This window comes from Oryctolagus cuniculus, chromosome 20 (assembly GCF_964237555.1).
Source record: "Oryctolagus cuniculus chromosome 20, mOryCun1.1, whole genome shotgun sequence".
NCBI lineage: Eukaryota > Metazoa > Chordata > Mammalia > Lagomorpha > Leporidae > Oryctolagus > Oryctolagus cuniculus.
This window is the reverse complement of record NC_091451.1, coordinates 19,736,730-19,961,010: the sequence shown is the minus strand read 5'-3', so window position 1 is coordinate 19,961,010 and position 224,281 is coordinate 19,736,730. Positions and strand designations below refer to the sequence as shown.

The following is a 224,281-nucleotide window of genomic DNA, read 5'->3' as shown; positions in this document are numbered from 1 at the left end:
CAGGGGAGGCAGGGGCTGGAGACCCGCGTGTGAAGGCCCTGTTCTGGCAGGAGCCCGGAAAACTCGGCAGGAACCGCGTCCTCACGGGATTTCTGGCCCCAATACCAAACAACAACTTTTTTTCTTCTCTCTCCCCCCACCCCTTTGTGTGTGCTTTTCCTGGAACTCTGGCTGCCCTGGGCTCCCCCGAGCTAAGCCCCCGGGGCTCCTAACACCACCTTCCGGACCCGCCGGAGAGCAGGGCTCAGCGCGGCGCCTCCGACCGACCGCACTTCCCCACCGGCGCGGGGGTGCAGCCCGGTCGCGGGCTCCCGCAGCGGAGGGCGCGGCCAGCCCAGAGCCGGCGCCGGGGGCCCTGGGCGCGGAGCCGGGGGCGCGGGCGCGGGCGCGGGCGGGGCGGGCGGCTGCAGGGCCCCGCGCGCCGCCGCGCGAGCTGCTGGGTCACAGCCGGGCCGCGCCGCCCGCTCGGCTAGGAAGTGACGACTGAGCCGTCCCGACAGCAACAAAGTTTGAGCCTGCGGGCCGCGCTCTGCTGCGCCCCGCGGCCCTCCGAGCCACCCCACCGCGGATCCAGCGCACAGGTGAGCCACGAGCTCTGCGCCCCTCGTCGCGCCGCCGGGGTCTCGGGCTTGGCCGTGCGGGTGGGGGATGTGGCGGGCCGGGCCGGGCCGGGCGCTGCAGGGGAGTCGCGCGGCGGCGCGGGTCGGGGGCCGCCGGCTGCGCCCCTGTGTCGCCGCTGGTCCTACCGCGGGACCTAAAGCAGCCCAGGGGCTGCAGCAGGGCTCGCTCCGGGCGCGGCTTGCGAGGGGAGCGGTGCGGGGAAGGGGCTTCCCGGGGCCTAGGTCTGGAGCGATTCTCGGCGCCGTGCCCCGCTCCCCGCAGGCTGGACGCAGCCGCCCCCCGGCCCCCGCCTGGTGCTTCCTCTCCGCAGCCCTCCGCGAGCTCGCGGGAAGGAAGTTGAAGGAACTTTCCCCCCACTTTTATTTGCTCGGCCCTCCTGTGTCGCGGAGCGGAGCAACTCAGAAGTTTGGGAAAAACAACCCGAGGCGCTTCGAGAAAACAGAACCCTAGCCGCCCTCGCACGCCCACCGCTTAACCCCCTCCAAGCCCCCTCCACCCGGCCCCCTCCCCCACCCCGGCCCGGAGCCGACCGTAATGGCTAAGGCCTAACACTTTGCAATGTAGCCATAAAAACTGTCAGCGCGCCCACGTACAGATGGGAGTGTTTTCTATATAAAACTCGGAGAGCCGCTTGCACCGGACTCCGTGGCATCGCGTGCGTGCGTACGTGTGTGTGTGTGTGTGTGTTTCCTAAAACTGTGGGGCTGCAGGGCTGTGCCGGGTAGTTCCCGCCGCCCTGGGGGAGCCTCGTGGCGCAGCTGGGAAGTTCGTGACATCCCTGCAGAGCGAGCCCGGGCTGGCGGGCCGCGCGCCCTGGCCTGGACGCCGCGGTGGCGGCGGCGACTGCCCAGCCACGTCGGTGTGCGCTGGAATTGTGCGTCGGAGCCTGGAGACTCCGGGATGGGCTGTCTGGAGGCAGAATGGTGCAGTTGCTAGCAGCAGCTTCCTGCCGGCCTGTAATTACGGCGTGATTGCACAGTCGGGCATTGTTGGCGTGGATGTTTATACACAGGCTGTTGTGCAAGACGTTAGTGGTGGCGAACGAAACGCAGCTTTGCGTTGCCAATGTCCAGGACAGATCTGGGCCCAGGCTGCAGGCTCCAAGTTCTCTATGCCTTCTTAGCGAGGTGTTTGATTTCCTTGCTTCTGTCCTCCACCTTTGACAGCCTGCTGAACGCCTCCGGACGGCAGGATCCCACCACTCTTTCCTACCTTGGGTAGCGTGAACACTGACCCAGGAACTGTACCCTTATTTGTGTCCGGAGAAAAACGTGGGGTGACGTCAGCAGGAAAAGGAGCTAGGAGATGGGTGTTACCCTCCCTCAACCGGAAAGCTGTGTGAATGAGCAAAAATGCAGGGGTGTCTGCAACGGGGCCTCCTAAAGAGAGCTCGCAGACCCTGTGGGACCGAGCTGGCCGGCTAAACTTCAACCCTTGAAGTTATCATCTGCAGAAACTCCGTGGGCGGGTCCTAACTCCGTGTATTCTTGGCTGCGGCTTTGAGACTCTGTGACGGTGTCTGGGGCAGGGGCAAGGCTGGCGAGGAAGTGACTCATGGACATTTTCTCCAGAGGAGCCCCTGGGCCAGCTTCCTGAGCAAGGCGTGCAGCATGGCCAGTGCTGTGGGCCCTCACGTGCCCTGCAGGAAGGGAGCCCAGCTCTTCCTGAGGGCTTCCTGGGCAGCTGCCTGTGGTAGAGGGGTTTACAACTCAATTGGGAAGTGCGAGCGGGGCTTGCGCAGGGCCATCCTCCCCACGTCCCCCACGCTCAGTGTGCTCTCGCCCTGTCCTAGGCAGACAAACTCGCAGGGCAGCGCTCGGCCCTGCCAGGTAGCTTGGTGACCCAGTGGCACCGCCCTACAGCTGTGCACAGGCAGCCTGTGTGCTCAGAGCGGCAGGCACGCCGGGGCTCCTCCATGCCTGCCCTGCTCTCCAACCACACACCCAGGCTTCATCTGGGTGGCAGACGCTGTTTTGCAGCCCTGTGCCAGCTGCTTGTTACTGACACAGCGACCATTTATCAGATCCCAACATTAAGGCACAGTACCTAGCAGGTACCCATGCGTCTCCAAAGACTCGTGGACAAGCATACGATGAGGACAGTCGGGAGCGAGGTTGAGGACAGAAGCACCCGGGCAGTAGGGGTCAGCACAGCTTGCACAGCCCCCTGCCTTGAGGACATTCGGGTCATTACTGAACTTGACCCTCAAGGCCCTGGCTAGCTGCTTCACCTGGCCAGGACTGCTTGAGCAAGGGCCTTCTGGAGCCCGCACTAGTGTTGAGTGGCAGGAGAGGGGTGCGTCGTCTTCTATGCCCAAAGCAAAGGGAGCTATGAGTTGCAATCCTTTTTGTCCACATAGAGCTTACAGAGTCTGAAGGTGCCCAGAGACCGCTGGCGCGTGGCTGGGAGAGCGATGAGGAGCGGCCCCTTGCCAAAGCCGGGGAAGGAAGCAAGCCGAGCTCCTGTGGAGTTAGGGAGCAGTCACCACCCGCATCTTCAGTTCAGCCTGGCAGATGGCTACGTGCACTCGGGCCCTTTCCCTGGCTGGCAAGGCTGAGCCTCTGCACTCCGAGCTTGCCCTGCAGTCCAGTTGAAGACCAGAGGCTTCATCCTGACTTCCTCGCCCACCTTGGGCAAAGGCTGATTGATGGCTGGTAGCTGCCGCCCAGTGCCTCCCCCCCCCCACCCCATGCACAATTAGGAGCAATGCTGAAAAAGCTGAGGCAGAACGTGACAGGTCATAGAAAATCGTTTTATTGTTCTAAGAGGAACAGACAGCTGTAGGTAAGTCAGGAGCTCAGCAGGTGCCCCCCCAGAGGGCCAGAGAAGAGGCCTGGAGCGGGTGGTGGTGGGGATTAGGATGGCCTTTTGTGCAGCCCAGGCCTGATATCTCTATTCTCTTCATCTGCCTCCTCGTGGCTGCCTCACTCCCCAGCCTGCAACTCAGTGATCTGACGTCACAACTCAACTCCAAAGAAGGAAGCAGAATATCCCCAGCTTGCTAAAGAGGGCGTCCCGGCGTGCAGGAAGGCGCTGCAGGCTTCCAGACGCCATGGCTGGTGGTTCTGTCCGCCCCACGGGAGTGTGCGTCTGTGAAACGTACCCCGCCCCCTCCGTGTCTCTTCTCACTGAAGCATCTCTTTGTGAGATGCTTAAACCTTCCTTTTCCTCGCCTGCATGACACGGGGCAAGTGCAGCACGACTTTCTGTCTCAAGTGGCTCTTGAAATACACACAGGGCTTTGAATAAGCCTCAGATAAAGGGCTGCTCTGTAATCTCACTTTAAATGCCTGTTTGCAAGGGTCACCCTCCTGCTCAGCAACCTTCAGTGGCTCCCTACTGTCTGCAGGGTGAGGATCAGCGTCTAGGCTGGTCGTCAGGGCCTTCCCCACAGGGGTCTGGCCTCTGCTGCTCGCCTGCCCTGGTCCTCAGCCCTGACCCAGTGACCTGTTCTGTGTGTTTGGCCAAACCACAGGTGGCAGGTAGTCCTGCCTCCCATGCTTCCCTGGAGGCCTGGAATGCCTCCGTCACCCTCCCTTCTGCGTGGCTTCGTCTTGCTCCCCTCCAGCTCTCTCCATGGTCCCTTCCTCTTGAATTTCCTCTTGCCTACCCTGTGGGCCTCCCCAGGGGACTCCAGCAACATCCACTGGTGCCCTGTATTGAGAAAACCTCCTTTGGGCCATGGCCTCCATAACACCCTTTGTTCAGCTCCTAAAGTGTGCCCTTGGTGGGGGAAAAGTACTAGTATCACTTTTCAACTAAACTGGAAGCCTCTATTTGGCATATCTTTGTATTCATAGGAGCAGTGCTCTGCTCATAGCCAATCCCAGGAAATGCTTGATGATGGTGGTGGTGGTGGTGGTGGTGGTGATGATGATGATGATACAAGTGGCAGTAGCCAGGCCGGCGCCACGGCTCACTAGGCTAATCCTCCGCCTTGTGGCACCGGCACCCCGGGTTCTAGTCCCGGTCGGGGCGCCGGATCCTGTCCCGGTTGCCCCTCTTCCAGGCCAGCTCTCTGCTGTGGCCCGGGAGTGCAGTGGAGGATGGCCCAAGTGCTTGGGCCCTGCACCCCATGGGAGACCAGGATAAGTACCTGGCTCCTGCCATCGGATCAGCGCGGTGCGCCTGCCGCAGCCCTCCGGCCGCGGCGGCCATTGGAGGGTGAACCAACGGCAAAGGAAGACCTTTCTCTCTGTCTCTCTCTCTCTCTCACTGTCCACTCTGCCTGTCAAAAAACAAAAACAAAACAAAATAAAACAAACAAAAAAAAACAAGTGGCAGTAGCCACCGTATTTTGTCCACTTGTGCATAGACACACACGGACACCGGGCGCCAAGGACCATCTGAACGTTCTACCCGAGCCGCTCTGTCTCCTCGGACCCGCTAGCCTCTCTCGGGCTCCTCCCTGCTTTGCACCTCATTGTTTTGCTCCATTTCCCAGCACCTCTTTCCCCGGGGGTCTGCCTGGCTCCTTCTTGACCTGATGTGAACCCCATTGACCTGTCCCACGAAGCCTCAGTTTTGAAGGAAGAGGACTTATTGTCTGTGTTGGCCTGGCCTTCTGAAGGACCAGGTGGGGAAAGGAGGTAGGACCAGCCTCAGACAGGACTTGCGAGGAGCCTGGTTTGTTTTGCCCAAACAGGTGAAACTGTGGAACTGAGGCTGGGTAGATCCTTGCAGTGAGCTGGATGAGGGTTCTGTTGCCTCCACCCAGTTCTCATGCTGCTGCTGCTGCTTCTTTTTTAATTTTTTTTTTAAGATTTATTTTATTTATTTTGAAGGACAGAGTTACAGAAAGGTAGAGACAGAGGGAAAGGTCTTCCATCCACTGGTTCACTCCCCAGATGGCCGCAACTGCCAGAGCTGCGCCGATCCGAAGCCAGGAGCCAGGAGTTTCCTCTGGGTCCCCCACATGGGTGCAGGGGCCCAAGGACTTGGGCCGTCCTCCACTGCTATCCCAGGCCATAGCAGAGAGCTGGATCTGAAGAGGAGCAGCCGGGACTAGAACCGGCGCCCATATGGGATGCCAGCGCTTCAAACCAGGGCCTTAACCCACTGCGCCACAGCACCGGCCCTGAGTTCTCATGCTTCTTAGTCACAGCATGGCCTTGTAATGTGTGTTCTTTCTTTTTAAATCAAGATGATATTCACCCACCATAGAGTCTGCCCTGCAAGCTGCATTCTTGCTCTGCACCTGTGTCTTTCACTTAGCGACATCTTGGAGATCATTCTCTCTCAGTACTTGTAAATTGGCACCGTTTTTCCCGGTGGTTTAATTCTGTTCCACTACATGAAAATCTCAATTTATTTTAGTCTCCTTTTGAATAGCATTTAGGTTATTCATAGTTTCTGTGACTATACATGATGCTACAGTTAATATGTTGAATTCACTTTTTTTTTTTTTAAGATTTATTTATTTGCAAAGCAGCATTGACGGGGCGGGGGTGGGGGTGGGGGAGAGAGATCTTCCATCTGCTAGTTCACTTCCCGAATGACTGTCACAGCCGGAGCTGGGCAGGTCTGAAGCCAGGAGCCAGGAGCTTCATCCGGGGCTCCCATGTGTGTGCAGGGCCCAAGGACTTGGACCATCTTCCACTGCTTTCCTAGGCCATTAACAGTGAGCTGAATCAGAAGTGGAGCAGCTGGGACTGAAACTGGCACCTATATGGGATTCAGGCGTTGCGGGCTGTTGCTTTATCTGCTACGCCACAATGCCGGCCCTTGAATTCACTTTTAATTAAAAATTCTTTATGCATATACAAGGGAAATTAGGATTCACATAGAAAACTTTCTGAAATGTTATGTATTAGCTGAATTAAATAAGTTGTATTTTATTTTTTTTAAAGATTTATTTATTTCTTTGAAAGGCAGAGTTACAGAGACAGAGAGATCTTCCGTCTGCTAGTTCACTCCCCAAATGGCTGCAACAGCATGAGCTTGGCTGATCTGAAGCCAGGAGCTTCCTCTGGGTCTCCCATGTGGCTGCAGGGACCCAAGGACCTGGGCCATCTTCCACTGCTTTCCCAGGCCATAGCAGAGAGCTGGATTGGAAGTGGAGTAGCTGGGGTGTGAACCGGTGCCTGTATGGGCTGCTGGCACTGCAGGCAGCGGATTTACGTGGTACGCCACAGCACTGGCCCCAATAGGTTGTATTTTCTAGGCTCTGCTGTTTCACAGAGACTTCTGGTGCGGGGTAGGATGTTAGATCTGTCGTTGTCTAGCCTAGGGTTTTCGGTAGGTGCACTTACTGCCCCAGCTTTACGGCGTCCTGTGAGCCTGTGTGGAAGGATTTCAGGCAAGGAAGGAAAACCGCGCTACCTCTGTCACTTCAGCTGCGGCTCAGAGACAGGGTCACTTGCCTCACCGCTGTTGAGTGAAGAGTCAGGGCACAAACCCGCATTGCTTTTCCACCGCCCCCTGCAGTGACCGCATAGTCATCACAGTCATCGGTCCCAGCACGGCTGTTTGTAAACCTCAGTTCCCTTCAAGACTGTATACAAAGATTGAAAAGAGAGAGAGAGAGACAAAGAAAAACCTCGAGCTAAGCCACTGCTTGGGAAACCTTATTGCAGTTCCTGGTTCAGGTCTCCGCTCTGCTTCCAGTTCCAGCTGCCTGCAGTGCGCGCCCTGAGAGGCAGCGGATGGCGACTCAGGTCCTTGAGGCCCCATGTTGGGGACCCAGATGGAGTTCCGGACCCCTGATTCTGTCCTAGATCAGCCCTGGCTGTTGCGGGCATTTGGGAAGTGAGCCAACAAATGGAAGACCTGTCTCTGTCTGTCTGTCTGCCTTTCAAATGAATACTTTCTATTTTTAAAGGGAAAAAGAAAAAGCAGACAAAAATAAAGCAAAAAACACAACCCCAAAACTGGGCGAGGAGAGGAAGTGTTGCAGAGGAGAGAGGATGTGTATTTAGTAGATCTCTTCCCCTTCCACTCCCTCCTGGCAGTGCTTTTTGATCTTATTTGCTGTCAGCCTCTTGAGTCCCCAAAGCCTTCTAACCGGACCTGGTTGGCAACGTGGTTACTTCGTTTGTTTAAGTGTGCAGAACATGGGTTGATCAGAAGACAGGAACCACTTCCGCTTCCCCATCCAGTTCCCAGGAGACACAGGAGAAGGCCCAGGAGCACAGACGTGACACCTCTTGGGCAGCTGGAATATGTGGAGCCAGCTGCCGCCACGGGGCTTTATGGGACAGCCGCCCTGCTCGCAGCACAGGGTGAGGCCAGGGAGGGTGCAGAACGCGTCCTGTATGCTGCTTCCCCCCGAGGAGGCGGGCAGCCCAGCTGCTGGTCTCCCTGGCCCCATCTGCCACGAAGAGCTGACTGCAGGGGGATCTGTCCAGGGAGGATGGAATTTGCTAGAGTAGAATTTTCTGGGGCTCAGACTCTAAAGCGAGTGTGTAAGGTGCAATTAAGATGATTTTGGAAGTCCTTTAGCAGGTACCAGGTAGGCGCCGGGCACCCTGGCTTGGACAGGTAGGTCCCCCCGGCTCCAGAGGGCACAGCGTCCAAGGGGGGAGCACCAGGTGAAGTGGGAGCTGTGTGTGTGGAAGCCGCAGCCTCACTCAGCGTGCACAGCGAGGTCCCGCAGGCAGCAGGCTCAGGGCTCCCCTCTGAATAGAACTGCAGGTTATTTTTTCTTGTTCTATTCTGTTCTGGTTTTTTTTTTTTTTCCTTTCCCCCTCCCTCCTTTCCCTCCTTTCCCTCCTCTCCTCTCTCCCTCCCTCCCTCTCTGCCTCTCTTCTGCTAAGCTTGACCATTTGAATTGTCATATGTTACCAATACACACTAAGAGATCCCCCGTCATGTGCTTCATGGGAAGGGTGCTGTGAGTTAGGAAATAACCGCATGAGGTTGTGCAAGGTTGAGTGGCTGGCCAGGGTGTCACGGAGAGGCGGCTCGTGGCCTAAGTTTTGAACTGCAGTTGTGTCACTCAAGGGTGCAGAGGGAAGCTTAGGCTTGGTGTGGGCCTGGAAGAGGGCAGTGCCCATATGTGTGGTGGACACTTGGCCCTAAGGCCCTTGTCCTCTCCTCTCCTCACTCCTTATTGCAGGCGGCTGCAGGGAATCTCCCAGCCTGAATCTGTGTCTGTTTCCCTTGTGGCTTCCCACAGCTTGTGCTCAGGCAACTTGGAAGCCAGTAGCCACTTGTGGACCCCCCACTTCCACCTGCACTAAAAGGGGTAGAAAGGCTCAGGATTTTTGCAACCATTTTTTTTTAAAGACTTATTTATTTATTTGAAAGAGTTAGAGAGAGAGAGAGGGAGAGAGAGAGAGATTGATCTTCCACCTGCTGATTCATTCCCCAAATGGTTGTAACAGCCTGGGCTGGGCCAGGCCAAAGCCAGGAGCCAGAAGCTTCATCTGGGTCTCCCACGTGGATGCCAGGAGCCCAAACGCTTGGGCCGTCCTCCGATGCTTTTTCCAGGTCATTAGCAGGGAGCTGGATCAGAAGTGAAGCAGCCTGAACACAAACTGGTGCCCACATGGGACACTGGTGTTGCAGGTGGAGGCTTAACCTGCTATGCCACAATGCCGGCCTCTCTGCTGCCGTCTTTTGAAGGAGGCTGTGTCACCTTACCCAGGTGGCATGTGGGATTTACTTCCTCCATCATGGCTACAGCTGCAGCAGTGGTCACCTGGCCCTCTCTCGTGGTGTGGGAGGTGCTGTCACTCACTCATGCCACATGCATTTGTTAAGCTCGGGGCCTGGCTCTGCTTGGGACTGAGGGTGCGAAGATGAAGAAGCGTCAGGCTCTTGTGCTCTGCAAGGAAGACAGGCACACAAGCCAAGAGCAGTTAAGTGCTACAAAGGTCGGTGTGAAAGTGTAGAGGAGGGACCGGCCGCTCTGCCGGGGCCAGGGGAGAGAAGACTCGGGGAAGATCTAGAGTGGCCCCTGTGCCTTGCATGGTCCCGGCCTTGGACGCTGTGGGATGAATGAAGGTGAGAGAAACCCCGAGAGACACAGGCAGCAGCCCGGGCGAGGCCTGGGGGCTGCACAATGTGGTGTGCTCTGGGAACTGCAAGTGCGGTGGCCCTGTGGGTGCCACCAGGCAGGCACTGGCAGAGCTCAGGCCCTAGGGCAGCCGCTCCTGTCACCCAAGAGGATGATTTTGGTTTTGTTTATTTTTTATTTGAGAGGGAGAGAAAGAGAGCTTGCATCTGCTGGTTCACTCTCCCCAGATGAATGCAAGCGCTGTGGCTGGGCTGGGAGCAAAGCCGGGAACCGGGAACTTGGTCCACGTCTCCCATGTGGGAGACCCATCCGTGGAGCCATGATGTAGTCTTCATTAGGATGCTAGAGTCAGGAGCCAGAGTGGGGGATCGAACCCAGGTACTCTGACGTGGGATGCAGTGTCTTAACCACCAGGCCAAACATCTGCCCTAGCTAAGAGGGTTGTCTCCTGAAGACAGTAGGGAACCACTGAAGACTAGAATGTGTGTGTGTGTGTGAGAGAGAGAGAGAGAAAGAGAGACAGACAGTATCACGATTCCTTTGTTCGTTCGTTCGTTCGTTCCTTCCTTCCTCCCTTCCTTCTTTCCTCCTTTGCTAAGATTAATTTGTTCATTCAAAAGGCAGAGTGACAGAGAGATAGAGAGGGAGAGAGAGAACTTTCATGTGCTGGTTCAGTCCCCAGATGGCTGTAACGGCTGGGGCTGGTCAAGGCCGAAGCCAGTAGCCCAGCTCTCCACCCGAGTGTCCCCCATGGAGGGCCCAAGCACGTGGGCCATCTTCTGCTGCTTCCCCAGGTGCGTTAGCAGGGAGCTGATTCGGAAGCAGAGCAGCTGAGACTTGTGGCTTGCCTTGCTGTGCTGCAAAGAGACCAGTGAGGAGGCCCATGCAGTGGCTGGGGCGGATGAAGCAAGTCTGAGCCAGAGAAGTTTCTTTTTGGGGGAGGGGGAGGAAGGGAGACGCTTGGTGTCAGGGTGGGGGCAGGGCTGACGGGCATGGAGGTCCAACCCAAAGTGTAGTACAACCTGGAGGCTGGGGTTGGGGTGCCTCTGGGACATCTGAGGAAGATGTCCAGTGGGCAGCTAGACTTCAGGCTGGGCAGGAGATCCCCACGTGGTGGCAGGGGGCTGTGGTCGCCTACCCCAGACAACTGCCATGAACGCTAACCTCTAACCCAGCCGCCTCAAGCAAATCTCCTGCAAGTGAAAACCGCTGCAGCCTCAAGACAGAGGGAGACAGACTGGATTACTTCCTGTTAACCCCTGTGTCCGTCAGACGCTGCGGGGCCGGATGTGGGGATCGCCGGCATCACCGGCAATTGGAGCTCAGGACGCCGACGACATCCCCGACGGAGAACACAGAGGAGCGAGGGGCTCAGCATTGAAGGGGCGCAGTTAACAGGCAGCAGGGAGACTGAGGAGGATCCAGTGGTGAGAAAGGCCGGAAAGCGGAGGAGGACGTGTCCCCAAAGCTGCGGGAGGAGCGAGCTTTGTCCTTGATCGAAACGGGTGCTGTGCTTTTGTGCAGCATGCGGCACATGGGAAGGTCTCCGTAAATGTTAAATCAATTTGAAATTGACCAACTGTAAGGGCTGGTATTGTGGCCTAGCGGGTAGAGCTGCTGCTTATGACACTGGAATCCCATATGGGCACCAGTTCGAGTCCTGACTGCTCTACTTTGGATCCAGCTCCTTGCTAATGGCCTGGGAAAACAGCAGAAGGTGACCCAAGTGTTTGGGCCCCTGAACCTGTGTGGGAGACCTGGATGAAGCTCCTGGCTTCAGCCTGGCCCATTGCTGGTCATTGCAGCCATCTGGGGGAGCAGACCAGTGGATGGAAGATCTCTCTCTCTCTCTGTAACTCTGACTTTCAAAATCAATAAATAAATCTTTTTTAAAAAATGGAAATTGACCAATTGATTAATAAAGAAGTCAAGAAAGATAGCCTTGAAAAACACTTACTGATTTAGAAATTGGAAGGCTTCTGGGGGCTTTGCTAGAGGGGCTTCTCATTGGATGTTGCCTTCCTGTGAAACAGGCAGGGTGGGGAACACCTGCCCCGGGTCACAGTGGCACCTGCGGGTCCTAGAACCAGAGCTCCCTGACTCCCAGTCTACCTTTCCCTGGGCGGGTGGGGAGATAGGGAGGAGTCCAAGGCAACAGGACACCTCTGGTTTCTGATATTAATTTCCCAAACCAGGGCATTGGGGCTGATCCAGGGCTAGCTTGTTATTTCCAGCATTTATGGCATTTGCCATTATTTTTTTTTTTAAGAGTTATTTATTTATTTAAAATCAAAGTTACACAGAGAGAAGAGGCAGAGAGAAAGAGAGAGAAAGAGAGAAATTTTCCATCTGCTGGTTCACTTTCCAATTGGCTGCGATGGCTGGAGCCACGCCGATCCGAAACCACGAGCCAGGAGCATCTTCTGGGTCTCCCACACAGGTGCAGGGGCCCAAGCACTTGGGCCATCATCTGCTGCTTTCCCAGGCCATAGCAGAGAGCTGGATTGGAAGTGGAGCAGCCGGGACTTGAACTGGTGCCCATATGGGATGCTGGTGCTGCAGGCGGCGGCCTTACCCGCTATGCCACAGCGCTGGTCCCCCTTATTTGTTATTACTGGGAGGCAGTGGTCCTCTCGGGTGGTGTGGGAATTTTAGCCCCTTTCACAAAAGGAGAAATGAAGCCTTGAGCTCAGGGTTGTCTCGAGGGCAACAGGATTTTGTGTGCAGGTAGAAGGAAGAGCTGGGTTTTAGGATTCTGTGTGCAGGTAGAAGGAGGAGGTCTGGGTCTTAGGCCTGCAATTAGTAGAAACTGATTCTGACCGACGTGAAAGCATTTGTTGGAAGGATATCAGTGCATGCCTTGGAGAATGAGACTCGGAAATCGATCAGGACTCCTGGGGAGCTGGGTGGCCTGAACCTCCGCCAGAGTGACATCACTGCTGGCTTGGCATTGCTGCTGTGGAGCTGCCACTGCCTCCAGGCTGAGTTCTGAGCTCTGCCTGCTGTTTTATGTCCTTTGCTCCTGAGGCATAGCCCGGGCCAGCACCTGCGTGGCCCAGTTGGGTCGGCACTCATGTTCTTGCTGTCGGGGTTCTGAAGAACAAGTCTCTGGAGGCTGCAGGCTCCTCGGGACGGGGAGAACTCTGTCTCCACTGGGACCCACCATGCCAGGTGCAGTGCAGGGGCCAGCTGGTCAGGCACACCCCTCAAGGAGCCTGGAGCCTCTCTGAGCCCTGAGACTGGGCTGATGGGGCAGTCTGGGTAGGGGAGACAAGCCCTCCCCCTTAGCGCACACCCTCCACATCTTGCTCTTAGTCTTCGTGGGCCCCTCTCTGGCTCCTTAGCCTTCAGCTGAGCTCAAAGATTCTGAGATGCATAGGAGCTGTGAGCATTGCATTAGCGACTGGATTTCTCCTCTGGGAATCGGAACCATTCCAGTGGAAAAGGGAGGTGTTCAGGCCGGGATCCTCCACACACGCTCGGTTCCACTTGGAGGACTCAGTGCCGCCCCATGCAGGCAGGGCCCACGGCTGGGTGCTTGCTCCCTAACCGGCAGTGACAGCTTGAATTGTGTTTCTCCCCAGAGTTGGGTGAGACCCTTGGTCAGGGAGAAGGGGGCGGGGTTTGGGAGTTACCACCTTGCCTCTCAGATGAGAGGTTGGAGTTCCGGCTTCAGGCTCAGTGGGAGGAGCAACCAAGGTGCCTGGTGTCCCAGCCGCTCAGAGGGGAGCCTCTCCCGTGCGGGAGAAGTCACCTGGCTGAGACGTTACCCAGTCTCCTGAAGGGGAGGGCTTAGGGGCTGTCAGCATCCCGTCACTCCTCGTCCAGTCTCCGGGGGAGGGAGGCTCTGCCTCCTGCTCTCCTGGCCCCCAGCTCCTAGAGGCGAGGGCCTTCAGTTCTGGTACCCTAGACAAAGGAATTCGTTTCCCTTGGGAAGAGACGCCTGCAGTTTTGAGCTTTCTGGCTGTGGGCTCTGGGGATTGCCAGCATTCCCAGAGGAGCGTTCCTGGGTGCCTCGGAACGGGAAGCCGTTGCCCCCACAAAGTCGAGTGTGTCGTGGCCTGGAAGTGATTGCTGCTGCTGAGGCTTAACCACCAACGTGGGGTCAGGAGGACCCTCCAGCGAGGGAAGGTGCAGGGCCGTTCCTGGCCAGTGTTGGCTGTGGCCTACTTTACACTGAACTTGCCCGTTTATGTCCAGACGAAGTGAAGTTGTGTTAAAAGCAGCATAACACAGAGAAGAAGGCTCAAATGACCAGAGTTGTTTTATGAAAACACGGCTTTGGTCATGCCACCCTTCTTCTTCTTTTTTTTAAGATTCCCTCCCTCCCTCCCTCCCTTCCTCCCCCATCCCTCCCTCCCTTCTTCCCCCATCCCTCTTTCCCTCCATCCCTCCCTCCCTCCTTCCTTCCTTTCTTCCGTGACAGAGAGAGAGACGAGACAGAGAAAACAGATCTCTTTCATCTGCTTGTTCACTCCCCAAATGGCTACAATAGCCGGGGTGGGCGGGCTGAAGCCAGGAACCTGAAACTTTCTGGGTCTACCACTGGGCAACAGGGGCCCAAGCACTTGGGCCATCCTCCGTTGCTTTCCCGGGCACATGAGCAGGGAGCTGGATCAGAAGTGGAGCAGCTGGGACACAAAGCAGCCCTCTGATATGCACACGGCGGCGCACCCCCTGCACCACCACTCCAGCCCCTGTCACGCAACCCTCCCCCCCCCGCCAACAGCCTGCAGAGCCCTGAGCACTGGCCGCTTTCCTGGTCTCTCCTCCTGCCACTTTGCCTTCCCTGGCGTGGCCCTTTATGTCCCAGCCAGCTCGTCAGCCTCCTGGACATTCACTCCTCTGTGCCTTTACTGTGTCCCCTGCCTGGAAGACCCTCCCCGCCTTTTTCCTCTCTGCAGACGCCCTTGGGGTCAGCCAGAAGTCACCAGCTTCCTTGCTGCCTTCCTGAGCCGCCGCCTTGGTCTTTCTGCATCGAGCTGCCTCTCTGTAGGACGCTGGAGTCAGCTGCAGGTGTGCCTGGCTCCTCACTGGTGCAGAACTCTGCCTGGCACGCTGCGGGTGCCCCACGATGAGGAGAGGACAGCCGGGAGAGGATGTGGGGTGCAGCGGGCAGGCCCGGGGCTGGCCTGGCTCACGTGTGTGCTTGGTGAGCGGGTTCTTGGCATGAAAGCTCCCACTCTCTCTTAGCGCCTGCCAGCTCTGCTGTTTCTGAGCCTGCCAACCAGACCATGGTGCGGGTGGGAAGGGGACTGGGGGACACAGAGAGCAGTACCGGCCCTGCGGAGGCTCCTGTGTTGAGAAGCTGGGTTAAGGGAGACAGAATTGTCCCCTTCCCGCCAGCTCCAACCCCTGCAGAAGGACCACTGCTGGCTGCCCTGCAAGGGCCCTTGGCTTCTCGTGCCCGGTCTGCTGCCTTTGCACAGGGGAGGAACTAAGGACCGAGTCAGCAGACCGTGGGAGTGATGGGCTCTTTAAAACGAAAGTCCTGTTCAGTCTGGTCACGAGGTCATGAGGGCGGGCTGTGGGTCTCCTGTTGAAGAGGAACAGATCTTGACAGTGATTTCAGGGTGCGGGAACCTGGGGCTCAGTTTGTCTATCAAATGAGGGGCTGAGGTGCCATGGCGTGCTCTCCGGCTTGGAAATTCCAGTGTCTGTGATTGGAGCCTGGCAGGTGGTGTCTTTGTGGTGACCACAGTGGGGACCTGGGGTTATCATCTGGAGGTGTTCCTGTTACGGAATCAATGTCCCGGTCCATAGGCCACTCCCAGAGCACTGTGGGTAGCATCTTTCCTGCCATGCTTAGGGTTAAGCCACCTTAGGGCTAAGTGCACCTGTGCGTGGAGGTGTTAACGACGCGGGCATTGTCTTTTGCAAAGTATGTTTCCACGCCTAGGAGCACACGCATTTCCCACATGCCCCAGTGTCTTTGTTCTTGGTGCCTGGGAGATCACTCAGGGGAAGCTTGGGTGGGGGCCGGGTGGGTTTCACATCCAGGGAGGTGCTGGCTCATTTTGGTGGTGGTGGTGGGGGATGGGCAGTATGTGAGAGCTTCCTGTGTTTCTGCCTCTGCAGGGCCTGTTGTCTTCTCTCTGCCCATCCCAACCCCCTACCTTCCTACCCACATTTCTCTGTCCTGCTTCTTTATCTCCCCCCCCCCCCACTGCAAATCACCTGTGCTGCCTCCCCCACCCCTGCAGTTTCAGGGTGTGGCTGCAGGTGCCTGACCCCCTGAGGAGTTGGGAAAAGTGCATTTTGAGGACAGACCTGATTGATGAGACTGAGTGGTGTCGTTAGGAAAGCAACTTTGGAAAATAAGGCCATCCAGGGCTCTCGGGGTAATACGTATGTTTATATGTGTTTATGTATTTTAACGTAGAACTCCAAGCTATAAGAAAAGGTTAACTTTCTTTTACTTATTAGTATTACTCTGTAGAATTTATTCTAAGGAAATAACCTAAAAACAAAAACAGCTGTGAGTATGAAAACATTTATAGCAACATTGTTTAAAACAGCAAAAAACTAAACTGCTTCAGTGCCTCACGTGGTTCTACTATGCCTCTCGACTCCTACTGTGCCACTGCTAGGGGAGTATGAGGATGACGTTAATTCATGGAAAAAGAATGGAGTTTGCTGTAAAAAGTAAGACACAAAGTGGCATGCGTATTGGTGGGTGCATAAAACCTGAGCTCACTGGCCATAGTATGCACAGGTGTGATATAAACAGTGGACTCAGGTGAAGAGGTTATGAATGGAGGTTTTGTGCTTTATTGCTTTACTAATACATTTAGTATCCATATTACTATTATCACTTTTAAAGACAGGGCCTTCACATCAAAGCCTGGATCTGGGTGGGAAGGAGGCCAGGGGGAGGGACTGCAAGCCTCCCATCTGTTACCACCAGGAGGACCCAACTGCCCTGTCTTATCAGCCACGGCACCACGTGCAGGGACGGGCGGATTGGGCTTAGCCTGACGAACAGGCTGGCTAACCACACAACTGCAGGCCTCGCTGTGTACTCTGCCTCATGCTGGTGCAGGCCACTCCCAGGTGGCCTCAGAGCCCTGGGTTTCCAGGGAACCTGCCTGGGGAGCATGTGAGGCCCTGGGGCCTCCGAGCTGCCCACTCAGCTCACTGCCTGGTCCTGCAGGCCCGGCCACAGGCCGAGGGAGCTGATTGTGACTTGTGCAGCTCCCAGCAGGCAGCAGGCAGGGAGTGCTTCGCAGACTGACCTCCTGCAGCCCTGCCTCGCCCTGGTGGGGCCTCGAGAGGCAGTGTCTTGGGTGTTTCCTTGAGTGCACGTAGTTATTATAGTATTGAATTTGGAGCTGCCCTTTCGTGCTGGCATCATAGCTCCCCACCGCTTCCCCATGCAGGACCCTCTGACCTCCCGTCTTACCATGAACCCCCTGGGGCCTGCAGCTGCAGGTGTGGCCCTGCGGCTGAGCAGCTGACCCTCATCTGACCCCCTTCTCATATCTCTGTGGCATCTCAGAACCGCAGGCTGCCTATGAGTGGCTGCCTCCTCAGCTCACACGCGTGGTCGTGCCCCCTTCGTCTGAGTGGGCGATTTTCCTGGCATGTGCAGTGCAGTGTCTTTTGGTGGGGATGGAGGCCCTCAGCCTTCCCCTGTGAGCAGCCAGGGACTGTGCCGGGGCAGGAAATGGAGGCTCCTTGGTGTTGGGGGAGCAGGAGTGCCCTGCGAATGCCCGGGCCGTGGACAGGGCCTGGAGGGACTGTGTCCTCTCAGAGCATGTGTTCGCTAACACCAGATTCCAGAAGCGTCAGAGATGCGGAGGTTTTTGTTCTGTGACCAGAATGAAACAGGACCTGGGGCTAGAGCTTTGCCAGAGTCAGAAAGGAACTGGAAAGAACACGTGCTCAGGGCCTGCATGGAGGGGGCTCAGGCCAGTTTCAGATCTCCCATGACAAACCCTGGACCGCCCACGTGCTTCCTTAGAATATCGTGTTTATTCCTAGATGCCCTGGCCCCATCCTCAAGGCCACCTAAAGCTTTTATTTATTTGGAACAGCAGAGAGACAGAGCGAGCACATGGTTCCACCTACTTGCTCACTCCCTAAAAGTCTGCAATGACCGGGGCTATACCTTGCCAAAGCCAGGAGCTGGGAACTCAGTCCAGGTGGCCCATGGGAGTGGCGGGGACCCCACCGCTTGAGCCCTCACTGCTGCCTCCCAGGGTCTGCATTAGCAGGAAGCTGCAGTCAGGGGTCGGAGCTGATTCAAACCCAGGTGCTTCATCACCGGACACAAGCATCTTAACCACTCACTAAGTGCCTGCCTCTCAAGCCCAGTTCTGATCATTGCTGGTGGTGTGGGTATTAACTGGCACAGGATCTAAGTAACTAGCTGTTTCCCTGAGCTCAGGACCGAGCAGTAACTGCTTGTCTCAGTTCCCTAATTTAGAGACCACGTGTGTGTGCCCTAGGGTTGTCAGCAGCTCAAGTTTTTGAAGCTTGAAACACATTTCCATAGAAACAATACTATAAATGGTGGTTGGGTTCCTAGGCTAGCCCACAAAGAGCCCTGCCATCACATCGGAAGTTGCTGAAATAAAGTATTAGTAAAATTGAGAGCACACTTGCAGCAGTAAGAGTTAGCACCCAGGACGTTGGAGGTTAAACGGTGTGGGTTTATTTGACTTTGTTTCTTTGGTGAGAGGTGCCTTTTGGAGCCCTCCGGATCAGGGAAAGCCGCAGCAGGGCCCTCCGTGCCCTGCCCACTTGTAACTCCTTCACCCAGTTTACATTCCTTCTTTGCTCATCAAGCCAGAGCCTGGGCCTCTGCCTGCCCCCTGGGGACCCTGGGCGGGGTATTTTGATGAGGAGGAAATCCTGTTTGGTGGCCCTTACATCATTGTCCTCGTCATCACGGATATCGCCGTTGAAGCCATCCTGACCAACTTAACAGAATAAACATCACACCTGAGCAATTTGCAGGGTTTAGAATTGCTTGCTGATGGCTTCTGATGTTCCCGTGCAAGCTGTGGCGTGGTTCCTAAGTCCTCCTCCACATCTTCCCTCGTGCTGACTTTGTCACTTGATGCGATTTCCTCGGATTGTTTCCAGGTTATCGGTCTCTCTCCTAATTGATCCTGTTACTGTACCATATCATCCCGTGACGGGTTTCCGTTCTGGGGGCTCTTTATACATGTGCCCCGAGCACCTCCTGTAAAAGCGTTTTAGATCGTTTTCCCAGGATGTAGCGCGCCAGCCACGGGTACGTGGTCGGAATCCTGAACTCTTGCGGCACGATGCTAAATCACATTCTAGAAAGGTTCAGACCCTTTATAGTAGCGCAGCAGTGTCTGGGCAGCTGTTTCCCCGACAGCCCTGCCGACAGCAGCTTTGTTTTATTTATTTACTTATTTTCACGTTGACTCGGGCCTTAATGGTGCTGATTTGCATACTGCAAGCTGCTGCTGAGGCTGCACATTCTTGCTCTTGGTGATGGGCTGCTTTTGCTTCCTCGTGTGTCAGGCCCTGCTCATCTCCTGTGACCGCGGAGCCTCCCGCATACACTTACCTCCTCAGGGAAGCACAGGGTCCTCTCCTCCTCCCTGGCTGGGGCCCCACACCGTCGACCTTGGCCGAGTCACCTCCACACCTGTCCACCTGCCTCCTTCGCCTCCTCTGTGCTCCGGGCCTCAGCCCTCTGGCTGCTGAGGGTCGGGTGGGAGAGGAACAGACACTGGGGCCCTGCGATGGAGGCCGGAGGGCAGGAGGAAGATGTCCGAGTGGCTCCTGGAGCAGGTTCATGAGGTGCTCTCCTTGGAGGGAGGCTGCCCAGGGAGCTCTGCGGGGGAGCCAGGGGCGCAGCGAGCCGGGGAGGGCGCTGGTGTTCATCTGTCTCATGGGTCATGCACTCGAAGGCCGGCAGGGAACAGCCGCAATGAGATGACAGAGGCTGGCACCGTGTGATGATGGATGACAGTGACCTGTGACCTAGGGGCAGGGCTGTGGGCAGTTGGACCATGTGAATCTCCTGCAGGTGCCACTCCCTTCCCAGTGTTGCTCAGTTCCACCTCCCGGGAGGGCTCAGCCTGGCCCCTGTGCGAGGCTGTTTTTCTTTCTTCTTCTTTTTCTTTCTTTCTTTTTTTTTTTTTTTTTTAGATTCATTTACTTATTTGAAATTACACAGAGAGAGGAGAGGTGGAGAGAGAGAAGTCTTCTATCCACTGGTTCACTCCCCAAATGGCCGCAACGGCTGGAGCTGCGCCAATGCGAAGCCAGGAGCCAGGGACTTCTTCCGGGTCTCCCATGTGGGTGCAGGGGACCAAGGACTTGGGCCATCTTCTACTGCTTTCCCAGGCCATAGCAGAGAGCTGGGTAGGAGGTGGAGCAGCCAGGACTCAAACCGGCGCTCATATGGGATGCTGGCACTGCAGGCACTGGCTTTACCTGCTAGGGTGCAGCGCTGGCCCCTGCCAGGCTCTTTTTCATGACAAAGGAGAAATCCAGATTTTAGATTAAATTCCCTGATTTAAAAAAAAAGTTGCAATAAATTTGATTACAATGAAACATAACACATAGATCAAAGAAAAGACATCTGGGAGGGAGGAAGGGCTTGTAAGGCTCTCTTCTGTGGCCCTTCCTGTTGCTCACTTCCTTACTGGGAAAGCATGGGCCCAAGGAGGTATCTTCAGCTTGCAGAGAGAAGGAATCGGAGTCCAGGGGCTGAACTCCATCCGTGTGGCCCTGGATGAGCTGTCTGACCTTGCTGAACCTCACCGTCCTTATCCAGAAGGTGAGGATAATGGATTCATGCCAGGGTGCTGTGGGCAACCTGGGGCACCCACAGTGTCGAGCATTTAGGAGAGTCTGATAGATGTGTTAGGCCCTGTGTAGGAACATCCGGAAAATCAGACGAAGAACAGGCTTAGACTTTTGCTCTTTGGACTCCCAGTCCAGAGCCTGTTCCACGTCACACTGGCCCGCTTCCATGGGAGTATCCGGAGGTGTCTGGACATAGGAATCCTTCTTGTCCTTAGGTCACTTTATGAGCGCTTGATTGCCCAACAGCTACTGGCCTCAGCCAATGGGGCCTCCAGTTTTGTGGGCTTTGCACTGCGGGAGACCGAACCTCAGGCGTAGCAGTATTCACGACACCATCGTCGCTCAGTCGAGGAGCCGCAGATCCGCACGTGCGCCAGGATTGTGAGGGAAGCTGGGAAAGAGGAAAGTGCTGCTCTTAAACCCCTGAAGCACGCAGGCCGTCAGTTGTGAGCTGCATCCTGATGTCGGCGATGTGAAGGTGGGGACAGAATGGCAATAAAAGGATCTGTTCCATCGCGTTGCTCTCCAGCACGCACTTGCTCTGCACCGACCATCTGTGGGTGCCGCGGACACCAGGGTGAGGGAGCTCCGGGCCTTGCCTTCCAGGACTGTGAGCCTAGGGAATGGTGCCGGGCTCCGGAGGGGGTGCAGGAAGCAGGCAGAGACCAGTGTGGACGGGACTGGGCAAAGATCAACGGGCAGTGCCGTGGGAACTTAGGGGAGAGAGTGGCTCTTTGAATCCTGAGCAGAGACCCAGACACAGGTTTGGGTGCCTGGGATTTACCTGGGAAGAGCTCTTAGGAGGGATGGAGGAGGAGGAGCAAGATAGACACAGGGAAGATGCTAAGCCGGGGAGGGTGTGTGGCAGTTGGTCTGGCTCCTGTGGGAACCCACAGGAGCCCTGGAGCCTGAATTCCACCACCTCTGAACTGGTCCCACCCAAGGCTCCCTTTGAGAAGGGGGCAGCTATGGGCTGTTAGCAGCCAGCACTCATGGTAGCTAGGGGACAGTGCCTGAAAGAAGGGGAATGGGGGGGCTCCTACAGTATACACTTCATGGCATATACTCGCTCTGCCTACAGAATCAAGGAAGCCTTCCTGGAAGGGTTGCCAGTAAGCGCAAATCCGGCAGGAGACTGGGTGAGGGTTTACCTGGGAGGCAAGGTAGGAGGAGGAGGAGCAGGTGGAAACTGAGGTGAGAGAACAGGAGTGATGGGGAACCTCAGGTGGTTTGGCTGTGTGGGGCTGGGGCTGGGAAATGGGGCAGAGCAAGACTGTGCTAGAAACACAAGTGTCTAACAGTCTGGCGAACAGTCTTAGCCCCAGGCAGGTGCAGCAAGCTACTGCAAAGACGTGTGACCACCCTGATGGCAGCACACGTGACTAGAAGCAAGATCAGTTAGGACACGAGAAAAAAAATGATGGCGAACACTTACAGAAGACTTAATGAGTGCCAGACACTGTTTTAAGCTCTTACTCGTCACCCCCAATTTGCAGATGGGGAAACCGAGGAGTTACATAACTTGCTCAAGGTCATCAAACTAATGTGAGCCAAGGTTTGGGCTCAGGTCTCGGCTTGTCCTCTCAACCCGAGCATTCCCGTGCATGTGGGATGCATCAGTATTGTTCTCTTTTACAGATAATGCACACATCAGATCTCTTGGCCCACGGCCACCAGGTAGGGGAGCCAAGCTCCAGAGAGTGGCCAGGGCCTCTCTGCAGAGGACACGGGACAGTGCCGCAGTGGGGCCTCTGGGAAGCTGGCAGAGTAAGGATGTTTCTGTCCCGTGGCCCTTCCCGACTGTCCTCCCTGGCAGCCACACCTGTTTTGTCCTTTCCCCTACACTAAGCCAGACGTCTGCCCTGGAGTGACAGCAGCAACTGGGGACATCTGCAGAAGCTCCCTCTTAGGCCTGACAAAGGCCCTCAGAACCTGGCCTGGGCCTGCCAGAGGGGGAGGCTGGGGAGGGGCAGGTGGGAGAGCCGAGGGAGGTGGACAGCTGTGGGCTGCCCCAGAACAGGTGAAGTCCGTGTGAGCTGAGGGGGAAGGTCCCCGGGGTCTTCCAGGGCGAAACAGAAGACCGTGCAGGGACTTCTTGGCACACAGTGGCTTAACTGAATGACTGGGGTGGTTCTGAGCTGCAGCTCTTTCCAGAAGGAGCTGGCACAAAGAGGCGAGCAGAGGCACAGCTGTCAGAGGGGTGCCCCTGTCCCGGCGGGTGGGCAGCGCCATGGAAATGCGCGGTGGCCAGGACACAAAGGGCAGTGCGCGCAGAGCGCCTGGGAGGACATCGCAGACAGGATTGGGCACTGATGCGGGAACCAGGGCGGAGGCCAGCAGAGGCCACTTGAGGCTGATGGGGTCTTTGCAGGTAAAAAGAACTCTTGCCTGGAACAAGGTCCTTGCAAGGGGGAAGCTGGCTCTAGGAGAAGCAAGTACAGGGTCGAGTAGGGAAACCAGTAGCAACTGCACCCCCTTGTTGCACCTAGCAGGAGACGGCAGGATGCAGCTGTTTGGCCGTTTGATCCTTTCGAGCCGCTGGAAGGTGGGCATTCTTTCACTGTTCATTCAACAGACACCACGGTGCCACCGTCGTGGCCCAGAAGGCTGGTGACAGTTTTCCACAGAAAGATCTCGCAGGGGTCTGCTCAGCAGGGCACAAACCCAGCGCTGGTTCCCTGTTCTCTGCACAGCTTTCTCTTTCTTTTGTTGGAACTGTAGGCAGAGGTCCCAGAGGCAGTGTCTTTATATTTTGCTGAGGGAAGTGACAGTAGGCACACGAGATCACAAGGAACCTGGCCTTGGGACTCGTGAGGTCCTCCACAGTGGTTCTGCCCCCAGTTCCTCACACTGTGGTGTGTGGATTGGCCGCTCACTCAAACCCACCACGTGTGTCGGCCTCAGCGGATGGGGCCTGGCCCAGGGGGGACCATGCAGATGGACAGAGATGCGGGCACTGGGCTGGGAGAAGAATACTTTCCTTTTTTTTTTTTTTTAATATTATTTATTTGAAAGGCAGAATTAGAGAGAGAGAGATTCTTCATCTTTTCTGGTTCTCTCCCCAAATGGCTGCAGTGGCCACAGGTCCAGGCCGAAGCCAGGAGCCCAGAACTCCATCTGGGTCTCCCACATGCGTGCAGGGGCCCAGGCACTTGGACCATCTTCTACTGCTTTCCCAGGCACGTTAGTAGGGAGCTGGATTGGTAGTGGAGTGGCCAGGACTCGAACTGGCGCTCAAGGGGAAGCTTGTGTCACTGGCGGTGGATTAACCCACCGTGCCACAGCACTGGTTCCAAGAAGAAAACTTCTCAATGGTGAGTGAGGGCAGCAGAAAGTGTGGAGGCAGGTGGTGAGCAGTGAGAACCTGGCTTCGTTGAAGTCCCCTCCCTACTTCTAACTGCTTTACTGAGATATATGTAGTATGCTGTAGACACTGGTGATGGCCTTCCAGGGCAGTGACAGCCCTCCGAGTGGGTCCCTGGGGCCCAGCGTCCTGTCCCTTTCCTTCCTGGAGTTTTTCTTTGTCCTCACACAAGCTCCATGGGAACTGTGCCTGTCTTCCCTGCAGTTGGTGAAGGAGGTTGATGAACGGTGGAGAAAAGCCCACTCTCTGGGCGTGAGGCGCTGGGACACCTCCCCCTACCCAGAACAGTCCCCTTCTAGGTTGCCCCAGAGGCTTACAGGAGGAGCTGGGGCTTCTAAAACCAAAACTTTCACTTCACATGTCAGTGATTCTGCACTGTCATATCTGCAGCACAACTGACCTCCAGGGCTTTCCCAGAAGGCTTGCAGCTTGCTTTCTTCTTTTTTTAAACACATCCTCATCTGCCTGCCTTTGGGAGGGCCACGTCCCCTTCTGCCAAGTGGGGAGCTATCCGGAACTGCCCCGCCTGCTCGCCGAGGGGGCCTGCGGGTGGAAGTTCAGTGGGTGTGAAGGGAAGTGCTACTCCCAGGTGAGCACTGCTCCTGCAGGCCACCTCCTTCTGCTCCCTGCGCCTCTTCCAGGGCCAGGCCCCAGAGCCTGAAGCTGAGAGCCTGGCATGGGACAGGGAGGAAGTCCTGGTGGGACCAGCAAGGCTAAGGAGGCGCCCTTTGGAGTGGCTCCCGCCCGTTCCAGGGAGGCTGGGCCCTGGCTTCATGGTGGCAGGCTCTTCCAGGAATGCGCTCCCCAGCCGGGTCGGGTCGTATGGTTGTTTGGGAACTGTCCCTGGGCTGGTCTGCACTAGCTCCCTGGGGCTCCTCTGGCCTGGCCCGAGGCCAGCGGCAGGGGTGGCTGCAGGTCTGCAGAGGGCTCTGGAAGCCGAGGGCTTAGCAGATCAAGTGGTTTTGCTTTTGCTTTCCTACTTGGCTGAGTTGTCAGCAGGAGGAAAGAAACCAGGCAAATGGAAAAAGCAGAAGGGCTTTACGCTGAGCCTCCCCAGGAGCCCTAAGCCTGGGTGCTACCCGGGGGCCTGCGTGCCCGAGTGCCCCAGCCTGCCAGTGCCTCACTGCCTTCCTCTGTGGGAGGTCAGAAGAGGAGCAGGGAGGTGACAGGTGACTGGTTTGCCCTGTGACCTTGTGCAAGTCACTTAACCCCTGTCTGAACTTCAGGGTTCTCATGCACAGAATGAGAGATAAAACACACACACACAGGCTTACAGAGCAGGCAGTGCGTGAAGTGCCCTGAGACGTGTTGGGAACAGTGCTGTGTCAGTGGCTGCTGCGTCAGGGGGCCCAGTCTTCTCTTGGTAGGGGGCGGGTCCCCGACTCCCCCATTCACTTTTTGCAATCACCACATTGTGGATGTGAAACTAGAAGGTATTATTTCAAGAGGTCACCTGGTCAAGTCCCCTGGCATAAGAATCTGTATTTGGTAGATAAGACCGTTCTAAGTGATCATTACTGTGACATAGCTGTCATAACACGGTGCAACAGGGCTACAATGGGTCCCTTTCCGAGGGCGAGTTGTGACCTCCAGCTGCACCCAGCCAGCAAAGGGTTGGAAGAGGATGGGAAGGGCCCTGCCCGGTGGGAGCAGGTGCAGGCTCTGTCTCGGGGCAGCAGGTAGCGTCAGTGTCATGCACTCACCTGGCGGGTGGTCCTGGGCCGTAGTTCCACACGCTCAGGGCGGGCGACAGGATCATATCCCACGGCCCCTTCTCTGCTCCGGGAGAAAGTGAGGGCTGCACCTGGCTCTCAGGACTGGCCACGGGGGAACGTGGCTGCCAGGACACAGCGGCGTGTTCTTCAGTGGTTTTTCCTTCAAAGGAAAATCTTCTGACTCATCTCCTTGGAAAACAAACAAACAGGAGAAAAAAAAAATAGCCAAAACACAGGGAAGAGCAGGGCTGCCTCCCTGACCTTTCCCTGGCCTGCAGGAACCTCCCGAGCTGCCCCGCTGCGTCCCATCTTCCCACCAGTCCTGCCGGGAGGCGGCCGAGCCTGGATCTGGGATGTTCAGGGAAGTCAGGGAGAAGCTGTTCCCGGGAGGGAGGGGCGTCCCCGAGCTGGCCTTGCGCTGCCAGAATTAAAACTAGTTTTCATCAGTGAGGATGCGTGTCCTCACAGGGGCTGGGGCCAGGTCCCAGTAAGCTGTACACGGCCAGGAAGGCTGCCGGCGGAAAGCGAGCCTGGGGAGGCTCTTGAAGAGCCCTGGCGAGGGCTGCGCAGGATTCCCCTTCCCAACGCCGGGGCGTTTGCTTCTACGAAGCAAACGACCCGTGCCCTCCCCACACCGCTGAACACACACTTTCCTGGCAGGCCCGATGGGTTTCCAAACATTTCGTCACCGTCTCCTCCTGACCTTGGTGTGCACAGGGAACGAGAGCCGCGTGGCCTGTCGGTTCCAGCAAAGCCGTCGGGGGCGCCGCGCCGGGGGAGGGCGGCGACGGGCTCGGGAGTGGAGGTGAGGGCTGCTGGAAATCCCCAGCCCGCGCCGCCGCCGGAGGTTCGCAGACGCCTTCCCCGGCCTTATTTGGTCGCAGGAAGTGGGCGGCGCCGGGCCTGCAGGCGGAGAGGCCGACTCGAGACAGTTGTGCTGATCAAGTGGGAGAGCGGGTTCCTGCTCGCCGCGGTGCCGCGCGCGCCGGCCGGCCGCTGGGCGCTCCGCGCTCCCAGCCGGGAGTTGTGCAATCCTTTGTAGCACGCCAGAGAGTCCTCCTCCTTCGCCGGTGCCTCTCGCCCTCTCTCTCTCTTTTTTTTTTTTTCAAGCTGTGAGCTCAACCGATGAGTCAGAGCCGTGCAATCCTGACACTGCATCGCAGGACTGGGGGTGACACGGAGGGAGGGAGAGCGCGCGCGAGGCGGCCGGCACGGGCGCGGGGCGCGCCGAGCTCCTGCGCCGCGAGCGGGGGGTGACAGCCCGCTCGTCCCGCCCGGGCCCTGCCAGCAAACTTCCCAGTCTCGGGAGGCGCGAGCTGGCGGAAACCCCGCGAGCGCCGCAGGGAGGCGACGGCGCCTGTTTGTTTTTAAAATCGGGGAGTGCGTGCAGGCGGCTTGGAGTCCCGGAGGCGACCGGAGGCGGCGGCGGGGAGACAGCCGAGGCCAGAGCGCGGGCAGGAGCCGGGTAAGTGGGGGCTGCCCGTCGGCGGCTGAGGCCTGCACGCGGCGGTGGCCGCTCGCCCCGCGCGCTGCAGCCCTGCAGGCGCGCGAACTTGTGCGGCCTGGGTGGCGGAGGGAGCCGGGGCGCGTGGCCGTGCGGTGAACGCCCGCAGCCCGCCCCCGCGCGGCCCGCACCGCCCGCGGCTGCGTGTGCAGCGCAGCCCGCCGTGTTCGTGCAGCCACGCAGCTCGCGCGCGGCCCCCGCCCACCCGGGCGCGGCCCCGGCTGGAAAACCCTCCCCGGCCGCCAGGCCCGTGGCGGCGGCTCGGGAGCACGGCTGCTCCTCACGTCCGCTCGCGTGACGGGGCACAGGCCCTGGCGGCGCGGCGAGGGGTTCGCGAGCTCCGGGAACACGGCGCGGGAACCCCTTCCCCTGCCAGCGTGCACGGGAAGGGGGACGGAGAGTTTGCGGGACCGGGGGGCAGGGGCAGCAGGGACCTGGAGCGAGTGCAGTCGAGGCCTAGGCTGGAGCAGTGGGCCCGCAAGCGTTGAGCAGCCTCACCCCGCGCACCCCGGCGCTGCGGGCGCACCTCGGGCTTGTCATCTTCTCGGCCGCCCCCGCACTCCCGCGCCGCTGCGGCCCGGTGCGGTGTGCCCAGGTGCCTGTCGGGAACGCTGGGGCCCTGGTCCGTTGGCCCCCCAGACTGCGGGCGGTGGATTTTATCACATCCTCCCCACCCCAGCGCAGGAACGTGTGCACCAGGTTGTCTCTCCGAGGCCCCCTCCCCGCCTGCCTGGGTAAGAGCCCAGGGCCACTAGAGGAACTGGTACACCCTGGGACTTTTAAGCCTCAGTCCAGGGCGTGCTGACCTGGAGCAGACACCTGCGACCCAGAGGGGAGGCCAGGCCTGCAGCAGGAGCCCCTGGAGGGGATGGAAGGGGAAGTTTCTTGCCCCATTTAAAACTTTGTTGGTCTCAACTTTGGTGGCTGTTTCCTGCTTGCGCCATCCTACGTCAGACCTGTGTTCCAGGCTGTGGAGCCTGGCTCAAGGGGCGGGATGGGGAAGAGCCGGCTGGCCCTGGCTGGCCCTGCAGGTCGCTGGGGCACGTGTGCGCGGGGGATCCCTGTTGGCAGTCGCGGCTGGGGGGAGGGGAGGTCTGGCGTGCTCCAGCAGGGGGAGCCTGGCTCTCCGCGCCCCTCCCTGTAGCTTCAGGATGGAAACTGGAAACCTGGTGGAGGTGGAAGAAGCCGCTCCTCGCTGGCAGGACCTGATGGAGGGGAGGAAGCTACCTGTGCTCCTCCAGGACCCCTCCGGGAAGGTGTGGCAGGAGGCCCTCAGGATCAGAGACGTGCACCCCTTCCGGGGCTGTGAGATGGACTCAAGGCCAAGGGGAAGGGAGAACCCTTTCCAGTTTGACAATTTATGAGTCCTCCTTCCTGCTGCTCTGCAGAGTGAATAATATGGGTGTAAACACTCAATTGCTGTGATAAACCATCTCGCTCATGGCCGGGTCCAGTCTCCACTCTAGCTGGGTTGGCCTCTGGCTGGTCACTGTGGTCTGTGTGGCTTCCAGGGGACCAGGGGGTAAAGAACTGGGAGGACGACTCCTGGGTCGTACAGCTTGCTGGGGGATGGCCTGTTTGCTCCCAGTGTGGCTTCAGCCCTGTCTCCCAGTGGCTCTCTGAGCTCTTAACCCCAGGCTTGACAAGAGTGCCCTGGGAGGGGCCGGTGCTGTGGTGTAGAGGGTTAAAGCCCCGGCCTGCAGCGCTGGCATCCCCTAAGGGTGCCAGTTCAAGTCCCAGCTGCTCCACTCCTGATCCAGCTCTCTGCTAATGTGCCTGGGAAAAGCAGCAGAGGATGGCCCAAGTGTTTGGGCTCCTGCACCAACGTGGGAGACCCAGAGGAACCTCCTGGCTCCTGGCTTCGGCCTGGCCCGGCCCTGGTTGTTGCCGCTATTTGGGAGGTGAACCAGCGGATGGAAGACCTCTCTCTCTCTCTCTGTGTGTGTGTGTCTCTGCCTCTCTCTGTAACTCTGCCTTTCAAATAAATAAAATACATCTATTAAAAAAAAAAAAAAAGAGTGCCCTGGGAGGGCCCAGGAAACAGAGCTGGAATTTAAACTAGCCCTGGTGTTTGAGCCTCTGGGCTGCTGCTTTTAATACTTGCATGGTTTTTTTTGCAGGGGTTGGGGGGTGGGGAGGATGCAGCTGAGGGCTTCCTGTGGCCACAGAAAAGCTGCCATGAGGAGGGAGTGGGAGAAGGGTCGGGGACGCAGCAGGCACAGTGTCCTGGCCTGGAAGGGCAGTGGTGCCCGGGCCAGGAATCTTGGGTCTTGACAGCCCCTCCCTCCAGTCGGGTTCCAGCTTGGCTCGTGGTGGCGTGAGGGTGGGCACAAATGCCTGGGAGATTCCTGCTTCTCTTCCTAGTCCTTTTTTGAATGCCACATGGGAACACCCATTGCCACCTTGCGGAGTTACTGGTGCATATGTAGTCCTGTAGTGGACTAAAAGGTGCCCGAGGCTTGACACACACTTCAGCGGTATGGTCACCCCTGCTGTAGTATGCGTTCCGTATTGTTCCACAGTGCCTGACACATCCCACAAGTGTTCATGGGGCAAGTGAATGAAAGATCTCCATTACGAACATGAACGTGAGCCCCTGCTCCTGGTGGGGACTCCTCTCGCTACCCTACTGGTTTCAAAAGGGTCAGTCTGCCACGGGTGAGTCTGGTGCTGGTGGGCCCAGGTCCCTGGCGCTGTGCTGCAGCTCTGTGTCCTGGTCATCCCAACCCCGTGGGGACCTCGGGGTGAAAGAGTTGAGAACCTCCCGCCTCTCGGGATCTGCTAGCCAGGCTCGGTTGGCATCTTGCTTTCACACACATCACACAGAGGCAGCCTGGCCTCGGAGGCGCCTTCCCTGACTCACTGAAGGCTGCAGGAGATGCAGCAGGTGGCCGCATTCCGGGGGAGGGCCTGCTGTGGGCGTTTGGCCCCTGCGTGGGCGCTGGGCTGGGCTAGGTGGAGCATGCTGAAGTCCCTAGGTCTCCAGGGGATCTGCACTTTACATTCAGAGCAGTGTTCAGGATGCTGTGAGACTGTGAGCTCATTTTGTGAATCAGAAGCATTACTGCATAACTTCAGTGTTAGAAACTGCAAAGCCGGATCACCCGCCCTCCACCCCCAAGGCACACACATGTACTCGGGCTCTCGGTCACACGCTTGGGAGCACTAACAGTTAGTGGGGGCATCTGTTTAGATGCCAGAGCCATCCGGCAAAACCCGTCCACACCCATTCCCACCCCCACACTCAGAACACCATTCCTGGGTGGTGTGTGGACAGTCACCCGGGCAGTGACTCTGAAGGAGTCTGGCGAGTGCATGGGTGTGAGGCCTGGCCAGGCTCAAGTTCATGCTGCTGCTTCTCCTCTTGGCAGCCTGACTCTGGGCATTGCTTAACTTCCTTAGCCTCACTTTTCTCATCTGTGTAATGGGGATGATACTACTTCATAGGGTTGCTGTGCAGGTTAAACAAGGTTATACATGGGGCACACAGTAGGTGCTCAACAGGTGGTGACTGTCATTTCTCCAGTTCCCACCAGGTCCAGCCCCTGTTTGCCTTCTGCTCTTACTTGTTCTGCTGGTGGGACAAAGCAGTCCCCTGGGCCGCGGGGGCCTGTGTAGATGCAGCTCATTCTCTAGCTCCCTGGGCATGGCCGTGTGGTCCACCCCTGCTGCACAGCCCCGGATTCCAGAGCTGTGCACCTTCCTGAGGGACTCTGGCTGCAGACCCTGCAGAGCGGGCCAAGGGCTCAGCTTCCCAGAGATCAGCTGTGCTCCGGGGGAACCTGCCCGCCCAGGCCCCGGGGCTGACTGCTCACGTGGGCGGGAGGAAGGCCTCCTTCTTCAGCCAAGGAAAAAGTCCCCTTGTCTTTGCTTCACTTAAACCTACCCAGGGTGACCTCAGCAGAGGTTTGGGTGGAGCTGGAAGTGGAAACTGTACCTCCAAAGACCCCTTGGGCTCTCTGACCAATGGAAACAGGAGCAGGGCCACAGGCACACCAGATATTATGTAAGAAGCAAGTTGGGGGTCTCCCTGAGGGAGGCGATTGCTGGCTGTGGTTTGCAGGAGCTGGTGGGGAGGGGGGCTCGAGGCGTCCTTGGCAACCGTTCTTGCCCTTGCTTTTCCTGGAACGCGGCCTCGCGCTGTGGCCAGCCAGGGAAGGTGCTCCCTGTTCCCTCTGTCTCTCTTCCCAGCCACAGCGAGCTGGTGGTGAGAGCGTTTTTTCCAGGCAGAAGCTGCTGCTTCCAGGAGAAGGGGGAGGGGAGCAGCCAGGGCAAGGTTTATCGAGGCCAAAGCTTGGAGACAGGGAAGTACACCGGGCTCGCGGCCGAAGCAGGGGTTCCCTCTTCTCTGGGGAAGTGGGGTCCAGAGCAGAGAGGAAATGGGGAGGGATTTTGATCTCCAGCTTTTCCCAGTCTTTGGGCAACCAGGGGCCCCATTCTAGCCTGCTGCTGCCAGTTCTTTGGAGAAGACTCCGGAGGTCAGAAAGTGATAACTTGCAACCCGGACCATGCACTGAGCTGGCCTTCCTCCTGCTGCCCGGCCCTGCTCGGGCTAGCAGCTTCTGAGCAAGCACCTGGCTGGTCCCCGTTGCAGCCTGACCTTGCCCTGTCTGAGGCCCCAGGAGTCGGCCCAGGGCCGGGAATCACTTCCGGGGCCGTCTTGGTCAACTGCTTTGCTTTCAGACCGGGAAGCTGCAAGGCGGAGAGTTACTTGCAGTTCCTGGAGACTGTGTCCACTTTCATCTCAGGAGAGTGGGAAGAGGGGCGGCCTTTGGATCCTGTCGCTGGTGCTGCCCCTGCCGGCGTGGAAGCTGGGAGGGCTGCTGGGGCGCAGGAAGAGCCCAGAGGAACACTGTCTTGGCTCCTGGGTGTGGCTCCGTCCTCCGTGGCTCCCTAGTTATTTGTTTGTGTGTGAGAGAGAGCTCGCTCCGCGGTTGGGAGGCTGGCGCTGAGTGAAAGCAGAAGTGCCCACACCGTGTCAGCTGTGCTGCACGCAGATTGGAGACCTTACGGGGACAGTTGCGGGGCGGGGGGGCCGAGGCCCCTGTGCATGGTGGCTGCTGGCGCTCCTTCCGCCCCTGCGGCAGCGCCTGCACGCTTGCGTGTCAACAGCCCTTCCATGTTGTTCGCAGCTGCCTTTCCTCGCCGGCTCTGGGCAGAAGAGGTGCCAAAAATAACGCGGCGGGCACTTCCCTTGTGGGACACTGACTGTGGCAGCCTCTGGACAGCCTTGCCTGCTCTCTGCAAGCCTGGCTTCTCTGCTCCTGCTCCCTGTGGCCAGTCTTCCCCAGGTGATGGCACCGGCCTTGTGTGGCTGTCATTCTTAAGAGTGAGCCAGGGCCGGCGCCGCGGCTCACTAGGCTAATCCTCCACCGCGGCACCCCAGGTTCTAGTCCCGGTTGGGGCACCGGATTCTGTCCCGGTTGCCCCTCTTCCAGGCCAGCTCTCTGCTGTGGCCCGGGAGTGCAGTGGAAGATGGCCCAAGTGCTTGGGCCCTGCACCCCATGGGAGACCAGGAGAAGCACCTGGCTGCTGGCTTTGGATCAGCGTGGTGCGCCGGCTGCAGCGCGCCGGCCGCGGTGGCCATTGGAGGGTGAACCAACGGCAAAGGAAGACCTTTCTGTCTGTCTGTCTCTCTCACTGTCCACTCTGCCTGTCCAAAAACAAAAAGTGAGCCAGGGAGGGTGGGGGCTCATCCTCCTCACCCTCACCGGCCTGCAAGCCCTGCCGGGGTTATCTGGGAAACACTCCTGCCCCACTGTGCCCCCGCAGGCACAGCTGAGCGCAGAGGAGGCCCGTGCTGGCCATGCTCTTGCTCGTGTGTCCGTGGGCCAGGGGCCCTGCAGGACTTCTTGTCTCCTTGTCCCGCTCCTGCCTGGCCAGCCATGCTCTGGCCAGCTGTGGAACTGGAAGTGTCAGACCATTCATTTCCCCCAAGGTGGTAAAGACTGATAATCATGTCTGAGCTACTCCTGCCCAGCATGGGGCAAGGGGATCACGTTAACCGAGTTCTACTTTGTGCTGTGTATTACCTCGTCTTAAGAGGATGTCATTGTGCCCATTTGCTGATCGGAGACCTGAAGCTGTCAGGCTGGGCTTGGAGAAGGCGGCCCTTGTCCCTGCGGATCCCATGTGCGCGGGAAGCGGTGCTTTAACCCCGAGAATGCAGTCCGGTGTGGGAATATGGGCACCGTTAGCCTGGCTGATAGGGGAGATATTTGGGGTTGGAAAGGGAGGGAGAGACTCCTGTGGCCAGCACTTCCCAGGCAGCCTCGAGGCCCTGCTATGAGGGCTCAGGTGTTGCCCTGAGGGTTGCTGGCCAGCACTCCTGCACCAGAGGAGTGGAAAGACTGAGTTTAGGCCTCTTGGGGGACCTTCCAAGTGTGGGTTCTGTCCCAAACGCCCCCCAGCCTCTATAGTCCTGAGAACAGCTCTGGGAACCCCAGCCTGGGGGTAGGTGGGGTCTCGGGCTTCCCCTCCTGGCAGCTGGACCTGACCCCAGGCCCATGATTGCAGCTGCCTCGGCCCAGGGCCTGAAGAGCCTGGTTGGTGTGGACTTGGGCTTTGGGCTGGATGCCCCACTGGTGCCCGGTGTGCTGTGCCAAAGGCCTCTGGGTGTATTTCAGGAACAATAAAGAATAAATCAGCACAGGAGGAAAGGCCCTGCAGCAGCTGTGCAGAGGCTAGAGCAATGCAAGGAATGTGCAGGCGTTTGGCAGAGGCCCTTGACCAGGGCCTGAGCAAGGGAATGAACTGACTCCGGGGCCGGGCGGGTGTTATAGGCAACTCGCTGTGCCCACCTGCAGCCCTTCTGGGAGACTCCAGGCCACCACACTGAGACACCCTCACCCCCCGCCGTTGTTTTTGGGCTTATTGGGCACTAGCAGGTGTGGGGAGCTATACTGCCCCGTTCTTTACTCTCACCCCAAACCAGCAGATACCCACCCTGCTCCTGGGCTACCAGGTGAGTCTTGGCTCTTTCCCAGAGCTGGCCAGGCTGGAGGGCCTGGTCTTATGGAGACTTAAGTAGCCTTGACCTCACACACTAGACCCTCTGCTCTGCTCCCTGCTGGATGCAGACGAGCCACACCAAGGCCAAGGAGCCGGGCAGTCCCAGGTCTGGGGAGGAGTCTGCTGTGAGAACTTCACCTGGGAGGCCCTGACCACTGCCTTATCCACATACCAGGTATCTTTGGGCAGGTGCGAGTACTTCACCTCCCAGTGTCATCAGCCATGAGCTAGAGATTTGGAGCAGTGGTCTCCGGAGTGAGCCCTTGCCATCTCCACTCTGAGGATGTGCTATGAACAGCTTTACTGAGAAACTTAAGCTCTGGGCAGAAGCATGTGGGAGTGTGGGTGGCTTGGCTGGGTACTGATGCTCAGTGTCTTGGATGGGGACATTGGCATTCGTAGGGTCCCAAGGATGGCGCTGGTTTGACCAGACTTCAGGGTGTCAGGCGAAGGCAGGAGCCTGATCCCCATGGGGATTTGGGCATCTGGCAAGCAGGGAAGAGCCAAGGCTCTTGTTCTGTTTTGTTTCTTAAAGATTTCTTTATTTATTTGAGTTACAGGGAGAGAGAGAGAGAGTCTTCCACCTGTTGGCTCACTCCCCAAATGGCTGAAACAGCCGGGGCTGGGCCGGAACAAAGCCAAGAGCTAGGAGCTTCATCTCCTGGGTGGTGCAGGGGCCCAAACACTTGGGCCATCTTCTGCTGCTTTTCCGGGCACATTAGCAGGGAGCTGGACTGGACGTGGAACAGGGATGCCGGCGTCACAGGCAGCAGCTTAACCTGCTGCAGCACAATGTTGGCCCCAAGGCTTCGTTTAAAAATAAAACTTTAAAGCACTGTTGGCCAACCGTGGGTGCAGCGTTGGTGGGTGTGGCTTGCTCTCGGGCAGACGATGGTGAGCCTTCCACAGGTTGGCCCCGTGGTTGGTAGTCAGCTGCAGCTTCTTCCCCTACGGAGTCGCTCACCTGCCCAGCCTCTCATAGCCACCTCCCCCAGCCAGCCATACTTCCAGAGGTCACTGTGGTTTCCAGGCCAGCTCAGGTTGCTCTCCTGGGAGACGGTGGCTCCTGGTGCCCACAGGAGGTGCTGCCATTCATGCTGACAGCCCCGTGTGCCATCCAAGCAGGATGCTGAGCCCGGAGCTTCAGGGCAGGGAGGGGTGGAAAGGCTGTAGACCCAGGTCAGCCTGGCCCCCATCCCGGCCTTGCCTCTCTACGCCCGTGACCTTAAGCAGATGTTTTTGTTTGTTTTTTGAGCTATATTTATTTGAGAGGCAGAGTAACAGAGGAAGAGACAACCAAACCGCTCCAGCCAAAGCCCGGAGCTACATCCTGGTCTCCCGTGTGGGTGGCAGGGCCTGAATACTTAGGCCATCATTGCTACCTTCCTATGTGCATTAGTAGGGAGCTGCATTAGAAGCAGAGCAGCCCGGACTCCCAGCTGGCACTCGGATGTGGGGTGCTGGCTTCACAGGCTGCGGTTTAACCCACTGTACCACAGCGCTGCCCTGCGTGGGGTGGGGGCGCAGGTTTTGAATGCTCAGATCTTTTCAGGTTCCTTGTTAAGAAAGGGAGCAGTAATAGCTACCTCATGGGGATTCCTAGGATAAGGGGATGGGTGTTGTGCCGCAGCAGCGACGCTGACACTTGGCACACCTGCATCCCACATTGGAGTGTGTGGTTCGAGTCCCGGCTGCTCTGCTTTCTGTCCAGCTCCCTGCTCACGTGCATCTTGGGAGACGGAGAGTGATGGCTCAAGTACTTGGGTCCCTGACACCCACTTGAGAGACTGGGATTGAGTCCCAGGCTCCTGTCTTTGGCCTGGCTCAGCCTTGGCTGTTGCATGCATTTGGGGACTGAACCAGTAGATGGAAGATGGAATCTCCCTCTCTCTGTCCCTGTCTGCCTTTCAAATAAATAAAAATAAAAGTTACACACAGGGAAAAGTCTGTAGAGTGCCTGGCGCACAGTAGCTCCCGCAAGAGATGTCAGAGGTGTTGATGAAGCCTTGTTTGGGTGATGTTGGGGTTAACCTTGGCTCCAGGCTTGGCCCAAGTCTCCCCAAGAGGCAGGGTCTGTTGGAATGGAAGCCTGAAGCATTATTATTGTAGTCTTTGGCTCTGGGGCCCTGCCTTGCTCCTGGCTGTGTGTCCTCACGCAAATTTCTTTCTTTCTCTGGGTTGCTCTGTGGAATGAGGAATTGGATTAGGGAACACCGGTCTCCCTTGAGACTTGGAATCTGTTCAGCTTTCCCAGCTGGGCCCTGCTTTGCCAGTTGGCTCTGAAGAGAGGCCTGGGCCGCCTTAGATCCTGCTGCGGCCCTGAAGCGTCCAGCTCCCCCTGAGGTCACCACATGTCAGCACTGCTGTGGGCTCACTCGGCTTCCAGGGGCGGCCTCGGGTGCCTGGCGGACTGTGGCCAGGGCTCTCTGGAAGGGAGGTTATGCGCTCTGCAGGAAGAGCAGCTGTGGGAGGGAGCAGCAGGAAGGCAGAGTCCGCGGCTGGCCCTGTGAGGGGCTCAAGTGCAGCACCACTTACAGGCCCACAAGGGTAGACCTGGCGTGTTCTTGGGGAGAGGCAGGCAAGGAGCGGGGACTTCGAAGGCAGGCGGTAAGGATTGGAGTCCTGCTTCGGCCTCTTTAACAGCAGAGCCAACTTCTACAGTTTCTCCAAGGCCTCCCTGTCCCCCAGCTGTTTGGATGCCAGGATCAAGCTTGGGGTCAGGTGCAGTGTGTGTCTGGTGTGGGGTGGATGGGTGAGGGGCTTACCCAGGCTTTACCCCCCGGGTATGAGATCTGTGGCTGCCCAGAGCTCCGCGTGGGGTGGAGAGAACGCAGGCCAAAGAGGAAGTGGCAGGTTACTTGTGATCTTTCTTTCCTATCCATTTCCCAAGTTTCCTTCTGTTTTTGATCTCCATGCTGATCAGAGAACACATCATGGTTCTAAGCCCTTCGAATCGATTGAGACTCGTTTTACGGCTTACTTCAGGACCCGTGCCGGAGAATGTTGGGCGTGCTGTCGAGGCGAGTGTTTTCCGTCGCTGGCGGAGCGTTCTGCAGATGTTTTAGGTCTGGGCTTTGCAGAGTTCAATTCTTCCAGGCCCCGTGGACCCCCTGTTGAGTTGTGCTGTCTACCAGCAAAGTAGAGGGCTGATGCCTGTGGCTGTTCCTCTTGTGTTGTCTCTTGTTGTCTTCCATGCGGGCAGTTTCTGCTGCATGTGTTCCGGGGCTCTGTTGTTGGGTACATGCAGAGGGGCAGCTGTTAGAACCCTCCCCCCACCCAGACACGGACACTTGTATTGTTATAAAATGTGCTTTTTGGGCTCTAGTAACAATTTTGTGTCTTAAAGTCTTTTGCATCCGCTATGAGCCTGGTCATACTCTGGAGTCTAGTAACTTCTCTTTTGGTTACTGTTTGTATGATGCCTCTTTTCCTATACTTTTTTTTTTTTTTTTTTTGACAGGCAGAGTTAGACAGTGAAAGAGAGAGAGAGAGAGAGAAAGGTCTTCCTTTTCCATTGGTTCACCCCCCCCCCAAAATGGCTGCTATGCCCGGCGCGCTGCGCCAATCCAGAGCCAGGTGCTTCCTCCTGGTCTCCCATGCGGGTGCAGGGTCCAAACACTTGGGCCATCCTCCACTGCCTTCCCGGGCCACAGCAGAGAGCTGGACTGAAGAGGAGCAACTGGGGCAGAATTCAGTGCCCCAACCGGGACTAGAACCTGGGGTGCTGGCACCCCAGGTGGAGGATTAGCCTAGTGAGCCACGGCACCGTCCTTCGTATACTTTCAACCTCTGTATGTCTCTGAGCGTGAAGCCTGTCTAGTAAACTCATATAATTGGGTTGTGTTTTTCAAAAATTCCACTCAGCCGGCCTCTGCCTTTTCATTGGAGGGGTTAATACATTTACATTTAAAGTGGCTGTTATTGGCAAGGTAGGGTTTATGTCTGCCATCCTGCTGTATGGTTTTTATTTTTATATTTTTTCCAAAGATTTATTTTATTCATTTGAAAGACAGAGTTACAGAGAGAGGTAGAGACAGAGAGGTCTTCCATTTGCTGGTTCACTCCCCAGATGGCTGCAACGGCCGGAGGTGCACCAATCCAAAGCCAGGAGCCAGGAACTTCTTCCAGTCTCCCACGGGGGTACAGGGACCCAAGGGCTTGGGCCATCTTCTGCTTTCCCAGGTCATAGCAGAGAGCTGGATCAGAAGAGGAGCAGCCGGGGATAGAACCGGCACCCATATGGGATGCCGGCACTTCAGGCCAGGGCTTTAACCCGCTGTGCCACAGTGCCGGCCCCATTGCTGTATGGTTTTTATATGTCTTATGTTGTCCCTCTGTTCTTTCCTTTTGTGTTAAGCAGGTATTTTTGAATATGACATTCCTGGCCTGTGAAATGACACGAGAATAAGGGTTAAATGAGATACCTAGCAGATCGTCTGCACTCATTAAACCTGGGCGCTCAACTGGGCCACAGGCACGAGAGGCATTGCCAGCTCTAGGACTGGTCAAGAGCAAAGTCCCCCCGGGGCTCTGGAGGCCCTTTCAGGTCTCCTGGGCAGGGCACTGTGGGGTGCAGTGTGAGGCCTGGGGGACTTGGCCACCCTAGACCCTGTCCCTCCATCACCACCTGGGCGGCTTATGAACCCTTGCTGATCCCCTATCCTGCTCCCCAGCCCTCAGCCACACCCCTGCCCCAGTGTGCACCCAGTGAAAATTGAGAATCACTGCTCATCACTGAGACAAACTGCAGAGCGTTGCAGAGAGAGAGAGAGAGAGAGAGAGAGAAAGAAGGGGGGGGGGGTTGGAGTTGGCAGGCTTGGATTTGGATTCTGGCCCCTCACTCCTGAGCTCTGTGATCTGGGACAAGTTCCTGCCGAGAGCCAAGCTCTCCTCTCTCAGTTGGGAATGTGTGGTTATACGAGTAAGCAGCAGTCACGCACCCAGGGCCCGCAGTGGGTGCTGGTGGCTGTTGCCCCAGGCTGCGGGAGCTCATGACAGCGAGGTTTCTTTGGTTCCTCGATGCAGTCTGCGTCCCCACTCCCCACCCGAGACAGGCACCAGGGAGCAGTGCTCAGCTGCTGGAGCAGACACCTAACGCTCTGACAGCCACTGGGGCCCACTGCCTCCAGGCCTTGCTGCTGCCAGCCTCCGGGCAGAAACAGAACTGAAGGAGCATATGGGATGGTGGAGTAAGAGCACCAGGATTCAGAAGGGGTGACAACAGCCCTGTGAAGGCTGCCTGGGGGGGGGGGGGGGGGCGGAGCTTGAAGGCAGGCGGATTGTTCGTGTGGAGGCAGGGCTTCCAAAGAGAGGGAAGAGCTCCAGCCAAGGCTCAAAGTGGGGGGACTCTCCTGGGGGTCCCCTGCGCTCCCTGAGTATATCTGCAGCCCCTCCCTGCACAGGCCATCTTTCGTGATAATTACTCTGTGTGTGTGTGTGTGTGTGTGTGTGTGGTGTGTGTGTGTCTCCCGGCTGGACTGGCAGCTGTGTGTGCTGCGACCCGGGCCTCGTCTCCTGCTTCTCCCCGGTGCCTGGCTTGCAGCCAGCACTCAGCAGATGCTTGTGGAGTGGATGAAGGGGCAGGAGGCAGACCTGCAAGAGTGCACACGGCGTGTGTGGTCGGGAGGCGGCAGGGCGAGGCCGTGGGAAGGGAAGCCCCTGTGAGTGGCCTCCGCTGTGTCTTGGCCCAGGGCAGAGGCTGGCACTGGGTGCTCAGCACAAACCCCAGAGAGGCCTGCCTGAGACCTGCCGGGGCGGGGGGTGGGGAGGGGCAGCTCTTCCCAGAAGCGGAAGGAGAAACTGGAGCAGCCTCTGGTGGTGGGAGCCCCACAGGGCATGGAGAGGGTGGCAGCAGACAGACCAAGGGCCCCAGCTTTTCCCAAGTGGCGCTCATCAGAGGTTCCGTTGCTGGAGCACTGGACTGCAGGGACATTTGCCAAGCCTGTTGCAGGGACAGCTAAGCCTGCGTCTTCACCGTACTTCTGCTGGGAATCCCGAGTCCCGCTGGAGGGGGCTTTCTTGGGCTGCCCGTGGCCCTTGACTGTGAGGGAGACGTCCAGTCCCTGCAGTGTCGACAGAAGCTGACCCTGGAGCCATCCTTTGCTGGCTTTGCCCGTGACTGCCTTTTCCTGTGCATCAGCTTCCCCGCTGTAACTGGGCCTGCTTATAGCGGCTTCCCTTGGCTATCCTAGGGGTGTCTGTGGGGCGGGAGGGAAGGGAGATAACTGGATGGAGACCTGAGCTCGCCCTATAAGACAAAGGATCCCCTTCTTGTCCACAGCCCTTTAAAAGCAACCCAGTGTCAGTTTTTTACTGTCAAAGCTTAAACTGTAGCCAGCTGCAGCGCCAGCCAAGAGTCGGAGCCCCACCGGCTTGATGGCTGAGCCCCGGGGACTCCCACCTCACAGCCTGTCGGCCTAGGCTGCATTTCAGGGCTGAAATTCAGCCTAGAGTGGAATGATCCAGGGACTGTGGACTGTGGACTGGGAACGGGCCAGATCTCCCAGGGGACATGGCACTTGTGGGAAGCAGGTCCACCCCTACTGCATAGGAACACCCTTCCTTATTGGCTTGCAAACCCCTTGAGACCAGATCTCGTGTGTCCAGTGGCTTGGAGAAACGGGGCCCTCTGGCCTGTGTATGAACTCCCAGTTGCAGACACAGGCATTGCAGACGGCTGCTGTGTGTCCAGAGGGAAGGTTTGTTTGGGGCTGGGCAATTCTAGTTGGCCCGGGATGGCAGTTCCAGGCCACTTGCCCAGTCTGGCTGTAGCCAAAGGCTCTAGAGTATCAGAGCTTTTCAGGATGGAAGCTTGGCCTGGGGGCCAGCTGGGCCATGCTGGCCTCCTCTAGGGAGGGCTCCTGTGGTGGCCCCCAGCGTCCTAGCCAGACCTCTGTGTCTTAAGGCAGAAAGTGAACAGTCTCACGGGTTCATGTCCCTAGGCTGGGGTGGGAAGCCTTGGTGGGAGCATGCAGGCTGGCCCTTGTCCAGGTGGCCTGCAAGTGGTGTGGGACATCAAGTGAGAGTCCAGGGGTGCGTCGCTTGTGGGCCAGCAGTTGGAGAAGCACTTGTGTGCAGCTTAGTTGGAAAGGGCCTGGGGCTAGGGAGGGGAGGGAGATAGATCTGGAGGCAGAGCCTTTTCACCTCATCTTGGGGACCTGGGGAGCTCTGGTGTGCATCAGGAGACAGACTGGAGGTCAGGTCCAGGCGGGACAGGGTGGGAACACTGGCTGAGTGGCGCCTCTGCCCAGGCATGGCTCTGACTCACTTTGGGTGAGTCTTGAACGAGCATCCCAAGAGGCAGGTACACACCAAGTGCCAAGGTCCAGTGGTCTGTAGACTGCCCCGTGGAGCCTGCCCTCTGCTGAGGATGAGGAAGTAGGTGTCTGGGATTTCGTGTGCTCAGCACGGTGGCAGGGGTCAGCAGGCATGATGGGCTCAGAGGTGACAGCCTGTTTAAGGCCCGGAAGCAATGTAGGGAGTGCACGCAGGGCTCTGGACGCAGGGGATGGAGTTTAGACTTTGCTCTGAGATTGCATTGTTGATGCCCAGAAAATCTCACAGTGAGGTTCAGGGCCTCATCAGATTCCGTGCTCCGATCTGTCTTGCCCTTGAGTGGAGATGCAGGAGCTCTGACCGCCCCTTTCCCTAGTGCTGAGCCGGCGGGGCCTGCAGTGGCCCAGGTTTAAAAGCAGGAGCCTAGAGCTTTAAAAGCTGAAGGAGCCGGGGTCCTCCAGTCGGCTCTTAATGCCCAGGTCAGAACCTGCACCTGCTAGGGTCAAGCTGGGCACCTCCTCCCTGGCCTGTGTGACCTTGACTCTTGACCTTGACTCGAGTTTCTCAGATGAATACTCCAAACGTCCCAAGTAGGCCAGTGACTTTCCTGGTCCCTTCAGTGGCCATGGCCTGGCCCCCTTGCCCTGTGGCAGGTGTGTACTGGACTGTTCCTGGCCTGGGGGAGCAGTGTGTGTTGGCTGCCATCCCTGCAGGGCGGGGTGTCACCATCAGTGCTGAACATGCAAAACCCTCTTAAACACCTTCCCCTCTTGTGTCTGCAAAACCCACGTGGGCTCGCCACTGGTTTCTTGGTTTGCACTGCTTTTCTTGTAGAGAGAACGTGCTTCTCGCCATAACTCCCCAGGAAAGCCTCCGAACTCCTAGGCCTTTGGTATTGGCTCTCACCTCGTCTTTGGCCGGGAATAACTGTTGGTCTGCTCAGGGATTGGTTGCAGGAGAGAGGAGCCTGGAGGGAGAGTGAAGAGAGCAAGGCGGACAGTCAGACAGACTGATGAGCCGGCTGCAGAGTCTGGGGCCCCTGGGGCTTGCGGGTTTCCTTCTGCCCTGTTCTGTCTTGCGCCCGTTGTCAGAGGCCCTGCTGCTGGCCCGTGGGGTGAGCTGCCTGCAGGGGTTCCTCTTTATTCTCCCTTCCCGGCAACCTCGGGGCTCGGCAGCCTTCAGAGAAGGTGATCTCCTTCCTGTTCCTTGTCAAGGAAGGTCAGGCTGGCTTTCACCCGAGGGAGAGAGGAGTGGCGAGCGAGGTGGAAGAAATGGGAGGAAGTGGCTGAGGCCTGCGCCGACTTGCAGGCTGTGCCGACTTGCAGGCTGGAAGCCCCATCAGCAGCACCCAGAACACAGCCAGGGATGGGGTCCCAGGGGCCCCGAGAGCCCATGCCCAGAGGGCGGGACCGCAGCAGCCAGGATCAGGCCCCCTGCAGGTGGACCTCAACACCTGTTGGCCCGGTGGTGAGGCGCTTCCTCTGCTTCCTGTGGGTCTGAAGCGGTCTGCTATATTCAGGGAGAGTGGGAGAGGATGACCTGCCAAGTGTTATGTCAGCATGAAGGGCTCCCGAGCCAGTGAGGAGGGGTATCTGTCCAGAAAACCCTCGCGGTGGGGTGGTGAGGCGCATGCTGTGGAAAGAAGTGGCCACTAAGTGGCTTATCTTGGAGATACTGAATGAGTTTGATTTTGGAGTCAGAGAGACCTGGGCTCTGGGGCCGATGCTGTGGCACAGTGGGTAAAGCCGCCTCCCGCAACACCGGCATCCCATATAGGCACAGGTTCTTGTCCCAGCTGCTCCATTTCCAATCCAGCTCCCTGCTAATGGCCTGGGAAAAGCAGCGGAAGATGGCGCAAGTGTTTGGGCCCCTGCTACCCACATAGGAGACTTGGATGAAGCTCCTGGCTTCTGCCTGGCCCAGCACTGGCCATTGTGGCCATTTGGGAAGTAAACCAGCAGATGGAAGATCTCTCTCTTTCTGTAACTCTTTCAAATAAATAAATACATCTTAAAGAAAAAAAGAGAGAGACCTAGTTCAAGTCCTGACTCTGCAGCAGAATCACTGTGTGACCACAGGCAAGTTACTCAGCTTCTCTGAGCCTCATCTGGTGTACCTGCAAAATGGGGGTGAAGTTATTAGCAAAGCCTGCCTTCTTGAGGCTGTTGTGGGAATAAACGGGTGCACTTAAGACGGGCTGGCTCAGATGCACATTATCATTATTGCTACGACTACTTAGCGCCCTACGCCTGGCTGGGCCCCTCTACCCTTCCTCCTGGCTTCCCAGTCATCTCCCGCTCTCCCTGCCCCCTCCAGCCCCAGCCTTTGTTCCCTTGGGGTCCCAGGCCTGAGTGTCCGTGCTCCTGTGCTCTTAGTGTTGGGGGGGGGGGGGCTGCAGCAGGAAGCCTGGGGTGATTCAGCCTCCCCTGGACCAGGCCCCCTGATTTGTTCTAAGCAAGTCCCAGTCCCAGCTTCAGAGACTCTTGGTGCCTGAGTGGTGGTCCTCCTCGATGTGCAGGGGAGGGTGTGGGAGCCGACAGCTGTGGGTGCACCCCTGTGAGACCTGTTTCCTGCCTCTGTCACCTCCCCTGGGCGGGAGTCCTGTCCTACAGCCTCATCCTGGAGTCCACCCCTGCTTCTCCCAGCTCCTCAGCAGCCACCCCCGAGCCTGGGCCCCTCCACCAGGCACATGCTGGCACCTGCGGCCAGGCCTGCCTGCCCCGTGGGGCCTCCCTAGTTCAGGCCCCAGGCCTCGAGCCCTGAGCCCGGGCTACTGCTCCCCAGGCGCCAGGGCAGGCGCTGGCAAGGTGGGCTGCTCCCCTCCCCTTCCCTCACATGTTCTTCCTTCCTGCCTGGGCTCCCCCTGCAGAGGCCAGCTTCTAGACCGGCGCTTAGAGAGGTGGAGCCACACAGTCCCACTCCGCAGCTTCTAGGCGCCCAGGGTGCTGATGTCTGGGGGCTGGCTTTTAGTCTCTGCCCAGAATTCCCTGCTGCCAGGAAAAGCCTATTTAAAACAAGAGGAAGGGGCTCGCCCTCCTGACCCAGTCCTCTCCCACCTACGGGGTGGCTCCGGTGTTCCTCCTGCCTCTGCGCCCCCCTCGTCCCCTCCCCCGCCATTTTCCATTAGGAACCACGCAGGGGGTGCACGCTGGAGGATTTTTCTGGCTCCGTACAGGGCCGGGAAGCTGAGGAAGGAAACCGAGGAGGAAGTTCCTCCCCTTCTGGGTGCTGGGTGAAAGTGAAAGACAGGGAGGGGGCCGCAGGTGAGTCACGCGGACCGGGCGGGCTCCTGGCGCGCCGGGCTGCGGAAGCGTGCGGAGAGCGATAGCCAGGGGCGGGGCGCGCCGGGCTCCGGGGCGGGGTCGGGGCTGGCGGGAGTCACGCTCCTGCCGGCCCAGCCCCTGCCCTCTGCTGGCTCCCTGGGAACTGCTGGGGCCGCTGACGGGGACGCGGAGCCTGCACGGCCCTGGTCCCGGGACCTGCAGGTGTGTTCTGCAGCGCTGCCTGAGCTGTCCGCCCTTGACCACCCCTCCCTGCCCCAGGGACCCAGGACAACCCTTGCTTGGGAAGAGGTGGGCCACGTAGCCCCCTCCTACCCACCGCACTCCCAAGGGCTTCCTAGGGAGAAAACCGAACACCACCACCACCTATGTGAAGAAAGAAAAAGTCTTTCCACGCTAGCAACTATGTAAGTTGTGAAATACAGGTCTGGGTTCTGTCTGTTCTCAGTAGGATAAACAGAGCAACCTTTTGAAAAAAAAAAATCAAAACAGAGACAGCATTGCAGTCTAGATATATCAAGGAGAACCCTTTGGCACTTAAGTCCTAGTGCACTGTCCCCTCCACACCCCCGCCCTCCTCCCCTGCGGGAACAATTCTGTGCTTGGGAACCCCTCCTCAGTGGGGGGCTTTCTGGCAGGGAGGGGGCAGCAGGTAGCTGCTGACCAGCTCTGGCCTGGATCCTGCCTCCGGCCAGCCAGGGCTGCAAAACAGGTTCTGTGCTAGTTTGGGAAGGACGGGCAGGCAGAGCCCCACCCAGCAGCTCTTCCCAGGGGTGGGGCTAGGACCGCAGACACCCTTCTGGGGCCTCACCTGCATGCCTCAAGAGTGAAGGCCTGTGAGGCTGGCCTGGGCCCTGGGCTCTGCAAGGGCTCGCTTGGCGGTGGGGGTGGGGGTGGGGGTGTGGGAATGACCCCTCTCTTCCCACTTCCTGTGTCTGAGATATGCTCTGGGTGTCAGAGAGACATTGGCCAGGTCTGGATCTTTCCGGCTCTGGTGGAGAGCTACTGTGTGGACGGATGTACAAGCAGGGCCAGGCCTTGCTGCCTAGAGGGCTGGCGCCTGGCTCCAGAGGAGAAAGGAGCCCAGTAGGGTCTTTGCTGCCCCCTCTCCCAGCTTGGTTGGAAGGGCTTGGGCTGGCTGTCAGCTCCACTTGCATGGGCCTTTTGTGCAGTGCACAAGTCGCACAACCTGATGCACTAGTCCTGGAGCTAACCAGGTGGCGGGGTGAGAGGCGAGTCACGGAGCACCTAGGGAGGGGCTAGAGTTCTGCTGCCTTGCTGGCCACACCCCCCACGCTCCTGCTTCTGCCTCACCAGTGCTGCGCGCTGTGGCCCTGGACTCATTCTTTGACTGCGTGGGAGGCCTCAGAGAGAGCCCCCTGTCACACTTGGGGTAACATCAAGGTTGCCAGGAGGCTGTAGCTGACGCTGTTGCTACTCTTCCCTCTGCAGGCTCCTGGACCCCACGAGCAGCATGAACCGGGAAGAGTAGAGCAGCCCAGAGCCTTGGAAGAGGAAGAAAGCTCCCCCCACAGCAGCCTCGGCCTCTGCCTCTGCCTCCCTGCTCTGGGCCAGGCTTCCCTCAGCAGCTGGCCCTGGGGCATGGGCAGTTGGTGAGGCAGCTCTCCCTGCCGGGCTCCGTTGTCCACATCATGAACCTCCAGGCCCAGCCCAAGGCTCAGAACAAACGGAAGCGGTGCCTCTTTGGGGACCAGGGAGCGGCTCCCAAGGAGCAGCCGCCCCCACTGCAGGCTCCACAGCCGGCCCTCCGGGGCAAAGAGGAGCCGCAGTACGGCGGGGGGCTGGGTGCGGGGCTTGAGGGGCCCGCAGCCGCCTCCACCACCTCTCAGCCTGTGGAACTGCCCCCCGCCAACAGCCTGGCCCTGCTGAACTCCGTGGTGTACGGGCCTGAGCGGACCACGGCAGCCATGCTGTCCCAGCAGGTGGGCTCGGTGAAGTGGCCCAACTCCGTGATGGCTCCCGGGCGGGGCCCGGAGCGCGGCAGTAGCGGTGGCGGCGGAGGCGGCGGCGGCGTCAGTGATAGCGGCTGGCAGCAGCAGCCCGGCCAGCCTCCGCCGCACTCCACGTGGAACCGGCTCTCCCTCTACGGCGGACCCAAGGGGAGCCCTCACCCTGGCGTGGGGGTCTCCGCCTACTATAACCACCCCGAGGCCCTGAAGCGGGAGAAAGGGGGCGGCCCGCAGCTGGACCGCTACGGCAACGCAGTGCGGCCCATGGTGCCGCCCAAGGTGCAGCTGGAGGTGGGGCGGCCCCAGGCGCCGCTGAACTCTTTCCACGCAGCCAAGAAACCCCCAAACCAGACGCTGCCCCTGCAGCCCTTCCAGCTGGCGTTCGGCCACCAGGTGAACCGCCAGGTCTTCCGGCAGGGCCCGCCGCCGCCCAACCCCGCCACCGCCGCGGCCGCCGCCGCCGCCGCCTTCCCCCCACAGAAGCCGCCGGCGCCGCCTCAGGCAGCTCTGCCACAGATGCCGCTGTTCGAGAATTTCTACCCGATGCAGCAGCCGCCCGCGCAGCAGCCCCAGGACTTCGGCCTGCAGGCCGCCGGGCCGCTGGGGCAGCCCCACCTGGCGCACCACAGCATGGCCCCCTACCCCTTCCCCCCAAATCCTGACATGAACCCTGAACTGCGCAAGGCCCTCCTGCCGGAGTCAGCCTCGCAGCCTGTGCTACCTCAGCCCCAGGTCGCCTTCCCCCGCCGCTCCCGCCGCCTCTCCAAGGAGGGCATCCTGCCTCCCACCGCCCTGGACGGGGCTGGCACCCAGCCCAGGCAGGAGCCCGCCAGCAGCCTGTTCCTCCATCACTGGCCCCTGCAGCCGCCGCCCGCCGGCCCCCTGGGGCAGCCCCACCCCGAAGCTCTGGGCTTCCCTCTGGAGCTGAGGGAGTCACAGCTGCTGTCTGACGGGGAGAGACTGGCACCCAACGGCCGCGAGCGGGAGGCTCCCGTCATGAGCTCGGAGGAGAGCATGCGGGCGGTGGGCACAGGGGACTGCGGGCAGGTGCTGCGGGGCGGGGTGATCCAGAGCACGCGGCGGCGGCGCCGTGCGTCCCAGGAGGCCAATTTGCTGACCCTGGCCCAGAAGGCGGTGGAGCTGGCCTCGCTGCAGAGTGCAAAGGTGAGCGTGGCCTGGGGTGCTGGCCAGGCTGGGCAGGGGGCAGGGCAGCGTGAGGGCTGCGGAAGCCTAGGGTGAACGAACCTTGCATACTTCAGGGTGCGTGTGTGCAGGGAAGGGAAGCTGGAACTGACACAGGAAGGGCTGGTGGCTAGCAGCGTGCAGCCCACCACCGTGGGGTCACCGTCCCCTTCTCTTGGGACCTGGCCAGCGGGAGGCTGGAAGCTGGGGCCATTTCCAGACCCAGTTTGCTGACAGCCATAGGCTGGTTGTTGCACAGTGACTCAGAGGGTCAGAACATGAGGAACTGCCATTCAAAATCAGTTAATTTTGTTGTGTAGATGGGATGCAATAAAATAGATTTTTTAAAAAGATTTCTTTATTTATTTGAAAGGTAGAATTACAGAGAGGCAGAGAGAGAGACAGCCTCCATCCACTGGTTCACTCCCCAGATGGCTGCAACGGCTGGGCTGATCTGAAGCCAGGAGCTTCTTCCGGGTCTCCCACCTGTGTGCAGGGGCCCAAGGACTTGGGCCATCTTGGGCACCCATTTGGGGGGAATGAACCAGGGGATGGAAGATCTCTCTGTGTCTATTTCTGTAGCTCTCCCTTTCAAATAAATAATTTTTTAAATGTCTCAGCAAAAAAAAAAAAAAATCAGGAAACCTGTGTTGATATGAATGATGGTCTTTGAGTTTTGTTCCCCCATGGGCAGCTGGCAGGAGCAGTGGGTACCCCGAGCACCCTGGATTGAACAGGGGTGGGGTCCTAGAGCAGCAAACCAGGCCTTCCCTGCTGAACTCACTCCTCTTCCCCCCTCTCTTCCAGGATGCCAATGGTGCGGAGGAAAAGCGGAAAAGTGTGTTGGCCTCCACCACCAAGTGTGGCGTGGAGTTTTCTGAGCCTGCCTTGGCCGCCAAGCGGGCACGAGACGAGAGCGGGATGGTTCCTCTCATCATTCCGGTGTCCGTGCCTGTGCGGACCGTGGACCCCACCGAGGTGGCCCAGGCTGGCGGTGTGGACGAGGACGGGAAGGGTGCTGAGCAGAACCCCGCGGAGCACAAGCCATCAGTCATTGTCACCCGCCGCCGGTCCACCCGGATCCCTGGGACAGAGACCACAGCTCAGGTATGAGAGGAGGTGCAGAGGCGTCCGCCCCCTGTGGTGGCCTTGGGCCCCGTGGGAGGGTTCCAAGGAGGTGGCAGAGAGAGTGTTTTTATTTTCCAAATCAAACCTCTGGATGCATGTACAAACGGGACAAGACGGTTGTACACTTGGAATTGAGACTGGGGACATGGAGGCGGTGTGAATCACAGTTCAGGTTAGCAGATTTTCGCTGGGCCCCTCATGTGGTGGAGGCCATATGCTGGGTGCAGAACGCAGAGATGTTTGCTTGTTCTGCCAGTACTGAGCTGTCTGTCCTGAAATTGACCGCTGAGATTGAGATTTTGTCTTATTTCTTTCCTTCCCCATCCCTACTTGTTCTGTAGATTATTAGGGCAAGTACTGGTTTGTAGCTGGATTAGACACTCGATCATTGTTTCTTTTGTCTGCAGTAATGCTTTTGCCTTCTAAAGTCTAGTGTGGTGCAGTGGGTTAAGGCACCGCTTGCAAAGCCCACGTTCTATATTGGAGTGCATGGTTAGAGTCTCGGCTGCTCCACTTCCAATCCAGCTTCCTGCTAATGCATCCTGTGAGGCAGCAGGTGGATGGCTCAAGTGTTTGAGCCCCTGCATCCATGTGGGAGACCTGCATGGAATTCCAGACTCCTGGCTTCAGCCTGGCCCAACCCTGGCTGTTGCAGGGACTTGAGTGAACCAGCGGATGGAAGACCTGTCTCTGTCACTCTGCCTTTCAAATAGATGAAAATAAACATTTAAACAGTAAAGTCTAATTTGAAAGCTAAAGTCTATTTAGCTTTCTTTTGGTTAGTGCCTGCAGGGAGTATATCTATCCTTTTACCCTCTTTTGTGTATCCTTAATATATCTTTTTTTTTTTTTTTAATTTTTTGACAGGCAGAGTGGACAGTGAGAGAGAGAGAGAGAGAGAGAGAGAGAGAGAAAGGTCTTCCTTTTGCCGTTGGTTCACCCTCCAATGGCCGCCGTGGCCAGCGTACCACGCTGATCCAAAGGCAGGAGCCAGGTGCTTCTCCTGGTCTCCCATGGGGTGCAGGGCCCAAGCACTTGGGCCATCCTCCACTGCCTTCCCTGGCCACAGCAGAGAGCTGGCCTGGAAGAGGGGCAACCGGGACAGAATCCGGTGCCCCGACCGGGACTAGAACCCGGTGTGCCGGCGCCGCAAGGCAGAGGATTAGCCTATTGAGCCGCGGCGCGGGCCAATATATCTTTTCAAGTGGCTTATAATTGGGATTTGTTCTTTTCCAGTCTAGCAACGTTTGTCTTTTAATTAGAGTATTGATATGGGTTACATATTTTCTGAGTGTCTGTTTACTTAAGTTGATTAACAAAAATCATATATGTTTACTGTGTGCAACATGATGTTTTGATACATGATGGGTCTTCCAAAAAGTTAATGGAAAGTGATTATTATGAAAAAACTGTGGGAGTAGGTGGTTGGCTTAGCAGTTAAGGTGCCGCATGGGGCCCGAGTGCCTGGGTGTTAGTCCCAGCTCTGCTTTCAGTTCCAGCCTCGTGCTTATGCACACTGGGAGGCAGCAGGTGTACGACTCAAGCAGTTGGGTCCCTGCTGCCCACTGCGAACCCGGAGTGAGTTTCTAGCTCCCAGCTTTGGCCTAGTCCAGCCCCAGCTGGTGTGGGCGTTTGGGGACTGGACCAGCAGACGGCAGATCTCTTACTCTCTGCCTTTCAGATTGAAAAATAAATAAATCATATGAACATTAAAAAAAACCTTGTGGATATAAAAATTTTTGTCCCAAAATAAGATGATCTTTTAAATTTCACTTTTCCATGGACTTTTTGAAGTACCTGCCTATGTCTACATTGGCAAATGGCTACATCAAGCTAATTATATGTATTACCTCACATACTAATCACCGTTTTTGTGCCAAGAGCACTTCAGTCTCCTTTGTTAGCAATGTCCAGGGGTATGAAGCACCCTGTGTATAATGTATCTCTAACTGGAACAGTGGATCCACTGGCCAGCGTCTCCCCGGTCCGCAGCCCTCAGCCCTTGGCAACCTCCAGTCATTGTGCTCTCTGCTGCCGAGTTGTCTTTGTAGGTCGCCCTGGTGCAGTTTATGTCCAGGGTCATTACTGCTGTCGGCAGGCTGAGCTTTCTTTCTGTCCCATCCTGCCTTTCCTGTGTTCCTTTCTTCTGTTGTTTGTGTTTTCCTCGGGGTTCATTGGGGTTGCCATGAATTAGTAATTTTATATCTTATTTGTTTCTCTTTTAGTAATTACCCTAGCAGCTCTCTTACTTGGATTTCTGCAGCAGAACAAAGCCCTGGGGGAGGGGATTCGAGTGACTGTTTGCTCAGTTCTCTGAAGGGGGTGCACAGCTAGTACTATTCTAGATGCGTTGGAGAGAAGTGAGGTTATTACATACAGGGAAAGCCTGGACTTTAGGGCTTCGTTCACTAATTGAGAAGATTGCGAGGGATTCAAACATACCTGCGTGGCTTACTGAAATCCCATGTAAGTTAGTTACACAGGGTAGTTACCTTTTCCAGTGCAGTGAGAACAATGCAAAGTTCCCGTAACACCTTTCCTCCACTTTCTGCCAATGCCTCACTTGTAGAATTATTGACGTCATTTTCATTCCCTGCATATTTAACGTCAGCAGGACATTATAGCATTTCTGTTTTATCCAGTTGTTGTTTGTTTTAGATTTATCACTCCCCCATCTTTACCCCTTTTGTTGCTTTCTTTTCTTCTCGTAGTTCCAAGCACTTACATGCTGCTTGAAGAATATTCCTTTAGAGTGGGCTGTGAGGGATGAATTTTATTAGCCTCTGATTGTCTGAAAATTTTATTTCATCTTTATTTTTGAAAGGTAACTGTGCTGGGTAGGGGATTCTAGGTTGGTTGTTATTTTCTTTTGGTACTTTATTGTTATTTTTAAAAGATTATTTATTTATTTGAAAGACAGAGTTACAGAGAGAGGGAGACAGAGAAAGAAAGATCTCATCCACTGTTTCACTCCCCAGAGGGCTTCAACGGCCAGGGCTGGGCCAGGCTGAAGGCAGGAGCTCAGAATTCCATCTGGGTCTCTCACATGGGTGCAGGGGCCCTAGCATTTGGGCCATCTGCTGCTGCTTTTCCCAGCACATTAGCAGGGAGCTGGATCGGAAGTGGAGCAGCCAGGACTCGAACCGGCATCCATATGGGATGCCGGTGTCAAGGCGGTAGCTTTACCTGCTGCGCCACGGTGCCGGCCCTTCTTCTAGTGCATTCTGTTGTCTCAGGCTGCCGTTGTGCTGACAGCACTGAGAAGTCCCTGTCAGCCAAATTATTGTTCCTTAGAATATAAGGTGTCTTTAATTTTGTCATTTTCCAGATTTGGGTTTTTTTTTTAATTGTTGTTGGTTTTTGTCTTTGATTTTCAGCAGTTTTGCTGTGTTACAGATAAATGTATTCTTTGTCTTTATCCTGTTTAGAGTTTGTGGTGCTTCTTGAATAATTCTCCATCTTCTGTCTCCTCTGTCTCCGGAACTCCAGCTACGTGACTGTTGGATGTTTCACCATGTCCCCAGTCTTGTCTGTCATGCACTTTCCTATATTTTCCCATGTTTTTTCAGTTCACTAATTTGCTAATAAGTTGTTAAACCCATTCACTGAGTTCATATTTCAGTTGTCTTTTTTTTTCATTCTAGAATTTCCATTGTCTCACTTTCTGGGTTTCTGGTCCTTCCATGAAATTGTCAACTTATTGCATAAATTAAGTATAGTTTTCTTTTTTTCTTTTCTTTTTTTTTTTTTTGTTTGTTTTTGACAGGCAGAACTAGACAGTGAGAGAGAGAGAGACAGAGAGAACAGAGAGAAAGGTCTTTCTTTTTCCGTTGGTTCACCCCCCCAGATGGCCGCCACAGCTGGTGTGCTGTGCTGGTCCAAAGCCAGGAGCCAGGTGCTTCCTCCTGGTCTCCCATGCGGGTGCAGGGCCCAAACACTTGGGCCATCCTCCACTACACTCCTGGGCCACAGTAGAGAGCTGGACTGGAAGAGGGGCAACCGGGACAGAATCCGGCGCCCCAACCAGGACTAGAACCTGGGGTGCAGCGCCGCAGGCAGGGGATCAGCCCAGTGAGCCGTGGCGCCGGCCGTATAGTTTTCTTAATGTTTATTACTAATGACTTTTAATGTGAGTCTGTTTCTGTTACCTGTTGTTTCTGGTTTTAAAATAACATCTTGCTTTATTGTGTACCTGGTTATTTTTTTCTTGAGTGGCAGCTGTCATATAAGAAAAATGATTGACAATGTTCTCCTCTGGCACGAAGGGTGTTTTCGTTGCTTCTGACAGGCCACAGAGGGTACTAGCAGTCCTGATCGGCTTTCATTTGTTGAGATGAAGTGGTTGAAGTTGGACCTCACGCCCTGGCAGGACTAGCCTAGTCCTCACCTACCTTTATTCCGAGACGTGTCTCTTAGGAGTCCCGGTCGGAGCCTGGCGATCCACCCGGCTCTCTGTCCTCGGCTAGCTGTAAACTCCACTGTAGATTCTCTTGGCTCCAGGCATTTGTTCAGAGCTTTGCTCCCAGTGGCCTCTCCCAGTACCTGTGTCCACCCAGGGTGAATGCAGCTCCAAATACTGGACTCGCCTCTTTGGCCTCCTTCTTTGCTCCCCTGGGTCTTAGCTTTTTAATTCTTTTCCCACCTCTTTTCTCTCTGACACCTTCAGAAGTGTGTTTTTCACCCTTAGCCTGGATTTCCAGTTATTCTCAGCTGCAGAGTTGGCCTGCATGCCCGGCCTGTGTTGTGGGGGCCGGGGTGGTGCAGAGGAGGGCACGACCCCAGGCCACTCAGTGCCTCTGTGTTGTTCTCTGGTGGAGAGAAAGCTTGTGCTGGATTCTGGCGGCCTGGGCAGCTTGTCCCAAGAGTCCCAGTGACACAGCTCACTGCCCCCATTCCACGGATGAGGAAGTAGGTCCAGAAAAGGCAAAAGAAACTGGTCACACAGCCAGGCAGAGCAGAGCTGGGCCTGGAATTTGAATCTGCCGAAGGCCTGCCTGTGAGTGCTTTCGCAGCACCCGGCTTCGGGGCACGGTTTTGTTGTTGTTCTTTGCTGATTTATGTATTTAGTTATTTTGCTTTGCATTGTCGGCGTTTTCAATCATGTGTAAGAATGGAGTGTGGTAAGTGAATGCCAGTGTCCCGCCACCACCCAGCTCTCATTGTCAAACTACAGCCCGTCTGGTTGCGCCCGGAACCAAGCAGTGTATGAAGCCGTCCCTGATGCTGCAGTTCGCGTCTGATAACGCACACAGAGACTCTCCTTTTAGCGTAACCGCGATGCTTTCCTCACACCTAAGAACTTACCGTGAAAGCCGTCAGCTATTCGGAGTAGTTTACAGCGCCTTTTAGGGAGCGGAAGGCATTGCAGCGATCTGGGTCCTGAGTGGGATTTCTTGTCCGGCGAGTTAGGGGGCCTTCGGCCGCACTGCATTTTATCTGCACAGTGCTCCTCGGAGGGCGGGAGCGTGAACAATTCCATTTCATCCTGGTCTGCAGAAGGCAAGAGAGGGCACGAGTGGGTAGACGCCATGGCCTCACAGGGCCTCGGCTGGGGCCTTGGAGGGGAGAGGGCCTCACGGGGCCAGGCCCACTCGACGGCCAGGCCAGCCTCACCTGCTGTGCTGGGTGCCAGGGTGGGGAGCAGGGTGCTGCTCACCCCAAAGGACTGCACTCTCTGCCCTGTTGCGAATATGGCGACGGAGCAGGGAAAGGCCTCTGTTCCCTGCTGCCCTGCTTTCTGTTCCGCACGGAAGCCCCTGTGGCATGCCGGGCAGGAAGGCGGGGGAGCCAGGAGGGCTGGCCTTGGGCTGCACGGATGGGCTGCTGCTGCCGTCGGACTGGGACTCTGAGAGCAAGAGTTGCCTGAGCGGCGGCTGTTGTGGTACAGTAGGGGAAGCTGCCCACATCCCGGGCGGACTGCCTCGGTTGAGTCCCTGCTCCTCCGCGTTCCCGTCCAGCTCCCTGCTCGTCCGTCTGGGAAGGCAGCAGGTGATGGCCCAAGTGTCTGAGTTCCTGCCATCCACATGGAAGATGGGGTGGAATTCCTGGCGCCTGGCTTCTGCCTGACCCAGTGGGCGTTTGGGGAGTGAGCCAGTGGATGGGAGATCCTCTCTCTTTCTTTCTCTCTTTCTCTCTCTGACTTAGAACAAAAGTTCTGTGAGGATAGAGGCTATACTGTTCCATTTTGTGGTCCCGTGCCCAGCTGAGGCCTGGTTCCATCTAATGTAGGGTCCCTGTAGCTACCCTATTAGGTAGGCACTTACTATTCCCATGTTAAAAATGAAGATCACAGGGAGATTAATTTTTAAGACTTATGTTATTGATTTGAAAGGCAGAGTTAGAGAGAGCGTATGAGACAGAGAGCGGGAAAGAGTGTTCATCTGCTGGTTCATTCACCCCAATGGCTGGGGCTGGGCCATCGAAAGCCAGAAGCCTGGAACTCCATTCAGGTCTCCTGCTTGGGTGGCAGGGGCCCAAGCACTTGGGCTGTCTTCTGCTGCTTTGCCAGGAGCTTTAACGGGGAGCTGGATCGTAAGCAGAGGGGCCAGGACTCAAACCAGTGCTCTGATATGGGATGCCAGAGTCATAGCCCTAGCTTAACCCACTGCTGCGCCACCACGCTGGCCCCTCCTATATGCTTTAAGTCATCTTTGGATTGCTTACAGTGCCTAAGCCAGTGAGATGCTATGGAAGCAGTTGTTATGGGAATAATGGCAAGGGAAGAAGTCTGTACCTGTTCAACACAGATGCGGGGTTTCCCCCCCCCCAAGATTTATTTTTATTTATTTGAAAGGCAGAGTTAACGGGAGGGGGAATACAGAGAGAGAGGTCTTCCATTCGCTGGTTCACCCCTCAAATGGCTGTAAAAGCCAAGGCTGGGCCAGGCTGAAATTAGGAGCCTGGGACTCCATCCAGGTTTCCCATGTGGGTGGAAGAGGTGGCAGGGGCCGAAGCACTTGGGCCATCCTCCACTGCTTTCCCAGGCACATTAGCAGGGAGCTGGATTGGAAGTAGAGCAGCCAAGACTCGAACCTGTGCCCATGTGGGATGCCAGCATTGCAGGGCGGGGCTGAACCTGTTATGGAACAATGCTAGCCCCCAGACATGCTTTTTTCTTTTCTTTTCTTTTCTTTTTTTTTTTTTTGACAGGTAGAGTTATAGACAGTGAGAGACAAGAGAGAAAGGTCTTCCTTCCGTTGGTTCACTCCCCTAATGGCCCCTATGGCCGGCACTGCACCAATCCGAAGCCAGGAGCCAGGTGCTTCTTCCTGGTCTCCCATGCGGGTGCAGGGACCCAAGCACTTGGGCTATCCTCCACTGCCTTCTTGGGCCACAGCAGAGAGCTGGACTGGAAGAGGAGCAACTGGGACTAGAACCCGGTGCCCATATAGGATGCCGGCACCGCAGGCGGAGGACTAACCAAGTGAGCCGCGGCACCGGCCCCCAGACATGCTCTTTTAAAAAACTTGGTTTTGGTCTGTGGTTGTTTGAACCCCAAGATATGGAGCCCATGGCCCCGAGGCCATCTGAAGAAAGAAAAAGAAGACTGTGTGACAGAGACTATGTGCGGGCCATTCTTGGGCCCTGTCCAGAAAAAGCGTGTTGACCTCTGTCCCAGAGGAGACCCTGAGAAAGGGCTTTGGACCTGGCAGGCAGTCGTTGTCCTGGGCGCGGGGCGCTGAGGCGTCTTTGTTGTGTTTCCCTCTCCAGGCTGAGGACATGAATGCCAAGTTGGAGGGGGAGCCTTCTGTGCGGAAACCAAAGCAGCGGCCGCGCCCTGAGCCCCTGATCATCCCCACCAAGGCGGGCACTTTCATCGCGCCTCCTGTCTACTCCAACATCACCCCGTACCAGAGCCACCTTCGCTCTCCTGTGCGCCTAGCTGACCACCCCTCCGAGCGGAGCTTCGAGCTGCCCCCCTACACCCCACCCCCCATCCTTAGCCCCGTGCGCGAGGGCTCCGGCCTCTACTTCAACGCCATCATCTCCACCAGCAGCGTCCCAGCCCCTCCTCCCATCACGCCAAAGAGTGCCCATCGCACCCTGCTCCGGTCCAGTGAGTGCCCCCCTCCGTGGCTATGGGGGCAGGGGACAGAGAGACAGAGAGGGCCCTGGCAGGGAGGTGACTCAGCTCCTGGGGCTGGAGCACCGCGGGGAAGCGGCTCTTCTGTCTGAACTCTGAGAGGGAGAAGGACGCCGTCCTGGTTCAAGAACTGGGAGTGGGGAGAGGGCGTGGGCGGGCCCAACTGCTTGGATTCAGATCATCCCTGCACGCATGTCCTTTAAGCTCCCAGGGCTTCAGTCTCTTTGCTATTAAAATGGAGACATGAGTTGAAGAAATTGCCAGTAAGTTAACTCTAGTGGGAGCCACAGAGAGCAGCTTCCTGATCCACTGCGCCCCAGCACTGTGTGAGGGGCAGATGCGGTGCACGTGCAAAGCCCTTATACTAAGGCCTGGCCATTGCCTTCCTTCCTGGGTCTCTCGCTTGGATGGTCATTATGGCAATACCGGCCCAGCCTGGCTGGTGTATTGCTGACCCACTCTACAAAGGGATCCATTTCTTCTGAAAGAAATGGGAAAATCCTATCCCTTCAAGGGTAGAGAGGATTAAGTGGGAGGCACATGGGCGCCTTCACCCAATTAACTTCCGACTCTGACCTCACCGGTGGTGCAGCTCTCTGGTGCCCCCTGGTGTTCATAGGCAAACCAAGGTCTGGCCCCTCGTGGTTTCCAGGGGAAGCCTCTCTGGCGGGCTGCGGGTGCAGGAGTCCCTGTAGAGAACAGACTGGAGCGCAGAAGAGGCCAGCCTGTCCACGAGTGTTCACCGGACACCCGGGTGTAAAGCCGCCCTGGGTCCTGCGAGGGCTGCAGGGGCGTGTGGGACAGAGCACAGGGTCATCCGGGAGTCGACAGGAAAGCCCCGGAGACAGAGGCAGAGGTTCTGGACAGGGTGGGGTCGGCAGCCTGCGAGTGAGGCTGACGCTGTGCTCCGGAGCCCACAGAGGCTGCAGAGGCTGCAGGCCTGGGACGGGGAGGAAGGCATTGCTTTCAGGGCGGGTGGGGCTGCAGGCGGGCTTGACTCCCCTGGGGGCGGGGTCTGGCAGCAGGGAGGGCAGGCCAGGCTGAGCCAGTGACTGCCCCAAAGGCGTGTAGGTGGGACTATGCTGCAGAGCCAGGGGCCACGTGGTAAGCAGTGGGCTAGGACCCCAGGGTCCAGCCAGGGGGTGCAGCTGGAAGGGGACCTGTGCTGAACTCTGGGCTCAGGAAGCCAGGGTTTTACCTCCTGTTAGAGAGGGAGTCGGCAAGGGTTTTTGTTGTTGTTTTTGGGAGTGTCTTGATAATGCGGGGCCTTGAAAAGATCTCAGGAGGAATTGAAGCAGACAATTCTAGAGAGAAGATAAAGCAGCGAGCCCCTTCACCACCTTGCTCATGGGCCGGAAGTTTCAGCCTCTGTCCCGGCGTGCAGTGTGGTGTGGGGCAGGAACACGCGCTGGGAGCAGTGTTGTGACGGGGTAGCGGTGGTAATCATGGCCGGGACTTGTGGACTGCCAGGTTCTGTGCGTTATTTCATTCAGTCCTCACACTAGCCCTTGGTAGGCAGTAATGGCCCCTTTGTGCAGGTGTGAAAACTGAGGCACTCACACCTTTAGTTAAGGGCCTGAGTGGTCCCAGCGGGCTGCAGGGTTGCGGGAGTGTGGACCCTGGGAGTCGTGCCTCCAGGGCAGTCACCCGGGCTGGGGGGTGCTTGGCTGAGGGAGGTGGGAGCCACTCACCAGCCTGCTGTTTGTTCCACAGACAGCGCCGAAGTCACCCCGCCTGTCCTGTCTGTGATGGGGGAGGCCACCCCCGTGAGCATCGAGCCGTAAGTGCAGCCCCGTGCAGCCCTGCCTCTGGGCTGCAGCGTGCATGTGCAGACGGGCCCTGGAGCCACAGGCAGCTCCCCCCCGCCCCCGACACACAGACACTTCTGGGTGGAATTGTGGAAAAACAAAGGGGCCAGCTCAGCCTGAGTTTCTCTCTGGGGAGAGCCGGGGTGGAGGGGAGAGGCGGGGGCCATGTCCGAGAGACCCTTTCCCCATCTGTCAACCTGGAGTCTCCCCTTCCTAGCCTCGAGCCTTGCCTTTGTGGGGGGCCAGGTGCCATTCCCGAGGAGGGAAGTCAGGTCCCTTGTCCTCCACGGGGATGGCCTCATTGCCTGTGCTTCCCACCCCTGCAGACGGATCAACGTGGGCTCCCGATTCCAAGCAGAAATTCCCTTGATGAGGGACCGCGCCCTGGCAGCTGCCGACCCCCACAAGGCTGACCTGGTGTGGCAGCCCTGGGAGGACCTGGAGAGCAGCCGGGAGAAGCAGAGGCAAGGTGAGGAGGGCCCCGGGAACCAGTGAGTGGAGGTGGGCCGTGTGCGGGTTGGGGGCGGGGGGCAGCCGGCCACGCTGAGCCCTGAGTGTGATTTCCTGTATTCTTGCCCCACGCTCCGTGAATCCAGTGGAAGACCTGCTGACGGCTGCCTGCTCCAGCATCTTCCCCGGTGCCGGCACCAATCAGGAGCTGGCCCTGCACTATCTGCACGAGTCCAGGGGAGACATCCTGGTGAGCTGGAACCCCTGGCAGAGAGAGGGTCCTGTGGGGAGGCGGGCAGTGATCCACGCCCGATGTCCAGGAGCCAGGCCTGCAGCGTGCTGAGCCAAGGCGGGCAGCACGGTCTGACCAAGCAGCACATTGTAGGGGCTCGGCTCCAGGAGCCCCAGTTCCATGCTCCAGAGTCTGCTGTGCAGAGTCCTCCTGTCCACTCCAGTCCGATTCTGGATCAGCGGGCCCCACCCTCAGGTCCAGAGGGTCTTCTCAGCCTCCAGGCTACCACTGTAAGAGGTGCAGCGGCCTGGTTCCTCCGCAGCCCCAGCCCGTGCCATCACCATCCTCCCAGGCCGCTGGACCCTGGGCAGTGAAGGCGGACGCGAGTCAGTGCCCCTGCTGCTACGAGGCCTGAGGACGCCCCTCTGATGTTGCCAGGCCTGGGAAGCCCCACGGAGCGCTGAGACTGCTGCCAGGGCCTGACTGTTCTTCCGCTTCCCCTGCAGGAAACGCTGAATAAGCTGCTACTGAAGAAGCCCCTGCGGCCCCACAACCACCCGCTGGCAACGTATCACTACACAGGTGCGCCTGGAGCCAAGTGCCGCCCTGAGTTGGGGGTGGGGGCAGGCAGCCGAGAGCCGGGTGGGGGGACTGGTACCAGAACCCCGGTAGCCTTCAGGGGACTTCCTGGGAAAGAAGTGGGCAGGGGGGAGCCCATTCAGGCGTGAAGGCCAGGTCACAGATGCTGTCCAAATTGGCTTCAGGCATCTGGAACTTAGGTGGCCCCTGAAGGACATGTCTTTTAAGAGGGACGTTGCCCAAGTTGCCTAATCCTAGCAGCCACTGGCACTGACCCCTGTGAGGGCTGCATTCTCTCTGCACCAGAGCTTCATCTACAGCTCGTGGAATCCACACCACACTCGGTGAGGTGGGCTCTGCTGCCAGTTCCCATTTCCCAAGCGAGGAGAGTGAGGCTCCAAGCGGCCTGGCCAGCGGGTACCCAAAGCAGGACCGGGAGCAGCTCTGGACCCTGGCAGACACCACGCATGGGTGACCTCATGCCTCTCAGCTGCCGAGAGCTGCCCCCGTGCCACGGCTCTGCCCGCCTCACTACTCCGGCTCCTGCTTTGCCCCGCAGGCTCCGACCAGTGGAAGATGGCAGAGAGAAAGCTGTTCAACAAGGGCATTGCCATCTACAAGAAGGATTTCTTCCTGGTCCAGAAGCTGGTGAGCTGGGGCTCTGTTTCAGGGGCAAGGGAGGGCTAGGAGCCGCCAGCCAGATTGCGGGGCTCCCTCTGCCAGTGCGCGCCCTGCGGTCACTGACCAAGCCCTCCCGGAAAAGTGTCAGGCCTGTGCCCTAGCAGCCTCAGCGATAACTTCCTAAACCATACCCAAAAGGGGAAAAGATCAGGCCTTTTCCCCCTATTGGTTCCAAGCTCCCTTCCCCCACGGAGGGTGGTGTGGCCGTGCGGAGGCAGGCAGGCCTGGGTGTCAGACCAGATTTAACAGAGGCAGGAGAAACCAGGAAGGAGGGCTGCCCGCAGAGGGGAGCCATTCCCCAAGAGCCCATGGGCGGGGCGGTCTCCAGCGTGAAGGCTGACCTGGGGGACTTCTGACCACCTCGGGCTCCCCTGCTGGGTCTTGTCTTCCCTCTGGGTCTCTGGGACTGGAGTGCTTTGCTAAGCCAAGGAACTGTCACAGGGTCTGGGCTGTGGGGACAGTGTGCTGTGGGAGCCTGGGCATGCGCTCTTTGCTCTGGGAATTACAGACTGTGTGAGAACAACCCCGGGGGCTGGACTGAGTGCCGGTGACACCTCCTACGAGGGCCTCGTGTGAGGACCACCATTTGCCGTGTGTTGTTAATACTCTGTTCCCCGCCTGGGCAATGTTGCTTGGAAGAACATGGCCATGAAACCCGCTGGGGTACCCCTAATACCTCATGAAAAAAGCAGACCGCTGGGCAGTCAGACAGACAGAACGGGCAGTCCGAATGTCCACAGGTCGGGAGCTCTCAGCCCAGCAGGGGCCTGGTAGTCTGGGAGGTGGGGGGCTGGGAGAGGGGGTGAGCCCCCCAGGCCTGGGAGAGAAGTCCACACAGATGAAAGAAAGGGGAAAGTGAGAGGCCCCCCGAGACCCTCCGGGCTCCCCCAGGGAAGCCCGGGCAAGCAGGAAGCGGAGGGGCTTTAGTAAGACTGGGTCATATGTTTCCCAGGGGCTTTTCCAGGGCCAGCTTGTTAGTTTCTCCCCAGTTCCGCTCTCTCCCACCCCACTCCACCCCACCTTTCTTCCCCTGTCCCAAAGCCTCAGGGCAGTGTGAAATTCACTTGTCAGACCCTGCCCCTGGAGAGGATGAAGGGGGGGTCTGTGGTACAGCTTTAGGGATGGCTTTGAATGTGGATGACACCCACACTTTTTTTTTAAGGTTTTATTTTATTTATTTGAAAGGCAGAGTTACAGAGAGGGAGAGACAGAGAGAGAGGTCTTCCATCTGCTGGTTCACTCCCCAGATGGCTGCAATGGCTGGAGCTGGGCTGATCTGAAGCCAGGAGCCAGGAGCTTCTTCCAGGTCTCCCACGTGGGTGCAGGGGCCCAAGGACTTGGGCCATCTTCCACTGCTTTCCCAGGCCACAGCAGAGAGCTGGATCGGAAAGTGGAGCAGCCGGGACTCGAACTGGCGCCCATATAGGATGCTGGCGCTGCAGGTGGTGGTATTACCTGCTATGCCACAGCACTGACCCCTGCCCACACTTGTTTAAAATTTTTTGTTTGAAGTTCTGGGAAGAGCAGTGCAGTGAAACCCGTCTGCCCCTCAGTTAGAGGCACCCATGGTTAGCAATTGCCACACTTGGCTTTCTCTGTCTCTGCAGAAACATATGTACACATACACTGAAAGTTAGCGCATCATGTCACGTGGCTCAAAAGGTTTCTGCACACGTCTCCTAGAAATGAGGATATTCGCCTGCAAAACTGCAGTGCCCTTGGCACGCCCAGGCTGATACCAGGATGCCCTCGCACGCATCCGCAGTCACAGCTCCCTTGTTGGCCTGGATAGCTCTTTGTACTGGTGGCCTTATAAACCGGGCTGGAGCACTGGTTCCTTGTCCTGGTCAGGGTTTTTGCAGAGCAGGCGTTGGAGAGATGCTTGCATTTCCTGGCTTCCCTGGCTTCAGTCTGGGGCCTGAGTTGGAGGGAGACAAGCAGGGGTGGGAAAGGCTGGGTGGTCCCCAGGGAGGTGAGCAGAAGCAGGGGGCTCTGACCTCAGTTTGGCTTCAAACCAGATCCAGACCAAGACGGTGGCCCAGTGCGTGGAGTTCTACTACACCTACAAGAAACAGGTGAAAATCGGCCGCAACGGGGCTCTCACCTTCGGGGATGTGGATACAAGCGACGAGAAGTCTGCGCAGGAGGAGGTGGAAGTGGATCTTAAGGTGATTCCTTTCCCGGCCTTGGCTGCCCAGGGCCTGGCTGGATCTGGGGCCGGGCCCTCTAGCAGTCGGCAGAAGGCAGGAACCCTGACGGTCCCCAGGAGCTGAGGTCCCGGGCCTGGGCCTTTGCGGTCCCCTCTCAGGTGGCACCGTAATCACACGTGGTGCTGACCATGGGAGGATTTCCCACAGTATTTGCAGCTGTACTGCCTTATCATCTCATCCCGACGTCTGCAACTGTGTTCCCAACCTCAGCCTCCCTGGCATGGCCTTTGTGGTTTCTGTTCTGTCTGCACACACCGCGTGGCACCGTTGCCATCTTTGTCATGTCCACACACCAGTCGGGCTATCTTCCCTTACTGTGCTTTAAGCCGGGTCGTTTTTTTTTTTTTACTCACATAAAAGGGAAGTTTTGTATCACGATCGTAATTAGTAGAAGGTCCCGGGCAAGATAATTATATGTGACAACCAGATAGCAGCACTGAGTTACAGCTAGGTACTGTGTTACCTGCCAGGGCCGTAAGACGGAGGCCTGACCGCTCTTTGTTAGTGATGATCAAATCTGGAGAAGTGTCAAAGACACGTTAATAGCAGCCCGAGACTGTCCTAGACACAGGACCTAGAGGGAATTGGAAAGGGAATGCCGCTCTTTGTTAGTGATGATCAAATCTGGAGAAGTGTCAAAGACACGTTAATAGCAGCCCGAGACTGTCCTAGACACAGGACCTAGAGGGAATTGGAAAGGGAATGCCGCTCTTTGTTAGTGATGATCAAATCTGGAGAAGTGTCAAAGACACGTTAATAGCAGCCCGAGACTGTCCTAGACACAGGACCTAGAGGGAATTGGAAAGGGAATGATTCTGTGTCCGTGTGTCCGCCTGACGTCATGTCAGGGCCAGGAGTCCACACCTGGGGACGTGCTGCCCCAAGGCCCTGGTTAGCCCCCATTTTGCAGATGGGAAAGGCGTGGGAATACAGAAAGCGTTACAGGGTCAGTTTGGGGTTGGAACTAGAGGCTTGTCCTCAGCTCCCCACATCACGCCACCGAGGTGGCTTATGGGGAGGGACTGGCGTGTTCCCTCCCTGTGCCGGGCTCTGTTTCAAGTGCTCAGCCTCATGCTGGAGACTCCAGGGCTCAAGATTCTGCGGCCCCTGGCAGCTGGGCCCCGGGCGGGCCGTGCCGGGCCGGCAGAGCTGGGTCAGAGCTGGGAGCAGGTGACTGGGCTCCATGCTCACCGCCCTCCTTCTCACCTCCGTAGACATCCCAGAAGTTCCCAAGGGTGCCTCCTCCCAGAAGAGAGTCCCCAGGTGAAGAGAGGCTGGAGCCCAAGAGGGAGCTGAAGGAGCCCGGGAAGGAGGGGGAGGAAGAGGTGCCAGAGATCCAGGACAAGGGGGAGCAGGAGGAGGGGCGAGAGCGCAGCCGGCGGGCAGCGGCTGTCAAAGCCACACAGACACTACAGGCCAATGAGTCGGTAAGTGTGACCAGGGACTTCCTCTCGCTGGGCCTGGGACTGCAGCTGGGCCTGGGGGCGTGGGAGGGGGGGCAGAGCAGGAGGTGCCCAGAGCACTTTATGCTGTGTGGGAGGCCCAGGATAGCACAGCTGGCAGGTAGCCTGAGTCTATTACTATTGCTATTACTATTGCTATTGCTATTACTTTCTACACTACACTGCTTTGGCTCTGAGAGTCAGCGGGAAAAGGCCTTCCTTGTGAGTAAGCCCAGCAGGTATGTGATGGGCTGGGGCCGCATGCGTGAGTTGTAGCTCAGCTGGGGCTCCCCCTGTAAGAGAGCTTGGTCCCTGATGAAGGGTCTGGAACAGCTGAGACGATGGCGGTGACAAAAATGGGTCCTCACACAAGTTCCCATCCGGTGCCTTCACTTCCATTACCTCAAGGGTTGATCCCCACTCTGCAGCGCTCACACCCCCCCCCCCCGGTCCTTTGATTCCCAGGGGTGCTCTGTGGGCCCACGAGGGGTAGGGCTGGGAAGGGGTCCGGGTGGGGAGCCATTTGCTTCCTCAGAAGCTGTGCCTGCACCTGGCGCTATAGCGGGGTCTACGCCCTCGGTGGGGTCCCCCGACTTTGTGAGCACTTTGCTGGGAGGCTCGGCCCAGGGCACAGACGCAGTCACTGCTGAGGGAACCTCTGGGGCTCCTCCAACCCCGGTTCCCCGGGCCGCGCCTCCTCCAGGTGTGCAGCTGGCGTCCTCGGCTCTCCCACTGTGGTCAGCGGTTCCCACGCTGTGCACTGGCCGGCGCCAGCGTCCTGCACACGCGCTCCTGTGTGGCAGCTTGTTTCCCCAGAGACAGTGGGCTCCTCTCAGTGGCCTGAGTCCCATTCATGGCATAGGTGCAGGCGCATCCGATGAGTCCTGTGCGCGCCGGGACTGTCCCACCAGCAAGTCCTTGAGCGCCAGCGCTGACCAGGGCGCCGGGCTTCCGAGGGGGCAGGGGGGCTCTGTCACAGGGAGATCGCCCTTTGGGGACCCTGTGTCCCCCGGAGGCCACGGGGAGGGATCTGTCCTCCCCGGAGGACTCAGCTCTCCTTGTTTCCTCCTCTCCAGGCCAACGACATCCTCATCCTCCGGAGCCACGAGTCCAACGCCCCCGGCCCTGCCGGCGCTCAGGCCCCAGAGAAGCCGAGGGAGGGCGCCGGGAAGTCACGGAGGGCACTGCCTTTTTCGGAGAAGAAGAAGAAAACAGAGGCGTTTAATAAGACCCAGAATCAGGAGAACACTTTCCCTTGTAAAAAATGTGGCAGGTGAGGACACAGACCCGACGGGGACGGCGCAGGGTGGGAGCGGCAGGGGCGGGGGAGGCGGGGGGGGGGGGCCCGGAGCGTCCGCCTTGCCTTCTGATTGGCTCCTCGCGTTTCTAGGGCGGTGACGTCACCGGGCAGCTTGCGGGAGGTGGGTGGTGGGTGCCCGCGCGTGCGCAGTGGGTCTCCCGGCGGTGGCGCCCGGCTCTGACCGGAGGCCCTCCGTTCCGGGCGGCCGCAGGGTGTTCTACAAGGTGAAGAGCCGCAGCGCGCACATGAAGAGCCACGCGGAGCAGGAGAAGAAGGCGGCGGCGCTGAGGCAGAAGGAGAAGGAGGCCGCGGCCGCCGCCGCCGCTGCCGCCGCCGCCGCCGCCCCGCACCAGCCGGCGCTGCGCGAGGAGAGCGGCGCGGGGGAGAAGGGCTGAGCCGCCGCCGGGCCCTCGAGGGGGAGTGCAGAGAGAGCCCCGTGGACCTGCCTCTGCCAAACCAATAAGACAGTGAAATAAACGGCTCTTTTATTTATAAAGGCCCAGGAGCAGTGTTAAGGGCTGCAGGATCCAGTTCTCTTCGCATCCGGTCTGTCGGGGCCGGCTCCCGCCGCTTCCCTCCGGCGCCTGCCGGAGCCGCCGTGGCCGCCAAGCACAAGTCCACCCGCTGCAGCGTTGTTCCCCCCCCGGAGGCTGCCGGCGGCCGGCCCTGTTCTGTCCCCGCCGGGGCCCAGGCCCGCGGCCTCCCGGAGGCTGCCCCCCACCCCCGGCCGGGGACTGTCCCCTGGCTGCTCGCTGGGCCGGCTCTGTGCCTGTTCCAGGGAAGGGAGCTGCGGGGCAGGGCCTGAGCTGGGGATAACCCCCCCCCCCCCATTTGCCAAACACGGCCCCGGAGGCCGCCTCGGAGCTTAGCCTCGAACTGCTCCTCGGTGCCAGCTCCCTGCTCGCCTCTGCCCTGCCCTCAGCAGCTGCCGCCTGATGCCCCCGCCCCATGCCACCCGCAGCCCTGCACGCTGGCGATCTCTGGATCCTTCTCTGGGAGGGGGAGGTCTCCTAACTAGATTGGACAGGAGCCTTCATTCCTTGACTCGTGTCATTTGGGAGCTATTTATTTATTCTTTAATATTTAATTTCTAACATCCTCTCAGGGACCAGGGGCCTCCTGCTTTCAGAGGCCCACGTGCATTTAGCCAAAAACGAGGCACCTTGGCACCCCCAGCCCACCCTACCCCCCCCCCCCCCCCCAGTTCCCGGACCTTGTTGCTGGGGGAAGCTCTCGCCAATAGGGTTGACGGTAGCACTGAGAGACAGCGGGAAGCTGGGTGTCAGGCACACGGAGACTAGCAGGGGCGGGGGATCCCAGGCAGTTCTTACTGCTGCCTCCAGGGAGTTGGCAGGCGGCCAGGATTCCGGTTGTGTTGATCAGGCCTGGATTCTGGCTTCCATATTCGGCAGGGAATCGCTCAACTGAAAGGGCCAGAGTGTTCTGGAAGCCCCTGTACTTGCCAGTCCCATGGAAGAGCTGTTGTGTTTCAGATCTTGTTACTCAACTTGAGTTGCACAAGAAATTCTAAGTGAATGCGTCTGGAACAGGTCAGCATGTCAGGAAGGAGCCGAGAAGTCTTCATTCTGCTGCTCCCCGGGAGCTGGGCTGAAAGGCATCCGTGGTAACTGGGAGCGGAAAGGGAGTTGTATTTTTAAACTATGCACTCTTAGGTATTTTTCAGCGTTCATTTATGCATTAATGTGGTTCTGCAGGATCCCAGCTATGGGAGAGACCAGTTTCTTTTCCTCCCAGCCTCCCCCATCACCTTCAGAGGAGAAGCTCTAGGTCCCAAGACAGCGAACACGTGGTGTGCCCTGCAGACACAGGAGGGTAGCAACTTCAGGCTCTCTTCTAAATCCTTGTGTAATATGAGTGCCTTCACAGCTTAGCCCCAAAGTGCTGCTTAGGTTGCCCGAGGTTTTTTCTATTTAAACCCTATTTGGTTTCAGGCCCCTTTATGGACATGTGGTAACAGAAGCCTCCTCCAGTCACCTGGGACCCTTCTGCTCAGTGGTAGCATTCAGGACTTGGATATCTTTTTAAATAAGAAAGTGATTCCACCCTAAGCTCACAGAGACCAGACCAGGTGAACGTAGCCGGGGACCTGACTGTGAATCCCGACAGACACCGGATTTGAGGGGCTGATGCTCCAGGATGCATTTGTTCCTCAGATGCGGTGGGGAAGGAAGCTGTTTCGGGGGCAGATGCGACCTGCCAGTAGCGTAGGTGCAGCCATAGAGGCTGGCAGAGGCGATCCTTAACGGTGCTTTCTTCTCCCTGGGAACACCCTAGGCTTGTCTTCTGTTGCTTTCCCTCCTATTCCGAGCTCTTTGCTGTAAGAAGTTAGACGAGAGACACCTCTAGCTTTGTAATCTCCCCACGCCGCCTCCCCATATCCATCTCCCAGTGTCCACCTGCCGTCAGCCACCGGCGTGACACTGCCCTAGTGCCTGTGTTCTGGACCGTCTCTGAGGTCTCTCCCATCCGAGGAGACGGTGACATCGTTCTGTCCTCCATGCCTTCGGCAGCGCCCCTCACCGCTGAGGCACACACTCGCCCCTCTGCCGCCGCACCTCCGCCCAGGCACGGAGGTCTCGTGCTGCTCACGGCCAAAGGAACTGCCCATACTTAACTGCCTCAGTGACCTGATCTCTCATGTGCCAGATGCCTAGATGAAGAAGGAACACAACACATCCCGAAGCCTCGGCTGTTTAGCACCCTCTCCACGGGGGCCCGCTTTTCTGGACAGTATTTATTACTAGACTGGCAAGCCTGACTCCTTTAGGTTTACAGGAAGTGTGCATATTTTTATAAAACAAGTGTCCTCCCCCCCCCATTTTGCTGTGTTACTGTTTGCCTCTAACGATTTGCAGCTGTTTCTGTTTCACCTTTTACTCATTTGTCTCCAAGTTGAAGGCCTTGTAGGAGGGGACAGCCTTGACAGTCTGTAATTATTGTACAAATATTTTAATAGCATATAAAGAAGTATATTCCTTTTATTTTGAAACAGATGATCAGACACTGCCTTTTGTGTGTTTGCTGCCTGTGGCAACCTTTTTTAAAAAAGACTGTTACATATGAAAATGGTGTACATATATATAAATATATAAATATTACCTCTTTGGCTGTACAGTTGTGATAGAGCAGATGGAAGATTTTATTTTTTGTGTGCTTTTTATATAAAAATTAATACACTAAAGAGAATCTTGCTGATGTGATTGTAATGTACCTATGTAACTTATTTACTTTTGAATGTTCTTCTGTATCTTTAAACCTTTCATTAAATAAGGTTTTAAAAATTCAGAGTTGGATGCTGTGTTCTTTTGGGGGATTTTCATCCTCTGAGATTGACCGAAGCGGCCCTTGCTCTGGCTTGAAGAGTACCCGAGGCAGGGATTACAGAATACTGGTGCGTTGCCAGCTGTAGGTAGGTAGGTGGCCGGCCTTTTGACTAAGTGTTAGATAAGAGGAAGTGGCCGGCGCCGCGGCTCACTAGGCTAATCCTCCGCCTAGCGGCGCCGGCACACCGGGTTCTAGTCCCGGTTGGGGCGCCGGATTCTGTCCCGGTTGCCCCTCTTCCAGGCCAGCTCTCTGCTGTGGCCAGGGAGTGCAGTGGAGGATGGCCCAGGTGCTTGGGCCCTGCACCCCATGGGAGACCAGGAAAAGCACCTGGCTCCTGGCTCCTGCCATCGGATCAGCGCGGTGCGCCGGCCGCAGCGCACCGGCCATTGGAGGGTGAACCAACGGCAAAGGAAGACCTTTCTCTCTGTCTCTCTCTCTCACTGTCCACTCTGCCTGTCAAAAAAAAAAAAAAATTAGAAAAAAAAAAAAGATAAGAGGAAGTGTCCAGTCTGTGTGTCACACAAGTGGGATACTTGGGAGCCTTCGTTTCCTCTGGATGAGATGCCGTCCACGCACCTGGCTTGATGCGCCAGTTGCATGAGCAAGTCAGCCACCACGGGTGATACCCACTAGTATCTGAAATCCGCTCCGGATTAGAAGACAGAAGCCCTCGATGCTTATTGGTATTTTTTTTTTCATTGTAAAAGTCTGGAACATCTGATGGCTGCGGTACCATGGCAACCGCTCCCCCCACCCCGCGCCGCTGCGCACGGAGTCTTCGGGAGCGCGTCGTCCGGGACACCGTTGCCATGGTCACGCGCGCGCGCCTCGCCGGCGACCTGGATCCGGTGCGGCGGCCGCGGCTCGCGGGCCGGCCCCGCCCTGCACTGCGGCGGGAACGCGCCGGCTGCCGAGCTGCGCCACAGCCGCCGCAGCCCGTCGCGCCACGCGAGCCCGGCCGGCCCCACCAGCCTTCGCCTCCCGCCTCGCTTCTGCATCCTTCCTGCGTCTTTGCTCCCCTCAGCCCTCGGTTTTCAGCGGTCCTCGCTGTCCGGAGGGGTCCCCGCGCCCGAGAAGAAGCCGCTGCTCGCCGGCTGGCCCGGCTGCCGCCGCGGTGACCTCGGACAGCCTCTCCCGCCGGGCCCGGCACGCCGAGCGCTCCTTCGGGCTGCCGCTCCTCGCCCCGCTGAGGGCCGGGCTCGGACCGCCAGCGCCGGGGCGACTCCGGGAGCGGCGGCCACGCCCCGCGGCCACACCCCGGCGCTCCCGGGCCCCGCGGCTCCCGCAGGCTGCACTCTGGGGCCGCAGACCCCGACCCGGGACGCGAGATGGCGACAGCCGCGTGACTGACTGAGCCCCTGCGAGGCCGCGCCGGGGAGCCGCAGACGGACAGCGGGGCTTGGGTGTCGCTTGTTACCAGCGACCGCGGGGACCTGCCGCCCGCGCGCCTGCTTGCGGGGAGTGTCTGGTGTTGGTTGGAGTTCGGGGAGCCGCAGTCTGATCCGTATCTGTCGAATCGGTACCTTTGATAGTTGGGAACATGGCGATGACGCTGTTGGAAGATTGGTGCAGGGGCATGGACGTGAACTCCCAGAGAGCGCTGCTGGTTTGGGGGATCCTAGTGAACTGTGATGAGGCTGAAATCGAAGAGACCCTCCAGGCTGCGATGCCCCAGGTGCCGTATCGAGTGCTTGGGAGAATGTTCTGGAGGGAAGAGAACGCGAAAGCAGCCTTATTAGAGCTCACTGGCGCTGTGGATTACGCCGCGATCCCCAGGGAGATGCCTGGCAAAGGAGGGGTGTGGAAAGTGCTTTTTAAGCCCCCCACGTCTGACGCTGAATTTTTAGAAAGGCTGCACCTCTTCCTAGCTCGGGAGGGGTGGACCGTGCAAGATGTTGCCCGCGTCCTTGGGTTTCAGAACCCGGCCCCGGCCCCGGGCCCCGAAATGCCAGCCGAGATGCTCAGCTATATTTTGGATAATGTTATTCAGCCTCTCGTGGAGTCCATATGGTACAAGAAGCTGACGCTGTTCTCGGGGAGGGACATCCCGGGGCCTGGGGAGGAGAGCTTTGACTGCTGGCTGGAGCACGCTAATGAAGTCATAGAGGAGTGGCAGGTGTCCGACACAGAAAAGAGGCGGCGGCTGATGGAGAGCCTCCGGGGCCCCGCCGCCGACGTCATCCGCATCCTCAAGACCAGCAACCCCGCGATCACCACCGGCGAGTGCCTGAAGGCGCTGGAGCAGGTGTTCGGGAGCGTGGAGAGCTCTAGGGATGCGCAGGTCAGGTTTCTGAACACGTACCAGAACCCGGGAGAGAAGTTGTCGGCTTACGTCATTCGTCTGGAGCCGCTGCTGCAGAAGGTGGTGGAGAAGGGGGCCATTGATAAAGAGAACGTGAACCAGGCCCGCCTGGAGCAGGTCATCGCCGGGGCCAACCACAGCGGGACCCTCCGAAGGCAGCTCTGGCTGACCGGCGCTGCGGAAGGGCCGGCCCCGAACCTCTTCCAGCTGCTGGTGCAGATCCGTGAGGAGGAGGCCAAGGAGGAGGAGGAGGAGGCTGAGGCCGCGCTCCTGCAGTTGGGCCTGGAGGGGCACTTCTGAGCCCCAGGAAAGAGGGCTGCCGTGCAGACCCGGCCCGCAGCTGCTGTCCTGGTCCCGAGTAGTAAAGGCCTAGCTGCCTGCTGTTTTCGTTGTGTTTTTCTTGGAGGGAGGGGGTTCTGGCCTGCCCGTTCCTGTAACTCCGCCGACACTGCACAGAGCATGGGGAGCTGCTACAATGCCGATGGGCTTGCTGGCTGCGGCGCCCGCTGTCGACATGCCGGCACCCTCGGCTGTGACAAGTGTGAACCCGTGACTCTTCCCATGGAGATAAATGTGAAGTCGCACGTGCAGATGTTTAGCCCAGGGCCTGGCTCGCAGGAACCGTGAACCATCACATTGTTATCAGCGTCGAGGCTAGTGTGTGTTGACTGTAAATCATTCCATGTTTATATTAATGGAAAGAAACGTGCATTGTTTAGGTAATACTGCTCAGCCTCACAGTGCAAATCTCTTAGTGCTCATCTTTAAAGAGCCGGATCTGTGGAACAGAGTGTTCTGAGACTCCAGCTGGGGCGCTGGAAAAGGACTGCAGTTCCGGAGCTGTGCTGATCAGAGGTCGCGCAGAGAAACCACCTGGGGAGATGGCTAGGACCCGGTGACAGTGACCCACCCATCCCCCCACTCCCCTTCCAGTCCTTGTCAAAATAGTTCTTGTTCACCCAGATTTTAAATGTTCTACATTTGAACTTATCAAATAGATGTATAAGAATAAAAATATTTTAAAAACTATCGCTGTCTAGTTTTTCCAACATATTTAACATTTTTCAGTGTAATTAAGCTGTTTTCTTTTTTCTTAGGAAAACTTTCCCCCATGTCATAAAAAAGAACCTTTTACTTAAAAAAAAAATAGTGAGATGGAGCGCTCCCACAATGTGTGTGTATTAATGTATCCAATATTTATGTGTTCTTCAAGGCTAATGTTAGGCTATAAACAGACATATAAGTACAATATTAACTTACTAAAAATTTTTAGAAAATCCTAAAAAAGGCTCAGGAGATAATCTAGAAATAGTTGTTTTTCCCTTCCCTTTTTATATTTTTTAGCTAAAAATTTTTGCTTCACTGAAGAAGTGGAGCCATTTTATATCAACATATAAAAGGGAAACACAGCTTAAGGTCATGTGCACTTGGCTGCAGATGTCAGTGACAAGATGACCATCCATCGAGACCCTCAGTAACCCCAGTGGTTGCAGCCATGTTAAGAGTTCAGTGGAGTCTTCCCCCAATAACGTTTAAAATGACCACTGACTCATCTAACAATCACACAGTACATAATTTGTACTTTAGACTGCTATTAGTACATATTCTTCCAGATTTTTCTGTACTCACTCGTGTCCTCACCTCCCTCACAACCATCTCCACATGCTTGCCTCCCTCCCCACCACCAACAGACAAACCTTTTCACAACCCCAACCCCCAACAGGTACCACTCCTGGGCCCCTGCCCAACTGGCGGCTACACTGACAGCTTCCCCTCCCTCCCACCGGCATCGGGAGTGCATACACTCCCCCACCCCTGTCTGCATGCATTCTCTCACTGCCCCTGCCAATACTCCATCATAAACACTCCCTCCTTTCAAACACAGGGGCACCATGCCAGTCTCCCACCCCAACACACATTCAGGTTCTCACACACATGCACACACACCCTTGAACAGCCAGCACACATGTACACACCACACACCCATGCACACATACATCGCATTCTTAAAAGCTAGTTTTTTTCAATACATGCCAAGTTGATTGCTTCCTGGGAGGGAAGGTCATCACCTAGGAGTTTATTTAATTTCATAACAATTGTACCAGTTTGCATTAGGTATGGGAATACTTCAAAAGTTCATGGGAAATGGAATTAAAAGGTTAATTTTGGTGTAATTTTGCTTTAATCCTTGCATAGGAAGACCCTTCAAGAAATTCATGAAAAATGGGTAGGATGAAAAAATGTGCATGGATTTCAAAAATTTTTTGCACTAAAGTAAATGTGTCTTTTAATTCCATTTTTCCATGAACTGTCTCAAGCACCCTTGTATATGACGTTTAAAAATACTGGGGTGGGCATTTATCATAGCAGTTAAGATGCTACCTGGGGTGTTCGCATCTCATCAGAGTTCCTGGGTTCAAGTCCAAGCTCCATTTTTTAAAAATGTATTTATTTATTTGAAAGTTAGGGCTACACAGAGAGAGAAGGAGAGACAGAGAGAGAGAGAGAGAGAGAGAGGTCTTCCATCTGCTGATTCACTCCCCAGATGGCTCAGAAATGTAAATTTTCTGCTTCTTAAGGAAGGACAGCAGCAAAAAACTTTATCCTCATCATTAAAGAACTTCAGGAAAGAAGCAGAAACAGCACTACCGTTGCATTCTGTGGCCAACACTACACCGTGGCTGACGGTACAGAACGCGCGCTAGCGGAATGTGTAACACTGCTGACGCTGCCGGATGCTCTGTGTCTCCGCTCCCGGTCCTGTCAGCTGATCTCTACCGGGGAGCTTCTGGCTGAAGGCGAGGACAAGGGCAGGGCAGGTGCAGCGGCTCCTGCCACCCCCACGCCTTCCCTCCAGAGCGTGATGTGAAGTGGTGCCCAGACAAGTTCTGAGAGATTTACAGAGCTTGGAGAGGAGATAATGTTTGGTAATAAAGTACTGAAAAAATAGCATAAATAAATGAGTCTCTCTCTGACATACAAGTAGGATTCGCGCATCATTGAAAGTTGACATGGTTGCTCTGTATTAGATAAAATTAATGATTGTGTAATCAAAAAAGACACAACTTCATTTTTTATAAAATAACACAATTTATTACTTTTTCAAACAAATCTCACAAAATAACACTCAGAAACTCAACATTTCTAAATAATTTAACACACAATAAGTTTAGCCATAATGTCATGCTACAAAATTCCTGTGTATAAAAGATTATTACCAAAGTATTAATAGATGCTAAAGTGTCCTTCAGAACGGAGTTGGTTCCAGAAGCCAAACATCCTGGAATGCTGCTTGTGATCACCACCAACACCTGGGAGAAGTAGCTGGGCAGGTGCATATTCCCTCTGGCTTCCAACTCACAGGTGTCTGGATGGGATTGCCCCCTCACCACCCATACAATTTAATTCAGCCAACATCTACATTAGTTCTTTAAATTTAGACTTGGGAATGATAACTCATAAAGTTTTTATTTTCAGTACAACTACCTGACCACATCCCTCGGAGGGATACTCTTGGAGGTGGCAGACATGGAAGATGACCCATGTAGGGAAACAGGTATATCCTGGCTCTGATGACGCCCATGTCAGCAACTGCTCATGTAGGCACAGGACAAGCAAGAGAGGTCTGATTCTAACACGCATGCACAGGGTAGGCATTTAGTCATCTGCCCTTTGGAAGTACTTCCCACCAACATCCAGTTCATAATTTTAAAGTGCAAATCTACTGAAAATAGTTTACTATCCCTGTTCCCTTGTTAACCTGGCTAGATCATAATTTGGAGGCTAGTTCCCCTCTAACCTGCCCAATATGGGAAATCACCTAGAATCCAGTTATGATCTCTATAAGGATTACATGAAAAGTTTTACCAATATATTTTAGGTTAGAAAAGCTAAGACTCGGTCTAGTTTTCCCTTTCAGTACTGTTCTTTGCAGTCACTGAGTTATAAAAAAAAAGTAGGAATAAAGATATGGATATGGTATCTCTAAAAGTTCAGGGATGCAGCAGGCACTGAGCCTGGTAGACAAGCCACTGGCTCAGACACCTGTGTCCCACATCAGGAACACCTGGGTTTCATTCCAGGCTCTGGCTCCTGACTCCAGCTTCCCATAGCTGCAGACCCTGAAGGGCAGCAGTGATGGCTTCCCACAGGGAAGGAGAACTGGACTGAGCTCCCCAGCTCCTGGCTGACCAGCCCTGGCCACGGCAGGCATCTGGGGGATGAATCAACAGACGGGAGCTATTTGTCTACCTGTGTTTCTTTTTCTGTCTCTCTGCCTCTCAAATAAAAAAGGTAAACATTTTTAAAAGTTCAATGATTTTTAAACATAACCCTTGATTTAAAAATTATGCCTACTTTATAGTTCTACAAAAAAGAGAAGGGTTCAACACATGCTGGAGCTAGACACAGGAAAGCGGGTCGGCTGTGCCTGCAGCGGCACCAGCTCTGCTACTCTGACTCCTGTTTTAGATCCCATTATTTCCAGCCACATTAAACAGCCCGAATAAAGAGAATCCGTGCCAAGGAATGGACTCCTTGTAAAGGATAACTTGTAGCTTAGCGGTTTTGTCCTTTTGCCAATACTTGAGAGGTGTGATGTCTTCGAGAACCGATTCGGCTGCCGTCAGAGAGCCACTCAAGACTCAGGACAGAGCCTGCGGCACTTCCCTCAGGCTTGTTAAATGACTGAATAAACCCAAGCTGTCTAGGCCTTCTACTTTCCCGATTTAGCCCAAAGAAAAACCCAGGCACAGGATTCCCGCTCCTACACATCATCGACTCTGAGAATGGGCCAAAAGGCAAGGTTCCCTCCTCGTCCTCCTTCAGACCCCTGGTGAAAGGCGGCAGGGGGGACCTGCTCAGATCCACATTCCTCTTCCCACACTGGAACCAAACCTCAGCATCTTACACAGCCCTCGTACGCGGAACAGATCCAGTGGCCACACCAAGCAGACAAGCAAACGTTCTGTCGATCACACCCAAAACTGACGTCCACACCAACTTTTTTACACAACTACCAAATCTTAGACGGTAGTTTTCTGTACCTAATCACTGCTGTCTGCAAAATTCTGTGATTAGACAACAAATGACAAAGAATGATGACCCATTGTCTAAAAAATACTCAAAACAAACTTCATAGACAAGGCAAAATCTACCACAAAGCTGGAGTCTGTGCACAGTAGCAGAGAGGTAGGTTAATACTCACTGTCCTAAGATGAGCAAGCACGCTAGGAAACAGAGTGGAGAGCCTGCTGTCGGCGAACCTTCCAGCCTGAGTTTCTGATATGAAGTGAAAACTATGAAAATAAGCATTACAGAACAGAGAAGTGCCAGCGGCCATTTCCTTCCTTCCACGATCACTAGACACAGCACCTCCTCTCATACTAACAGCTTAAGGGGCCATGGTCACAGTGGGGAAGTAAGGAGACCCTGGAGGAAAGGAATGTTGGTGTGAAGAGTGTGGGTTCTTAGCCAGAGGGTCACTCGTGCCCACTCCCTGGCCCCAGGAGGCAGCGGGCAATGCCTGCCGGGAAGGGGTGCCCTGGCATGTAGCAGGCTGAGGCTGGGGGCATGCTGAACGCCCCACAGTACACAGGAGCCCCTCCCTGCCCCAAACAGGGAACTACCCAAGCCCAAATGTTAACAGTGCTAAGGCTGAGCATCTCTGGTCTAAAGGAACAACTCTTCTTAACAGAGAACATAAAAACCTTCCAAGGCCTGCTTAGGTACCACAGCCACAGCTGAGTCAGGGAACACAGAAAAGCTGAACTCCTTGTGGACTAAAATTTGCTGTAGAAAAATTAAAATATTGGACTGGTTCTAGAGCTCCACCATCAGTTATGAGAACAGAAGTCAGAAATTTAAATGACCCACTAAAATAGCTTAACGCTTTTAAACTAGGAGCACAGTGCAAATCTATTCCATGTGGGTCAAATATCTAATGCAAGAGGCATAAACCACAGGCATTTACCATGAGCTAAATCTGCAGCAGCAGAGGACGACTGAAGGAATGACGCGAGCAGATCCTGACCTTCGTCATGCCCTGCCTTTCACTTCCTAACGACGGGTTCTGGCTTTGAGTGCAAGAACATGGATGCGCAGAAGTCATTCAAACATTTGTTTAGTGGAACCGAATATGAGTGTTGTATGAAATGAACACAAAAAAAGCACCTTACATTTCTCTGAAAACTACCAGTGACTAAAACACATTAAGAAACAAACAGAGAAAAAACTGGTTTCTACATTACAGAATTTAAAAAAAAACACCAAACATCAAAACTACATGTCATTTCACAAATAAATTCAGTATGAAGTCATCCATTTCCTTTTATGCTCACTTCCAGGGGAACTTTTAGAAAATATACCCTTACACAGCAGTATGGCTTCAAGAAGCTCATCTTCCCTCTCAGCCTACGCACCTTGGACAGCAAGAACGATGGCTCGCTGCCTACGGTTCACAAAAGAACTGTCAAAGGCCTTGAATGTGTAAGCCAGTCAAGGTGAAGGTTTCTCCCTGTCAGACTGAAAGAGCAAAAAGGTGCTACAGCGCATTGGCCTCCAGTTTACAGTTAGTGTTGATTGTCAAAGCAGTGGTCCCTTCTGATAACTCAGACAGACCAAGTCATTCCTACTTAAATGACAGCTGAAAAGTTCCAAGACCCAAGACTATGTAAGTACACTAAAAAAGCCGATTCTCCCCTTTAACTGTAAAATCACACGATAGATAAGGAACAAGAATCCACAACCTCTGGTTAAGGGACTTTAGGCACAGTTTGGCAGAGGGCCCTGACTTCTGTGACCTGTTACTGATTCAGCCACGACCTGCTGTGGACTTCACCTGGTGACCTACAGCGACTTTCATTTTCCAAAAACCAATTCCTTTCTTACTTGATAAATTCTAATCTCTGTATCTCACTATTGCTTTGCAACGTTGAGGTTCAATAACCTACAGTACTTCTCGTAGGAGGCAAGCCTCAAACATATTGCCATTTGCCTGGTATCCCACCCTAACACCCCCTTCTCTCTTCCCTCAACACTTACAGGATACGTTTTCAGAGCCGCTTAACTTAGAACTTCTCAAAAAATAAATACTGAAATACTAAGTTTCACTTATTGAAAGGTCCCAAACTTACTCTTTAGGTTTGTCCCCTCATATAATCATAACAATTACTTTTCCCAGCAATGAGGGTCACCAGACCAAATCATTAGGGCAAATTTTGATATCTACCAATGGCCACCGGTTAGGTGAGGAATTCAAACATAATCCTGCTTTGAACAGATAAGGAACTATAAACCAGAAAGTGTGCTTCCGGCCAATCCACATGAGTAACAGGGCCAACGAAATCACTGTCACAGTCATTCTACCCACTGCCCGGATCACCGAGTGACACTGTCCACAAGGACTCACGTGGCCATGCATGAAAACACAACCTAAATTCCAGTTGATAACGCACACATTTTTAGAAAAATAGTAAGTAAATGCAACACGGGCTAGCAGGCCTCCGAGAGACTGATTTTTCCTTTTTTCGCTGCCGCATTTGCTGCAGGACTTCCGGGTCCTGATTGCAAGGCCGCGGCCGTGTGTCTGCGAGGAACTCTTCCCGTCACTGCTGCCTCCTGAGCCCAGGCAGCAGGAATCTGTGCTTCCAAGCCCTGAGGAGCCGGGCCTTCGGGAAGGACATTCTACGCTTTAAAACGCCGCCTCCAAAACCAAAAACTAAACAAATCAAACCAAGGACCGTCTGTTTCTTTCTTCTTAAAAAATGACTGGTGCATAAAGGTTTCAGCAGTACATAACTGGGACTGAAGACAAACACAGAAAATCTGTGATTTCTTAAATGAGGACTAGGATGTACAGTGTTACCAGTTTTGAGGAGAAACAGTAAATAAGTTAAGGGAAAATATGATAGACATGAGAGTTTTTTTATCTTAAGAACCTTTTGCCCAAGACAGAATCTTTAAAATAGATAATTTTATAAAACTTATCTATCATTCTTATATTTAAATAAGTTAACACAAAGTGGAAAGTACGGTGTTACTTTTCTTCTTCCTCATCTCCTTTAACTACTGGAGTACCTAAAAATGAAAAAGGAAATTAGTTTTAGTCACTCTCAACAGATTGTTGCAACTCAAGTCAAAATAGCCTTATAAATCTGAGAAGCCCTGAGATGATGTGAAATGAGCCATAATAAAAATAATTTCAGGGCCTGTATTGTGGCGTAGGGGTTAAGCTGCTACCTGTGACGCTGGCATCCCAAATGAGCACCAATTCAAGTTCCAGCTGCTTTACTTCCAATCCAGCTCCCCACTGATGCACTTGGGAAAGCAGCAGAAGATGGCCCAAGCGTTTGGACCCCTGTCACCCGCATGGGAGACCCAGATGGAGCTCCAGGTTCCTGGCTTCAGTCTGACCCATCCCTTCACTACTGTGCCATTTGGGGAGTGAACCAGCAGATGGGAAGATCTCTCTCTGACTTCCAAATAAATAAACACATCAATAAAATTTAATAAATAAAAACAATTTCATAAAATAATCTCTTTAGTTTCAAATGCTTTTTAGAAGTCTCTCAGAATTGGCAAGTAAGTTAACATAAATACTTTTGAATACTCAGCTCCCCAAATGCACAGCTGCAAAAAAAATACCTACAGAAAAATAAAGTGAGCCCTCTCTACAATAAAACCTTTCTGTGTTAAGCATAAAAAAAACTATATAAAATACATAATGCCAGGGCTGCCAGAAATCTAAAGGCTCACGTGAACTCCCCAGCTTTGACCCACTGGGGATAAACTCAAACAAGACTCACTGCAGAGAAAACAAAGCCTCGCGGCCCTCCCAGGGACACGGCAGCGATCCTGGCCTCTACCATTTGAAGCCAGCTCAGACTCCAGCCTGCTGTTCAGCATTAACCCTTGAGTCCCTCGCCCTTCACTCCAGCTCAACCGATCAGCTCGCTGTCTCCCAGACTCATCTAACCTCACTTCGTGCACTCTAACCTCTGGACTCTGCGTTAGCAAAGTCCCTTCTTTGCGAAAGGTGTTCTCCCACTCTCCTCCCACCTAAACTACCAGCAGTCAAGAGTCAGCTCCAGCGCCTCTTCCGGGGTGATGCCCTCCAAGCCGAACACTCACGGTCTCAATGGCAGTGAGCATTTTCTCTCTCTGTACTCCCCACAATATCCGTGTATGGGGGACGTGCTTTTTTTATTGTATAAGCGTACAGGTGGATGCACGCTTACAAAATGTACACACTCCTTAACCAGTGCCCAGAGCAGCGAAAGAGAACTCATCATAACTCTGAAAACTTCCTCAAATGCCTGCCACTCACTACCTCCCCCGCAGTACATTTCATCCTAATGTCTAACACAACAGACTGTTTTACCTGCTTTTGAGATTCGTATGCCTGGAAGGCCATAGTGTGCAGCTGTGTCTGGCTTCTTTGCTCAATGTTATGTTTGTATGACTCATGCATGTAGTGTAAAGTTGCAGTACACTCTCATTGCTGTTTAAGAGTCTATTATACGGGGGACGGTGCTGTGGCGTGGTGGGTAAAGCCGCCTGCCTGCAGTGCCAGCATCCCATATGGGCACTGGTTCGAGTCCCAGCTGCTCCAGTTCCAATCCAGCTCTCTGCTATGGCCTGGGAAAGCAGTAGAAGATGGCCCAAGTCCTTGGGCCCCTGCACCTATGTGGGAGAACTGGAAAAAGCTCCTGGCTCCTGGCTCTAGATCAGCGCAGCTCTGGCCATGGCAGCCAACTGGGGAGAGAACCAGCAGATGAAAGACCACTCTGCCTCTCTTCGTGTCTCTGTGTAACTCTGACTTTCAAAATAAATAAGTAAATCTTTTAAAAAATAGTCTATTATATGTCATAACTGATCTATCCTTTCTACTGTTAATGCGCATTTGTTTCTAATTTTTAGGCATTCAAATGCCTGCGCTGGGGGACTGAGGCTACCGTGGCATAGTGAGTTAAGCTGCAGTTAGCAGTGCTAGCAACATATACAGGCGCCGCTTAGAGTTCCAGCTGCTCCACTTCCAATCCAGTTCTCTGCTGTGGCCTGGGAAAGCAGTAGAAGATGGCCCAAGTCCCTGGGCTCCTGCACCCATGTGGAAGAGACCTTGAAGAAGCTCTGGGCTTCTGACTTTGGCCTGACCTAGCCCCAGATGTTATGGCCATTTGGGGAGTGAACCATATGAAGATTTCTCTCTCTCCGTATATCTGCCTTTCAAATAAATAAATCAATCTTAAACAAACAAACAAAAAAACAAAAAGAATGGAATATAGGTGCCAGGAGCCCAAGAACTTAGGCATCTTCTGCTGCTTTCTCAAGCCATTAGCAGAGAGCTGGATCAGAAAAGGAGCAGCCAGGATACACATTGACGCCCATATGGGATGCCAGCCTTGTAGGCAGAGGCTTAGCCTACTACAGCACAGCGCTGGCCCTGACCTATCATTTCTTTTTATAGATTTACTTATTTTATTTGAAAGGCAGAGTTACAGAGAGGCAGAGGCAGAGAGAGAGAAGGGGGGGGGGTCTTCCATCTGCTGGTTCACTCCCTAGATGACTGCAGTGGCTGGAGCTGTGCTGATCCGAAGCCAGGAGCCAGGAGCTTCTTCCAGGTCTCCCACTGAGTGCAGGGGCCCAAGAACCTGGGCCATCTTCTACTGCTTTCCCAGGCCAGAGCAGAGAGCTGGATTGGAAGTGGAGCAGCCGGGACTTGAACTGGCGCCCATATGGGATGCTGGCACTGCAGGCAGTGGCTTCATCCGCTACGCCACTGCGCTGGCTCCAACCTATAATTCTTTAGTTTTGCTCCTTTTCATGACCTCATTCCACAGATTCAATTTTCATATGTAGAAAACATTTCTGAGCCAGCTCAGAGTCACTTACCATCCAGCTTTTTGAGTCTGGGCACTCTCTTGGTCGCCTCATCAATCCAGTTGCTCTCAGCAGAATGCTTCTCTTCCAAAGGATTGCCTACAAACACGAGGTCTTCCAGGCACGGCAGTTCCGCCAGCTTCACAAATTCAGCTGCAAGGATAAAGGATACTCCACACTAAAGTAGCAAGTTCTACTGTTACAAATCTTGATACTGAATCCAATATCACTACTCCTCATTTGGGACTATTCAGAACAATTAGTTGTTTAAGATTTTCAAAAGGGTTAGGGGAATTTCTATCATGTGAAGTCATTCTCTGAGGACAGTTTGGAATGGGAGGGCTAGAGAAGACAGATCTCTTCTACCTTTAATGCCAGCCTAGGGACGGATTAAGAGAGCAGATGAGGTTCAGCGTCATAGAGAGCAACAAATCAGAGTCCAGTGATGGTCGTCTCCAGGCTGTGTTCCCTCAGTGCAGGCTATGTTCAACTGCTTTTGTCTCTACTCATCCCTTTGTTGTTGTTGTTGTTGTTGTTGTTTTTAATTTGACAGAGTTAGATAGGGAGAGACAGAGAGAGACAGAGAGAAAGGTCTTCTTTCCATTGATTCACCCCCAAAATGGTCGCTATGGCCGGCGCTGTACTGAGCCAAAGCCAGGAGCCAGGTGCTTCTCCTGGTCTCCCACGCAGGTGCAGGTGCCCAAGCACTTGGGTCATCCTCCACTGCCTTCCCAGGCCACAGCAGAGAGCTGGAGTGGAAGAGGAGCAACCAGGACTAGAACCCGGTGCTCATATAGGATGCCGGCGCCGCAGGTGGAGGATTAACCTAGTGAGTCATGGCGCCAGCCCCCATCCCTTTGAATTCTTACGGCAACTCATTTAAATCTTTTCTTTTTTTCATTTTCAATTATCTTTATATACAGAAGATTGATTTAGTATATATTAAGTAAAGATTTCATCAGTTTGCACCCACACAGAAACACAAAGTGTAAAATACTGTTTCAGTACTAGTTATAGCATTACTTCACATTGGACAACACACTAAGGACAGATCCCACATGAGAAGTGACTCCTGTTGTTGACTTAACAATTTGACACTCTTGTTTATGGTGTCAGTAATCTCCCTAGGCTCTAGTCATGAGTTGCCAAGGCTATGAAAGCCTTTTGAGTTCACTGATTTCGATCTTATTCTGACAGGGTCATAGTCAAAGTGGAAGTTCTCTCCTCCCTTCAGAGAAAGGTACCTCCTTCTTTGATAGCCCCATTCTTTCCACTGGGATCTCACTCGCAGAGATCTTCTATTTAGGTCTTTTTTTTTTTTTTTTTTCCCCAGGGTGTCTTGGCTTTCCATGCCTAAAATACTCACATGGGCTCTTCAGCCATATCCGAATGCCTTAAGGGCTGATTCTGAGGCCAGAGTGCTATTTAGGACATCTGCCATTCTATGGGTCTGCTGTGTATCCCTCTTCCCATGATGGATCCTTCTCTCCCTTTTTGATTCTATCAGTTAGTATTAGCAGACACTAGTCTTGTTTGTGTGATCCCTTTGACTCTTAGACCTATCAGTGTGATCAATTGTGAACTGAAATTGATCACTTGGACTAGTGAGATGGCATTGGTACATGCCACCTTGATGGGATTGTATTGGGATCCCCTGACACGATTCTAACTCCACCATTTGGGGCAAGTCCGATTGAGCATGTCGCAGGACTTATACATAGTTTTATAATTATTAGCTCATGAAGTAATTATGCCCCCTAAACTGAATGTCTCAAGGACAAGGATGGAATCTTGTTCAACTGTATCTCTCATGAATATGGCACAGTTCAGGGCATATAACAGTAAACTCAGTTCCGTGCAGAATGAATAGTATATAATACAAAGGCAAAACAATACAGATCTCAAATAAGTCTTCTATCCAAGAATTATTAAATGTAAACCAATTTCTTCAGCCTTTGGATAATAACAATTTTTTTGTGATTAAATATGATAGGACCTATCCAATCATATTCATTTTAAGAAAATATTGAAATATAAAATTTCAAGTATTTAAATTTTAGGAACCCATATAGTTATTTCTATATAAAATACAGGAACTCTCATAGCCATTTCTCTCTGTGTTTAGAAATAAATGTTCTTATTGTGCATTTTTTCCCTTATTGGGCTATTTTCTATAACAGAAGTGGAAGGTTAGCAAAGAGCCACTTTCAGCTTACCCCAATCTTTCACCAGGTTGTTAGACATGTAGAGAATCTTCAATTTCTTCATTACATGTATCCCTTTCAACTTCTCTATAAAATTGTAGGAGATCCAAAGTTCTTCCAATGTATCCCCCACTGCTTCCTGTAAAAGAAGGCAATCTGACTTACATGCTGATTTTTAACTATTTTATTTTGTTTCCTTCCTTATAAATACATAGTGGCTTTTCAAAGAAAACCAGGACCTGTACAAGAAATGTGTAAGTTCTTATAAGAATTAAAACTATTATAAAATTCAACTATAGGAAAAGAAATCTTAATAAATCTTCCTGTAAGGGATAATTCAACACAGTAAGACACAAATTCTCTCCAAATCCATCTACAAGTTTAATGCAATTTTATTAGGACTGCCAATGGGAATTTGTTTTTATGAACTCAGACTGATTCTCAAGTTTCTCTGAGGAACAAATGCCAAAAAAAAGCCATAAATATTTTGACAAAAGAGCAATGATTTATCCCAATGGATATCAAAAATATTCTAAAGCTAAAGGAAGTTAAAGCAGCATGACATCCGGAATACAGAAAGAACAACAAACAGAAGGAAACCAGCGATCCAGGAACTTACCATGTGCACAGAGGAGTTTACCAGGTGGTATTTCCAAACAGTAGGAAAAGGAATTTTTCAATAAATGGTGACCAACAATTTAGAGAAAAAAATAAACTTTGAAACCTGCCTCATAACAAACTTAAAAATAAACTCTAGATGGATTAAAGGTATACACTTTTTTTCTTCTTCTTCTTCTTTTTTTTTTTTTTTTTTTTGACAGGCAGAGTGGACAGTGAGAGAGAGAGAGAGAAAGGTCTTCCTTTGCCGTTGGTTCACCCTCCAATGGCCGCCTTGGCCGGCGCGCTGCGGCCAGCGCACCGTGCTGATCCGATGGCAGGAGCCAGGATCCAGGTGCTTTTCCTGGTCTCCCATGGGGTGCAGGGCCCAAGCACCTGGGCCATCCTCCACTGCACTCCCTGGCCACAGCAGAGAGCTGGCCTGGAAGAGGGGCAACCGGGACAGAATCCGGCGCCTCGACCGGGACTAGAACCCGGTGTGCCGGCGCCGCTAGGCGGAGGATTAGCCTAGTGAGCCGTGGCGCCGGCTAAAGGCATACACTATAAAAATTGTAGCCAAATGGAAAATATAAGGCTAATTATTCTAGAAGGAGTTAGAACATTCTGCATGTGACTATCTTGGCTTAAGTCCTCTGCCTCTTCCCCATCTCCCTGTCCTTGCTCTTACCCTTCTCCCCTCCTTGATCATCCTTTTCTTTTCCTTTTTTTTTTTTTTTTTTGTTTCTTTTCTGTTTTTCTACTCATCTATAGCAAACACTTGGGTCACTTCCTCCTTTTGACTGTTGTGAATAATATTGCTAGGAATATGAGCATACAAAATTTTTTGGTTTCATTTCTTTAAATGGGAAAAGTAATACACATAGATTTTTAAAAATCAACCAGGTCAAACAAGTATAAAAAGAAAAGTCACCTGGGGCTGGCACTGTGGTGTAGCAGGTAAAGCTGCCGCTCTGGGGCCAGCATCCCATATGGGTGCCAGTTCAAGTCCCAGATGCTCCACTTCCAATGCAGCTCCCTGCTAATGCACCTGGGAAAGTGGCAGAAGATGGCCCAAGTGCTTGGGCCCCCGCATCCACACGGGAGACCTGGATGAAGCTTCTGACTACTGGCTTCAAATTGGCCCAGCTCTGGCCATTTGGGAAGTGAACCATGGATGAAAGACCTCTCTCTTTCTGTCTTTTCCCCACTCCTATCCCTCTCTGTAACTCTGCCTTTCAAATAAAATAAATAAATAAATCTTTAGAAAAAAGAAGAGTCATCTTCCTACTCCACACACCTAGCTCCCTTCCCCAGTGGTAAACATATATACATATGGGCCGGCGCTGCGGCTCAATAGGCTAATCCTCCAGCACACCAGGTTCTAGTCCCGGTCGGGGCGCCGGATTCTGTCCTGGTTGCCCTTCTTCCAGGCCAGCTCTCTGCTGTGGCCCGGGAAGGCAGTGGAGGATGGCCCAAGTCCTTGGGCCCTGCACCCCATGGGAGACCAGGAGAAGCACCTGGCTCCTGCCTTCGGATCAGCGCGGTGCGCCGGCCGTGGCGGCCATTGGAGGGTGAACCAACGGCAAAAGGAAGACCTTTCTCTCTGTCTCTCTCTCTCTCACTATCCACTCTGCCAGTCAATATGAATATTTACTTTGCTTCTTTTGCACTTAACATATCTCACCAATTTTCCATTCCATTCCATTCCTTTTTTTTTTTTTTTTTAATTTGAAAGTCAAAGTTACACAGAGAGAGAAGGAGAGGCAGAGAAAGAGGTCTTCCATCTGCTGGTTCACTCCCCAATTGGCCACAACAGCCAGAGCTGCACCAATCTGAAGCCAGGAGCCAGGAGCCTCCTCTGGGTCTCCCACGTGGGGGCAGGGGCCCAAGCACTTGGGCCATCTTCTACTGCTTTCCCAGGCCATAGCAGAGAGCTGGATCAGAAGTGGAGCAGCCAGGACTAGAACTGGCGTCCATATGGGATGCCAGCGCTGCAGGAGGCGGCTTTACCTGCTAAGCCACAGTGCCGGCCCCACGCTAGTCCACTACTGATAGATATTCAGATTGTTAAAATCTTTACACAAGTTGTAATGAAAGTAGTTGGTCCAAATCAACTAGATAAGGAATAGTCAGAATGAAGTAAATACCCATTTAAGACTATGATAGTAGGGCTGGTACTGTGATGTAGTTGGTAAAGCCGCCACCTGCAGTGCCAGCATTCCATATGGGAGCTAGTTCAAGTCTCGGCTGCTCCACTTCCGATCCAGCTCTCTGCTATGGCCTGGGAAAGCAGTGGAAGATGGGCCAAGTCCTTGGGCCCCTGTGCCTGCATGGGAGACCTGGAAGAAGCTCCTGGCTCCTGGCTTTGGCCTGGCCCAGCCCTGGCCATTGTGGTCACATGGAGAGTGTATCAGTGGATGGAAGATCTCTCTCTCTCTGTCTCTCTCTCTTTCCTTTCTCCTCTCTCTCTCTCTAACTCTGCCTTTCAAATAATTAAATAAATATTTTAAAAAACCCTACTCCATAGTTAACAAATAGTAACTGTAACAGCAAATCTAATAGTAGGAACATATTCAGTAATGGATAATTCTTGGTACTATTGAAGAGTGCCTAAAATTCAACAATCAAAAGATAAAGGCAGTAGAGAAATGGGTAAAAATATGTTTCATCAATTTCCAAAGGAAGGAGATAAAAGCTAATAAATATATAAAGTTCAAAGTCACAACTAACTAGATAATATAAGCTAAAACAATATAGTATTTCATTTTTGCCTATCATATCAACAAATGCTTTTCTTTTTTAAAGATTTTATTTATTTATTTGAGCGGTAGAGTTACAGACAGTGGGAGAGACAGGGAGAAGGGTCTTCTATCCACTGGTTCACTCCCCAAATGGCCACAATTACAGGAGCTGAGCTGATTCGAAGCCAGGAGCCAGGAGCTTCCTCCAGGTCTCCACATGGGTGCAAAGCCCAAGCACTTGGGCCATCTTCTACTACTTTCCTAGGCCATAGCAGAGAGCTGGATCAGAAATGGTACAGCCAGGACTAGAACTGGCACCCATATGGGATGCAGGCACCTCAGGTGGAGGATTAACATACTGCACCATAGCGCTGGCCCCAACAAATGTTCAAAACATGAATAGTATTCAGTGATATTGAGGTGTGGGAGCTGTCACTGTGGCACAGTAGACTCAGCTAGTGCCTTCGACGCCAGCATCCTATATTTGAGTGCAGGTCCCAGCTATCCCACTTCTGTTAAAGTTCCCTTTTAATGTAACTGGGAAGACAGCAAAAATGGCCCAAGTGCTTGGGCCCCTGCCGCCCACAAAGGAGACCTGGATGGAATTCCTGGCTCCTGACTTCAGCCTTACTCAATACCAGCTTTTATGAACATTAAAGGGAATGAATCAACAGACGGAAAATCTCAATCTCTCTCATTTGCGTTGCCTTTCAAATACATAAATAAACCTTAAATATACATACAAATAAAATAAATCTTAAAATAACATAAAAATAAAAATATAAATGTCTTTTAAATAATAAATATAATAAATCTTAAATAAGCAAAATGTAAGGGCTGGTGCTGTGGTATAGCAGGTAGAGCCGCTGCCTGTGATGCCAGCATCCCATATGGATGCTGGTTCAACTCCTGGCTGATCCACTAATGATCTGGCTCCCTGCTAATGTGTCTATGAAAGCAGTGGAAGATGGCCCAAGTGCTTGGGCCCCTGCACCGACATGGGAGACCCAGATGGAGCTCCTGGATCCTGGCTTAAGCCTTGCACAGCCCTGACCGTTGCAGCCATTGAACCAGTGGAGGGAAAATTCTCCCCCCACCCCGTAACTCTGCCTTTCAAATAAATAAAATAAATCTTTAAAATAAACAAAATTTTAAAATCTTTTAAAAAATACCCAAATACCACTGACGGGAGTAGAAACCAATATAAGCATTGTGACAGCAATTTGAGGTAGCTACCAAAAATTTAAACGTTTGGGACAGGCATTGTGGCGCAGTACATTAAGTTGCCACTTGGGACGCCTGCATCCCAAATCGGAGTGCTGGGTCAAGTCTTAGCTGTGCTGCTTCCAATTCCGCTTCCGGTTAATACTCCCTGGGAAGCAGCAGATGAAGGGTGAATGGACACACAGGCAGGGAAACAGCAACGATTCGGTAAGGAATCTGAGGTGATCCGGAACACTGACTCCCATTCAAGCTGTGAGTGTTTTTGTTAAGGTGCTGGCCACTTTAGCTCACCTGGTTTCGGGGGATTATTGGTGGAGGCACTGCGATCTAACCGTCCCCCTCCCCCCTTCCTCTGAAGCAGAAGCCTGGCTTACCACGGAAGGGGGAAAGCAGACCAGAGCTGTGAAATGTTCCAGAAGGCTTATGTATTTAACAATAAACCATTTTTAAAAGTATTATCTTCTCAAGAACAGATGTAAGAAAGAGAAATTAGCGTCATCTCTTCTGAAATGACCTAGTTTTACAATACAGTTGCATTTCACCTTCTTTATAAAGAAATTCAAACAGCTAACAAACACACAAATAAAACACACTGCTGGGGTGGGTGCTGTGGCTCACCAGGTTAAACTCCCTCATACCAGGGTGCCGGGGATCGAGTCCTCCTCCACCACTGATCAGCTCCTGCTAATGCAGTGCCCCAGCAGGCAGCAGACGGTGGCTCAAGTATGTGGGTCCCTGCCACTCACACAGGAGACCGGGATGGAGTTCTGGTTTCCTGGCTTTGGCCTTGCCCCAGCTCTGGCTACTGTGGGCATTTGGGGAATGAACTTTCTCTTTCTGTGTTGCTCTGCCTTTCAAATAAGTAAAACTATACAAACTTAAAAAATTGTCAAAACCTTAAAAAATTCTAAATGCCCAAAGTTGGCATAGGGAAATGTAAAACCTGTGCTACTGGTGGGAGTGTAAGTTGTTACACAGTTTCCAAAGGGAATCCTGATATTACGTCACAAAAGCCTTAAAAAAAATTCATACCTTTTGACCCAGCAATTCCATTTCAAGGAATTTATCCAAGGAATTATTCATGGATGTATGCAATAATACAGCTAAAAGGAGATTCATAACAGCATTGATTATAATCCCAAATTAGAAGCAAATTAAATAACTACTAAGTAACTGATTTAAATAAACTATGGTATATCACTACAATAGAATATTATACTGTCATTAAAAAGGATATTATTGGAAATTATATTAAAAAGTTGTCATACCCTCTGATCAGAACTTCCAAACGGCTTTGCAAGTCAGAAAACACCTACAATCTTATCACAGCCCATCAGTTCCTATGTGTCCTGGCTCCTGTTTCCTCTCACACTCAACTCCTCTGGCTCTTAGTCAGGTACACTGTACAGCTCCAGGGTCAGGACACTTCCTGCTGTCCCCTCAGCCTGCAGCACACATTCCTGGGTCAGCTCCGCAGCCTACACCCTTCTTCCAGGGCGGACCTGCCTTCCTTCCTCGCAGTCATCACTCTGCTCTAGTGTACAGCTATTTTTTATCTGTCTTCCTCCACTATAATGTAAGTCCTATGAGAATAAGGATTTCATTTCATATTTGGCTGTATCTTTACTTCAAGTGCTTGGCTTATAAAGTAAGTGTTTAGGAAATATGTGGAAAGAATTTATTGAGTAAATAGCATGAAAAAGTGATCTTTACATATTAAGTAAAAGATTAGATACAAAACATCTTGTATAATATGATTTCATTATACACAAAGGATAGAAAAAAGGCAAAAAAGGATGTTAATCTAAATGTTGGCAGTGTTTAAACTGACAGTGTTTTATAGTTGCTTTTTCACTTTGTAAAGTTTCTCCAATGGACAGGCATTATTTTTATACTAAAGGAAAAAAAGTATGCTTTTATAAGTAATAAATATCAACCTACCAGTCCATTTAAGTTCTTTATGTTGTTTCTTCCTAAAGACAATATCCTTAAGTTCTCTGTAGCGGAAAGAAAGCAATTTTTTGTTTATGAGAATTGTATTACATAACTGCTACAAATCTATACAGCTTTAATACATTTTATAAAAATACAACTTTAATAAATTGTATATAATAAATATACTTACAGAATAAGTAAAAAATTGCTATGTTAATAAAAATAGGTAAGGAAGTAGGAAACGGTACTGAGCTATTATCTAAGGTAAACACTACAATTATAATTTCAGTGCCAGCATCTCGTATGGGCACAGATTCAAGTATCAACTATTCCACTTCTGATTCAACTCCCTGCTGGTGCACCTGGGAAAGTGACAGAAGATAGCCCTGGTGCTTGGGCCCCTGTACCCATATAGGAGACCCAGAAGAAGCTTCTGGCTCCTGGCTTCAGATTGGCCCAGCTCCGAACACTGCAGCCATTTGGGGAGTGGGCCAGCAGATGGAAAATCTCTGTCTCCCATGCCCCTCTGTCTTGCCCCATAATTCTGCCTTTAAAATAAATTAATAAATAAATCTTTAAAAAAACTCCATAATTCCATATTACGTGTATACCAAATTTAAAAACAGTTATTTAGGGGCTGGTATTGTAATACAAGTTAGGTTAAGCAACCATTTGTGATGCTAGCATCCCAAATTAGGGGTTCAATAGGGCTTCTCTGCTTCAGATACAGCGTATGTTAATGCACCCGGAAAGTAGATGATGGCTCAAGTACTTGGTTTCCCTGCCAGCTACGTGGGAGACCTGGATGAAGTTCCCACTCCTGGTTTCAGCTTTGCACAATCAAAGCTATTGCAGTCACCTAAGGAGTGAACCAGAAGATGGAAGATCTCTCACTCTCTCCCCTTCTCCCTTATTCTGTCAGTCTGCCTTTCAAATAAATTAAAAAAATAGCTATTTGGAATGCTTAAGTCGCTAGCCAGTAAAAATATTACAGAGACAAAATAAAAATAAAGATTTTAAGTGAAAGTTTTGGGGCATATATATTTCTAATTTCTTACAGCTTAAGCTTCTATAACTACCTTTTTTAATATAACAGTCACTAGTCACATGTGGTAAACTATTCATACTAAATTTTTTAGTTTCTCAGTCACATCAGCTCCACATCAAATACCTAACAGCTATAGGCAGCTGGTAGGCACTGTATTGGGACAATGCAGATGGTTCTGAATAGCACTGTTCTATAACATTCATAATTCAATGTTAAGAATACAAATTCTATCATATTCATAATTTGATGGTAAGAACACAAATATTATTAACTTCCAACTCTCTAGGGAAGCAGTAAAACCTGTTTTCTTTTTAAAATTTGTATGTATTTATTTTATTCATTTGAAAGGGAAGGGGGTAGAGAGAGAGAGAGGGAGGGACAGACAGACAGAAATCTCTCTTCCACTAGTTCACACCTCAAATGCCTGCAACAGCTAGGACAGGGCCAGCCTGAAGCCAAGAACCAGGTAAAGCCACCGCCTGTAATGCCAGTATCCCACGTGGGCACCGGTTACAGTCCTGGCTGCTCCACTTCTGATTCAACTCTCTGCTGTGGCCTGGGAAAGCAGTGGAAGATGGCCCAGATCCTTGGTCCCCTGTAGCCGCGTGGGAGACACAGAGGAAGTTCCATGCTCCTGGCTTCGGATCAGCTCAGCTCCAGCCCTTGCTGCCATTTGCGGAGTGAACCAGCAGATGGAAGACTTCTCTCTCTCTCTGCCTCTCTATAATAACTCTGCCTTTCAAATAAATCTTTAAAAAACAAACTAATTTTTACCATATGTAAAATGAGAAAATACAATATCTATCTTATGAGAATTAAATGAGATAATTATCTAAAATATTCAGTATAAATAACATTCATATGTATGTATCAGTCATGTACAACTTTCATTTTTTAAAAAAAGTTTTATTTGTTTATTTGCATATAGATGTACCAAGACTCTGGATGAGATAATCTCTCTAATAAGAGAGACACAAAAGGAAAAGATCCAAGAACTGAGTCCTGCAGCATCGCAATATTAAAACTCAGGACACGAGACTGGGAAGAAGTGGGAAGAAAGACGAGAAGAATCAGGGTATGGTGTCCTAGAAGCAAAATACAGAAGATGTTTCAAAGAGGAAAGAGAAATCATCCATGTCAAAATATGCTGATTGATCAACTAACTTAAGGACCGTGAAGTGACCTCAGAAGTTGAGCTAACAAATACATGCAACTCTCTCAAAGATATTATCTAACAAGATAGAAATTTCAGAAATTGCCCACGAAAAATAGTAATGAATGGCTAAAAGATATTATTTATTGCTGCACAGGAAATGAATTATGATAGCAAAGTTCATAGAATAATTGCAATATATGACAATTATATGGTTATATTTTATGTACTGTATAAGTAGGGCACCATACAAGGAAAACACTGCTGTTTTCTTCATGTAAGGTCATGATGAAAATCTAAACAGTGTTTTTAAGTTTCATGTTTATTTGTAACCTGAGAGTGTTAAATATAATTTTTTATGTCAAAGATACAAGGGAACAAAATTTATTTTCAAATCTTTAATACAGCATTAATACAAGGATACTTCAAAAAGTTTGTGGAAAATGGACCTAAAAGATAAGTTCATGTTGATGCAAAAACACTTTGAAATCCATGCATAGTTTTTTTCATACTATATTTTCCATGAACTTGGAGTGTCCTCATATTCACATTACATGGTTTTGAATGGTCATGTCTTTAGCCAGCCAGTCACAGCTGAGACACAATTAACTGTGGTTGCTTGGCAGCACCTGTGAACTAGGAAGGCCTATTTCAGCTCTTCTCAGCAGACAGCCAAGGCTGCAGAGCCTATGACAGAAGGCCCGAGACAAGCTAGAGTCAGACATTCACACGGGTTGGTTAGCTTCTGTTTGCTTCAGTCATGGAAAAAATGCGTTCCCCAGCCAGGACTGCCAAAGTGCTACCTGCTACAAACAGGACTAAAATGATGAGTCAAGCACACCAAATGTCTTGAATCTCCCATTCCACGTCTACAGCCAACATGGATAACCGACCAAGACACTTTTCCACTTAGCATTTAGAACTCTTCCTAATACAATTTTCCTTAGCCACCGTCAATTGACCAAAGCTAGAATATGACTTAAAATCTACTGCCAGCCCTACACAGAAGGTCACCATTTTTACTAAAACAATTATGTCTTGTTTTCATAAAAAAAAAAGCATGGAATCTGTCATAATAAGTAATATATTACCAATGTAGTCCCATTTAAGCAAGCTACTTCAATTACAAACAAAGATGCTAAGGAAAAACAAAACAAAACATCTTCTTAAAAAAAAAAAAGATTTATTTTACTTATTTGAAAGGCAGAGTTACACAGAGAGAGATCTTCCGTCCACTGATTCACTCCCCATATGGCCACAAAGATGGTAGCTGAGCCAGCCCAAAGCCAGGAGCTTCTGCTGGGTCTCCTATGTGGGTGCAGGGGCCTGAGGATTTGAGCTATCCCTCTGCTGCTTTCCCAGGCACATTAGCAGGAAGCTGAATTGGAAGTGGAGCAGCTGGGACTTGAGCTGGTGCCCAGGCTTAACTGAATATGCCACAATGCTGGCCCCAAATGAAATATTTTAAATAGCTTAATGAGTTAGCAAAAAATTGGAATAGACTGAATCACCTTACACATAGCACTGTATAAATGCTGAATGCCAACTCTGAATAAGGTTGGGAGTAGGAGGGACTGGAACAGAACATAAAAGGATGAATAAGCTGTGATGCTTGTCCTCAAGGAGCTCAAATAACCATAATAATGCTAATATTTACTGAGCACTTCATATGTGCCAATCACAATTTGAAATACATATCTAGAGCTGGTATTGTGGCACAAGGGTAAGCCACTGCTTGTGATACTGGCATCCCATACCAGAACACTTCTGCTCCAGCTTCCTGCTAATGTGCCTGGGAAGGCAGTGGAGGATGGTCCAGGTCCTTGGCTCACTGCCACCTATGTAGAAGACCCAGAAGGAGTTCCCAGTTCTTGGCTTCAGCCTGGCCCAGACTCGGCTGTTGCAGCTATTTGGGGAGTGAACCAGCAGATGGAAGATCTCTTTCTCTGTTCTCCTGTTCTTTCTGTGGCTCTGCCTTTCAAATAAATAAATAAATCTTTTTAAAAAAACATTACTTAGATACTTTATACATATTAACTAACTTAATCTTCACAATAACTGTATGAGGTAAATATGAGTACTTACTATTATAATCCAAGGTAGACAGTTATAAATATTCCAAAAGAACAATTACTTAATTACAATGATTATAGTTAGTAAGGTCTTTAGAGGGGCAAAGACATCCACATAAGGCATATTTTTAAAATATTTTTATTCATTTATTTTTTATTTGAAAGGCAGAGTTAGGGGGGGTGGGGAGAGACAGAGAGAGAGAGAGGGAGATCTTCCTTCCACTGTTCATGAACTCTTTAAACAGCCACAATAGCCGGAGTTGGGTCAGGCCAAAGCCACGAGCCAGAAGCTTCATTTGTGGTGCAGAGGCCCAAGGACTTGGACCATCCTCCACTGCTTTCCCAGGTGCACTAGCAGGGAGCTGGATTGGAATTGGAATAGCTAGGACATAAACCGGTGCACATATAGGATATCGGTAATACAGTGGTGGCTAAACCTACCACGCCACCATGCCAGCCCTCAGAAGTGGCTTTCTTTTCTTCCTTTTTTTTTTTTTTAAAGATATATTTATTTGTTTGAAAGATGGAATTACAGAGGCAGAGAGAGAGAGGTCTTCCATCCACTGGTTCACTTCCCAAATGACCACAATGGCTGGAGCTGGGCCAATCCAAAGCCAAGAGCCTAGAGGTTCTTCTAGGTCTCCCACTTGCGCCATCTTCTACTGCTTTCCCAGGTCATAGAAGAGAGCTGGATCCTAAGTGGAGCAGCCAGTACTCAAACCGGTGCCCATATGGGATGCTGGCACTGCAGGTGGCAGCTTTACCCACTACGCCTCAGTGTCGGCCCCAAACATGGCTTTCTGAATCTTTGTGTCCTGTAGGATTTTCCTGTTAAAGGAAGGGGCTCTTCTCAATGAAAAGCACTGCATTAGCAAATACAGAGTCATGGACATGAATGGTGTATTTGGGTGTGAACAGGGTGGTACAAGCTTTGAGATGACTTTGGATGCAACATTAAAACGTTAGACCTTTACTAGGCAAAGGGAAACCATTAAAAGGTTTGTGATCTAGAAGAATATCAAAACAATATTTTTTTTTAAAGAAAACTGTGTCAATGATAAATGCCAAGTGAACAACAGAAAGACAGGAGGAAGGGAGATCAATCAGGAGGCTATCACAAAAATCTCAAGGTATTACATTTTGAACTATGGATCCATTAATACATTATGAAATCAATTTGGTGGGCTGTTATCAGCAGTGAAAAAAATAAGTAAAAATTTAAAAATACACTGCAGATCCTATGCTATGAGGGTAAATAACTGTTTTATAAACTTTATTCTAGGTTATATGTACATTTGGTATTTGTATTCATATGAACGTATAATGAATGCAAATGTTATTTCCTACTGTGGAAAGTAAGAAAATATTTCTTAGTGGTCAAAACATGATCTAAGGGGAAGATAATGAAGGTGCAAATTAAAGTCATAGGTCCTAGAAATGGAAAAGCAACAAATTATTTGAGTTCTTCCAAAGAACAGAATTCACGGGACTTAGCGATAAACTTGGATGTAGGGTTTGAAAGAAAAAAAGAGAGAGAATATGGCAGGGCTAATGGCCCCCCAAGTGATACGTAGATCCTAATCCCTGGAACTTGTGAATGTCACCTTTCATGGCAAAACAAAGTACTTTGCAGATTGATTAGGTTAAGGAGCTTGACATGCAGAGATTATTCTCAATATCTAAATGTGTCCCAAATGCAACCACATGTATCCTCAATAAGAGGAAGGCAAAGAGATCTGACACAGAGAGGAGAAGGCAGAGATCAGAGTATATTCACAACCCAAAGAATACAGCAGGCACCACCGGAAGCCGGAAAAGACCAGAAGGAGGCTGTCTCCAAAGGCCTCCAGAGGGAGGCTGGCCCGATTTTGGCCTCCAAAACTGTGGGAGAGTAAATTTCTTTTGTGTTAAGCCATCAAGTTACAGCATCCATAGGAAACTAACAGGGACTCAGAGCCTTGGCAACTGGGGTGTGGGAATGCCACCAAGGATAAGGAGCACGGGAAAGCACAACACAAATCTGAAAAAAATCTACCCTGAGAGATCTGATTTTCTATTCAAGACCTCTCAATTCTCAGGGCCGGTGGAGTCGGGGCCCAGTGAGTTAAGCCACTGCGATGCTAGCATCCCATGTGAAGGCCGTGGAAGACAGCCCCTGCCACCCATGTGACAGATCGGGATGAAGCTCCTGGCTCATGGCCTCAGCCTGGCCCAGCCCCCACCAATGAAGCCACATGGGAGTGAACCAGAGGATGGAAGATCTCCCTTTCTGTCTCTCCTTCTCATTTTCTACATTTTTGCCTTTCAAATAAATAAATAAATAAATCTTTTTAAAAAAAATTATTTCAACCTTAACTCTATAAAAGCTTTAAATTGTTCAAGCTTCATCTCTAATCTTATTTGGATAATCAAATTTAAGACACATGGTTTATATACATTCTGCCATCTGACAATGTGGCTGAAATAGGTGCTAGCTTCTGGAATTACATAACATCTCTGGAAAGTATATTCCAATAACTAGAAAGTCAAAGAACCATCACTTACTTAAGCCATTCAGGTTGGCAATTTTTTCAATGCAGTTCGTAGACAGTGAAAGCTTCCTTAAAAAGAACAAAGAGAAATTTGAATTAATAAGAAAAACTTAAGTGATATATCAGTAATTATTTCTCAACAATATTGCCCATGGAAGATAATGTTTAAGTCATGTTTCTTCTTTATACTCAATCCTTTCTCCTCCCTCAGTCATGGAACTTAGTCCTTCATTTTGTAATTTCTCCCCTTTGATTACAAACGTTAATACACTGTGTAGAAAAAGAAAAGAGGCAAATTTAGTGTTATTTATTAATTTTTAAAAAGCAGTTATTTATTTATTTATTTGAAAGGCAGAGTTAGAGAGAGAGAGAGAGGGAGGGAGGTCTTTCATCTGCTGGTTTACTCCCCAAATGGCCGCAACGGCCAGAGCTGGGCTGATCTGGAGCCAGGAGCTTCCTCTAGTCTTCCATGTGGGTGCAGGGGCCCAAGCATGTGAGCCATCTTTTGCTGCTTTCCCAGGTGCATTAGCAGGGAGTTGGACTATAAGTGGAGCAGCCATGACTGAACCAGCACCCACATGGGATGCTGGCAACGCAGGCAGCAGATTTATCTGCTGTGCCACACTGGCCCCTATTTATTAATAATTTTTTAATGCATGTATTCTTTGACTCACTTCTAGGGATACATCATACAGAAATATTAATGCAAATGCCAAAATATTTATACATCATAAAATGGAAAAAATATATAAACATATACCAACTGAAGATGGATAATGTAATACTATGCTATCATACACCAACAATGAGATTAGATCATAGATACTGACTTGGGAAGATGTCCATGATATATTACAAACCATCCAGAAGAACAATACACTTTACATGATGTTTTTCTAAGAATAAAAGCAGAACTACATACATGCATTTGTGGAAGTTTTCTTTTTCATGTATTAAATTACTCAGGAATGTATATTGAAAAAAAGTCATATATAACCGCCCCACACATTCCCTCTAGATATTTAATTTGTACAATTTTTTGTAGACCTTTTCTATACATGACTGTATAAAAAATTTTAAAAAGAGGCCGGCGCTGCAGTTCAATAGGCTAATCCTCCGCCTGCCGCGCCGGCACACCAGGTTCTAATCCCGGTCGGGGCGCCGGATTCTGTCCCGGTTGCCCCTCTTCCAGGCCAGCTCTCTGCTGTGGCCAGGGAGTGCAGTGGAGGATGGCCCAAGTGCTTGGGCCCTGCACCCACCTGGGAGACCAGGAGAAGCACCTGGCTCCTGGCTTCGGATCAGCGCGGTGTGCCGGCCACTGCGCGCCGGCCGCAACGGCCGTTGGAGGGTGAACCAATGGTAAAGGAAGACCTTTCTCTCTGTCTCTCTCTCACTGTCCACTCTGTCAAAAAATCCACTCTGCCTGTCAAAAAATAAAAAAAAAAATTTAAAAAAAAAGAAACATAATTACACCTCAATCTTCCTTCCTTGATAACAGTATTTTGTGGATGGTAGCAGGCAGTTAGCCTGGGTACCCTATCAGCGTATCCAGGTTCCATCCCTGACTCCGGCTCCATACTCCAGCTTCCTGTTAATGCGGACCTTGGAAAGCAGCGGTGATGGCTCAAGTAATTAGGTTCTGGCCACTCAAATGGGAGACCTGGATTATGTTCTTGGTTCTCAGCTTTGCCCAACTCAGCCCAGCGCAACCCTGGTACTCATTGTGGGTACTTACTTGAGGAATAAATCAGTGGACAGGAGTGCGCTCTCTCTCTCTCTCTCTCGCTCTCTCTGTGTGTGTGTGTGTGTGTGTGTGTGTGCATAAAAGAATATAAATGAATTTTTAAGTTTCATGATCTCTAGGCCTTGGGCTGGGTTGGCCTGGTTGAGGGCTCACCCAAGGATTGGAACAGTTAGGTAATGGCCCTGGAGCCTGGCAGTGAAGGTAGAAAGTAGAGTTTCCTCACAGAGCTGGAACCCCTATACTTGCCCCTTGCTAGGCACTCACTGTAAATACCCATAAGCAAAATTTATTCCTATTTATTTCTATTTTCAATGCCATAGAAAGAAGGCAGAATACTCCAAAGTAAAAGTAAGAGGGGTGAAATACAAGGAAATAGTACTTTTAGGGGTATAGTATATTCTTAGTAAGTACTTAAAAAGTGAAGTACTAACCAAAGAGAAAATCCAGGAAGCCAAAGAGGTCTACAAAGAACATTTCCAAGATGGCATCTTTAATGAAAAGGGTTGGACTACATTCTTGAGAAATATGACAGGGATCTTCCAATAAAAGTCAAGGCAGTTCCTAAAGGTTCTATCATTCCCAAAGAAAATATTCTCTCAAAGGGGAAAACAGATCCAGAGGGCTACTGGCTTACAAACTGGATTAAGACTATTCTTCTCATTAAAACAAAGTTTAATGAGAAAAAAAAAAGACTATTCTTGTTCAGTCCTGGTATCCAATCACAGTGGCCATGAATTCTATAAAGTAGAGGAAAATATTGGTCAATTACTTGTTATAAACTTCTGGTAACTTAGATGGTCTAGAACACAAATTACATGATTTTGTCCACAAAGAAGTCTCTTCCCAAGACACTGCTGGCTTAGGGAGCATCTGCTCATCTGGTTAACTACAAAGGAACAGACACAGAGGCAGTAATTGCTCTAATTTTTAAAAAAGACTTATTTATTTATTTATTTATTTGAAAGTTAGAGTTACACAGAGAGAGGAGAGGCAGAGAGAGAGAGAGAGAGAGAGAGAGAGAGAGAGAAAGTCTTCCATCTGCTGGTTCACTCCCCAGTAGGCTACAATGGCTGGAGCTGCGCTGATCCAAAGCCAGGAGCCAGGAGCTTCTTCCAGGTCTCCCACATGGGTGCAGGGGCCCAAGGACTTCGACCATCTTCTACTGCTTTCCCAGGCCAGAGCAGAGAGCTGGATTGGAAGTGGAGTGGCTGGGTCTTGAACTTGTGCCCATATGGGATGTAGGCAATGCAGGCTAGGGTGTTAACCCGCTGCACCACAGCGCTGGCCCCATAATTGCTCTAATTAAAAATATCATAGAACAAAACATCCTGTTCCAGGCTATTCTGTTCCAGCAACACAACACAGTAACAACTTGAAGGAAAAAGCATGACAAAGAGGCATTTGAACATGCAGTAACACGTTGGTCTTCAGGACTTATATCTGGTCAGCAACAACTATGTCATTAAAAACGGGTGTGAGAAAATATGGGGTGAAGATCTAAGACATTTATTAATATCAAGAAGCATACAGGCACCGCCAATATTCACTCCTGATTCTGGAAATCCTCTTGGCACTCTATTAAAGGTTTTGGATATTTTAGGTAAGAGATATATTACTGAGATCTCAAAGGGCTACAAGCTACTACAATCCTATCTTCAGAGTTATTCAAGGGGAGGAATAGATGCTAACACCTTACAAGAGGTTGTAGAAGACATGAAACAAAAAAAGTGTTCCAGTTGGTTCTCCTGGAGCTTTGCTTCAGAAGTTAAAAAACAGATAGCATGAATTGTTCTTTCAAGTGTAGCTATGTTCTAAATCATGGTCCTGGAGTTATGTTCTAAATCATGGTCCTGGAGTTATGTTCTAAATCATGGTCTTGGAGTTGATTTCTTTGAGGACCTAGTTGCTGGTCCCAACAAAATGTCCATAAATCAGGGCTAATATCCTTACACAGGTCACCAGCAGGGAATTTTGTTAAACTTGAGGAAGGAAAAGGAAAGCTTGAGAAATATGGTCTCACTTTTCCACATTGTCTTCAAGACTGGGAAGGTAACAGAAAGCCATTAATAAGAAAAAATGCACAGGAGCCCGGGGTTGTGGGGCAGCAGTTGAACCCTGGCTGCTCCACTTATAATCCAGCTCCCTGCTGGTGGCCTGGGAAAAGCAGTAGAAAATGACCCAAGTGTCTGGGCCTTTGCCACTCATGGAGGAGACCTAGATGAAGTTTCTGGTTCCTGGATTCGGCCTGGCCCAGCCCAGGCTATTGTGGCCATTTGGGAAGTCTACCAGTGGATGGAAGACCTTCCCCCCCCCACACCCGGGTCTCTGTTAACTCTGACTTTCAAAACAAATAAATAAATCTTGGAAAAAAAAAAAAAAAGAAAAAGAAAAGTGCACAGATGAATATCAAATTGGAAGTAGCTTCTCATTAGGCTATTTTATGACTATAAGTGTGTACATGCACATGTGTATATGTGTAGATAAGCGAGCACACATATATATACCTGTGTGTGTAATACATGCTTAATGTACACATGTGTGAAGCTTCTTTGTGTTTTATGATATATCACAGCCAAATTACTTGTTGGTTTATGGACATACTGCCTTTTTCTTTTCCTTTTCTCCCAGTGGCTAGGTTATCTCAAATTAGGAAATACATATAAACATGTAAAAAAAGATTAATGCTGAGGCCAGCATTCTGGCATAGCAGGCTAAGCTGCTGCTCACAATAACAGCATCCTATATCAGAATGTCAGCTTGAGTTCTGGCTGCTCCAGTTTAAATCCAGTTTCCTGCTAATGCATCTGGGAAGGCAGCAGAAGACGGCCCAAGAACTTGGAGCCCTGTTACCCATGCGGGAGACCAAGATGGAGGTTGTGGCTCCTAGCTTCAGCCTGGCACAGCCCTGGCTGGCGTGGCCATTTGGAGAGTGAACCAGAAGACAGAAGATCTCTCTCTCTCTTTCTCTCTCTCCCCCCTTCTCTGTCACTCTGCCTCTCAAATAAATAAAAAATTAAAAAAAAAGATTAATGCTAGTATAACCTTTTTCAGCCTTTTGCCAAGAGATAGTGACTCACTCTGGTACTGATCTTTTCACAATCATAAGAACCAGAAACTTTTTTATATAACTGATAATCACAAAAAACAGATTTGCATAAAATAATCATGGTTACTTTCAGTTTATAATTAACTTGTATTTATGCACAAGTAAGTGTGAGATATATTTAAAGTTTCATGTACCTATGAAATTTGTATTCATTAAATAAAAGCTTTCTAAAAAAAGTTTCAGTGATTTAACATCTTTATAATTTTTCAGAATTTTTATTTTTTTAAAAGACTTCACTGGGAGGCCAGTGCTGTGGCTTAGTAAGCTAAGCTTTCACCTGTGGTGCTGGCAGCCCATACAAGCACCGGTTCGTGTCCCAGCTGCTCTTCTTCCCATCCAGCTCTCTGCTTTGGCCTGGGAAAGCAGTGGAAGTGGATCCTGGCTTCGATCGGCTCAGCTCCAGTTGTTGTGGCCATTTGGGGAGTGAACCAGCAGATGGAAAACCTTTCTCTCTCTCCCTCTCTCTCTGTCTGTGACTCTACCTCTCAAATAAATTAGAAAAAAAAAATATTTTATTTATTTGAAAGGCAGGGGGAGAGAGAGAGAGAGAGAGAGAGAGAGAGAAAGAGAGAAAGAGAAACAGAGATGTCTTCCATCCACAGGTTCACTCCCCAAATGGCCACAATGGCCAGAGCTAGGCCAGGCCAAAGCCAGGAGCCAGGAGCCAGGAGCCAGGAGCCAGGAGCCAGGAGCCAGGAGCTTCTTCCGGGTTTCCCTCTTCTGCTGCTTTCTCAGGAACATTAGCTGAGAGCTGGATCAGAACTGGAGCAGCTAGGCCTTGAACTGGCACCCATATGGAATGCTGGCGTTACAGATGGTGGCTCTACCCACTACGCCATAGAGCCAGGCCCTGTGAGCAGACTTTCAATAACATAGCTGAAAATAAATTAAATTGCTTTTACCATTTATCAGTAAACAGTACATGGCCTTAACAAAATTGCTCATTACTGTACAATTTGCATATTATGTCACGACATGCCCTATAGACTTATTAGCCCCACTGCCCCTTGTAGAATATGTATTTTTTTTTAAATTTATTTGACAGAGTGATACAGCGAGAGAGACAGAGAGAAAGGTCTTCCCATTGGTTCACCCCCGAAATGGCCGCTATGGCTGGAGCTACACCAATCCGAAGCCAGGAGCCAGGTGCTTCTTCCTGGTCTCTGACACGGGTGCAGGCGCCCAAGCACTTGGGCCACCCTCCACTGCCTTCCAGGGCCACAGCAGAGAGCTGCACTGAAAGAGCAGCAACCGGGACTAGAACCCGGGGCCCATATGGGATGCTGGCGCCACAGGCGGAGGATTAACCAAGTGAGCCACGGTGCTGGTCCCTGTAGAATATATATTAATCATTAAACATGAGAGAAAACAATGGTTCTTACTGCAATGTCTAGGCACATAGAGTTGTTACATATCTTGGCAGCTTATCATAGCAGTGAAGTGCCAAAGACCTGCTTTTCAATTTTATACACCAGATATCGCCTGTAGCTTTAATATGTACCTTAGAAAAAATTTCTGTTTTCACTATAGAATCTCTACTTAGATGTAAACTATTGACAAAGTGGAAGTAGTGTATTTTAAAGCAATTATACTTCTGAATTTATTTTTCATGTTTTGCAATTGGTATGACTTAGATGAATTAATGGAGTATACTTATTTTAAATGTTTATATTCATTTATACTTTGCATTAAATTATTAAATTATATGTTAAATTATAAAAATATTTCAATGGTGGTAAACTATATACAAAATATGATAAAGACTAATTTTATTGAGTATTTAATGTATGCCCAGAATTCTTCTAAGTACCCTATATCAATTATTTTAATGATCACAATCTTGGGGTCAGTATTGTAGAATAGCAGGTTAAGCCACAGTCTGCCATGCCAGCACTCCATATGGCTACTGGTTGGTGTCCTGGCTGCTCCAATTCCCGTCCAGCTCACTACTCATATTCCTGGGCAAGCAGCAGAAGGAGGCTCAAGTCACTCATGTAGGAGACCCAGTTGAAGCTCCTGGCTCCTGGCTTCAGCCTGGCCCACCCCTGGCCATTGTGGGGAGTGAACCAGTGGGTGGAAGAGCTCTCTCTCTCTGTAACTCTGCCTTTCAATAAATGTTTTTCCAAAAATGATTACAACCTTGCAATAAGCAGTATTATCCACATTTTACAAATGAAACTGAAGCACAAAAAGTTAATTTTCCCAATATTACACAGTCACAAAGTGGAAGTTCAAAATTAAAACCAAGTGAGTTTGACTCTAGAACATTTATGATTCGACTTGGAGGAACACTGATTTTCTTTTTCTGCTTGAAACAGCAAAAGCAATTATTGTGCAGTGTAAAGTACTCATCAAATCTATGTTTTTTTTTTTTTTTTTTTTTTTGACAGGCAGAGTGGACAGTGAGAGAGAGGGACAGAGAGAAAGGTCTTCCTTTGCCGTTGGTTCACCCTCCAATGGCCGCCGCGGCCAGCGCGGGCGCAGCGCGCTGATCCGATGGCAGGAGCCAGGAGCCAGGTGCTTTTCCTGGTCTCCCATGGGGTGCAGGGCCCAAGCACCTGGGCCATCCTCCACTGCACTCCCTGGCCACAGCAGAGGGCTGGCCTGGAAGAGGGGCAACCGGGACAGAATCCGGCGCCCCGACCGGGACTAGAACCCGGTGTGCCGGCGCCGCTAGGCGGAGGATTAGCCTAGTGAGCCGCGGCGCCGGCCAAATCTATGTATTTTGAAGACCCCCATTCTGGAGAATCACCAGTGAAAAATGGAACGCCTTTAAATCTAGGAATATGGTTGGGAAATAGGCCTCAATTCTTGTTTAGGCAGCTTCCCTCAAGAGATTATCAGCAAAAATATGAACAGCGTGATTCTTTTTAAGTGTTTTCCAGGTTTCTCTGGTATGGGGCACGAAACCTTCTGAGATGTGTTTGCTTTCCAGATGGCTTTAAGATAAAAAGATATGTGAATACTTTGAAATCATGCTTGAAGCCAATAAAACATTCTGAGCTGGATTTTTATGTGATACACTGCGCTCTCATCATAAGCAACAAGTTGCATATAATAAATATGTTTGCTTCTCCCTTTAATTCCAAAGACAGAAGTCTAATGCCTGGGTTCACAAATGCGGGTTTGAATCAGACAACCTGCCTACTATAAATACAGATTTCCAGGTTTCATCAGAAGATACTCTGTTTCTAGAAAATCAGGGTGGGGTTTATTTTCTGCATAAATTACAGGTTGTCACAGAATCAGACTTAGACAAACACAGGGTAAAGAACTCAGAGAGAATATTAGTGATTCTATAGTACTCTACAGCCCCAACAAGAGACACTGGAGCCTGAAACATGGTTCCAAGGCATCATGGTACAATTGCCTCAATTAGCCACAGAATCATGCTAAAAGCTGTGTATTTATAAGACAAATTAAAAGGAAGTAACATACAACTGATATTTAAAGTCATGGAAAACAGAATGACAAAATGAGCATAATTTGAATCCAATTAGAATTTTTTTAAATGAGAAAGTTCTACACTAAAATGCTAATAATTTATTTTGTGTGTACTTTTTATATTTCCTAGGTGTTTCACAACGTATTTTTATAATTTGAAAGTTTTTTTTTTAGGGCTGGCGCCATGGTTCACTTGGTTAAACCTCTGCCTGCAGCGCCGGCATCCCATATGGGCACCGGGTTCTAGTCCTGGTTGCTCCTCTTCCACTCCAGCTTTCTGCTGTGGCCCGAGAAGGCAGTGGAGGATGGCCCAAGTGCTTGGGCCCTGCACCTGCATGGGAGACCAGGAAGAAGCATTTGGCTCCTAGCTTCAGATCAGTGGAGCACTGGCCATAGCGGCCATTTGGGGAGTGAACCAATGGGAGGAAGACCTTTCTCTCTGTCTCTCTCTCTGTCTATAACTCTGTCAAATAAATAAATTTTAAAAAAGAATGTTTTTTTTTTTTAAAAAAAAGATTTATTTATTTTATTATTTGAAAGGCAGAGTTATAGACAGAGAGGGAGAGAGACAAACAGAAAGATCTTCCATCCAATGGTTCACTCCCCAAATGGCTGCAACAGCCAGGGCTGGGCCAGGTCAAGGCCAGGAGTCAGGAGTTTCATCCAGGTCACTCATGGGGTGGCAGGGACCCAAGTACTTGAGCCACATTCCACTGCTTTCCTGTGCACATTAGCAGGAGCTGGATTGAAGTGGAGCGGCCAGGACTTGAATGGTTGCTTATACGGGATGCTGGCACCACAGGCAGCAGCTTAAGCTGCTGCACCACAACGCTGATCCCTGAAAGGTACTTTTTTTTTTTTTTTTAAGATTTATTTACTTATTTATTCATTTATTTGAGAGGCAGAGTTACAGACAGTGAGAGAGATCTTCCATCTGTTGGTTCACTCCCCAAATACTTTTAATGGCAGGAGCTAGGCCTATCCAAAGCCAGGAGCCAGGAGCTTCTTCCGGATCTTCCAGCTTCCCCTTCCGGTGAAGGGGCCGAGGCACTTGGGCCATCCTCCACTGCGTTCCCAGGCCATAGCAGGGAGCTATATCTGAGCAGAAAAGCTGGGACTGGAACCCGTGTCCATATGGGATGAAGGCACCACGTGCAGAGGATTAACCTACTATGCCACGGTGCCAGCCCCTAAAGGTACTTTTTCAAGGAGTATCTCTTAAGACATTTAGAAAGTACAAACAATACTGCTTTAGTGCATAATCTTACATGAGAAAGTAGATTTTATGACAGATATTATTTAGCTTCTGCTGAAAGACTAATACATTTCTTTTCTTTTTCTTTTTCTTTTTCTTTTTTTTTTTTTTTTTTTTGATAGGCGGAGTGGATAGTGAGAGAGAGAGACAGAGAGAAAGGTCTTCCTTTGCCATTGTTTTACCCTCCAATGGCCACTGCGGCCAGCGCACCGTGCTGATCCAATGGCAGGAGCCAGGTACTTATCCTGGTCTCCCATGGGGTGCAGGGCCCAAGCACTTGGGCCATCCTCCACTGCACTCCCTGGCCACAGCAGAGAGCTGGCCTGGAAGAGGGGCAACCGGGACAGAATCCGGTGCCCCGACCGGGACTAGAACCCGGTGTGCCAGCGCCGCAAGGCGGAGGATTAGCCTAGTGAGCCGCGGCGCCAGCTTAATAAATTTCTATTTTCAAATAGACTATAAAAATATTATGAAAAAATATATAAAAATATACTGAAAAAATTATACTATTCAGTATTACTCTAATAATGATCCTATAAACCAATAATCTTTCATGTTTAGCCTTTCCAAAGTGAGAATTATAGTAAGCAAACAAACAAAAAATGATGGCAGAAAATAACTTTTTCTTGTTTGTATATTTAAAAAAATGAAGGTGGGGTGAGTGTTTTAGACTCGTGGTTAAGACACTGGTTGGCCGGTGCGGCGGCTCAATAGGCTAATCCTCCACCTGCGGCGCCAGCACATAGGGTTCTAGTCCCAGTCGGGGCGCCAGTTCTGTCCCGGTTGCCCATCTTCCAGGCCAGCTCTCTGCTGTGGCCAGGGAGTGCAGTGGAGGATGGCCCAAGTCCTTGGGCCCTGCACCCCAGGGGAGACCAGGAGAAGCACCTGGCTCCTGCCATCGGATCAGCGCAGTGTGCTGGCCGCAGCGTGCCGGCCCGGCGGCCATTGGAGGGTGAACCAACAGCAAAGGAAGAATTTTCTCTCTGTCTCTCTCTCTCTCACTGTCCACTCTGCCTGTCAAAAAAAAAAAAAAAGACACTGGTTAAGACACGTGTGTCTCACAATAGAGTACCTGGGTTTAATACCCAGCTCCAACTTCCTGCTAAGGCAGACCCTGGGAGGCAGCAGTGATGGCTGAAATAAGTGGATTCCTGCCATCCACATGGGAGACCTGGATTATATTCCCAGGTGCAGCATTCCGCCTGGTCCAGCCCAACCGTTGCAGGCATTTGGGGAAGTGAACGGTGCATGGGAGCTCTGCCCGTTTGTCTATCTGGCTTTCTCTTTCCCTCTGCCACACAAATAAATATATAATTTTTTTTTTTTAAAAAAAGGAAGACAAACCTAGTAACAATACTAGAAAGATGAAAAAAAGAACTTACTCGCAATTAGAAAGGGTGGACAAAGAGGCGTCCATCTTCTCTATGGGGGGAATCTGGGCGTAAAGCTTGATCTCTTTGGCTTCAGATGGCCTCTGACCGGTTTTCTCCTCCTACAGGAAAAATAAATTTGGAAGAAAATAATCCCAAATTGGAAATGTGGAAACAAAATAAGCCAGAATTTCTCGAGGGCTTTTCATGTGTATTCCAAAACAATTATTAGAATTAATAACTGCTTAATAATTCTTTAAAAACTAGAAACAGAACTGTCATATGATCCAGCAATCCAGCAATCCCACCACTGGGTATATATCCAAAAGACATTAAATCATTGTATCAGAGAGATATCTGATCCACCATGTTTACTGTAGCACTGCTTACAACAGTCAAGATATGGAATCAACCAAGGTCTCTATTGTCAGATAAATGAATAAAGAAAATGTGGTATATACACACAATGGAATATTTTTCAGCACAAAAACAGAATGAAATCTTGTCATTTGCAGCAAAATGGATAGAACTAGAGGACAACATGTTGAGTGAAATAAGACAGATACAGAAAGACAAATACTGCAACATACTGAGTGAAGTAAGACAGACACAGAAAAAGAAATACTACATGTTCTCCCTCATATGTGGGCACTAAAAAACAAAACCTCAATATGAACAGAATGTTGATTTCTAGAAACTGGAGGGGGTAGGAGGGATAAGAGTTTGGATAAAAAATAATAGGGGAGGGGCCGGTGCTGTGGCGTAGTGGGTAAAGCCGCCGCCTACAGTGCCAGCATCCCATACGGGTGCCGGTTCAAGACCCGGCTGTTCCACTTCAGGTCCAGCTCTCTGCTGTGGCCTGGGAAAGCAGTAGAAGATGGCCCAAGGCCTTGGGCCCCTGCACCTATGTGGGAGACCCGGAAGAAGCTCCTGGTTCCTGGCTTCAGATCAGCGCAGCTCTGGCCGTTGCAGCCAACTAGGAAGTGAACCAGCAGATAGAAGACTCTCTCTCTCTCTGCCTCTCCTTCTCTCTGTGTAACTCTGACTTTCAAATAAATAAATAAATCTTTAAAAAATAATAATAGGGGAACCTTGGTATGGTTCATTAATTAATCTCATATAAATATGAGATGTTAATAAGGGAAGCCACATGTTGGGTATATGGGAACACTTTGTACTACTTCATAATTTTTTGTTTTATCCATTTAGAACTATTTTAAAGTAAAAAATTTAAAAAATTATTTTCTATTCACCTATTGGAAACATTTACTTACTGACTCTAATAACCAGGATTCTACAGGACTAAGTCAGATAACTGCTAGGTCTTTACCAAATGAAAATAGTGAGAAAAATTTTTTCTTGGTAATATTTAAAGCCCTTTAAAAATCTGTCATTTAATAAACAAAAACAAAATACAAAAACAAAAATATTTTCCTGGGAAGAATTCCTTGTTCCTAAATATCATTTTCTTAAATACCAGTTTCACATCTGTAAGATCAACTATTTTCATTGTCATCTCATCTTCCCACTTCAGCCTGAGCTTTAATCCTAAAATACCAAGACATTTAGGAGACATTCTCTTTACAATACAGACAAGGTCAAAGCTCCCTGTTCTACTCTAACTCACTAGTAAACCCTACCAGTACAAAGCACATAATTTAAAATTTTATTACTAGAATATGCTACCTAATAATATTTCCCAAGTACCTCATTGCTTAGAGTTCTTTGTCTCTAACAAAACAGGGGGCTCTGGTATCATTCTCTTTGCTTTTCTATGTTTTCTGTAATCTACTGAAGTATAAAATGCAAAAAAAGGCTCATTTCAAAAAAATCAAATCATCACACATCAATAATAGAAAATATACAATTAAATAAAATAAAGAGATCTAATATATATCCACTTGGTATTTATTTTTCTGTTACACTGGTGTTTGTGGTTTAGGGGAGAGGAAACTGTCACTTTGTAGATCCTCAATAAATGTTGAGTTAAGCAATGAAAGAATGATTATCTTCAAAGAACCTTGAAAAGTCAGAGATCTATGGCCATAAGATAGTCTAGAAATAGGGTCTAAAACAAAACAAAACAAAAAAAACCCAAAGCCCTCTTTGTTACTTTAAGTAATTAAAATAAAGTTCTAAGACCCAATTCAAGGAAAATAAAATCTGAGTTTACTCCACACTTTTTTTCTCTAACAAAACAAGTTTTTAATTAAATATTTAGCCAAACAAATTTTACGGATGTGAATAAAATATTTATAAGCACTAAAAATAATTCAAATATTTCATTATTTTATCTACTTTTGCCTATTTATAAGCAAAAGGTATACTATTCAGTTAAAAAAAAGCCCTCATTACATAGATACATAAACTCATTACCGGCACAGAAATCAAGAAGCCGTCTCTGTTCATTATAAATAGAAATGCTGAATTAAAACTGTATAAACTTCAGAGGATGTTATGAGATTCAAAATATTTAGTTAATGTATGTTTTTTACAACACACTTTTCCATTCTAATATTATTTTATGTTTTAGTATTTTTGGTTGACATTTTTGTAGTTGTTTATGCATGATTTTTCTTTAGCCGTATTTGCAGGATGCGCCTGTGTCTAACTTCTGAGACTAAAATCATCACCTGTTGAAAGACTAGACAGTCTTTCACTTGAAAATAACATGTAGATTAATGATAAAGTTGAAAAGATAATATACTGAAACACAGTAATAGATGTACTGTACTGATTACAGTAATAGATGAATCAGTCTTTCTATATTTAAATTTTCCAGGGGTCAGATTTTTTATAATTGAAATTCCTGCTGAGATATTTGAAGATCCACCTGCAATTATAAAATATAGTACAGCTCCTTTGTACAGTATGCTCAGTAATATTTGTAAAATTATAATATCATTTCTCGTATATTGCTATTGAATCAAGAACAATCTACTGATTTTATTCAGATTTTACCACATTTACTTGTACTCCTTTGAATGTATGAAAGTGTTTATTTGTATGTGATTAAGTTCCAAACAATTTTATCACCTGTGTGGGCTCATGTTTCCACCATGACAGACAAGATGGATGAACAATTTCAGTGCCACAAAGATTCTTTATGTTGAATGGTCAGATTTAATTAACTATACAAAAATTTTCCTTGTATGGTTTCTAAAAGAAAAACTCAAAAGACTCACCCATCTGGCAAGGGCTTCTTTGATTGTTGTTGCTTTTGCCTTAAAGAAAAAGAAGAAAAATCAAAGTTGTCTTTATTGGTGTGATTTACTGACTCAATTTTCATGCAATAATTATTAGCCTTGGCTTTTACTATTAAAAGGATTAATTTCTTTCCTTGAGATTTTAGAAGCAAAGATGGTGTTTTAAATTTCCTGAAATCAGAATAATTTATTTAAATCTCTCTCAGAGAAAATAAGGAAATCATGTAAGACCCATATACTTCACTCCCACTTGGTTTGCAAAAATTATATAACTTTCTTTTTAAAAGATTTATTTATTTGAGAAGTAGAGCTACAGTCACACAGAGAGAAAGGTTTTCTATCTATTGGTTTACTACCCAAATGGCTCAATGGCCAGAGCTGGGCTGACCTGAAGCCAGGAGCTTCTTCCAGGACTCCCATGTGGGTTCAGGAGCTCAAGCACTTGGGACATCTTCCACTGCTTTCCCAGGCCACAAGCAGAGAGCTGGATCCAAAGAGGAGCAGCCGGGACATGAACCGGAGTCCATATAGGATGCCAGCACCGCAGGTGGAGGCTTAACCTACTCCACCATAGCACTGGCTTCAAATTATATACCTTTCAATACCTGATATTAAAATATATTTTATTTCATTGATTCTAAGGTCTACATCTTTTTTACATCAAAATTTTTGAAAACTTAAGTTCAGATTTAGCTTACAATCAATGTACAACTGCTGTGGCTAGGTGGCAGTGATGAGATTTTAGAAAAATATTAGCCATTTTATTTCATATCTACATATTCTTTTCCAAGTTTACAAAGGATGACATAGAATACAAATGTATATGCCTAAGTATATTTAAAAGAATTCTATCAGTAGGTACAAAATAAAAGGTTCAAGTGGTTAAAAAGTATTTGCTATAGTTTATTTATTTATTTATTTGAAAAGAGTTACACAGAGGAGAGGCAGAGAGAGAGAGGTCTTCCATCTGATGGTTCACTCTCCAATTGGCTGCAACGGCTGGAATTATGCCGATCCGAAGCCAGGAGCCAGGAGCCTCCTCCGGGTCTCCCAAGTGGGCACAGGGGCCTGAGGACTTGAGCCATCTCCCACTGCTTTCCCAGGCCACAGCAGAGAGCTGGACCGGAAGTGGAGCAGCCAGGACTAGAACCAGCGCCCATATGGGATGCCAGTGTTTTAGGCCAGGGCGTTAACCCGCTGCAATACTGAGCCGGCCCCTTGCTATAGTTTAATTCAAACTTATTTTTCTTTTTTAAAACAGAATATGTCATATCTTATAATTCAATTTAATATGACATTTAAAATTGTAAAGATGCCCAAAGGAAGACAACTTTTATTTATTTATTTTTTTTGACAGGCAGAGTGGACAGTGAGAGAGAGACAGAGAGAAAGGTCTTCCTTTTTGCTGTTGGTTCACCCTCCAATGGCCACCGCAGCCGGCGCGCTGCAGCCGGCGCACCGCACTGATCCAATGGCAGGAGCCAGGTCCTTCTCCTGGTCTCCCATGGGGTGCAGGGCCCAAGCACCTGGGCCATCCTCCACTGCACTCCCTGGCCACAGCAGAGAGCTGGCCTGGAAGAGGGGCAAACAGGACAGAATCTGGCGCCCCAACCGGGACTAGAACCCGGTGTGCCGGCGCCGCTAGGCGGAGGATTAGCCTAGTGAGCCGCGGCGCCGGCCGGAAGACAACTTCTTAACAAATTATTGCTAGAGCTCATTTAAAAAAAGAGAGAGAGAGAGAGAGAGAGAGAATGAGCCGGCATTGCGGTACAGTGGGTTAAGTTGTCACTTGGGACACCAGCACCCCACATCAGAGTGCAGCATAAGTACCACCCATTTCCATGCTTGCTTTTGGAAATCTTATAAGTGTCAGAGCATCAAGTGCATGATGGGAGTGGAAATATCAGCCATAATAATTTTTTTTAATTATTTTTTTGACAGGCAGAGTGGACAGTGAGAGAGAGAGACAGAGAGAAAGGTCTTCCTTTGCCGTTGGTTCACCCTCCAGTGGCCACCATGACCGGCGCACCGCGCTGATCCGAAGGCAGGAGCCAGGTACTTATCCTGGTCTCCCATGGGGTGCAGGGCCCAAGCACCTGGGCCATCCTCCACTGCACTCCCTGGCCACAGCAGAGAGCTGGCCTGGAAGAGGGGCAACCGGGACAGAATCTGGCGCCCCGACCGGGACTAGAACCCGGTGTGCTGGCGCCGCAAGGCGGAGGATTAGCCTAGTGAGCCGCAGCGCCGGCCCAGCCACAACAATTTTATTACAATGAACTAGAGGTCATCACAGAGTACAGCATTGTGGCCTAGCTGGTTAAGGTGCTGCTTGCAATGCTGGCATCCCATATCTGAGTGACAGTTGAGTCCTGGCTCCTCCACCTCCAATCCAGCTCCCTGCTAATGGATCTGGAAAGGCAATGGAAGATGGTCCAAGTACTTGGCCACTGCACCCACATGGGAGACCAGGATGGAGCTCCTGGCTCCTGGCTTCAGCCTGGTCCACATCTGGCTGTTGCAGCGATCTGGGGAGCGAACCAGCAGATGGAAGATTTTTATCTCTCTGTCTCTCCTTCTCTATCTGAAGCTTTCAAATAAATAAACAAAGCCAGCGCCATGGCTCACTAGGCTAATCCTCCGCCTTGCCGCGCTGGCACACCAGGTTCTAGTTCCTGTCGGGGTGCCAGATTCTGTCCCGGTTGCCCCTCTTCCAGGCCAGCTCTCTGCTGTGGCCAGGGAGTGCAGTGGAGGATGGCCCAGGTGCTTGGGCCCTGCACCCCATGGGAGACCAGGATAAGTACCTGGCTCCTGCCTTCGGATCAGTGCGGTGCACCGGCCGTAGTGCGCCGGCCGCGGCGGCCATTGGAGGGTGAACCAACGGCAAAGGAAGACCTTTCTCTCTGTCTCTCTCTCTCACTGTCCACTCTGCTTGTCAAAAAAAAAAAAAAAAAAAAAAAAAAAAAAAATCAAATAAATAAACAAATCTTTTTTTTAAAGATTTATTTATTGGGGTCAGCACTGTGGCGCAGCGGGCTAATGCCCTGGCCTAAAGCGCCGGCTTCCCATATGGGCACCAGTTCCAGTCCTAGCTGCTTCTCTTCCAATCCAGCTCTTTGCTGTGGCCTGGGAAAGCAGTAGAAGATGGCCCAAGGCCTCGAGACCCTGCACCCACGTGGGAGACCCAGAAGAAGCTCCTGGCTCCTGACTTCAGATCAGCACAGCTCCAGCCATTGCGGCCAACTGGAGAGTGAACCACTGGATGGAAGACCTCTCTCTCTCTGCCTCTCCTCTGTATAACTCTGCCTTTCAAATAATCTTTTTAAAAGATTTATTTATTTATTTGAGAGGCAGAGTTACAGACAGAGAAGTCTTCCATCTGCTGGTTCACTCCCCAAATGGCCGCCAATGGCCAGAGCTGGGTCGATATGAAGCCAGGAGCCAGGAGCTCCTTCTAGGTTTCCCACATGGGTGCAGGGGCCCACGTAATAGGGCCATCTTCCACTGTTCTCCCAGGCTATTAGCAGGAAGCAGATCGGAAGTGGATCAGCTGGGATTCGAACCAGTGTCCATATGGGATGCTGGTGCCATAGGTGGAAGCTTAACCTACTACACCACAGTACCAGACCCAAAATAAACAAATCTTAAAAAAAAAAAAAAAAAAAAAAAAAAAAAAAAAAAAAAAGAGGAACCACAAACAATAACAAAGTTTTACAAATATATACAATTAGGTCTACAAAGTACAGACATATTATACTAATAAATTACTCTTGTGTTAAAAATAAAATAATAAAATAAACTAATAAATGATTAAAAAGAAGAAAACTTATAATTTCAAGTATGTTCATCAGTAAACAACAGATACAGCGAGCACCTGGTGGAGTGGCTGGATGCCGGCATTCATATCAGAGAGCATGAGTGTAAGTTTCATCCCTACTTCTAATTCCAGCTTCCTGCTAATGTGCACCCTGGCAGGCAACAGGTGATGGCTCAAGTAGTTAGGGCCCTGCCACCCATATGGAAAACCTGGACTGAGTTCTAAGCTCCTGGCTTTGGTCTGGCGGAGCTCCAGCTATTGTGAGCATTTGGGGAGTGAATCAATGGATGGAAGAGCTCTCTGTCTGTCTGTCTCTGTGCCTATCAGATAAATAAAAATAATAAAAAAAAAAACTGGGGAAAATTTTTAAGAAAACTAAAAGTTGATTCTTAAATCTCTGGGAAGCCTGATTAAGCAAAAGAAGAGAAAGATATAAATTCAAAGAATGAATAAGAGGAAATAACTAGATACCACAGAGACTTTAAAAATACAATACTAAAGCAAAATATGATAATGCTTTCAAATCTAGACAAGAGATGCATTTCTAGAAAAAGGCATAAAAGTGTCACAACTGTTACAAGCGGGCTAGCACTTGGTTTAGTAGTTAGGATGCCATTGGAGTGCCTGGGTTCAATTATTTTTTTTTAAAGACTGATTTGAAATGTAGAGAGAGAGACAGAGAGACAGAGACAGAGAGAGAAACAGAGAGATATCTTCCATTTACTGACTCACTCCCCAAATGTCTCCCCAAATGTCTCCCCAAATGTCTGAGTCAGGCCAAAGTCAGGAGCCAGGAGCTCCACTGGGGTTTCCCACATAGGTGGCAGGGGCCCAAGTACTTGGGCCATCATTCACTACTTTCTCAGATGCATTAGCAGGGAGCTGGATCAGAAGTAGAGCAGCCTACTCAAATCTGGCACTTTGATACTGGATTCTGGTATCCCAACTGGTAGCTAAGCACCTTCTGAGCCATAACACACCCCGACTTGGGTTCAATTCTTGGCTCTCAGGATTCTAGTTTCCTGTTAATGCAGACCCTGAGAGGTGGCAATGATAACTTAAGTGCCTGGGTTCCTGTAACCCATGTGGGAGGCCTGAATTGAGTTCCAGGCTCCTGGCTTCAGTTCCTGGTCTAGGGCCATGTAGGGAGTTGGACCAATGGCTAGGAGCTCTGTTTCTGTCTCTCAAATAAATGAATAAAAACTTTAAACTGTCATCCAAAGAATCAGAGGATGGGAATACATCAATGTTGTAAAAAGGAGACTTATTCTCATTCTCTCTTAAAAATCCAAGCCTAGATTTTTTTTTAAAGATTTTATTTATTTATTTATTTGAGAAGTAAAGTTACAGACACAGAGACAGAGAGAAAGGTCTTTCATCCACTAGTTCACTCCTTAGATGGCCACAATGGTCAGAGCTGAGCTGATCCAAAGCCAGGAGATCCGAGCTTCCTCCTCATCTCCTGAGCTTCTTCTGGGTCTCCCACGTGGGTGCAGGGGCCCAATCACTTGGGCTATCTTCCACTGCTTTTGGAGGCTATAGCAGAGAGCTGGATTGGAAGAGGAGCAGCCTGGACTTGAACCAGCACCCATATGCGATCCAGGTGCCACAGGCAGAGGCTTAGCCCACTATGCCAGAGTGCCGGCCCGCCTAGATTGTTTTATAAGTGAGTTCTACTAAGCTTTCAAGGAACAAATATTCCCTGTTACACAAATTGTTTCAGAAACCAGAAAAACAGGGAAAGCTGCCAACTTATTTTATGAGGTTAGTATAACCTTGATGCCATAACAGATAAGTAACCCTATTTACTTTTCAACATAGCTGGAAACAAGATTAAATTTTTAAAGCCAATGATGTATAATGACCATGATCAAGAATAATTTATCCCAAGAGTGCAAGGAGCTCAACAGAAAAATCTATACATGTAAATCATTAATGGATTAAAGGGGAGAAAATCATATTTACTTCACTAAGTGTGGAAAAGCATTTGACAAAGTTCTAAATATGATATTAAATTTCATTCATTCATTCATTCATTCAAGAGGCAGAGAGAGCCCCTGCTTGCTGTTTCACTCCTCAAATGCACACAACGGTCAGGATTGGACTTGGCTGAAGCCAGGAGCTGGGAAGTCAATCCAGGTCTCCTACGCAAGTGGCAGGAGCCCAACTACTTGAGCCATTATTGCTGCCTCCCGGGGTCAGTGCCAACAAAGCTTCCACGAAGCTGGAGTCATGAACTGGAGCTGAGCATCAAACCCAGGGACCTGGCTCTTAACTGGCACCCTAACCACTTGGCTAAATGCTTTCTCCTACAGCTGATATTCTATGCTCAGCTAAGAGTTAAAGAGAAATTCCTTACTTGATAAAAGCTATATACCAAAAGTCTGTAACAAACACCATACATACTTAATGGAGAGATTAATTTATTTCAGCAAATATTCATTGACCGTCTACCACATACCAAGCATTCTTCTAAGTATTTAGGAAACATCAGTGAAGAAAACAAAGATCCCTGACTTCATGGAACTTTTTTTTTTCAAAGATTTATTTATTTATTTGAAAGGCAGAGTTACAGAGAGGCAGAGAGAGAGATAGAGAGAGAGAAAGTCTTCTATCATCTGGTTTACTTCCAAATGACTGCAACGGATGGAGCTATGCCGATCCGAAGCCAGGAGCCAGGAGCTTATTCCAGGTCTCCCACATGGGTGCAGGGACCCAAGGACTTGGGCCATCTTCTACTGCTTTCCCAAGCCCTAGCAGGAGCTGGATAGGAAGAGGAGCAGCCGGGAATAGAACTGGCACCCATAAGGGATGCCAGCACTACAGACAGCAGCTTTACCCACTACACCACAGCACCAGCCCTGATTTCATAGAGCTTACATCTATTTACTGGGTGGAGTATATCGTGAAAATATATGTGTGTATATATTTATATAATATACATATATAATATATATATAATGAGTAAATTTTATTGGCTATTAGAAGGTAGCAGTTGCTAAGGAAAAGGAAAACACTGAGACCAGTAGGGGTATCAGGATGTGTGTAGAGGATGTTCATCTCAAAGGAGCTGGGAAGGAAGCATGAAAAGTATTTCCTTAAGGTCCCAAACACATCAAAGGTGCCACTATCACTAACATGGTACAAGAACTCTTATCAGTGTTATAATAAAAAGAAATACAAAATGAAATGATTAAGGGAGGAAGCAAAGCTGTTATTGTATACAGATGATCATTTATATAGAAAACCCAACTGAATAAAATGACAAATGTTCAAGCAAGGTGAGTTCAACAACTGAAGAACTTCACTGCTGAAGCTCACAGCTAAATGGTCAGAGGAGGAGCTAGCACTGTGGCCCAGCCAGTAAAGCTCTTGGGATCCCTTATCAGAGCGCTGGTTTGATGCGCTCCTTCGCCTCTGATCCAACTTCCCGCTAATGCATCTAGGGAGATAGGTGTTAGCTCGAGCGCTTGGAACCGTGCCACCCACACGGGAGACTCAGATGGAGTTCCAGGTTTTTGGCTTCAGCCAGGCCCAGTCTTGGCTGTTGTGCCATGTGAGGAGTGACCCAGGGGATGGAAGGTCTTTCTTGCTCGCTCTGCCTTTCAAGTATGTGAAAATAAATAAGTAGAAATGCAAGAAGATATTTTCAGTGTGAAACAAAGGATTAATATGTGGAATATACAAGGAACTCCTGAAACTCAAAAACAAGAAGAAAAATGGAAAAGCTGGCAAAAAACACGAACAGACAATTCACAGAAACTGAAACCCAGATGTCAAGTAAGTATATCAAGAAGTGTTTGAACTCACTAAAAATCAGAAAAACACAAAGGAAAAAAATGGAATACTAAAACACATCCTTAGATGTTAGAAAGTTGATGAAAATGTGGAGAAATGGAAACTCTTCAGCTGGTGGAAGTAAAACTGGTAGAGACATACTTGAAAGAATTCTGAGACCGCCTAGGGAAACGAAGTATACCAAGATCCTATGATGCAGCAATTGTACTCCTGGCTGTACTTCCCAGAGAAAGCCCAGCATGGGCTGATAAAAAGACACACAGAGGAACACTTGCTCAACATCGTTTGTGCAAACCAGAGTTGGAGGCAACCCAGCCATTTGTTGTGACAATATAAGTTGTGTAAGGCCACTGGCTCCCCTTGTAGTTAGGGGTCAAAAATTGAAATGCCTAAAGAACCAAGCTGGCCAGAGCTGGCGGGTAAGGGCAGGGGCCATGTAAAGAGCATAACCTCTCCTCACCCCCAGACAACTTTTGGCAGGTGGGATGTGGGTAAAAGTTATCCTACTAGCACTTTTCTTCATATTTAATTTTAAGTAACAGCTTTATTTTATGTATCAAGAAAGAAAAGATGCTGCCAATTACATGACACTGTATTTCAGTAATATTAAAAGGTGAAAAAAAAATGTGTCCAACAGTGCAACGTGGTATTTTTTTCAGAGAAGCAAGAAATCTGGATTTTAATGTGAAATAGGATCATTTTTTAAGACGCAGAAAAAATTTTAAATATAACGTGGGCATGTATTTCTGGAGGGCCCTACGTGCTATTTGCAGCTGCAGCTAATTTCCTCTAATTACTGGTTCAGATTTTTCCATTAAAAGACTTTCAATAATTCTTATGGTTCACACATGCAGAATTTACTTAGGGCTGAGTCTTCCCTCTCCTGAATATAAGCCTGAGAGCCAGAACTGCCTACATTCCTTAACAGTAGCCTTCAGGGCCGACGCTGTGGCTCACTAGGCTAATCCTCCGCCTGCGGCGCCGGCACCCCAGGTTTTAGTCCCGGTGGGGGTGCCGGATTCTGCCCGGTTCCTCCTCTTCCAGTCCAGCTCTCTGCTCTGGCCCAGGAAGGCAGTGGAGGATGGCCCAAGTGCTTGGGCCCTGCACCCGCATGGGAGACCAGGATGAAGCACCTGGCTTCGGTAGTAGCCATTTGGGGGGGTGAACCAGCGGAAGGAGGACCTTTCTCTCTGTCTCTCTCACTGTCTAACTCTGCCTGTCGGAAAAAGAAGAAGAAAAAAAAAAAACAGACTTCAGCCAAATGCCTGTGAGGGGACACAACTTTTTTTTTCTTTTCTTTTTAAGATTTTTATGTTGGGGCCAGCTCTGCCTGTGGCACTGGCATCCAATTTGGGTGCTGGTTCATGTCTCAGCTACTCCTCTTCCTAACCAGCTGTCTGCTATGGTGTGGGAAAAGTAGAGGTCATGTGCCTGGACCCCTGCACCCCCATAGGAGATCCGAAGAAGCTTCTGGCTTCAGATCGGCTCAGCTCCAGCCGTTGTGGCCATTTGGGGAATGAACTAGCGGATAGAAGAGCTCTCTCTCTCTCTCTCTCTATCTCTCTCACCCTGCCTCTCAAATAAACAAATAAAAGTTTAAAGATGCTTATGTTATTCATTTGAAAAGTAGAGTTATAGATGGGAGGGAGGAGAGAAGGAGAGAGAGAGAGATATCTTCCATACACTGGGTTCACTCCCCAAATGACTGCAATGGCCAGACCTGGGCTGGTCCAAAGCCAGGAACCAGGAGCTTCTTCCAGGTCTCCCACGTGGGTGCTGGAGTCCAAGCACTTGGGCCATCTTCCGCTGCTTTTCCAGGCCATAGCAGAGAGCTGGCTTGGAAGTGGAGCAGCCTGGACTCGTCCTGGCACCCAGAGGGGTTGCCAGCCTTAAAGGCAGCAGCTTTACCTGGTATGCCACAATGCTGGCCCTGGGACACACTTTTTAAAGAGTAGTATTTAACCTGTGGTTGAGGGCAAGCATAACTTCATTATTTCAATCCCCTGGGCTCAATCTCTGCTTACTTCTATGACCCTGAAATCTCAAAAAGACGGCTAATTACACTTATTCTTCATAAACGTCTCTAGCTGGCAGAACAATAGCATACTTTGCTAAATGGCTCTGGCTGGATCTGTAACCCTCTTCAAACTGCTCTCTGGAGCTACTAAGCATGTAAACAAGACGGCGCACATTTAACTAGGAGTTGAGTGACGTACATCCCTAGTAAGACTGCTACTTCATAAAGAACCCTGATTGGACAGGCCACTGGCAGGTTCCAAACCCAAGGCAGCAGCATTTCTCAAAGTGTGACGGGATACCCCCCAACTTTAGAGCCACTTGAGGCGCTTTGTGGAAATGCATTCCTGAACCCCCTTATCATATTAAAACCTACAGGCTGCATTCCAACCAAATCATACTTAGGCATACTGGGAAACACTGCCCTGACCGGTCCATCAGAGCGGGTCGTACAGCATTGTCTAATAACTGCACTCACAGCCATTCAGGGAGCAAGCTGGGCACATCACGGGTGACGAACAGGCTGCAGCGGCGGCCACCCAGGCCTCCCCGGTAACCAGCCCCCCTCCACCTCGCCGGGTGGGGGATTAAAATTACTGCTTCCGAAAGGGATATCCGTGTCCACACTCCCCATCCCATCACTTCCCCACTGCCATCGTCCCCTTTTCTAGAATGTCCTGCTCTTCGCCCTCCCTCCTCTCGGCGTCAGGGTCCCTGCACCTTACCTCAGGTCTCCATCAGAGCCCCAGGCCGCTCCTCAACCCGACCACCCCGGGCCACGGCTGCTCTTCCCCCTCGGGCCTCCGACTCCACGGAACTAGCCTCCGCTAGCTCTCCCGTCCGCTGCTCAAGGACCCCTGCACCCACAACACGTTACAGCCGCCTTTCCCACTCCCCATCTCTCAGCTTTGGCTGCGGGGCCCGGAGGGTACTCACCATTCCGCCCGTTGCTACTGTCACTGCTCTGGTTGCTAGGGCCCGCCGGGGTCAGTGCGCGTGCGCAGTCCTCGGAGCCCTCCGCGGAGGCCTACGGCGGCAGCGGTCCTTTCTCTCCGCCCGCAGGGAGGCCTGAGCGGAGCATTGTGGGACGGCGTGGCGGCCGCCGGGGTCCTCCCGCGCGGCTCCGGGCGGCCGGGCGGCTGCTGGTGACGCGGAGCGGTCGGGCGCGTGACGGCGCGCCGAGCGCCCGGGGCACGTGTTTTCCTCACCCAAAGCGGTATCAGCGTCGGATCCGCAGTAATGTCCCTGCGTAAAGTTTAAAGCCCCCTGCTCGTTAAAGGACGGTTTAAATGCCTCTCCCCGGGCGCCTGCCTTTGCTGTCAGATTTCCTGAAGTGAGAGTAAATAATTCATTCGCATCCGATCGAGAATATTCAGCGCCAGCCTCCACCGAGTTTCTCCTTTATTACCCAGGACGCTACAGGGAGCCCCCGGCGATGAAAGGATCGGTTCCACGTTTAAAATATCACAAAGTGTTGGTTTCATACAACCAAGGTGTCTTTTTCCTCCAAATTAACTAAAAATTGTAAAAATAATAATTTTTTCCCTCTAGGAGTTGATAGAAAATAGTAAAATAGGGGTGCAAAATACTCTGCTGTTTTATAATTTGATGCACCCTTTTTGGAGGGTTGTTGGCAATGTATTTTTTTTTTTTTTTAATATTTACCTACCTGTCAGGTCTCCCACGTAGGTGCAGGGGCTCTTGCACTTGGGCCATCCTCCATTGCTTTCCCAGGTGCATTAGCAAGGAGCTTGATTGGAAGTGGAGCAGCCGGGACTGGCACCAATGTGGAATGTGTCTTGCAGACACAAGGCCATACGTAGTCAACTCTGGGGAACGTGACCAAAATCCTATAGTCAGCCTAGGGCGTTTCTCAGCTGCTTTACCAGTAAGGAAGAAGTTGAGATTCATGGGGCGGGTGCTGTGGCATAGCAGGTAAAGCCACTGCCTGCAATGCTGGCATCCCATATGGGCCCTGGTTGCAGTGCCAGCTGCTCCACTTCCGATCCAGCTCTCTGCTATGGCCTGGGAAAACAGTAGAAAATGGCCCAAGTCCTTGGGCCCTGTACCTGCGTGGGAGACCCAGAAGCAGCTCCTGGCTCCTGGCTTCGGATAGGCACAGCTCCGGCCATTGTGGCCAACTGGGGAGTGAACCAGTGGATGAAAGACCTTCTCTCTCTCTCTCTCTCTCTCCCTCTCTCTCTCTCTTTCTTTCTCTGCCTCTCCTCTCTGTGTAACTCCGACTTTCAAATAAATAAATCTTTTTTTTTTTTTTTTAAAAAAGAAGTCATATATTGAAGTCCTGCCCCTCACTGCTATTTAGAGATAGGGCCCATTATGGATTGACAGGACTTGCTCCCCAAACTCGTGCAGATATTTAAACTCTGAAATCTTATGTTAACATTGATGAATTAAGGGTGGAGACTTGATTCAGTGATGTGGCTGAGGGGGGCCTTGTGGGAGTTTCCCCAACTTTGAGGGCTTCCCTTAGAAGGTAGTTCTCCAGAGAGAGGCCTGGATGTTGTTGTTGTGGTTTTAATTAATTTATCTGTAAGGCAGAATGGCTGGAGAGGGAGAGGGAGAGGGAGGGAGATGTTCCATCCTCTGGTTCACTCGCCAAATGGCTGGGTCTGAGCCAGGCCAAAACCAGGAGCCTGAAACTCCATTCTGGTTTCCCATGTAAATGGCAGAGGCCCAAGCACTTGGCCCTCATCCACTGCCGTCCCAGGCACATTAGCGGGGAGCTGCGTTGGAGGTGAAGCAGCTGGCTCTGAAATCGGTCCTCTGACATGGGAGCCAGCGCAGCGAGTGGGGCTTAACCTGCTGAGCCACAGTGCCGGCCGAGGCCTGGTTACTGAGGCCGAGTTTGGCCTGTCTTGCTCTGCATCCTGGCCTGCCCTGTGACCATCCCTCCACACCACCCTCCGTTGCCAGCTGCCACCAGGTCCTGCACGTGAACTTCCTACCTGGAAGCCAGAAAACCTTCTCCTTCCCAAGAAGCTCCTCTCAGGCATTTTACAGTCATGAAAAGGTGACTGATACAGGGTCTCAAGAGCTGGCGTTGTGCTGTGGTGGCTTAAGCTGCCACTTGATTCCCGGCTGCTCCACTTCCAATCCAGCGCTTGGCTGATTTGCCTGGGAAAGCAGCAAAAAGGCCCAAGTGCTTAGGCCCCTGTGCCCAAGTGGGAGACCCTGAAGAAAGTCCTGGCTTCGGCCTGGCACAGCCCCAGCCATGGCGGCCATGTGGGGAGTGAGCCAGCAGATGGGACGTTCTCTCTCTCCCTTTCAGATAAATAAAAGTAGGGGTAGGCCCATAATCCAAAGGACGGGCGTTCTTATAAGCAGAGTAAGAGACGCCAGGAGCACCAACACAGAGAAGGCTTTATGGAGAAACCATGGAAAGCAACTCTGCCATCACGTGGCGTGCCAGCTTCCAGAACTGTGAGAAAATAAATTTCTGTTGTTTAGGCCACTCCATCTGTGGTATTGTTGTACGGCAGCCTGAGCAAGCTCACACGGTGCTCATTTTGCTTGTCTATTTTCTGATTCTTATATACTGTGAATGTTTTAATTTTTGAAATAAAAATCTTATTTTGAAAAGTTGGATAAACTAGGGGCCAGCGCCGTGCCTCACTTGGTTAATCCTCCACCTGCAGCACCGGCATCCCATTTGGGCGCCGGGTTCTATTTCCGGTTGCTTCTTTTCCAGTCTTGCTCTCTGCTGTGGCCTGCGAGGGCATTGGAGGATGGCCCAAGTGCTTGGGCCCTGCACCCATATGGGAGACCTGGAGAAGCACCTGGCTCCTGGCTTCGGATTGGCGCAGTGCCGGCCGTGGCAGCCGTTTAGGGGCTGAACCAATGGTAGGAAGAACTTTCTCTCTCTCTCTCTCTCAATGTCTAACTCCATTTGTCAAAATAAATTTAAAAAAAAATCATAAAAGTTGGATAACTTAATCACATTAAAAAATAAGAACTAGTAAGATGTTTATTAAAGAAACTGAAAATGTATATTCATATTTTTATTCTTTTTTTTTAAAGATTTATTTGTTTGAATCACAGAGCTACAGAGAGGCAGAGAGAGAGAAAGAGAGAGAGAGAAACAGAGATCTTACATTCTCTGCTTCACTCCCTAACCTTCCACAGTGGCTGGAGCTGCACCTATCTGAAGCCATCCAAAGCCAGGAGCCAGGATTTTCTTCCAGGTCTCCCACACCTAGCAGGATCTCAAGTACTTGGGCCATCTTCTACTGATTTCCCATGCCACAACTGAGCTGGATAGGAAGTGGAGCAGCCGGGACTCAAACTAGCACCCACATGGGATGCCAGAGCTTCAAGCCAGGGCATTAACTCGCTGAGCCACAGCACCAGCCCCATTGAGGGGGGTTTTCATCACGCCCTTTGGCTTTTGCCAGAGGCAAGGATCTTCTGAGTGGACCACCTGGAGGCCTCAAACCCAGGAAGTCGAGCCTTGAGTCCTGTGGCAGGCCAGCTCCAGCCTCCCGCGGCTGTCTGCCTCCTAGTGGATAGCCAGTGGGTGAGGTGGCCAGGGTTGCTGTCGCTGGCGAATCACCCACTTCCCCCAGACCTAGCTTGGCCTGACAGACCAAGTTGCAGGCATTTTGCAGGACCATGCAGTTGCCTGCACTGGCCACCAGGGGATACTATTCCCTAAACCTGCTTCAAGGAAGCCATGGCTGCTGCTGGCTCCAACCAAATTAGCTTCCTCCCTTAAAATAATCTTTGCCCCAGATGAAGAAAGACTGTCAAGGTCAAAATTTCAGCGTTTCAGATGAGACATTGAATTGAACTGCAAAATGGTAGGAAGGAGGACAGAAGCTAGTGGAGAGAGAATCTCCTGATCTGAATGTCATAAAGGTCTAAAACCAGCTGAGTTGGGACAGTGGGGACCAGGGGAAGATGGAGCATGGATTTTGCTTTTTCACAGAGAAAGTGGAACTAAAGTGAATACCACGGGGAGATAAGTGCTGTTTTCTGTGGCCAAACACAAGTATTAGCAACGTATATTTTAGGATGCAGAAAAATCTTACCGTATATGGCATTGATGATTTTTTTTTTTTAAGATTTGTTTATTTGAAAGGCAGAGTTACGGAGAGGCAGAGAGAGAGAGAGAGAGAGAGAGAGAGAGAGAGAGGCAGGCGTCGGTCTTCAATCCGCTGGTTGACTCCCCAAATGGTCACAATGGTCAGAGCTGCGCCAATCCTGAGCCAGGAGCCAGGAGCTTCTTCTGTGTCTCCCACACAGGTGCAAGGCCCCAAGCACTTGGGCCATCTTTCACTGCTTTCCCATAGCAAAGAATGCTGGATCAGAAGCAGAGCAGATGGGACTTGAACTGGTGTCCATATGGGATGCCAGCACTACAGGTGGTGGCTGTACCTGCTACGCCACAGTGCTGTCCCTTGCATTAATGCTTTTTTGAGAGAAGGCACTGAACCATAAAGCCGTGTCTTTCAATTCATGTATATATTTTTTTCCAATGCACACAAAACAGTTCTAGAAGGGTACACTTGCTATTGGAAATAGAAACCATCCTTTGGAGAAGACTGGGATTGGGAACTGAGTTAAGAGAATCTTCCTGTATTACTTGACACTTTTATAGTGAAGAATATATTCACATACGTAATTTTAAATGTGGAATTCTATTAAATTACAATTCCATTAAACTACTTGTTAAGAAAGAGGAATGTAAATATATATCTTATCGCTTCTCGGCCTTTTGGCTAAGATCTAGTAAATATATATCTTAATTTGGAGGAGGGGACTATTTCACTTTCAAGTGTCCCATTTAACCATAAATAAAATCATAATTGTTGGGCCGGCACTGTGGCTCACTAGGCTAATCCTCCGCCTGCGGTGCCAGCATCACATATATGCGCCTGTTCTACTCTGGTTGCTTCTCTTCCAGTCCAGCTCTGCTGTGGTCCATTACTTGGCCCTGTACCCACATGGGAGACCTCGAGGAGGCACCTGGCTCCTTTCTTTGGATTGGCCTAGCGCCAGTCATAGTGGCCATCTGGGGAGTGAACCAATGGAGGGAAGACCTTTCTCTCTGTCTCTCTCTCTGTCTAATCTCTACCTATAAAATAAATAAAAAAATCATAATTGTTATGTGTTCTGAATTTTTTTTTTTTTTACAGGCAGAGTGGACAGTGAGAGAGAGAGACAGAGAGAAAGGTCTTCCTTTTGCCATTGGTTCACCCTCCAATAGCCGCCGCAGCCAGCGCGCTGCGGCCGGCGCACCGCGCTGATCCGATAGCAGGAGCCAGGAGCCAGGTGCTTATCCTGGTCTCCCATGGGGTGCAGGGCCCAAGCACTTGGGCCATCCTCCACTGCACTCCCTGGGCCACAGCAGAGAGCTGGCCTGGAAGAAGAGCAACCGGGACAGAATCCGGCGCCCCAACCGGGACTAGAACCCGGTGTGCCAGCGCCGCAAGGCGGAGGATTAGCCTAGTGAGCCACGGCGCCGGCCTTGAATTCTGAATCTAATACATTTGCTAATGACTCCTGGACCAGGAGTTCATGAAGTAAGACAGGGCAAGCACAGCAAAACCATGTCCAGCCAGGATCTGGCCCTGTATTCACAAAGGCCACCCTCACTTCCAAACAGATCGAGGATCCCGGGAAAGGCTCCCTCACCTGCAAACACCACAGAGCACAGGGAGCTTTAGGCTCTCAAAAGACATCTTGGCTTCCGATTTGGACAGCCTGCAGGCTTGGGAAAAACCAGGGAAGTCAGGCTGCTGGAAAAAGGACCCCTTTTACTTCAGCTTAAAAAAAAAGAAATCCCTCAGGGATAAGAGAAGGGAAGCAAAATGTTTTATTTTGGGATATATTCTCACAAGCAATAATAAAAATAATACAGGGAAACCAAGTTTGAAACAATATGAGAAAAGCCGGTGCCGCGGCTCACTAGGCTAATCCACAACCTGCGGCGCCGGCACACCGGGTTCTAGTCCCGGTCCGGGCGCCGAATTCTGTCCTGGTTGCCCCTCTTCCAGGCCAGATCTCTGCTGTGGCCAGGCAGTGCAGTGGATGACGGCCCAAATGCTTGGGCCCTGTACCCCATGGGAGACCAGGATAAGTACCTGGCTCCTGCCATTGGATCACCTGTCAAAAAAAAAAGAAAAAAAGAAAACAATATGAGAAATAGATTTTCCACCGAATTTTCTGTCTCATTTTTCTCACTACAGTGTCTACCTGGGAATGCTCTATAGGGGATTATTAGAATATGCTCCTACCTTCTTCCACTCTCTGCTCCAGCCTCAAAGAATGCCATCCCTAAACGGGCTAGGTTCTCTTTGGCCCCTGAATATCAGTATGGAGTTTTGCCTGGAATACTGCTTTTCCTCCCTCTTTCTACTTTTTTTTTTTTTCCCCACCAGCTTGACCCCTTAGTCTTCAAACCCAAGTTGAGACCTCCCTTCCTGAAAGCCTTCCCAGATACCTCCAAGGCTGAGGTGAGTTGGGCATCTTTTTGCTTGTTCTCACGAGCACCCTGGGCCTTACCATCCCATGCAATACAGGGTCAACGGGGGTTGCCTCATCCTCTAGTAGATAGTAAGTACGGTGGGGGTCACATCTGATTTTGTTAGCTACTGCATCCCAACACTTAGCAATAATTGTCTTTGACTTACTACATTTCTTCCTCCATCTCCAGGACCACCACAGACACCAACATCCATAGATGTTCAAGTTCCTCATATGAAACAAATCATAGTTGCATATGACCTACACAATGCTCTCACTGAGTCTGAGGTCCTCTCCAGATGACTGACAATACCTAATCCAATGTAAATACCATGGAATAGTTGTTGCCTGGTTAGAGAAGAAGGGGAAAAGGTCTGTACTTGTGCGGTAGAATCACAGTTTTTGGAAAATATATTTTCCATCCATGGCTGGTTGAATGTATGGATGTGGATGGATATGGAGTGTGACTATAACTACTCAGGAAATGACGGAACATTCTGCATTATATACGAAGGTCTTTGAGAAAACAATAAATTGTAAGTGGGTCGCATAGTAGACACTGAAACAGCTGACACCAGACTGCCTTGACTGGAATATCGGTACTACACTGGGAAGTAATGAGCTTGTTTTGCTTTCTATGACAGCCTCCAGAAGTTATGTAACACATCAGTGAGTATGAATTGTTGAGTTCCTACTGCACCCTGTGAAAACCTCTAGAAATACAGAGCTAGAGACTGTGTAAGACCCAATTCCAGCCCCAGGAACTCACTGGGTGGTGGGTGGCCACTAGTTAAGTTAAGAACTAACCTGAAGAGCCGGCGCCGTGGCTCAATAGGCTAATCCTCCACCTTGCGGCGCCGGCACACCGGGTTCTAGTCCCGGTTGGGGCGCCGGATTCTGTCCCGGTTGCCCCTCTTCCAGGCCAGCTCTCTGCTGTGGCCAGGGAGTGCAGTGGAGGATGGCCCAGGTGCTTGGGCCCTGCACCCCATGGGAGACCAGGAAAAGCACCTGGCTCCTGGCTCCTGCCAGGATCAGCGCGGTGCGCCGGCTGCAGCGGCGGCCATTGGAGGGTGAACCAACGGCAAAGGAAGACCTTTCTCTCTCTGTCTCTCTCTCTCTCACTGTCCACTCTGCCTGTCAAAAAAAAAAAAAAAAAAAAACTAACCTGAAGAGCCACACACACGAAGCAGGGTGCCCTGTTCTGGAGAATGGTTACAGAATTCAGCTTCGGGATTCTGTGAACCGTGGGCAACTGTAACACTAGTCAGCAATTTGGTTGCAAGGGGTGGACCAAGGATCTCCTTTCAAGGTCACTCTTACCAAGCTTTTTTTTTTTCTTAGAGATATTTTATGCTTACTTTACCTTTTTTTTTTTTTTTTTTTAAGATTCCACTTATCTTATTTGAAAGAGTTACAGAGAGAGAAGGAGAGGCGCAGAGAGAGAGAGAGAGAGATGTCTTCCATCCACTGGTTCACTCCCCAGATGGCTGCAACAGCCGGAGCTGTGTTGATCTGAAGCCAGGAGCCAGGAGCTTCTTCTGGGTCTCCCATGTGGGTGCAGGGGCCCAAGGACTTGGGCCATCTTCTGCTGCTTTCCCAGGCCATAACAGAGAGCTGGATTGAAAGTGGAGCAGCCAGGACTCGAACCAATGCCCATATGGGATGCCGGCACTGCAGGCGGCAGCTTTACCCACTATGCCACAGCGCCAGCACCTACCTAGTTTTTACTTAGGGTATTTCTCCTTAGCCTGGGGTCTCTACTTCACTTAGGGTTTCTCCTTCTCAGCACCATAGGCATTTTGAGCAAGGTAGTTTGTTGTTCTGGGCCTTGTCCTTTGCTGGGTGGGATGTTTAGCTGCATCTCCCTGCTCCTCCTGCTGGATCCAGTGGCTTCTCTGCCTTCAGATGTGACCTTCAAAACTGGCTCCAGATATTGCCAGATCTCACTCAGGGGAGAGGCAGACTCACCCCACGTGGAGGAGCCCCATATGGGGAGTTTTAACCTGTGTGTGTTTCAGTGATTATGGGGCACTGCCTCTACAGCAGGTTTCAGCCTCTTTGTCGGTGTGAAGTAAAAGCACTCCTAAAATAAATAAATTAAAAAATATTAAAGAGTAAACCAGCCTTGCACACGGGCCACAGGCACTGCCTATAGCGGTATTCAAAACACAGCCAAGGCCAGCACGCAGAGGCTCCCGACAGAGCTGAAGGCGCTCCAGCACACAATTGAGGGAGTGCCAGTCCCTCAGTGCCATGAACTTCAGAGGAGAAACTCCCATCCCGAATCCGCGACGGACTCCGGCTCGCGGAGAACAGCTTGAGGGAATTCCACATTCACGTGGCTCTGGGGTTAGGTAAGCGGGTCGCAAAAAACTGGGCAGTGAGCGACTCACCTGGCGGCAGGAAGAGCGTGGCGCGCACCCGGCCCGCGCGCACCGGCTGGCGCCGCACCCCCGGCGGCAGGAAGCGGCGCTCCAGCAGCGCGCGGGCCAGGAGCTGCCCGGGCTCCGGGGCGTGGCCGTCCAGCACCTCCAGCTCCACGGCCAGCGGCGTCTGCACGTCCCGCTTGGTCAGACGCCAGAAGGGCCTGTCGGGCTGCAGGGCCCAGAGGAGCCCCATGGGCTCGAGCCCCGCGAAGCTGCCGCCCAGCGCGGGCGCGCGCGCCAGGTCCAGCTGGCCGCCGGCGTCGGCGCAGTAGCGCGCGTGGGCCCGGAAGAGCGCGCCCTTCTCGTCGCGCAGGGACGCGCGCAGCGTGACCGGCTGCTCGGGGGCCAGGCCGCGCACGGCGATGCGCACCGGCTCGTCCCAGCAGCAGGGGCCCGCGGGCTCCACGCTCACCGTCGCCGCCATCCCGACGTGGGCAGCGAAGAGACGTCCCTGCTTATAGGAGTCCTGGGCCAGGTCTGGTCTCTCTGCCCCGTGGTGCCACCCTTTGCACTTTCCATTGGTTGGGCACCGGGACACTATCCAAGCCGCTGTGTGAGGCCTCTTGGTGCCGGTGCCCCTAGCTCCCTGGACGGAGGATGGGAGTCTGCTTAGAGTGAATGCCTAATCCACAGACCCAGCCTGGCCCTGTGGAAATTAGCCCTGAAGCTAAAGCATTCAGAGGGATACAGCTCCAAGCATCCGGATTTTGATGCAAGCCTCCCAAGAATGAGAATGCATTGATCCATGGAGAAACATGAGCCCTGCTTCCCTCTCATTCCCTTTAGTCCTCTCCCTGGAGCTGCTTCCAGGGCACAGCCATGTTTATGCAGTCAGATGAGACCCGCCTAGGTGGCAGCTGGACTGTGTTCTTGAATAGCTTGGCGATCTTTAGCAGACACGTAACTAAGCCTCTGAGTCTGGTTTCCTTATCTGGACAGGCTTAGTGGGCCCTTAAATGGGCTCATGTAAAGCTGTGCTGATGGACCTGGGCGTAAGTACCTACTAGAAAAGTGTTTTGATCTCAACACCCAGTACTCACTGGCGGTGTCAGTTGGAGGTTGTGTTGGTCTGGCAGGATGTGACACACTCGGCCTGGGCAAGTTGAGGAGCATTTCTTTTTCTTTTTTTTTTTTTTTGATAGAGTGGACAGTGAGAGAGAGAGACAGAGAGAAAGGTCTTCCTTTGCTGTTGGTTCACCCCTCAACGGCCGCTGCGGCTGGCACACCGCGCTGATCTGATGGCAGGAGCCAGGTACTTATCCTGGTCTCCCATGTGGGTGCAGGACCCAAGCACTTGGGCCATCCTCCACTGCACTCCCGGGCCACAGCAGAGAGCTGGCCTGGAAGAGGAGCAACCGGGACAGAATCCGGCACCCCGAATGGGACTAGAACCCGGGGTGCCAGCGCCGCAGGCGGAGGATTAGCCTAGTGAGCCGTGGCGCCGGCCTTGAGGAGCATTTCATGAAGAAAGTTCTTACAAGGGCCTGGGCAAGGTTAAGCACAAAACAACCCAGGTTTGTTGTGCAACCCTGGGCCTGAGGGCTTCAAGGGAAGATGACTGGCAGGGGCTGTGGTCTTCTTGGGGGCGGGCAGGCGAGCTGTGCTGTGTGGGAGGAGCAGGGAGTTCAGATCCCTTGACCTCACACTTCCCTTGCCCTCCCGTGTGTTGCCAGGGTCTGTCTCAGCCCTGCAGCTCAGACTGTCTGAGCACCAGGTAGGGTAGAGAGGAGAAGGGCACACGGTGACGCCCAGACAATGGAGACCTTGGGGTCATGTGATTCCTGGGATAAAGCTTTGAAGGACACTCCGTGTCTAAGTGGGTCTGGAGCACATCCCAGACTGTCCTAGACGGTCCTGTCTGAGCATGTTACATTCCCACCGTGTGCAAGAGGTGTTCCTGAGAACCCAAGTGAAAAGGGAGTCAGTCCAAGGTCACCTGGAAAACTATCCTCCCTACACCCCCAACTTGATATCCCCCAGGAGAACCAGTCCAGCCGGAGTCCGTCGCGGATTCGGGATGGGAGTTTCTCCTCTGAAGTTCATGGCACTGAGGGACTGGCACTCCCTCAATTGTGTGCTGGAGCGCCTTCAGCTCTGTCGGGAGCCTCTGCGTGCTGGCTTTGGCTGTGTTTTGAATACCGCTATAGGCAGTGCCTGTGGCCCGTGTGCAAGGCTGGTTTACTCTTTAATATTTTTTAATTTATTTATTTTAGGAGTGCTTTTACTTCACACCGACAAAGAGGCTGAAACCTGCTGTAGAGGCAGTGCCCCATAATCACTGAAACACACACAGGTTAAAACTCCCCGTATGGGGCTCCTCCACGTGGGGTGAGTCTGCCTCTCCCCTGAGTGAGATCTGGCAATATCTGGAGCCAGTTTTGAAGGTCACATCTGAAGGCAGAGAAGCCACTGGATCCAGCAGGAGGAGCAGGGAGATGCAGCTAAACATCCCACCCAGCAAAGGACAAGGCCCAGAACAACAAACTACCTTGCTCAAAATGCCTATGGTGCTGAGAAGGAGAAACCCTAAGTGAAGTAGAGACCCCAGGCTAAGGAGAAATACCCTAAGTAAAAACTAGGTAGGTGCTGGCGCTGTGGCATAGTGGGTAAAGCTGCCGCCTGCAGTGCCGGCATCCCATATGGGCATTGGTTCGAGTCCTGGCTGCTCCACTTTCAATCCAGCTCTCTGTTATGGCCTGGGAAAGCAGCAGAAGATGGCCCAAGTCCTTGGGCCCCTGCACCCACATGGGAGACCCAGAAGAAGCTCCTGGCTCCTGGCTTCAGATCAACACAGCTCCGGCTGTTGCAGCCATCTGGGGAGTGAACCAGTGGATGGAAGACATCTCTCTCTCTCTCTCTCTCTGCGCCTCTCCTTCTCTCTCTGTAACTCTTTCAAATAAGATAAGTGGAATCTTAAAAAAAAAAAAAAGGTAAAGTAAGCATAAAATATCTCTAAGAAAAAAAAAAAGCTTGGTAAGAGTGACCTTGAAACGAGATCCTTGGTCCACCCCTTGCAACCAAATTGCTGACTAGTGTTAGAGTTGCCCACGGTTCACAGAATCCCGAAGCTGAATTCTGTAACCATTCTCCAGAACAGGGCACCCTGCTTCGTGTGTGTGGCTCTTCAGGTTAGTTCTTAACTTAACTAGTAGCCACCCACCACCCAGTGAGTTCCTGGGGCTGGAATTGGGTCTTACACAGTCTCTAGCTCTGTATTTCTAGAGGTTTTCACAGGGTGCAGTAGGAACTCAACAATTCATACTCACTGATGTGTTACGTAACTTCTGGAGGCTGTCATAGAAAGCAAAAACAAGCTCATTACTACCCAGTGTAGTACCGATATTCCAGTCAAGGCAGTCTGGTGTCAGCTGTTTCAGTGTCTACTATGCGACCCACTTACAATTTATTGTTTTCTCAAAGACTTTTGTAAATAATGCAGAATGTTCCGTCATTTCCTGAGTAGTTATAGTCACACTCCATATCCATCCACATCCATACATTCAACCAGCCATGGATGGAAAATATATTTTCCAAAAACTGTGATTTTACTGCACAAGTACAGACCTTTTCCCCTTCTTCTCTAACCAGGCAACAACTATTCACATGGTATTTACATTGGATTAGGTATTGTCAGTCATCTGGAGAGGACCTCAGACTCAGTGAGAGCATTGTGTAGGTCATATGCAACTATGATTTGTTTTATATGAGGAACTTGAACATCTATGGATGTTGGTGTCTGTGGTGGTCCTGGAGATGGAGGAAGAAATGTAGTAAGTCAAAGACAATTATTGCTAAGTGTTGGGATGCAGTAGCTAACAAAATCAGATGTGACCCCCACCGTACTTACTATCTACTAGAGGATGAGGCAATCCCCGTTGACCCTGTATTGGATGGGATGGTACAGGCCCAGGGTGCTCATGAGAACAAGCAAAAAGATGCCCAACTCACCTCAGCCTTGGAGGTATCTGGGAAGGCTTTCAGGAAGGGAGGTCTCAACTTAGATTTGAAGACTAAGGGGTCAAGCTGGTGGGGAAAAAAAAAAAAGTAGAAAGAGGGAGGAAAAGCAGTATTCCAGGCAAAACTCCATACTGATATTCAGGGGCCAAAGAGAACCTAGCCCGTTCAGGAATGGCATTCTTTGAGGCTGGAGCAGAGAGTGGAAGAAGGTAGGAGCATATTCTAATAATCCCCTATAGAGCATTCCCAGGTAGATACTGTAGTGAGGAAAATGAGACAGAAAATTCGGTGGAAAATCTATTTCTCATATTGTTTCTTTTCTTTTTTTTTTTTTTTTTTGACAGGTGATCCAATGGCAGGAGCCAGGTACTTATCCTGGTCTCCCATGGGGTGCAGGGCCCAAGCATTTGGGCCGTCATCCACTGCACTGCCTGGCCACAGCAGAGATCTGGCCTGGAAGAGGGGCAACCAGGACAGAATTCGGCGCCCGGACCAGGACTAGAACCTGGTGTGCCGGCGCCGCAAGGCGGAGGATTAGCATAGTGAGCCGCGGCGCCGGCTTTTCTCATATTGTTTCAAACTTGGTTTCCCTGTATTATTTTTATTATTGCTTGTGAGAATATATCCCAAAATAAAACATTTTGCTTCCCTTCTCTTCATCCCCGAGTGATTTCTTTTTTTTAAACTGAAGTAAAAGGGGTCCTTTTTCCAGCAGCCTGACTTCCCTGGTTTCCCAAGCCTGCAGGCTGTCCAAATCGGAAGCCAAGATGTCTTTTGAGAGCCTAAAGCTCCCTGTGCTCTGTGGTGTTTGCAGGTGAGGGAGCCTTTCCCGGGATCCTCGATCTGTTTGGAAGTGAGGGTGGCCTTTGTGAATACAGGGCCAGATCCTGGCTGGACATGGTTTTGCTGTGCTTGCCCTGTCTTACTTCAGATTTGAGGACCTCCCTAAAAACGTGAATGACCTGCGCCTGGAGTACTTTGAAGAAGCCGTGGACTTTATGCTGCAGCATCCACAGGTGGGACGGTGCTCACCCGAACCCAGTGCGGGCAGCGGGGCAGAGCCGACACAGGGCAGAACCCAAAATCCCGACCAGGACCTTTGGTGCTAGAAATACGTCAGGAGAGACAAAGGCTCCTACGGAAGTGACTGTGTTGTCCTCTCCATTCCTGCCCATCTGGCTATAACAAGACATGCTTGGGACAACTGGTGACCTCTTGAATAGGCATGAAGTTTGTGAGGATATTAAAGAATCTTATAAATGTTAAGCGTGATAATGGTACTGTGTTTTTTTTTTTTTTACAAAGAAAGTCTGTATTGGTAATAGAAAAAAATTAAGCCATTTTTGGATGTTTACAAATGAAATGATATACACTCTTTACTACCATTTAGATTGACAGGACCCAGACATTGTAATGTTAAGGAATAAGGGGTTCTGTGAGGTCTGTAGGATGGTCTAACCTTGTCCAGGGACTGATCTAGCGAAACAATCTAGGCTGCCAAAGCCTAGCTTGTCTTAAACTGTGAAGGTTGGTTTATTTAGGGGAGATAAGCTCCTGGAAAAATAACAGACCAGTATAGTCTACCAGTGTTATCCTTACCCCCTGGCAAGAGGGGCTTCTTGTGCTTTGCACTCTTTGTTTTAGCTGACTATAATTTGGCTCCCACTATAGCTGGACCCTTGCCTGCAGGGTTTGGAGTTGGAGGCACAAAGGAATGTGTCTGTCTGGAACCCATACAAGCCCCTCCCCCAAAGCCCTTGGCATCTACATGCAGTCTGCTCCTGTTTCAAGGCACCATGCATGTTCAAAGCCAGGACATCCACACAGATGTGTAAAAGGCCCCTCCAGGTGCATGAAGGAACCAGCTGTGGGATGAGAGAGGGTGGGACAAAATATAGAGACCAGGACCAGGCACTGGCGCTCATGCTGTGTTCTGGTGTAGAACTCTAATTTGAGCCTAACCTTACTATTTTGTTATGATGGTATATTTAACAAGGTAGGAGGAACATGTATTTTATTTGACTTAAATATTTAGGGATATGGGCCTCTGTGTGTACTCCGGAGTAGTTCTCATATATATATATTGGGGTGACCTGTGCACTAAGAAATCAACTGATTTGCTTATTAGAGCTTTGTTGCTTATGAAAGGAAAGCAAATGATATTTGGGAAAGCTACTTGGAGCATGCAAAGTCACTGTTTATGTCTTCTATATATGAATTCAAGGTTTGTGCTCTCTCTCTCTCCCTCTTCCTCAGGTGAAAGGCCCTAATGGGCTTCTTGGCTTCTCCAAAGGAGGAGACCTGTGTCTCTCAATGGCTTCTTTCTTGAAGGACATCACAGCTACTGTACTAATCAATGCCTGCGTAGCCAACACACTTGTTCCTCTGCATTACAAGGATATGGTCATTCCCGAGCTTGGCAGCGACCCAGCGAAACAAAAAATCACTGAGTCAGGCTGTCTGATTTCTGTGGATATGTGGAACAATCCACTAGAGGAACCCAACCTCCAAAGTCTTATTCCACTGGAGAAGGCCCAGGGTCCTTTCCTGTTTATTGTTGGCCTGGATGATCAAAGCTGGAAGAGTGAATTCTATGCTCAGATAGCCTGTGACTGGTTACAAGCCCATGGGAAAGACAGACCTCAGATAATACAATACCCGGAAGCAGGTCACTGTATTGACCCACCTTATTTTCCTCTCTGTAGAGCCTCTGTGCATGCAGTGTTAGGCAAAGCAGTGTTCTATGGAGGTGAGCCAAGGGCTCACTCAAGGGCACAGGTGGATGCCTGGCAGCAAATTCAACGTTTCTTCTATAAGCACCTTAGTGGTACAGAACCTGTCACACACAGCAAAATATAACATTGCAGTCATGCACCACATCCATTAATAAAAATCTGATTCCTGCAACTTGTGTTGATTTTCCAGAATACCTAGGAGCCCTGTTGAAACAAACGAACCAGCTCAGCTTCCTTGTCAGGTCCTATTGGATTATCAGCCTTTGCAAGGCCCCTTTCCTCCCTGCTGGGTCTACCCTGGTGTCCCTGGACCTTTACCCAGTTCTGAGGCCCAAGCTTCTGTATTGCTCTAGAATCCCATATCCCCTGGGACCCTCACCTACTGTGTCTGAGCTGGGGGAACCTGCCCAGTTGCATCCCTTAAGAAAGACTGCCTTCCTCTTGCCTGAAGGCTTACTCAAGATCTGTCCCTGAACCCCAGTCTGAAGATGTGGACACTGGATGTGACCATGTATTCCTTCTGTTCACCGTCTGTCTGGAGTCCCCGTCACTGTATGGTATTCACTTGCCTGGAGGAATGCCTTGATGCTAAGATTTGGGGACTGCCCTGTGGGCCATGGCCTCCATCTCTGGATGTCATGTTATCCCTGGCAGAACAGACTGCCTTCCAGCTCTTCTGCTCTTCCTACTTCACTGTGGAGGAGGCCTGAGCCAGGTTTGCCTTAACCCCCTTCAGTGTACTGGGCTGTGTTAGAGGCTTTAGAGACTGGAGCAAAGGGTCTGCCCTAAGCACTGGAAAGTTCTTCAGAGATTTCAGGGCACATCCCGTGGTTTTCTGGGCACATACAAACTCTTTCACCAGTATGAATCTATCCAGCCAAAGACCCATTCAGTCTTAACTGCAGAAAAGAACGGCTGCTCAGAGGTAACCTAATTTTTTTTTTTTTTTTTGACAGGCAGAGTGGACAGTGAGAGAGAGAGACAGAGAGAAAGGTCTTCCTTTGCAGTTGGTTCACCCTCCAATGGCCGCCGCGGCCGGTGCACTGCGGCCGGCGCACCGCGCTGATCCGATGGCAGGAGCCAGGAGCCAGGTGCTTTTCCTGGTCTCCCATGGGGTGCAGGGCCCAAGCACTTGGGCCATCCTCCACTGCACTCCCGGGCCACAGCAGAGAGCTGGCCTGGAAGAGGGGCAACCAGGACAGAATCCGGCGCCCCAACCGGGACTAGAACCCGGTGTGCCGGCGCCGCTAGGTGGAGGATTAGCCTAGTGAGCCGCGGCGCCGGCCAGAGGTAACTTAATTTTGACCACCTGGTAAGACTCTGTCAAGTGTTGTCATTCAGCATATAATCTAATTTTCTGTCATATGAATTCTGGGAACCTCTGCTTCAACTCGTTGCAGGTGGACCTGATACTCTAAAAATAGGCCCTTGGGATGGGAGCTCACAGGAAGAAGTTAAAGGAAAGAGACTGGGAGGATGAGAGAAGAGAGAGCCCCAAATGGCCCCAGAAACCGAGCGTGAGGACGTCTAGACATCTCTATGTACAGCACTAGTGTAGGACAGTCCTGGACCTCAAGTTCTTTTTTTTAAAAATAGATTTATTTATTTATTTGAAAGAGTTACACAGAGAGAAGGAGAGGCAGAGAGGAGGCAGAGAGAGAGAGAGAGAGAGGTCATCCATTCACTGGTTCACTCCCCATTAGCTGTATCTGCCAGAGCTATGTCGATCCGAAGCCAGGAGCCAGGAGATTCTTCCGAGTCTCCCACGTGGAGCTGGGCCCAAGAACTTGGACCATCTTACTACTGCTTTCCCAGGCCATAGCAGAGAGCTGGGTTGGAAGTGGAGCAGCTGGGACTAGAACCCAGGCCCCTATGGGATGCTGGCACTACAGGCAGAGGCTTTGCCCACTATGCCACAGCGCCAGCCCAATGGACCTCAATTCCTTCATACTGGTAAAGCAGTGGAGAAACTCCCTACAGTGACTACAGGTTTTTGGTCACTTTCCCCTCAGAGTTGACTACATATGGCCAGGTTTCTCCAGGATTTTTGTTTCAAAAAGAACTTCAGATTGTTCCAAAGCTACCTAAAATATGGAAAGCAGTATGAATTATAAGGGAGAATGAGGAAAGATACCCATAAAATGGAGGCAGAAATTAGGCCACTTAATGATGTCTATTATGAAGTCCTATACTGTACACTTACCTCTGTTGCCCACTCATTCTAGCAGTTTATGCAAAGAAGGAAACCTAATTTGTCGTATGAAATTTACAACATTCACACAATAAACGCAACGCTTAGAAATCAATTTCTCAGGCCGGCGCCGCGGCTCACTAGGCTAATCCTCCGCCTAGCGGCGCCGGCACACCGGGTTCTAGTCCCGGTCGGGGCGCCGGATTCTGTCCCAGTTGCCCCTCTTCCAGGCCAGCCCTCTGCTGTGGCGGATGGCCCAGGTGCTTGGGCCCTGCACCCCATGGGAGACCAGGAAAAGCACCTGGCTCCTGGCTCCTGCCATCGGATCAGCGCGGTGCGCCGGCCGCAGCGCGCCGGCCGCGGCGGCCATTGGAGGGTGAACCAACGGCAAAGGAAGACCTTTCTCTCTGTCTCTTTCTCTCACTGTCCACTCTGCCTGTCAAAAAAAAAAAAAAAAAAAGAAATCAATTTCTCCCAGAGACTGCTATCCTTAGAAACATTAGGTGATGTAGGAGCTGGTATCCTCCAGGAGGCCTCTAGAGTAGACATAAATCACTGTACTCACTATGACCCTGGGGATGTCATTAACCTCATGAACTTCCAGGTCCTCAACTATAAAGAGGGGATCATGAGTACTTTATGGGGCTGTTGGGATCTGATGAGGCTGTTCAGGTAAAGCACTGAACATATTTCAACTTTCAAGTATTGGCTGTTATTATACTAGGTGAGGAGCCTGAGGCACAGAGGGTTAAGAACGATGCGTGGTGGGTGTGAGTTGAGTCAGTCCTGATCCAAAGGTTTCGTCTCTCACTGACCATTTGGCCTACTGCCTTCCAGCCTGAGCAGACATGCTCTAACAGTGCAGAATACTCAAGGTGTACAGGAAGGCTATGGGGCAACTAGGGCCACACGATGGAGGCTCCATAAGCCAAGAGTTCAGACTTGAAATCAACCAGAAATAAGTAACTGTTTTTTAACATACTGATCTTTTAAAAATAGAGCTATAAATATTTCTCCCTGAAGTTTATGGCTCAAGTCAGTTGAAGCCCAAAAGGAACTCTATTGGAAATGTTTATTTGTTAATTTATTTATTTGAGAGGTAGAGTTACAGACAAAGAGAGAGACAGAGAGAAAGGTCTTCCATCCACGTGTTCTCTCCCCAAATGGCCCCAACAGCTGGAGCTGAGACAATCTGAAGCCAAGAGCCAGGAGTATCTTCCGGATCCCCCACGTGGGTACAGGGGCCCAAGGACTTGGGCCATCTTCCACTGCTTTCCCAGACCATAGCAGAGAGCTGGATTGGAACAGGAGCAGCCGGGACTTGAACCAGTGCCCACATGGGATGCCGTTACCACAGGCGGAGGCTTAGACCACTATGCAACTGCACAGGCCCCAGGAAGTGTTTTAAATAGGAGAACAATAGGGGCTGGCATTGTTGGTTCACTCCTCGAATGACCACAGTGGCCTGACTCAGAAGCCAGGAGTTAGGAACTCCATTTGGGTTCCACCTGGGTGGCAGAGCCTAAGTGCTTGGTACTCCATCCTCTGCCTCCCAGGCACACTAGCATGAAGTTGGATTGGAGTGTGGAGTAGCTGGGGCTAGAACCAGACATCCTAATATGGGATGGGGCTTCCCAATCAGCAACTTAACTCAAGACATCACAACACCTCCCCCCCAACTAAGCTCCTTTATACACTCATTGTAAATAACCTTTGAATCCTGGGAAGGCAAAATCTTGTGGAAAGTATTGCATTTTTTTCTGGTGTTAACATTAAGATATGCCCCAAATTTTATCATGACTAGTGCAATAATGAATTAGGGACAAGTCAAAATTACTTGAGTTTTTTTTTTTAAGATTTATTTTATTTATTTGAAAGAGTTATAGAGAGAGGTAGAGTCAGAGAGAGAGCGAAGGGTCTTCCATCCTCTGGTTCACTCCCCAATGGCCACAATGCCAGAGCTGCACCCATCCGAAGCCTGCAGCCAGGAACTTCTTCCGGTCTCCCATGCAGGTGCAGGGGCCCAAGTACTTGTGCCATCTTGCACTGCTATCCCAGGCCATAGCTGAGAGCTGGATCAGAAGAGGAGCAGCCACGACTAAAACCGGCGCCCATATGGGATGCCAGCGCTTCAGGCCAGGGCTTTAACCTGCTGCGCCATAGCGCCGGTCCCTTAAGTTGTTTTTTCTAAAACTGGGGGTCAGCCAAAGAGAGAAGGACTTTACTTTTAAAGGAAATGGGGTTGTCACATGGCTCTAAACCAGAAACTCCTGGTCAAGGGGTCATTAGCAAATGTATTAGATTCAGAAATCAGAACACATGACAATTATGATTTTATATATGGTTATTAGGACATTTGAAAGTACAACTGTCCCTATTCTCAAGATATATATTTACATTTCTCTTTCTTAACAAGTAGTTTAATGGAATTGTAATTTAATAGAATTCTACATTTAAAATTACATATGTAAATATATTCTTCACTATAAAAGTGTCAAGTAATACAGGAAGATTCTCTTCACTCAGTTCCCAATCCCAGTCTTCTCCAAAGGATAGTTTCTATTTCCAATAGCAAGTGTACCCTTCTAGAACTGTTTTGTGTGCATTGGAAAAAAATATATACATGAATTGAAAGACATGGCTTTATGGGTTCAGTGCCTTCTCTCAAAAAAAGCATTAATGCCAGGGACAGCACTTTGATATAGCAGGTAGAGCCACCACCTGTAGTGCTGGCATCCCATATGGGCACCAGTTCAAGTCCCATCTGCTCTGCTTCTGATCCAGCATTCTTTGCTATGGGAAAGCAGTGGAAGATGGCCCAAGTGCTTGGGGCCTTGCACCTGTGTGGGAGACACAGAAGAAGCTCCTGGCTCCTGGCTCCTGGCTCCTGGCTCAGGATTGGCGCAGCTCTGACCATTGTGACCATTTGGGGAGTCAACCAGCAGATTGAAGACCGACGTCTCTCTCTCTCTCTCTCTCTGCCTCTCCGTAACTCTGCCTTTCAAATAAACAAATCTTAAAAAAAAATCATCAATGCCATATACGGTAAGATTTTTCTGCATCCTAAAATATACGTTGCTAATACTTGTGTTTGGCCACAGAAAACAGCACTTATCTCCCCGTGGTATTCACTTTAGTTCCACTTTCTCTGTGAAAAAGCAAAATCCATGCTCCATCTTCCCCTGGTCCCCACTGTCCCAACTCAGCTGGTTTTAGACCTTTATGACATTCAGATCAGGAGATTCTCTCTCCACTAGCTTCTGTCCTCCTTCCTACCATTTTACAGTTCAATTCAATGTCTCATCTGAAACGCTGAAATTTTGACCTTGACAGTCTTTCTTCATCTGGGGCAAAGATTATTTTAAGGGAGGAAGCTAATTTGGTTGGAGCCAGCAGCAGCCATGGCTTCCTTGAAGCAGGTTTAGGAAATAGTGCCCCTGGTGGCCAGTGCAGGCAACTGCATGGTTCTGCAAAATGGCTGCAACTTGGACTGTCAGGCCAAGCTAGGTCTGGGGGAGGTGGGTGATTCGCCAGCGACAGCAACCCTGGCCACCTCACCCACTGGCTATCCACTAGGAGGCAGACAGCCGCGGGAGGCTGGAGCTGGCCTGCCACTGGACTCAAGGCTCGACTTCCTGGGTTTGAGGCCTCCAGGTGGCCCACTCAGAAGATCCTTGCCTCATGCAAAAGCCAAAGGGCGTGATGAAAACCCCCCTCAACGGGGCTGGTGCTGTGGCTCAGCGAGTTAATGCCCTGGCTTGAAGCTCTGGCATCCCATGTGGGTGCTAGTTTGAGTCCTGGCTGCTCCACTTCCTATCCAGCTCTCAGCTGTGGCATGGGAAATCAGTAGAAGATGGCCCAAATCCTTGGCACCCTACTAGGTGTGGGAGACCTGGAAGAAAGTCCTGGCTCCTGGCTTCGGATGGGTGCAGTTCTGGCAGTTGTGGAAGGTTGGGGATTAAACCAGGGGATAGAAGCTTGCTGTCTCTCTCTCTCTCTGCCTCTCTGTAGCTCTGTGATTCAAACAAATAAATAAATCTTAAAAAAAGAATAAAAATATGAATATACATTTTCAGTTTCTTTAATAAACATCTTACTAGTTCTTATTTTTTTAAATGTGATAAGTTATCCAACTTCATCAAAACAAAATTTTTTATTTCACAAATTAAAACATTCACAGTATATAAGAATCAGAAAATAGACAAGCAAAATGAGCACCGTGTGAGCTTGCTCAGGCTGCCGTACAACAATACCACAGATGGAGTGGCCTAAACAACAGAAATTTATTTTCTCACAGTTCTGGAAGCTGGCACGCCAAGTGATGGCAGAGTTGCTTTCCATGGTTTCTCCATAAGGCCTTCTCTGTGTTGGTGCTCCTGGCCTCTCTTACTCTGCTTATAAGAACACCCGTCCTTTGGATTATGGGCCTACCCCTACTTTTATTTATCTGAAAGGGAGAGAAAACGTCCCATCTGCTGGCTCACTCCCCACATGGCCGCCATGGCTGGGGCTGTGCCAGGCCGAAGCCAGGACTTTCTTCAGGGTCTCCCACTTGGGCACAGGGGCCTAAGCACTTGGGCCTTTTTGCTGCTTTCCCAGGCAAATCAGCCAAGCGCTGGATTGGAAGTGGAGCAGCCGGGAATCAAGTGGCAGCTTAACCCACCACAGCACAACGCCAGCTCTTGAGACCCTGTATCAGTCACCTTTTCATGACTGTAAAATGCCTGAGAGGAGCTTCTTGGGAAGGAGAAGGTTTTCTGGCTTCCAGGTAGGAAGTTCACGTGCAAGACCTGGTGGCGGCTGGCAACGGAGGGTGGTGTGGAGGGATGGTCACAGGGCAGGCCAGGATGCAGAGCAAGACAGGCCAAACTCGGCCTCAGTAACCAGGCCTCGGCCGGCACTGTGGCTCAGCAGGTTAAGCCCCACTCGCTGCGCTGGCTCCCATGTCAGAGGACCGATTTCAGAGCCAGCTGCTTCACCTCCAACGCAGCTCCCCGCTAATGTGCCTGGGATGGCAGTGGATGAAGGGCCAAGTGCTTGGGCCTCTGCCATTTACATGGGAAACCAGAATGGTTTTGGCCTGGCTCAGACCCAGCCATTTGGCGAGTGAACCAGAGGATGGAACATCTCCCTCCCTCTCCCTCTCCAGCCATTCTGCCTTACAGATAAATTAATTAAAACCACAACAACAACAACCAGGCCTCTCTCTGGAGAACTACCTTCTAAGGGAAGCCCTCAAAGTTGGGGAAACTCCCACAAGGCCCCCCTCAGCCACATCACTGAATCAAGTCTCCACCCTTAATTCATCAATGTTAACATAAGATTTCAGAGTTTAAATATCTGCACGAGTTTGGGGAGCAAGTCCTGTCAATCCATACTGGGCCCTATCTCTAAATAGCAGTGAGGGGCAGGACTTCAATATATGACCTCTTTTTAAAAAAAAAAAAAAATTATTTATTTATTTGAAAGTCGGAGTTACACAGAGAGAGAAGGAGAGGCAGAGAGCGAGAGCGAGAGCGAGAGAGTTCTTCCATCTGTGGTTCACTTCCCTAATTGGCTGCAATGGCCAGAGCTGTGTCGATCAGAAGCCCGGAGCTTCCTCTGGGTCTCCACATGGGAGTATGGGCCCAAGGACTTGGGCCATCTTCCACTGTTTTCCCAGGCCATAGCAGAGAGATGAATTGGAAGTGGGGTAGCTGAGACTCAAACCAGAACCCATGTGGGATCTCGGCACTACAGGTGGCAGCTTTACCTGCTATGCCACAGCAACAGCCCCGGCTGTCATTATGAATGGTTGAAGAGTAAGTGGTTTTTTGTTTTTTTCCAGATTTATTTATTTACTTGAAAAAGCTATACAGAGAGAGGACAGGAAGAGAGGGAGAGAGGGAGGAAGGAGGGATGGAGGGATGGAGGGATGGAGGGAGGGATAGAGGGAGGGATGGTAGGAGGGCGGGAGGGAAGGGAAGGAGGGTGAGAGAGAGAAAGAGAGAGAGAGAGATGGCACGTGTGTGTGAGAGAGGTCCTCCATTCACACCCAATTGGCCGCAACGGCCAGAGCTGCTCTGAACCAAAACCAGGAGCCAGAAGCTTCCTCCGGGTCTCCCACATGGGTGCAGGGGCCCAAGGCCCTGGGCCACCCTCCACTGCCTTCCAAAGCCGCAGCAGAGAGCTGGATTGGAAGTGGAGCAGCCAGGACTCAGAGGATGCCCATATGGGATGCCAGCACTGCAGGAGGCGGCTTTACCTGCTATGCCAGAGCGCTGACCCCAGGAGTAATTGTTAAATCGTATTGGTCTTTGTCAATGTTATACAATCATGTTATGGAACTCAATGTGAAGGCTGACTGTCTCCTGCGGCTACAGGTAAAATTTGTATCTTGTTTTCACTTCAACAGTGTCTTGTTGCCTATTACTACTCAACAAACAACTCTGTGGACAGACTGTGTTTTCCAAAAACGATCGCAAAAGTAATTCCCATTCCACATGCTCATCGAGAACCTTGCCATTCCCCTACCAAGAGATAAAGTCCACATCCACTTTTGCTGAACCCCAACAGGTCTTTGTGTCTGCCCCAACCAATAGTGTTCAAGGAAGTGATGGTACGTGGTTTTCAAAGCTAGGTCATGAAAATGCCTTGTATTTATGCCTTATTCTCTTGGCTTCTCAAAATCCAGACACCATGCTGGGAGGAAGCCCAAGAAGCCTGTGGAGAAATCCATACGCACAGGAATCACAGCTGGTGTTAGGGCCAGGTGGCAAGCGGAAGTGGGAAAGGCCACAGAGAGACTGTTAGTAAAAACCTAAGGGCTCAAAGGAGGCGATCACCAAGGGCGCGAAGGATAGCGAGAGAAACCTATTGGAAGTTAGAACTGAAACTGATTTGTGCAGTAACGTGAAAATTATAAAACATGCCTAATGAATTCATGACCTAGTTAACATGACTTCCTAGAATACCTAAAGAAACTTGGCTCTGCTTGCCTTGTAATGAAACACAGGAAGAGGTGAGCTAAAGAACGAACTATTGCTGCTCTTTTTCCCTGGCCTCTTGCTAGGAAGGGGCTTGAGGTAGCCCCGCGCCTCCAGAGCGCATGGCCTTTGAGCCATGTGCTCTAGGTTTCCTGGCCTAGATGGACATCCACGTGGCTGATTCCTGGTGCTTGGATGAGCCCAGAAAAGACGCTGGAGGAAACATGTCAAGCAATTGCGAGAGTCGTTGTCTCCGTGGGGTATGATTACAGGTGTTCCTTAATTTCTACTGTAAGCATTCAGTGGCTATGAATTTTCATCTCAGTGCTGCTTTGGCTGCATCCGCAAATCCTGGTGCCCTCCCTCCTTTCAGTGTCCCCGATTCTGCCTTCCAGCCACGCTTTCTTTCTTGTCGGGGACCGTGCGACATGTGGCCTCTTAGTGGAAAACTACTGAAGTAGAGCTAAGCAGCCCGGGCCGGGAAGTACTGATAACGCCACCCTGTGTCTTAAGACTTTATGACCGTTCCCCTACCTGCACAAGCATTGCAGCTGCAAGGTGCTTGGCCCCAGTTGCTGTCCTGCGGGACCTGCGGGACGGGACAACTGGCGCCCAACGTGGGGCTTGAGCCCGGCCCTTGGGGTTCGAGTGCCTGTAAGATTGGAGGAACGCTGCCTTCCAGGAGGAAAACTTGGATCCAAGTGATTGTGCGACTGGCTTGGAACCGCCCACCTGAAATCATTAGCATCGGTCGACGCTGCGGAGTGAAGATGGCGCAAGGACCTTCAAGATCAAATTGACTCCCTAGCGGAAGTGGTTTTACAAAATCGTCGAGGCTTAGACTTGCTTACTGCTGAACGGGGAGGTATTTGTTTGGCTTTACAGGAAAAATGTTGTTTTTATGCTAACAAATCCGGCATTGTTTGCAATAAAATCAAGACACTTCAAGAAGATCTGGAGCGTCATTGACATGCCATGGGATTATAACTGCCTTGTAGCATGTCTTGAAACCTGGTATTGTGATGCCTCTGGCTTTGTTTTTGTTGTACAAGATTGCTTTAACTATTCAAGCTCTCCTGTGCCTCCACATGAATTTCAGCACCATATTTCCTAGATCTGAGAAGAATGTCTTTGGTATTTGGATTGGTATCACATTGAGTCTGTAAATTGCTTTCAGAAGAATGTACATTTTGATGATATTGATTCTTCCAATTCATGAACATGGAAGATATTTCCATTTTTTGTATCTTCTTCTATTTCTTTAATGTTTTGTAATGCTCATTGTAGAGATCTTTGACATCCTTGGTTAAATTTATTCCAAGGTATTTGATTTTTTTGTAGCTATTGTGTTTGGCATTAATTTTAGAAGTTCTTACTCAGCCATGGCATTGTCTGTATACACAAAGGCTGTTGATTTTTGTGCATTGATTTTATATCCTGCTACTTTGCCAAACTCTTCTATGAGTTCCAATAGTCTCCTAGAGGAGCCTTTTGAATCCCCTATATATAGAATCATGTCATCTGCAGTTAAGGATAATTTGACTTCCTCATTCCCAAGTTGTATCCCTTTGATATCCTTTTCTTGCCTAATGGCACTGGCTAAAACTTCCAGGACTATATTGAATAGCAGTGCTTAGAGTGGGCATCCCTGTCTGGCACCAGATCTCAGTGGGAATGCTTACTTTTCCCCATTCAGTATGATGCTGGTTGTGGTTTTGTTAGAAAGCAAATTTGTTGTGTTGAGGAATGTTCCTTCTAAACCCAATTTGCTTAGAGTCTTCATCATGACAGGGTGTTGTGTTTGTCAAATGCTTTCTCTGCTTTCAATTTTGTTGATTTCTTCTCTGATTTTAACTATTCCTTCTCTCCTACTAGTTTTGGGTTTGGTTTGCTGTTATTTCTCTTGATCCTTGATGTGCATAGATAGTTCATTTATTTGGTGCCTACCAGTTTCTTTATGTAGGCAGCTATTGTTATAAACTTTCCTCTTAACACTGTTTTTGCTATATCCCACAGATTTTGGTATTTTGCATTGTTGTCTTCATTTTTTTCCAGAATTTTTTTTATTTCTCTTTTAATTTCTTTTATGACACACTGTTCATTCAGAAATATGCTGTTCATTCTCTATGTGCTTGCATATGATGTAGGGATACTTGAGTTGTTGATTTGCAGCTTCATTGCATTGTGGTCTGACAAGATGCATGTATGATTTCAGTTTTTTTGAATTTGCTGAGACTCACTTTATGGCCTAGTGTATGGTCAGTCCTAGAGAAAATTCGATTCACTGGAGAAAAAAAAATGTGTACTCTGTGGCTGTATGGTAGAAGGCTCTGAAGATATCTGCTAAGTCTATTTGATGTATTGTGTCAATTGACTCTGTTTTTTTCCTTGTTGATTTTTGGTCTGGTTGATCTGTCCGTTGCTAAAAGTGGGGTATTGAAGTCTCTCATTAGTACTATATTTGAGTCTATATCTCCCTTTAAAACCCTTAATTCTTTTCAACAGCCAGGTAAAAGATAATGGTCATATCTTCCTGTTGAATTGACCCTTTAATCATTACATAGTGCCCTTCTTCATCTCTTTTAACAATTATTATTTCATTGGGAAGACCTTCTAATCCTTTCTCTTTTTCCACAATTTCTGGAATTCTTAGGATCCATAAACTGGGTCATTTGATAGTGCTAGAATCTTGTAAATCTCCAACTGTGATTTTCAATTTTCTAATTTCTTCTTCTTTTATTTGGTCTGGATGTATTATTTCCAGAAGTTTGTCCTCTGGTTCTGATACTCTTTATTTTGTCTCATCTATTGCTGACTTCACACTGCATTTTTTATTTGCTGTATTGAATTCTGCATTTCCAGTATTTCATTCTGGTTTCTCTTTAAAATCTCAGTTTCTCAGGTCTTCAAAGAAGGAGGTACCTTTCTCTGAAGGGAGAGAGACCTTCCACTTTGACTATGACCTTGTCGATCAGAGTCGGTGAACTCAAAAGGCTTCCATAGCCTTGGAAACTCATGACTGGAGCATAGGGAGATTACTGACGCCATAAGCAGGAGTGCCAATTTGTAAAGTCAACAACAGGAGTCACTGTGCACTTACTCCTCATGTAGGATCTCTGTCCTTAATGTGCTCTACATTGAGATTTAATGCTATAACGAGTACTCAAACAGTATTTTTCACTTTGTGTTTCTATGTGGGTGCAAACTGTTGAAATCTTTACTTAATGTATATTAAACTGATCTTCTGTATGTATAGAAAATTGAAAATGAATCTTGATATGAATGGAAGGGGAGAGGGAGTGGGAAAGGGGAGGGTTGTGGGTGGGAGGGAAGTCATTGGTGGGGGGAGCCAATGTAATCCATAAGCTGTACTTTGGAAATCTATATTCATTAAATAAAAGTTAAAAAAAAAAGAATGAACTATTAAATGTGAAGGAATCAGGACTTCACAAGTTTGACAATAACAGTTCCTTATCTCCAGCCTCTCAGATAGCAAATTATTCTCTATGAAAAGACTCAGAATGAAGACGACTCCTGGTAGTTCCATAACAGCCTTTGTAAAGTCCTTTGTTGGGGGGGGCCGGTGCTCTGGCGCAGTGGGTAAAGACCTTTGTAAAGACCTCAGAAAGATTAAAAGCACTGGTTCATAATGCATTTCAGTCACACAAAAGGCTATCCATGAGCTTCAAAGGTGTGCCTAACCATCCATAAATGTTAAATAATAGGTTTTCTAGCAATCGTTTTTTAAAAAATTTGTTTGTTTGAAAGGCAGATTTACAGAGAGGCAGAGGAAGACAGAGAGACAGAGGTCTTCCATCTGCTGGCCACAACGGCTGGAGTTGGGCCAATCTGAAGCCAGGAACCAGGAGCTTTGTCCAGGCCATCTTCCACTGCTTTCCCAGGCCATAGCAAAGAACTGGATTGGAAGTGGAGCAGCCAGGACTCAAACCAGTGACCATATTGGATGCTGACACTGCAAGTGGTGGCTTTACACACTGTGCCACAGCGCCAGCCTCTTCTAGGAATCTTAAGGGTGTTGTCCTGCGCATGTTTTTTTTTTAAAGATGTATTTATATATTTGCAAGTCAGAGTGACAGAGAGAGAGGAGATACAGAGAGAGAGAGAGAGAGAGAGAGAGAGGTCTTCCATCTGATGATTCACTCCCCAATTGGAAACAACGGCCCAGAGCTGCGCTGATCAGGAGCCAGGAACCAGGAGCTTCTTCTGGGTCTCCCACAAGGGTACAGGGACCCAAGGACTTGGGCCATCTTCCACTACTTTCCCAGACCATAGCAGAGAGCTGGTTCAGAAATGGAGCAGCTTAGTCTTGAACCAGCATCCCATATGGGCATTAACCTGCTGTGCAACAGCGTCGGCCCCCCTGAACATTTTTAAAGAGCCTAAACTAGAAAGATTCCAATCCTAAACATATTTGCAAAAGTGCATTATATCTAATGGTGTAAATGCCACTAAGATTTTTATAAAACCATTATGTTTTTAAGAGAATTCTAATGCAAGCGCTACGGGCTCAAACTAAAGGAGAACATGTACAAAACAAGAAGAGACCTTGGGAGCAGGTGTTGTGGCTCAGTGTGTTAAGGTGTCACTTGATATGCCCGCAGCCCAGACAGGAGTGATAGGTTTGAGTACCTGGTACCCCACTTCCAATCCAGCTCTGGTTAAGGTGGCTGAGAGGCAGTAGATGATGGCTCAAGTATTTGTGTTTCTGCCATCCACAGAGATGACCCAGGACAGAGTTCCTGGCTCCAGCCTGGCATAGAACAGGCTGTTCCTGGGACATAAAGAACCAGTGATAGGGCCGATGCTGTGGCGTAGTGGGTAAAGCTGCCGCCTGCAGTGCCAGAATCCAATACGGGCACTAGTTTAACTCCCAGCTGCTCCACTTCCGATTCAGCTCTCTGCTATCCTGGGAAAGCAGTAGAAGCTGACTGAAGTCCTTGGGCCCCTGCACCCACACGGGAAACCAGGAGGAAGCTCCTGGTTCCTGGCTTCGGATCGGCACAACTCTGACCACTGTGGCCATATGGGGAGTAAACCAATGGATGGAAGACCTCTCTCTCTCCTCTCTCCGTGTAACTCTGACTTTCAGATAAATACATATTTTTTTAATAAAAAAGAAAAAGAAAATACAAAAATAAAAATAAACACATCTTTTTACTTGAAAGGCAGATTTAGAAAGAGAGAGGGAAATACAGAGAGAGAAAGAGAGAGATTTTCCATCTACTGGTTCACTCCCCCAAATGGCTGCAATGGTGGGGCTGGGACAAGCCTATGCCAGGAGCCAGAAATTCCCTCTGGGTCTCCACATGGGTGGCAGAGGACCAAGGACTTGGACCATCTTCTACTGATTTCCCATGACATTAGCAGGGATCAGCAGGGATCAGAAGTGGAGCAGCTGAACTATAAACTGGTGCTCATCCGGGATGCTGGCACCACAGGCAGCAGCTAAAATGTTGACCATGATTCTGCTTTCCAACAAATAGAGAGAGGAAGAGTGAGAGAACAAACACAGACTCTGGACACCCAAATTTTTCCACTTAGTAAGCAGGTTGAGCAGGCTTTCTGGTTGTCAGTCCCACTTCCTTATGGAAATAAAGGTTTCAACTTCTAAGGCAGAACCAAGAGCCACAGAGAACAACTCACACAGAGGAAACCGTGCCCTGGTGAAGGCAGGGCAGCAAGTTCTCGGTAGATTCAGAGCTGCCGAGGAGCAGGGATGGTGGTGGCTCCTGTTTGTGAACTGGAACGGCTGTAAGAACTATCTTCTCTTCATTACACCATCGTATTATAGACATGTGTCCCTGAGGATAAACACTGGTTTCTTTAAATCACAGTTGTTCAGGTTTAGAAGACGATAGTGAGCTACACCCAAGGAACTGTTCTGAGCGGCCTCATCTGTAGTGGAAAAGTAATGAGACTTTTGGAAGGCCTTATAGGGAGAGCGGGTTTATATTATTGTCAGAGGAATGTGAACTGAAGGGGGAATGCACAGGCAGAAGGCTGACTCTACTTTCCTAAAATGACTGTAACATGTCTCCTTCCAATGCCGCTCTAGAATCTTGCCACACTTCTTTCGAGACGTGGACTCTATGTTTTCCTAGAGCTTTGCTGGGAATGTCTGGCTTGATGTCTTTATACCAGTTTTGGTATAAAAGCTACTTTTTCTTGTAATATACCCAACACTACTGTGTGTCCCTGACATCAAGGAAAGTATGAATGATTCCTCTAAGATTATCCTGCTATGATTTTCCAAGGTCTATTCTTAGTGCCAGGAAGAGGGAAAACATATGCTATTGATTCACCCTCAGAACAAAGGTTAGACTTAAATATTCTAAGGACACTTGCTCCTAACTCCTCAAACGAATCTTCTCTGACCTCTACAATGTGAAAGTCAGGTATCTGTCCTTTCATCAACACCATTCTGTAGATGTGGGGCCAAAAAAAGAGTCTTCCTTGCTACCAGCAGTTGAATAGCAAGATCGGCTGCTCACAGTTGGAGAAAGTCACCCGATATTAAAGATCACCTACGGAGCAGAAGTTTAGCTTAGGTCAGTGGGCAAGATGCTTGCATCCCATATTGCAGTGCCTGCTCCTGAGAGCAGCTTCCTGATAAATGCAGATTCTGGGAGGCAGCAGTGAGGGCTCAAGTAACTGGGTTCCTGCTGCCTACGTGGGAGATCTGGTGGATTCCTGCTACCTGGCTTTGGCCCCAGCTCAGTACTGGCCACTACTCAGTACTGGCAGTGAGCCAGATGATGGGAGCTGACTCTAAAATAAATCAATAAATAAAAAATAACACTCATCTAAGGGTCAAAGCATGAGCTCAGAAAACCCAGAAGAACCAGCAATTTTAGCAGTGGGGATCCTTTTTATTATTTCATGTTGTGTACCTTGGAATCTTCTACAAGCACATTGTATAGGTAAAATATTGTAATGGCAAACAAATCTTACTCAGTAAAGAATACACTATTACAGACATGAATTTAATGTCATCCAGTTGACAAGTGATCCATCTAAGGCTACTGAATGCTAGAACTGACCTTGAATCTCTCAAGGCAACAGCAGACAAATGCATCACAATTTAGGGGGAAGTCTCTTCTGGGCACCTCCCAGGTGTTTGCCAAAGAAGGCCAGAATTTGCTTCCAAGCATCTACCTGGGCATGAGAATGAGCCCTGGGTTCCCCACCCCAGAGGACCGGTTTGTTGGGTAATTTGTGCAGGGAAGCCAGGCACACTGGGAAGTAGGGCGGCTCAATGTAGTGCCCAGTGCCAGGGTAAGACATGACCTGGGGGCTGTCCTTTCCCCGTGCCTGCAATCGCTCAGAAATTATTTGGGCATATAACTCACTCCTCCAGTTATGGTCATCCTGACCAACAATGCAGAGGAGGGGCCCCTGGGCCCTCTCTACTGGGATCATGCTGGGGTTCTCACACCATCCTACAACGTCATTCCGGATATCCACAATGTCCAGGAGGCCTGAGAAAGCTACCTTGCTCCTCCTTAGGTCGTGGCCCAATGGCGGGATGCTAGTCTGCTGGTAGCGTATGGTTCTGTTTCCACTGAACCCAGATCCATTGATGGAAACGGTGGCTGAGATATTCTTCAAGAAAGAGGCCATTGAGAGACAAATATCAGCTCCTAGAGAAATGCCCAGAAGTCCAACGCTGGGACCCTTTACCTGGAAGAAAATAAGTGAGAAGAGTTAAGAGAATCTAGACGATACAAAACCATCTTTATAAATGTAAGCAGAGATGCTCCTGGCTTTAATCTGTGAATTACCTACAACCTCAGCTCATAGGGTGTCTCTTTCTTTGTACGAAGTACCTGGCTGAATACGTGGAAAACAAATTTGAATCTCACTGGCAAATTTAGAAACTGGTCATAAATGACCCAGAGAATCATTTTTTAGAGAGGGCTGAAGCATGAGGCTTGTCATGTACAGAATCTCTTTGAAGGAGGCCCCATCCAAGGCTTAAATAGGCTGCGGGTCTGCCATTGTCATGCCACAGGTTAAGTTCTGCTTCCAATCCAGCTCCCTGTTAATGCACCTGGGAAGGCAATGGAGGATATGTACTTAGTACTTAGCCTCTGCCACCCACCAGGAGACCAGGATTCTGGCTCCTGGCTTCTAGCTTCTGCCTGTCCCAAACCTGACTGTTGTAGCCATTTGGGGTGTGAACTAGCAGATGGAAGATCTCTCTCTGTCTCTCTGTATTCCCACTTGCCCCATCGCTCTGCCTTTCCAATAAATAAATACATCTTCTAAAAAATGTGGCTGTGTATCTAACTATGTGGATCCAAACTCAGACCCCATAAATACATTGCCAAATGATCATAGAAGGTAAGCAAGATTTCAGAGTTCAATTAAGTAATGCTTGGTCTCTCTAGGTGGTAGGCAAGTCTGATTAAAATAGGAGGGAGGACATACTCTGATGTCAGAAAATCAAAGATGAAATATCAAGCATGCAAAAATACTGAGAAGCTCAACTTGAATTACAAAACGAACTTAAATACTAGTAAGAAACTCTCACGTGGAATTCCTGATTAATTAGGTGCCTCTGACAGAGAGTGGACACAAGAGGCGCCTAAGGCCCAAATTAGTCTCCCACAGAAATCTGTGATCAAACAGAGCAGCACCTGGCACCAGTGACAGAGTCCAGGAAGCTAGTTCTAGAGGTTGATTACATAAAGGGCATAAGGAGAACCTGAGGGTGTTCAATCATGTAGCACAGGGCTTCTTCAAAGTAGTCCAGGTGTATGTCACCATATTCCTTGGGGAGATCTTCAAAGCCATAAAAAGCTAGCGCCATCGTGGCAAAGCCATGGCCAGCCAGCAGGCTAGCTCGGTATTCCACCAGGCCCCCTCCAACACCATAGATGTCGATGACCCCTGGGAAGGGTCCAGATCCTAGAGGAGGGAGTATTGTACAGGGAGGGCATTAACAAGGTGAGGATTCTGCTTTCCATTTAGACAACTTCCCAATTTACTTAGTGGGTTCCTGTGAGAGGAAAGAGAACAGATCCCCGAGGCACTTCTGAAAAGGGATACCGACTCTATAGGGGAGAAACCTCTACAACACAGAGCATCGTCCCACTGATGGTTTGAGCTTCCATACGACTCTATGACAAATGATCTGCAAGCTGTAAGACTCCTAGATGTAAGGGAGAGTAACAAAGCCTCTTCTTAACAAATATATGGTGAAAGGAGTTTCACGTTTTAGACAGTATTGGTTTTGAGGGCTCTGCTGAAGACTGGACATGGGATTAAGAAGCCAGAACATGGGCCTGTATTGAGGCCCAGCAGTTTAAGACACTGCCTGCAGTGCAGGCATCCTATGAAATAACCCATAAGAGAGCTGGTTTGAGTCCTGGCTATACCACTTAAAATGTGTGTGTGTGTGTGTGTGTGTAATTTATTTATGTATTTGAAAGGCAGAGTTACAGAGAGAGACAGAGAGATTTCCTCCATCTGCTGGTTCACTCTTAGGTGGCCCCAATGGCTGGAGCTGGGCTAGGTTGAAGCCAGGAGCCAGGAGCTTCTTTGGGGACTCCCACGTGGGTGGCATGTGCCCAGAGACTCAGTCCATCTTCCAAACTGGTTTCCCAGGCACATTAGCCGGGACCTGGTTTGGAAGTGGAGCAGCTGGGACTTGACCAGGCACTCATTTGGATGCCGGTGCTGCAGGGGGCACTGTGCACAGCATCAGCCTCCCTGTTCCTCATCAGATCCAGCTCCCTGAGAATGCACCTCGCGAAGCAGTGGAAAATGACCCAAGTCTTTGGGACCCTGCACCCAGCTCGGAGACCCAGAAGATGCTCCTGGGTTCTGCCTGGCACAGCCCTGGCCACTGCAGTCATTTGAGGAGTGAACCTGAGGTTGGAAGATTCTCTCTCTTCTCTTTCTCTTTATTTCTCTCTCCCTCTCTGTCACTCTCCCTTTCAAACATATAAATAAATCTTTTTTTTTTTTTTGACAGGCAGAGTGAACAGTGAGAGAGAGAGACAGAGAGAAAGGTCTTCCTTTTGCCGTTGGTTCACCCTCCAATGGCCGCCGCGGCCGGCGTGCTGAAGCTGGCACACCACGCTGATCCGATGGCAGGAGCCAGGTGCTTCTTCTGGTCTCCCATGGGGTGCAGGGCCCAAGCACCTGGGCCATCCTCCACTGCACTCCCTGGCCACAGCAGAGAGCTGGCCTGGGAGAGGGGCAACTGGGACAGAATCCGGCACCCCGACCGGGACTAGAACCTGGTGTGCCGGCGCCACTAGGCGGAGGATTAGCCTAGTGAGCGGCGGTGCCGGCCATAAATAAATCTTAAAAGAAAGAAAAAAGATGCCAAAACAAAGCTCTAGGTTGTTGGCCGGCGCCGCAACTCACTAGGCTAATCCTTCGCCTGGGGCGCTGGCATAGCAGGTTCTAGTCCAGATTGCTCCTCTTCCAGTCCAGCTCTCTGCTGTGGCCTGTGAAGGCAGTGGAGAATGGCCCAAGTGCTTGGGCCCTGCACCCACTTGGGAAACCAGGAGGAAGCACCTGGCTCCTGGCTTCGGATCGGCGCAGCACTGGGCATAGTGGCCATTTGGGGGGTGAACCAACGGAAAAGGAAGACCTTTCTGCCTCTCTCACTCTCTCTCTCTCTCACTGTCTAACTCTGCCTGTCAAAAAACAACAACAAAAAACAACAACAACAACAAAAAAACAAAACACAGCTCCAGGTTGTGTTGCATCAACCTCTGAGTTTCTGTGTACTGATACTTCGGATGCCTACGTGGACAGACAACAAAGAAGAAACCCAGAGATGGCTTCCGGTGGGGGAGTCTCAGTGTGATCTGCAGTGGAGGGGACACAGGAAGTGGAGAAAGGCCCCGTGTGCCCAGGACTCTAGAGAGGTGGCCATGGGCACCGTGACGGTCATAATTTCTCCCAAAGACCAGTCGGGCTGACTGCCGTCTGTAGAGATCTGTGGGGCAGGATGAAGAGCAGGTCGGATGTGCTTCTTCATCAGCAGACTAACAGGGCTGCTGATATTGGAATATTGCAGAGAGGAAGAGAGACAGTGCGAGTAAAACGCACAGCACAAAACCTAGCACCTCCGAGTCCTCCATTTCTGCTGGGCGGCCTCTGACACGGTTACTGCCTGCTGCGCTGACCAAACGCGATCCCTGTACAGCCCGGCATCGTCAGCGGTCCCGGCTCACCTGGCGGCAGGAAGAGCGTGGCGCGCACCCGGCCCGCGCGCACCGGCTGGCGCCGCACCCCCGGCGGCAGGAAGCGGCGCTCCAGCAGCGCGCGGGCCAGGAGCTGCCCGGGCTCCGGGGCGTGGCCGTCCAGCACCTCCAGCTCCACGGCCAGCGGCGTCTGCACGTCCCGCTTGGTCAGACGCCAGAAGGGCCTGTCGGGCTGCAGGGCCCAGAGGAGCCCCATGGGCTCGAGCCCCGCGAAGCTGCCGCCCAGCGCGGGCGCGCGCGCCAGGTCCAGCTGGCCGCCGGCGTCGGCGCAGTAGCGCGCGTGGGCCCGGAAGAGCGCGCCCTTCTCGTCGCGCAGGGACGCGCGCAGCGTGACCGGCTGCTCGGGGGCCAGGCCGCGCACGGCGATGCGCACCGGCTCGTCCCAGCAGCAGGGGCCCGCGGGCTCCACGCTCACCGTCGCCGCCATCCCGACGTGGGCCGCGAAGAGGCGTCCCTGCTTATGGGAGTCCTGGGCAGGGCCTGGCCTCTCCGCCCCGCGGTGCCACCCTTCGCACACTCCATTGGTTGGGCACCGGGACACTATCCAAGCCGCTGGTGCCAATACTCCAGCTCCCTGGATGGAGCAAAGGGAGTCTGCTTAGAGTTAATGCCTAATCCAGTGACCCAGCCTGGCCCTGTGGAAATCGAGGTAGAAAGCCCTGAAGCTAAAGCATTCAGAGGGATACAGAGGGAACTCAAGTTAGTTCCCTAGGCCCGGCTTCAGCATGACCCAACACTGGCTCTTGTGGGTTTCCGGGGAGTGAACCAGAGGATGAAAGCGCTCTCTCTCTCTCTCTCTGCTTCTCAAATAAATAAAAGTCAGTAGATATACTGCAAAGAAAAAAAAAGTCCCAAAAGCAACAACAAAAACAAGCACTGGTTAATGGCAGCCCTTTGTTGGGGCTCAATGAGGAATGTATGAGGCAAACTGAGGCCACAGAACTAAGCCATCAGCGAGACCTGGCTGATGAATGCCACAGACTCCATACTCACAAACAGATGACAGCAGAACACACGAGGGAAGGGGTGCTGCGTGCACCCAAGGGCTGCATCTTTCTCTGGCAGTCTGTGACCCAAATGGCTTAGGCAATGTCATATCCTGAAGCCTGACAAATGATGGGATCCTGCACATTGGGCATGCTGAGGGTACGCTGAGATGTCACTCCTGGGAATGAGACATGCCACTGGGCCAACAGCTGAAACCAGTACATCACACTTAACCACACTATGGGAAAAAATCACAAGAAACCGTCCCTGACGAGGGCAGACATTTCTTCCTCCACCGCCGCACCTTGGCAGCCCAGCAGACAGTCTCCTACTCCCCGGGGAAGACTGTTTGAGATGACAGAATTGCTCTCGAGTTTCATTCAGGCCAGCTGTCAGGCAGTGTATGATTGCCAACCTCTGCCGCCGTACTTGGAGAAACAGCTAAGGTGCTGAAGAGACACTGCAGAGGAGATCCGGAAGTAGGCCCACTGGCTGCACCGAGGAAGGCCACTTGAAGGATCCTTCTTTGCTTTTGTAACTTCTTGCCTGGATCACTGGGATCCGGGGGAAGGTCAATGCTCCCAGCAGGCCTGCTCATCCGGTTTATTAGTGTGGCCCTCCAGGGCCTAGGAAATACACTCTGGCTATAGCTCAGTGATTCTGCACGAGATTGTGTCAGTCGAGATGAAGCTCCACATCCAGAGCCTTAGAAGTGATGGGCATGGGATACGAGATGGACTGGCCCCGCTAAGGGGGACATCAGGTTGGGGGTGGACAGAAGGACATTCTCCAGGTGACCTTGGACTGACCCCCTTTTCACTTGCGTTCTGGGGCCTTTCTCCACTTCCTATGTCCCCCTCTACTGCAGATTACACTAAGGCTAATCCACCGGAAGCCATCTCTGGGTATTCTTTGTTGTCTGTCCACGTAGGCATCTGAAATATCAGTACACAGAAACTCAAAGGTTGATGCAACACAACCTGGAGCTTTGTTTTGGCTTCTTTTTGTTTTTTTTTTTTTAAAGATTTATTTGTTTGAAAGGCAGAGTAACAGAGAGGGGGAGGGAAGGAGGGAGAGAGGGAGGGAGGGAGGGAGGGAGGGGGAGAGAGAGAGAGAGAGAGAGAGAGAGAGAGAGAGAGAGAGAGATTGAGAGATTTTCCAACCTCAGGTTCACACCCCAAATGACTGCAGTGGCCAAGGCTGTGCCAGGCTGAAACCAGGAGCCGAGAACTTCTTCCGGGTCTCCCAGCTGGGTGCAGGGTCCCCAGGACTTGGGCCATCTTCTACTGCTTTCCCAGGCCATAACAGAAAGTTGAATCAGAAGTGGAGCAGCTAGGAGTAGAACCAGAGCCCATATGGGACTCCAGCACCGCAGGCAGCAGCTTTACCTGCTATGGCACAGCATCGGCCCCATCACTGGTTCTTTACGTCCCGGGAACAGCCCGTTCTATACCAGGCTGGAGCCAGGAACTCTGTCCTGGGTCATCTCTGTGGATGGCAGAAACACAAATACTTGAGCCATCATCTGCTGCCTCTCAGCCTCGTTAACCAGAGCTGGATTGGAAGTGGGGTACCAGGTACTCAAACCTATCACTCCTGTCTGGGCTGCGGGCATATCAAGTGACACCTTAACACACTGAGCCACAACACCTGCTCCCAAGGTCTCTTCTTGTTTTGTACATGCTCTCCTTTAGTTTGAGCCTGTAGTGCTTGCATTAGAATTCTCTTAAAAACATAATGGGGGCCGGCGCCTTGGCTCAATAGGCTAATCCTCTGCCTTGCGGCGCCGGCACACCAGGTTCCAGTCCCAGTTGGGGCGCCAGATTCTGTCCCAGTTGCCCCTCTCCCAGGCCAGCTCTCTGCTGTGGCCAGGGAGTGCAGTGGAGGATGGCCCAAGTGCTTGGGCCCTGCACCTCAGGGGAGACCAGGAGAAGCACCTGGCTCCTGGCTTCGGATCAGCACGGTGAGCCGGCCGCAGCGGCCATTGGAAGGTGAACCAACGGTAAAAGAAGACCTTTCTGTCTCTCTCTCTCTCTCACTGTCCACTCTGCCTGTCAAAAACAAACAAACAAACAAAAAACCAAAAAACAAACATAATGGGTTTTATAAAAATCTTAGTGGCGTTTACACCATTAGATATAATGCACTTTTGCAAATATGTTTAGGATTGGAATCTTTCTAGTCTAGGCTCTTTAAAAATGTTCAGGGGGCTGGCGCTGTTGCACAGCAGGTTAATGCCCATATGGGATGCCGGTTCGAGACCAGGCTGCTCCACTTCTGATCCAGCTCTCTGCTATGGTCTGGGAAAGCAGTGGAAGATGGCCCAAGTCCTTGGGTCCCTGTACCCATGTGGGAGACCCAGAAGAAGCTCCTGGCTCCTGACTCCTGATCAGCAAAGCTCTGGGCCGTTGTGGCCAATTGGGGAGTGAATCATCAGATGGAAGACCTCTCTCTCTCTCTCTCTTTCTGTCTCTCTCTGTCACTCTGACTTGCAAATATATAAATATATCTTTAAAAAAACATGCACAGGACAACACCCTAAAGATTCCTAGAAGGGGCCGGCATCGTGGCACAGTGTGTTAAGCTACCAGCTGCAGTGTCGGCATCCAATATGGGCACTGGTTAGAGTCCCGGCTGCTCCACTTCCTATCCAGTTCTTTGCTATGGCCTGGGAAAGCAGTGGAAGATGGCCTGGAAGAAGTTCCTGGTTCCTGGCTTCAGATTGGCCCAGCTCCAGCCGTTGCAGCCAGCAGATGGAAGACCTCTGTCTCTCTGTATGCCTTTGCCTCTCTGTAGCTCTGCCTTTCAAACAGAAAAATAAATCTTTTTTTAAAATAAGATTCCTAGAAAACCTGATATTTAACATTTAACATTTATGGTTAGTTAGGCACACCTTTAAAACTTGTGGATAGCCTTTTGTGTGACTGAAATGTATTATGAACCACAGCTTTGACTCTTTCTGAGGTCTTTACAAAGGCTGCTACAGAACCACCAGGAGTTGTCTTCATTCTGAGTCCCAGAGGAAGCTCCTGGCTCCTGGTTTCGGAATGGCACAGCTCCAGGCATTGCAGCCAACTGGGGAGTGAACCATCAGATGGAAGACCTCTCTCTCTCCCTCTCTGCCTTTCCTTCTCTCCGTGTGTAACTTGACTTTCAAGTAAATAAATAAATCTTAAAAAAAAAAAAAAGAAAATAGATCTAAGTAAAAAGTAAGAGTGGGAATAAGAGAGGGAGGAGGTGTACAGTTCAGCACGCATTCCCATGGACTTACCCCTAAGGGTAAAGCTAAAAACTTGCCATGGGACTCCAAATCCCATTAAACTGGGTGGTACTAATGCCATCTTACATGTTAAATTGATCATTATTAAATGTGTAACTGATCATATAGATAGGACTAAGTGTCAAAGAGATCACATAAATCAGACCAAGTATTTGGTAATAGCAATAGATATTAGATAATATAGATAATAGAATTAGATAATATAGATAATAGAATTTAAAAGGAGAAGATTATTCAACATGGAAAGTAGGCCACACAGCAGACTCATAAGATGACAAACGCCCTAAACAGCACTCTGATCTCAGAATCAGTCCTTAAGGTATTCGGATCTGGCTGAAAGGCTCATGAGAGCATTTCAGGCATGGAAAGCCAAGACACTGTGGCAAAAAAATGATCTACATGAAGGATCTCTGTGAGTGAGATCCCAGTGGAAAGAAGGGGCCATCAAAGAAGAATGTACTTTTCTCTGAAAGGAGGAGAGAACTTCCACTTTGTTTATGGCCCTGTCTAAATACTGACAGAGTTTTTGGACTCAAAAGGCTTCCATAGCCATGGCAGCTCATTTCTAGAGCCTTGGGTGGTCACTAACAGCATATATAAGGGTGTTAATTGTTAAATTAACAACAGGAGTCACTGTGCTCTAACTTCCCATGCAGGACCTCTGTCCTCAATGAGTTGGTTTATGAGACTTAACTGCAAAACTTGTTCTCAGTTTGTGTATTTGTGTGTGTTTGTGTGCAAACTGTTGAAATATTTACTTAGTATAGAGTTGGTTTTCTGTGTATAAAGTTAACTAAAAATGAATCTTAATGGAGAAAGGGACTGAGAATGGGAGAGGGAGGAGGAGGAGGTATGGGAGGGCGGGTATGGTGTGAAGAATAACTATATTCCTAAAGTTGTACTTATGAAATTTGTATTCCTTAAATAAAAGGTTTCTTTGGGATAGAAAAATAAACAAACGAATAAATAAGAAAATGTGCTACTGTTAATTCTATGTGTTGTATATGAGAAATTGATCCCCAACTGCACAACATAAGGGAATAGCATCAATGGTTACGATAGAGTTCACCTAGATCGCCTCAGTCATTTGATTCAATCAATGGGTCACCTTTAGGTTCTTTGTTAAAAACTGTTAAATAAACTAGACTTGTTATGCTCCTACTGATTTTGTTCTGTATTTTCCTTTTTCAAAAGGAAATCATTTATGAGGTAGAGTTACAGAGAGAGAAGGAGAGATAGAGAGAAAGGTCTTCCATCTACTGGTTCACTCCCCAAATGACCAAAATGGCCGGAGCTGGGCCAATCCAAAGCCAAGAGCCAGGAGCTTCTTCTGGGTCTCCAGATGCAGGGGCCCAAGCACTTGGGCCACCTTCTACTGCTTTCCCAGGCCATAGCAGAGAGATGGGTCAGAAGAGAAGCAGGCAGGACTCGAACCAGTACCCATATGGAACGCTGGCGCCACAGGTGGAGACTTAGCCTACTATGCCACAGCATGGGCCCCTGTATTGTCCTTTTTAAACTTGATACCAGATACTTGTCAAAATCTGCAGAAGTTCAACTGCTAATAAAATAGTGCAAGCCCAGCACTTTGCAATGATAGCTATTGCCTACAAATGATAAAACTGAGCTTAACAATAGACTCGAGGTAAACAACAGACTCAAGATTATAGGATAAGACTGACCAGGTCGAAATAGCAAAGAGAGGGTCTAGCAGTGAGGACTGCCCTTGAATACGACATTACAAGAGTTAGAAGACCTGTTTCTGTGTTTGATGAATTTATGGAGATTTCCAGGACCCCAATTATAGGACTCTGGATAACAACTGAGCAAATGATCTACTTTTCAAAATACAAAGAAATTGGCATGCCTATTTTCCCAAAGACTTACACCCTACTTTTCCAAATAGATAGAGGCAGAACTGTTGCCAGGAATGGATGAAGCTAGCAGTGAATAGTCAGAGAGTTGGAAAATAACATACCTGTGTACCCCAGTGCCTTAACCTGTTTTGGATGCAAGAGTTACTTGGCCCAGCCATCTGGCCATGCTTCTTGTTGACCTAATAAATTTACAAAAGTAACTGAGGCAGCACCTGATTTAATCTCTCAAACTTCCCAGTATCACCTGGAACTAGGGAAAAAGTCTTGGCAACCACTCAACTGGGTAAGTTACACGGTTCAAAGTTCTGGGGACTGTACCAAGAGAAGGCACACCAGGACACTGACAAAGCTCTCCCAGCCAGCTGGTGGCTGTTTTCAAAAGCATGCCTTTTCTCTCTCTCTTTTTTTTATTTGACAGAGTTAGACAGTGAGAGACAGAGACAGAGAGAAAGGTCTTCCTTTTCCATTGGTTCACCCCCCAAATGGCTGCCACGGCCAGTGCTACACCGATTTGAAGCCAGGAGCTTCTTCCTGGTCTCCCATGCAGGTGCAGGGCCCAAGGACTTGGGCCATCCTCCACTGCCTTCCCGGGCCACAGCAGAGAGCTGGACTGGAAGAGGAGCAACCGGGACTAGAACCCAGTGCCCATATGGGATGCTGTGTGCCACAGGCAGAAGATTAACCAAGTGAGCCAGGGCGCCGGCCCCACCATGTCTTCTCTTTAATCTCCCTGAATGTGGGGAATCTTCCCTTAAAGACTAAGGATGAGGCCCCCTCCAGAGACATGACCCCAGTGTCCTTTCTCTTGAGACCAGATATAATATCAGATTCTTCTGCAGAAACCTCATGCCTGCGTCCAGATACCTGGGACAAGAAAAATAATTAAGAATTTAAAGGAATTTTAGACACACGGGCATAGATAATGCCGCTTTCAGTCACCTGAAAAAGACTGAATATTTGAGGCAACAGAGCAGAAAGGATTGAGAGGAACAGGTTTTAGTAAACCTACAAGTTGGACAGAGAGGACCAAAGATCCTCTATGGTGATTTCATCATTCTAAGAGATTGTGTGGTTTGTAAAAACTTTTAAATATTGGGCCGGCGCCGCGGCTCACTAGGATAATCCTCCGCCTAGCGGCGCCGGCACGCCGGGTTCTAGTCCCGGTTGGGGCGCCGGATTCTGTCCTGGTTGCCCCTCTTCCAGGCCAGCTCTCTGCAGTGGCCAGGGAAGGCAGTGGAGGATGGTCCAAGTGCTTGGGCCCTGCACCCCATGGGAGACCAGGAGAAGCACCTGGCTCCTGGCTTCGGATCAGCGCTGTGCGCCGACCGCGGCGGCCATTGGAGGGTGAACCAACGGCAAAGGAAGACCTTTCTCTCTGTCTCTCTCTCTCACTATCCACTCTGCCTGTCAAAAAATAAAAAAAAATAAAAATAAAAAATAAAAAAACTTTTAAATATTAAAATAATTTTACATATACACAAATATTATAAAAATTGTAGAGTTCCCTCTACCTTTCACTCTGTTTCCCATTACGTTAACATCTTACATACCACAGTACACATATTAAAGTCAGGAAGTTAATACTGACTCAGTACTGTTAACCATGAGGGCACTATTAAGATACTGCTCTCTTGAGGAAAGTACTTACTTAAATGGCTACTGAGGGTGAAAACATGTGGAACACTCTTGTCCCACCTGAACAGTAAACAGAAACGAGAAGCAGATCCACAGGCTTGAGCCCATCACAGCTATCCCGGAACACCTGGGAGTCTGTCCCTCCACCACCACCACTGCTCCCTTTCATTCTCAGCTGCTTTCTCAGAAAAGCAAAAGAATCTCCGATGTTAACTGAGAATTAATGAAAATAAAATGAACTTGTGATAACTGACGCTGTCTAGAGGAAGACTTCTCAGTCATCCCTGATGGGTATTCTTTGCTGAAGGACAAAAATTACAACAATTTAGTTTCAAGATCTTAACTGACTTAAATTTGTAAATACATTTTTTATTTTACACACACATCTCCTATCTGGTGGTTCATTCCCCGAATCCCTGCAGTAGTCTCAGGCCAGGGCAGAAGTAGTCTGGGTCTCCCACATCCATAGCAGGAACCCAACTACTGGAGCCGTTGCCTACTGCCTCTAAAGAGCACATAGGCAGGAAGCTGGAGGCAGGAGTTGGGACTCCATCTCAGGCACTCGGATTTGGGATGCAGGTATCCCAGTGGCTGTATTATCCGTTGGCCACTCCCACCTTTGCTTTATTTTTTATTTCCTAGAGTCAGCCAACATGTTATTCCATAAAATAGCACACATGTTCTGACTGGCTGAGCAGAGTAAGTTGAGTTTTACAGACAGAGAAGGTCTGAAAAACAAACCAGAAACCAGTGGAGCAGACCATACACACATACTCTGTCTGTATCTACAGTTATTGCCTTAAACCAGGTCCCATTGCCTTAGCATTTCCTGCTTCTGTACCACAGCAGCGCATGAAAGGACACCACATTGTTCAGCTGGGATTCGCTGTCCCTCACCACCTGACCCAAACACAGGCAGTAAATAACTTGTAGAGACAGAACGCTTTGTAGAGATGAGGTGTTGTGGAGCATCATGGAAATACAAATGATGGTTCTGGTTCTGCTCTGGAGGGTTAATGAGATGGCTGCACAGAGCCTGTGTTTTTTACAAAGTTTGTAAGCAAAAACCAGAACCCAAAGAAAACAAAAATAAAAACCAGAAACAAAGAATAAGGGGCTTGCTCATTTCAAGGTTACTTCCCTTGTGAGGCAAGGGACAGGACGGGACCACAGAAAATAACCTGGTGGACAACAGTTTACTCTCGGCAGCCAGTGATTCACCCATGGTCTTGCCTCAGATGCTAAATTATCTGCGATTTGTCACATCTGTTAAAGTGGGCACCTTAAGTGAGTGATCTAAACTCAGTTCAGACAGTGAAATTACTCATTATCTTGGGGTGTACTGATCACGGGTGACTCAGTAATTTTTTCTAAAGCCCAGCTTTTCCATGTTGGGTTTGTAACTGAAAGACAATGAACAATTAGTGGAAAAGTTCAAGGACTCGTAAGAGAAATTCTGCTCTAGATCAAGCAAAGAATCACGTCCATCCATGAAGTCTTCCCTCCTAATATATGCCACAAATTCATTTTTTTTTTTTGCTTCATTCTGGAAACAGCATGACATATATCTGGATATTGAACTCAGCCACTTCATCTAGCTGCTACATAAGCACTGGAATTTTGTTTTCTTTTCAAAAGGTGTATTCGGGCGGGCGCCGAGGCTCACTAGGCTAATCCTCCGCCTTGCAGCGCCGGCACACCGGGTTCTAGTCCCGGTCGGGGTGCCGGATTCTGTCCCGGTTCCCCCTCTTCCAGGCCAGCTCTCTGCTGTGGCCAGGGAGTGCAGTGGAGGATGGGCCAAGTACTTGGGCCCTGCACCCCATGGGAGACCAGGATAAGTACCTGGCTCCTGCCATCGGATCAGCGTGGTGCGCCGGCCGCAGCGCGCCTTGGAGGGTCAACCAACGGCAAAAGGAAGACCTTTCTGTCTCTCTCTCTCACTGTCCACTCTGCCTGTCAAAAAAAAAAAAAAAAAGTGTATTCGTTTATTTGAAAGGCAGAGTGACAAAGAAAGATGGAGAGGCAGAGAGAGATCTTCCACCCACTGGTTCACTCCTCCAAACGGCCACAAAAGGCCAGGACCAGGCTAAGCTGAAGCCAGGAGCCTGGAACTCTCCCATGGGCTCCCACATGGGTGGCAGGGGCACAAGTACTTGGGCCATCATCTGTTGCTTTCCCCAAATGCGTTCATGGGAAGCTGGATCACAAACCAAGTGGCCAGGACTCCAACGTGGAAGGCCAGCATCACAAGCGGAGGTTTAACCCGCTTCGCCACGATGCCAGCCCAAATAAAACAGTCTTTTTGGCAGTATGTTTTCTCCAAGATTCTGCTCTTTTGGCAGGGGCTGTCCAGACGGCAGTAAAACGTCACGTCCCTTCAGGAGGCAGACTGTCAAGACCATGTTACCTTCCGGTCAAGCTCCTTCGAGGATTCTAAATCAACAGCAACTCCTACGTGGCGACTTCAGTTCCTTTCCTGCACTGTCTTTCCCTGCTCAAGCACTTGGTTCTAATCAGACCACTTCCTTCCTGCCGCTGTGCTGCTTCTTACCGAAGTTCTTCAAGCTTTTTCACCACCCCATATGCTAAACAACTTCCACCTTTAGAAGCGCATTCTCTGGGAGTCCCAAGGAAGAGCCAAGCTCACTCGAGGCCTTCAGCGATGGAAACGGCCTTTCCACATCCCAGATCAGACTGTAAAGAGCAAAAACGTGTCTTCAGTGGCCTTCCCTGTCCTTTCTCTTCGGAAGAGCACACTCCTCTTTTTTTCAGGGGTCAAACATTCTCATGCCTGCAGGGATCTGGAAAAGGAGCACCTTCCTCTACAGTCTCTCCTTGTGTTGTCTTATCTGTAGGAAAATTCATCCCTGAACACAACAGATGAGAACCTGGTGGGGTCACTTCTCATGAACATAATTTGTTGCCTTTTTTTTTTTTAATTCCAGAGGCAAGGGGAGAGAGAGAGACACAGACACCTGCTGGTTCACTCCCCAAAACAGTAGCAAGGGGGAGAGGGCTCAAACCAGCTCTCCCACATGGGCACAGGGACCCAACAACTTCAGCCAGTGCCTGCTGCCTCCCAGGGTCAACTTTCACAATAAGCTGGAAGCTGGAGTGCAGCAAGGACTTGCACCCAGGTAATCTGATACCGGACAGAGCCCCAAACACCTGCCCTGCAAAGTACTCCTTACAGCAGCTCCTTTGCAGACCCTGGCCATCCCCTGACAGCTGGCCTGCTCACTGCCTACCTCTTCTTTGAAGTTCCTAGGCTCAGAACTTCACAGAGGAAGGTGCTTTGGAATGGCCAGCTGCTCGGCTGCTTTCCCCTCATGTGCCTAACAGTCATTTCTACTTCTTTTCACAGTGAGGTGGGCATCAGGGTAGGGGAAGGAAGGAGACAGCAGCCCAGGTAGATCCTGTGTAACAGTGCCCTAGTTGGGGGATTATCCTGGGACAATTTAAAGGGCAGCTGATGAAAATACAGAGGGCAGTTACTTCCTTAGGTGGAATGGCGAGCTCACTGAATCAGATTTGGAGCTTAATCTGATCATCGTTTTCTCAGGTTCTAAATATTTACTTAGTTTCTATTTGCCAAACATCATACACACACTTCTCTCTTCACCCTGCTGGGGGCCCGGGAGGCTGAATCGTATTGTTGGGTTCAGCCAAATCGATTGCAAGATACTGAATGGAAGAAGAGAGCGAGCTCCAGATGTGTTTTCTTCTCCTGCTGCTGCATCACCATGGCTTGCCCATGTCCCCTAGAAAGCCACGGCTCCTCCAGACAGCCCTCTTCCCTTGAGCCTTCAGGCACAAAATTCTTCCCGAAACCGTGTTGAGCTTTTCTGAAAAAAAAAAAAAAGGGGGGGGTGTGGGATCTTGTTGAAGCCTTTGTAAAATAATTCCCTTACTGGGGCCGGCGCTGTGGCGCATGGGTTAACGCCCTGGCCTGAGCACAGGCATCCCATATGAGTGCTGGTTCAAGAAGGATGCTCCACTTCCCATCCAGCTCCCTGCTGTGGCCCGGGAAAGCAGTAAAAGATGGCCCAAGTCCTTGGGTCTCTGTGCCCGTATGGGAGATCCGGAAGAAGCCCCTGCCTCCTGCTTCAGATCAGCACAGCTCCAGCTGTTGAGGCCAATTGGGGAGTGAACAATCGGATGTAAGACCTCTCTCTCTCTCTCTCTCTCTCTCTCTCTCTGCCTCTCTTCTCTCTGTGTAACTCTGACTTTCAAATAAATGAATATTTTAAAAATTCCCTTATAAATGCTCCTCAAATTGTCCACTGTGCCATTTGCTTCCTGCCAGAAGCAAAACTGGCACTGCCAAGGAGGGTTTTATTTTTTTAAAGATTATTTTTTATTTCATTTGTTTTTTTGAAAGGCAGAGTTACAGAGACAGAGCCAGAGAGATATTTTCCACCTGCTGGTTCACTCTCCAAACGGTCACAATTGGAGCTGGGCCTGACTGAAGCCAGGAGCCGGGAACTCCACCTGGTTTCCCACGTGGGTGGCAGGTGTCCAAGCACTTGGGCCACCTTCTGCTGTCTTCCCAGGCACATTAGCAGGGAGCTGGATTGGAGTGGGACAGCTGGGACTTGAACTGGCATTCACACAGAACGCTGGTGTTGGTTGGAAGCTTAACTTGCTGTGCCACAACACACAGCCCATGCCAATGAGTTAAGATGAAAAACAGAACTCGGTTTTGATGAAGCCACAGGTGTTTTGGGGCAGTGCTTTTACCACAGACCATTTATTGTCACGATACCTATTTTCAGATAAGGATTCAGAAGCTTAATTAAGGACACTGCTAAAGATGGCCAAGCTGTTAAGGAGCAGAGTGGCATTCGAAGCCAGGCAGGTCTGACTGTACAAACACCAACCTGTTCTGAAGCGGCTGCTCCAGTTACCATCAACTCTGGTAAGGGACTAAGGGGGAAAAGAAGGAAGGACCTGACCACGTCCTCAGGGGATCGCCTGAATGGCAAGCACCTGGGATACATTTTATCTGAAAAAATGTTCAGGGCCGGCCTTTTGGCACAGCAGCAGGTTAAGCCAACACTTGCAACGCCGGCATCCCACCTAGGAGTTGAAAGTCTGATACTTCCGATCCAGCTCCCTGCTAATGTCTGGAAAGCAAAGGATGGGACAAGTACTTGGGCCTCTGCTACCCATGTGCGAGACCCGGATGGAGTTCGGCACTTCTCCCTTCAGTCTTCTCTGCCCGGGCTATTGTGGATATTTAGAGTGAATCAGTGGATGGGAGATCTCCCCTGACCCCGCCTTTCAAATATATTTTTTTAAAAAAGGTTTTAAGAGTGACTTATTTGAAAGGCAGAGTGATAGGGAAAACAAGGGGGAAGAAGAGAGGGAGAGAGAGGGAGGATCAATCTTCCAAATCCGCTGATTCACTCCCGGAGTGACTGCACCAGCAGGTGCGCACCAGGCTAAGTCAGAAGCCCAGAACTCCATCCAGGTCCCTGAGGTGGGCAGCAGGGACTCAGGCACTTCAGCGATCACCTGCTGCACCCCAGGGTCTGGGTTAGCAGGAAACTGGAAGCAGAAGCCCGGGACTCCTACCCAGGCATCCTGAGGAGGGATGCGTACTTCTCAAGCAGAATTCGTCGCCAATCCAGATTCCTGGAACTGTGTTCCCTTCAGTCTGGTGGCTTCGGGGGCCTTTCCACCTCACCTCGACTGCTACACATTGGACTTCGCCTCCTATTATCAGCCGGGTTCTGAGCAGAGCGCGCTGGAGCGCCCCGCCAAGTCTGGAGCCGGGCCCAGCCTGCAGCGGGCAGCCAATGAGAGGCCCGCGAGGGATTCTGCCCACCGTTGCGTCACTAGGAGGCGGGCTGCAGGGGCAGACGGGACTCCTAAAAGTAGTCTCCCCCTTTCCTCCAAATTAGAATGGCGGCGTCGGTGAGCGTGGAGCCCGCGGGCCCCTGCTGCTGGGACGAGCCGGTGCGCATCGCCGTGCGCGGCCTGGCCCCCGAGCAGCCGGTCACGCTGCGCGCGTCCCTGCGCGACGAGAAGGGCGCGCTCTTCCGGGCCCACGCGCGCTACTGCGCCGACGCCGGCGGCCAGCTGGACCTGGCGCGCGCGCCCGCGCTGGGCGGCAGCTTCGCGGGGCTCGAGCCCATGGGACTCCTCTGGGCCCTGCAGCCCGACAGGCCCTTCTGGCGTCTGACCAAGCGGGACGTGCAGATGCCGCTGGCCGTGGAGCTGGAGGTGCTGGACGGCCACGCCCCGGAGCCCGGGCAGCTCCTGGCCCGCGCGCTGCTGGAGCGCCGCTTCCTGCCGCCGGGGGTGCGGCGCCAGCCGGTGCGCGCGGGCCGGGTGCGCGCCACGCTCTTCCTGCCGCCAGGTGAGCCGTCTGCTCTGCTACCTGCACCTGTCTTCCTGAGAGGGCGTCCCCTTGGCCCTTGTTCTTTCCCCCGTGGCTCCTTGATGTATACATCTGAGAGACAACAGCGCTGTAGGAAGCTGGTTAGGGAAGCAGACATCAGGCCTCGCCCCAACCCGCTGAAGCAGACCTGAGTTTTGACAAGACCTCCTGCCCTGAGTGATTTCTCTGCACATTTAGGCTGGAGAGCAGCTGCTCATCCACCGTGCACCAGCCCCACAGTAGCAAGAGCAGGGAACTCGTTAGAGATGCAGCTTTCTGGCCCTATCCGATTTAATCCATCTGGGCTGTGAATCTGCAAGCAGCAGTCTGAGTTGTGAACACCTTTCCATGGCGATCCCGAAGCAGCCGGACTCTGAAAACCACTGTCTAGAAAAATGGGCTTGAAAGCTTGGTGTACTCAGAATTGCTCTCCCATGAGTGCCCAGCTGTTCCTGTCCCCTTGACTTGTGTATGTGCCCACAGGAACAGTGTGGTTAAGGGCCAGGAATGAGCAGGTTCATTTGATATGCAAGAGGGAAATTTTCCTGTGACCCGTTTGAGTGACCCTAATATCACTGTGAAACATGAAAGAAGCGAAGTAAAATTGAGAAGTGGTTCTTTGGTAAATAATGTTAAAATAGTGTAACAGATACAAGTAACAAGCAAAGAACCAACAGTGCTAATGGGTGTATGATAAAAAGTCTCTCTCCAGTATGAAATCCTTCCACTTGACCTCAGGGGCAAATACATTTCCTTCCAGATGAGATACTATTTTTTTATTTTATTTTATTTTACAGACAGTGTTAGACAGTGAGAGAGGCAGAGAAAGAGGTCTTCCTTCCGTCAGTTCACTCCCGAAATGGTCACCATGGCCGGCGATGTGCCGATTTGAAGCCAGGAGCCAGGTGTTTCATCCTGGTCTCCCATGCAGGTGCAGGGCCCAAGGACTTGGGCCATCCTCCACTGCCTTCCCGGGCCACAGCAGAGAGCTGGACTGGAAGAGGATCAACTTGGACATGGTCCGGCACCCCGACCGGTACTAGAACTCGGGGTGCCGGCACCGCAGGCAGAGGATTAGCCTATTGAGCTACAGCGCCGGCCCAAAATAAACTTTTATTTTATTCTTTCTCACAAACTTTTTAAAGCACCCTTGTGTATGCCTACAAATATATGGAAGCATGAAATATAAGTAGTGTAAATAGTTGGGGAATGGTTGTTGTTGGCCATTTATGTAGGGAAAAAATTAGATCCCTACCTCACATCTTAAACAAAAATGAACTCCAGATTATTAAAGACCTATTTGTGAAAAATAAAAGTCAAAACTATTGGGAAAAAAATGTCATTCATATCTTAGGAAGGATTTCTTATGTAGATCCAGAAAGCAAAATCTATAAAGGAATTACAGAAACCTCAGTGAGACAAAGGTAAAATGTATACAACAGAAGATGTTTATGATGCAGTAGACAAAATTATCAGAATCCAGAATTTTTTAATTTTTTATTTAATGAATGCATTTTTACATACATACCAGAATATTTTTTAAAAAATGTAGATTAATGACACATAACTCTAGAAAAATGGGCAAAGGATAGAAGGTCAATTTTTAAAAAGGAAAAAATTCAATAAACCTATAAAGAGACTCTCAACTCCTACTTAGTGATCATAGAGAATATACTTTGCAGAGAAAGACTTTAGCCTAGCAATTAAAACACTGGGTTAGGAAGCCTGCATCCAGTATCAGATGGCCTGGGTTTGATTCCTGGCTCCAACTCCCAATTCCACCTTCCTGCCAATACAGACCCTGGGAGGTATCAGTGATGGCTAAAGTAGTTGGGTTCCTACCACCCATGTGGGAGACCTGGATGGAGTTCTTGGCTCCTGGCTTAGGCCCGGCCCAGCCCTGGCTTTTGCAGGCATTTGGTGCAATAAAGCAGCAGATAGGAGATCTCTCACTGTCGTCTCTCAACTGAAAAAAAAAAAAAAAAAACTATTGTGAAATAACTTCTCTTACCCTTAAAGGCAAACATTAAAAAATCTAATGTCTCATCAGTGTGGGAGGGAGTGATTGTGCAGAAAACATGAGAGGTGATAAAAGCACACCTCTTACTATTGCAAACATGCCACCAACAAGGCTTCAGCTCAGAAAGGAAGGGGAGCGCTGATTATCAGTGCCTGCTGCACAACTGGAGTTCAATACTTATGTGCTGGGGGGCCAGGATTGTGGTGTAGCAGGTAAATATGCCACCTGCAGTGCCAGCATCCGTATGGGCACCAGTGTGTGTCCCAGCTGCTCCACTTCTGATCCAGCTCCCTGCTAATGGCCTGGAAAGGCAGTGGAAACTGGCCCAAATGCTTGCGGACCCTGCACCCACATGGGAAACCTGGATGAAGCTCTTGGCTTTGGCTTGGGCCAGCCCTGGCCATTGTGGCCATTCGGGGAGTGAACCAGCAGATGGAAGATTCTCTCCCCCCCCCCCCCCCACACTATCATTGTCACTCTTCCTCGCTCTCAAACTCTGACTTTCAAACAAATTAAATAAAGGATTTTTTAAAAAAGCATTATTTGCTAAATGACTGAATAATAGAGAAATAATTGCCTACTGTAAAAGAAAGGCATCGCAGTTACCCCTTCTTATCTGTGGATTCCAAATCTGTGGCTTAAACCAACCACAGATTGAAAATCTTCAAAAAACCACAGGAAACACTGTTCTTACTAAACAAGCACAGACTTTTTTCTTGTTGTTAATCCCCAAATAATGTAGTAAAACAACTATTTCCATACCATGATCATTGTTTGAGTTGTCCTTTGTAATCTAGAAGTTTTAAAGTACCCAGAAATGACTGCAAATATCAAAGCTGTTTTAATATCAGATTTGAGTTTCTACTTTAAAAATAGAAGTAACATCTTAGCTATGAAGCAATTACTAGTTAGATATGAATTACTAAACATTTTCAAAGTTTCAGTCCTTGGCCGGCGCCGCGGCTCACTAGGCTAATCCTCCGCCTAGCGGCGCCGGCAAACCGGGTTCTAGTCCCGGTTGGGGCGCCGGATTCTGTCCCGGTTCCCCCTCTTCCAGGCCAGCCCTCTGCTGTGGCCAGGGAGTGCAGTGGAGGATGGCCCAGGTGCTTGGGTCCTTCACCCCATGGGAGACCAGGAAAAGCACCTGGCTCCTGGCTCCTGCCATCGGATCAGCGCGGTGCGCCGGCCGCAGCGCCGACCGCGGCGGCCATTGGAGGGTGAACCAACGGCAAAGGAAGACCTGTCTCTCTGTCTCTCTCTCTCACTGTCCACTCTGCCTGTCCAAAAAAAAAAAAAAAAAATTTCAGTCCTTTGATAACTACTCTTTGGATGAATAAAGATTCTCCCAGCAAACAAATTTTGTTGTTTTGTTTATACACATGGACCTTATGATCTAGTTTTTATAAAAACTCAAGAGATTATTTAGATGAAATATGTAAGTGATTTTAACTATGATAAACATGATTGGGCCGGCGCCGTGGCTCACTTGGTTAATCCTCCACCTTGTGATGCCGGCATCCCATATTGTCGCCGGGTTCTAGTCCAGTTGCTCCTTTTCCAGGCCAGCTCTCTGCTGTGGCCTGGGAGGGCAGAGGAGGATGGCCCAAGTGCTTGGGCCCCTGCACCCACAAGGGAGACTGGGAGGAAGCCCCTGGCTTCAGATTGGTGCAGCACCGGCTGTGGTGGCCATTTGGGGAGTGAACCAATGGAAGGAAGGCCTTTCTCTCGGTCTCTCTCTCTCTCTCTCTCACTGTCTATTACTCTACCTGTTAAATAAATTTTAGAAAATGATAAACATGAAAATAATTTAATATTCGTGTTATCAATGTCCACAATGAAATCTGTGTTGTTACACCTGCATCCCATATTGGAATGCTTGGCTTGGGTCCCAGCTCCTCCACCTACAGTCCTGCTGTTGCACACCCTGGGAGGTAGCAGATAATGGCTTGAGTGACAGGTCCCTACCACAAACGTGGGACATCAGGAATGAATTCCTGGCTCCTGACTTCAGCCTAGCCCAGCCCTAGCTGTTACAGGAATTTGAAGGGTGAACAAGGAAGTGGAAGATCTGTCTTGTTCTGTGCATTTCAAATAAATAAATTTTTTTAAAGGAAAACTTAATTTATGATTATTGTGTTTTGTTTCCTTGTTGACTTTTTTAGCAAGTAGGTGTTTGGCATCCCACACAGAGAGGGATGGCCTGCCTCTCCTCTCTTAGTGTAACTCTGACTTTCAGATAAATAAATCAATCTTTGAAAAAAAGGAAGAAGAATAAGAATAAGAATGAAAGGCAGAAGGAGAGAGAGAGAGAGAGAGAGAGAGAGAGAGAGAGAGAGAGACAGAGGTCTTCTATCCACTGGTTCACTCCCCAGATGGCCACCATGGCCAGAGCTATGCCAATCTGAAGCCAGGAGCCAGGAGATTCTTCCAGGTCTGCCATGTGCATGCAGGGTCCCAAGAACTTGGGACACCTTCCACTGCTTTCCCAGGTCATAGCAGAGAGCTGGACTGGAAATGGAGTGGCCTGATCTCAAACCAGTGCCCACATGGAATGCCAGCACTGCAGGCAGCGGCTTTATCCGCTACACTACAGTGCAGGCCCTGTGATTAATTTTTAATTAAAAAAAAATTTGCTGGGGCAGGTGTTTAGCCTATTTGTTGGAATCCCCCAAATTCCATATTCGAGTACTGGGTTCAACCCCTGTCTCTGGCCCTGACTCCAGATTTCTGCTAATGCAGAACCTGGGAAGCAGGAGTGATGGCTCAAGTGACTGGGTTCCTGACCTATGTGGGAGATCTGGATTGAGTTCCCAGCTCCTGACTTTGGCCTAGCCCAGCATTTGGGCAGTGAACCAGTAGACAGAAGTTGTCCCTGTGTATGTGTGTGTCTATCTCTGTTTCTCTGCCTGTAAAATAAATCCTGTTTTGAAACAATAAATTCTTGGGGCTGGAGCTGTTTCATAGTAGGCTAAGCCTGTGCCTGCAGCATCCCATATGGGCACCAGTTCGTGTCCTGGCTAGTCCTCTTCTGCTCCAGCTCCCTGCTAATGTGCCTGGGAAAGCAGCAGAGGGTGGCCCAAATCCTTGGGCCCCTGCACTCACATGGGAGACCTCTATGGAGCTCCTACTCCTGGCTTTGGCCTGGCTCAGCCCTGACTGTCATGGCCATTTAGGCAGTGAACCAGCAGATGGAAGACTGCTCCATCTCCCTCTCTATAAATAACTCTGCTTTCAAATAAAATAAATCTTTCAAAGAATATAGGAAGCTCATGGTAGAGTAGTGGTATAAATAACATAGCAGTGAACCAGCAGAAGGAAGATCTCCCCCTCTCTCCAATTCTGCCTTTCAGATAAAAATAAATAAATTAAAAAAAAAAAGAAGTGGACTCTGTTTTCCTTGAGCTTTGGTGGGATTCTGTGACTTCCTTGACCAACAGGGTATGACAGAATGATGCTACAAAGCTCCCACACTCCTGGCAATGGATGGGAGACTTCTCTCTCTCCCACTCTCTCTGTAACCCTACCTTCCAAATAAATAAATAAATACAATTTGAAAAAAAAAAACCACATACATGACAAGATCTGTACATGCTTGTTACACCTGAAACTATGTTCTATAAAACATAAAAAATCAGGTGTAGGCATTTGGCTGCCACAGTAGTCAAGAGGGTGTTTGGTACCTGCATCCCTCATTAGAGCGTCTGTGCTTGAGTTCCAGCTCTGATCTGGATTCCAGCTTCCTGCTAACATACCTGGGAAGCAGCAGGTGATGGCTCAGGCACCTGGATGCCTACCATCCACACAGAACTGGTTTGAGTTCCCAGCTCTTGGCTTCAGCCTGGCCTACTCCTGGCCGTTGTGTGCAGCTGGGGAATGAATCAGTAAATGGGAGATTTGCATCCCTATCTCAAATAAATAAATAAATAAATAAATCTGTCATAAAGTGAAAAGTCTTCCTGGGTAAGGATTCAAGTTGTAAATATAGAGGCTTAGGGATCGTCAGAAAACATCTTGAAGTAACTTAAAACCTCAGCAAAGCACAGAAAAGGGAAAATGAGGGAAGGCAGTTCTGCTCGCTGTACTATTTGCAAAATACTCCTGAAGGCCAGCGCTGTGGCACAGCAGGTTAATGCCACAGCATGCAGTGCCGGCATCCCATATGGGCGCCGGTTCGAGTCCCAGCTGCTCCACTACCAATCCAGCTCTCTGCTATGGCCTGGGAAAGCAGTAGAAGATGGCCCAAGTGCTTGGGCCCCTGCTCCCACAAGGGAGACCCTGAAGAAGCTCCTGGCTCCTGGTTTTGGATCAGCTCACCTCTGGCCATTGTGGTCATTTGGGGAGCGAACCAGCACAGGGAAGACTCTCTCTCTCTCTCGCTCTACCTCTCTCTGTAACTCTCTTTCAAATAAATAAAATAAATCTAAAAAAAAAGAAGAAGAAAAATACTCCTGGTGTTTTGTACACATGTTAAACTTGGTATGCAAAAGATGAGACATTGATAAAGCGTAATAGTTTGTATATATGGGTAAAACACTACATATTGTTTATATATACATATATGCATATAGCATATGTGTGTGTATATGGAGAAAATATACATCATACATTATGCCTACATACCTACAAAGCCATATTCAAAAGTTGGACATTTAGTATCTACAACAATCTACTAAGACTCAATATTCCCATTCTCTATGATACAGCAGTTCCAATCCCATGTTTCCACTATACTGTTTACGTCCATCAAAAGACAAAAGATGGGGCATACGCTGTGGCACAGCGGGTTAATGCCCTGGCCTGAAGTGCTGTCATCCCATATGGGCACCGGTTCTAGTCCTGGCTGCTCTCTTCTGATCCAGCTCTCTGCTGTGACCTGGGAAAGCAGTAGAAGATGGCCCAAGTCCTTGGGCCCCTGCACCCATGTGGGAGACCCGGAAGAAGCTCCTGGCTCCTGGCTTCAGATTGGCACAGCTCTGGCCATTGCAGTCAATTGGGGAGTGAACCAGCGAACGGAAGACACTCTCCCCCCCTTTGTCTCTCTGCCTCTCCTCTCTCTGTGTAACTCTTTCAAATAAATAAAATAAATCTTTTTTAAAAAGACAAAAGATTTTTTAATGTCTATAACACTATTCCTAATAGTTCCAAACTGGGAACCACTGAATGCAGGAAAACAGACTAACTCTTTTACAATCACACATGGAACACGATTGAGCCGTGCTGGTGAATGGCCTATAGCCATACCCAGCAATATAGATGATTCTCACAGATACCCGGAGTGAAAGAACACAAGCACTAGAGAAGACACGTTGCAGGATTCATTCCCGCAAAGTACAACGGGAAACTACCCAGAGGTGCTGCAGTCAGGATAGAGTACCTTCGGGAAAGAGAAAAACGCCTGGAGCAGGACTGCGGTGGCAGCAGGGGGGCCGGTACTGATGTTTAGGGACCCCTCTGCTTGCTTACATGGATTTGCTATGCTGGGCTTGTGACAGTTCACTGACCTCTGCCTGTGGGCTTTTTGTAAGTAAGTTTGCTACAGGGTCCCCCAAAATGCATGTGTTGGAAGGTGACTCCGCAAGTAACTTTGGAGAAAGTTCCAACAGTGGAGAAGTGGGACCATTCAGAGGCGGCTCTGCGTTCGTGCCCTAGTGGTGAGATTGGGTTGTTTGCCCCCGCGGCGGGCGGCTGATGAGATGACCAGTGTGTCCACTCCCTCCGCCCTCTGGCCGGCTCTTTAGCCCTTCCTCCGTGACACAGCAAGCAGGACCGCAGGCAAACGTGGACCCCCTCGCCCTGGGACTCAGCCTACAGAACCGCAGGAAAGACATCTCTGTCCTTCCATCATCGCCCCGTCCCCGAATCCTGCCAGCGCAGCACACAATGGGCTGCGACGAAGGTCAACTTCAGGAAAAGGAATTGTTGAAGTCGCCGTGGAGCCCATGCAGGGGCTGGAGTTGGCTTTGCTGTCATTCACGTGCCCTATCCCCGCCAGCAGCGCTCCCAACTTCCCCTCCATGAAGTGAGTGGTGAGAGGCGGAGATGCCCTCCCGGACCGGTTCCGCGCCGCCCAGAACCTCCGCGCGCCCCGGCCCCGCCCCGGCCGCCCCAACAGCCTCGCTCCCGTTATCTCAGAAGCAGCCCGGCGCCTCTCACCTCAGGCGAGCCGCGCGCGGTGCCCGGGTTGGCAGCACCCGACGCCCTCGGGGGCCGCGTAGCTCCCGAGCGCTCCCAGCTCCAGACGCGGTCGCGACTCTCAGCGCGCTCGCCGCCACCTCCAGCTTCCTCCCTCCACGTCGGGATGGCGGCGACGGTGAGCGTGGAGCCCGCGGGCCCCTGCTGCTGGGACGAGCCGGTGCGCATCGCCGTGCGCGGCCTGGCCCCCGAGCAGCCGGTCACGCTGCGCGCGTCCCTGCGCGACGAGAAGGGCGCGCTCTTCCGGGCCCACGCGCGCTACTGCGCCGACGCCGGCGGCCAGCTGGACCTGGCGCGCGCGCCCGCGCTGGGCGGCAGCTTCGCGGGGCTCGAGCCCATGGGGCTCCTCTGGGCCCTGCAGCCCGACAGGCCCTTCTGGCGTCTGACCAAGCGGGACGTGCAGACGCCGCTGGCCGTGGAGCTGGAGGTGCTGGACGGCCACGCCCCGGAGCCCGGGCAGCTCCTGGCCCGCGCGCTGCTGGAGCGCCGCTTCCTGCCGCCGGGGGTGCGGCGCCAGCCGGTGCGCGCGGGCCGGGTGCGCGCCACGCTCTTCCTGCCGCCAGGTGAGCAGGGACCGCTGACGATGCCGGGCTGTACAGGGATCGCGTTTGGTCAGCGCAGCAGGCAGTAACCGTGTCAGAGGCCGCCCAGCAGAAATGGAGGACTCGGAGGTGCTAGGTTTTGTGCCGTGCGTTTTACTCGCACTGTCTCTCTTCCTCTCTGCAATATTCCAATAACAGCAGCCCTGTTAGTGTGCTGATGAAAAAGCACATCCGACCTGCTCTTCATCCTGCCCCACAGATCTCTACAGACGGCAGTCAGCCCTTCTGGTCTTTGGGAGAAATTATGACCGTCACGGTGCCCATGGCCACCTCTCTAGAGTCCTGGGCACACGGGGCCTTTCTCCACTTCCTGTGTCCCCTCCACTGCAGATCACACTGAGACTCCCCCACCGGAAGCCATCTCTGGGTTTCTTCTTTGTTGTCTGTCCACGTAGGCATCCGAAGTATCAGTACACAGAAACTCAAAGGTTGATGCAACACAACCTGGACCTTTGTTTTGGCTTCTTTTTGTTTGTTTTTTAAAAGATTTATTTGTTTGAAAGGCAGGGTGAAAGGGGCAGAGAGATGGATCGATCTTCCAACCTCAGGTTCACTCCCCAAATGTCTGCGGTGGCCAAGGCTGGGCCAGGCTGAAGCCAGGAGCTTCTTCCCAGGCTCCCAGCTGGGTGCAGGGTCCCAAGGACTTGGGCCATCTTCCACTGCTTCCCCAGGTGCATTAGCTGTTGTACCCGAATCGTCCGATTCCCACCAATTAAGACCACCAGAGGCAAGGCTGATGCCTGCACAAGAGTTTTATTTCAAACTCGAGTTTGGTCGACGTCCCCACCAGGCGCAGCTGGGCTGGATCAGCGGCCCCTACTGTAAGGTCGTTAGGGTTTCATACAGTTGAACAAACAAGTTCGGCTGTACAGCATCTGATAGGCTTATATTTTAAAGTTATACTTGTCATTTTATGACTGGCTAGAGTTTAGGGTCCGAGCTGCTAGGGTGTACATGCCAAACCGCAGGGTTTCAGATGTTATCAATCACCTTAACTGTCTGAAAGATGCTGGAACTTTACGTATTTCCCTGCTATCTGTTAATTGGCTATTGCTAGGAGAGTTTATCGTAAGGGGAGTTGTATTTTCTTTTTTAGGAGCTTTTGGCTTAGGGTTCAGGGCCCGGTCAGGCCCGAGTTACAAGATGGAGGCCTAGTCTAAAATGGCTGCACCCTGTTCCAGGCCCAGGTCTCTCATTAGCAGGGAGCTGGATCCGATGTGGAGCAGGGGGACTGATGCTGTGGCACAGTGCCTCCTGCAGCACAGGTAACCAAATGACTGCTGGTTCAAGTCCCAGCTGCTCCACTTCCAAACCAGCCCTGCTAATGTGCCTGGGAAACCAGTGGAAGATGGCCCGAGTCTCTGGGCACATGCCACCCACGTGGGAGTCCCCGAAGAAGCTCCTGGCTCCTGGCTTCCACCTAGCCCAGCTCCAGCCATTGGGGCCACTTGGGAGTGAACGAGCAGATGGAAGACTTCTCTGTCTCTCTCTCTCTGCATCTCCTCTCTCTATGTAACTCTAACATTCAAATAAATAATAAATTGCATATATACATATACATACACATATATATATTTTAAGGAGCAGGGATAGTGGTGGCTCCCGTTTGTGAACTAGAACGGCTGTAAGAACTATATTCTCTTCATTACACCATCGTATTATAGACGTATGTCCCTGAGGATAAACACTGGTTCTTTAAATCAGAGTTGTTCAGGTTTAGAAGACGATAGGGAGCTACACCCAAGGAACTGTTCTGAGCGGCCTCATCTGTAGTGGAAAAGTAATGAGACTTTTGGAAGGCCTTATAGGGAGAGCGGGTTTATATTACTGTCAGAGGAATGTGAACTGAAGGGGGAATGCACAGGCAGAAGGCTGACTCTACTTTCCTAAAATGACTGTAACATGTCTCCTTCCAATGCCGCTCTAGAATCTTGCCACACTTCTTTCGAGACGTGGACTCTATGTTTTCCTAGAGCTTTGCTGGGAATGTCTGGCTTGATGTCTTTATACCAGTTTTGGTATAAAAGCGACTTTTCTTGTAAGATACCTGTACACTGTTGTGTGTCCCTGACATCAAGGAAATTATGAATGAGTCCTCTAAGATTATCCTGCTATGATTTTCCAAGGTCTATTCTTAGTGCCAGGAAGAGGGAAAACATATGCTATTGATTCACCCTCAGAACAAAGGTTAGACTTAAATATTCTGAGGACACTTGCTCCTAACTCCTCAAACGAATCTTCTCTGACCTCTACAATGCGAAAGTCAGGTATCTGTCCTTTCATCAACACCATTCTGTAGATGTGGGGCCAAAAGAAGAATCTTCCTTGCTACCAGCAGTTGAATAGCAAGATCGGCTGCTCACAGTCGGAGAAAGTCACCCGATATTAAAGATCACCTACGGAGCAGAAGTTTAGCTTAGGTCAGTGGGCAAGATGCTTGCATCCCATATTGCAGTGCCTGCTCCTGAGAGCAGCTTCCTGATAACTGCAGATTCTGGGAGGCAGCAGTGAGGGCTCAAGTAACTGGGTTCCTGCTGCCTACGTGGGAGATCTGGTGGATTCCTGCTACCTGGCTTTGGCCCCAGCTCAGTACTGGCCACTACTCAGTACTGGCAGTGAGCCAGATGATGGGAGCTGACTCTAAAATAAATAAATAAATAAAAAATAACACTCATCTAAGGGTCAAAGCATGAGCTCAGAAAACCCAGAAGAACAAGCAATTTTAGCAGTGGGGATCCTTTTTATTATTTCATGTTGTGTACCTTGGAATCTTCTACAAGCACATTGTACAGGTAAAATATTGTAATGGCAAACAATTCTTACTCAGTAAAGAATACACTATTACAGACATGAATTTAATGTCATCCAGTTGACAAGTGATCCATCTAAGGCTATTGAATGCTAGAATCTGACCTTGAATCTCTCAAGGCAACAGCAGACAAATGCATCACAATTTAGGGGGAAGTCTCTTCTGGGCACCTCCCAGGTGTTTGCCAAAGAAGGCCAGAATTTGCTTCCAAGCATCTACCTGGGCATGAGAATGAGCCCTGGGTTCCCCACCCCAGAGGACCGGTTTGTTGGGTAATTTGTGCAGGGAAGCCAGGCACACTGGGAAGTAGGGTGGCTCAATGTAGTGCCCAGTGCCAGGGTAAGACATGACCTGGGGGCTGTCCTTTCCCCGTGCCTGCAATCGCTCAGAAATTATTTGGGCATATAACTCACTCCTCCAGTTATGGTCATCCTGACCAACAATGCAGAGGAGGGGCCCCTGGGCCCTCTCTACTGGGATCATGCTGGGGTTCTCACACCATCCTACAACATCATTCTGGATATCCACAATGTCCAGGAGGCCTGAGAAAGCTACCTTGCTCCTCCTCAGGTCGTGGCCCAATGGTGAGATGCTAGTCTGCTGGTAGCGTATGGTTCTGTCTGCGCTGAACCCAGATCCATTGATGGAAACGGTGGCTGAGATATTTTTCAAGAAAGAGGCCATTGAGAGACAAATATCAGCTCCTAGAGAAAAGCCCAGAAGTCCAACACTGGGACCCTTTACCTGGAAGAAAATAAGTGAGAAGAGTTAAGAGTAGAGAATCTAGACGATACAAAACCATCTTTATAAATGTAAGCAGAGATGCTCCTGGCTTTAATCTGTGAATTACCTACAACCTCAGCCCACAGGGTATCTCTTTCTTTGTTCGGAGTACCTGGCTGAATATGTGAAAACAAATTTGAATCTCACTGGCAAATTTAGAAACTGGTCATAAATGACCCAGAGAATCATTTTTTAGAGAGGGCTGAAGCATGAGGCTTGTCATGTACAGAATCTCTTTGAAGGAGGCCCCATCCAAGGCTTAAATAGGCTGCGGGTCTGCCATTGTCATGCCACAGGTTAAGTTCTGCTTCCAATCCAGCTCCCTGTTAATGCACCTGGGAAGGCAATGGAGCATATGTACTTAGTACTTAGCCTCTGCCACCCACCAGGAGACCAGGATTCTGGCTCCTGGCTTCTAGCTTCTGCCTGTCCCAAACCTGACTGTTGTAGCCATTTGGGGTGTGAACTAGCAGATGGAAGATCTCTCTCTCTGTCTCTCTGTATTCCCACTTGCCCCATCACTCTGCCTTTCCAATAAATAAATACATTTTCTAAAAAATGTGGCTGTGTATCTAACTATGTGGATCCAAACTCAGACCCCATAAATACATTGCCAAATGATCATAGAAGGTAAGCAAGATTTCAGAGTTCAATTAAGTAATGCTTGGTCTCTCTAGGTGGTAGGCAAGTCTGATTAAAATAGGAGGGAGGACATACTCTGATGTCAGAAAATCAAAGATGAAATATCAAGCATGCAAAAATACTGAGAAGCTCAACTTGAATTACAAAATGAATTTAAATACTAGTAAGAAACTCTCACGTGGAATTTGTGATTAATTAGGTGGCTCTGACAGAGAGTGGACACAAGAGGCGCCTAAGGCCCAAATTAGTCTCCCACAGAAATCTGTGATCAAACAGAGCAGCACCTGGCACCAGTGACAGATTCCAGGAAGCTAGTTCTAGAGGTTGATTACATAAAGGGCATGAGGAGAACCTGAGGGTGTTCAATCATGTAGCACAGGGCTTCTTCAAAGTAGTCCAGGTGTATGTCACCATATTCCTTGGGGAGATCTTCAAAGCCATAAAAAGCTAGCGCCATCGTGGCAAAGCCATGGCCAGCCAGCAGGCTAGCTCGGTATTCCACCAGGCCCCCTCCAACACCATAGATGTCGATGACCCCTGGGAAGGGTCCAGATCCTAGAGGAGGGAGTATTGTACAGGGAGGGCATTAACAAGGTAAGGATTCTGCTTTCCATTTAGACAACTTCCCAATTTACTTAGTGGGTTCCTGTGAGAGGAAAGAGAACAGATCCCCGAGGCACTTCTGAAAAGGGATACCGACTCTATAGGGGAGAAACCTCTACAACACAGAGCATCGTCTCACTGATGGTTTGAGCTTCCATACGACTCTATGACAAATGATCTGCAAGCTGTAAGACTCCTAGATGTAAGGGAGAGTAACAAAGCCTCTTCTTAACAAATATATGGTGAAAGGGGTTTCACGTTTTAGACAGTATTGGTTTTGAGGGCTCTGCTGAAGACTGGACATGGGATTAAGAAGCCAGAACGTGGGTGCGCACTGAGGCCCTGCAGGTTAAGACACTGCCCGCAGTGCAGGCATCCTATGAAATAACCCATAAGAGAGCCGGTTTGAGTCCTGGCTACCCCACTTAAAATATGTGTATGTGTATGTATATGTATATATATGTATATATATACACACACACATTTTAAGGTTTAATGAATGTCAGAGTTACATAGAAAGAGAGGAGATGCAGAGAGAGAGAGACAGAGAGGTCTTCCATCTGCTCGTTCACCCCCAAGTGGCCCCAATGGCTGGAGCTGGGCTAGGTGGAAGCCAGGAGCCAGGAGCTTCTTCGGGGACTCCCACGTGGGTGGCATGTGCCCAGAGACTCGGGCCATCTTCCACTGGTTTCCCAGGCACATTAGCAAGGCTGGTTTGGAAGTGGAGCAGCTGGGACTTGAACCAGCAGTCATTTGGTTACCTGTGCTGCAGGAGGCACTGTGCCACAGCATCAGTCCCCTGCTCCACATCGGATCCAGCTCCCTGCTAATGAGAGACCTGGGCCTGGAACAGGGTGCAGCCATTTTAGACTAGGCCTCCATCTTGTAACTCGGGCCTGACCGGGCCCTGAACCCTAAGCCAAAAGCTCCTAAAAAAGAAAATACAACTCCCCTTACGATAAACTCTCCTAGCAATAGCCAATTAACAGATAGCAGGGAAATACGTAAAGTTCCAGCATCTTTCAGACAGTTAAGGTGATTGATAACATCTGAAACCCTGCGGTTTGGCACGTACACCCTAGCAGCTCGGACCCTAAACTCTAGCCAGTCATAAAATGACAAGTATAACTTTAAAATATAAGCCTATCAGATGCTGTACAGCCGAACTTGTTTGTTCAACTGTATGAAACCCTAACGACCTTACAGTAGGGGCCGCTGATCCAGCCCAGCTGCGCCTGGTGGGGACGTCGACCAAACTCGAGTTTGAAATAAAACTCTTGTGCAGGCATCAGCCTTGCCTCTGGTGGTCTTAATTGGTGGGAATCGGACGATTCGGGTACAACAGCTAATGCACCTGGGGAAGCAGTGGAAGATGGCCCAAGTCCTTGGGACCCTGCACCCAGCTGGGAGACTGGGAAGAAGCTCCTGGCTTCAGCCTGGCCCAGCCTTGGCCACCACAGACATTTGGGGAGTGAACCTGAGGTTGGAAGATCGATCCATCTCTCTGCCCCTTTCACCCTGCCTTTCAAACAAATAAATCTTTTAAAAAACAAACAAAAAGAAGCCAAAACAAAGGTCCAGGTTGTGTTGCATCAACCTTTGAGTTTCTGTGTACTGATACTTCGGATGCCTACGTGGACAGACAACAAAGAAGAAACCCAGAGATGGCTTCCGGTGGGGGAGTCTCAGTGTGATCTGCAGTGGAGGGGACACAGGAAGTGGAGAAAGGCCCCGTGTGCCCAGGACTCTAGAGAGGTGGCCATGGGCACCGTGACGGTCATAATTTCTCCCAAAGACCAGTAGGGCTGACTGGCGTCTGTAGAGATCTGTGGGGCAGGATGAAGAGCAGGTCGGATGTGCTTTTTCATCAGCAGACTAACAGGGCTGCTGTTATTGGAATATTGCAGAGAGGAAGAGAGACAGTGCGAGTAAAACGCACAGCACAAAACCTAGCACCTCCGAGTCCTCCATTTCTGCTGGGCGGCCTCTGACACGGTTACTGCCTGCTGCGCTGACCAAACGCGATCCCTGTACAGCCCGGCATCGTCAGCGGTCCCTGCTCACCTGGCGGCAGGAAGAGCGTGGCGCGCACCCGGCCCGCGCGCACCGGCTGGCGCCGCACCCCCGGCGGCAGGAAGCGGCGCTCCAGCAGCGCGCGGGCCAGGAGCTGCCCGGGCTCCGGGGCGTGGCCGTCCAGCACCTCCAGCTCCACGGCCAGCGGCGTCTGCACGTCCCGCTTGGTCAGACGCCAGAAGGGCCTGTCGGGCTGCAGGGCCCAGAGGAGCCCCATGGGCTCGAGCCCCGCGAAGCTGCCGCCCAGCGCGGGCGCGCGCGCCAGGTCCAGCTGGCCGCCGGCGTCGGCGCAGTAGCGCGCGTGGGCCCGGAAGAGCGCGCCCTTCTCGTCGCGCAGGGACGCGCGCAGCGTGACCGGCTGCTCGGGGGCCAGGCCGCGCACGGCGATGCGCACCGGCTCGTCCCAGCAGCAGGGGCCCGCGGGCTCCACGCTCACCGTCGCCGCCATCCCGACGTGGAGGGAGGAAGCTGGAGGTGGCGGCCGGAGTCCCCCTCGGAGGTCGCGGCGAGCGCGCTGAGAGTCGCGACCGCGTCTGGAGCCGGGAGCGCTCGGGAGCTACGCGGCCCCCGAGGGCATCGGGTGCTGCCAACCAGGGCACCGCGCGCGGCTCGCCTGAGGTGAGAGGCGCCGGGCTGCGTCTGAGATAACGGGAGCGAGGCTGTTGGGGCGGCCGGGGCGGGGCCGGGGCGCGCGGAGGTTCTGGGCGGCGCGGAACCGGTCCGGGAGGGCATCCCCGCCTCTCACCACTCACTTCATGGAGGGGAAGTTGGGAGCGCTGCTGGCGGGGATAGGGCACGTGAATGACAGCAAAGCCAACTCCAGCCCCTGCATGGGCTCCACGGCGACTTCAACAATTCCTTTTCCTGAAGTTGACCTTCGTCGCAGCCCATTGTGTGCTGCGCTGGCAGGATTCGGGGACGGGGCGATGATGGAAGGACAGAGATGTCTTTCCTGCGGTTCTGTAGGCTGAGTCCCAGGGCGAGGGGGTCCACGTTTGCCTGCGGTCCTGCTTGCTGTGTCACGGTGGAAGGGCAAAAGAGCCGGCCAGAGGGCGGAGGGAGGGGACACACTGGTCATCTCATCAGCCGCCCGCCGCGGGGGCAAACAACCCAATCTCACCACTAGGGCACGAACGCAGAGCCGCCTCTGAATGGTCCCACTTCTCCACTGTTGGAACTTTCTCCAAAGTTACTTGCGGAGTCACCTTCCAACACATGCATTTTGGGGGACCCTGTAGCAAACTTACTTACAAAAAGCCCACAGGCAGAGGTCAGTGAACTGTCACAAGCCCCGCATAGCAAATCCATGTAACCAAGCAGAGGGGTCCCTAAACATCAGTACCGGCCCCCCTGCTGCCACCCCAGTCCTGCTCCAGGCGTTTTTCTCTTTCCCGAAGGTACTCTATCCTGACTGCAGCACCTCTGGGTAGTTTCCCGTTGTACTTTGCGGGAATGAATCCTGCAACGTGTCTTCTCTAGAGCTTGTGTTCTTTCACTCCGCGTATCTGTGAGAATCATCTATATTGCTGGGTATGGCTATAGGCCATTCACCAGCACGGCTCAATAGTATTCCATGTGTGATTGTAAAAGAGTTTGTCTGTTTTCCTGCATTCAGTAGTTCCCAGTTTGGAACTATTAGGAATTGTGTTCCGGACATTAAAAAAATCTTTTTTTAAAAGATTTATTTTATTTATTTGAAAGAGTTACACAGAGAGAGGAGAGGCAGAGAGACAAAGGGGGGGAGAGTGTCTTCCATTCGCTGGTTCACTCCCCAGTTGATTGCAATGGCCAGAGCTGTGCCAATCTGAAGCCAGGAGCCAGGAGCTTCTTCCGGGTCTCCCACATGGGTGCAGGGGCCCAAGGACTTGGGCCATCTTCTACTGCTTTCCCAGGCCACAGCAGAGAGCTGGATCAGAAGAGGAGCAGCCAGGACTAGAACCGGCGCCCAGTTGGGATGACAGCACTTCAGGCCAGGGCATTAACCCGCTGTGCCACAGCGTATGCCCCATCTTTTGTCTTTTGATGGATGTAAACAGTATAGTGGAAACATGGGATTGGAACTGCTGTATCATAGAGAATGGGAATATTGAGTCTTAGTAGATTTTAGTAGATACTAAAAGTCCAACTTTTGAATATGGCTTTGTAGGTATGTAGGCATAATGTATGATGTATATTTTCTCCATATACACACACATATGCTATATGCATATATGTATATATAAACAATATGTAGTGTTTTACTCATATATATAAACTATTACCCTATATCAATGTCTCATCTTTTGCATACCAAGTTTAACATGTGTACAAAACACCAGGAGTACTTTTCTTCTTTTTTTTTTAGATTTATTTTATTTATTTGAAAGAGAGTTACAGAGAGAGGTAGAGCGAGAGAGAGAGAGAGAGAGAGGTCTTCCCTGTGCTGGTTCGCTCCCCAAATGACCACAATGGCCAGAGGTGAGCTGATCCAAAACCAGGAGCCAGGAGCTCCTTCTGGGTCTCCCTTGTGGGAGCAGGGGCCCAAGCACTTGGGCCATCATCTATTGCTTTCCCAGGCCATAGCAGAGAGCTGGATTGGTAGTGGAGCAGCTGGGACTCGAACCGGCGCCCATATGGGATGCCGGCACTGCATGCTGTGGCATTCACCTGCTGTGCCACAGCGCTGGCCTTCAGGAGTATTTTGCAAATAGTACAGTGAGCAGAACTGCCTTCCTTCATTTTCCCTTTTCTGTCCATTGCTGAGGTTTTAAGTTACTTCAAGATGTTTTCTGACAATCCCTAAGCCTCTATATTTACAACTTGAATCCTTACCCAGGAAGACTTTTCACTTTATGAAAGATTTATTTATTTATTTATTTATTTGAGATAGGGATGCAAATCTCCCGTTTACTCATTCATTCCCCAGCTGCCCACAACTGCCAGGAGTAGGCCAGGCTGAAGCCAAGAGCTGGGAACTCAAACCAGTTCTGTGTGGATGGTAGGCATCCAGGTGCCTGAGCCATCACCTGCTGCTTCCCAGGTATGTTAGCAGGAAGCTGGAATCCAGATCAGAGCTGGAACTCAAACACAGATGCTCTAATGAGGGATGCAGGTAGCAAACACCTTCTTGACTACTGTGGCAGCCAAATGCCTACACCTGATTTTTCATGTTTTATAGAACATAGTTTCAGGTGTAACAAGCATGTACAGCTCTCATCATGTATGTGGGTTTTTTTTTTCAAATTGTATTTATTTATTTAATTGGAAGGTAGGGTTACAGAGAGAGTGGGGAGAGAGAAGTCTCCCATCCATTGCCAGGAGTGTGGGAGCTTTGTAGCATCATTCTGTCATACCCTGTTGGTCAAGGAAGTCACAGAATCCCACCAAAGCTCAAGGAAAACAGAGTCCACTTCTTTTTTTTTTTTTTTAAGATTTATTTATTTTTATTTGAAAGGCAGAATTGGAGAGAGGGGGAGATCTTCCTTCTGCTGGTTCACTGCTATGTTATTTATACCGCTACTCTACCATGAGCTTCCTATTTTTTTTTAAAGATTTATTTTATTTGAAAGCAGAGTTATTTATAGAGAGGGAGATGGAGCAGTCTTCCATCTGCTGGTTCACTGCCTAAATGGCCATGACAGTCAGGGCTGAGCCAGGCCAAAGCCAGGAGTAGGAGCTCCATAGAGGTCTCCCATGTGAGTGCCGCGGCCCAAGGATTTGGGCCATCCTCTGCTGCTTTCCCAGGCACATTAGCAGGGAGCTGGATCAGAAGAGGACTAGCCAGGACACGAACTGGTGCCCATATGGGGTGCTGCAGGTGGAGGCTTAGCCTACTATGAAACGGCGCCGGCTCCAAGAATTTATTGTTTCAAAACAGGATTTATTTTACAGGCAGAGAAACAGAGATAGACACACACATACACAGGGACAGCTTCTGTCCACTGGTTCACTGCCCAAATGCTGGGCTAGGCAAAAGTCAGGAGCTGGGAACTCAATACAGATCTCCCACATAGGGTCAGGAACCCAGTCCCTTGAGCCATCACTCCTGCTTCCCAGGTTCTGCATTAGCAGAAATCTGGAGTCAGGGGCCAGAGACAGGGGTTGAACCCAGTACTCGAATATGGAATTTGGGGGATTCCAACAAATAGGCTAAACACCTGCCCCAGCAAATTTTTTTTAATTAAAAATTAATTACAGGGCCTGCGCTGTAGTGTAGCGGATAAAGCCGCTGCCTGCAGTGCTGGCATTCCACGTGGGCGCTGGTTTGAGATCCGGCCACTCCATTTCCAATCCAGCTCACTGCTATGACCTGGGAAAGCAGTGGAAGGTGTCCCAAGTTCTTGGGACCCTGCACGCACATGGCAGACCTGGAAGAATCTCCTGGCTCCTGGCTCCTGGCTTCAGATTGGCATAGCTCTGGCCATAGTGGCCATCTGGGGAGTGAAGCAGTGGATGGAAGACCTCTCTCTCTCTCTCACTCTCTCTCTGCTTCTGCCTTTCATTCTTCTTCTTCTTCTTCTTCCTTTTTTTCAAAGATTGATTTATTTATCTGAAAGTCAGAGTTACACTAAGAGAGGAGAGGCAGGCCATCCCTCTCTGTGTGGGATACCAAACACCTACTCGCTAAACAAGTCAACAAGGAAACAAAACACAATAATCATAAATTAAGTTTTTCTTTAAAAAAATTTATTTATTTGAAATGCACAGAACAAGACAGATCTTCCACTTCCTTGTTCACCCTTCAAATTCCTGTAACAGCTAGGGCTGGGCTAGGCTGAAGTCAGGAGCCAGGAATTCATTCCTGATGTCCCATGTTTGTGGTAGGGACCTGTCACTCAAGCCATTATATGCTACCTCCCAGGGTGTGCAACAGCAGGACTGTAGGTGGAGGAGCTGGGACCCAAGCCAAGCATTCCAATATGGGATGCAGGTGTAACAACACAGATTTCATTGTGGACATTTATAACACGAATATTAAATTATTTTCATGTTTATCATTTTCTAAAATTTATTTAACAGGTAGAGTAATAGACCGTGAGAGAGAGAGAGAGAGACCGAGAGAAAGGTCTTCCTTCCATTGGTTCACTCCCCAAATGGCCACCACAGCCGGCGCTGCACCGATCTGAAGCCAGGGGCTTCCTCCCAGTCTCCCTTGCGGGCGCAGGGACCCAAGCACTTGGGCCATCCTCCACTGCCCTCCCGGGCCACAGCAGAGAGCTGGCCTGGAAGAGGAGCAACCGGAACTAGAACCCGCCGAAAATATGGGATACTGGCATCACAAGGTGGAGGATTAACCAAGTGAGCCATGGCGCTGGCCCAATCATGTTTATCATAGTTAAAATCACTTACATATTTCGGCTGGCGCCGCAGCTCACTAGGCTAATCCTCCGCCTAGCGGCGCCGGCACGCCGGGTTCTAGTCCCGGTCGGGGCGCCAGATTCTGTCCCGGTTGCTCCTCTTCCAGGCCAGCCCTCTGCTGTGGCCAGGGTGTGCAGTGGAGGATGGCCCAGGTGCTTGGGCCCTGCACCCCATGGGAGACCAGGAAAAGCACCTGGATCCTGGCTCCTGCCATCGGATCAGCGCAGTGCGCCGGCCGCGGCGGCCATTGGAGGGTGAACCAATGGCAAAAGGAAGACCTTTCTCTCGGTCTCTCTCTCTCACTGTCCACTCTGCCTGTCAAAAAAAAAAAAATCACATATTTCATCTAAATAATCTCTTGAGTTTTTATAAAAACTAGATCATAAGGTCCATGTGTATAAATAAAACAACAAAATTTTGTTTGCTATGAGAATCTTTATTCATCCAAAGAGAAGTTATCAAAGGAAGGACTGAAACTTTGAAAATGTTTAGTAGTTCATATCTAACTAGTAATCGCTTTGTAGCTAAGATGTTACTTCTATTTTTAAAGTAGAAACTCAAATCTGATATTAAAACAGCTTTGATATTTGCAGTCATTTCTGGGTACTTTAAAGCCTCTAGCTTACAAAGGACAACTCAAACAATGAACATGCTATGGAAATAGTTGTTTTACTACATTATTTGGGGATTAACAACAAGAAAAAAGTCTGTGTTTGTTTAGTAAGAACAATGTTTCTTGTGGTTTTTTGAAGATTTTCAATCTGTGGTTGGTTTAAGCCACAGATTTGGAATCCACAGATAAGAAGGGGTAACTGTGATGCCTTTCTTTTACAGTAGGCAATTATTTCTCTATTATTCAGTCATTTAGCAAATAATGCTTTTTTAAAAAATCCTTTATTTAATTTGTTTGAAAGTCAGAGTTTGAGAGCGAGGAAGAGTGACAATGACAGTGGGGGGGGGGGAGGAGAGAGAGAGAGAAAGAGAGAGAGAATCTTCCATCTGCTGGTTCACTCCCCGAATGGCCACGATGGCCAGGGCTGGCCCAAGCCAAAGCCAAGAGCTTCATCCAGGTTTCCCATGTGGGTGCAGGGTCCGCAAGCATTTGGGCCAGTTTCCACTGCCTTTCCAGGCCATTAGCAGGGAGCTGGATCAGAAGGGGAGCAGCTGGGACACAAACTGGTGCCCATATGGGATGCTGGCACTGCAGGTGGCATATTTACCTGCTACACCACAATCCTGGCCCCCCAGCACATAAGTATTGAACTCCAGTTGTGCAGCAGGCACTGATAATCAGCGCTCCCCTTCCTTTCTGAGCTGAAGCCTTGTTGGTGGCATGTTTGCAATAGTAAGAGGTGTGCTTTTATCACCTCTCATGTTTTCTGCACAATCACTCCCTCCCACACTGATGAGACATTAGATTTTTTAATGTTTGCATTTAAGGGTATGAGAAGTTATTTCACAATAGTTTTTTTTTTTTTTTTCATTTGAGAGACAGACAGTGAGAGATCTCCTATCTGCTGCTTTATTGCACCAAATGCCTGCAAAAGCCAGGGCTGGGCCGGGCCTAAGCCAGGAGCCAAGAACTCCATCCAGGTCTCCCACATGGGTGGTAGGAACCCAACTACTTTAGCCATCACTGATACCTCCCAGGGTCTGTATTGGCAGGAAGGTGGAATTGGGAGTTGGAGCCAGGAATCAAACCCAGGCCATCTGATACTGGATGCAGGCTTCCTAACCCAGTGTTTTAATTGCTAGGCTAAAGTCTTTCTCTGCAAAGTGTATTCTCTATGATCACTAAGTAGGAGTTGAGAGTCTCTTTATAGGTTTATTGAATTTTTTCCTTTTTAAAAATTGACCTTCTGCTCTCTGCTGTGGCCAGGGAGTGCAGTGGAGGATGGCCTAAGTGCTTGGGCCCTGCACCCCATGGGAGACCAGGAAAAGCACCTGGCTCCTGGCTCCTGCCATCGGATCAGCGCGGTGCGCCGGCCGCAGCGCGCCAGCCGCGACGGCCATTGGAGGGTGAACCAACGGCAAAGGAAGACCTTTCTCTCTGTCTCTCTCTCTCACTGTCTACTCTGCCTGTCAAAAAAAAAAAAAAAAAAAAATTAAAAAAAAAATTGACCTTCTATCCTTTGCCCATTTTTCTAGAGTTATATGTCATTGACCTATATTTTTTAAAAAAAATATTCTGGTATGTATGTAAAAATGCATTCATTAAATAAAAAAATAAAAAAATAAAAAAATTCTGGATTCTGATAATTTTGTCTACTGTATCATAAACATCTTCTGTTGTATACATTTTACCTTTGTCTCACTGAGGTTTCTGTAATTCCTTTATAGATTTTGCTTTCTGGATCTACATAAGAAATCCTTCCTAAGATATGAATGACATTTTTTTTCCAATAGTTTTGACTTTATTTTTTTTTTCACAAATAGGTCTTTAATCATCTGGAGTTCATTTTTGTTTAAGATGTGAGGTAGGGATCTAATTTTTTCCCTACATAAATGGCCAACAACCACCATTCCCCAACTATTTACACTACTTATATTTGATGCTTCCATATATTTGTAGGCATACACAAGGGTGCTTTAAAAAGTTTGTGAGAAAGAATAAAATAAAAGTTTATTTTGGGCCGGCGCTGTAGCTCAATAGGCTAATCCTCTGCCTGCGGTGCCGGCACCCCGAGTTCTAGTACCGGTCGGGGTGCCGGACCCTGTCCAAGTTGATCCTCTTCCAGTCCAGCTCTCTGCTGTGGCCCGGGAAGGCAGTGGAGGATGGCCCAAGTGCTTAGGCCCTGCACCCGCATGGGAGACGAGGATGAAACACCTGGCTCCTGGCTTCAAATCGGCACATCGCCGGCTATGGTGACCATTTCGGGAGTGAACCAACGGAAGGAAGACCTCTCTCTCTGCCTCTCTCACTGTCTAACACTGTCTGTAAAATAAAATAAAAAAAATAGTATATCATCTGGAAGGAAATGAGGTTGCCCCTGAGGTCAAGTGGAAGGATTTCATACTGGAGAGAGACTTTTTATCATACACCCATTAGCACTGTTGGTTCTTTGCTTGTTACTTGTATCTGTTACACTATTTTAACATTGTTTACCAAAGAATCACTTCTCAATTTTACTGTTTCTTTCATGTTCTAAAGCGGTATTAGGGTCACTCAAACGGGTCACAGGAAAATTTCCCTCTTGCATATCAAATGAACCTGCTCATTCCTGGCCCTTAACCACACTGTTCCTGTGGGCACATACACAAGTCAAGGGGACAGGAACAGCTGGGCACTCATGGGAGAGCAATTCTGAGTACACCATGCTTTCAAGCCCATTTTTCTAGACAGTGGTTTTCAGAGTCCGGCTGCTTCGGGATCGCCATGGAAAGGTGTTCACAACTCAGACTGCTGCTTGCAGATTCACAGCCCAGATGGATTAAATCGGATAGGGCCAGAAAGCTGCATCTCTAACGAGTTCCCTGCTCTTGCTACTGTGGGGCTGGTGCACGGTGGATGAGCAGCTGCTCTCCAGCCTAAATGTGCAGAGAAATCACTCAGGGCAGGAGGTCTTGTCAAGACTCAGGGTCTGCTTCAGCGGGTTGGGGCGAGGCCTGATGTCTGCTTCCCTAACCAGCTTCCTACAGCGCTGTTGTCTCTCAGATGTATACATCAAGGAGCCACGGGGGAAAGAACAAGGGCCAAGGGGACGCCCTCTCAGGAAGACAGGTGCAGGTAGCACAGCAGACGGCTCACCTGGCGGCAGGAAGAGCGTGGCGCGCACCCGGCCCGCGCGCACCGGCTGGCGCCGCACCCCCGGCGGCAGGAAGCGGCGCTCCAGCGGCGCGCGGGCCAGGAGCTGCCCGGGCTCCGGGGCGTGGCCGTCCAGCACCTCCAGCTCCACGGCCAGCGGCGTCTGCACGTCCCGCTTGGTCAGACGCCAGAAGGGCCTGTCGGGCTGCAGGGCCCAGAGGAGCCCCATGGGCTCGAGCCCCGCGAAGCTGCCGCCCAGCGCGGGCGCGCGCGCCAGGTCCAGCTGGCCGCCGGCGTCGGCGCAGTAGCGCGCGTGGGCCCGGAAGAGCGCGCCCTTCTCGTCGCGCAGGGACGCGCGCAGCGTGACCGGCTGCTCGGGGGCCAGGCCGCGCACGGCGATGCGCACCGGCTCGTCCCAGCAGCAGGGGCCCGCGGGCTCCACGCTCACCGTCGCCGCCATCCCGACGTGGAGGGAGGAAGCTGGAGGTGGCGGCCGGAGTCCCCCTCGGAGGTCGCGGCGAGCGCGCTAAGAGTCGCGACCGCGTCTGGAGCCGGGAGCGCTCGGGAGCTACGCCGTCCCCGAGGGCGTCGGGTGCTGCCAACCAGGGCACCGCGGCGGCTCGCCTGAGGTGAGAGGCCCCGGGCTGCTTCTGAGATAACGGGAGCGAGGCTGTTGGGGCGGCCGGGGCGGGGCCGGGGCGCGCGGAGGTTCTGGGCGGCGCGGAACCGGTCCGGGAGGGCATCTCCGCCTCTCACCACTCACTTCATGGAGGGGAAGTTGGGAGCGCTGCTGGCGGGGATAGGGCACGTGAATGACAGCAAAGCCAACTCCAGCCCCTGCATGGGCTCCACGGCGACTTCAACAATTCCTTTTCCTGAAGTTGACCTTCGTCGCAGCCCATTGTGTGCTGCGCTGGCAGGATTCGGAGACGGGGCGATGATGGAAGGACAGAGATGTCTTTCCTGCGGTTCTGTAGGCTGAGTCCCAGGGCGAGGGGGTCCACGTTTGCCTGCGGTCCTGCTTGCTGTGTCACGGTGGAAGGGCAAAAGAGCCGGCCAGAGGGCGGAGGGAGGGGACACACTGGTCATCTCATCAGCCGCCCACCGCGGGGGCAAACAACCCAATCTCACCACTAGGACACGAACGCAGAGCCGCCTCTGAATGGTCCCACTTCTCCATTGTTGGAACTTTCTCCAAAGTTACTTGCGGAGTCACCTTCCAACACATGCATTTTGGGGGACCCTGTAGCAAACTTACTTACAAAAAGCCCACAGGCAGAGGTCAGTGAACTGTCACAAGCCCCGCATAGCAAATCCATGTAACCAAGCAGAGGGGTCCCTAAACATCAGTACCGGCCCCCCTGCTGCCACCCCAGTCCTGCTCCAGGCGTTTTTCTCTTTCCCGAAGGTACTCTATCCTGACTGCAGCACCTCTGGGTAGTTTCCCGTTGTACTTTGCGGGAATGAATCCTGCAACGCGTCTTCTCTAGTGCTTGTGTTCTTTCACTCCGGGTATCTGTGAGAATCATCTATATTGCTGGGTATGGTTATAGGCCATTCACCAGCACGGCTCAATCGTGTTCCATGTGTGATTGTAAAAGAGTTTGTCTGTTTTCCTGCATTCAGTAGTTCCCAGTTTGGAACTATTAGGAATTGTGTTACGGACATTAAAAAAATCTTTTTTTAAAAGATTTATTTTATTTATTTGAAAGAGTTATACAGAGAGAGGAGAGGCAGAGAGACAAAGAGGGGGAGAGTGTCTTCCATTCGCTGGTTCACTCCCCAATTGATTGCAATGGCCGGAGCTGTGCCAATCTGAAGCCAGGAGCCAGGAGCTTCTTTCAGGTCTCCCACATGGGTGCAGGGGCCCAAGGACTTGGGCCATCTTCTACTGCTTTCCCAGCCACAGCAGAGAGCTGGATCAGAAGAGGAGCAGCCAGGACTAGAACCGGCGCCCATATGGGATGACAGCACTTCAGGCCAGGGCATTAACCCGCTGTGCCACAGCGTATGCCCCATCTTTTGTCTTTTGATGGATGTAAACAGTATAGTGGAAACATGGGATTGGAACTGCTGTATCATAGAGAATGGGAATATTGAGTCTTAGTAGATTTTAGTAGATACTAAAAGTCCAACTTTTGAATATGGCTTTGTAGGTATGTAGGCATAATGTATGATGTATATTTTCTCCATATACACACACATATGCTATATGCATATATGTATATATAAACAATATGTAGTGTTTTACTCATATATATAAACTATTACCCTATATCAATGTCTCATCTTTTGCATACCAAGTTTAACATGTGTACAAAACACCAGGAGTATTTTTCTTCTTCTTTTTTTTTTAGATTTATTTTATTTATTTGAAAGAGAGTTACAGAGAGAGGTAGAGCGAGAGAGAGAGAGAGAGAGAGAGGTCTTCCCTGTGCTGGTTCGCTCCCCAAATGACCACAATGGCCAGAGGTGAGCTGATCCAAAACCAGGAGCCAGGAGCTCCTTCTGGGTCTCCCTTGTGGGAGCAGGGGCCCAAGCACTTGGGCCATCATCTATTGCTTTCCCAGGCCATAGCAGAGAGCTGGATTGGTAGTGGAGCAGCTGGGACTCGAACCGGCGCCCATATGGGATGCCGGCACTGCATGCTGTGGCATTCACCTGCTGTGCCACAGCGCTGGCCTTCAGGAGTATTTTGCAAATAGTACAGTGAGCAGAACTGCCTTCCTTCATTTTCCCTTTTCTGTCCATTGCTGAGGTTTTAAGTTACTTCAAGATGTTTTCTGACAATCCCTAAGCCTCTATATTTACAACTTGAATCCTTACCCAGGAAGACTTTTCACTTTATGAAAGATTTATTTATTTATTTATTTGAGATAGGGATGCAAATCTCCCATTTACTGATTCATTCCCCAGCTGCCGACAACGGCCAGGAGTAGGCCAGGCTGAAGCCAAGAGCTGGGAACTCAAACCAGTTCTGTGTGGATGGTAGGCATCCAGGTGCCTGAGCCATCACCTGCTGCTTCCCAGGTATGTTAGCAGGAAGCTGGAATCCAGATCAGATCTGGAACTCGAACACAGACGCTCTAATGAGGGATGCAGGTACCAAACACCCTCTTGACTACTGTGGCAGCCAAATACCTACACCTGATTTTTCATGTTTTATAGAACATAGTTTCAGGTGTAACAAGCATGTACAGCTCTCATCATGTATGTGGGTTTTTTTTTTCAAATTGTATTTATTTATTTAATTGGAAGGTAGGGTTACAGAGAGAGTGGGGAGAGAGAAGTCTCCCATCCATTGCCAGGAGTGTGGGAGCTTTGTGGCATCATTCTGTCATACCCTGTTGGTCAAGGAGTCACAGAATCCCACCAAAGCTCAAGGAAAACAGAGTCCACTTCTTTTTTTTTTTTTTTAAGATTTATTTATTTTTATTTGAAAGGCAGAATTGGAGAGAGGGGGAGATCTTCCTTCTGCTGGTTCACTGCTATGTTATTTATACCGCTACTCTACCATGAGCTTCCTATTTTTTTGAAAGATTTATTTTATTTGAAAGCAGAGTTATTTATAGAGAGGGAGATGGAGCAGTCTTCCATCTGCTGGTTCACTGCCTAAAGGCCATGACAGTCAGGGCTGAGCCAGGCCAAAGCCAGGAGTAGGAGCTCCATAGAGGTCTCCCATGTGAGTGCAGGGGCCCAAGGATTTGGGCCACCCTCTGCTGCTTTCCCAGGCACATTAGCAGGGAGCTGGATCAGAAGAGGACTAGCCAGGACACGAACTGGTGCCCATATGGGATGCTGCAGGCAGAGGCTTAGCCCACTATGAAACGGCGCCGGCTCCAAGAATTTATTGTTTCAAAACAGGATTTATTTTACAGGCAGAGAAACAGAGATAGACACACACATACACAGGGACAGCTTCTGTCCACTGGTTCACTGCCCAAATGCTGGGCTAGGCCAAAGTCAGGAGCTGGGAACTCAATCCAGATCTCCCACATAGGTCAGGAACCCAGTCCCTTGAGCCATCACTCCTGCTTCCCAGGTTCTGCATTAGCAGAAATCTGGAGTCAGGGGCCAGAGACAGGGGTTGAACCCAGTACTCGAATATGGAATTTGGGGGATTCCAACAAATAGGCTAAACACCTGCCCCAGCAAATTTTTTTAATTAAAAATTAATCACAGGGCCTGCGCTGTAGCGTAGTGGATAAAGCCGCTGCCTGCAGTGCTGGCATTCCACGTGGGCACTGGTTTGAGATCAGGCCACTCCATTTCCAGTCCAGCTCTCTGCTATGTCCTGGGAAAGCAGTGGAAGGTGTCCCAAGTTCTTGGGACTCTGCACGCACATGGCAGACCTGGAAGAATCTCCTGGCTCCTGGCTTCAGATTGGCATAGCTCTGGCCATAGTGGCCATCTGGAGAGTAAACCAGTGGATGGAAGACCTCTCTCTCTCTCTCTCACTCTCTCTCTCTCCTTCTGCCTTTCATTCTTCTTCTTCTTCTTCTTCTTCCTTTTTCTCAAAGATTGATTTATTTATCTGAAAGTCAGAGTTACACTAAGAGAGGAGAGGCAGGCCATCCCTCTCTGTGTGGGATGCCAAACACCTACTCGCTAAACAAGTCAACAAGGAAACAAAACACAATAATCATAAATTAAGTTTTCCTTTAAAAAAATTTATTTATTTGAAATGCACAGAACAAGACAGATCTTCCACTTCCTTGTTCACCCTTCAAATTCCTGTAACAGCTAGGGCTGGGCTAGGCTGAAGTCAGGAGCCAGGAATTCATTCCTGATGTCCCACGTTTGTGGTAGGGACCTGTCACTCAAGTCATCATCTGCTACCTCCCAGGGTGTGCAACAGCAGGACTGTAGGTGGAGGAGCTGGGACCCAAGCCAAGCATTCCAATATGGGATGCAGGTGTAACAACACAGATTTCATTGTGGACATTGATAACACGAATATTAAATTATTTTCATGTTTATCATTTTCTAAAATTTATTTAACAGGTAGAGTAATAGACAGTGAGAGAGAGAGAGAGAGAGACCGAGAGAAAGGTCTTCCTTCCATTGGTTCACTCCCCAAATGGCCACCACAGCCGGCGCTGCACCGATCTGAAGCCAGGGGCTTCCTCCCAGTCTCCCTTGCGGGCGCAGGGACCCAAACACTTGGGCCATCCTCCACTGCCCTCCCGGGCCACAGCAGAGAGCTGGCCTGGAAGAGGAGCAACCGGAACTAGAACCCGCCGACAATATGGGATACCGGCATCACAAGGTGGAAGATTAACCAAGTGAGCCATGGCGCTGGCCCAATCATGTTTATCATAGTTAAAATCACTTACATATTTCGGCTGGCGCCGCAGCTCACTAGGCTAATCCTCCGCCTAGCGGCGCCAGCACACCAGGTTCTAGTCCATCCAGTTCAGGGCATCGGATTCTGTCCCGGTTGCCCCTCTTCCAGGCCAGCCCTCTGCTGTGGCCAGGGTGTGCAGTGGAGGATGGCCCAGGTGCTTGGGCCCTGCTCCCATTGGAGACCAAGAGAAGCACCTGGCTCCTGCCTTTGGATAGGTGCGGTGCATCTGCCGTGGTGGCCATTGGAGGGTCAACCAACGGCAAAGGAAGACTTTTCTCTGTGTCTTTCTCTCTCACTATCCTCCCTGCCCTGTAAAAAAAAAAAAAAAAAAGAAAGAAAAAACAACAACAACAACAACAACAAAAACCACACACACAATCACTTACATATTTCATCTAAATAATCTCTTGAGTTTTTATAAAAACTAGATCATAAGGTCCATATGTATAAACAAAACAACAAAATTTGTTTGCTAGGAGAATCTTTATTCATCCAAAGAGAAGTTATCAAAGGACTGAAACTATCTAACTAGTAATCGCTTTGTAGCTAAGATGTTACTTCTATTTTTAAAGTAGAAACTCAAATCTGATATTAAAACAGCTTTGATATTTGCACTCATTTCTGGGTACTTTAAAGCCTCTAGATTACAAAGGACAACTCAAACAATGAACATGCTATGGAAATAGTTGTTTTACTACATTATTTGGGGATTAACAACAAGAAAAAAGTCTGTGCTTGTTTAGTAAGAACAATGTTTCTTGTGGTTTTTTGAAGATTTTCAATCTGTGGTTGGTTTAAGCCACAGATTTGGAATCCACAGATAAGAAGGGGTAACTGCGATGCCTTTCTTTTACAGTAGGCAATTATTTCTCTATTATTCAGACATTTAGCAAATAATGCTTTTTTAAAAAATCCTTTATTTATTTTGTTTGAAAGTCAGAGTTATAGAGCGAGCAAGAGTGACAATGACAATGGGAGAGAAAGAGAGAGAGAATCTTCCATCTGCTGGTTCACTCCCTGAATGGCCACAATGGCCAGGGCTGGCCCAAGCCAAAGCCAAGAGCTTCATCCAGGTTTCCCATGTGGGTGCAGGGTCCGCAAGCATTTGGGCCAATTTCCACTGCCTTTCCAGGCCATTAGCAGGGAGCTGGATCAGAAGTGGAGCAGCTGGGACACACACTGGTGCCCATACGGGATGCTGGCACTGCAGGTGGCATATTTACCTGCTACACCACAATCCTGGCCCCCCAGCACATAAGTATTGAACTCCAGTTGTGCAGCAGGCACTGATAATCAGCGCTCCCCTCCCTTTCTGAGCTGAAGCCTTGTTGGTGGCATGTTTGCAATAGTAAGAGGTGTGCTTTTATCACCTCTCATGTTTTCTGCACAATCACTCCCTCCCACACTGATGAGACATGCAATTTATAAAAACTTTAAAAGCTCATTCTTATTGGTAAGCGCAATTTAACAGTAGGGTGGGGGAGTCTAAGTAGTTATTCACAAGAATAAGAGAATATATACTAATTCTGGCGGCTAGTCCCAGGAGATGCTACACAATCAAATAAAAATTATAGTTTTGCAGGGACTTTCCTCTCTTTGCCACCCAAGTGCTTGTGGAAGAAAGTCTGGAGTTGTTGCCAAGCATCCACCTGGGCCACAGCATGAGCCCTGGGCTCCCCTCCCCAGAACACAGGACCGCCCACCAAGGCGTGCAGGGAAGCCCGGCACAGGGGGAAGTACGGGGGCTCGATGTAGTGCCCTGCCTCTGGGTAGCAGATGATCTGGGGCTTTGCCTTCCCCTGGGCCTGGAGGCGTTTAGAGGCCTCATTGGCATAGAACTCACTCTTCCAGTTGTGGTCATCCTGACCCACGAGGAACAGGAAGGTGCACTCAGACCTCTCCACAGGAATTAGGCTCTTCTGGTCAGGCCCTTCCAAAGGGCTGTTCAGGGCGTCCACAATGTCTGCAAAGCCTTCTTTGGTCATCTTGATTCGACTTCTGTTGGTCCCTACAGGGGGCAGGGTCACGTCCTTGTAGCGTAAGGTCCCCCCAACATTAGCTATGGAACCGTTGATTATGACGGCAGCTGTGATGCCCTTCAGGAAAGAGGCCATGACAAGAGCGAGTTCACCCCCTTTGGAATGTCCAAGCAGCCCAATCCCTGGGCCTCTCACCTGAGTGGACAGAGGAGAAAGGAGAATGAGTGAACTGTGTGGTACAGCAAGGACTTCCCACTCATGGAAGCCAGGTGGACCAGGGTCTGATTCCGGGCTTTCCAAATCCTAGCTTTAAAAATGTTACTAAGTCTATAGAAATTTCTGTTTCCTTAGCAGTAAAATAACACAAATTCCTATGCTATAAAGTCTATATGATGCTCAAAAGAGACACCATATGTAAAGCACTTGGCATGATGCCTATCAATAATAAGCATTCAAGCAAATGCAAAAAATGTGTGCAGGGCTGGTGTGTGGTGCAACAGGCTAGATTGTGACTTAGGACATCAGTGCTGGTAGAGTCCTGGCTGCTGCTCTTCTGATCCAGCTCTCTGCTAATGAGCCTAGGAAAGCAGCAGATAATGGTGAAAGTACTTACCACCCACGTGGGAGACCAGGATGGAGCTCCTGGCTCCTGGCTTTGTCCTGGACCAGCTGCAGCTATTGCCCCCCCCCCCAATTAGGGGGGTGAACCAGTAATGGACTATCTCTCTCTCTCCCTCTTTCTACCTCTCCTCTTGGTCACTTTGCCTTTCAAATAAACTAGTAACTCTAAAAAACATATTTAGTGTTTAGTCTCTAATGCTTTTATACTTTAGTGGGGTCTTCACTAAAATTAATTCATGGTAATCTGAAAAAGTCTAAGATGAACCTAAATAATTCTCCATTTTTATGCAAAGTTCCAAGCACACTTGTACTGAGGAATAAAAGGCCTGAACTTTAATGAAGTTTTCTTTCTGAAGTTAACAGGTTGTTTTTTCGAATAAGTTGTAAAGTAATTAAATAATTAACTTATCAGAAACAGTATTTATATGCAATATAAATCATAATCCAGCACAGGAAAAAAGCCAAAGAATCAGTGTAAGTCTTTTTGGCAACTTCTAAATTATTATTAATTTGCTTATGGGTTCATTTCATTTCTTTTAAAGATTTGTTTATTATTTGAAAGAGTTACAAATAGAGAGAGAGTGAGCAAGCACTGGTTCCCTACCCAAATGGCTGCAACAGCCAGGGATGAGCAAGGCCGAAACCAGGAGGCAGGAGCTTCATCTGGGTCTCCCACATGGATGCAGCGGCCCAGGTACTTGGGCCACCCCCTGCTGCTTTCCCAGGCACATTATCAGGGAGCTGGATCAGAAGTGGAGCAGCCAGGACTCAAACTGGTGCCCATATGGGATGCTGGCATGGCAGATAACAATTTAACCCACTGTGCCATAGTGCCGGCCCCTCATTTTTAACATATAAGTAGTAGCAGATACTGAAAGATTTAAGAACATGTAACAGGGGCTAGTACAGTGGGTTAAGCCACTGCTCAAAATGCTGGCATCTCACAGCAACGTACTAGTTTGATTCCCACCTACTCCACATATTTCAGCTCCCTGCTTGTGTTCTTGAGGAAGTATGAAAGGATGGCCCAAGTACTTGGGCCCCTGCTACCTGCGTGGGAGACCCAGGTGCAGTTCCTGGCTCTTGGCTTTACCCTGGCCTAGGCTTAGCTGTTGCAGCCATTTGGGCAGTGAAACAGTGGATGGAAGATCTTTCTTTGTCTGTCTCTGACTCTGTCTCTCCCCCTGCCCCCTCTCCCTCTGCCACTCTGCCTTTTGAATAAACAAACAAAAAATAATAGCTAGAATTATCTTCTAGACCACTAACAACATTACTACTGCTGCTGATAACAGGTCACTTTTTTTTTTTTTTTTTTTTTTTTTTTTTGACAGGCAGAGTTAGAGAGTGAGAGACAGAAAGTTCTTCCTTTTTCTGTTGTTCACCCCCCAAGTGGCCACTATAGCTAGCCCGTTGCGGCCCTCGCGCTGCGCTGATCCGAAGCCAGGAGCCAGGTGCTTCCTTCTGGTCTCCCATGCAGGTGCAGAGCCCAAGGAATTGGGCCATCCTCCACTGCCTTCTCCGGGCCATAGCAGAGAGCTGGACTGAAAGAGGAGCAAGCTGAACAGAATCAAGCACCCCAACCGGGACTAGAACCCTGGGCATCGGCACCGCAGGCAGAGGATTAGCCTAGTGAGCCGCAGTGCCAGCCAACTTCAATCTTACCTAGATGAGGCTCTTCCTGAGCTCTCTAGACCCATCCACTTCCACTTCATCCTTCATCAGGGTCCTGCTGATTTCCTTGTTAAAGCTTTGAAAGTTTAAGTTACTTTTCTACTCTCCCTCCCTCTCTTATCCCTACACTGCACTCTAAGCTCATGTGGACATGAACTTTGACTTCCTCACCAGTGTACACCCTGTGCCTAGCTCCTCTTAGGCTTGCTGCATGAATGAATTTGTGTTTGCCGACGTCAGGCCCTATTTCAGAGGCTTCACAAGTGCCGCTTACTTAACCCCTATAGAAACCTGGAGGCTGGAGACAGATTCACATAGCTGGAAAGCAGTGATGCTGCTGACGTGACAGCTGCTCCTGGTTTGCTGTGACTGTGCTGTCTGGCACTGGAAGGCCCATTTCCCAGAAACTCCTGTCCTTGGATAAACCAGAACACCTGCTCACTCTACCTAGGATTCCAACATCAGGCTGTCCCACTAACTCTAAGCCCTCTAAGATGCTTCCAAGCTCAGAAATTCTCTTTGACTTTGGAAGAAGGACTAAATATTTTATCAGAGAGCATCCTCAGGTGACTGTGTTGAAAATCTCACCTTGGCTAGAGCAAGTATTTGGGAACCTACCATCTAAACAGAAATACTAAAGCAGCAGCTAACCTGAGGGTGACTGAGCAGGTAGTTCACAGCTTCTTCAAAGTACTCCAGGTGGAGGGTATCCATGCTCTTGGGGAGGTCGTCATAGTTGTAATAAGCCAGAGCCATGACAGCAAAGCCCTTCCCAGCCAGCAGGCTGGCTCGATACTCCAGCAGGCCACCTCCAACTCCAAACATGTCCACAATGCCAGGAAAGGGCCCAGGGCCTTGGGAAGAAACAAAACACAGAGCTAGTCCTCCAACTACTTTTGGTGTCTGACTCTTATTTATTTCAGGGACACAAAGTAAGTGGCCTAGTATCCAAATTTCCCTTTCTATTTTGAAAGAATGTTTTATTTATAGGATATATTAGGGGGACACAGGGCCCTAACTTTCACAAAAAAAAAAAAATAATAGAGATATCCTTCTTCTCCTTGTGACCTAGACTCAGCTACTGGACCATTCCATACTGAGTGTCCAGTGAGCAACACAGAGAGGTAGAATGGTTTAGAATTTATTCAGGTCAGCAGTATTTGCAGTGACTCCACAGCAGCCCTGAGTAGCCAGCTTAGTGATGTCCAGTGGTGGCATGAGCTGTGACCTTAGCTGGGGTTCCTGCTGTCCAGTCTCCTTTGGAGCTTCTCAGTTTTCTAATCCTAGTTCCCCATTCTTCTGATCAGTTGAGTTCCTGAAGCAATGGCCTTGGAATAAATTCATTTCCTATTTAACCCACAGTCTGTTTTTGATGCTTGCAACTCAAAATTCTGATTGATCTTGATTCCAAGTACTGTGGTATCACAAGCCATCTTTGGTCTTCTTATAAACCCAAGGAAAAAATTCAAAATTCTCAGGCATGTCTTGACATTCTATATCTGTGGGGAGCAACTCGGACTAGACTAAGTTACTGGAATTAAGACTTATTCTATGCATCTGCTCTCCCACAATATGGCGCTGAGAAGGGAGAAACAGCCTCTACACAGCTGCCTCCAGTTCAACCAATAAACTGTAGGACCTGCTCCTGATTGGAGGAGAGCAGCGTACTCAGCGTGTGGGTAGCAGAGTTGGGATTGGTGGAAGAGGACTATAAAGGAGGAGAGAGACAACATGCACCAGGAACATCTAAGGGGAACATCTAAGGGGAACACCTGTGCAGCCCCCGAGAGAGCCGGCCGGCGGTGTGCCGCTCCCCTGCGGAAGTGGGGAAAGTGGCCAGGGGGAACCGCCCTTCCACGGAGGTGGAAGGGACAGTAGCCAACCCGGGAAGAACCAGCAGCAAACCCGGGGAGGGCCGAGCAGACGAAAGAACAGCGCAGGGTCTTGTGTCGTTCCTCCATGAAGACGGGGAGCGACATATATCAAAGTTTATAATTTTCAATTTAGCCATCAAAAGTCAAACTGAATCTACATGCAATCCACACTCGATTTCATAGATTCCCAGGTCTCCATCATTGGAGCAAAATTTTAACTAACAAAAACTCAGTGTATTTTTTTCTTCCCAAATTGAAGAAAGATACATCTGCACATGGATTATGTGCTGATGAATAGACCTGAATTTACCTGTTTCTTTTAAGGTAGTTGTAATCTTTCAAATATTTATTTTCTAATTTATTTATTTTCATTCCATTTAAAAGACAGAGACAGGCAGACACAAACAGATATTTTATCTGCTGTGTTTTGCTTTACTAGGTATTCACTAACACTTGTTAATTAGATTTTTTAACGCTTGCCTTTAAGGGTATGAGGAGGTATTTCACAATAGTTTTTTTTTTTTTTCATTTGAGAGACAGACAGTGAGAGATCTCCTATCTGCTGCTTTATTGCACCAAATGCCTGCAAAAGCCAGGGCTGGGCCGGGCCTAAGCCAGGAGCCAAGAACTCCATCCAGGTCTCCCACATGGGTGGTAGGAACCCAACTACTTTAGCCATCACTGATACCTCCCAGGGTCTGTATTGGCAGGAAGGTGGAATTGGGAGTTGGAGCCAGGAATCAAACCCAGGCCATCTGATACTGGATGCAGGCTTCCTAACCCAGTGTTTTAATTGCTAGGCTAAAGTCTTTCTCTGCAAAGTGTATTTTCTATGATCACTAAGTAGGAGTTGAGAGTCTCTTTATAGGTTTATTGAATTTTTTCCTTTTTAAAAATTGACCTTCTATCCTTTGCCCATTTTTCTAGAGTTATGTGTCATTGATCTATAGTTTTTTAAAAATATTCTGGTATGTATGTAAAAATGCATTCATTAAATAAAAAATTAAAAAATAAAAAAATTCTGGATTCTGATAATTTTGTCTACTGTATCATAAACATCTTCGGTTGCATACATTTTACCTTTGTCTCACTGAGTTTTCTGTAATTCCTTTATAGTTTTTGCTTTCTGGATCTACATAAGAAATCCTTCCTAAAGATATGAATGACATTTTTTTTCCAATAGTTTTGACTTTTATTTTTCACAAATAGGTCTTTAATCACCTGGAGTTCATTTTTGTTTAAGATGTGAGGTAGGGTCTGGTGCCGCGGCTCACTAGGCTAATCATCCACCTTGTGGCGCCAGCACACCGGGTTCTAGTCCCGGTTGGGGCGCCGGATTCTGTCCCGGTTGCCCCTCTTCCAGGCCAGCTCTCTGCTGTGGCCAGGGAAGGCAGTGGAGGATGGCCCAAGTCCTTGGGCCCTGCACCCCATGGGAGACCAGGAGAAGTACCTGGCTCCTGCCTTGGGATCAGCATGGTGCACCAGCCACGGCAGCCATTGGAGGGTGAACCAATGGCAAAAGGAAGACCTTTCTCTCTCACTGTCCACTCTGCCTGTCAAAAAAAAAAAAAAAAAAAAAAAAAAAAAAAAAAAAAAAAGATGTGAGGTAGTTATCTAATTTTTTCCCTACATAAATAGCCAACAACAGCCTTTCTCCAACTATTTACACTACTTATATTTCATGCTTCCATATATTTGTATGCATAGACAAAGGTGCTTTAAAAAGTTTGTGAGAAAGAATAAAATAAGAGTTTATTTTGGGCCGGCGCCGTAATTCAATAGGCTAATCCTCTGACTGCGGTGCTGACACCCCAAGTTCTAGTACCGGTCGGGGGGCTGGACTCTGTCTAAGTTGCCCCTCTTCCAGGCCAGCTCTCTGCTGTGGCCCAGGAGTGCAGTGGAGGATGGCCCAAGTGCTTGGGCCCTGCACCCCATGGGAGACCAGGAGAAGCTCCTGTTTCCTGGCTTTGGATCAGCACGGTGCACCAGGCGCAGCGTGCCAACCACAGCGGACACTGAGGGGTGAACCAACGGAAAAGGAAGACCTTTCTCTCTTTCTCTCTCTCTCTCTCTCTTACTGTCAACTCTGCCTGTCAAAAAATAAAAAATAAAAAATAGTTTATTTTGGTGCTAAAATTTTTTGAAATATAGATCCAATGCTGTGCTACAGCAGGTTAACCTGCTACTTGCAACACAGCGCCTCATATCCAAGGGCTGGTGGCTGCTCCACTTTAAACCCAGCTCCCTGATACAGCACCTGGGAAAGCAGAGGATGATGGCTCAAGAGCTTGGGACCCAGATAGAGTTCTAGGCTCCTGGCTTTGGCCTAGCCTGGCTCTGCCTATTGTAGCCATTTGGAGAGTGAATCAGTGAGTGGAAGATCTTTCTTTCGCTGCCTCTCCCTTTTTCTGTTAGTCTTTCAAATAATTACATAAATCTTCAAAGTTAAAATACGTATGCATAATTTTTCATAATATGTATTAATATGCATAATTTTCCTAATATGTATTTTCTATGAACCTTTTGAAGTACAAGTGTATCAATTTAGGAATTCTAATCTTCTATTACCCTATTTCGTAGATGGGAGGCCACTCAAGCCACCGCTCTCTGTGGTGCCGGGCTTGGTGTCAGCAGTGCTGAGGTCGGGGGTGGCTAGCGGCTTCACTGCTGCAATGAAAGTGACTGGGGCCCACTGCCGCAGCTGCAGCCCCTCCAGGTCTCTGAGGGTCACTGGGCCTGCTATGCTACTGGAACTGCTGGGGGCTCTCCAGGTTCCACTCCTCTCCTGCTGAAATCAGACATAACCATTGCCGAACTCCCCAAGTACAGACGTGATTATTCTTTAACTTATGGAAATTTAGGTTGTCTTCAGTTGTTCATTGTTACAAGGAATGCTGCAAAACAGACCTGTGTGTAATTCAGGAGAGATTACTGGAGGAAGAACTGCTATAGCAAGGGCATCCAGGCAGTTTTTTGTTTTGTTTTCTTTTGGTGTGTTTTTTTTTTTTTTTTTTTTTTTTTTTTTTTTTTTTTTTTGACAGGCAGAGTGGATAGTGAGAGAGAGAGACAGAGAGAAAGGTCTTCCTTTTTGACGTTGGTTCACCCTCCAATGCTGGCATGGCCGTCGAGCTGCGGCCGGCACATCGCGCTGATCTGAAGCCAGGAGCCAGGTGCTTCTCCTGGTCTCCCATGCGGGTGCAGAGCCCAAGCACTTGGGCCATCCTCCACTGCACTCCCGAACACAGCAGAGACCTGGCCTGGAAGAGCAACAACCAGGACAGAATCTGGCACCCCCACCGGGACTAGAACCCATTGCGCCGGCGCAGCAAGGCGGAGGATTAGCCTATTGAGCCGCGGTGCCGGCCTCAGGCAGTTTTCAAATAGGAAATGACTGTTGATTGGCGTTCAGAAGTGCCTGCAGTGGAACAGGTGACCAAACAAGGACTGATTACAGTATGAAGGGAGCTCAGGCTAGAGGTAGGGTATGTGCAGGAGTGGGGAGAATGAGGATAATCTGATTGATTGCAAGTTGAAATCATTAAAAGATCAGAAAATGGCAGTGACCCCAGGAGTTGATTAAGCATTCCAGAATCCCTACAAAATATGAGGTTTAAAAATAGTATCTCATCTGGAAGGAAATGCAGTTACGCCTAGGTCAAGTGGAAGGATTTCATACTGGAGAGAGACTTTTTATCATACACCCATTAGCACTGTTGGTTCTTTGCTTGTTACTTGTACCTGTTACACTATTTTAACATTGTTTACCAAAGAACCACTTCTCAATTTTACTTCGTTTCTTTCATGTTTCACAGTGATATTAGGGTCACTCAAACGGGTCACAGGAAAATTTCCCTCTTGCATATCAAATGAACCTGCTCATTCCTGGCCCTTAACCACACTGTTCCTGTGGGCACATGCACAAGTCAAGGGGACAGGAACAGCTGGGCACTCATGGGAGAGCAATTCTGAGTACACCAAGCTTTCAAGCCCATTTTTCTAGACAGTGGTTTTCAGAGTCCGGCTGCTTCGGGATCGCCATGGAAAGGTGTTCACAACTCAGACTGCTGCTTGCAGATTCACAGCCCAGATGGATTAAATCGGATAGGGCCAGAAAGCTGCATCTCTAACGAGTTCCCTGCTCTTGCTACTGTGGGGCTGGTGCACGGTGGATGAGCAGCTGCTCTCCAGCCTAAATGTGCAGAGAAATCACTCAGGGCAGGAGGTCTTGTCAAAACGCAGGGTCTGCTTCAGCGGGTTGGGGCGAGGCCTGATGTCTGCTTCCCTAACCAGCTTCCTACAGCGCTGTTGTCTCTCAGATGTATACATCAAGGAGCCACGGGGGAAAGAACAAGGGCCAAGGGGACGCCCTCTCAGGAAGACAGGTGCAGGTAGCACAGCAGACGGCTCACCTGGCGGCAGGAAGAGCGTGGCGCGCACCCGGCCCGCGCGCACCGGCTGGCGCCGCACCCCCGGCGGCAGGAAGCGGCGCTCCAGCAGCGCGCGGGCCAGGAGCTGCCCGGGCTCCGGGGCGTGGCCGTCCAGCACCTCCAGCTCCACGGCCAGCGGCGTCTGCACGTCCCGCTTGGTCAGACGCCAGAAGGGCCTGTCGGGCTGCAGGGCCCAGAGGAGCCCCATGGGCTCGAGCCCCGCGAAGCTGCCGCCCAGCGCGGGCGCGCGCGCCAGGTCCAGCTGGCCGCCGGCGTCGGCGCAGTAGCGCGCGTGGGCCCGGAAGAGCGCGCCCTTCTCGTCGCGCAGGGACGCGCGCAGCGTGACCGGCTGCTCGGGGGCCAGGCCGCGCACGGCGATGCGCACCGGCTCGTCCCAGCAGCAGGGGCCCGCGGGCTCCACGCTCACCGACGCCACCATTCTAATTTGGAGGAAAGGGGGAGACTACTTTTAGGAGTCCCGTCTGCCCCTGCAGGCCCGCCTCCTAGCGACGCAACGGTGGGCAGAATCCCTCGCGGGCCTCTCATTGGCTGCCCGCTGCAGGCTGGGCCCGGCTCCAGACTTGGCGGGGCGCTCCAGCGCGCTCTGCTCAGAACCCGGCTGATAATAGGAGGCGAAGTCCTATGTGTAGCAGTCGAGGTGAGGTGGAAAGGCCCCCGAAGCCACCAGACTGAAGGGAACACAGTTCCAGGAATCTGGATTGGCGACGAATTCTGCTTGAGAAGTACGCATCCCTCCTCAGGATGCCTGGGTAGGAGTCCCGGGCTTCTGCTTCCAGTTTCCTGCTAACCCAGACCCTGGGGTGCAGCAGGTGATCGCTGAAGTGCCTGAGTCCCTGCTGCCCACCTGAGGGACCTGGATGGAGTCCTGGGCTTCTGACTTAGCCTGGTGTGCACCTGCTGGTGCAGTCACTCCGGGAGTGAATCAGCGGATTTGGAAGACTGATCCTCCCTCTATCTCTCCCTCTCTTCTTCCCCCTTGTTTTCCCTATCACTCTGCCTTTCAAATAAGTAACTCTTAAAACCTTTTTTAAAAAAATATATTTGAAAGGCGGGGTCGGGGGAGATCTCCCATCCACTGATTCACTCTAAATATCCACAATAGCCGGGGCAGAGCAGACTGAAGGGAGAAGTGCCGAACTCCATCCGGGCTTCCCACATGGGTAGCAGAGGCCCAAGCACTTGTCCCATCCTTTGCTTTCCAGACATTAGCAGGGAGCTGGATCGGAAGTATCAGACTTTCAACTCCTAGGTGGGATGCCGGCGTTGCAAGTGTTGGCTTAACCTGCTGCTGTGCCAAAAGGCCGGCCCTGAACATTTTTTCAGATAAAATGTATCCCAGGTGCTTGGCATTCAGGCGATCCCCTGAGGACGTGGTCAGGTCCTTCTTTTCCCCCTCAGTCCCTTACCAGAGCCGATGGTAACTGGAGCCGCCGTTCAGAACAGGTTGGTGTTTGTACAGTCAGACCTGCCTGGCTTCGATTGCCACTCTGCTCCTTAACAGCTTGGCGATCTTTAGCTGTCCTTAATTAAGCTTCTGAATCCTTATCTGAAAATAGGTATCGTGACAATAAATGGTCTGTGGTAATAGCACGGCCCCAAAACACCTGTGGCTTCATCAAAACCGAGTTCTGTTTTTCATCTTAACTCATTGGCATGGGCTGTGTGTTGTGGCACAGCAAGTTAAGCTTCCAACGGCAACACCAGCATTCTGTGTGAATGCCAGTTCAAGTCCCAGCTGTTCCACTCCAATCCAGCTCCCTGCTAATGTGCCTGGGAAGGCAGCAGAAGGTGGCCCAAGTGCTTGGACACCTGCCACCCACGTGGGAAACCAGGTGGAGTTCCCGGCTCCTGGCTTCAGTCAGGCCCAGCTCCAATTGTGACCGTTTGGAGAGTGAACCAGCAGGTGGAAAATATCTCTCTGGCTCTGTCTCTGTAACTCTGCCTTTCAAAAAAAACAAATGAAATAAAAAATAATTTTAAAAAAATAAAACCCTCCTTGGCAGTGTCAGTTTTGGGTGGTATCAGAATTCTGGCAGGAAGCAAATGGCACAGTGGACAATTTCAGGAGCATTTATAAGGGACTTTTTTTTGACAGGCAGAATGGACAGTGAAAGAGAGAGAGAGAGAAAGGTCTTCCTTTTGCCATTGGTTCACCCTTCAATGGCCGCTGCGGCTGCCACGCTGCGGCTGGCACACCGCCCTGATCCGATGGCAGGAGTCAGGTACTTATCCTGGTCTCCCATGGGGTTCAGGGCCCAAGCACTTGGGCCATCCTCCACTGCCTTCCCTGGCCACAGCAGAGAGCTGGCCTGGAAGAGGGGCGACCGGGACAGAATCCGGCACCCCGACCGGGACTAGAACCTGGTGTGCCGGCGCCGCAAGGCGGAGGATTAGCATAGTGACCTGTGGCGCCGGCCTATAAGGGAATTTTTTAATATTTATTTATTCATTTATTTGAAAGAGTTACACAAAGAGAGGCAGAGAGAGAAAGAGTGAGAGAGAAAGAGAGAGGTCTTCCATCTGGTTATTCAAACCCGATTGGCCGCAACGGCTGGAGCCATGCTGATCCGAAGCAGGAGGCAGGGGCTTCTTCTGGGTCTCCCACATGGGTGCAGGGGCCCAAGCACTTGGGCCATCTTCTACTGTTTCCCAGGCCACAGCAGGGAGCTGGATCGGAAGTGGAGCATCCTTCTTAAACCAGCAATCATAATGCGATGCCTGTGCTCAGGCCAGGGCGTTAACCCACTGTGCCACAGGGCTGGCCCCAATAAGGGAATTATTTTACAAAGGCATCGACAAGATTCCCTCCCATCCCCCCCCCTTTTTTTTTTTTCAGAAAAGCTCAACACGGTGTGGGGAAGAATTTTGTGCCTGAAGGCTCAAGGGAAGAGGGCTGTCTGGAGAAGCCGTGGCCTTTCTAGGGGACATGGGAAAGCCATGGTGATGCAGCAGCAGGAGGAGAAAACACATCTGGAGCTCGCTCTCTTCTTCCATTCAGTATCTTGCAATCGATTTGGCTGAACCCAACAATACGATTCAGCCTCCCGGGCCCCCAGCAGGGTGAAGAGAGAAGTGTGTGTATGATGTTTGGCAAATATAAACTAAGTAAATATTTAGAACCTGAGAAAATGATGATCAGATTAAGCTCCAAATCTGATTCAGTGAGCTTGCCATTCCACCTAAGGAAGTAACTGCCCTCTGTATTTTCATCAGCTGCCCTTTAAATTGTCCCAGGATAATCCCCCAACTAGGGCACTGTTACACAGGATCTACCTGGGCTGCTGTCTCCTTCCTTCCCCTACCCTGATGCCCACCTCACTGTGAAAAGAAGTAGAAATGACTGTTAGGCACATGAGGGGAAAGCAGCCGAGCAGCTGGCCATTCCAAAGCACCTTCTCTGTGGAGTTCTGAGCCTAGGAACTTCAAAGAAGAGGTAGGCAGTGAGCAGGCCAGCTGTCAGGGGATGCCCAGGGTCTGCAAAGGAGCTGCTGTAAGGAGTACTTTGCAGGGCAGGTGTTTGGGGCTCTGTCCGGTATCAGATTACCTGGGTGCAAGTCCTTTCTGCACTCCAGCTTCCAGCTTCGTGTGAAAGCTGACCCTGGGAGGCAGCAGGCACTGGCTGAAGTTGTTGGGTCCCTGTGCCCATGTGGGAGAGCTGGTTTGAGCCCTCTCCCCCTTGCTACCATTTTGGGAGTGAACCAGCAGATGTCTGTATCTCTCTCTCTCTCCCCTTGCCTCTGGAACTAAAAAAAAAGAAAAGAAAAAGCAACAAATAATGTTCATGAGAAGATTGGCCCCACACACAAATTCCAGTGCTTGTGTAGCAACTAGATGAAGTGGCTGAGTTCAGTATCCACATATATGTCATGCTGTTTCCAGAATGAAACAAAAAAATGAATTTCTGTGCCATATATTAGGGGGGAAGACTTCATGGATGGACATGATTCTTTGCTTGATCTAGAGCAGAATTTCTCTTACGAGTCCTTGAACTTTTCCACTAATTGTTCATTGTCTTTCAGTTACAAACCCAACATGGAAAAGCTGGGCTTTAGAAAAAATTACTGAGTCACCCGTGATCAGTACACCCCAAGATAATGAGTAATTTCACTGTCTGAACTGAGTTTAGATCACTCACTTAAGGTGCCCACTTTAACAGATGTGACAAATCGCAGATAATTTAGCATCTGAGGCAAGACCATGGGTGAATCACTGGCTATTTTCTCTGGTCCCGTCCTGTCCCTTGCCTCACAAGGAAAGTAACCTTGAAATGACCAAGTGCCTTTTTCTTTGTTTCTGGTTTTTATTTTTGTTTTCTTTGGGTTTTGGTTTTTGCTTACAAACTTTGTAAAAAACACAGGCTCTGTGCAGCCATGTCATTAACCCTCCAGAGCAGAACCAGAACCATCATTTGTATTTCCATGATGCTCCACAACACCTCATCTCTACAAAGCGTTCTGTCTCTACAAGTTATTTACTGCCTGTGTTTGGGTCAGGTGGTGAGGGACAGCGAATCCCAGCTGAACAATGTGGTGTCCTTTCATGTGCTGCTGTGGTACAGAAGCAGGAAATGCTAAGGCAATGGGACCTGGTTTAAGGCAATAACTGTAGATACAGACAGAGTATGTGTGTATGGTCTGCTCCACTGGTTTCTGGTTTGTTTTTCAGACCTTCTCTGTCTGTAAAACTCAACTTACTCTGCTCAGCCAGTCAGAACATGTGTGCTATTTTATGGAATAACATGTTGCCTGACTCTAGGAAATAAAAAATAAAGCAAAGGTGGGAGTGGCCAATGGATAATACAGCCACTGGGATACCTGCATCCCATATCCGAGTGCCTGAGATGGAGTCCCAACTCCTGCCTCCAGCTTCCTGCCTATGTGCTCTTTAGAGGCAGTAGGTGACGGCTCCTGTAGTTGGGTTCCTGCTATGGATGTGGGAGACCCAGACTACTTCTGCCCTGGCCTGAGACTACTGCAGGGATTCGGGGAATGAACCACCAGATAGGAGATGTGTGTGTGTCTGTGTGTGTGTGTAAAATAAAAAATGTATTTACAAATTTAAGTCAGTTAAGATCTTGAAACTAAATTGTTGTAATTTTTGTCCTTCAGCAAAGAATCATCAGGGATGACTGAGAAGTCTTCCTCTAGACAGCGTCAGTTATCACAAGTTCATTTTATTTTCATTAATTCTCAGTTAACATCGGAGATTCTTTTGCTTTTCTGAGAAAGCAGCTGAGAATGAAAGGGAGCAGTGGTGGTGGTGGAGGGACAGACTCCCAGGTGTTCCGGGATAGCTGTGATGGGCTCAAGCCTGTGGATCTGCTTCTCGTTTCTGTTTACTGTTCAGGTGGGACAAGAGTGTTCCACATGCTTTCACTCTCAGTAGCCATTTAAGTAAGTACTTTCCTCAAGAGAGCAGTAACTCAATAGTGCCCTCATGGTTAACAGTACTGAGTCAGTATCAACTTCCTGACTTTAATATGTGTACTGTGGTATGTAAGATGTTAACGTAATGGGAAACAGAGTGAAAGTAGAGGGAACTCTACAATTTTTGTAATATTTGTGTAAATGTAAAATTATTTTAATATTTAAACGTTTTTACAAACCACACAATCTCTTAGAATGATGAAATCACCATAGAGGATCTTTGGTCCTCTCTGTCCAACTTGTAGGTTTACTAAAACCTATTCCTCTCAATCCTTTCTCCTCTGTTGCCTCAAATATTCAGTCTTTACTGGGTGACTGAAAGCAGCATTATCTATGCCCGTGTGTCTGAAATTCCTTTAAATTCTTAATTATTTTTCTTGTCCCAGGTATCTGGACGCAGGCATGAGGTTTCTCCAGAAGAATCTGATATTATATCTGGTCTCAAGAGAAAGGACACTGGGGTCATGTCTCTGGAGGGGCCTCATCCTTAGTCTTTAAGGGAAGATTCCCCAGATTCAGGGAGATTAAAGAGAAGGCATGGTGGGGCCGGCGCCCTGGCTCACTTGGTTAATCTTCTGCCTGTGGCGCCAGCATCCCATATGGGCACTGGGTTCTAGTCCCGGTTGCTCCTCTTCCAGTCCAGCTCTCTGCTGTGGCCCGGGAAGGCAGTGGAGGATGGCTCAGGTGCTTGGGCCCCTGCACCCACATGGGAGACCAGGAGAAAGCACCTGGCTCCTGGCTTTGGATCGGCGTAGCTCTGGCCGTGGCAGCCATTTGGGGGGTGAATCAATGGAAGAAAGACCTTTCTGTCTCTGTCTCTCACTGTCTAACTCTGTCAAATAAAAAAAAGGGAGGGGGGAGAAGGCATGCTTTTGAAAACAGCTTTGTCAGTACCCTGGTGTGCCTTCTCTTGGTTCAGTTCCCAGAACTTTGAACCGTGTAACTTACCCAGTTGTGTGGTTGCCAAGACTTTTTCCCTAGTTCCAGGTGATACTGGGAAGTTTGAGAGATTAAATCAGGTGCTGCCTCAGTTACTTTTGTAAATTTATTAGGTCAACAATGAGCATGGCCAGATGGCTGGGCCAAGTAACTCTTGCATCCAAAACAGGTTAAGGCACTGGGGTTCACAGGTATGTTATTTTCCAACTCTCTGACTAGTCACTGCTAGCTTCATCCATTCCTGGCAACAGTTCTGCCTCTACTTTGGAAAAGTAGGATGTAAGTCTTTGGGAAAATAGGCATGCCAGTTTCTTTGTATTTTGAAAAGTAGATCATTTGCTGAATTGTTATCCAGAGTCCTATAATTAGGGTCCTGGAAATCTGCATAAATTCATCAGACACAGAAACAGGTCTTTTAACTCTTGTAATGTCGTATTCAAGGACAGTCCTTACTGCTAGACTCTCTCTTTGCTATTTCGACCTGGTCAGTCATTATCCTATTATCTTGAGTCTATTGTTTACCTCAAGTGTATTGTTAAGCTCAGTTTTATCATTTGTAGGCAATAGCTAGCATTGCAAAGTGCTGGGCCTGCATTATTTGCTTAGGAGTTGACTTTTGACAGGCAACTGGTATAAAGTTTAAAAAGGACAATAAAGGGGCCAGCGTTGTGGCATAGTAGGCTAAGTCTCCACCTGTGGCGGCAGCATCCCATATGGGTGCTGGTTCGAGTCCTGCCTATTCCTCTTCTGACCTAGCTCTCTGCTGTGGCCTGGGAAAGCAGTAGAAGATGGCCCAAGTGCTTGGGCCCCTGCATCTGGAGACCCAGAAGAAGCTCCTGGCTCCTGGCTTTGGAGGCCCAGCTCCGGCCATTTTAGTCATTTGGGAGTGAACCAGTAGATGGAAGACCTTTCTCTCTATCTCTCCTTCTCTCTCTGTAACTCTACCTCAAATAATAAATAAATGATTTCCTTTTGAAAAAGGAAAATACAGAACAAAATCAGTAGGAGCATAACAAGTCTAGTTTATTTAACAGTTTTTAACAAAGAACCTAAAGGTGACCCATTGACTGAATCAAATGACTGAGGCGATCTAGGTGAACTCTATCGTAACCACTGATGCTATTCCCTTACATTGTGCAGTTGGGTATCAATTTCTCATATACAACACATAGAATTACAGTAGCACATTTTCTTATTTATTTGTTTGTTTATTTTCTATCCCAAAGAAACCTTTTATTTAAGGAATACAAATTTCATAAGTACAACTTTAGGAATATAGTTATTCTTCACACCATACCCACCCTCCCATACCTCCTCCTCCTCCCTCTCCCATTCCCAGTCCCATTCTCCATTAAGATTCATTTTTAGTTAACTTTATACACAGAAAACCAACTCTATACTAAGTAAATATTTCAACAGTTTGCACACAAACACACACACACACACACACACACAGAACAAGTTTTACAGTTAAGTCTCATAAACCAACTCATTGAGGACAGAGGTCCTGCATGGGAAGTTAGTGCACAGTGACTCCTGTTGTTAATTTAACAATTAACACTCTGATGTATGATGTCAGTGACCACCCAAGGCCCTATGGAAGCCTTTTAAGTCTACAAACTGTCATTATTTAGACAGGGCCATATAGAAAGTGAAAGTTCTCCTTTCAGAGAAAAGTACATCCTTCTTGATGGCCCCTTCTTTCCACTGGGGTCTCATTCACAGAGAGCCTTCATGTAGATCATTTTTTGCCACAGTGTCTTGGCTTTCCATGCCTGAAATGCTCTCATGAGCCTTTCAGCCATACCTGAATGCGTTAAGGACTGATTCTGAGATCAGAGTGCTGTTTAGGGCATTTGTCATTCTATGAGTCTACTGTGTGGCCTGCTTCCCATGTTGGATCATCCTCTCCTTTTTATTCTATCTATTGTTATTACCAAATACTTGGTTTTATTTATCTGATCTCTTTGACATGTAATCCTATCTATATGATCAGTTACACATTTAATATGATCAATTTACCATGTAAGATGGCATTAGTACTGCCAATTTAATGGGATTTGGAGTCCCATGGCAAATTTTTAGCTTTACCCTTAGGGTTAAGTCCATGGGAGTATGTGCTGAACTGTACATCTCCTCCCTCTCTTATTCCCACTCTTACCATTTACTTGGATCTATTTTCTTTTTTTTTTAAGATTTATTTATTTACTTGAAAGTCAGAGTTGCACACAGAGAGAAGGAGAGGCAGAGAGAGAGTATTCCATCTGATGATTCACTCCCCAGTTGGCTGCAATGGCTGGAGCTGTGCCGATCTGAACCCAGGAGCCAGGAGCTTCCTCTGGATCTCCCACATGGGTGTAGGGGCCCAAGCACTTGGGCCATCTTCTACTGCTTTCTCAGGCCATAGCAGAGAGCTGGATTGGAAGTGGAGCAGCTGCCGGTGCCGCGGCTCACTAGGCTAATCCTCCGCCTTGTGGCACCGGCGCACCGGGTTCTAGTCCCGGTCGGGGCACCGGATTCTGTCCCGGTTGCCCCTCTTCCAGGCCAGCTCTCTGCTGTGGCCAGGGAGTGCAGTGGAGGATGGCCCAAGTGCTTGGGCCCTGCACCCTATGGGAGACCAGGAGAAGCACCTGGCTCCTGGCTTCGGATCAGCGCGGTGCGCCAGCTGCAGCGCGCCAGCCGCAGCGCGCCAGCCGTGGCGGCCATTGGAGGATGAACCAACAGCAAAGGAAGACCTTTCTCTCTGTCTCTCTCTCTCTCACTGTCCACTCTGCCTTTAAAAAAAAAAAAAAAAAAAAAAAAAGGAAGTGGAGCAGCTGGGACTCGAATTGGTACCCATATGGGATGCCTGCACTACAGGCGATAGCTTTACCCACTACACCACAGCACCAGCCCCTGGAATCTATTTTCAATTGAATTTAAACACCTATGAATAATTCTGTGTTTAGTAAGGAGTTCAACCAATCGTATTACGTAGAAAAAGAAAATAGTAAAAAAAAAAAAAAAAGATAATACACTGTTCCTCGACAGTAAAGACAAGAGCTATTCAAGTCATTGCTTCTCATAGTGTCAATTTCACTTCTACAGGCTTCCTTTTAAGGTGCTCTGTTAGTTTTCAGAGATCAGGGAGAACATATGATATTTGTCCCTTTGAGACTGGCTTATTTCACTAAGTATGATGTTTTCCAGATTCATCCATTTTGTTGCAAATGTCTGGATTTCACTTTTTTTTTTTACTGCTGTGTAGTATTCCATAGGGTACATATCCCATAATTTTTTTATCCAGTCTTCTGTTGATGGGCATTTAGGTTGATTCCATGTCTTGGCTATTGTGAGTTGAGCTACAGTAAACATGTAGGTGCAGATATAGCTCTTTTATTTTCATATTCATTTCCATTGTGTACATTTCGAGGAGTAGATGGCTGGATTGTATGGTACGTCTATATTCAGATTTCTGAGGTATCTCTGTACTGTCTTCCTTAGTGTCTTTACCAGTTTGCATTCCCACCAACAGTGAATTAGGCTACCTTTTTTTTAATTTTTATTTTTTAATTAAATTTTTTTTGACAGGTAGAGTGGACAGTGAGAGAGAGACAGAGAGAAAGGTCTTCCTTTGCCATTGGTTCACCCTCCAATGACCGCTGCGGCCAGCGCACTGCAGCCGGCGCACCGCACTGATCCGAAGGCAGGAGCCAGGTGCTTCTCCTGGTCTCCCATGGGGTGCAGGGCCCAAGCACTTGGGCCATCCTCCACTGCACTCCCTGGCCACAGCAGAGAGCTGGCCTGGAAGAGGGGCAACCGGGACAGAATCCGGCGCCCCGACCGGGACTAGAACCCGGTGTGCCAGTGCCGCAAGGTGGAGGATTAGCCTAGTGAGCCACGGTGCCGGCCACAATTTGTTCTTAAAAACCCTCTTTAACTCTTTTTCTGTTTTTTTTTTTTTTCTCAAATGAGTTTAGGGGTCAACATTCTTCCATGTTCATGGATTGGAAGAATCAATATCATCAAAATGTCCATTCTCCCAAAAGCAATTTATACATTCAATGCAGTACCAATCAAGATACCGAAGACCTTCTTCTCAGATCTGGAAAAAATGATGCTGAAATTCATATGGAGACACAGGAGACTTCGAATAGCTAAAGCAATCATGTACAACAAAAACAAAGCCGGAAGCATCACAATACCAGATTCCAGGACATACTACAGGGCAGTTGTTATCAAAACAGCATGGTACTGGTACAGAAACAGACGGATACACCAATGGAACAGAATTGAAACACCAGAAATCAATCCAAACATCTACAGCCAACTCATATTTGATCAAGGATCCAAAACCAATCCCTGGAGTAAGGACAGTCTATTCAACAAATGGTGCTGGGAAAATTGGATTTCCACGTGCAGAATCATGAAGCAAGACCCTTACCTTTCACCTTACACAAAAATTCACTCAACATGGATTAAAGACTTAAATCTATGACCTGACACCATCAAATTACTAGAGAGCATTGGAAAAACCCTGCAAGATATAGGTACTGGCAAAGACTTCTTGGAAAATACACCAGAAGCACAGGCAGTCAAAACCAAAATTAACACTTGGGATTGCATCAAATTGAGAAGTTTCTGTAC

General features: G+C 50.2%; 8 protein-coding genes, 2 long non-coding RNA genes and 4 pseudogenes across 16 annotated transcripts; 6 read left to right on the top strand and 8 right to left on the bottom strand.

Annotated features, from left to right (window-relative positions):
• The first annotated feature begins 396 nt into the window (after positions 1–396).
• MIDEAS (mitotic deacetylase associated SANT domain protein) lies at positions 397–68,898 on the top strand. 5 transcript variants are annotated; one of them, XM_051826005.2, is made up of 13 exons: positions 404–581; positions 45,980–47,661; positions 48,487–48,786; positions 56,518–56,863; positions 58,604–58,670; positions 59,025–59,167; positions 59,295–59,398; positions 59,887–59,962; positions 60,519–60,607; positions 62,659–62,808; positions 64,065–64,277; positions 65,369–65,565; positions 65,804–68,898. In XM_051826005.2, the coding sequence occupies exons 2-13, from the start codon at positions 46,180–46,182 to the stop codon at positions 65,985–65,987; spliced, it is 3,351 nt and encodes a 1,116-aa protein (XP_051681965.2). In that variant the 5' UTR covers positions 404–581; positions 45,980–46,179; the 3' UTR covers positions 65,988–68,898. The 5 variants fall into 5 exon arrangements, with proteins under 5 accessions (XP_051681969.2, XP_069921355.1, XP_051681965.2 ...); XM_051826007.2 differs by lacking the exon at positions 404–581 and adding an exon at positions 26,784–26,921; XM_051826008.2 differs by lacking the exon at positions 404–581 and adding an exon at positions 41,108–44,934.
• Positions 18,214–26,471, bottom strand: LOC103351686 (uncharacterized). Its single transcript, XR_519418.4, has 3 exons — positions 26,160–26,471; positions 25,445–25,645; positions 18,214–20,768 (listed from the first exon to the last, which is right to left on the bottom strand). It is a non-coding gene; the product is annotated as an uncharacterized lncRNA (long non-coding RNA).
• Positions 61,791–66,880, bottom strand: LOC138847221 (uncharacterized). The gene is made up of 2 exons (XR_011384922.1): positions 66,806–66,880; positions 61,791–65,809 (listed from the first exon to the last, which is right to left on the bottom strand). It is a non-coding gene; the product is annotated as an uncharacterized lncRNA (long non-coding RNA).
• Positions 68,899–69,426: 528 nt separating the features above from the next.
• PNMA1 (PNMA family member 1) lies at positions 69,427–72,268 on the top strand. The gene has a single exon (XM_002719660.5). It carries the CDS (start codon positions 70,478–70,480, stop codon positions 71,537–71,539), a length of 1,062 nt encoding a protein of 353 aa, XP_002719706.2. The 5' UTR covers positions 69,427–70,477; the 3' UTR covers positions 71,540–72,268.
• A 2,041-nt stretch (positions 72,269–74,309) lies between these two features.
• On the bottom strand, positions 74,310–122,424 carry DNAL1 (dynein axonemal light chain 1). The gene is made up of 8 exons (XM_008272076.4): positions 122,312–122,424; positions 111,727–111,765; positions 108,554–108,663; positions 97,636–97,691; positions 90,825–90,880; positions 84,334–84,460; positions 82,130–82,270; positions 74,310–79,315 (listed from the first exon to the last, which is right to left on the bottom strand). The coding sequence occupies exons 1-8, from the start codon at positions 122,312–122,314 to the stop codon at positions 79,275–79,277; spliced, it is 573 nt and encodes a 190-aa protein (XP_008270298.1). The 5' UTR covers positions 122,315–122,424; the 3' UTR covers positions 74,310–79,274.
• LOC138847310 (nicotinamide phosphoribosyltransferase pseudogene) lies at positions 99,543–101,207 on the top strand (annotated as a pseudogene).
• LOC103351687 (peroxisomal succinyl-coenzyme A thioesterase) lies at positions 122,311–131,768 on the bottom strand. Of its 2 annotated transcripts, none has more exons than XM_008272074.4 (2): positions 131,254–131,760; positions 122,311–122,620 (listed from the first exon to the last, which is right to left on the bottom strand). In XM_008272074.4, the coding sequence occupies exons 1-2, from the start codon at positions 131,708–131,710 to the stop codon at positions 122,595–122,597; spliced, it is 483 nt and encodes a 160-aa protein (XP_008270296.1). In that variant the 5' UTR covers positions 131,711–131,760; the 3' UTR covers positions 122,311–122,594. The 2 variants fall into 2 exon arrangements, with proteins under 2 accessions (XP_008270296.1, XP_051681981.1); XM_051826021.2 differs by lacking the exon at positions 122,311–122,620 and adding an exon at positions 128,188–128,500 and having other exon boundaries at positions 131,254–131,768.
• On the top strand, positions 131,677–138,144 carry LOC100342993 (acyl-coenzyme A thioesterase 6). 2 transcript variants are annotated; one of them, XM_051826020.2, is made up of 3 exons: positions 131,677–131,761; positions 136,058–136,259; positions 137,500–138,144. In XM_051826020.2, the coding sequence occupies exons 2-3, from the start codon at positions 136,242–136,244 to the stop codon at positions 138,100–138,102; spliced, it is 621 nt and encodes a 206-aa protein (XP_051681980.2). In that variant the 5' UTR covers positions 131,677–131,761; positions 136,058–136,241; the 3' UTR covers positions 138,103–138,144. The 2 variants fall into 2 exon arrangements, with proteins under 2 accessions (XP_051681980.2, XP_017204899.2); XM_017349410.3 differs by having other exon boundaries at positions 131,710–132,278.
• Positions 138,145–154,119: 15,975 nt separating this feature from the next.
• Positions 154,120–158,854, bottom strand: LOC100343752 (peroxisomal succinyl-coenzyme A thioesterase). Its single transcript, XM_002719661.5, has 3 exons — positions 158,351–158,854; positions 155,863–156,065; positions 154,120–154,835 (listed from the first exon to the last, which is right to left on the bottom strand). The coding sequence occupies exons 1-3, from the start codon at positions 158,805–158,807 to the stop codon at positions 154,230–154,232; spliced, it is 1,266 nt and encodes a 421-aa protein (XP_002719707.2). The 5' UTR covers positions 158,808–158,854; the 3' UTR covers positions 154,120–154,229.
• Positions 158,855–172,008: 13,154 nt separating this feature from the next.
• On the top strand, positions 172,009–175,837 carry LOC103351706 (peroxisomal succinyl-coenzyme A thioesterase pseudogene; annotated as a pseudogene).
• A 5,014-nt stretch (positions 175,838–180,851) lies between these two features.
• On the top strand, positions 180,852–181,412 carry LOC103351688 (peroxisomal succinyl-coenzyme A thioesterase pseudogene; annotated as a pseudogene).
• Positions 181,413–184,078: 2,666 nt separating this feature from the next.
• Positions 184,079–188,947, bottom strand: LOC100344005 (peroxisomal succinyl-coenzyme A thioesterase). Its single transcript, XM_002719662.5, has 3 exons — positions 188,260–188,947; positions 185,945–186,147; positions 184,079–184,911 (listed from the first exon to the last, which is right to left on the bottom strand). The coding sequence occupies exons 1-3, from the start codon at positions 188,714–188,716 to the stop codon at positions 184,306–184,308; spliced, it is 1,266 nt and encodes a 421-aa protein (XP_002719708.3). The 5' UTR covers positions 188,717–188,947; the 3' UTR covers positions 184,079–184,305.
• A 7,844-nt stretch (positions 188,948–196,791) lies between these two features.
• LOC138847220 (peroxisomal succinyl-coenzyme A thioesterase pseudogene) lies at positions 196,792–197,978 on the bottom strand (annotated as a pseudogene).
• Positions 197,979–201,855: 3,877 nt separating this feature from the next.
• LOC100344258 (acyl-coenzyme A thioesterase 1) lies at positions 201,856–213,748 on the bottom strand. Its single transcript, XM_002719663.5, has 3 exons — positions 213,252–213,748; positions 207,620–207,822; positions 201,856–204,871 (listed from the first exon to the last, which is right to left on the bottom strand). Exons 1-3 carry the CDS (start codon positions 213,706–213,708, stop codon positions 204,266–204,268), a joined length of 1,266 nt encoding a protein of 421 aa, XP_002719709.4. The 5' UTR covers positions 213,709–213,748; the 3' UTR covers positions 201,856–204,265.
• Between the last annotated feature and the right edge of the window lie 10,533 nt (positions 213,749–224,281).

Coding starts and splice junctions, on each gene's coding strand:
- PNMA1 (XM_002719660.5), top strand. CDS start 70,478: ATGGCGATGACGCTGTTGGAAGATTGGTGCAGGGGCATGGACGTGAAC.
- LOC100343752 (XM_002719661.5), bottom strand. CDS start 158,807: ATGGCGGCGACGGTGAGCGTGGAGCCCGCGGGCCCCTGCTGCTGGGAC. Junction 156,066..158,350: donor CACGCTCTTCCTGCCGCCAG/GTGAGCCGGGAC, acceptor TCCCTCCTCTAG/GATCTGGACCCTTCCCAGGG. Junction 154,836..155,862: donor ACATGATTGAACACCCTCAG/GTTCTCCTTATG, acceptor ATTTTCTTCCAG/GTAAAGGGTCCCAGCGTTGG.
- DNAL1 (XM_008272076.4), bottom strand. Junction 108,664..111,726: donor AAGAAGCCCTTGCCAGATGG/GTGAGTCTTTTG, acceptor TTTTTCCTGTAG/GAGGAGAAAACCGGTCAGAG. Junction 97,692..108,553: donor TCCACCCTTTCTAATTGCGA/GTAAGTTCTTTT, acceptor GTTCTTTTTAAG/GAAGCTTTCACTGTCTACGA.
- MIDEAS (XM_051826005.2), top strand. CDS start 46,180: ATGAACCTCCAGGCCCAGCCCAAGGCTCAGAACAAACGGAAGCGGTGC. Junction 47,662..48,486: donor CCTCGCTGCAGAGTGCAAAG/GTGAGCGTGGCC, acceptor CCTCTCTTCCAG/GATGCCAATGGTGCGGAGGA. Junction 59,399..59,886: donor AGTCCAGGGGAGACATCCTG/GTGAGCTGGAAC, acceptor CTTCCCCTGCAG/GAAACGCTGAATAAGCTGCT.
- LOC100344005 (XM_002719662.5), bottom strand. CDS start 188,716: ATGGCGGCGACGGTGAGCGTGGAGCCCGCGGGCCCCTGCTGCTGGGAC. Junction 186,148..188,259: donor CACGCTCTTCCTGCCGCCAG/GTGAGCAGGGAC, acceptor TCCCTCCTCTAG/GATCTGGACCCTTCCCAGGG. Junction 184,912..185,944: donor ACATGATTGAACACCCTCAG/GTTCTCCTCATG, acceptor ATTTTCTTCCAG/GTAAAGGGTCCCAGTGTTGG.
- LOC103351687 (XM_051826021.2), bottom strand. CDS start 131,710: ATGGCGGCGACGGTGAGCGTGGAGCCCGCGGGCCCCTGCTGCTGGGAC. Junction 128,501..131,253: donor CACGCTCTTCCTGCCGCCAG/GTGAGTCGCTCA, acceptor TTTTTTTGACAG/GTGATCCAATGGCAGGAGCC.
- LOC100344258 (XM_002719663.5), bottom strand. CDS start 213,708: ATGGTGGCGTCGGTGAGCGTGGAGCCCGCGGGCCCCTGCTGCTGGGAC. Junction 207,823..213,251: donor CACGCTCTTCCTGCCGCCAG/GTGAGCCGTCTG, acceptor TTTCTTCCCAAG/GCCCTGGGCCCTTTCCTGGC. Junction 204,872..207,619: donor ACCTGCTCAGTCACCCTCAG/GTTAGCTGCTGC, acceptor CTGTCCACTCAG/GTGAGAGGCCCAGGGATTGG.